We start from the raw sequence: 288,358 nt of genomic DNA on the forward strand, positions 1-288,358 counted from the left end.
CAAAATTGGATGAGATAGATAATTAGAACACAGAAACAAATGTCAAATTTGATAGGACAGAGAAATGAACGAAATAAAATTTGAAACAATTATATTTAGGGAACAGACCAGATGCACAGGCATAAGATGAGATATACTTGGCTTGGTAATGGTATGTATGAAAAAGATCTTGAAATAGTAGTTGGCTACAAACTGAATATAAACTAGCAACGTGACCTGGCTGTAAAAAAATAGGCAAATGCAATTTTAGACCACATTAACACAAATATAGTTTCTAAATTACAAGAAATAATTATTCTTCTTTATTCTGCTTTTGTCAGATCTCATTTTTAATATTACATCTGGTTCTAAGCATTACACTTAAAGAAGGATTCAGACAAAATGCAACAGGCCCAGAAAGTAATAATAAAGATGGTGAGGGGACTGGAAACTAAGTCCTCTGAAAGGATCTGGCCATTTTCATGACAGTGTTTTCTCAAGCAGCTGCAAGGCTATCACATACATAAAAAAGGCCAAGACCTGTTCTTTATCAGAATCCTCTGGTGGGAGGAGATGGGCAGTGACAAATTTGATGAATAAATAAATAAAATAAATAAAAGAAGGCATGAAAAGGAATTATGGATTATGTTATAGGGTGCAGATTCCAGCTGAACATCAGGGGAAAAAAACTTCCTAGCAACAAGAACAATTTGACAGTAGAACCAATTATCCAGAGGTGATGGGCTCCTCTTAATTTGGATGTGCTCAAATGGAGGTCAGATGCCCATCCATTAGGAATGCCTTAATATGTTTCCTCTACATAATATGGGGTTGGAGTCAGTGGTCTAAAGAGCCCCTTTCAATTCTGTATTATGCTAGTCTTCCACAGTAAGGACTTCACAGTGTTCAATTAACTACCCTTAACCTCCAGGTTTTCAATTCATTTCTCAGAGTCAAAATATTATTCCATTTTTTCCTTGCATTATCCTTAAAGCCATGGAATATTTTACATATAAGCCTCAATTTCAGATGCCAAAGTTTTGGGGGGAGGAGATGATTTCAGCATCCATCACAGTCATGATGGGTCATCATTTGTCTCTAAGATTAGCCCAGGGCTTGCTCCCAGGATGCTCCCTGAAATTCTTTCTTAGCACTATCCAATTTCACACTATTTCCTGATCCACTTTTCCAGGAGCAAAGCCTCCTTTTCTTCTAATTCACCTGTTTCATCTGCTCTGAAAAATCCATGTTGCATTATACACCCAAAATGAAAGTATTACCCACTGATAAAGAGTTTGTTTAATGTAAAGTCCTGTTCAATTCATGATACACAAAACTTATTTTTGATACTCTGCAGAAACTGTGTCCATTATATAAACTGCTGGTTTTCAGACTAGTAATGGCCAAGGAGGGGAATTTGGAACTTATGATGGTGGAGAGACTGTTATTGAAGGTCATAAGTCAATGATATAGCCATCATTTAAACTTTTGGAGTAACTTTTAATGATTTCCTTTCCTCAAATATCTTGCGTTTGTTATTTTCTTCAGTGATATGAAACCTCATTCTGATACTCTTCACTTTCAACCTAATTTTGAATTTGTAACTGGGAGATGAGAAGCATATATCCATAACATTTTCCCAAGTATCTGTGACTCGTCTGGATACGTGTGACCTTCATTCTGGTACAAGTGTGTTTATTTTCCACTTTACCTTTCAATCTGTAATTGTCACCCCCACAGCCACTACTATCATTAGCGCTCAAGCTTTCTAGGTGTATTGCTTCTCTTAGTCCTGCTTGCCATTTCCACAGCACATCCATCCAATCATGAATATCCCCAGTTTTCATCAATCTCTAATTCAGATTGATTAGAAACAGCATGCTCCTCCATGTTCCAAGAGGCACACCTTTCCCCTTTTCTAATGCATTTGTGCATTTGTGTGTGTGCGTGTGTGTGTGTTAAAAATAAAAGCCCCCAAGTTTGGTGTCTGGGCTTTTTTTCTTTAAATGTTAGCACTCCCCAATCTATTAAAACACAACGCATGGACTTGCAGTGTTTGCACCACAGCTCTGGAAACAGTCCCTTCCTTCCAGAGTTCTCCTTGATACATACAGTATGTGTGGGCCTCCATTCAGATTTAGCCATGGATACAGTTGCAGCCTCCAGGCAGCCTGGCTCCAGAGCATTGCTAGGGGTGGGGATGTACCCTGTCTTCAGCCTGGCTCAAGGATCTATTTCATCACTGAAATTCTTGCTTCTTCTAAGAGCAGCACAGGCTTTTGATGCTCAGATACTAAGAGTGCCTCAGGACTAGGCTGCACTTCTCTAAAGAGGGAACACTTTCTCTTAAAAAGAGAAAGGCCAGTTCTTTAGAATGAAATTGCCAAAGTCGATGAAAATAAAGTGATTCTTTTTCCTATGTTTTTAGGGCAATGAGGCAGCACAATTTTAGTGCTTATAGATTTTTCTTTCTTTTGCTACACTATTGGCTCTTGTGAGACTTGAAGGTTTGGGGAGTTTAGCACCTTAGAATGCAATAATCCTACCAACTGGAAAGGAAATGCTGCAATTTGGCTATTCACCATTAACCAATATTTAATACGCTCAGGTATAAGACTACTCTCTCTTCAAACTGTGAAGATCAAAGGCACAGTTCATTGGGATCTCTTCATCTACTCACTTTCTCTTTTTTTTACAACAGCACTTTCTCTGTGAATTTTCCTTCTGGATTAGAGTTTGAACAACCTTGATGATGGTTAGCTGCATCCTCCTGTATATATATGCTGAAAATGCTTGTGGCAAAAGCAGAATTGGATTAAATGGTATATATTAGCTGCAGGAGATCTGGATACATTACACCAAAGTCTATGAAGAAAAGAAAATATTGTTCTATTTTCCAGAAGTAGCCTAGAAAGTGTTTGGCATTATCTCATTACTACTAAGGTGGTTGCTGTGGAATCCACTGATACTTGGAATCCTTCCTTGTTTTGATAGCCATTCACATCGGCCCTTTGTACTGGCTTCCAGACAAGTGCTGCCTAATTCCAGGACACGAGCCTGCAGCATCTCCAAGTTTCCTCCACACAACCTGAAAAAATAAATGGGAAAGGCATGTCAGTTACTTATTTTGGAAATCATAGATTAGGTAGATAATACTATCTATTGCCATCATAAACTGAATACAAAGAAACATCTGATTCAGTTGTAGAACTAAGGGCTAGCTCACATGTTTTAGCTGGAATGCTATATATCCTTAGATACTAAATACTACATATCCTTAGAAATTTCTCCATGTTTCTATCAGCTGTAATATATGCAAGCTGCTACCATGTGACTTAACTTCATGCGTGCCCCTTAGCCTGGTGCCCTTCAAATACATGGGCTTGCAACCCCACAATTCCAAGTCATCATAGGTCTCTTGCATTTTTGTATTTGATAATGCACCTCTTTATAATCACTCTCAGTTTATAAGCTAACTCCTCTTTGGAATGAGTGTATCATTTACACAATGAAATAAGGTTTATTACATGCTTTTTCTGTTGCACTGTTTACCCTTTGGAGCTGCATCCCCCTGGAGATCTGAATGGCCACAACTCTACTGGTCTTTCGTAAAGCACTGAAGGCCTGGTTATTCACACAGCATTTGGACCAGGGTGTTGGTTGAGCCCTGTCGATTGGTCTGTCTGGGGCTTGTTTGTTCACTATCGATTGCAAGAGGGAAGGATCTATTTGGACCTTGATATACTGATTGATATACTGACTGTTGTTGCAATTTCTTTTTTAATTAGAATTGTTTAGCTACCTTTTGGGGTTAATTCAAGTCAGCCACCCAGAGTCAAAACAGCAATGTGGGCAGCCATATAAATTGTTTAAATAAATAAAATTAAATAAATACATCACACAGAGAGACATCCAGTTTTTTTGAAAATGTAGATTTTAACCTCTACATTTGACAAAAAATGCAAAGAACTATTAATTCAAGAGGACTGCCATGTGATCAGTAAAACAGCAGAATGCTGAAGTCAGATTTCTGTTTCCTTTTGATGAACTGGAAGATGCAAGATTGGTCTTCCTTTTCTATGAATAAAAAATTCACAGATGTTTGTTTTAAGCCAAGCAAACACTGTCATTATTCTTCTACCAGCAGAATATGTTTTTATTCATATAAGCTTTTCAGTTGAAAGAAACATTAACTCATAACCATCAATATCTATCTATCTATCTATCTCCTGTTTTTAAAGTAATTGCTTTTGTGTTTTTAACAATACAAAATTTTATATTTTATTATTGCTAGCCACCTTGACCATCATTTTGCAGGTGAAAAGCAAATCTAAAGATATTAAGCCAATAAATATTTATTCCTATTTTCTATTTTTTTTAAAGTTACTTTTACTCTAATTACTTCAGAAAGACATCACAAAGCCACATTCTATTTTGTATGTATCAATGCTTAACTGAGTGGCTTATAACTATTATCATTTTGTATCATACAAAATGCATTTCATAACAAATTGTTTTCAGCTCAGCGAGCAACAGATAATATTTTTCCAGAAAATAATGCTGGAAGATAATGCTAATGTGGCTAGAAAATGACCTCTAGCTGATGAGAAAGGATACACTGCACAACATCTGAATGTGCAGATTGAAGGGAATTCACCAGTATTATAAGTAAATTACACTGTTTTCTTGTAAACTTTACACTATCTGTGTGAACAGCAACAACTATGTTAAATCCTAAAACCTTTTTTAGTGTTCAGTGTTCTGAAAATGATATTGTTACTTTAAGTTGAATGGTATACATAATTATTATTTATTATTATTATTATTATTATTATTATTATTATTATTTAATTTATATCACCACCCATCTCCCCCAATGGAGGACTCTGGGAGGTTTACAATAAAATAATTACTTATAAGTACTATATAAGTACAATTTACATACAAAAAGTTGATTCCAGACTAAGTTAAATTGTTTTTTTATGTCCCATCAAATTCAGTGTGAATTAATTCAAGTCATTATTAACTTGACCTGCTGATTTTAATATAGCCTAACTGCAACAATTTATCTTTGGATGCAACCCAGAGATGTAATCATACCAGAGAAGTTCACTAGCCTATAGTATGACCACATTACTACAACTTCTTGTATCAATACACTGCATGTACCTCCTAGCTGGTGGATGTAGCCAACTGAATGTTGTTTTGCAACCTAGCTTGCACAGAAAAGTGCAAGCATCCATAAGGTAAAAGTGCACACCGATTGCACTTCTTAATTGCAACACTAAAACATGGCAAAAATGACCAATACTGTCCTTATAATTAGCAGGGAATGCTGCACATGCTCTATTGCATTAAAAAGCATTATGTGGAAGTCGCATCAAAGCCATGATGAGAGGTGGAGGTCAATATCAAAATTAGATTGTCTTTTCTTTTTCTTATTTCATGCCTTGCTTTCTCTAGCTTACTATTTCTTATCTCTTGTCTGCATTTGGCATCATATTGCTTATCCCAAAAGGAAATAGCATGATAGGTATGCATGTACTGTATGTAGATAACATAGCACTATAAAAGACAGCAGGGTTCGTGGATTTTCTCTTTCCCTTTAAAGAGGACACCCATAATGGAAGAAAACCAAACTTGTTGCATCACAGCTCTGCTCCTCTGAGTGATAATTGTGTTTGCCTTTAAAAAAAAGTAATTACTTTTAAGAAAATAAAATAATATTTTGTGCTGAGGAGTCAAGTTTGGTGCAGTGGTTAAGGCATCAAGCTAGAAAACGGGAGACCATGAATTCTAGTCCCACCTTAGGCACAAAGCCAGCTGGGTGATCTTCGGCCAGTGTCTCTCAGCCCTAGGAAGAGGCAATGGCACACCACTACTGAAAAACCTTGCCAAGAAAACCTCAGGGGCTTGTCCAGGCAGTCGCCAGGTGTCAACACTAACTCGAAGGCACCCAAAAAACAAACAAAACATTGTGCTGAATTTTTTATTCTTTGTAGCTGTCTCTTAGCTTAAAAGATAAACAAAACGGCATAAATTAGTCATCAACATTTTGAGTAAGGAATAACCTATCCCTCTCTTAAGTCAGAATCCTGTCTCTTTAACGGCCAGGGAGTATGTTGAATGTTGCTTAATCCCAACTACTAAACTCTAGTGCACTGCATCAGATTGAATTTCTGCCTGTATGAGGGAAAGTGGGAAATTTAGCAAGCGATCCAGATCCAGGAGCATCCACAGGTTGTGGTTAAAAACAGTCACAACAGTGCGATTGAAGCTCTGCCTGTTTTTTATGTGTATCACCCATACAACGCACGTAAAAAACAGGCAAAGCTTTCATTGCACTATCATGGCCGCCATCTTGACTTATTTTTTTACATCCTATTTTTGTTGTTTATTCGTTTAGTCACTTCCGACTTTTCGTGACTTCATGGACCAGCCCACGCCAGAGCTTCCTGTCAGTCGTCATCACCCCCAGCTCCCCCAGGGACAAGTCTGTCACCTCTAGAATATCATCCATCCACCTTGCCCTTGGTCGGCCCCTCTTCCTTTTGCCCTCCACTCTCCCTAGCATCAGCATCTTCTCCAGGGTGTCCTGTCTTCTCATTATGTGGCCAAAGTATTTCAGTTTTGCCTTTAATATCATTCCCTCAAGTGAGCAGTCTGGCTTTCTTTCCTGGAGGATGGACTGGTTTGATCTTCTTGCAGTCACAGCCCAAATCATACTATTGCACTTTTATGAGTGTTTTGACCCTGTAGAAAGTCAGACACCAAATGTGCAACTTCAGTTTTGTTTCCATTTCTTCACGTAGTGAAAAAGGGAGGAGCAAGTGGAATGGAGTCAGATGACTGGCAAGTCTACCTTCTGATCATTCACCATCTTTTCAATCATTATGCTTTGAATGTGTCTGCTATAAATAGGAATGTCCTAAAAGAAATGTACTGCCATATATTGATATATTCTGACTGGCCATTGAGAACCACTAAAAGAATAAAGAAGCCATCTCCAAACCAAAGTACTGGCTATAAATACACATTAGCTACATTGGTTTTAGGAATTATATCCAAATCAAGCATCTTAATAAATAGAGGTTTTCCTGATATTTAATTCTATCCAGAGAACAAAAGGTTTGGAGCTGTATCAGAAATTAGAGTTTCCTGGGACAAGATTGCAGAAAATGTAAACAGGCCACTTTCATTTAATACTGACTGTTAGAAACATGAGTCTTCCACTACAACGAGGAAAGCATGTTAAGAAAAGGTGCTGGAATTAAATTTAAGAGGTGGGGCATCAGCCTTACTGCCAAAGACAATAAACTGTTGCAAAAGGGCTTCAGTTCTGGTGGTATAATAAAAGTTCAGTTCAAGCTGTGCTCTGTAGCATACTGGGAAGCTTCAGACAAATTCCCATTATCTAGGGAGCCTGACAGAAAAGCAGAACACAACAAAACCTATTTATTCTTTTTAAATGAATATTCCCTTAGTTTTCACTGAGTTTGTATAATTAAATAATTATAATCTGATTTTCTTATCCCAACTTTGTAATAACATTCTTTACACAGGAATTGTTGAATTTGATAGGGTTTATTGCCACATACGGATGACCTCTGCCAGATCTGTCACTATTCTTCCCCAAACCAACAAAGTTAATATTTCTAAAAGCAAGCAAACAGAAAATAATTTAAAAGGGGCTTGCTCCAAAATCCTGGAGAACTGGTAAAGTGCCAGATGACTGGAGGACTGCAAATCATAGAATGGAATCACAGTTGGAAGGAGCTATTTAGGCTGAGTGCAGTACAAAAAATCCAAATTAAAACATCCCAGAAAGATGGCTGTCTAACTTCTACTTGAACATGTACTATAAAGGAGAGCCCCCTATTTCTGTGGGCTAATGGTTTCTTCGCAAAGCTCTTGTGTGATACCTGGCATCATAATACCTAACTTATGAAAAAGCTCTTAGAATCTTTTAATGTGGATGGAAAATAACAAATGCAACATTAGGCTGCACCAGAAGAAGTCCTTTTCCCCCAATTCATGCAAAGTAATTATTGCATCCAATTGTGGCTACCTTAGGAGGGATTCAGAGAAACTGGAACAGGTTCAGAAAAATGCAACAAGGCTGATGACAGGACTAGAAACTAAGCGCCACAGATGTCTGTTGAAGGAATCTTGCTTGTTTAGCTTTTGAAAGACTTATAAGCAGAACAGCAGTCATCAAGCTCTGAAAAGATGTCACACCAAGACCTGTTCTCAGTTGTTTCAGAGTGCAAGACACAGAATAACGGTGTTAAGACAAAGGAAGGCACAGTCTGATTAAATGTTAGGGAAAAACCTCCTAATAGTAAGAGAAGTGGGTAGTGGAACCAATATCCATTGGGGTTGTGGGCTCCCCTTCATGTGATCAAGGCAGAGGCTAGACAGCCACCTATCAAGGAAGTTTTAATCTGGATTCTTTAATTTGGATTCTTGTTGAAGAGATTCAATAGCTTAAATCACCCCTTTCAACTCTATGAGCCAATGATTTGGAATTTGTCCTTTTCTTACAGCAGCTGCACACTGGGTAGACATTTCCATTGAACATGACTCCAATGTTCCTTTCCTGTTTGGTTAGTACAGGGCAAAATGTCCATTAAACCATGTGAAGGTTAGAAGAAAGTAGAACCAAAATGAAGCTACAATAGATATAAAGAAAGAACTGTAGCTTTGACAGAGGCCAACACGAATATTTTACTGGCCTGTTTCCAGTATGCAACAAAGATTCTTATCTAGCCATGCTGTGTTTTGCATCAGAGAGCCTTAAGTGTCAGTCCTACGAGGTAGACTAGATCAGGAAATCGACTTCACAAGAAGACTAGAACAACACTTCATTAAAATACACTGTAGTAACACTATCTTGTAACTCTGTGCTCTCCTCCCTTCCCTCTTATAATCCAGGGAGTATGAGTCTTTTTTCTAATATTTTCTCATCTCCTTGGGTTTAATGCATGCTTCTGCACCTTGTTGTGGCCTTCTCCAAGGTCATCTCTACGGCTCCCTACATTAAGCTATACATGAGTCTAGAACCTAACCAAATCAAACCACACTAGATTGAATGTCCAGGAAATTTTCTGAGGTCTTTCCAGTGAGCCTGACAGTCACTGATAATTCAGATCCCATTAATGTATAAGTTTGGATTTTTTTTCTGCCAACATGCATCATTTTATACCAGTTTACACTTTACTGTATTTGGCATTTTGAAGCTCTAACCCAGTTTAGAGAGTCTTTTGGTGCTCTTCACAATCCCTTTTTGATGTTACCACTCTCAATAATTTGGTATCAGCAGCAGACATGGTCACATCACTGTCCAGCCATACTTTTAGTTATATATATACGTGTGTGTGTGTGTGTGTGTGTTAAAAAGCATTGGCCCCAATCCTAAGGGACCCCATAATGCACATATAGACCACTCCTCCCACATATGGGCTGTTTTAGATTCTCCTGCCACTTGGACTTCTTTACTTTTTTACTCCTATTTATATTTATTTATTAGAATAATTTTATATTTGTACATTTTATTTTATTGTATGGTTGTTGTTTTGATCGATTATTGTAAACCACCCAGAGTCCCCCGATAGGAGGAGATGGGCGGGGACAAATTGAATAAATAAACAAGTAAATAAATAAATTTTGCCAGTGTGATAATTTCCCATTTATGCCTGTTCTGATTCCCATTGTTAACCAGTTGTCAGTCTATAAAAACACCTGTCCCCTTATCCCATGGCAGCTGAGTGTGCTGAGGGATTACATCAAGGCTTTGTGACAAAGGCCTAGTAAATGACATAACTCCCCTTTATAAAACAGGAAGGAAATGGCATAGAAACTGCACACATGAAGTCCTCACACAGTGTACCAGTTCTCACAGTGTCTGGTTTCACGTAATACCCTAAGTCCTATGTCTTGATTAACAAAACACAAATGCTGTGTCCGAGCCTTCTCAGTGATGGCCCCCCTACATCTAGAAGAACATACCCCAAATATCTAGACCATCCTCATTACATTTTTGAAGAGCCATGCATGAGACTTATGAAGATCTTACTTGTCATGAACAGTAACACATCAGAGCTGCCATTGTTACATATGCTATTGGTTTGCTATTATTTCTTCACTTTAATTTACTCAAGTCTTGGAAGTGCAGAATGCAAAAAAAGCCTATGTCCTCAGTAAGAAAGAGCAGGGGTGGGGGGAGGAGTTGGAAGATAAATGTGTTTCAGTAGACTTCATTTTGTCTTCCGTTTTTGAAGCTCAAAATTGTATTCTGAGAAATCTTATGAATTTTTTAAAATGCTGGCAATATACTTTGAAAGTATTTCAGTATGAAAATGCAACCAATTCCCTTTTAATTATGTTTTGTACATTTACTGACTTTACGGGAATGTGGATATTACAATGCTTAGGTCAGCAATGAATGCTGTATATTTCCTTCCATATAGAAGGTTGTCCAGAATCTAAGCAATCTGCTTTATAGTTCCATTTAGACATTTATGAAGGACAATACAGTGAGATACTATTTTTTTTCTTCTGCAAATGTGGGCATCTATCCAGTCTCATTCTCCCAAATGGAAGGCAGTATCGTGATTTTAAAATGTATTTATGTAAAAAAAAAAAAAAAAAAAAGAACTCTCTGTAACACAGATTATGTAGGGGAGCAATTTACAAATGCATCTTCTGATCTTTCATTTCTCTTGTCAGACAAGAGTATAAATGTTTCTGGAGGATTACCTCCATCTGTAGAAATCTGCTCAGGCTACTGGAGGAAAAAGGTACGTACACTGAATACCAAATTGGGTTCAAGGCTCAATTTGGTACTTTTGAAAGTCTGATTAGACTTGGATCAAGTTAATGGTCTCCAACTTTAGTTTGGGCCCTAAGCAGGAGCAAGATCTACACCTTCCTTTACAGGAAAACCACAAAGAACTTATTTCATACGCCTTGCTTGCTAGGTACCCAATCATCTTTGTTGTACTTTTTGTTCTAAATTTGTTCCAGTTTGTCTGAAACCTTAAAGTGTATTGCCCAGGACAATTCTTGAGGTAGGATATGACCAATGCAGAACAATGAGGAAGTATTATTTCCTAAGACTGTGACTTGGAATGTAAAAGCCTGTCTTCAACTATCTGAAGATGAGGCAGGACTGTTTAGAATTGTTCCAGAACACAGGACAAGAAACAATGGGTTTAAAATATAAGGAAATTAAACTTTGGTTAGTCATCAGGAAAAATTTCTTAACTGTAAGAGCTCTTCCACAATGGAGCACATTGCCTCGGGGGGGGGGGTGTCTCTCCATCAAGGCATTGAAATAGAAAATGGATGCCCAGCTGTTGGGGATACTGTTCTAGTGGATTCCTGCAGTGGGTTGGAGTAGATTATCCTGAAGATCCCTTCCAAATGTTACATTCTATTAATGAATCCATTACTTTTGTGATTTAGAAACAATAATTTTATTGGTGCAGCTTTCCTTTTTTGCAGCAATATCATGTTGCTGCATCATTTTCAGCTTGCAATCAACTATCTCACTGCTTTTTTCAGCCCATTCTTCTACCCCAGCCTTCAGCAACCTTTTGATCCTGGAGGAACCCTTGAAATACTATTCAGGCCTTTGGGAACTCTGTACATTCAGGCTCAGATATAGGCCAGAAGTTACAAAATTATTACATTCGTTTCATGGGTAGGCCTTATATATGCATTATCAGTGTTCTTAAACTAAAAATAAAGAATGAAACTTACCTCTTTAATGTGAAGTTGCCCAAATTAGATTTTTTAAAAAAAATAAATTGTGATCTCCCAGGGAACCTTTGGTGACCTCTCATGGAACCCTAGGGCTCCATGGAACCCTGGTTGAGAAACTCCACTCTCCCCCATCAACGTCTTGACTTCCATTTCTATCTTCTAGAGTATTCCATCTAATTCTATGTCATCCCCAAATTTGATCAGTATTCACTTATTATTATTAGTTATTATTTATTCATATTTATTAGCTGCCCAGCTCCAGTGGTTTCTTCATTCAAGTCATTAAAAAAATGTTGACTAGAGGGCCCAAACTGTATTTGTGGCATCCCACATACTTCAATCTAGTTTGATGAGGAATGAGTGTTGAGCACTCTTTAGTATTCAGACCAGCTTAATTGTCATGCCACTGAGTCCACACTTAATTAGCTTTTTAAATCAGAATATTATGAGGTGCTTTGTCAAATACTTTGTTGAAATCAGCATATATGATGTCTGCAACATTCCCATAATCTACAAAGAAATTTCCCAATCAATAAATGAGATAACGGTTAGTATGCAATACTTATTCTTGACAAATCCATGCTGATTTCCGTGGAGCTAATGTGATTCACTTCATCAAAGTAAAAAAGCCACCTGATTTACTTGAACAAAGTAAATCATAATCCATTTCAGACCATTACCTCAGGAGAAGACTTTCCTCAGCCTATTCAACCAACACTCACTTAAGTGCTTCCAGATTTGACAGCTTCAGGATTGCCCACAGCCTGTGCTGAAGCTGCCAAGCTTGCAAGATCTTTGCAAAAGATCTGGAGGAGCCTCAGGCTGGTTGCCTTTGAGGTGAGTAATCCTGCATCTTTCACTGAAGCCATCCAGCCTGGACATATTTCAGCCAGTGTTCTGGCAGAAGGCTTCTGAAGAAGGGTCCTATTAGTCTTCTCCCATGGCTGAAAGTCAGAGAGAGAAGGCTAAGAAAGTTCCTGAAATGCAGGAAGATGAGCCTCACATCTAGAAATGAGGGGACCATGTTGCCTCACAAAGCAGCTTTGAGGGGTATCATCAAGGGAATTGAAAACAGAATTGTTGATATAACAATGCCCTTGAACAAATCAACGTAAGCTCACATTAGAATACTATGTATCTTGTAACTGTACCTTAAAAAGAATACTACAGACCTAGAAAAATGCAAAAAAAGGGAGTCTTTTTTAGCAGGTTTATAATATTCTTTTTAAGATGCAAAAAACTAACATAATTAGGGAGCCAAAACAGCTCTCCTAGGTGGAAAGATTACAGCAGTTGGGATCTTCAGCTTGGAAGGAAGGAGAGTAAGAGAAGTCATGATAATTGTAAAAAAATCATGCAATCATGCAGAACCTAAGGTTATCCCCGGAAACTAAATGCAAGAAGAGTCCAGATTGACAGAAGAAAATACTTTTTTTCACACAGTGTATAATGAAACTGTGAAATTCATAGCCAGTATTAGCATTTGCTACCAACTGGATAATTTTAATAGAGACTGGACAGATTCATGGAGGAGGAAGCATCAATGCTACTAATATGGATAGCTGTACATCCTCTCCTGAATTATAGGCAGCATGCCTCAAATACTGGTCGCTGTTAACAGGGGCCTATAACTCTCCACTGCAGCTTGTGAATCTAGTTGGCCACCTCATGACACAGAATCCTGGACTAGGTGGGCCTATGGCCTGATCCATCAGGGCTCTTACATTCTTATGTAGGCCACTGCATAACTTATCTTGTTCCATCAGCACTGAGCCACAGAAAGCATATTTTAGGTGACCAGAAACCACAAAATAAGCCAGTAAATACGTGTGAAGAATAAATGAGGACCAACCATGAGGCAGGAATGAAACAAAAAAATGTTAACTTAAATTCTTTCTTTACACACAAAATGCCTTTATTACTAGAGTTTGCAGAATAAATCTAATAGCGAATATGCATTTGAAATTTTTCTAGGTTTGTGATCCATCCAATTATATGAAATGAAATAGTTGGAGGGTTTTTAAAAAATAATGAATAAAAGTTGATGACATAAATGTAAGCAATTTTGGTGAACGATTTCTTTGGAATCTAGAACTGGTATGTACTGTTCTCTAGAAATTTAAAGGTCCATAGCCAACTGTTCTTTTAAAGTTCATGTTACACAGTTAAAATGAGCAAGATGCCTCATTTAAAGAAATTATTGTCTTGGTATTAAAGCAGTACTGAGCTCGCATTTCACCTTCTGCATTCAAGCACTCATAGGCTTGCTACTGTACAGGTCTCCTGCTCAAAATTATTTCATGTTAAATGCTAATAACTGATCAAGCTACTATTGGTATTATATAAGGAACCAGTCGATGCTCGAACATGTCTCATAGTGTATGCCATAGCTACTTTGTTTTCTACTGCTTACACTTGACCAACATTTGTTCAAGTGGGATCCAAATGGAAACTGACTTTTTAATCTAAGTACAGATTTTGCATAACATGTTGTCACTTTCTCTCCATTTTCATAGGTCTAGTTTTATTATCCTGAACCCTGTTGCTACTTTAGTACATGTTCATTCCTAACCATTTCCAAAAGACAAAAATGAGATGCTGTAAAAGTGCTACTGTAAGATGATTTCCTGAAAATCCTGTTAGTTCCCTTAATATCAAGCTGCTGTATTCTACTGATGGTAGGAGGCACATCTTTCATTATCTGAGGCCTAAAAAGCTACCTGGACATTTTGTATAATAGAGACAGCTGACAGAAGAGAATATATGTAGCTCAGGGTTAAATTGTGGAGTCCTTGGTGCTCTCTGAGCTTAGTTGTCTGCTTACAGACGTTTCATTACCTGACTAGGTAACATCATCAGTGCACTAGGTAACACACTCACTAGCATTGATGATGTTACCTAGTCAGGTAATGAAACATCTGCAAGCAAACAACCAAGCTCAGAGATCACCAAGGACTCCAGAGATAGCAGATTCAGCATTGTGCAATGCAGTTTATGCATTAGTTTTCCTCCAAACATTTTTCTGAAGTAATAATGGGCATCCACTTACTACAAAACACAAATCCAAAATGAATGTGGGACTTTAATACCTTCCCTCAGGGGAAAAAAAAACAAGACAGAAACTAATAAAACTGTGAACTTTGAAATAATCTTTTCCAATCTTATAATAATAGTTCTTGGTGTCACCAAATGATTTGGAGCAGATTAAGGACAGATAAAAGGAAGTATTTGTTCGCACAAAATGTATTATCAGTTTATGGACTTTACTTTCCTAAAATATGATATTGACCTTAAGTTTTCTTTGAAAATAAATTAAATACACCATGATGGACTGGTCTATCAGTAGGCTATTAGCATGATAACTGGGACTTGCATGTCCAGAAGCAGTTTGAACTCTACACAACATCCTCCTGATTTTCAGATCATCTTTAACTACTTCTTCATGCCATTGTGTGTTCCACCCATTTCATTCTCATTCTTCATGATTCACAAACATGCTGTGAAATGTGAGCTGGGAGGCAGGAGCATGGTACACAGTCTCCCTCACAAAATATCCAAAATACAGGGCAATGCACTGGAAAATGTATTCCATTTGATGCAAAGAAAAGAAAAAGTTATTTCTCAGAGGTGGCCAAAGACCAGAATTTTTGTAGATTACAATGTGCCACCACTGCTTTGCAGTTTATGTTTTCCATTGGCCAGGGTTGTATCCTGCAGTAATGTACGGTAAAATCTGTATGTGGTAAGATTCAATATCTTAGTTTCAGATTATGAGGATATACAACAGATATTTCTCCTTCACAACATCCTGCTTACAAGCTTCTCTGAAAGATGTTTGCCCATTCTGTGTGGGAAATAGAAAGTTTGACTGATCAGCTTATGTCAGTTTGATGCCTTTCAGATTTGTGGGTATATAGATTCCAGACTTTGAAACTTAAACAGTTCAACATAATTGGAGAGCATAGTCTGAATAAAGCTAGACTAGACAGACTAGCTGGCATGACTTTCCATGTTTTTCCTCTGTAAATGTGATTTTCAGAATTTGAAAAAACAAAACAAAACGCTATCTATATGATGTCTGGATGAAAAGACAAGGCTCTTTAATGCAGTCTTTCTTAGCTTGGAGGATAGGCCACACTAGTTTATAAGATAGATCAAGACAGATAATAAATAATGAATAAAACATGTGAAGAACATGTAAGAGATGAGAACTAGCATTTAGGGTTTATCATGTTTTCCTATGAAATATGCTGATGCTTTGAAAACAATGGATCATGGATGGTTACAGAACATACAAGTTGGAGATTTGGCATATGTGCCAAACACAGCAAGGCATGTTACCTTGAGGGCATTAACCATCGCTTCAGGCTGCTGAGAAGATAAGGAGGCCTGTTCATTGAAGCTAGCTGGATGGCTCGGAGAACAGACATTCCCATCTGCCTCTGATGGCATCCTAATGGGATCCTTAGTAAAAAAAAAAAAATCAAAAACTATTTAATAGTAAAAAGTAGGCCAAGCTAATCAAACAAAACAATTCCCATACCCACCCTTCCTCTTTACTTTAATTCCAATTGGGCAAATACAAAATCCACACATATATACAATTCTACAATGTGTATTATATGCCCTCATAAATGTGGATGTTCCTGGTGCAACAAATGGTCTTTGGGTGAAGTTTCTACACATTTTTTTCTGTCATATCCGGATAGTGTCAGCCCTATCATGTAGACCAGACTAAGAAACAGACAACGTGTGTGCCTAAAGCTACTTTTATCAGAACAGCTATAGTAACAGAATCTTTCAAGTCTGAATGTGTTACTTTTCCTCCCTCTTTCTCTCCATGAGAATTGAGGGTGTGTGCTATTTGAGCTGTTTTCATAAATCTCTTTCTTGGTATGGGTCCAAATTACGTTTATCTGATTGTTGCCTCAGTAACAAATCTTCCTGCTGTTCATCAAGGCCATACTCTATATGCTCAACAGATAGCAACAAGCTTTTATGAGCTTTAGGAGCCAAAATTTCTAACTCCAATCCAGTGCAAATTACAACATGTTTAAGTCCTACTGCAAACAAGTTCAATTAATATGCCTTATTAATTTTTACAGGATTTAAGCAGAACTGAGTACATCAAATTCAGACCCAGTGTTTTATTTTCACAAATGCAACAGAACCACACTGTATTAATATAAGACATAACACACACCATCATCAGTTAGAGGGAAGACTAGAAAAGTGGGCTTACAAAAGAGTCTCAGATCCAGGAACCGACATGCTGCATCATTAAATGTCTAATTATAATCACCATCTCCCCAATGTTTTACTAGTTGTACACAAATCCTGAAAGCAAGGTTCAAGATGCTTCCTGCAGTGTCTAAAGGAGTTCAAGGTGAAACTACAGTTGCTGGGGCAACCTAATCCAGCCATTTGCTTTGATAAAATGCTAAAAATATTACTGCAACCTCATCGTACCAAGGTAATAATAGCTTGGCTAGTCACAACCAAATCAAATCAGATCAGATCATTCAGAGATGCTTGTCCTACAGTATTATCAACGAGATTTGCCTCTCTCCCCACCCCCCAGTTTAATTTAAACATTGAGGAGAAACAGTTGGGAGGAAAGAATCTAGTTAAGGATTGTCTTAAGCCAGAATTAACAACATTTTCAAGCCAACTGGGGGATCATTTTCCTCAATAAATAAATGAACAAGTATAATGTTTTTGACTCATTTGTTTAATTGGATTCTCTTCATCTAGTTTTAGGGCATGTGGAGAACAGAGCACATATTTATGCAGAAATAATGAAAGTTCAGAAGAGTTCACAAATTTGCCTCTGATTTTTGTACTGAAAGTTTTATTTTTTCTTATTTTTAATAAAACCCATTTTAAATCATAAGGTAAAGCTGATGTTCTCTGGCCATGTACCACAAAGCTCTTAGGGACAGATATATGTTACAGAGTTGATTTTCCCTTTTTAAATCTCCATTGTGCCCAGTTTATGCTGAGTAAGTTCCTCAGGTAGTTCCTGAGGAACAGAGAGCTCCATCTCTGTCACAAGCTTTCTTCCCCCCACCGCTGCCCCTGGGAAGCTGGTGGTGGCAGTGGCAAAGTATTATGACAACATAGCCAGAAGCTGTGCCATGCACCCCAGGAGGAGAGAGGTGGGAACAAAAGGGGCAGCTGGAAGGGTCAAGACCTTTCACCCACAGCATGCCCCCAGCAGGCCAGCCATTCACTATAGCTCCTTTCAAACTTCCACAAGACAGAAGTTATGAACAAATTCTCCTTGAATTTGCAAAATGAACTATCTCAATGTTGTGTAAATGTCTCCTAAGATTGGTATTGTAGCAGTATTTCACTCACAGTCATTCCTCTCCTATCACACACACACACTTGAAGCACTATCAAAACAACTAAAATTACAAGTATAAGAATGTGCATGCTACTTGAACTTCAGTACGAAAAAGAAAAGGAGGTGGGAGTATCTGTAAATATAAACAGGGAAAGAGATAAGCACAGTTGTTCCATAATGAAATAATATTCTTTTTATGGGGAACAAGAGAAGAATGGTTTGATTAAGTTTAGACCTAAAAAGTTGGTGTAAGACAGGCCAAATGCCTATTGGAGAAATAACTGCAATGGTCGCTCCAAATCTGGGTAGTAGAAGGGCCACTTAAACCTGAATCCATTGAAGCAACAATCTGTAATCTTTATGACCTGGAGAGAAAGAAAGACGCACCATTCTTAAGGTGCAGCCATTGATGATCAATACAGGTTTGGTGCCAAAGGATAATCCATAATTAACCCCTCTACCTCTATATTCCAATTCTGGTGGTAGCAACAAGGATGATTTTTTAAAATAACTGCCTGGTTTAAAAAAATATATTAAAAAGCTGCACGATTTTCTTTCAGAAGCAGACCATATCAGTTTAGCAACACTTTTAAGCCTTTTTATTCTCCAGGCTAAGGTTAAGGTCTTAGCCTGACTAAGGTCCAGGCTAATAACACGTATTAGAACTATTATTTAAACAATATTTGCTGCAGCAATATTCATCAAATTCTCTGCCTTCAGGGAAATATTAATTCATTTATTAAATAACAAGTGCCTGTTTGACATCATCCCAAAAGTTATGCAATGTAGAAGGTTTTGGTTATTTTCTTGGGCAGGTGTGACCAGACATTCATTATATGTTGCTGTTTTTTTAAATGGATGTCATTATATGTTTTTAAAATATATATATAAAACATTTAAATGGCTGCTCAACCATTTAAAAGTCACAACATGACTTGTGTGTGTGTGGGATAGGCAGATACCCTTGGAGATGGAGTCCCTTGCCATCAAGAGCTTTACAGGTGTTAACTAGCACTCTAAATTGCACCCAGAAGCCTATTGGGAGCTAATGGGGTGTTACAAGATCTAACAAGGCATGCCCCAAACTACTGTTACCATTGTATTCTGGACCAATTGAAGCTCCCAGATGGTGTTCAAGAGCAGTCCCATGTAGAGTACATTGCAATAATCCAACTGGGAAGTGACTAAGGCACGAGTGACTGTGTGTAGGGCCCCTGATCCAGTAGTGGACCTTGATTAGTCATTAGGTGGCCTTGACTTGCTGGAACAGACAATGATTTTTTTCTCTGTCCTTCCCAGGTGTGAATAATAAGGGACAAGATCTGGGGGATCAGGGGCTGTAGCTCAGTCTCTTGACCTCCTGAAGAGCTGCAGGTGCTTATCCAATCACATCATGTTGTAACCGGGAATGGGGACAAACTGGCCTGTTTTTTGAATGAACGATAAAAGATAGAAATGAGGTCTCCGGGAAGCAAGTCAATTCTTATTTTTTGCAACTGCCATATACTGAGCTCTTCTGTGGGACTGCTAAGGGTAGGAATAAGAAACAGTACCTCTTATACATTAAACTAGAATGAACACTATTCTAGTTTATTAGAAAACGCTAGATTTAACTTTTTGTTAAAAGCAACCCAAACTGGCTGTACTTATGTTTTTACATAAGATATAACTGAAAGAAGCTGAGGAATTTCCTTCCTTCCTTCCTTCCTTCCTTCCTTCCTTCCTTCCTTCCTTCCTTCCTTCCTTCCTTCCTTCCTTCCTTCCTTCCTTCCTTCCTTCCTTCCTTCCTTCCTTCCTTCCTTCCTTCCTTCCTTCCTTCCTTCCTTCCTTCCTTCCTTCCTTCCTTCCTTCCTTCCTTCCTTCAACTGACAGCAGACAGAGGCTAAATCAATAACAATGTAAACCAATTCTTCATTAAATTATAAGGACATCTAATTCCTGTTACCATCAAGTGACTTGAAGCCATTTTAAAAGGATCAGGAAACTGGAAGCAGAGAAATATCCCTGAGGGAAATTCTGACAGGAAAAAAGTTATACAACACCTCAGTCATTATAGCACTCAAGGAAATCATTTTCATTTCTGTAGAGCTGACACTTAAAAACTCAGATTTTGTATGAGTGTACTGTGTTTTCTGGAAAGTTAATTATTTTTTCCTTAATCTTAAGCTAGAACACTATTCTCCAGATTTGGGAGCAATCAAACCTCAGTAGCTCCAGCTAAAAGAATCCCAAATAGCAATGGGATTCCCCTCTTTATCTGAAACCTACTAACAGCCTTCCCTACTCTGTTGTCCTTCAAATACATTAAACTTTAACTCTTAACCAGTAAGAGACTGGTGCTGGCTAAGGATTATGGGAATAGAAGTTCAGTACAGTACACTGCTTGGGAAAAGCCAGCCTAAAACTTTTGTAATGTAGTTTTCATCAAGAGTAAAAGCAAACTTTTTCTCCATCTCTGAATCTCTGAAGCACTGATCGTTTAAAAATGCACTTTTTCTTACTGTAATCAATAAGGGCTGGAACAAGTGCAAAACCCAATGTTATTTGTCCAGTTCATTGTCTCAGACATGGTATCCCATTTGTCATCTTGCTTCGTTCAGAAAATGTCAGGCTGGCTGCCACTTCTCCCAGCAATTTCCCCTTGACATGCAAGAACAGCCAAAACCCAGAGAGCAGGAGGGAGTACATCAGTATCCTGACAGGCACTCCTTAAGAGATTTTCCAATAGGCTTGGTTCTACCCAGCAGCTATTGCTTATTTGGCACTGGGGGATGCATTTTGGGAACAGCTTCTGCTCTTCAATCTCAGCAGAAAAAAAAAGTCAGCTGACAAAGCATATTGTGTCCTGCTGGTCAGCTTGGCATTCCAATTTTAATGCCATTCCTTCCCTTCCCGTAGCTAGTTTAACATTTAGGACAAGCCAAAATAAACCATGTGCCTATAAACTGGTCTCCAGAAATCTCAACAGCTTGGAAACCAAACACAGAGGAAGAAACAAAATTAATGAATCTGGAACAAAACAAAAATTCAAACATGCAGATACAATCAGTATTATGCAATCAGAGTTTCTTCCATTCTACTGAAAATTAAATTCCTTGAGGGGTCTGATTTTGTTGCTACTCTCATGGCCAATGTTATGAGCTGTGTCATAATCAAGAACAAAATCCAGGCAAAGGGCTAGTTAATAAGCTGCCTAACCACTGCTTTATCTAAAACTTTAACTCTACTATATCTAGTTATCTCAGAGTAAGTTGAATATAATACAACTTTACTGGTATTTACCCCAAAGACTCCCTACCATCACAAATAAAGGGAAGCTTAGACTTAAAAAAAAGTCTATATAATCCAATTCTCAATCAATCTCTCATTTTAAAGGATGTTACCAAATGAATAACAACAAGAAAGTATTAGATGGTAGAAGAACCAGAACAATATTATCTGTTCATTTAAACACAGCTGCATTAAAGATTTTGATCCATTCTGGTTCCCAACTGTGGCAAAAGAAGACCAGAGAAAAGACATGCCCTCTACTCATTCATAAGATTCCTCCTGAGATAAAGTGAGATAAATATGGATTCTGCAGAAGTGAGATAAAGATGGATTCTGCAGGTAACACCTGGCATTACTGCTACCTCCCTCACCCAGCCTAGCAGAAGACTCTAGTGTTGAAGTGAGAGTATGGTTGTCTAAATCAGGGACTTTCCAACTTTTTCAGGCCACAGAACCTGTTAGTTAAAAAAAAAATTCCTGGAACCTCTGATCAAGAGGCAAAGCTCTAGTGATAGAAAACTGGCAATAAAACAAAGCTAGTTCTCATTGTAATTTATTGATGAAAATTTATGTATTAAAATTATTTGAATTTCACACAAATGGGTGTTCCAATTATTGTCCCAGAAAGTTCCTCCAATTATTGTAAATACAAAAAATTAACTGCTTATTGTAAGTGAAAATTTTACATTTCCAATGTACAAAATTTAAACTTAAACCTCACAATTACTTGGAAGCAGATTAATATATTAAGCAGCCATGGACTTTACTTATGAGTAGGGCCACAACGGGGGGGGGGGGCATCCAAGGTGTGTGTGCCAAAATGGGCACAGAATCCATGTTTGCCCCAGGTGACACAGACCCTAGTTCCAGGCCTGACTATGAGGCTTCCCATTTGCAGTTGACTACCATATCTGAAGTGATGCTGAAAGTCCTGCATCCCCCTTTTTCTACGGATGTTGTCTGGTGCCCCAATTCCAAGGACTCTCCAAAATCAATACTATTGCTCAAGATATTGCAATGCAGAGATCACCTCTAAATCCATGCCAGTATATCTCTTTGAGGAAACCCTGGGCCCTTTACCAACCTCCACTGGATCAGCAGCAGATTTCTTTGATCTCCTGGAATACAGCTGGATAACTATAAAAGAATCCAGAGATCCCTCCTTCCTGAACTTGGTAACTCAAGACTCTACAGTTGGAAGGCTTTGTGTATCACCCACTGGGGGCAACTACAATCCTTAACCTGCTTCTGGGTTCAGTTCAAGGTGCTGGTTAATAACCTATAAAGTGTTCTGTTTAGACTATGAGACAACCAGGCAAGTAAAAAGGAATTCTTTATTTATAATGAAACTATGTACAATTAGCAATTGTCTCTTAAATAATAGTTCCGTTCAGTTCAAACCCAACTGGGCAATGGCAGAGTGCTTGGCAGACAGCAAAACCAGGTTCAACTGGAGAGCACGATGATGCGCCTGGACTGGACTCGGACTGGAATTCGCAGTAAGATGGCTAGGCAGGACTCGACTGAAGACCATGGCAGAGAGGCAGGACCGGATTCGGCAGGAACTGGCGACAAGGCGACTGAACCAACCTTGGCTGGAGAACACAAGATTCAAGGCAAAACTCAGCTATGGATTGCAACGAGGCAACAAGGCTAGGCTCGACTGGGCTCTATGGCAAGGCAACAAGACTGGATTTGACTGGAACTCATGGCAAGGCGGCAAGGCAAGACTCAACTGGGCTTCGAGACAAGACGGCAGGACTCAGCTGGGCTTCATGGTGATGCGGCAAGGCAAGACTTGACTGGGCCTCAAGGCAAGACAGCAGGGCTCAACTTGTCTGGGCTTTGTGGCAACACAGCAAGGCAAGGCTCGACTGGGCTGAGAAGCAAGGAAGCGGGGCTCGACTTGGCTGGGCTTCGTGGCAGGACAGCAAGGCAAGCCTCGACTGGGCTTAGAGGCGAGCTGGCAGGGCTCGACTCAGCTGGGCTTCATGGCAAGATGGCAAGGCAAGGCTCAGAAGGCTGGGAAGGCTCTGGTTCCATAACAGCTACAGGGCAAGGTTCCAAGGACGGTTCTGGCTTCTCTTCTCCTAAAGAAGTTGTTAGCTCAATGGAACTTTGGTCTCTGGTGACTCTGTCTTTGTGCTGGCTCCTTTTTAAGCTGTTTCCTTCATGCTGTTTCTCCTCCGGAGCCAATTGGGCTTCCTTTTGCTTGGCATGTTTTTTGGCTCACCTTTCTCTTGCGCTGATTGGCAGCTTTGAATTTGACTCCTGATTTCGCCCAATCAGCTGCTCAAGACTTTCCCACTCTGCTGAGTCATTTGAAATTTCGGTTTCCCCATTTTGCTTAGCATAGGTTTCGATTTCCCCTTCCTCAGCCTCAGAGTCAGACTCAACTCTTACATAAAGTCCTACGTGGCATGGAGCCAAGTTATTTGAGGGACCGCCTCTCCCCAATCAAATCTACCCATTCCATCAAGTCCAGCAGAAAGGCATGTTGCAGGTTCTTTTCCACAAAGGAATGTCATCTGATGGGACCCAGGAGGAGAGTCTTCTCTGCTGTGGCACCCGCCCTCTGGAACATCATTCCCCCTGAGGTCAGACTGGCCCCAACCTTGTTGGCCTTCCAGAAGGGCCTGAAGAAATGGCTTTGCCAACTGGTCTGGGGATCAGGTAGCAGTGATGTGGAGCCTGCAAAGTGGCTATATTGTTAGTAAAATTGACTATGCTTTCCCACTGACTATGTTTTTATGTTTTTAATAGTTTTTATCATTTTTAATGGTTTTAATGTTTTTTTGTTGTTATGTCTTTGGTTATTTTTTTGTATTGTTTTTGCATTTTTAACTTTGTAAGCCACCCAGAATCAGATATGTGAGATGGGTGGCTTTACAAATTGAACGAATTATCTGCATAGCCACTTCAACAGTTTGAATCTTGCTATTCCATCATTAAAAGTAAGAGGATTGGGCAACTGGCATTTCCAATTTCTATATCCTCTGTGCCTGGGCCATCAAGTTCTCCATAAGTGCAGCAACAAGCCCTCCAGCAGCTGTGAGAAGTATGTGGCTCACGGCCAACTGCTAGGGGAATCATGGGGGAAGGTTGCTACACAGCTGAAGATCAAAACCCTTTCCCCCTTCCATCAGAAAAATCCTTGGATGCGTCATCAGAGAGCATTTTTTAATGTATTCATTCATTAATTCATTCCTTCATTAATTCTATAAAGCTACCCATCTAACCAATGTTAGATGAGGTTACAGAGAGGCTAGGAGGAATACAGAGATTAAATCCAAAACAACAATAACAGTTTATAAAACAATATATTAAGAATCACAATATATTATATGCCTTGTGCTGAAAAGATGATTCCACTTCATCATAAAACAATAATTAAACAGCCAACTAGTGGGGCTCACTCCCTAAAGAACATCCATGTCTTTAAGCGCCATATGAAAGGTCTACTGGGTCTGGACCATTGGGATTTCCAGAAGAGAGCAGTCCTACAAAGCAGGTACATCAACAAAGAAGGCACAACTCCTAGGTCCCACAAGACAGTACTGTCTAATTGATGGGACCTGGAACATGCCAACCCTGCCAGTTCCCACAAATAACCTAGCTCTGTGCCACATAGGGCTTTATAGGTAACGACCAACCCCTTGAATTGTACCTGGAAGCCCAATGGGTGCCAGTGCAGCTCATGGACCAAAGGTGTTACATGGGCATATTGTGGAATGCTCAAAAGTGCCTGTGCCACTGCATTCTGGACCAGCTGAAGCTTGCAAATGCTCATCAAGGGAAAGCCCCACATAGAGCATATAATCTACTCCATGAGTTTACCATGAGTAAGATCTCCCAATCTAGACACATGTGCAACTGCTCAGAAGGCAAACCTGGGCAAAGGCCCTCCTAGCCATGGCTGCCACCTGCTCTTCAAGCAGGAGCTGTGAGTCCAGGAGGTTATTTTGCTGTCAGTTATGCCTCTGTTGAAGGGAAAGGAAGACTAAAGGAAAAATAAAGAAAAACAAATGAAAGAAGGATAAAGATAGAGAAAAAGCAATAGCTGTAATTAGAATAGCACTTCTGAAGTTTCCTTGGGCTGTGCTGTTCTACTCACATAACAGTTTCTGTATAGATCCAATACAAAGTGAAGCACACAAGTATTTTACTGTTCAAGCAAATTACTTCCCTCTGTCATACTATGCCATCTTCATTCTCATAAAATTGCAAAGTCAGTAAAATCCCATGCACAGGAATAACTAATTATTCAACTTTATCTGACAAGGCCATGATGTGACAGTGAGTGTAAAGTGAACATTTGAGAAGAAAAGCTTGAAGGCAAAAGTACTGTAGATGGCTGGGACCTCTTGAAAAGGGAATTAAGGATAGTGCAGTCTCAATACCAATGAGGAAGAAAAATTAGCTCACAAAGGAGTTGAGACTAAAGAAGGATGCTTATTGGAAATGGAAGAGCTAGTGACCAAGGAAGTCTACAAAGATTCAGCTCCTGAATGCAGAAATTTGATTAAGAAGGCAAAAGCAGAAAAAGAGCTAAAGCTAACAAGAGATGCAAAATCCAACAAGAAGTATTTCCTCAAATAGCAATAGCAAAAGGAAGACAAAGGAAATGGTGGGCTCACTGTTTACTCCAAATGGAGAAATCTTACAGATCACAAAGAGAATGCAAAGGAACTCCTATTTTGCCTCTGTCTTTATATTTAAAGGAAATAGTAGAGACTGGGAATAAACACAATAGGGGAGGGCACAGGTCAGTTAAGATCTAGAAAATGATCTAGCTTATTTGAATACTTGCAGGTCCCCACGCCATGATGAAATACATCCTAGAACACTGGAAGAACTGTTGGCAGTGGTTCTTAAGCTTGTTGACCCAATTACCTTTTCTCAGTCTTGAATAATATCATTACCCCCGCAAAAAACCAGACTGTTATTTACCCAAGCATCTTGGCGGCAGCAGTCCCAAACTGGATCCTTGACACACACAAACAAGCGATTGCAAATTGCTCCATTATCCCCAGGATGTGCTCAAATTACACCCTTGGGGTAATTACCCTCAGTTGAAGAACCACTGTGTTAGGGCTTCTGTTAATTTTCTTTTAGGAAACCTGAAGAACTAGGGAAATGTCAGAAGACTAGACAACAAGTGGTTCTCCTCTTCATGAAAGAAAAAAAAAAAAGAGGATCCCAGTAATTCTCAGCCAGTGAGCCTAACAACAATACCTGGAAAGATATTAGAGCAGATAATGAAGCAGGTCATTTGTAAGTCTCTTGAAGACAATGCCGTGATTGCCAAGAGTCAGCATGGCTTTCTCAAAAATAGGTCATGTGAGACAAATTTCATCTCCTCTCACAAAATAACTAGTGGAAAAAGGGAATGCTATGGATATAATGTCCCTCAGTTTCAGCAGATTCTTTTTTTTACAGGAGATGATGCAGATACTTAAGGATATGCCCTATGAAGACAGCCTGGAGGAACTTGGAATGTTCAGTCTATAGAAAAGAAGCCTGAGGGGAGGTATGTTATCAGTGCTTAAGTATATTAAAGGGTGCCATAGAGAAGGTGACCAGGAACTACTTTTATTGACATAGCCAGAAGTAACGGGCATAAGTTGAAGCTACCTATATTTTGTTTAAATATAAGGAAAAAAAAACACATGATGGTAAGATCTGTACAACAGTGGAACAATCTATCTACAGAGATTCTGAGTTCTCCTCCTAGAGACTTTTAAGAAGAGGCTGGACAGTAACCTCTCAAGGATGGTTTAATTGGTTTTCCTGCACACTGTAGAGGGTTGGAATGGTTGTTCCTTATAGTCCCCTCCAAATCCCTAATTTTCTGATTCTATAAAGTACTAAACTAGACATTTTAAAAAATCAAAATTTGTCATTCCATTAAAAATAAAACCTGCATCAAACAGAATTTTCATAGTTCTGAGCTGCCCAAAGTACAGACAGAGTAGATAGTACTGTGTTATACTTACTTGCCACGCAGTTAAAGGCAGAACCCATCAGGAAAAGATGGTGGCAACCTAATATGCTACCAAAGATAGAGTTAAAGACATGGGGATCCAAACCCAGCCCTTCAAGAACTAGTCACTCAAACTCTTCACTTGGATGGGCTGCAACCACTCAATAGTGTTGCAAGATTCAGTTATGTACCAGAGTATTTGCTCTTGAATTCCTTGTTGTGTTTCTGTCAGTTCTGAGGACCTGCATAGCCCCAAGCTGAATAAATTCAACTTCAAAGTATTTTCTCTAAAACTTTTCCCAAACACTCCCTGGCCCACAATTCCATACCCCTGCTGTGTTCTGTTCTCTGCTGGAGACCAGAGTTCTTTGAAGCAAGACCAGCATTAAGTTTGGGAAGACCTTAGACAAAGCATCCTCTGGTGTCTATCTTCTGTCACTGGATCCCAGCAAATTTAACTGAATGCAGTATGTACCGTGAGTTCATGATGTGCTTAGTCTCTCTTATAATTTCTCATAATGCCCCAAAAAAGTACTGAGTGAAGAAACTGTGGAAGACCCAGACACTGGATCCAGTCACTGCTCATAGTGCCATGCTAAGCAAAAACTGAGGAATAATCTAAGACAGAGATCAAGAGTTAGACTTATCAAAGTGCTGAGACTATAAACAGCTACTTGAGAACATCAGACATTAATTCTCAGCCTAGCTGGAATTGGAACTTGCAGTCTACATTTGAGAATAGAGGGAATATACCTAAACATTTCTAGGTCCAGCTGTCATGGCTGAATGGCCTGGCCATCACCCAAGCCATGGAGAAAAACTGCCATATTGTAAAGATAACTATTAAATCAGTTTCTAAGTGGATCTTTCTTGTTAACTGATGGATTTGGCAAGTTCTTGGCAAAACAGAGAGGAAGTCTTGGCAAAACAGAGAGGAAGTCTTTAATGAGTTGACTGCCATTGCAAGGAGCTCTGTGAAAATTAATTGATCCTTATCAATCTCCAATTTCCACAGACAGCAAAATGTAGTAACCTCCAGGAAAGGAATATTGTATCTATTGGCATTATAGATTGGCTTTGTCAATGGCACTGTAGCTATGATTTTTTTTTTTAAAACAGTCATCATTGATGCTTCTCTAGTCTTTCCTTTTCATTTATAAACTGTTCTCTGTAAGGAGAAGAAATACAATGCTAAGGGCAGTTTGTTCAGCTTCTATCTCATAACTTTTCTCAGAGAATGTATCCTGATTTTAAAGCTGTTATTTTTTTAAAGTCAGTTAGTAATGATATTACATTTTATATTATATTCTTAAAATAATAAATATGGTATATGTTTATTTTTAAATGTCATAAAATACTTCTGGTTAACAGCCACTCTTGACTATCTTAATCATGCTTGAAAGCTAAGCAGGATCAGCCTAATTAGTACTTGGATAGAAGACCTCCAGGGAATACTACTGTTGAAGGCTGGACTTGGAAAAAGAAGGTAATGGCAAGAAGGTAATGGCAAACCAGTTCCCTGCTATTACCATGAAAGCTATACAGACATCCCATTAAGTCACCAGAAGTCAGGCTTGACTTGAAGGAGACTTTACTTTTAAAAGTACTGTCATTCTAGCATCAAGAATGAAGTATTATAGATAAGACTGGTATTACTTTCTAGTTAGCAGTTTAATTAGGTGTGGAAAATATTTAACAACCAAAGCAAAGGAAAAGCAGGAAGAGCTGAACTGAAGTCAAGAGGAAACAGAAGGTGAAATCCAAGGTGAAGAACAGAGTGGAATTGAAAATGCAAGTGGTATTAAGAAAGAAAATAATGAATGTTTAATACTCTGCAATGCTATCTTGCATCTTAACCCTCTACAAGCAGAAGAGAACAACAAAGCAACAATATAACAGGAGTATCATTCTGTTAAAAGCCAATTTCAACTAAGAAAAAAATTCAAACCAAGCCAAAATATACAATGCAAAGGATAGTAGGAAAGATGACTAAAAAAACCCTATAAATCAGCCCATTAAACAGGGGGAAAAGCTCTGAGAACTCAGTCAATATTCATCCATCAGACTGACCTGAAATTAGACAAAATAATGATAAACATATTATTTCTTATAAAATGCAAATACACTTAAAAGTTTTCTTGCACAAACTATGTTTAAATAGATGGAAACATATAATTCTGATACACTCATCATTTCTTGGCCTTTTGTGAAGATCAAATATAGTTATTGATTGTTTGATAAATTATTGATTGATATTGTTCTTCTCCTTGCCTCTGTGCCATGCATCTCTGATAGTCACCCAAAATGTAATTTTAGAATACAGTCAAGAAGACTTACATTTAATTTTCTGGTCTGACACAAATCAAAAAGATGACTGCAAGGCATTTACTAAGCTAGTTCACCAGAAAAGTCTGAAAATAAATCTCCCTGGCTGGCCACTCTTAAACTGAGAAACCAGGCAAAGTAGCTCTTCTATTACTGTCAGAAGATATAGTAAAGCTCAGATTGTGTTCTCTCTTCAGCGTGCCTAAACAAGATTTCAATATCACTCAAAGGTTTGCCATATTTCAACAAAAGTCACTCCCCTGCATTGGCTCTTCTCCCCAGTATGGGTGGTGGTGGTGGTGGTTCTGTAGGACCCATCAGGAAACCAGTTTTTACACTAAAACCAATAAAAAAGAAGAGATTGTACATCAAACTCTCCACCTAAATAATAATGGTAAAATGTATTTCTACCCTCATTGACACAAACAGTGAAAATATTATTTTCCTCCTTTTGACTCATTGCCTAACTTCTGCACAAGAACATTGTGTCAATACCTCTTCTTTATTCAACTCTGATATGTTACCATGGAAGTTGAGAATTTAGTTTCTCTAGCCCTTGTACATATTCTTATATATTTCTGGCAACAAAGGGAATCCTTTTATTTTCTTCAGATACTGTTGCCCTGGCAATCATTTTGCTCATTCATAGTTCTATTAAAAGGTGACGCATTTTAGGAATATTTCTAGTATTTATGTAGATAAAATTTGTAATAAATGGGGGGATTTAAAAAAAAAACAGAAGCAGATTCAGGGGAAAAAGTCAAATGGGGGCACAGATGAAACCTTTTCCAACTATTTTTTTTAAAGCAAATCTGATTTTATTTGCAATTTCTGCTATATGTCCCAATAACGCAACCCCCACCCCTATTGTAAGTGTGTTACAGTACAATGCATGCTGGGTGAAAAATGTGGACAGTGACAGGAACATATTTTGTGCTTAGTGCCAATCTGTGTTGTTCCTCTGTCTCTGGGGTTTCTATTCTGTGATCTCCACAGCTTTATTACAGAATGCTACTTCTCTATGCCTCAAGTGAGGTTTTAATTCCAAGGTATAATGACAAGCTATTCCTCCCCTCCTCAGAAACTAAATGGAAAATATCTTGACAGCTTTCTTCCCTGAGCAGATAGAATGTTCAGGAATGATGTGCTGTGTGTCGCATCACATCAGCTCAGCCAAGCATGTCAGAAGCTTCTTTACCAGAGGTGCAAATATGTTGTAGATTCATTTCTAATATACAATTCTCAAATATGACCATTAAAAGCTTTTAATGCATCTATTAATCACAAATATGAACCGAAAAGCGAGACAAATTGCAGTGATTTTTCTACTCCAAAACAGAAGGTAGACATCAGGTCATACTGATGATTCTAGAGGAACCATTGTATGTCACAATTTCTGCCAACTACATTTGTATTAGCCTCTCTGAATACAGGTCATTTTGTTTCCAAGACATGACTACAGTACACTCACAAAGCCTTGTGCACTGTCGTAAAATAATGATATCGGTGCCTTTGTGCATCGACCAATTCATTTTGATATAATTTATGAGAGAAGGATCCAGCAGCCTGATATAAATCTTTAGAAGAGCCTGTTGATTCAAATCTTCCATCTATGGCCAGAGATTCAGAGTGAGCTTGGATACTGGCCAGTCTAGTACCAACTGGAAGCATAAGCATTTATTAAGTTATATCCTTGCCAATGAAACTTGCAGTATATACATTCAGAACATGTCACAGATGGGCTAAGGTAGGAGGAGAATATTTAGATCACATTTTAATTCAATTAACCTGGGGTTTCCCTGAATTATATAACATTTAGAACAACCCTTTAGAATGCACACTTCTCCAAATTTTGCAGTGGTTCTCAGCTCAAACAAATCACATATACAAATGCATAGACTGGGGAAAGTTGTATACTATTATGCAAGTAAAAGGGAAAAACAGAGATAGACACATTTGGGAAGGTTATATATAAAATAAATATGAATTTTGTTTGTGCATGTATATGTTTTTAATAATATACTGAAGAAGAAACCGGACAGAAAGGATAGAATACATGTGAAACTAACACTGACCAGAAGCAGAATGAATTCCCCTAAGAACTGGGAAGCTTATCACATATGCTATGCAACTTGGTACCCTATGTATGATTTAGCACATGAACAGTCATAGTGCCAGTTTGTGACAGAGTATACCACTGGGTGGCTGAAAAAGATTTCTTACATTTCCTGCTATATCTTGGTGAAAAGCTTTTATTTAACCATGCCAATTCAAATCAGTATTACTAACTTTTATGTAGCTTGGGATTTGTAAGTACTGACCTGGGAAATCAATCTACACTTAAAAGTTCTAAAATACATGTAGGCTGATCTTTTTTTTTCCTTCCCAAAATTCACAAGGCAACCACAATCTTTTTGACCAAGAAATGTCTAGATTCATTGGATTCTAGTAATCACCTGTCAGCATAGAGTTATGGGAAACGAAGTCCAACACATACAGAGGCAGCAAAAGCATTGGTACCCCTCCACTTTTTCCCAAAGAATCCCAATTTGCCATGAAATAAGTTGAAATGGGCAGAAGTAAACAGCATCCATCATTCTTTATTCCATAGTCCATAGAGCAGACACTTTGCTTTTGATGTATGACTTAAGATACTCTGAGAAATTTTCCTTAAAGAAAAGTGTTAAACATCCCTCCCCCTAACTGATCCACTCCAGGTGACTTGGACTTCAGTTCCCAGTATTCTTAGTCACTGGTCTTATTGGCTAAGAATTCAGGAGATGCCAGACAAAGATAGGTAGGAGAAGGTTGGTGTCAAACAAAAAAAGATGCTATAGCCTTCACCTACACCAGCAAGTTCCCACCACTGAAAATTGTACAAATTTCACATGTTCCCTGAAAAAAAGTTTGATTTCTTCTTCCATTTCTGTTCCCAACTAATGCCTTCTTCAGATACTGAAGAAATACATCTTTATAATTGAAAAACTTTCCAAAAATAATAAACTTGTATAAGAGCTCTATTTGAATTTCTAAAACAGGGCTACCAATTATCTAGATCCTTTGAAATAACTTCTAAAACATTTAATTGTTCCATAGAATGTGACTAGGGAAAAAAAAGACTGATGAATCCATGAAAGCTTGTAACTTCAGACTTCTTTAATCATACATTTATTACACGAAACAGGTTTCAACCTCCAGTGAGATTTTCCTAGTGAAGTATCAACACTTGAAAAAATGAAATGTGAAAAAGAGTTTAATCTTAACTACCCCAAGCACAAATGCTAATGATGCTCATTAAAGAGACATTAAAAGAGGTAAAGAGGATGATTGTCCTAATAAGACATTTTAGTCTATTGCAATGATTTCCATTTTCTAAAATGCAGATTTATATGTAAAAACAGAACCACACAAGCTAAAGAGAGCTGCATTTGAACCGGTCTTACTTTGTCACAACCGGAAAAAAGGAAGCCCCACTTTATACGCTCATTTGCAGTGGTTCTGACACTGATAAGGGAATATATAAAACCTAAGAACGTGAGGATCAGTGTAGACGTAGTTCATGCCATCTTGCAAGTTGTCATATATTCACACCATGTCCTAATATGTGCTTTCACTTAAAAATTTCCCTACTATCAAGTGCACATGCAGAATGTTCCTCTTTAATGCCTAGGCATTATTCAAGGCATTCAAGAGCTTTAATTGCTTGACTCCCCCATATAGTTCTTACTCCCTGACTCAAGTGAATCAGAGACCAACAACAGCAATTAGTGTTCAATAACGACACCCACAAGAAACTGTTGTCAATACACTGAGAGAGAGACACACACACAGTTTCCATGTAGCTCTTTTCCTGCTCTTTTTTCACTCTCATGAAGGCAAGATCAAAGAGAACTCTGAGCAGAATAGCATAGTCACTGAATCACCACAGTTGCCTTTCCTTATTAAGTAAGCATAGAGCTCAGAGTTTGACAGAGTTTATGCTTCTTGAGCTATGAATGCGTTTCCTTGGTGGTTGTATGGACATACCTGAGAGTAGAAAGCAGTATCCTAAGTCCAGAATCTAGAGAATAGAAGAATGCTGCACTTCGTAATATTCTTGTTGTTTTCCTTTATTATTGCTTGTTTGCTAGCTTACTTCTCAAGGATTTGGACCATGAATGAAAGGCTGAAAGGCTGAAAACTGTCACACAGTATATACCTGACTATTATAGACTCCAGGTACAATTCTTCCTTGCATAAGCTAGAATTGCATGGTAGGGTTTCAACTACATACAGTACAAAGATGCTTGTAACAGAAGCAAGTTCTAGGGCAACTAGACTGCCTAATAAAATAACCTTCATAATCATCTGACAATTAAGCAGGTCTGTCTCCCTAACTGACTGATTTCTCTTCCTCAATGGCTATGAAACAAAGTTATTTCATAGTTCCAAAGGGCAGATAGTGAATCCAGAAATCATGAAACGCCTGTGACAGAGATGCCCTCCTTACTGCCTCTGCATCATGACCTATTCCGTTTCAGCTACATAGTTTTGTCCATGACTCCTTATCTAACTGCTTGCTCCATGAAGAATTTGAGGCCCTTGATCCAGACAACACTTAGGATGCTGACACTGACAATAAGTATTGTAATATTTCAACTTCCCATCTCATATGAAAGCTACAAAAAGCATTCAGATGCGAGCAACCTCCTCTATCAGCACAGTGAGCTATTCCCTGGAATAAATCTGTATTAATCTTCCAACTCCAGACCTCAGCTACAAACTAGTATGCCTGGCAACAGAAATCACCCACCTGGGGCAGCATGCGATTTTCCTCCTCCAGCTGTCTTACTCTTGCTTCCAGCTGCCTAACATAGGACAAGGTTGATTCTACAATTAAAAAGACAAAAGAAAAGGACTTGTATTACACAAAGAAGTCTGCGTTGGCAAACTCAAGGCCAGAATTATTCACCAACAGATTTCTGGCTTTTTTTTTTTTTTTTTTGCAAAAAACTCCTGTCTCTAAAATATATGGTAAAGTGTTCTCTTCTATGGGCTACATGGAGGAATGAGATGTATCCATGAATCTTTTAACTTTCCAAATGTGTAAATACTCAGACTGATTAAGCAGAGAAGAGTTGGATGAGTATTTGCTTCCTCTTGAAGAGTTTTTTGACGACTCAGAACAGCTGAGCAGCCCAACTTGTCCTGTGCTCAGTTGGGGAGTTCATTAGTTATGCTGCATTGTCTTGGACTCTGCAGAAATTAAACAAAACTTTCTAAAAGTTCTGGAGACTTAAATGGAAAGTTCACTGTTTTTTATAATTGCTTCAACCTTGCTGTCCTCTTATTTTAATTCAAAAGCGCACAACTTAATTAAAGGCCTCTTTTACCTTTAAGATTGATAGCTACAATCCATAAAGGGAATCAGGCCAGGACAAGAAAATTAACTAATTAATAAATATAAATTAATATTTAACTTACATTAAATTAATAAGTGCTATTTACTTGATTCTCCCCTTCTGTATAAACTTAATTCCTTCAAAGTAATTTTTCCACTTCCATCTATATAATACAAAGCATATACATGTATAAAATACCTATACATATATAAAATTCTCATTCACAAACCCACATACACCTATGAAGGAAATATTTTTTCCTTTCTTTTTATGGAAGCTGAATGTTTATTACCTGATTAGTAGGCGGAGAAGGAACCATCTAGTGGGTCCAGGATGTGTTACTCCTTACATTTGTCCTCTATGAACAATTCAGGTTTTTCAATTTAATTTTTAACTACATATCTTTCTTCTTGACTCCAGCACCTCTGCATAGGTGCTATGCACATAAAAAGCAAGAAGGTGGTATTTGCCCCAAGCTGACACCCACATTCTCTTTTGTCCTTTCCCAGAGGCTTCTTTAGGTTACAGTGAATAGGAAGAGGAGGAGAAAGAGTCCTGGAACCAACTTTTACTTTTGATTCTCCTTTACTTGGTTACTTGAGGCACCACCTGTCTCCAGTAGTATCTGCCCAGCTGATTTGAGGTTGGCAAGCTCCAGGTTCCTTCGATTAAACAATGTCATCTATCAGGGCCCCAAAAGCAAGCATTCTCTGTAGCAGCACCTGCCCTCTGGAAGAAGGGTCCCCCCCCAAGATCCAGATGACCCTCATTCTGCTGTAGTTTAGAAGAGCTGTAAAGACCTGGCTCTTCACCCAGGCCTTTGGTGAGGGAGAGTGAGATCCCTCTCTTTATCTGCCATCTTTTATCTTAATTCTTTATCTTGTATTGATTTTTATTACAATTTCTTTTATTGTTGTGAGCTGCCCAGAGTTGTTGAACTGGGTGGCATACAAGTTTAATAAAATTATTATTATTATTATTATTATTATATATGTATAATCTTCTTCTATTCTAGATTTCAGTGCCTTTGTAGATGCACTCCCTCATTCCTTCCACTCCTCCAGCCTCAGTGGCAAAAATGGATAGGATATATTGTAAATGTCGAAAGAAGCCACCCCAGCAGATACACAGAGGAGGACAAAGTGGCCCAGGAGTCACTGAGGAAAGTTAGGAAGGCAGACAGAAGCAGCAGAGGCAGAAATGATGGGTTTGGGAGAAAGGAAATAGTGAATCTTCAGTGCCACATTATCTTTCTGAAGAGGTACTGGGGTCTGCACTGAATGCTTCCTTCTGCTGTCAGACCATGTGTGATTGCACTCCTCCATTCTAATTGCAGAATTAGCTAACACTTCAAAAGCCTCTCCCAAAAAGAAAAACAGCAGAGAACACTCAAAACGTATAGGAAAAATCAAGTGGTAACCATTTTAAAATACATGTGATAGACAAGATATATCACTCAATGGAAACACAGCTTTACTACAGTCCAGGTCCATATATTCAGTAATGCAACAGGAATTTTCCTCTCAACCAAGACAGCAACCGCTGGGTTTAAAAAGCAGTCATGTGGACAGAAAGGCCATGAGCTCAACAACCTTAAGTAACTTTGCTTCTGCTGCTGAGATAGCTAGACTATTATGCCCACAGCACCTCACCTGCTAGGCAACCTATAAAATAAGAAGGAGCAGTGATGGATGAGGCTTCATTTCCTTCCATTCCAAAATTTGTTGGGAGATTTAAATAGGCTCACACACTGGGAGTGCATGTGAATTGTGGATGATCAAGGTAGCAATCCATTGTGGTTTGACAGAAGTGATTAATATACAATGTACAATACCAGGCTAAAAATAGGACTGTGAGACAGCAGGGGAAGAAGCGATCCAAGGCTTTATGTGCTTTGCTGTGCAAGAGTTGTCACAGTAAGTGATGGGTGATCTTATGATGATTTGAAAATTAGCATACACTGGCTCCAAAGTTTCATTATAGCAATTCTCATCTTTGGGCCCACCCACTGTTTATTTTGGATTCCTGCAATCAAGATCAGTTCTAAGTTTCAGCAGGCCCTTGTATTGGTACCATTTTATGGATCTAATGTATTGGACCCCCTCCCCCTCCCCTCCCCCTCCCCAGAAGATGATAAGCTATAGAAAAGAAAAGCAGGAGCATCAGCACTTTCAATAAAGGTTGCTTCACAAATTGCTCTTTATTTCAGTTTCATTTTGCCTCTTAAAAATTTCCTGTGGATTGAAGCAGTCACTGCCTCCGACTTATAAACAAGAAGCTAAGGCTGAGAAACTGCATTGAGAAAGGTAGTACAGACCTCCTATGTTCCATAGGTTTCCCCCATTTCTGAATAGGATACCATCCTTATGTTTAAGGTATTTTTGTTCAAATCCTAGTTTAGCTATAAACTCAGAAGGTAAGCCTGGGCAATTCATTCCCTCCTTTGTTTCAGCAAACTTGTCAAAGCCTTTGATGACGTTGTTATACTGTTATAGATAAATACAGTCTTCTTGCTGTTATCTATGTACTTCGATTTTTCCCCCCTTCTTGGATGCACCTATAACTCCTCTCAGGCAGGATGAGATGTCCTAGTGCAGGCAAAATCATTAAAAATGCTTAGCTGAATCAGGCACAAGTCTTTTTCTTTTTTATAAGAATTTTATAAAGTTTCAAGCAAAGATAAAAGCTACAGAAAAACAAAAAACTATAAAGAAAAAACTAAAAAAGTGCAGAAACACAAGAGAAATTTTTTCAAAATTACAAAAAGACATGACTTCTGACTTTTAACAGCAAGGATATACAACAATATTCCATAATCAATCCCTTACTCTATATTAAACCAAAATCACATTATTTCTATAAATCATTCCATTGCCACATTGTAAAAATCACTAAATACAGTTGCTCCCTCCCCTTATATTCACACACACACACACACACACACACACACAGAGTATATATATATATATAAAAATACACACACACATATATATACACACATACACACACACACACACACACATATATATATATATCCTAATCAACTCCCCCCTCAGAGATAACATTTATTCAATTATTTCCTTCCTAGTACCATTCTATACATTCCTGTCTACTATAATAAAGATCTAACTAAAAAACATATAACTTGTCTGCCACTATACTTGATAATACAACAATTTTAATAATCTTAATCATATTAAAACCCAAACCAGACATTTATTATTTTATTATACTTTAATAATCTTAATCCAAATTGTTAAGGATAAATGAAATCAGCCAAACCCTAAAAGCAATCCAGATAAATATTCTTAAACCCTTATCCCACTTCAAAATAAACCAGATCCCTACAATATGCACAGAGATTTTTTCTTTAAAAAAAAAAAAATCAAACAGCCCAACTCAAAAACTCCAACTTCTCTCCAGGAGACCTCCCATACATAATAACCCCTTCATTTCCATGGCGTTCCATCAGAAAATCAATTTCACTTATGGCTTGCAACTCGATCTCTCCCTTTCATTTCTTTAACTTGACTATCTGATCTTCATCTGGCATTTCAACAGAAGTCCTGATCTCACTCTTAGAAGGGCATTTCTGTCGCTGTTAAATTCCTCAGTTTCATCCCCAACATCCCCAACCAGATGACACATTTTAGACCTCATATTTTTCACAATGTCCTGAATGCCTTGCATAAAAACTTGGTAGGAATCAGAAAGAACCTGTTTAAAATCTTGTTGGAAGTCAGAGAAAGTCTGTTTAAAATCCTCCATGTCTCAAGCAGTAGATTATGGTGCCCCCTAGGAGCTTAGCCAGCAAAAGTCGAAGATATGAAAGAATTCTGGAATGTGTTTACACAAGTGAAAGTGAGACAGCAGACAGTTCCCCAGGGAAAGTAGAAGCAGAAAACTGAAAGTTCAAAACAGATGATTCAGTGTGTAGGAAAGTGCTAATATCTTCAAATTTAGCACAAAAATAATAACAGGGAGACAATTATTTACTCTCAATCCTCCTTATTTGGAGGGAAAACAAAGTCCAAAACCTAAAAAGATTTTTTTAAAAAAATTAATCCCAAAAATAATGATAAGCACCAAGAAAGCCTGCTTCTCCTTGCTGTAGAAAGCCTCTCTTAGGTTACGCGTACTTAAAAGAAACATAAATTGGGTGATTTAGAAATGGGGTGGCCAGTCTTAGTGTCCCTTTAAGGCTACAGTGCAGCTTGGAAATGGTGACATTCCAGACTTCTGGCTAGCTCTTACCAATTGAACGTGAATGCTGTTTGCGATCTTCTGGCTGCAAGCAGCCGTCCAGAGGACAGATGGGGTGATTCCAGGTGTTTTTCTTTTTCTGGAAAAACACTCCTGGGCTTCAGGAAAAACCTGCCTGAGCCCAAAAAAACTGCCGCATTGTCACTTCTGCCCACTGAGCCCACGGGCACAGCTGTTCAGTCCGCCATGTCCCCACCAGAAGTCCAGGCACAAGTTCATCCATAATTCTGTTTCCAAGAAGAGCTAGCTAGATGACTCTCAAAGCTCACAAGCAGAACATCTAACTTAAGGTCTTTTCTTTACATTTGTCTCCCACAAATGTATATAGCAAAAGTATATTCCCTCTGTGTACTGATGTTCCTTTTAGCTATCATGGCTTTGCAAATCTGCTATGAATGTTTGATCATTTTTATTTTAAATCATGTGTGTGAGCTATTATCACCTAATTTTGTTACTGTGAATTCCTCAGGTTAATTACGTGTGGTGTAAGATACAACCTGGTATATGTCCTGAATCTACTGATTACAAATATTATGTTATTAGGAAGTATGTCTTATACTGTTCTTATTATTGTTTAATTAAGATCTAACCCCTAACTTCCAATAATTATTAGAGTCCACGGTTTTGTCTGACATTAACCAAACCTCTCCTTCACCCCTCCCTCCCTGCAGAAATCTACAACTGCATTATCCAAAGGCAGACAAAAACATAAGAGAGAAATGCTTCAGTTGCTTGTTTGAAACCACAAATCCCTGGTAAAGCAAAGCCTCTTCAATATACTTGTGGCTTTCCAAGTCTTTAGGGATAGCCTCTTTTGCCCAGGAAATGATAGGCTTTACAGTGACCAAAAAAAAAGGTAATCTGCCAGGACATTCTGGTAAGCACTTCCTTGATTGCTTTATCTTTCACTAAACTTTGTTGTCCCCATCCCCCCACCCCTTCACTGCAGCCACATCAGAATCCATGTTCTGCTCCCTCTGTATCCCCACTATATTTAATCACTGGTATGGTCTGTCATCTTGATCAACCTTCATCGATCTACTGATACAAAAAGAGCATGGACTGAAATGCTTGAGATAGGAGAATATACAGACATCAAAATGACATTACATCCACATGCCTCATCATTTTCTCAGCAACAAAGATCCCCTTTCTTAGGCTGTTCTACCAAGGGTAAATATGGTATTCTATTATCCCATATAAAATCTCCCCATGAGAAGAACAGGCATAGGCACCTGGCAGATCTTTCCTAGCCATACAGAAAACAACACATGATGTCAGATCATGTGGTCTGCTACTGAACTCAGGGCTTACAGTTTAATCAATATGGCCTGAGTCTTCAAGCAACAAATGTAGGTATCAGAATCTACAACTGGCAAGTAAAATTTGTGAACCCTCATTGTCCACATAAAGGATAAAGTAGTCCATTATCCTGAGGTCAAACAAGGTCAATAATCTCATCAGCCATCCCATTTTTGCTCAAGATACAAGGATTTTAAGGTCCTTTGGCTGGAATTAAGGAAAAAGCCTTTACCTCATAGCATCTACATATCATATTTGAAAACCCATATAAACTTCAGCTCCCCCATTGCTGTTGGATATTTAAATAGCCTTTCATGATATTTTATAGTCATGAGGAACTCTACTTACTTTTTTCTTCAAGTATAAGCTACTGTCGCTAAATCCACAGATGGGAGCTCTTTATCTGTCTTAGCAAATGCACCCATGGAATTTGACAGGAACTAATGCAGGGAGACAGTTTTCTTTTTTCAGTACGCATTGTAAGTAATGCAGGGAATAAAGCTAGGTCCTGAGGGAAATACAGCCCACCATTTGAAGTGTCAATGAACCATAGAGCTTGTACATATAATCTATATAAAAAAAGTTGAGAAAAAAGGAGATCCCCACTCAGTCACTAATACTATGTATGTACACCAGATAAGCTCCTTCCCAATGTCATTTTAGTGGCTCTCCTTCATTGGACATGTTCACGCAGAAGATGGACAATTTATTGGGGAGGTTTTAATTTGGATACCTGCATGGAGAGGGAGTTGGACTCAAGGACAATATTTTTAGTGCAGCATAGATATAAACTCTGATTAACTTAATACACAATTAATCAAAACAAAGAAAAGAAATAAAAGACTGCAGATTATCCTTGCTTTCTATTGTAACTGCTCTCCATGGACAGCTGCATTTTGCATTTCTACAAATTAGGGGGGGGGTTTGGGAGGGTAACATTAAATTAGTAGCTTATGTACAGAATCAGCCTCTCCTTCAGAAAATATTCTCCACCATGCCTTAATAAAGAACTAAAAATAATTTTGGCGACAAACCCTCGATCAATATACTGGTGTAGGCTTTCATGGGCAGTATCTGTTGAGCAGTATTGGGCTTCAGGGTTTATTGGCCATGGTGTAGACAGCAGATTTGTGTGTGTGTGTGTGTTTGTGTGTGTGTGTTTAGTGATCAGAAGACAGCAGTGGTGATACATGTAGTGACAGCGCATCAGGAAGAAGGAATATGAGAAGCTGGAGAAGTACAAGGACCTGAAGGAGGAACTAGAGAAGATGTGGAAAGTGAAGGCCAAAGTGGTCCCAGTGGTGGTAGAGGCACTTAGGGCTGTGACTCATAAGCTGGGAAAGTGTCTCCAACAAATCCCAGGAACAACATCAGAGCTCTCTGTCCAGAAGAGCACAGTGCTAGGAACAGTCAAGATACTGCGAAGAACCCTCAAACTCCCAGGCTTCTGGTAGAGGACCTGAAGTTGAGGAAGACATATACGACTCATAGGGATGAAAAGGGATTATTTATTTATTTATAATTATATGACTTTTCGATGTTAGAAAACAGATTTCCTGATGTTTCATCAGCAACTGTGGCTGGCATCTTCACAGTCACTAAAACCTGAAGCCCAACACTGCCCAAATCTTAGTCACTCACTGCTCTAGCATGGTTAGGAAAAGAAACCCAGAATGGACTGTTCTTCCTCATGAAATGAGCAGCTTTCAGCACAGGTGCGAAAAAGAGTTGTAACGTTTGAACCTTCGGTGTGTTTTATGTATATGTATGCATCTTGCATACATTTAAAATTCTGGTTTTGTTCACATGAATGGCAAAAGTGGTGTCCTTGAATCCCTGCCTGTAACTTCTAATTAAGGTATTGGGTCAGGTAGAAGCCTGTTAGCAAAATCAACAACCCCTTCTGTGTCCCCTTTTTTTTCCTGGATGACAATGTGTAGAAGGGATTTATTTATCCCACCTCTTCTCTTTCACATGCCTTTACATTTTTTTTCCTTAAAAAATGCTTCTTTATGTGTTGTTCATAATTACTAGCTTCTATACTTCTCCTCTTTAGGGATCACTATCTCATATATAGACACACAGACAAACACACATACATACACACACAGAAACACACACACACACACACACTTTTTAGGATAAATACAGAAGATTGCATTTTTACCAAGGAAGCTTCTGGGCAGGGGAGAGTAAGAGTCAAAAGAGCAGAGATGGAAATTCCTCCCCTGTATGCTGTTGGTCCTCAAGATGAGATGGACGCTCCCTCTCTGATGATGGAGAGGATTCCAGATTAGAAAGAGATGACAGCGATGTGAAACTTAGATCAAGTCTGGCCAGATGCCAGGGAGCTCAAGATAAAACTAGTCCATTACTGTCAGCCCTTCAAGGTAGGAAACCAACATCATAAGAAATCCTAAAACTCAACTTTATTGATATAGGCTATAATATACAGAAATAGAGCCTTGTGTGGCGCAGAGTGGTAGGCAGCAGTATTGCAACCAAAACTCTCCCCATGACCCGAGTTCGATCCCAGAGGAAGATGGATTCTCGGGTAGCCGGCTCAGGTCGACTCAGCCTTCCATCCTTCCGAGGTCAGTAAAATGAGTACCCAGCTCACTGGGGAAGGTGACGACTGGGGAAGGCAATGGCAAACCACCCCACTCTATAGTCTGCCAAGAAAACATAGCAAAAGCAGCATCCCCCCAAAGGGTCAAACATGACTCAGTGCTTCCACAGGGGACCTTTCACTTTTCACCATAATTAAGAGAATCTTGAAAGCCTAACAACATTTCTGTTTCCCTCCCTCTTATACCAAATGGACAATCTTAAGTTTCTTTCTCACCCTATCCTGTTTTTCTGGGCTAAGTTTATGTTTTACTAATGGTTGCCATATATCTTCTCCAAAATCATCTCTGTGCTCCTCTACAATTACAATAACAGAGGTATCACCAACTAACCCTACTGAGAAACAAACAGCTCTAAGCCTGTAAGGCTCCCATGTTTGAACTTGGGGTCCAGTATATAGGGATAGTTGGAGTTTTACACTTGAGGCTTGCAAGCTTCCAAATATTTGTCTAGGAGAAACTGACAACTGCATTTAATCCAGAGACTGAATGGGACACTCTATGGGTAAAGAAGGAAAAACACTGAATTCTGGTATGGATTTGAGATAATAGCAAACAATACCTACCATTCCTAACTTGGATGGCCTTTTCTTACTTTTGTTGTCAGTCCAGCATCCTCTTGTATTCCTACAATGGATCACTCCCTCCATCTTAATTACAGTAATTTTGCTATTTTTGAAATTTTATATTGAAAGTCAAAGGTTTTTCTTTCCACCCAAACTGAGTATGTATTACCAACTATTATAGCTGGATACCCTGAGGAGCTTCCAACCTAAAGTGAGAAAGTGGGGCAAGAAAAATACTTCATCTATTGTATTTCTTTCCTTCAATGAAATATTACCATTGAAGTGAACAGCAGTGCATGTGGGAGCACATATTTTTATGTGTTTATGGGGCTAGCTGTTAGCTATCAATTGGTATTATCAGTTTATGGTCATTGCCAAAACATGTAATAACACTGATATTTTTGTTTCCACGGTAAAAAAAATTCTGCAAATAATTGGGTTAAAGACAGAATATGCAGTTATATGATTATGTGAGGTAGATGTTTCTGTGTAAATGAAAATATACAAGTTCGTATCAGGCAACGAAACATTTTCAATGTACTAACTAGTAATGAATTAGACTTAAGTACTTTCTCATATAGTCAGATTTTTTTTAAAAATCATGCACATCCCATTTTAGCTTTTCCCATGGCATAACCAGTCTCTTTCTCATCTATAATTATAAATTCATGGCTATCTTATTTATTCATTTCTCTTTCAAACTGAAAGTAGAATTTTTGTCCATGAGGCAGTTAATCCACTAGGACTTGGTGCCAAATGTGTAGCTGCAATCACTGCTAAATGAAGTTTTAACACTTGTAAGCTTTACTCTTTGCTAGCCAAATTACAAGCAGAACTACATCTTCTCCCTTCACCCCAATTATTATTCTGTTAGCCAATGCAGTTCTTTTTAGAAATCAGTCAACAGGTCCACTTTACACTTGCCTTTGGACGATATCCCTGTAATACCACTTTGATCAGCACTTGATAACACTACATGGAAGCCATTATTTCATTTCCCACACGGCTTTATGCTGGGGCGTAAAGGAACCAGCATAAAGGAAACAACTCCCCCATCCAGCCGCATGGTACTGATGTGATCGATGATACCATGCCTGTTTTCCAAATTTTCCAACTTGCTTCTCTCAAGTCAAATGATAGCTAGTAAAGGTTATTGTGAATTCCCCTTTATTGTCATTACTGTTTTTTAAACTGTGTTCCTAGATACACAGGGGCTCCTTCAGAGTAAATCTGGACAATATTTTCTAAGGCAACTTTGCATGCTATTAAATACTGCACTGGGAATAGTCTAAAACATGGGTGTCCAACCTTTTGCCTTCCCTGGGCCACACTGAGTGCAGAGGAATTGTCTTGGGCCACACATAAAATATATAATATAGTTAATATATATAAGTAATAACACTTCATTTATTTTTTAATATTTTTATTATAAAATTTTTAAAAAGGGCAACATAAAACTAGTGGGATATTTGACCTTGTTTTTGTGAAACTAATGCATCAATGTCTGGTTCAATGAAAGTGGTTGCAATTCTCAGTGAGTTCTTCTCAAGGTGCTCATCAGAAATGTTAATTCTAATTTTACTCTTTGCGTGCATCCTTGAAAATAGTTGCTCACAAATGTACCTGCTGCAAAAAAAACATGTCATGAATAAGGTGTGATTGTGAAGCGAGGGATATTTTTCTCTGGAAAGATGGGTCTTATAAAAGTCCAGTAGAGACACATGATCAAATTTTTCTTTGAGTTGAATGTCTGATTGCAAGTCTATGCATTCCATTTGAAAATTCGGAGGTAATATAGTTATGTCAATTGAAAACAGAGTCGAAAATATACCAAAATATTGATTTTTCCAGAAATCTTGAAACCTGTTCTCAAATTCCTGTATCAAACCGAAAAGCAAGGCTGCATATTTCTCGCTGTTCACAGGACTGTGTTTAGCCAACGTTAAAATGTATTAAATTATTTTACATAACTTGAGCTTGCCATACTTTAAGTTTCATTTCAAACACTGTTATGGTTTGAAACATCACAGTGATAAGTTGGTTTTCACCTTGAAGACACACGTTTAACTCATTTAAATGAGTGGTCAAATCCACCAAAAATGCTAAATCTGTGAGCCATTTTTCATCTTCATGTTCTAGCACAAATTTTCTTTTTGATTCCATAAACAACTTGATTTCATTTTGCAAATTATAAAATCTTTTCAGCATTTTACCCCGACTTAGCTACTCTACTTCAGAAAAGTAAATGATGTCCCCATAATCAGCATCGATACTTTTAAGGAACTCCTGGAATTGGCGATGATTCATTCCCTTGGCCCTTATGAAATTCACTGCTTTGATGACAATTTGCATGACATCCATTTTTAAAGCTTTTGCGCATAAATTTTCTTGATGTAGAATGCAGTGATACTTCATCAAATGTGAGTTGCCAGTGGCACTTGCATTAAGGTAAAGGTAAAGGTTTCCCTTGACGTAAAGTCCAGTCGAATCCGACTCTAGGGGGCGGTGCTCATCTCCGTTTCTAAGCCTTGGAGCCGGCGTTGTCATAGACACTTCCGGGTCATGTGGCCAGCATGACTCACGGAACGCCGTTACCTTCCCGCCGAAGCGGTACCTATTGATCTACTCACATTTGCATGTTTTCGAACTGCTAGGTGAGCAGGAGCTGGGACGAGCAACGGGAGCTCACCCCGCCGCGCGGTTTCGAACCGCCAACCTTCTGATCGACAGCTCAGCGGTTTAACCCGCAGCGCCACCGCGTCCCCTGGCACTTGCATTATCTTCTATCAATTTTGTAAGTCCCTCACTTTTACCATCCATCGCCAGGGCACCATCAGTAGATATACCAGATGTGTTGACAATGGTTAAAGAGTGATTCGTACAAATCAAGAGATTTAGTTGTGTCTTTTAATGGCATCAAAGAAGCCATTTCTTCAGTGACATTATATTCATTATCAATACCTCTAATAAAAATGGCAAGTTGAGCCGTATCTGTAGCATCAGTACTTTCATCTATCGCCAAAGCATAAAATTTGAAATTAGCAGCTTTACTCTTCAAACCTCTTTCGACAGATTTTCCTGTTTCTTCAATTCACCTGGCTATAGTCTGGTGAGACAAAGTGATTTTAGAAAAATCACTTTTTTTATCAGGACAAATTATATCTGCCATGCTTTCCATACATTGCTTAATAAACTTACCATCAGTAAATGGTTTTGATTTTTTTGCAATCAGATTTGCTACCAAATAACTAGCTTTTATAATAGAGTCCTTTTGAGCTGTGACTTTTTTAAAAAAATTGTTGAGACAGACTTTTTTTCAGTTCCACTAATTTGTATTTCAGCCTCATGTGGCACAGAGTGGTAGGTTCACCGAGTTCAATCCCAGCAGAAGCTGGATTCTCGGGTAGCCGGCTCAGGTTGACTCAGCCTTCCATCCTTCCAAGGTCGGTACAATGAGTACACAGCTTGCTAGGGAAGGTGACGACTGGGGAAGGCAATGTCAAACCACCCCACTCTATAGTCTGCCAAGAAAACGCCGCAAAAGCTGCATCCCCCCAAAGGGTCAGACATGACTTGGTGCTTGCACAGGGGATCTTTCACCTTTCACAATTTGTCTTTACAACAACTTCCTTGATATGCTTCGAATCTGGCAACGTGTTTTTCCGTATAATGCCTTTTCAAATTTTAGTCTTTGAAAACTGACACATTTTCCCTACAAATTAAGCATAGTGCCTTAGTATTTGTCTTGACAAAAAAGTACTCATCTGTCTATTTTTTGTTGAATAGTCTTCCTTCATTCGTGATTTTTCTTCTTTATTTTCTTTTTTAGGTTCCGTTTTCCATTGAAACAAGGTTGAAGCTATGCTGGAATAAATTTATTGAGGAATAAATATATATTTTAAAGAAATGACACAACAAGCCCATCGTAAATTGTTACATAGGCAAATAAAGCAAAGTTTAATAATCAAATAAGAAAACTTACATGTCTACTTAATAATAATAATAAATGCCTTTCGTCACAGAACACGTGTAGGTAGGTTGAAATATATATAACACCAAGTCGCCACAAGCTGAAATGTGTAGCGGGTGGCAGTGGCATTAGCAGTGCACTGCCCCCTCCCCTACCCAGCATTCTGTTGTTTCTACCTGTGCAGTTCGCGCTCGAGCACCACGCGCTCGAGTCACAAAAAAATAATCGCAAAATAATATTAAAAGTTCATGATTTTGGGAGGCCACATTACTAGCTGTTCAGGGCCATTCATGGGCCACGGGTTGGACACGCCTGATCTAAAGTGAATTCTTTTTTTCCAGTCCATGTTTATTTGTTTAGTTGCTTCCGACTCATCGTGACTTCATGGACCAGCCCACGCCAGAGCTTCCTGTCAGTCGTCAACACCCCCAGCTCCCCCAGGGACGAGTCCGTCACCTCTAGAATATCATTCATCCACCTTGCCCTTGGTCAGCCCCTCATCCTTTTGCCCTCCACTCTCCCTAGCACCAGCATCTTCTCCAGGCTGTCCTGTCTTCTCATTATGTGGCCAAAGTATTTCAGTTTTGCCTTTAATATCATTCCCTCAAGTGAGCAGTCTAGCTTTCTTTCCTGGAGGATGGACTGGTTTGATCTTCTTGCAGTCCAAGGCACTCTCAGAACGTTCCTCCAACACCACAGTTCCAAAGCATCTATCTTCCTTCTCTCAGCCTTCCTTATGGTCCAGCTCTCGCAGCCATATGTTACTACAGGGAACACCATTGCTTTAACTATGCGGGCCTTTGTTGTCAGTGTGATGTCTCTGCTCTTAACTATTTTATCGAGATTTGTCATTGCTCTTCTCCCAAGGATTAAGCATCTTCTGATTTCCTGACTGCAGTCAGCATCTGCAGTAATCTTCGCACCTAGAAATACAAAGTCTTTCATTGCTTCTACATTTTCTCACTCTATTTGCCAGTTATCAATCAAGCTGGTTGCCATAATCTTGGTTTTTTTGAGGTTTAGCTGCACGCCAGCTTTTGCACTTTCTTCTTTCACCTTCATTATAAGGCTCCTCAGTTCCTCTTCGCTTTCAGCCATCAAAGTGGTATCATCTGCATATCTGAGATCGTTAATGTTTCTTCCAGCGATTTTAACTCCAGCCTTGGATTCCTCAAGCCCAGCATGTCGCATGATGTGTTCTGCGTACAAGTTGAATAGGTAGGGTGAGATTATACAGCCCTGCCATACTCCTTTCCCAATCTCAAACCAGTCCGTTGTTCTGTGGTCTGTTCTTACTGTTGCTACTTGGTCGTTATACAGATTCTTCAGGAGGCATACAAGATGACTTTGTATCCTCATACCGCTAAGAACTTGCCACAATTTGTTATGCTCCACACAGTCAAAGGCTATAGAATAGTAAATAAAACAGAAATAGATGTTTTTCTGAAACTCCCTGGCCTTTTCCATTATCCAGCGGATATTGGCAATTTGGTCCCAAGTTCCTCTCCTTTTCTAAACCCAGTTTGCACATCTGGCAATTCTCACTCCATGAATTGCTGAAGTCTATCTTGCAGGATCTTGAGCATTACCTTACTGGCATGTGAAATGAGTGCCACTGTTCAATAGTTTGAACATTCTTTAGTGTTTCCCTTTTTTGGTATGGGGATATAAGTTGATTTTTTCCAGTCTGATGGCCATTCTTGTGTTTTCCAAATTTGCTGGCATATAGCATGCATTACCTTGACAGCATCATCTTGCAAGATTTTGAACAGTTCAGCTGGGATGCCGTCGTCTCCTGCTGCCTTGTTATTAGCAATGCATCTTAAGGCCCACTCAACCTCACTCTTCAGGATGTCTGGCTCTAGCTCACTGACCACACCGTCAAAGCTATCCCTGATATTGTTATCCTTCCTATACAGGTCTTCTGTATATTCTTGCCACCTTTTCTTGATCTCTTCTTCTTCTGTTAGGTCCTTGCCATCTTTGTTTTTGATCGTACCCATTTTGGCCTGGAATTTACCTCCGATGGTTCTAATTTTCTGGAAGAGGTCTCTTGTCCTTCCTATTCTATTGTCTTCTTCCACTTCCGCACATTGCTTGTTTAAAAATAATTCCTTATCTCTTCTGGCTAACCTCTGGAATTTTGCATTTAATTGGGCATATCTCCCCCTATCACTGTTGCCTTTTGCTTTCCTTCTTTCTTGGGCTACTTCTAGTGTCTCAGCAGACAGCCATTTTGCCTTCTTCGTTTTCTCTTTCTTTGGGATGTATTTTGTTGCCGCCTCTTGAACAACGCTGCAAACTTCTGTCCAGAGATCTTCCGGGACCCTATCTACTAAGTCCAGTCCCTTAAATCTATTCTTCACCTCCACTGCATATTCCTTAGGAATATTCGTGAGCTCATATCTAGCTGATCTGTGGGTCTTCCCTAATCTCTTTAGTCTGATCCTAAATTGTGCAAGAAGAAGTTCGTGATCGGAACTACAGTCAGCTCCAGGTCTTGTTTTTACCGACTGTACAGATGTCCGCCACCTTTGGCTGCAAAGGATGTAGTCAATCTGATTTCAGTGTTGTCCATCTGGGGAAGTCCATGTATAAAGCCGTCTCTTAGGTTGTTGGAAGAGAGTGTTTGTTATGCAGAGTGAATTGTCTTGGCAAAATTCTATCAGCCTATGTCCTGCTTCATTTTGTTCTCCCAGGCCATACTTACCTGTAATTCCAGGTGTCATTTGACTGCCCACCTTAGCATTCCAGTCTCCTGTGATGAAAATAACATCTCTTTTAGGCGTGTTGTCCAGTAGGTGCTGCAGATCCTCATAGAACTGCTCTACTTCAGCTTCTTCAGCATTTGTGGTTGGGGCGTATATTTGGATCACTGTGATGTTAGATGGCTTGCCCTGAATTCGAATTGAGATCATTCTGTCGTTTTTGGGATTGTATCCAAGCCCTGCTTAGGCACTTTACTATTAATTATGAAGGCTACTCCATTTCTTCTGTGGTCCTCTTGTCCACAGTAGTAGATCTGGTGGTCATTTGATGTGAAGTGGCCCATTCCAGTCCATTTCAGTTCACTGACACCCAAAATGTCTATCTTGAATCTTGACATCTCCCCAATAACCACATCCAATTTGCCCTGGCTCATAGATCTTACATTCCAGGTTCCAATGGCGTGTTGATCCTTAGAACATCGGATTCGCCGTTCACCACCAGCACCGTCGGCCGCTAGCCGTCCTTTTGGCTTTGAGCTAGCTGCGTCATCACATCTGGGGCTAGTTGAACTCATCCTCTGTTCCTCCCCAGTAGCATTTTGACCATCTTCCGACCTGGGGGTCTCATCTTCCGATGGTATACCGATGTATCTCTGGTTGTACGGATCCATTTAGTTTTCACGGCAAGAATACTGGGGTGAGTTGCCATTACCTTCCCCAGGGATCGCATTTAGTCTGACCTCTCTGTCATGACCTTCCCGTCTTGGGTGGCCCTTCACGGTTTAGCTCATGGCATCATTGAGGTGCTCAAGCTCCAGCACCACGACAAGGTAATGATCCTTTGCTGAAGTTTCCAGTCCATAGGAAACCTAAATAGTCTCATCAGTTGCCTACTTAAATGTATAATATGTTCCCATTTCTAGGTGACTGTCCTGTTCAGACTCTGAGACGGCCAGGCAGATTTACTAATACAATTCTTTACTGAAATAACTATTTACAATAGCAAAAGTTCTTGCAATAGATTAGGCTGTATAAATCAATCAAGTCCACCCAGGTGGCAAGGAACACTCAGGCAACACTGCAGAGTCAGACAGTGGCAAGACAGTGAGGCAGAGCTTGGCCAATCCTCTAATTGAAGCTGCAAGACTGGAAGACTAGAGTGTGTGTCAAAGGAGAAGCAGAACACTCAGATTTGCACCCTGGCACGCAGGCTGGATCAGGCTGATACACAGAGGCTAGACAAGGCTGGGCTGAAGTATATAGGCAAGGCTTGGTTCTGCGGGGAAGACTGGACTTGACTGGAGCATCTAGGCTCAGCTCAGTTTGGAAGGCAAGGCGGGACTGGACAGGAGCATCTAAGCAAGGCTGACATCTGGAGGCAAGGCTGGACTGGACTGGACAGGAGCATCTAGACAAGATGAGATCTGGGGGCACACCCGGATTGTGCTGGAACAACGCGGCAAGGCTTGGAGCTGGACGCGAGGCTGTGCTCAGCAGGGAAGGCAAGGAGAGGCTCAACTGGAGCGACTTGTGCAGGAAGCAGGTCTGCAAAGGCAGAAGGTGCAGGCTCTGGTTCCACACTGGCTACAGGCAAGGCTTCTGACGCTGGTAGGAACTCTTCCGCAGGTGCTGTGAGCTCGAAGGATTGGTTGTCTCCAGCAGCTTGCTCTTGGCGTGCCTGCCTTTTTATTTGCTCCTTTTTGCGCCATTTTCCCTTAGCAGCCAATCAGGCTTCTTTCTCTTACATGCACTTCTCTGCTCCCCTCTCTCGAGCACTGATTGGAGGCTTCAAATCTCCCTGCAGAGTTTGTCCAATCCAACGACTGCAATTTCTCCTGCTCTGCTGAGTCACTTCTCGGTTTTGATTCTTCAAGACCTTCCTGTAAAGTTTCGTTTTCCCCTTCTGACTCCGAATAAATTTCATTTTCAGAGCTCAAACCCCACAGAGACTCTGCAATTCAAAGGGCTTCTAGGAAGCCAAATAAACAAGGAGTGCTTGAGTGTGTCTGTCTATCTATATCTGGATAGCATCGTGGCTAGAGCACTGCCCTTTGACACGGGATACTGGGGTTTGAATCCCAGCTGGTACCTACCTTATCAGTAGGGGTCCTTCACCTGCCTACCTTGGATATGAGAGTGACATGAACTAAGAGAGTCATGCTGGCTCGGACATTGCCCGGATTAACATGGTCCATGCAAAATGTTGGGGAATCAGGACAATCTGATGATAAGTGGGCTACTGGAACAAACTACACATGGATGACACAAGAGAACCTGGAATCAATGGAATGCTACAACAACAGTAGACCTAATGAAAGAGGATATACGAAATGTATAAAGAAACTATGGATGGACAGAAGACCTATATCCACAGTAACTGAAAAACAACTACTGTAGTTACCCAACACTTCAACAGAGTTAAGAGGAAGCTGCTCTCACAACTTGAGATAAACCTACTACATATTACATCCCGGATTCAAGAAGACTCAGAATAACAACTGGATGTTCAGACAAAACCTGAAGCTGGAACTTCACTGAAAAAGACACATAACACCAGTGCAAAGTGGCTGCAGGACCTGAGAGCAGGCAAAGCAATCTCCCAGAACAGGAAACAGTCACCATCACAGACATCCAACAGCAGGTCAAGAACATGAAGCACCTGGCTCAGACATGATCTACACCTACTGGCTAAAGAAACTAACAGCAGTGCATGAACGCCTAGCAGCACAGATGAACCAGCTGCTAGCAGCAGCTCCCACCCAGACTGGCTAACACAAGGAAGGACAGTGCTGATCATGAAAAACCCCCACAAGGGAACAGCACTGTCCAATTACCAGCCAATAACCTGCCTCCTCACAACATGAAAAGTCCTGTCAGGCCTCACAGCTGCCAAACTACAGGACCACATGGGCCAGCACATCAGCACAGCTCAGAATGGCATTGGGAACACCACCAGAAGCTCAAAACACCAGTTGCTCTTAGATAGAGCAATCACTTGAGACTCAAGGTCTAGACAGACACAGCCTGGATTGACTACAGGAAAGTCTATGACTCAATGCCACACACATGGATCTATAAATGCCTGGTGCTATACAAAATCAACAGGACACTAAGGGCCTTCCTCAACTCCTCAATGGAACTGTGGAAGACAACACTGGAAGTGAACTCAAGACACCTCCCACAAGTGGCCATCAAGTGTGGCATATACCAAGATGATGCCCTGTCCCCGCTGTTCTGTATATGGACATAAGGCTTGAACCCCTTTAGCCAGATAATCACAAGGACTGGATACAGATACAGGTTCAAGAGTGGAACCTCCTCTACACGGATGACATCAAGCTCTATGCTAAGAGTGAACAGACATTGACTCACTGATCCACCTGACAGGATCTACAGTGAAGACATTAGGATGTCATTCGGACTGGAGAAGTGTCGCCAGATGGTAGTAAAGAGAGGGAGACTAATGGAGTGGAACTACCAAGAGTCCACATAGCAGACATACAGACCAGCTACAAGTACCTTGGTATCCCACAGTCACATGGGAACCATGAGAGGAGGCAAGAAAGACAGTAACATCCGAATACCAAAGGATAAGACAGGTCCTGAAGAGCCAGCTCAATGGGAAAATCTGTATGCCCTTCCAGTCATCAGATACCCTGCTGGTATAGTGAGCTGGCCAGAGGAGGACATGGTCTAAAGTGAAGACCTGGAAGCTCCTCACAACATACGGAGGTTTCCACCCCGTCCAACACCCAGAGACTGTACACCAGGCGGAAAGAGGGAGGGTGGGGTCTGGTGAGTGTCAAAGCCACTGTCATGGATGACACCCAGAGCATCCAGGAGTACATCAGTAAAACAGCACCCAAAGATGAGCTGCTAAGAGAATGCCTGAGGTAGCAGCAGACACAGGAGGAAGATCAAGCAGAGGAAGTACCACAGCAAGACAAGACCCTGCATGGGATGTAGCATTGATAGATAGCTGAGGTGGCTGACATTGGGAAATCCTACCAGAATTGAAACAGCTAAGATACTGTGCAAAACCCTCAAATTCCCAGGCCTCTGGTAGAGGACCCAAGGTTGAAGAAGACACATACCACCCATAGGGATGAGAAGGGATTTTTTTTTAATAAAAACACTGCATATGTTTCTTACTATCCCTGTAGGCATAAGATAAAACATAAATATCTATAATCCATACATGCTGCAATTTCATCCTATGTTAGTGTCCCCTCCTGTTCTTTTGTCCGCTAACACGAACTCTGCATATTAAAAGTTACAATTTGTACAAAGAAGACAGTTCCAGTTAGATAACATTTTAAAATCAATATTGCAATCTTACCAACAGAGTAAAAAACAAATATTTTTTAAAAAAGAATTCAAACATGGAGAACAGATGGTGTAATGAAGATTCAAGTAGAAACCCCCAAAAGAGAATTATTTATATTTATTTATAATTTTTAAATTTCCCAATAACAATCTGTTTTCTGGATTTGCAGCAGTGGAGAATAAAACTACACTATCTAAAACTACAAAATGAACACAAATTAAATATAAATTAAACAGATCAAAAGAAAAACACTGGTAGGCAGGCGGGTGAGAGAGAGAGAACAAACTTCTATTATATATACAATTATGGGCAAAGTAACACAAAATATTATTTAGAAGGTCTCTGACATCATATTACCCCATGCCATGCCAGGCTAATGCCAGTTCTATAGAAGTGTCAGAAGAGACACATCTGAGTCTCATTCTCTTCCTAGAAGCTTTTGTTGCTGTTGGTTTGTTCCTTTTTGTAATTTCTCTTCAACTGGAAGCAATGACAGGGAAATAATTAATATTCATTCAATGGGACTGATAGAAATGGACTGACAGACAGACAGAAGATCACAAACTGCTAGCATAATAAATTGAATGAATAAAATAAAATAAAATAAAATAAAATAAAATAAAATAAAATAAAATAAAATAAAATAAAATAAAATAAAATAAAATAAAATAAAATAAAATAAAATGACTACATCTGCCAATCCCTGTTAACAGTTTTGCTGCTTACCTTGGACCATTTTGGAAATGAAGATTCCAAAATCATTAAGGTTACCAGGTAATTAGTTACAGATACTGTCTATTCAGATAATGTAGTTGGTATATCAGTCTAAGCTTGTAAAGAATGCTATAACTGGTTCAAAATGCAGCAGTGTGAGCAGTAACAGGAACCCTTTTTTATGCCCATATGTCACCACTGGCAGCCAGTTGGCTTCTGGGTGTAATTCAAGGTGCTGGTTATTACTTTTAAAACCCTTCATGGCATAGGACCTGGTTACCCAAGGGACCACATTTCTCCCATTGTTTCTGCCCGCCCAGTATGTTCGGGGAGAGACTCCAGGTCCATTCTATTATTGTGAATGTTGTCACCTTATGGGACATAGGAAGTATGCCTTCTCCGTTGTGGCCCCTACCCTCTGGAATTGCATCCCCCCAGAGATACAGACAGTGCCCTCTCTCGTGGGGTTCTGAAAAGCCCTTAAAACCTGGCTTGGGTCCCAGGCCTGGAGTTAATGTGTTGGAGGGGAGGGGCTGTTATGCTTGGTTTTAATGGTTTTAGTCCAGGCTGTCCTGTTTTATGTTTTTAATTGTTTTAATTATTAATTAGATTTTGTAAGTTGCCCAGAGTCCACTGGAGTGGCAGCTATCTTAAATCTAATCAATAAAAGTAATAATTACAGCGCTGAGCCCACCTGCAACTTCTGTGATAATGCAGGATTCAAGAATACATTCAAATAATGAACTTTAACTTAGAGGAAGTACAATCTCCCTCCAAAATAGGTTGAGATGAGCCATCCACAAACAATGCCTCTACTTTGTATGGCTTAATTCTTGCTTTACTAGGTCTCATCCATTTCTGTATCTAGGCACCATCTCAAAACATCAAGTGCCTCAACTGGATATAAAGAAAAGAAGAAAAAGAGATGAGTTTCCAGATCTCTTTCTCAATGGTTTCACAGGGAAAATAAAGAGGAAGGGAAATAAATAGTGTTGCTTTTATCTCTTTACTCTTTTGGGCACTTGGAAAGTCAGGAACAGAAGGATCAAAATAGGAAAAAAAAATCTGTAAACTCATTAGGAATTAAATTCTCTAAATGGTGATGCCTGTGGCAAATGTCAATTAAAAGTCTTTATTGTTGTTACATCTCAATTTCCTCCAATGACTATTATTTTTTCTGATCCCTCTATTTTACCTTTGCATGCTTTAACCCTATCCTGTGAGGTATGCTAGGCTGAGTCAATAACTAACCTAAACTTATCTGTTCAGTTTCATTACTAAACAGGATTTGAATGAGGATTTTCCAAGATCCATTCTAACACTTCAGTTATGAAATAACACAAATTTAAATGTAAAAAAATAATATTATGGAATAACATTAACTTTTAAGTGTTTGTTATGTTGCTACATTTATGTAAAGAAATGTCACATAGAAAAATTTCTGGGATTTTCATATTGTTTCTAGATTTTAAGGATGTATAGCCATAACTACAAATCAAGACAGAATCCAAGACCAAATTCTGCAAATTGTATTTTAGTTAACAAAAACAAACTTCTCTGAACCTTCTCCTGTTATTTTTGTTGAAGCAGATTTTGGGTTCTGCATACATACCTTTAACACAAGCAGATCCAGGGTTTTTCCCCCAACTTTTCTGTTTTCCTTTTCTCCTTTTTAAACTTGCTTTCATTCTGTGGTGAATCCATTTAGACATGAAAAAAGCACTATGAAAATTGATCTCATGCCACCTTTGTTAAAATCTCACCATGCCTGCTGATTTGTTGCAGAACTAATTGGCAAGTTAGTTCCAAAGGTTTTTTTTCCCTTTTTTTAAAAATGCAGTGTCTTGTAACTGAATGGGGAATCCTTTTTTGTCAACCATTTTCTTTACATATATGATCAGAGAATAGTCCAAGATCACAAAGTGCTGTTACATCAGTAAAATGAAATAGGCATTAGTCTACTAAGCACATAGATAGAAGATGGTTTCAGAAAGGTTCCATAAATTCAGAAGTGCCATTTTATGTTGTGGAGTATATATAACTCTTAGCAAATTTAATAATATAACTAAGATTGTTTGTAGGGGCTCTTTTTCATGCACAAGTAAAGGTAACAGTTAATTATCTAAGGAGAGCCCATAAATAACCACCATCTCAGGAAGGAGGTCCAGATAAGCAGCCACAGCATACCATAATATCCTCTTTTCCCAGCAAAAGTCACCTTCCTAGGAGCAAAGCATTGTGGGTAAAGTAGTTTCCTCTACAGCCACTTCACCCACAATGCTTTGCTCCAAGAACCCCATCAGAGTAAGACATCTGAGATATCCATAATGGAGAATAACACTTTCAGCAGGAAAGCAGTTGCCCAGGTCTTCCCAGAATATGTGGCAGCCTGTAGAGAGTATGAAGGATTGTGACAGGCACAGCTTTCTGGTCATACAAGTATCTACATCAGAGCAACTGACCCTGGAGCTTGAAGCCACTCCCTGCATGCAATGGAAAGTTTATGTGTGAAAGCTGGTCTTGTTCAACTCTTCCAGCATGTCAGCCAAATGAGAGGGCTTCCTCAGCTTCATGCACACCCTGATTTTATTCACCCAGGTGTACCAGACTTTACTCTAGATGTGCACTTAGACTTCACAGGTGTACCAGACTTTACCTTAGATGTGCACTTACAATTCACAAAATCCTCTTAGTATGAACCAGTGAGTTTAAAGAGATATTGGTTCCACTAAGCAAATGCCACATACAGTGCCATCTGGATGAGAGAAGAAAAAGCTGGGTCATCAGATCATCACCATCTTTCCTAAATAAGACCCCACTGAGTACCCTGAAACATGCTGGGATATCTTGATTGCATATTCAAGAATACAATAAAGTCTAGCAATACCAATAGAATGAATGTGGTCATCAGTTTAGGAAGCTGGTTTTGGATGTCATCAAAGGGCAGCAACTTGTTACTTACTATTGCAGGAAAAAGGCAGTTGTGGAATAATCTGTCTCAGGTTGCAAATTTAAGTGGCCTTGGGTGCTCTTCACCCTGATTTGGAAGGAAACATATTTGGCTGCTCTGCATCTGTAATGGTTGCCTATTCTGACAGATTCAGTCTCACAAGCAGGTGCTTAAGGATAACTGATTTATTGAAAGAATAGTGTGCAAATACAAAGAAAGCTGAGAATCTCAAAAACCTTATTCCGCTAGCCCCTATCCAGATTCATCTGTGAAGGGGAGCGCTAGCGAGGAACGAACCGTGATTGCAGAAGATGGAGAGCGAGGCATCGAGCGAAGGGGAACTGAACTCCACGGTGGTTAGAGCGGAGAAGGTACCCTGTAGCGACGCTCCGGAGGTTCGGGCAGAACCCAACCCCAACTCGTAGGAGGAGGAGGGACGTCAAAAAGTACCAGAAACGACCAGTACATCGGCTGGTGACTACCTTACTTGGGAGGAGGAATCGGACACGGGAGCGGCTCAAGCCTCCTGGAAGCGGCGGTACCCACTGTCACCTAAGGTGGTCAGAAAAGAAGCGCCCGAGGGGTCCCCCACCCCTGATCGTATAAAGGTGTTGGAGGCAAAATTAGACTCGGTCGAGTTCATGCTGAAGAAAATGTCAATGGGATGGGGGTCGCCTGAAAAAGGAAGGGAAGGGTCCCACCATAGGCATTCCACCTCACCGTCACCCCTACCATCTCCTAGAGGGAGAAGTAGGGTCCAGCGTCGAGGAGAGGAGAGGGGCCCGAGGGTGACAATTTCGAGGTCCCCTCCGGCGGAGAGGCACTTGCTAGGGGCCGTACAAAGGGCTGAGCGACAAGAAACTGCAAGACCCCCACCCTTCACAGTAAAGTTCGATGGGGACCCTACCAAATTGTCCTTCTTCATAACTAATCCTAGCAGTTATATGGAGGATTGGGAACAGGGGTTCTGGTCAGAGCGGGGGAAAATAAACGCCATTGCTACCAAGCTGAAGGGGAGGGCGGCCGATTGGTATGTACAGCTGTGCCAATCGAACGCTCCGGAGTTAGAAGACTTCGAGGAATTTCTGTGGGCGTTACGGCAACATTTTGAAGACCCGCTAGCTCAGGAAAGAGCGAAGCGGGCATTAAAGGGACTGTACCAAGGGTCAAGATCCGTGGCAGATTATGTGCTGGAATTTAAAGCACTAGCGGGGAAAGTGGAGGATTGGTCCCAATCCACGCTGGTGGAGATGTTCAAGGATGGACTGGAAACTGAGGTTCTGAAGTGGTCGCTGGGGCGTGAGGACCCAAGAACCCTGTATGACTGGATTCAGCTGGCGAATAGCACTGAGCATGCCCTAGAGACATTTGCCCACCGAAAATCGATGAGATATGGGAGATTCAGTAAAGGGTCCCGCACCTCAGCTCCTCCAGGGAAATCCAGCCAGCAGACCTGGGAGGAAGAGAAGGAGCGACGCTATGCGAGAGGCCAATGTCTGCGGTGTGGAAAAGAGGGACACCGAGCAGCGGCGTGCCCGAAGGGAAAGACCGAAGACCGGCCGGGAAAGTCATCTGGAAAATCTCCTTCCCTACCAAGGAAGATGAAGGCGGCGCTGGCGGAGGTCGAACCTGAGGAAGTCCCTTTCTTTGGGGATGAGGAGGAGGCTGTTTTCAATCAGCCGGCAGGAAACGCCAGCCACCTGCTTTAAAGGGCGCCGCTGGGCAGATGGAAGAGGAAGGGCGCGATCACGCTTCGGTGAGTGGAAATTTCCCTACCATGACAGTGAAGGTGAAATTGGGGTCACGGACAAGAACTGTGGAAGTGTGGGCAATGGTTGATTCGGGGTGCTCACGGTGTTTAATGCACTCTGACATGGTAGCTGCGTTAGAGTTACCCACGTTCCCTTTGAAACGGCCCATGATCTTCACCCAATTGGATGGATCTACAGCGGGGGGGAAACCGGTGACTCACTCCACAGGGATGGTGGCATTGCAAATGGGAAGCCACTGGGAGAAACTGCCTTTTGTGGTAGCGCCTGTGGGGGGTCCGTTTGTCATTTTGGGGATGCCTTGGTTTGTTCAGCAAAACCCACACATAAATTGGGTGCACAGGACTGTGACTTTTGCAGATGGATTCTACAAAGCCCCTGAGGGGGATGAATTGGACAACGGCGAGGTGGGGAGGGCGGCAGCAACAACTCCGCATCTCCTTACTGGTCCGCTAGACGGACTGCTGGAACAATACCAAGACTTTGCAGATGTATTTGGCGAAAAGGAAGCGGATCAGCTACCGCCGCACCGTAAAACTGACTGTGCCATAGACTTTATCCCTAATGCAAAGTTGCCTAAGCCAAAAATTTATGCTATGACCCAGAAGGAACTGGCAACGCTAAGAGAGTTTGTCGATAAAAATCTAGCCAGGGGTTTTATCGAACCAGCTAGTTCCCCAGTGGGTGCTCCTGTTCTATTCAGACCAAAGAAAGATGGGACTTTGAGATTATGTACAGATTTCCGTGGATTGAATGCAGTCTCAATATTAAATAAATATCTCGTCCCGTTAATCAAAGACAGGTTATCACATTTGGCGAAGGGGAAAATATTCTCTAAGTTGGACCTGAGGGAGGCATATTTCTGCATTTGTATAAGGGAGGGGGATGAATGGAAAACTGCTTTCAATTGTCCTCTGGGCTCTTTCCAGTATAAAGTGTTACCTTTTGGGCTGGCAGGGGCGCCTGGGGTTTTTATGCAACTGATCAATGAGGTCTTGCATGACCATTTATTCAAAGGGGTCTTGGTGTATTTGGATGATGTGTTAATCTATACGGAGACAATAGAGGAACATATAGAGCTGGTCAGACAAGTGCTCAGCAAGCTTAGGAAGGCTGAACTGTATGCTAAATTGTCCAAATGTGCTTTTCATAAATCTCAAATTGACTACTTGGGCTATAGAATTTCAGACAAGGGCATTGAAATGGATCCAGCCAAGCCATTCTCGCATGGGAGCCACCACGTACGCGTAGGCAGCTCCAAAGTTTTCTCGGATTCACGAACTATTATCGCCAGTTTATCCAGGGGTTCGCGGAGATAGCGTTGCCCCTCACTGAATTGCTCAAAACCAAAGGGCAGGGGGACACCTGGAGGGCAAAGAACCCGGGGGTATTGCTGAAATGGACGCCCGCGTGCCAGGTGGCTTTTGACAAGCTCAAAAAGCTTTTTACGGCAGAGCCCATCCTACAGCATCCTGATCCTAGCAAACCATTTGTGGTGCAAGTGGATGCCTCCGATTTCTCCACTGGCGCGCTTCTGCTACAAGCAGACAAATCAGGCTGTTTGAAGCCTTGTGCTTATCTCTCCCGTAAATTCTCTGCAGCTGAAAGGCGATGGCATGTTTGGGAGAAAGAGGCTTTTGCTGTCAAGGCGGCTTTAGACACTTGGCGCCACTTGTTGGAGGGGGCTACCCACCCTTTCGAGGTTTGGACTGATCACAAGAACCTCGAAGCACTCAGTGCACCTCGTAAGCTCAACCCAAAGCAAATCAGATGGGCTCAATTCTTCAGCCGTTTTGATTTTAAGTTGAAATTTATTCCAGGAAGGAAAAACTTTCTGGCTGATGCACTTTCCCGCAGACCCCAAGATTCCAGCACTGTACCTGATGTAGTAGGTACACTGTGGACGGACCCACAATTGAGTCTGGCAGCGGTGACCTGCAGCCAGACTCGCGCGCAACAGCCAGACGCTTCAATTTCACCCCGTCCGGGACGTTTGCCAGTTCCCTCAGACTTGCAACAACAGTTTCTTTCCCAATTGAAATCTGACACTTGGTTGCAAGCAAATTTACACACTGTTACTTTTGACCGTGATTTTGCCTGGAAAAACGATCGTCTCTATGTGCCTGAGACTTTGCGCAAAGACATTTTACTCCGTTGCCATGATGACAAACTGGCTGGATATTTTGGGTTTGTGAAAACACTCCACTTGGTTAGACGCCAATTCCGGTGGCCAACACTAAGGCGAGATGTTAAGGAATATATTGCTTCCTGCCCTGTTTGCGCTGGCTCAAAACGGAAGGTTGGTAAGCCACAGGGGTTGCTCCAACCAGTGGCCAGTCCTTCTCACCCTTGGGAGGAGATCTCTATGGATTTTATCGTTGATTTACCTCCAAGCCAGAGGAACACCGTGATTTGGGTTGTGAAGGACTTTTTCTCAAAACAAGCCCATTTCATTCTGTGCGCTTCCATTCCCTCAGCCCAGCAGCTCGCCCGCCTCTTCTTTGTACACGTGTACAGGCTCCACGAGAGCCCCTCCTGTTTGGTGACTGACAGAGGCACACAATTTACCTCCCAGTTTTGGCGGGCTTTTATGAAATTGGTGGGTACCAAACAAGCGCTCTCCACTGCGTCGCATCCGGAGACTGACGGATCTACAGAGGCGCTTAATTCCACACTGGAGCAATATCTGCGTGCTTTTGTTAACTATCAACAAGACAATTGGGTCGATCTCCTGCCCTTTGCTGAAGTCGCCTACAACAATGCAGTGCATCAGAGCACTGGTCAGGTGCCATTTCGCATTGTCTTTGGTCGAGATTTTGTGCCCATTCCAGAGCTGCCACGACCGACGTCTCCTCCTTCTTCCCCTGCAGACTGGGCAGCACATCTGGGGGATTCCTGGCCTAAAATCAAACAGGTTCTCGCCGATGCCCAAGCTGCTTACAAACGCCATGCTGACACCAAACGGGCACCTCAGCCACCCTTCAAAGTTGGGGATAAAGTTTACCTCTCCACGAAGTTTATTAAATCACCCCAACCATCTAAGAAGTTGGCACCAAAATTCGTGGGTCCCTTTCCTATTGTCGCTCAAATTAATCCTGTTACTTTTAAATTAGATTTGCCTCATAATCTTAAAACGTTTGCATCCCGTTTTTCATTGCAGCCTGCTCAAGCCTTTCCACCAATCCGATCGCTGGCACCCACAACCCTCACCACCTGCTCCCATTATGATTGATGGGCAGCAACACTTCGAAGTCCAGGAGATTCTTGGTGTTAGCAACGGTTGCCCACATCGCCTGAGAAAGTAACCTTGAACACATTCCATAACCCAAACATACATTCCACAGTTACAGTAAGGAGATTACAGCCTGGCACGGCTGGAAATCTCCACCCAGCAAACACGGATCAGGAAAGTGACATGCAAAACGTTACGATGTATTCAGAACATTGGAACGATGAACATGACAGCATCAGGTAGCAAAATGTCTTGGGTCAGTTTTGCGAGGAAGAAAAGCACCTCTTGCTTATTCCAATTTAAAGCAGAAGAAACAGCCCAGTTTATTACAAGAGGAGAGGTAGAACACTCACATGGTGCAAGAGCTTTGAATCACTGTGAGAAACCTTAAAAGGTTTTCTTGCTTGCTCTGAAATATGACCAATTACATTTAACCCAGCTTTATCTCTCTGCCAACATTCTGTGGTAATTTGCTGAAAAACAAGCAGGCTTGAAAGCATTTATTGATTCATCACTATGCTTAATCAATTAATTCTTTAATCAGACATTTACAGTTTTAAAATCTGAGTCTTTATTGAGATTTTAATTTGATCAACCACCTGGATCTCAGTTTTCCCAAGGGAGTGGCTTGGGGCCTACTCTATGGGAGCAAACAGGAGGTGCAAAAGTGCACAGTCGTTGCTAAGCGACAAACTCAGTGGCTAATGGCCATCTTGTTGCACACTAGCAGCACACATTTTATCTAGTGGAGAAAATGAAGAACAGCAACTCTGCCTAACCTTGGAACTAGAAGAGAGTTTTCTTTATTGCTCTCATTTGTACCATTCAATAGCCAGTTCGCTTTAAGGGGGCCAGTAAGCCGCAGAATTCTGATATATTAGGTAAGGCAGGTCCTATTACAACTGTTACTATTGAAATCAACAATACTGCATTATAATGGAGGCTGTAGGAGAATTTCCACAAGCTTAACCAAGATAGCAAATTAATTCTGAAGTGAGTATCTGCACATAAGAAGGCAAGTTGCAGAAGTTTAAACAACTTTAGGGAGGAGGATTAAAATAAACAGGTAATGAAAAGTATGTTCAGTGGTTAAGAGATGCTGACTAATTATTGGGAGAGGATCAGAAAAAATGGATTAATAGTGGGGGTAGAATGAAATAGGTTCAATGGCATTTTAATCAGAAGTGTCCCTATTTTCCTTGAGGTCTCACATGAATTAAAAGAGTGTTCAAAATAGCTTCTTTGCAGATAATTAGACATTTCCAAAGTACTACACGGCAACTAAAATATTCACATTCTTAAAAGCTTGAGGAATCAGCAGCCACAACAAAGTGTTACTGCTGCTCTTTTTAACTCTGTGTCTGAATCCTGACATAGCAGTACACTTCAACCCCATTCCCCCTTAGAGAATAATTATATCAGAAGCATAAAAGTTATTTTGGCTATATACATACATACATACATACATACTTCAAATTTCTATCACCGCCCATCTCTCCCGAAAAGGGGACTCTGAGCGGTTTAGCTGTTCCTGTTTTAGAGATGGGGAGAAATGCATTTGTTCATATATAAATGAATACTTGTATATTTCCTTAATATACAAATGAAGTGGAACATAATTATCAATCAATATTTCCATTTTTATGAATTTATAATGCAACTTTGTTAGAAAATATAACTACCAAAAAAGCACACACTGGGTGAAAACAACAAGTGCTTTATAAGATGAAATTGATTGGAAAAATATGCATATTAGGAAAGCTGCACACCAAAATAGTGTCACAAGAAATATGCAGAAAAAATATGTATGTATTTCATGTGGATTTTTAAAAAACAGATTCAAATGCAGGTAGATATTAGTCCCAATGAACCCTCAACAAGAGAAACTAAGTACAACAGTCTCAGACTCTCTTACTTCTGCCCAGCAATTTTTGGCTCACTCACTCATTGTAAAACTGGACAACCACTTTATCCAGCCTCTGCCTAACTTTTAGGGACTGGGAAAATTTTGTATGTTGTCCTAAGCTCTGTAAGGCAGGGCTTCCAAACTTTGCCATACCACGAGTCATAAAATGATAAATGAATTTGTATTACCCCTCACGAATAAAACTAATGATTTCATTGGGGTTAGGATTTGGCAAAAAAATAAATATCTGTAATACTGATAAAGTGGTTATTTTTAAGCTTTTTTGTTACTACCCAACAAAACCTTTTCTATTTTGAAAGGCTAGAAATTTAAAATAATGGATAAAAATAACAAATTTTACTAACATGTAAACATACTGCAAGAATACCGATCTACTATTATTTGTTTCACCAGAAGTCATCAGCCAGTGGGAATCCATCTGCCCAGATCATCCTTGCTGTGCTAGGTGGATGGTTCTGACAGATGGCTAGACCCGCAGGTTTAGCCATCTCTCAAAACTCCGCACAAGCATGCCCAAATATAGTGGAAGCTAGTTTTGAAAGCATTCTTACTTTGCCTCAGCAATTCTGATCAGCTTTAAAAAAAGGAGTGACAGCCCCCCCCCCACATTAAGAACCCCAACATAAAGGAAAAAACTATTTAAAAACCATAGTAGAATTCCCTAATCATTTTAATACCCATACATTTTCCTCACAAGATAAAAAATTTAATCTATTGTATGCAATCTCCAAAGTGACTTCTCCCAGAGTTTAGAGAATAGCAAGCTTGCTCCAAGTGTCAGCAGCTAAGTCCAGTGGGCTCTTGACACAGTGACTACATCTGAGAGAAAGAATGCAGATAATTGCATACAATATATAGCCGAAACAGTAGTTTAACTGAAGAGATGGAACATGTTGATTCAAAGAGAGATCATTTGCAAGGCTTAAGTGCTGAGACACATATGGCACTTTTGAAAAAATAATCTATATGCTAGTTACCATGACAGCTGCAACAGAACCCTGAGGATTTTAAATAAACTAGGATACATGATTTCTGGATTCCATCACAACATTTAAAAAATCATTAGAAACCCCCTTTCCCCCCCTTTGTTTATATAAGTTAAATGAGGGCATGGAGAGAAAAGAGCCCCAATGACTAAGCTATCAAGCAACTCTGATTATTCAGATGAGGATGAGAAGAAATACTCTTTGCATTCTACTATAACTGAGGAGATTGTGTAATGAGGAACCTGGTGAGAAGAAATATTACATGCATCCAACTATGAATATTTAAGGAGTTACACTCTGATTATTGCTGGATTCTCATTTGCATACTGTTTTACACATATAAGCTAGTTTTCAAGCATTACACATTAAGATGTTAAAAACACTAATGATATTAATGTGAGAGATTAATGACTGGTCATTTTATTATTTTAAAGCAGGGAGAGATTTATTTACTTCATATTTTCATGCAAATCTACCTAATTTGCATTTTTCCAAACCAAAGGCTCTTCATTCGTCAATATTGTCTGCACATTACAGGAAAATATACAGGAAATTTATTGATTTAATTTATTTGACTTATAAACTGTACAGAAGTTCAGAGTGGCATATATCATGCTCCCTCCTCCTATTTTTCCCTCCACCAACAACCCTGTGAGGTAGGTTGGGCTGAGAGAAAATGACTGGTCCAAAGTCACCCAGTGAGTTTCCACGGCTGAGGGTGGATGAGAACCCCAGTCTCACTGCTCCTAGTCCAACACTTTAACCACTATACCACATTGGATCTCTGTACCATGGCATAGGATTGGCAGCTGCAGATGCTAACTAATATTCTTCATCAGTGACAGATCAGGGGTTGCTGCTACAGCTCATGCATAATGCTGATGCAGATTCTGCCTAACAATCTGTATATTGTGATTTTGTGACTAAGAAGGCTTATGTCAGGAGCTACACAACTGGGCAGTAAGGGAAGCTTTCTACCATTGTAAGGAAAAGTAATATGATAGCCTTAATTTAATTTATTCAATTTGTTATGGCCACCCATCCATTAGACTCTGGGTGGCTTACAAAATCCCCAAAATAATTAAAACAGTTAAAACATATATAAACAGGCAGCCTTGACTTGTTCTGGATTAACTCTCATCAGCCCAACCAGTATGGCCAATGATTAGAAACTGTGAAAGTTGTAGTAAAAAATTTTTAGAGGGAACCAGTCTGTCTATCCATGGGTATATGGCTGCATTTAGTTTGGTGGGTCACAAATTAAAGACATTAAGAAACTGGAGAAGATGTCCAGAGGAAGATGCCAGTATGATGGGAAACCTGGAGAACAAAGTTTATAAGGTACAATTAAAAGAGCTGAATGTGCTTAGTCCTAAGGAGACAGTAATTTTCTAATGTATAATTATTTTACAAAATAATGGAGCAGACTCTCTTTTGCTCCAGATGATAGGACTCAAGATAATGCTAGGAAATTGCAGGGAAGCATAGATTTCTGAATATATGAGCTGCTTGACTATGGAAGAATATATGGTAGGAGCTGGTGGACTCTTCTTCACACTTCTCATTTATGCAGAAGCTAGATGGCCATCTATCACAGAGTCTGCAGTCACATTCTGAACTGCAGGTTTTTTGAGTAAGAGCTTGGACTATATAATCTCCAAAGTCTCTTTCAACCTAACGTTCTATAATTCTATGCAAGGGATGAGTTGGACTTGCTTGTATCTCTCTTAACTTTGTCCCTATCCTAGATGGCAAGTGACCACTTAAGACTGCTCAGTTAAAAAAAATCTCACTGTACTTTTCCTGAGATGGTTTTGCAGGTGTCATTTTAGCAGAACCTGTAATAACCCTGGGAATTTCCAAGCCTTTTTTCCTAATGGAATGCAGCCAAAGTGTTTATTGATGGATTCTCTGGTTGGTTAATTCCATTTTGCACAGCTTTTCGTGACATGATGTAAAAATTAATTTAATGTGGCTGGATATCTCCCAGTAGAGATGTTTCATTGCACATACTGTAAGGAACTAACAGTACTGTTGAAGTAAAATAAGTTACTGCACAAACTCTTCATACTTTCTCCAAAATAGGAAATGGGAACTGTCTGCAGTAGGCTGAGAGTAGAGTAGGTAAATGTGAGGGCTTGCAGGGGCCGCAGGAAGGCAGGGCTCCTGCGGGCAGGTGCGTGCTACAGAGTGCTGCCTGGCAGGGGATGCTACAGAGTATAAGATCCCTGGAATCTTGTACTCCATAGTGGGGTCCTCAGGAGAAAAAGTGGGAGCGACTTACTGGGGTGACTTGTGACCTTCCCTGCTGGCTTCCTTATTGACTTTGCTTGTGGAAAGCTGGTGGGGAAGGTCACAAATGATGATCACGTAACGTAGCTCACTGCAACACTGTAATCACGAGTCGGGCACCCAGATTGCGATCACGTGACTGCAGGGATGCTGCAATGGCCAGAACTTCGAGAACCGGTCATAAGTCCATTTTTTCAGCACCACCGTCACTTTGAATGGTCGCTGAACAAATGGACATAAGCTAAAACCTACCTGTATTATTAAATTTTTCTATTAGCAATGAATTTAAAATAATTTGTGCCTGGTTGACTGATCAAAAATAATTTTTAAAAGTACACTTTTGCCTTGAAATGATAGCAGCACATGGTTTTGGTATTATTCAACATATTCCATTACAAATATCTGCCTCTCCTGTAGTTCTGGCTATAAAAATACTCTTTTATTATTCAAGTTACAGATTTCTTGAATCCTATTCATTCTCTACTCCCTATGCACCAACAGGTTAAAAGTTCTACCTATTCACCCTTAAACATTGCTGCAGTAAGTAATATAGTGCATTAAAATGGATTTTCTGATTTGCCTGTTGTCTTTTATACATTTCATATCCAGAAAATTTAGTTTTAATTTGACTCTCTTTGAGTAAGCATTTCACTGGTGACACAGGGCAATGTATATATTGTTGTTTTCATGTCAATTACATATTGCTTTTACTCTGCTTCACTGCCCAATGTCTGAACTGTTTGAGCAGTTTACAACTACTGTAACTAGCATGCATACATTCATGAAGTTATGCTTTAATGATGTGGTTATTTTAAGAGTTCACTACTACAATATTTAGATAAACAATGTATGCAGTTCCTAATGCATGCTGAAGGTAGTAGTATCTCCTGATGGATTACAAACATTACAGCAAATTATGAGAACTCCCCTCAGATAGCTGAGTGCACAGATCATCCCTAAATTATTCTTAATTACATAGTTTCTTTTTTTCATAAGCAGCTATTCCAGGTATCTTTAACTACACCCTAATCTAGTTAACCAGCACCAAACAATCTTTCAAGAGTCTTAAAGAATCTTCTCTGACACCTATCATATTTTTTTAAAAAACTTAATATTTTAATTTTGCTTTTTGCTTTTTTCAGCCCCTCCCCCAAATGATTTCCCAAAGCAATGATTTCCACTGACTCATTTTATTCTCTCAGTAGTGAAATAGGTCAAGGCATTTTTAAAAAACAAAAAATCTTACCCAGCATAGATGTAACCTAATTAGCAGCCTACAAGAGCCAAAATTCTCTCTAAATATTCTTCAATGTCTAGATTCTTGGCAGAATCAAGAGCAAACAACTTTTGTTCAGTGTTGCCAATTATTAATTATAAGTTTAGACATCAATTTCTTCCAAGGTCTGTTCCAACCATAGCATCTTCCTCTGTCAGCACCAATAAATAATAGATAGATACCCCAACAGTTTAAAAATCTTATATCTTAAGAAAACATTTCCACAGTGCATTCTCTCCTGACAATCTACAGTATATCTATTTTTTTTAAAAAAAACATGGTCTATGATCCATATTCAGTTCAGTCACCCAGGGGGCACACTGCTCAAGTCAAAGTTTTAGGTCAGTAACAAGTGGTACTTAAAAGAAAATGTTGTAATACCGAATGTTCTGTTCCAACCTGTCATGTCCTTCTCTATAGTACTCCACTCTACCACCCTGCTGTTTTCTGCTCTTCCCTGTAACAATCCGTGTTCAATCACTGCCTGTTTTGAGGACTGACATTTCTTAAGTTACTTCTTGCTCCCCCTTCAGGGTTGGTTTTTTTTTAAGAATTGCTATTTTATGTAACTTAGCCAAAATTTTCATCATATACAATAGCCTTAAAATGGACAGGGAGCTGGCAGCATGTAAGTTTTTTCAATAATTGGTAAACATTCTTTTCTACATTCACATTAAGCTCATAATTCTAAGATGAAGTTTGTTTATTTTTTTATTTGTCGCATTTCTCTACCGCCCATCTCAATGACGACTCCGGGCAGCTCACAAACGAACAGTAAACGTTATAAATATACGTATACAAATACACTAAAAACTCTACAATATAAATATAAATGTAAAATCTAAAAGCCAGGATGGAAGATAGTCATCTGGATGAAATTCCCCAAGCTGCATCAAGGTGCCAGCCATCCCCATGACGAGCTATCCCCCCTCCCACCCCAACTGAGGTGGTGCAGCCATGCCTTGAGCCCCTTACAGAAGGCCAGCAGAGTGGGGGTTTGCCATACCTCTGGGGGTAGCTTATTCCAAAGGGCAGGAGCTATGGCAGAGAAGGCCCTCTTCCTGGACCCTGACAACTGACAATCCCTCATGGACAGGGTCTGTAACATGCCCTCTCTGCCTGACCAGTTTGGACGGGTCGATGTCACGGGGCTGAGGCAGTCCCTCAGGTAACCTGGACCCATGCCACATAGGGCTTTAAAGGTGATAACCAACACCTTGAATTGGACCCAGAAGGAGACTGGCAGCCAATGCAGCTCATGGAGCAAAGATGTTATATGTGACCTCGTTGGGGCTCCCAAAACTGCTCGCACAGCCGCATTCTGGACCAGCCGTAGCTTCTGGATACTCTTCAAGGGTCGCCCCATGTACAGGACATTGCAATAGTCTATACAGGAGATGACTAGGGAATGAGTGACTGACCGGAAGGACTCCCAATCCAGGAAGGGGCGTAGCTGGCGCACAACACAAAGTTGGGCAAAGGCTCCCCTGGCCATGATGCCATGAGTCCAGGAGAACCCCCAGGTTCCGCACCGGGTCTGTCTGGGGCAGTGCAACCCCATCCAGAACTAAAGACGGTAAGTTCCCAGATACAGAGGAGCCCCCAACCCACAGCCACTCCATCTTACCAGGGTTCAGCTGAAGCCTGTTGTTCCCCATCCAGGCCCCCACAGCCTCCAGGCACCAAGAGAGGGTGGCCACAGCCTCACTTAAGTCACCTGGAATGGAGATATATAATTGGGTATCATCAGCATATTGATGATACTGCATCCCGTGGTGATGGATGATCTTACCCAGCAGTTTCATGCAGATGTTAAAAAGGAGTGGAAAGAGTACCAAACCCTGCAGCACCCCACAGAGGAGGGGCCACAGGCTGGATCTCTTGCTCCCTATCAACCCCAATTGGGACCAGCCCCAGAGGAAGGAGGTGAACCAATGCAAAACTACACTGACCACCCCCAACTCCCTGAGCCGACCCAAAAGGATACCATGGTCGATGGTATTGAAAGCCACTGAGAGGTCAAGAAGAGCCAGGATGGATGCACTCCCTCCATCCCACTCCTGCCAAAGATCATCCACAAGTGCAACCAAAGCTGTTTCCATCCCATATCCAGGCCTGAACCCCAACTGAAAAGGGTCCAGATAATCCGTTTCATCCTGGATCCTCTGCAACTGCAATGCTACCGCTTTCTCAACCACTTAAAAAAGGAAGGTGAGAGATTGGATGAAAATTGTCCAGTACAGTGGATCCAGTGATGGTTTCTTGAGGAGGGGATGTACCAGCGCCTCTCTAAAAGCAGCCAGAAACTCTCCCTCCCCCAAGGATGAATTCACCATCACCTGGACCCACCCACCCGTCACCTCCCAAGCTGCCTTCACCAGCCAGGAGGGACAGGGATCTAATTAACAAGTGGTGGCATTTACAGTCTGGAGAACCCTGTCCACTTCCTCAGGTCCAACAGGGTCAAACCGTTCCCTGTTAGAAAAGTTTCTAATGCTTTTCATACAAAAGCTGTGTTTTGCTTATTATTATGTTTCTCAACTGTTAAGATCATCTTCATGATCCATCTTTCAGGGCATTGTTCTAGCCTTTTTGTTCACAGCTTATAAAAAAGTCAACAGTTGCTCAAACATATATACATATATACATACACTACATACATTATTCAATATAATTAAGAATCCTGTTCAGGCTTTAGTGATCTAGACAGTTCAATATGTGAACCCTTCAGATAGGCACCTGTCCTCTCTTGTCATTGCTCCATTGACACATAAGTCCTGTGAATTTGTGCATTCACTATTAATAGTAAGATAGGAGAGAAAAGAATATTAGCTTACACGGAAGACAATACTTCTCTATCACAGTCATATTTGAGCAACACTGAGTGAATCTGAGAATGCAGTAAGGCTTAATTGCAACGCTCATGAGCATTCTGTTTTTATAATGCCTGGATAGCACTCATTACACAGTGGTACAGTAATGAAAATCCATTGCTATTAACCCTGGAATTAAATGTGGTCAAAATATATTTCTTCTGACCGAAGAATCAGAAGAAACTTTGCTGAAAAAAATATGGGGTCTAAGAGTAAAGCAATGTTCTGCATGTAAAAGATCCCATGTTCAATCTTGTTATTTCCACTGAAAAGCATCTGGCAGATGGGCTGAGAAATACCTTTCTTTCCTTGAGACACTGAGAACAAGCATCTATTAAAAGAGGAAAACACAAAGCACTGATCATCTAGGCTGAAAAATAATCTTATGCAGTATAAAGCAATTTCATACATTCAACTTCATAGAACCTAAATAGCCCTCCATTTCTCCCACTCCATAAGGTTCCTTCTCCCAGTTCTGTTATTCCATAGTTCCTCTATGGCATCATCTTTCAAGAGAATGACTAGACTCAAAGATCTCTCACAATTCCCATTCAATTATTTGAATCAAGTTTCATATTAGCAATAATCCAAAGGTCAAATAATACACTTAAACTTGTAATATATAATGTTTTAATTATATAGCATAGAGGGTTTTTTTTTATTTTACTCTCAAGTTAATATATTATCCACACAAATATGAAGGAATAACTTAAATTTCTCTCTCCGTTAACTTCATTTCCAAACTCCATCCCCCATGCATATTTTCTTAAAAAGCAGAAGGAAGAGTCTGCATTAGTACCAATGGGAAGTATTAATTATGAAGGAAAATACTAATTACTAATTATCAAAGCACTGAAAAGACATTTTACAATCAATGTTGGCCCAAACTGTCTCTCCTTGAAGCACTGAGGCTTCCTAGAAAGCTGCTTCAAAAACTCTCTTAACTATTTTCACAGAAAAAATTATGCACAACTGCTTCCCTTTGCTGATGATCCCACCAGAAGTTTTGTCTATGCATGCGCATGGCTGCCTCAAGCCTTCAGGACTACGGTTTCATTCATGCTAACATGGTTTGCTGAATGCCCCTCTAAAGCTTTGCACAGCTCGGATAGTTACCCTCCTCCAGTAACATGCAGAGAGCCTTCAAGTAGCCAGAAGCTATTATTCACACATTTAACTTCTAACCTACCCCATGGCTCAGTTAATGACTCCCTCCACAATAACTGCCAAATAATTCCTTTCCAATCACAGAATTTGGCTTTTCCAGAGCTTTTGTCTAAAGGACAAATTTCCCAGAAACAATTTCCAAAAGGAGACCTTTGTGTCTCATCTCATCAGAACATTCACACAACTATCTGAAAAACAAGCATGACCTTTTATTCAGTAGAAGGCTCCTGACAAAATGATTTGCTGTCAAAAAGGCAATAAGCTTTTTGATGAGCTTGCCAATTCAATATAAACTGTGTCTGGCATTAAAAAAAAATGCAGAGGAAATGTTTCCATGTAAATGTTTCAAGCCAAAAGCATTATTGTGATGATTGTGAAAATGAAGAGGCCAATCAACCTAAATCAAAACACAGAAGCACAAATCGGTCTATTGAATGCTGAGATTTCAGAGTATTTTCTTTAGCATACAATTGGTGCTCAAAATTCTAAAAGTAGTTATTATATACCAGCTTAATTCCAGGTACTTTCGGTATCACAAAAGCCAAACACTAAAAATGTAAATAGTTCTGTTTTCTTTTATTATTTCTTAGCAAAATTAATAAGAACAGGAATTAAAGAAAACTGAGACACACATTTCTCCTTATAGGAATCCCTTCAATATGGCCTGCCCCCCAAGATAAAATTTATCTTAATTTTAATTTGTGCCCCACTGATAAAAATGTGCATTTTATAATAGGAGTGATAAGGCAGCTATTCCCATATAGGAGAAAATTCTATGCACACAGAACCCCAAGATGCACACCAAGTTCTCCGTTGATCTGTTTAATTTATCCATTCCATCCCTTACCCGATCACATAAACAAGCCCCAACCCAATTTCAATTGTTCTGGAAGCATAAAGCATCCATCCCAAACTAGCCCACATACATTATCAATCTCATTTTTTTTCCTGTTTGTTCTTTTGCTTCTAAGAAGTTATTAAACAGCCAGTGGACTATATATGATTGCCCAAACAGCATTTTGTTTTGTAGGTCACAAACTGGTTTTTAAATCTCATCTAGAATAGATGTAATAAATGAACTTCAGAATCTGGCTTTTATGTACAAAGCTGTTGCATTCCATGAAGGAATATGTGACCATTTAGCCCAGTCTAGTCTAACTAATTAGTGGGCCCTTCAGGTTCTCAGGCAAACGCCCTTCCTATTACCTACTACATGGTCTTTTAACTAGAAATGGCAGGTTATAACCCTGATGATTACTGTTTTATCTCATTTAAGATGCTGAATCTTTAAATCAGGAGACTATCTGCAATCTTTGTTCTCAACAACCTTGCAAAATAGACCTATGTTCACATTTTGCAAATGAGAAAAGTAATCCCAAGATTTTTGAATAAAACTAAATCACAATTCACATGTTTTTAATTTTAAAAATTCTACATGCATATGCATCCATTAAACAACTGACACTTTGAGTTCTTCTTTCAGGAAAAGCTGCCAATGGAATTCAATCATGCGAACAGCCACCTACCAATTTTAATTTAGGCAATTTTATAGCAAACAACTGTTAATTAGCTAGATGTCCTCAAAAGTACACTATATTTGTAAAGATTTTTACTTTTAAACTGCTGAAAGCAGTTGTGACCACAGACCTTAACCATTAATGATATGAGTGGATATTCATTTCTCTTCTTCTCCAGTTACAATTGGACAGCATGCATTATGTTTGAACGTTAAACCTGCCCTCTGGTACCATTGACTTCTGCATAAATATATACATAAATCTAGAACAAATCAGGAATGTTTAGCAGTACAAGGTAAGATGAGTAACTGACAAAGGAAGAATGAATAACTATGTTAAATAGTCAACCATAACAAATGCAATGTTGAAATTAAAATATACTTTTGAACATATTTTTATGACCCAGTGGACCATGTCTTTTTTTACCTACTAGTAAACAGCAATGACACATTTTCTTATAGAGAATCAATGAAGTATCTCTGTGGATTTGTTCAAATACTGCTTTCGTATTTGAACCATAATTTACTGAATTAGAACAAAGTTCAGTAGAGACTGACTACTAATCAGAACACAAATCAGTCCAGATGTTAAGAAATGTAAAATACAGTTCTTATGGCTTAAGAAGAAAGCCAATTCATTAGAAAATATTGTTTCATGTTTATTAGACCCTTCAAAGAATGTTTTTAAAAGATTGGAGATCAGATTTCCTATGATAGCATTGTAAGAAATTTGAGGGCTTTTTGACCACCATGATTTGGGTATATGCAGTCATGGTTCCCTTTTGATTTTATGTTCCAACATTTATTTATTTGTTTGATTCACTGATTGATTGATTTGTATGGCTATCCATCTTGCCGTAGAGACTTTGGGAGTCTAACAGCACATAAAAACAAAACAAAACATTACACAAGATACTGTAAGATAATTAACAATTCATCTTTTATATGTATGTTAACATAGTCTTGGAGAAAATATAGAAGTTAAAAATGAAAATGTTTTGAATTATGTTTGTAAAATACCAAGTTTTAATTTCAGAATTTTAAATGTTATGATGAAACTTGGTTTTATTGACACTGGAGCTCACCAAAGATCATTATTATACACAGATGGAAATAAATTTATATTCCTCATGTTAAGGAATGGATTCAAGATATGTGTTCTTTATCAATTTTTGAAATATCTTTATATTCTAAAAATGCTAAGATAAAGATTTATTTTTATATGGCCTAGATTTACTAAACAGTTTAAGGATTGAATTAATTTCATAGGGATATCATATAGATGCTTTTTTCCCTTTTCTCAGTTTTTTTATTCTTTATGTTTAGCTTATTTTAATTACTGTAATGTATGTAGCTTCTTTGTTGTACTATCACTGATTATTTCGTTTTTATTTTTTACTAATTTAAAAATAAAGTTTAAAATATTCATACAATTATACCTTCATTTTTCAACATTTTCACATTATGATTTTAACATCTATAGCATTCATTTCAATTCTATCATTCTCTTATTTCCTTTCCTTTCCTTTCCGTCAGTGTTGACTCCTGGCGACTGACTGGACATGTCTCTGCAGTTTTCTTGGCAATATTTTGGAAGTGGTTTGCCATTGTCTGCTTCCTAGGGCTGAGAGAGAGTGACTGGCCCAAGGTCACTCACAGTCTCCTGGTTTCTACCCTGGTGTCTTAACCACTACATGAAACTGGCTCAGTACATTCTCATACTGACCTCTAAAACATTCTCTGCAATATCCCCTCAGTTAAGCTTCATTGGAAATTATTTCATTTGTTTTATTTTTAACTATACTGACTATACTGGAGGATCCTTGTGTGGTCTTCCTCACCTACTTCCAATATTTGTTTTCTTCATTACCACCAAAATTAGGTAAAGGTAAAGGTTTCCCTTGACATTGTCCAGTCGTGTCTGACTCTAGGGGGCGGTGCTCATCTCCGTTTCAAAGCCGAAGAGCCGGCGTTTGTCCATAGACACTTCCGTGGTCATGCGGCCAGCATGACTACACAGAACACCATTACCTGCCCGCCAAAGCGGTACCTATTGATCTACTCACATTTGCAAGTTTTCAAACTGCTAGGTTGGCAGGAGCTGGGACTAGCAACGGGAGCTCACCCTGTCACGCGGATTCAAACTGCCGACCTTCCGATCAGCAAGCTCAGCGGTTTAACCCGCAGCGCCACCGCATCCCATTTACCACCAAAATTACGTTGCCTTTTTTTTTTTTTTGGCCTCTTTTAATCTTAAACATTTCTTGCTCTCACGGGTTATATGCTGCTGTTGTTTTGATTCTTTTATGCTGTCCAGTGTCATTGTTGTGAGATGGGAAGCCAAATAAATAATTTAAATAAATAAATAAATGTAACTGGAGAAATGTTAAAATATGGGTAAGATTTGGTTATGAAGTGCTGTGTGATTTGTTTAATGTAAGTATGAAGACCACATCTGTATCTAACAAATCAAAGAATGCTGTTACTGTTCCTCTTACAGAGGAAAGGGTAACCAGAATTCAGTGCAAAAACTGCAGGGTAATGAGTCGGTTAATGTGTTCCTGGGAAGATATTCAGCAGAATCCTGGTTGAAAGGATATCAGAAGTGACAATGAGCAAATTTGGGGAAGTGTAGTGCAACTTTTGTCCTAGGCAGAGTGTGTACATACCAGATCTTTGTGCATTCAATCAGATATGTTGCTGAGATGGATAAATGTGAAAAAGAAATATTATTTTATACTGATTTATAGAAAACATGATAGTGAATAGGCATGACTTAGGGAATGTTTTGCACCAAGATGAAGTTACAGTAAATGTTGGTTGCTGAACATGATGAGAACACTTCACAATGGATGTGCAACGTGACTAAGAATAAGCTGAAAACTTAACAAATGAACATTAAGCAGGGAGAACGGCATAAATATGTGTAGTCCCTTTTTTTTTACTGCATTTCTAGATAAGAAAATAAGGGAGTGCTAGGCATCCCAGGAGAAACATCAAACTAACTTCAATGCTGTGGGAAAGGGTTTTTAATTATATTTATTATTTATACCCTGCCTTGCTCTTCATTCCAATACTCAAAGCAGTTATTTAAAAAGTGTATGTGTTAAAATGCCACTTAGGAAGCTTCCTTTTATTTAATAATCCTTTTTTCCTAGAAGAAAGATCAAAAGACCTGTTGCAGTATCTCAATAAGACGTATGAATGTATACAAGCCAATAAATTTTCTTTATAGAAATGTGACCAAGATGCAGTTTTTTTCATACCATTATTAAAACTTCACACACAAAATCTACCTGAAAACAGAGTGACAGGAAAAGCTAATACTGAAATATAAACCGATTGAGGTGAGGAGAATTACAGTTTTCACTCTACCAAGTTTCTGTTAACGATAAAGCTTTGTCAACATAGAAAGTGATAGACAATTTATGCTTCCCACTATAGCTAATACATTGCTAACTTAAAACCAAGTCTCTTAAAAGACTGGGATATGAGGTTACCTATTATATCATAAAAGCCTCTTGTGGCGCAGAGTGGTAGGCGGCAGTATTGCAACTAAAACTCTCCACACGACCTGAGTTCGATCCCAGAGGAAGCTGGATTCTCGGGCAGCCGGCTCAGGTCGACTCAGCCTTCCATCCTTCTGAGGTCGGTAAAATGAGTACCCAGCTTGCTGGGGAAGGTGACAGCTGAGGAAGGCAATGGCAAACCACCCCGCTATAGCCTGCCAAGAAAACGTCGCGAAAGCGGCATCCCCCCAAAGGGTCAGACATGACTCAGTGCTTGCACAGGGGACCTTTCACCTTATTATATCATAATCCAAGGTCAAACGAGTTTAGCTTGGTTCGTCTTATTTCACAATTGCTTACTAATTAAAAATACTTTAGAGAAAACATATATAAATTTGTAAACTGACTCCCTGACATCTAAATTAGCATATATTGTTGGCTGCACTATATTGGGCTGATTTAAACTTCCATTTATTTTTAGTGCAGATCCTGGACATCAATTAGATCTCAAGCAGAGCTAAAGAAACCTCTGCAACAACTCTAATCGGAGAGCTTTCATAAAGAAAGTAGGTTAAGCATGTACAAGTTAAATGACATAAGAAGAAACTTCAAAGGGAGTTTATATAATCTTTCAGAAAGGCACATGGTGCATTCCTCTCATTTGATTATGCTGCTTCTTTCTGATTTTCCACAGATTATATTTTATACATCTGTGCTATTTAGCAGTAATATACCAAAAGAAAAATGTTCTCAGAGACTAAGTAAGTTGTGCTATCTTATTATTTTCACAATACTTTCATGTGGTAGAGTGCAGGCATCATATATAAGATACTTTACTGGAGTCAGTAAACAAATGTACAAATGAACCCTTTGATCAGTTCTCCCCTCCTCTCAAAACCTGGGAATTATTATTTTCAAAGGGGCAGAAAATCACCCATTATTTTACATATTATCATGTAACACTGGCCCTATATAGTTTTACAGCTTACTCACAAAATGATGACTGCATTCCAGATACCCAAAGAAGATACAGTATCTGATATAAAAGAGAAACAGGAAGAAATAATCCTATATATGAATTAAAATATGCACACAACCCCAACCCGTAGCAAAACTTGGCTAACAAACATGAAAGACCTTAAGAAGTGGAAAGAGGTAGGCCTGTACATTTAGCAAAATTAGTAGGACTATATGCCATTAGAACCCAAGCCTCTTTTTTTCAAGAATAGCAACCATTTCAATCTCTTCTCAATGTATTATATTTGCTGCAGATGACAAATAATCACTTATGAAACTCCAAATCAATTTCAGGATCAGTTTAACACTTTTTTAATCTTACCAAATTAACAAGGAACAGAATTGTGCCTATTCTGGACATAGGCATCAACAGGAAGAATAGGGGCCAAAATCTAAAGGGTGGAGGGCACAGTGTTTGTGACTGGAGCACCATCCCTTTTGTGACATCAATGCACATCACAATACCACACCCACCATAATTAAAAATTTTACATATACACACCCACCCATGGACGCCAATTATTCTGGAGGACTGATAAGTTAGGCATCATTAATTGTATGCTTAACATCCATCAATGCACTCCATGCTTTTAGAAACTTTTTGGGACTTTTATATGTGGTAAAATTATCAGATCAATACAACAGCCTCCTATGTAGAAACAACAGATCACTCAGATGCTGTGGTAAAAGCCATGAATTCCATGAACCTCCTGAGATTTCAAAACCACATTTTGGCAACTGTTGCCAGCGTGACCTAAGTTTGTTGCAGCAATGTAGATGACATACTTTTAGCAAATTGCTACACAGTAGTGATTTACTACAACCTTCCCAGCCTGAAGCCTATTAGATATATTGGATTATAACACAATAGTGATTATTACATCTCATCAAGTCACTGTCAACTCTTAGCAACTCTATAGAAAGATTTCCTCCAGGATAATCCATCTTCAACCTGGACCTTCGGGTCTTCTAACAGTGCACTCATCAGTGTTGTAGTTGAGTCCAACTAACTCGCTGTTGGTCATCCTCTTCTTCTTTTTCCTTCCACCTTTCCCAGCATTATAGACTTCTCAAGAAAACTCGGTTTTCGCATAATATGTCCAAAATACGATAATTTGAGCTTGTCATTTGAGCCTAGAGTGAGAAGTCTGGATTGATTTATTCTATGATCCAACTGAATTCAGAACCTCCTTCTGAATGCAGAAGTTTTTTAGGAGAGTTTCCTTGTTTTACCATGTCTGTTTTGATCTTTGATATCACTGTAATACTGCTTCTTGTCTCTCCTAACAGCTCTCTGAAATTCTTTTTCTTAAGTTCCTTCCTGAGATCTTTTGTCTTTCTTGTCTTTGGCTTCTCTTCTCTTATCATCAATTTCCACCATTTTTTCTGACATCCAATTTGTTTTCTTCTGTTTCTTGGACTTTGGTCGCTCTTCACACTCATCCTTAACAACTTCTGTGATTTCATTCCATAATTCCTCTGGCTCTCTAACAATGAGGTTCAGGACTTCAAAGCGACTCCTCTTGGGTCTCCTTAAAATTGTGGGTATATGGAAACTGGCTGGCTTTCTTCTTCTGCTTTAGCTTGACATGGAACTTGAACAGTTTGTGATCTGTTCCACAATCAGTCCCTGGCCAAGTCTCTGCTGTTATAACTAAGCTCTTCTACCTCCTTATGTCCATATTATAGTCAATTAAGTTTCTATGTAGTTTGTCGGGTGATATCCATGTATATAGGCATTGTTTTGGTTGTTGGAAGACTCTGTTAGCAGATTATAACATACAACAACTGAAAAACATGAGAGTTGTAGACCTACATATAGATGGCACTGGGCTGGAAAAGAGTAGCTAAATGTATGGAACATGCCTGAAGAAGAATGAGCAGAACTAGTTTGCTAATGCAGCCAACATTTGGATACATTAATCAAGATGCTTTAGGAAGTTCTTAATCAGATATGAAGGCAATTTTAAATCAACTTTTATCACCAGCCAATGGCAATCAGAGAAGATACACCTATAAACAAGTAAGTTCAATATAACTATCAGTTACAAGCTACCATGTAAGTCTGGTTCTGACTACTAAAAAAAGTCCTCAATATTAACATTGCATCTTTCCAGCAATTTGGGTTTTCAAGAAATTAGGAAAAAATAGTTTGTATTAAAGAATGACTTAATTTGGAGAATGATTTAATTTGAGCTGGAGGAATATCTAGTTTAGCAAGTTTATTTTACTTGAATTTAGTAAATGCTTTATGCTCATTATTTGCAGCATGATACCTGTTCTAAAATAACATGTTTTTCACTTTCATTTTCCCTGCCTAGAAATGTGAATGCTTGGCTCAATACAGGGAAGTCTTCTGCTATCAGAACTCCATGAAAATAATTTCTAAAAAAAAAAAAAAAGCATGTATAACTTGGAAGGGACTTCGTAGTTCCTCTAAACCAATCTCCAACTCATAACAAGAGTCCAGTAAACCATCTCCAACAGATGGCCATCCAGCCACATCTGAAATCTTCCAGTGCTCTAGAGAGGTTGTTCCACTGCTCAGTGGCTTTTCCCATCACCAAATTCCTCCTAATATTCAGTCTGAATCTGTTTCATTTTAATTTTAATCCTTGGACTTTGTCCAGCTCTTGGTTTCAACAGGGAACAAAACAGAGAATGTTCCATATGACAGCCTTTAAGGTATTTGTGGAGAGTCATCATAGCTCCCCTTAGTCCTCTCCTTTACATGCTAAACGTACCTAGCTCTTTTAACCATTAATCATTCCAGTAGTTCTCCTCTGAACTCACTCTAGCTTCTCTACTTCCCTTTTTAAAATGCAGTGCCCAGAACTGGTAACAGTAGTTCAAGTGCTGTCCAATCAGTGCAGAATACAAGAGAACTATTATCTCCTATTATCTTGATTAATGCAGCCCCTCAAGATTGCACTGGTCTTTTCAGCTGCTGTATCACATTACTCACTCATGATAGCCAGTGGCTAGAACTTTTTCATATGCAATTCCAGCAAGCTAAATTTCCCCAATTCTGTATCTATGTATTTGATTCTCCCTATCCACACTTGTCATCAATGAACACCATCCTATTGGATTTGGCCCAAAATTAAAACTCCCTAGCTTGGTGTCATCTACGTATCATCTAAAATATGCAGACAGCAACACTCTACAGGCAGAAAATAAAGAGAATATAAACAACTTAGGTAGGAAGTGAAAAAGCTGCACCTAAACATCAAGAAGGTAATGGCAACAGCTGGAAATAGTGACATCAAAATAACAATGTCATTCTTGACAATGAAGAAGTTGAATCAGTCCAGGACTTTATTTTCCTTGGCTCCAAAATTGACTGCAGGAGACATTGGCAATGACAACCATGGAGAAGATCTGGAAAAGCAAGGACGTCAGTCTCAATAATTCTATCTACCTAGGGTTGTAAAAGCTGGACATTCAAAAAGCAGATAGAAGAAAACTAGAATCCTTCAAATTATAGGCTTGAAGACAGCTACTGTGCATACCTTGGACAGCTTAAATAATGAGCAAAGAGATTTTAGATTGCATCAAGCCAGAAATATCACTGGAAGCTAGGATTACTAAGCTAAGGCTGATTTATTTTGATTGTGTCTTGCATTCAAATTCCTTAGAAAAATCAATTATGCTAGGAATGGACAGAAGTGCTAGAAAACCAGGCTGGCAAAGAACACACTGGATAGACACCATCAAGCAAGATACTAGATAAACTTCGATTAAACAAAGTTGTAAAACATCTCAAGGAATGGAGTGAACTAATCTATATAATCTGTGAAAGTCAGGTACAGCTAAATAGTAAATTAAATTCAAGCAATACATTTAAAGTTATTGTCTGAATAAACTATACTTTTATATAGCAAACACACTTTTATAAACAGCCAAACTATACATAATACATTTTGTAAAGTAACAAAGCAACTTTATCACTGAAAAGTATACTAAAAATGAATACTGCATATTGCATATATTTGAAGTTTTCTGGCATTTCCTGCCATCCATGGAAAAAAACACAGAGATTTTACAGCTTTGCAATGACATATTCTCTCACATATTTAGGTTGTACAATTATTACCAAAAATATTAATTAGAACTTTGAAACTGCATGTTTGCCTAATGCATTTACAGTTGGAATCCATTCATTAAAAATGTAATTTGTGACAAAAAAAATTCAGCTACAAAAATAAAACCATTGGGTGGAAAACTGTTCACCCCTCATTAATGCATCGTAGTAATGAATTCAGTGTTGGTAATGCATTATGTGAAGTAGCACCTTCATTTATCTGTGCTCAACTTGCTGCCAATCAACCACAGGGCCTGTGCAAATGATTCACCATTTCCTCTGAGGTAACCCTGAATCAAGTAATAGCAAACACACCAATATGCCAAATGCACAAATGGCTGTATGATAAAAAGAATCCAATTTTCACTCTGAACATTAAATAATACCCTCACTTCTATTTTCACTACATCATTTGTAGGACAGGACAATTTTGCAGATATGGTGAGAAAGGAAGAAAAAAACTGAGGTTAATAGAGGCATTCCTTCCAATGGCTACTAACAGTTTTCTTTTTTATCCAGAACCATTTACCACAATATAGCACCACAGCAAGAAGTGTTTTGAGTCTCTTTAATGGTGGTGTCCAGAAGCAATGAAAATAAAGGGTTTACAGGCAGATGTTATGGAGAACACTAGTCCCTGCATCCCAGTATTTTTTTGCCAATATTATCAATAGAGAATTTTTGTCCCAGTGCACAGGTAAGGTGCACCATATATACTTGAAAGCAAAATACAACCTTGTGGGAATTGCTTACTTCCAAGATTGAGAAAAGGCCTAAATTCTTATAGGAATTCACTCTTACTTGGAAAAGAAGTATGGACATAATACAGCAATTGCACATAAATGCACTTCACACAAAAGTTTTTAAAAACAGCAATATGCAGGCATTTGGAATGAGACAGTCTATCTAGCAGAATAAGACAGTCAAAGAGGCAGTGAAATCTGTTCATCCTAATTCAAAACAACACAGAAACACTTAAGTCAACAGCTGGCAGATTTTGCTTATAATGAAAACAGCTGAAGGGCAGAAACTCAGACATGTCAATAGAACAACAGAAAATGGATGTTCCCGGAATATGGAAGCTCCAGAGTTTTCCAGAAGCACAAACCAAACCCTGAGAAATACCAATATTGTAATTTCAGCAAGTCTGGGCAGTTAATGGTTCCGACTATCATCTCCACATGATGATGAGGAGCACAGCAAAATTCTGTTTTAATATTTTCTTCTTCCTTTAAAAAACCCACTGAAACCCCAGGCTATTAAAAAAAAACCCTAGCATTTCTCAAATGTTCTGGAATATCATGGCATGGTAATTTACCAGTGTAAATTTGGCAAGTACTTATCAATATTTGAACCACAGAAATTCTCTGCTTGGGAAAGGCAAGGCTAGTCCTAATACCCCAGAAGGTGAATCAGAGGGGAGGAAATCCCATTCAAAAGGAAGCTGAACATCAGCTGACTAGTCAGCAACATTTCCATTTGGGTAAGTCTAAGCTTCAATTATTCTGGCCCATATATCCTGTTACCAATCCCAAAGAAAAGTTTAGTACTTCCACAACTTCAGCTGTGGCATTTATCTCCAAACACTTTGGTTCCTTACTTAAGTGGGCAACTTAAGTGGGCATTTTCCTCATACCTAACTAGTTGGGGTGAAAACACCCACTTAAGTATATTCATTCCACTCTTTCACCAAGCACTGCATATGGTTTTCTTTCCATTTTATCCAGAGTAATAATGATTAAACTCAGAAACAACCACTAAACTTCATGGCCAAATGGAAACCTGAACTCAGAACCCTATTCTAGTCTGTCATTGCTGACTACTATCTCACATCTTTATTGAAGAAGCTGAAAATTAAATCTCTGGCATCTCAGAACCACCAATCCACCATCCCTGAGTTACCCAATGTGTTAGAAATGTCTGCATGTAACTACTACTTCTCTGCCCTCACATACATATTGTTGCATCTTCAGATTGCTAAACCAAGGTCATCCATTTCAGGCATGAAGCAACACTTTATCATGGCAAGTTGAACTGAATCATTTATTCAATTGACTGCAACCTTTGCAACCTTTGCACTGCTGCAGATTTTCTCTTCTGGGCTTAAAATAAATTAAAATCCCTTCCAAATTCATGTCCTGCTGATGGGGAAAGAACCATTGCTACTGTTTCATCCAAGTAATGGTAGCTAAAAGCTTCCTATGGTTGCAAACCAGCATTAAAAGTTGAGTTCCAATCATCTTTAATTCTGTAGAATTAAATTTAATTTTTTTTTTAAAAAAATCTATGGGTTCAAACCACCAACAAACTTCACTGAAACATTAACTGATATTTAATCTAGGAATGTTTAGCTTGGATGGAGCTCAGAAGAACATAAGAATCAGGCCAAAGATTTACATAATCTAGCATTCTGTGTCACAGTAATTAGTTGGATACACCACAGAAACTCATGAGCAAGATTTGAAGATGACAGCTCTCTTTCTACTGTTCTCTCTAGCTAATGGTGTTGAGATATGCTGCCTTTGATTCTGGAAACAAAATGTAACTATCATTGATACTCTTATCCTTCATGAATTTGTCTAGTCCCTTTTAAAACCAACCCTAAATCAATTGCTATCACATCTGATGTAAACAAATTCCATAGTTTAACTATGTGCTTAAGCACCACACTATGCTGACTCCCTAATTTAAAAACATGGATACATATAATGACACACTATAAAGCCATATTCTGAAGAGCTGGAGAAATGATTCCATGCATCCAAGGAGATTTGAGACTTCTGGTTCCTAGGCAACAATATCTCTGATGAATTATGCTAATAATAAACTGAAAATTTGTACTACTTAGAGATACGAAAGTAAAACTCATCTCAAAATATTATTTCTCCTCTTCAACTGATCTTCATGTTCGGCTTCACCTGCTCACTTCAGGGTAGCAGGAGTTGAGCCTGACTCTTAGGCAGCAATGGGCCAAAAGGGACTGAGGAGAGATCCCCCCAGAATTGTGGAGGCCGCATATGCAAGAGAACTAGTGGCTGGGGTCACCTCACATATCCCCTGTCATGAGTAAGGATGGCGAGCAGGGGGCTCCCATCCAGACTGTCAAGCGCATGCGTAGCACTGATGAATTGTTCAGCCATTCAAAGAGACACAGATCGGGACCGCCTTAACCCTTGGGGGTTATATGTCTGGGTTTTCCCACGCTTCTTCAGTTTGTTAGGATTCCTGTTAAGTACTAGCAATAAATAAGTGTGTTTCCTGGTTGTTAGGACATCCCCCATGTTTACACGCCACATGCATTTGTCTCACTCCACTGCAAATCTGATCACTGTTTCTTCATTACAGTACTATTAATAGTAGAGAAACACCTTCCTTCCCTCTCCCCATCAAACCCATTCCTGGCCACAATGGAGAAATGGCAACATGCAACAAAAAATAAACAATTTGGACCAGCACTGTTATGGGGGGAAGAGAATGAGGTTCATGTTTTTCTTTTTCCATTCAGACTGCTGGTGTTTTGGTTTCCTTGGACTCAGTTTACAGCAGATCTGCTGGGTGGAAAAGATAAGCAGGTAAGGCTCTAGGGCTAGGGAGGCCACAGGAAGAACAGCTGAAGGTCATACGTGGCTCAAAGTTGCCAATATGTAGTCTGGAATAAGGATAGGCAACTTGCAGTTCATACACCACCAGCATCCCATATAGACCTGAAATTTTTAAGTGTTGATGTTTTTTTTGTTTTGCATTTTTATGGGCTTGAGGAGCAATTAAGAGCCAAAATATGTGTCTTAAACTGCTTCATCCCCTTTGCTGACTCATGACACCATAAAACATTACAAGTGAAGCTGGTAGCTTCTCTAATATTTTTATGTATGGCTTTTTGTGAACAGCCAAATTGTAAGAATCTCAGTTTTATTTTATATTTTTAAAGCAGGTATCCACCTCTGTCCTGTCCCTGTCATCCTCCTGTTTTGGATGATGGGAAGAACGTCACTGCATATGAGGTAAGGAGGAAGAAAGAGCAGAAAGAAGAGGGCCAGAGGCCATAAAAGGCTTTGGCAGCTACCAGTGGTGTTGCTTTGTGTAGAGATATGGAACAGATTACTTTTCAGTACTTGTCCAACCCAAGAATATGTTCTTAGTGCCACAACTTTCTGACAAAAAGCAATTTCTGAACTGCTGCCCAAATACCTAATCTTTCTCATTATAGCAACCTAGATTAGAAAGGGGGAAATCCTTCTCATTGTTGCTATTATTCATATTATTATTGCTATTATTAACTGAAGCCTCCCAAAACATCCTAATCTGCATTCTGGCCATTCCCATCTACTACAATGGACAGCAGGGTCCTCTGTTGTGGCACCAAGCTTTGGAATGCCCTTTCTCTCAATACAAGGCTGGCACTAACATTATCACTTTCTCTAGGCATCAGGTTGGCAGTGTTATTTTACTCTTGCACTTAGGATTTAATGTGCAGCACCTGACCATGTCTTTTACTTTTAAGCACTTCAATTAATACATAAAACACCGACAGAGGTTTTAATTCTTTATTATTTTACTTAGTTTTATTGTTTTATTATGCTTTTATAAATATTGTAACCAATCCTGAGAATATTGTCCATACTATAAGTCTATTAAATGAATTAAAAAGGTTTTCTTAATTCTGTCATCCAAAGTTAACTGCAAATGTCGGAGTTCAATCTCAAATATACAACGTACATGCTCAGTCACTGAGCTACGACTCCTCTACAAGAAAAAAGTATTCTATTTCATTAAATAATGTTCGCCTTACAAGATCTCAATGCAGTGCAATATTTTCCCCCAAAATTACCATTTAGACAAGATGAGAGATTAGCAGCAAATCAAGATGAGTTTAACCTTGAGCCCCAGGTTCCCTTCTCCTCCTGCCATGTATTACAAATTATTTAAGAAAGCACCACAACCTCCTGTTTCCAAAAGATTATTAAGTTCATTTCTTGATAATCTTCAAAGAAGCATCCTTTTTAATGGATGAAAAGCTGCAATCTGTTTTCTGAGCTGCAGCAAATTGCTTTTCAGGCTGTGGCTGAAATAGACTTACGATTGTTCAGGGACTAGAAATGCCAGAATACAGTTTATAGGGAGGGGCCATTCATTATTTTCAAATGTTGTGGTTATATTGGCTTTTCCTCATGCAAATCTGTTAACACGGGTGCAGGTTCTTCTATGAAGAAAACACAACTCCAAACAGACAACATTGCTTCCTTGAATGATTGGTCAAGAGGATCCCTGTTATTTAAATGATCTTCTGAGAATGGGAAATTTAGTCCCCTCCAGAAGCTATTGGATCTACCCACATTGAAGGGGCACTTTTGATAAATGGAACACATTGCATGCTTGTACAGTCATTTCCTATGTCAAATTTTTATTCTAATTATCAAGAGGGATGGACAGAACTGATAAATCCCGTTCCAAGAACAAAACAAATGATTAAACTGGATCTATTCTATAGGATTCTAGAGTGAGATTTCAAAATACAGAGCACAATAGCCTCTACGAATGCATGTAATCCTGTTGTGCCATGAAGAAGTTAGTGACATGATGCCATTTTGACAGGTTGATGCAATGGCTTTCCTGCACACATGCTAAGGCCTTGAAGCCTCCTCATCAGAGTAGATCTTCCTAGAGTCCAAAAGAATTGGCAAGCAATCCTCTCTCCCCAACAAAGCATTCCTAATTTGATTTGCATTTTGTTACGGAAGAAATGAAACACACTCACTACTAGTGGATCAGTTGATTAGGAACTGTTTCGTTTTAGTTTAACAGGTGAAAGATAGGGGATTTGGATTCAAAAGGGGAATGGCCACAGAGACTATAATGTGGCTGTGTAATCAGTACAATCTACAAACTATTGTTTTAAAAAGGTCATTTATCATCAATACTGCAGACTGAGTCCTTAACTTTCAATGGTGATTTCAGGCTGTTTCATACAGACATTGACACATCAAGCAGTTTGAATGACCAAACCCTCACTCCCATCTATGTCCCTACTCTGTTTCCTTTGTAACTTCCCAGGCCTTGTTCCCTTGAAATAATATCTCTCATATTTGACTACCCAAGGCCTTGACTACTTCTACCTTTTCCCACTTCTGTCTCACACCTCATTCTTTATGTTGTTTCCCTTCTCTTTTCTGTCCATTACAGCTACAGCTGACTACTACTACAGGTGGACTACTACCACCTGATTGACTAGAGGTATTCTAAGCAGGACACAACCATCCTGCCTTTGCCTTCTGACTCCACAGTGACATTCAGTGACAGCCCATTATCTAGTCCTAAGTACACCAAGGGCAAAATATGCCTTGCCTGATACACCACCAGGTATATCTCCAGGCCAAGTATAGGCATTCTAAAAAGAGTGACAACAAAATACTGTGAAGAGGAGAGAAATCGATCACACTTTAGAAATAACTGACAATGGGAGGGGGCATTAAGATGCCTCCTAGATAAGAGAAGCAACCTTAAGCTAAAACTGACATTTAGAAATTGGAGCCACAGGCTAATGCCCATTTGAATGAATTGTAACTATATTGTACTGGTACATCAAAACAGCACCAAACATGTGAAGAACAAAAATTTACTTATTTATTTATGTCTCAAATTTGTACTACTGCCCATCTCCCCCCAAGGAGGGGCTCTAATCTTTTACAGCATCTTGCTATTAGGGGACAGAAAATAACTTGTGATTAAAGCCACACTACTTTGCTTCCGTCTTAAGGCTTGGAATAGCAAATCTATTTTATTGAGGTGCACCATTATCTAAGGCTGGAGCTGTCAACCCATGTCTCCTCTTAAAAGCTCACTGCCCCATTCGACTCAGACCTTTAACAAGAGAAACCAAAGAGTGAGGAGTACAAAAGAGGCACAAAAAAGGAGGAGGAGTCAGCAGCAAAATGGGGATTGGCTGTGTCATTGCTTCTGACCTGCCCACAATGGCACATGAAGCAACCCTACAGATTACTCACTTGGGAAAGCAGTTCTCAACAACAACAACAAAAAACTCGGGAATTCCTCTAAGTTCTGCTTTGTACAGTTCCCAGAAATCCTGAAATAAATAGTTCTTAGGCAGCTTTTACAATACGTAGGACTTGGAACCAAAAGCAGAAAAAGTTTTCAGTTGTCACACCATTTGCCTCACTGTTCAAATCAAGGACGTCCCCCGCTCCTGAAGAGTGAGGTTGAATGGGCCTTAAGAAGCATTGCTAATAACAAGGCAGCAGGAGACGACGGCATCCCAGCTGAACTGTTCAAAATCTTGCAAGATGATGCTGTCAAGGTAATGCATGCTATATGCCAGCAAATTTGAAAAACACAAGAATGGCCATCAGATTGGAAAAAGTCAACTTATATCCCCATCTTGTATGCCTCCTGAAGAATCTGTATAACGACCAAGTAGCAACAGTAAGAACAGACCATGGAACAATGGACTGGTTTAAGATTGGGAAAGGAGTACGGCAGGGCTGTATACTCTCACCCTACCTATTCAACTTGTACGCAGAACACATCATGCGACATGCTGGGCTTGAGGAATCCAAGGCTGGAGTTAAAATTGCTGGAAGAAACATTAACAATCTCAGATATGCAGATGATACCACTTTGATGGCTGAAAGCAACGAGGAACTGAGGAGCCTTATGATGAAGGTGAAAGAAGAAAGTGCAAAAGCTGGCTTGCAGCTAAACCTCAAAAAAACCAAGATTATGGCAACCAGCTTGATTGATAACTGGCAAATAGAGGGAGAAAATGTAGAAGCAGTGAAAGACTTTCTATTTCTAGGTGCAAAGATTACTGCAGATGCTGACTGCAGTCAGGAAATCAGAAGATGCTTAATCCTTGGGAGAAGAGCAATGTCAAATCTCGATAAAATAGTTAAGAGCAGAGACATCACACTGACAACAAAGGCCCGCATAGTTAAAGCAATGGTATTCCCAGTGGTAACATATGGCTGCGAGAGCTAGACCATAAGGAAGGCTGAGAGAAGGAAGATCGATGCTTTGGAACTGTGGTGTTGGAGGAAAATTCTGAGAGTGCCTTGGACTGCAAGAAGATCAAACCAGTCCATCCTCCAGGAAATAAAGCCAGACTGCTCACTTGAGGGAATGATATTAAAGGCAAAACTGAAATACTTTGGTCACATAATGAGAAGACAGGACACCCTGGAGAAGATGATGATGCTAGGGAGAGTGGACGGCAAAAGGAAGCAGGGCCGACCAAGGGCAAGGTGGATGGATGATATTCTAGAGGTGACAGACTCGTCCCTGGGGGAGCTGGGGGTGTTGATGACTGACAGGAAGCTCTGGCGTGGGCTGGTCCATGAAGTCACAAAGAGTCGGAAGCGACTGAACGAATAAACAACAAAATACCTTCATAAGTTAACACTCATATGATCCTAAGTAAACAATGTCAGTTGTCTAGATTCTCTGCATTCTACTGCAGGTTAATTTATTTATTTATATATCTATCAAATTTTATCACCGCCCATCTCCCTCCAAAGGATCTCTTCTGCTGAGTTCTTCAGTGATGGGAACTTGGCCAAAACTGATTTTTCAAAATCCTTTTGAAGATTAAGGAAGAACAGCTTAAAGATAAGAGAACAAGAGGATATCTATGCCTATGATCTCACTTCATTACAAAGATACAAAATGGCATTCAAAATTATGGGCATGCTTTAACAACAAGTGTTTAATATGCATTCAAACTCACATTTATGACAAGAGGACAAGAAAATACCCATGCCTAATGGACTTGCTTTTCCATAAACAGAACTGACATTCTAGAGGGTACAAGGAATGCAAGAATATTTAACTTCAGAAAAAGCTTCAAAAGGGCTGACTTCATTGATTTCATGTTGCAGAGAATCCCAGAAATACCCTGAATGCTAAGAATTCTTCAATGAAAAGTTAAGTAACTATGAACAAGCTTCCCTGAAAAATAACGTGTTCATCTTTTGTAATCTTCCCCCACAGTGAAGAGCTGGGGGACAGCATTAGGTATGTTCTAGAGTGCTTCTCAGTTCAACACAGAAGGCTTAAGCAATGTTGTTGTAAACTGGTTGTGTTCCTTAAAACATATCCCAAATCACTCCACAATAACAGGAAGTTTCATGTCAGGCTAACAGGGCTGTTCAGCAAATAGGCTGACTCTGAAATGTACACCCCCACCTTTCTGTAGAACATTCAAAAAGCATGAACAAAAGAATTAATACACACACATGCACACACACCAACACAACAAACCTACATATTGCCAACAAATAAAAACTAAGAATAGTACAAGGTCAGAGCAGCATAAAATCTATTTCAATGGATACTTTGAAAAAAGTCACTAGAACAAGAAGTTAGCTTGCTCTTTCAAGACTCTTGGATGTAACTGGACTTCAACTCATTCATGGTAATCCGGTGCTTCCTAACTCTCCCTTTACTTACCTTGGTTTGCCACTCCCTGCTTTTAGCAACTGTTTTGCTGGACAGAAGACTGAAGCACAGTAGAAGTTGAGGAAATCTACCCCCTCCTTGTCTCCTGTTATTCTGGTACCATCTTGTCCTAGCAGTGGCTCTGCTTGGGTCCATTAGAACAGAGTTTCCCTTTCTGGAGAAGACTGAAGCAAAAAAAAGGGGTCGAGGAGCTCTGCCCTCTGCTCTGTTCCCATCATCTGTTATTGTCTTATCACCTTCTCCTTGCAAACAGCCCACCCCTATCTTTTTCCTTCTTTTCCTTCTAACATAGCCCAAAAAAGCCAGTTTTGTTGTTTTTGACTTCCTTTGTGAGCCTAAGTTCCTTTTGTTACTTTAGTCTTCCTAATTTTCTTTTGGCACATTAGCTGCTTGCTGGTACACACACCTCCTTGATGATTGCACTTGTATTCAATTTTCTATACAAGCCCTTTTTAATATCCATTCCTACACATCTTATTAGGTTTATTATTTTTTCTCCTTTGCTGAATACAACACTTTCAGACTGCTGCTCTTCCCAAATAGTTTTTCAGCAGCTAGTAGACAGCAGTATCAGTCAATAAATAAGTACCACCTTCAACCAGCAGACTTTAAAAATCTGAAGAAAGCCACTTACAATTACATTATTACAGGAACACAGAAAACTGCTTTATATGGAATCAGACAGTTCATGGATCCAGCAAGTATTGTCTACATACTAACTGACAACAAGTCTCCAGGGTCATTGATAAGACTCTTCCATCTCTGGAGAGGACAGAGATAGAGAATAAAGCTGTGGCATTCAGTGCACAAAATATGTGTACTATTATCCGCTTTCTAATAAAGGAACAGCTCAACGGTAGCGGAGAGAATCTCCGCTAGGGACTCTGTCAGCAGCTGGCAGAGGGACAGAACACTTTCTCACTAGCTCGTCCCACCTAAAGCATGTTAACAACCAACATAATATAACAATGTTTTCCAAACTTTTTAACTTTAGAGATCTCATTTCACAATCATTTGTCTTCAAAGTGGCAGAGGATTCTGGGAAGCACTTTATTCCATATGCCGAGGACTGGCCAGACCTAGGGGGCCACTGCCCTGCATTTGCATGGACTAAAATATACTTCTAGTATTTCATGAGCATGGCAGACTGTAACAGCAACCTGTCTTTCAGGAAGCTTATCCACCATAAATTCCTAATATATTTCCAAGGAATTCTAGCATCAGAATGGGAAGGGAGCTAGAAGATCATCTAGTCCAGCTCCCTACAGAACAGAGAATCTGCAATCCGTCAAATTACTTCAGCATATCTCAGCTTAAGTATCCTCAACTAAAAAAGAACCAGCCATCCCAACAGAGCTCATCTGCTCAATCACTTCCCTTAATGCTAAGCTGAAATATGTTTCCTACTTGTTCTAATCCTGCCCTTTAAAGCAACAGAATACAACTCTGCTCCATAATAGCCCTTCTGTTCTCATGCCCCTTTCCCTCATCTCTTTCAAACACATTAATCCTTTCTTTAAGATTTATTCTATTTCATTTTATTTTAGAAATTTATACAGCTGCTCAACTCTGTAACGGCTATGGATGGCATACAGTAAAGCAATTATATAATACAATTAAAAGAAGAAGAAAAAGAGGCCCTTCATAAATTTTGTTGTCCTTTTTGGACACATTCAGTTTCCCTCCTTAAACTATAATACCAGAGTTGGACACAGGAAGAGAGAGAAAGAAAAAGAATTTTCATCTTCTATTTTTCATATCTGCAGTGTTTTTCATCTTCAAACCAGCAGCATTTTCAATTTGGCTCGCTCTTCACAGTGCACAGATTAATGTTCCAAAGAACTGTAATTTCCTTTTTAAAATTAGGTATTTCTAGATGTACTAGTAAATACACACACTGACCTTTTAAAGCAACAGATACCTGAAGCAGGCATGCCAGCAACATTTGCCAGAGTCACTGATAAAGCTCATTTTCTCTCCTTTATTTTCAAAACCAACATTAGTATTTTGAGAGACCACAATTAGAATCATAGAGAAAAGAAACAAATCACAAAGCCTTTCCTATTTAAAATAACAAACAATCCAATTGCAGAGAGAGGACGTTAAAGGTCAATCCCATCTTAAGGCAGAGCAAAATTATCAGAATCATACATGATTAATGAGCTTTTCATTATTAATAACAGTTAGATAGGCTGTCATTAAAAAGTTTTAGAAATTGGAAACCACCCTCTCCACGGTGCAGCCTCTAAAAATTAATATATACAGTATATTTTAATCATACAACCTACTGGTGGGAACAACTTGCCCCCAACTACTTTGCTCCAACGAGGAATATTCCCCAATAACATTAGTCCCTTTGATAATAAGGTCAGGGGGGCAAAAAAGTACTTAATTCTTGTCATGCTAAACAAATTTACCATGTTGTGTTTAACACATGGAGCTAAATTCATTTTTTGGAATGCTAATGGGCAATGTTTTTCTTCTTGGCACTCACTCTTTTTCTGAGCCTGGGTCACATGACCCCCAAGTTTCATATAGAATTCAGCTGTTTTGCTTCACCTGTATTAGGACGTAAAACCCAAATTCTCTCAAATACTCCCAATCAGTCACTGGATACTTAACAAGAAGGCAACACTGCAGGACTGTTGCTTTCATCTTTAGGCTGTGAGCATATACCTGACCATTATCTGGCAATCAGACAGACACTGCTATTTGCAATCCTATCACAATCTAGTATCGTGAAAAGATGTTGGATTTACTGCCTTTATATCCCAGCCTACACACCTGGAAAGGCTGCTCTTAAGCATAAGACAAGCCCTACCACATAACCATAGCTATTTTTTAAAATGTGTGTAGTGCTGAATCAGGAGTGCCATCTTTATTTATTTAAGCTTGTCGTCTGTAATGGCTGCAGGGCAGGTAGGTACAACATAGTTTTCAGCATGCTGGCAACTGATATAGCTACTGAATTTGTCTAGTGCAGACTGGAGAGGGTTGTTTTTCTTTTTTTGCTATTTTTCTTTATAAGAAGTATCAAAAATTGCAAATTTCTGGGTAAATGATGGAGGGAAACTGGGTATTAAAACAAAGTGTATGCGACAGCAAACAAAACTGACTTTTGTCTGCCAGAGCACAATTCCACACAAGTGCATGCAACTGGTATTCTTAGAGGTAATATACAGCTATTGTGACCAGTAGCTACTAACCTCCATTAACCTGACTAATCTGTCTAAGATGATGACTATCACTAACTGTTGTGGGGGCAAATATTTTGTCTTAATGGCAATTAAATGTTCGGCAACAATTGACTGAGCTGCCCCCTGGTAGGGATATTATCAGAGCCTAAACAAGAAATGGAAGCAAGAACAAAGACCTAAGAAAAAAGAACAACACATGCAGAAAGAGCCAGTCCCTAAGGAAGCAATTCTGAAAGGAATACAATGCTGGCTAGTACAGAAATGTAGAGGCTGCTGGTGCTGGTAGAAGACATATTGAGCCTAAATACCGTAACTGTACAAAAGATCCATGAGATGATGAAGAGTCTCAAGACAAATCCCTGTCAAATCTGAGAACACCCTTAGCCTAAAACATGATACCTGTGACCCACAAACCAGAGACCCTGAAGGATGGGATACATATAGCAACTCCCAAACATAGGTTCACCAAGGGTTAAGCAGTAACACTCTGTGGACCCACTTCATCTATACAGTTCTCTGCCCTATCTAGAATTGTGGAATTAGCAATTGACAGCTAGTGCCAAAGGCACTGTTTCTCAACCTTGGCAACTTTAAGACATGTGGACTTCATTCCCAGAATGCTGGCTGGGGAATTCTGGGAGGAAGTCCACACATCTTTAAGTTTTCAAGGTTGAGAAACACTGGTTTAAGGCTTCGTACTCTTCAACTAGGGGATCAAAGCCTAGAGTATATCAGCCATTCTCAGGGAGCATAAAGAGAGTTCTGATATCTTTTTCTGGACCTTTATAAATGTCCTACAGGATAAACTGCTAGCGATCTAATTGAAATTCTGCAATCTGTTTCCACCCTGTCCTACCCTGCTCCAGATTGCTTATTGATCTGTACTCTTCTGACTTCAGACAAGACAGGACAAACACTACCAGTAGGTACCCGCATTCAAAAAAACCCGCAAGACACAGTGAAATACAGAGAAGCAAAAAAATTCCAAACAAATCCCCATAATCATTACCCTGTGGGTATCTCTTATATGAGAGGCAACCAATTCAGTTGCTCAACATTCTGCTTTGGCAGACTTTGTTGTTTTGTACCAAGAATAGCTGGGCTCCAGGATGTAGACATTATTTATCCCACATGCTCTTCCTCAGTAGCCCAAGGATCAATAATTTCCAAAGGAAGCAGATCACTTAGCGTATCCCGAGATAGATTTTTTAAAGTGAGTCAGTTATTAATAGATTCAATCTGACTGTCGACTCTTAACAGGGACCCACAGCTCTAAACATTAAAAGATAAGTGGTGCTGAACTTGCAAGGTAAGGTTGCTCAGGGCACATTCACATGAACCCAGGTTTGCTTCCAGGGTCAAGACTGAGAAATGGTTTTCATTTATATTTACTTATTTATACACACACACACACACACACACATTTCATATACATGTGTGTGTGTGTATATACGTATGTATGTATGTATATATGAAATGTATGTATGTCTGAGCCTTGTGTGGTGCAGAGTGGTAGGCGGCAGTATTGCAATCAAGAACTCTCCCCATGACCCGAGTTCGATCCCAGCAGAAGCTGGATTCTTGGGCAGCCGGCTCAGGTCGACTCAGCCTTCCACCCTTCCGAGGTCGGTAAAATGAGCACCCAGCTTGCTGGGGAAGGTGACAGCTGGGGAAGGCAATGGCAAACCACCCCGCTATAGCCTGCCAAGAAAACGTCACGAAAGCGGCATCCCCCCAAAGGGTCAGACATGACTCAATGCTTGCACAGGGGACTTTTCACATGTATGTACGTATACACACAAACACACACATGTTCATGGTTTTGTATATACTTGGTCATTAAAAACTAATATGCAAAGTGACTCCGCTAAAAACACTGCACTTAAAGAGATCAGAACATACAGGAAAATCTTACTTGTGGCAATGTATTTGGGATGACTTGTTCAAATATACAAAGATCCTTTTTCTTGCAAAAAATGCAACATGATGCACATGTCAGAACTGATCTTCAGGAATAATCTACTGGCTTTTATTAATCCAGAGAAAGAACTTTAAGATATGCCTGTTAATTAGTTCCAGTTTGGGGGAGAAGTTGGAAGGAAGGACAAGATGGTAGAATGGAAGAAGAGCAAGATGCTTATCAGCATTAACAGGAATGTTTCTTCTAATTTCAGTTCAGGGGACAATTTCAATTGCCTGCTTGTACACTAATGTAAACATGAGGGAAATTGGATGTAGAGTGTTCTGACTAGGGTTTAATTTTTAGAATCCATTTAACCATGACTATAAGGCATTTAATTAATGTAATATGTCATGACTTAAGCCCTTAAAATAGCAACTGTTGTACTGTAATCACTTTTTTATGTTTCACTATAATCATCCAATTTATTCATTCATTCATTCAGCACATAAACTGTCACAATTGCTGAAGCAACTTTAAATTATGTACATTTAAATAAAGAAAACACAATCAATACAAAAGAATATTAAACTACAATAAAAAACCATGTGATATCACAAATCACATTGATACTTTACAGTATATATCAATGTGATATCACAAATCATGTTAAAAATACAGGTAGAAAACTCATGCTTTTGAAATTAAAATAATAAAACACCCCATACAGAGGCCCACTTCATTGTTTGTATCAGTAATTATTCATTGGTTAATATCATTGAATTGCCCAGAAGTATTGCTGCTCCCAAGAATCACATGGGGTCTGAGACACAGGAAAACTCCCTTTTGCCTTTTCCAAACAATGACCTGAATTAATTTTTTACATGGTATGCAGAAAAGAAAATGATGACTAATGCTGCTTTCTTGGCCAAAAAAGAATAAGAGTAACTACAACTGTTGAACTCCGTCAACCCAACTGACTGGCTTAGAAATTGTAACATTTCCTCTGTGTAAACCAAAGAGCTTTCATAGGCCTTAACCATTTGGGATGGATCAGGAAATACAGGGGGTGGGGGATGGTACACACAGCACATGTTTTTTCAGTTTAGAGTGTAGAGTTTAGTTTATGGAGCTCAAAATTGCCTAAATAGGAATTAGGTTCAATTTCATCAATAGCATTTGTTTCCAAGCAAATGGTGTGACACAAACGGCAAATGAGAAAATAAAACTGTTTTGATTTGGGGGTTTTGACAGCATTACAGATTACATGTAGATCCTATTTCACAACCTTATGGTGGGACAGGTTTAAACAAAACCCTTTCATATATAACAGCAGCATATTAAGATAGGGTCAATATATTCTTCCTGACATTTTGAGTTCTACAGTCAGAGAGCTCTGAACCAAATAAAGACTGACTTAAGGCAATTATCAGCAAGCAGAAACTGACATAATTTGGGCATGAAATGCAAGTTGGTGATGAACTAAAAAACCCATGATGGTTAGAATTGTTAATGGTAATAAAATAAGTAGAATACAGTGGTGATTAGGTGGATGGAAATGATCAAGGAAATTACTGAAATGTTCTTGAAACAACTATAGTTTATTACAAGAGACAAACTATATTGGTCCTAAATGGAATTTGTTCTTCGAAGTCTTTTAATCCCATCCCACTCATCTTCAAAAATTCATGCGTGAAAAAGAACCATTTTCAGTTCAGGCAGTTGTCAATGGTCTGACAATCAAATTAAAACATCCTCAGAAAATGGTTCTTCAACCACTGCTTGAACACCTCCAACAAAGGGCTGCTCAGCTCTTCCAGCAACTGATTCCATTATTGAACTACCCTTACTGTTCAGAATTTTTTCTAACATTCAACTGGAATTTGCTTTTCTGTAATTTAAAAGCATTAAACTGTGCCGCCTACTTTATAAAAGAGAACAGATCTTAACCTGGCTTGGTATCTGACCCAGTATGAATCAGCCCAACCTAACAGATCTTCCAGGGAGGAGCTCTTGGTGGTTCTGCATTTCTAGGAGGCAAAGGGAGACACTGTTTTTCAGTGGCACAGCAATATTTTGTGCCACCTTCTCTTCTTTTTTGCCTTTTTTCTCCTTGTGATTGTTGTGAATTAATGGGTTATGATTTTATGATATGGATTTAGTTTCTCTTATGCTAAACATACCATGGATCTTTTAATTAATTTTTCATATCATGGAAGCCACCAAGAATCTTTCAATTCTAACAGGAAATAGACAGAAAGACAGACAGATTCCTCTGAAGTATTTGAAGGGTTCTATCATATCTCTCTCTGTCTTCTCTTCTCAAGCCAAACATGCCCACTTCCTTTATTCTTTCTTCATAGAACTTAAATTCTAGTCCCCTGATCATCCTCACTCCCCTTCTCTGGATCTGTCTGTCTGTATAATCCCTTCTTAATGTGACGCACCTAGAACTGATCACAGTATATGACGTAGGCTGTGTCCAATGCAGAATATGCTTTGGTATATGCTTACCTTTAAGCAGCTGCAGGACACCGCTGACTCATGTTGGGACCAACCACAATTCTAATATAGATAATGTTTATTTTTCAGTCATGTATCTGACAATTTCCCCTCTTTTGTTTATCTAAATTTACAACTTGATGAACAACTTGATAGCACATAATCAAAAAAACAGTTAAAAGACTGGGGGGAGGTATGCACATGCAGCCCTGTCTTTCTGGGTTCTGCATGTCTGAACTAGAACCACATTTTTAATTCAAATATCCTGATTCTTTCCCTTTTCTTCTTTTATGCATAACCAGAAGGCTTTTCTTATTCATCTTTGGTAGCGCTGATCCCATGAGAGTCCTGTTCTACCCCTGGCATCTCCTTTAAAAACTTTACTCACACACAACGCACACTATTTCTCACAGATTTAATCACCCCCTTCAGATGGGTGACTTGCAAAAGTGCTTGTGTATACCTGATGGGTTTGTCCCTGCCACTGTCTTACTTTAGAGTCTGTCCCCAAACACCTCTACCTGGATGCTCTACACTTCTCACTGACTCCCCAAGCAGAAAAACTACCACTCTAGCTATCTAAGGTCAGCATGCCTCTCCAGATCAGAAGCACCCATTTAAAGTCTTCTTCAAAGAACGACATCACAGGAGGCAAATCTAATTGCCCATCCAGCATTTCTACACATACAGTATTAAAACCAGTTTATGCTTCTTTGAGAATCAAAATATAATGAGAGGACTTGAAGGGAGTTAATAGTACAGGTGCTTTGAAATGAATAAAACCTAAAAAGGAAGCAATATTACTTACTCATACCTCTGCTACAAGATAGTATTTTTTAAAACATCTCGGAGCAGCAGCCAAAATAGCCCATGGCACCAGGTATTAGAGGCAGCACCTTCAGGCACTTGCTAAGGATTCCTCTGTGGATGATGCTAATGACCCACTTAACCCTCCTTTGTTTTATTAATTTATATTTATTGAAAATTTTACATAAAGGAAAAGACAAATCTAAAGAAAAAGATAGAAAAGAAAGCAGACAAAAGAGGTGCATGAAAAGAAAAAGAAAGAAAAAGTAAAGTTATGAAATACGACTTCCAAACTTCTCTTCAACAGATATTAACAAACCGATCATCTCCCCTCCCTCATAACTCTTCCAGAAATCCTTAAACCCGATTTAATTCTCATATGTTTCAATCATTAAATCCACAAATCATCATTCCACTTTTTCTTCTTTTAGCAAAAAGTCCATAAAAGGTTTTCAGTCTCTTAAAAAAGCACTTGTTGTTTTCTCCCTGACCAAACAGGTCAGTTTTGCCATTTCCACTAGTTCTGACATTTGTATGATCCAATTGTGGGAATTTCAATACTCTTCCACCTTTGTGCATATAATAATCTTGCTGCTGTTACCATATACAAATTTAATCTTCCATGAGTCTTTTCTAATTCAGTATCCATAAGCCCCATTAAAAAGTTCTGGTTTCTTCGCAATATTAGTCTTTAAAGGCTGGAATAGGGTAAGGAATGTAGCTGATGAGGCACAAACCAGCATTTCCAAGTATTAGTCAGGGGCCTTCCAAGGGCATCAGGAAAATGGCAAAGCATCCCTTGACTCAGAAAGGCAGGAGAAAAAAAAATCTTGGATCACAGATCTATATTCAGTAAGCAAAACTTTCTCAGTATATATGGTTTCAATCTTGTCTTCAATAAAAAGACTGATCTTGCCAAATCAGGTCTGTGAGCCTTCTGCCAACTAACCCAAATCCTGAATAAGGGGTTAGGTATCTGGACAGCTGAGACTTAAGGCATGCGTGGTGTGAAGCCTGAGAAACAGGCTGTCTCAAAATCACAAACGTTGACTTCAAAATGGACATCTCTAATATACATCAGAAACAGCAGATGCATGCAATATGGGAGGAAGACTGCTATAATCCATATTAGGGGCACCATTTTTCTTTAGCTAGCCCATACAGATATGTATACAGATATTCTATATCTATAGATATAGGTACCACCCATATATGGATATTCTATAAATATGGATAGATACTGCCCAGAGTCACTCTTTGAGATGGGTGGTGACGAAATCCAAAATATAAATAAAATAAATAAATAAATAGGTTTTCTACCAGTTCTAATGACTAGACATTCTTCCCAACAAGTACTATTTATTCCAGCCTATCCTCCAGTCCAAGAAGTTAACTTGACCCTGGAACAATTTTTCTGCAGGAGATAGTCTCTTTTTGCTTTGTTTGTGTTTGTACTCTTGGCCAGTCTTCATTCCATGATGGCACTGTTAAAATATGACAGTCCCACCCACCTCTCTTATGCGTATTATTCAAAGAATCTTACATTCTTAATGAAAGATCAAATAGAAGAAGTGACTCAATATACCATTAAAAACATGCCACTAGTAAAGAGTTTTCAGGTAATATTTTGCCATTATAATCCAAGTCTATAATAACTATATTTGTTAGATATTTAATATTTCTTTTACTATTAATTTTCATATGTACTGCTAACTTTCTATATTCTGTTGTTTCAAAACTTTTAGATGACTTGACTGGGTCACAATCAACAAGTAAAACCACTTCAGAACACTTTTGTCATGTTCTCATTCTAATGTATGGTTAACATTGTAACGTTTCACATGTCATTCTCTGTTCCGTGTTCTTTCACCCGGGGTTTTTCCATTCTTTCGCCCTCTCTTGTTTTGAGGGCTTGGAATGCATGTTTGGGTTTGCGCTCCTGTTCAAGGTTACTTTCCCAGGCGCGTCTAACGGCTTCCAGCACCTGGGAGGGGGAGCGTCCTGACGGGCGACGGGGCGGGACCTGCTCACAAGCAAGGCTTTTAAGTTTGTATTTGGCGCGCTTTTGCTCATTCTCAGCTTTCTCAGTATTTGCATACTATTCCTTTAATAAATCAGTTATCTTTAAGCCCGAGCTTGTGAGACTGAGTATTTGGGTTTAGGCAATCGTTACATAAAGCTAACCTCGAGAGCGCAAAGAGCAGCACGTCGGGAGTTGCGAGATACCCAATTGGACGAGCTGCTAACATCCATACAGGAGAGTCTTAGGAGTGAACAGAGATCTGTTATGGAAGAAACCGGGCGTAACCATGATTCGGTGAGTGGAAACTTCCCCACACTGACTGTTAAAGTTAAACTAAGCTCAAAAACCAAAACGGTGGAAGTGTGGGCCATGCTAGACTCGGGTTGCTCCCGTTCCCTGATGCACCCTGATGTCGTAGCGGCTCTGGAACTGCCCACGTTCCCTTTGCCAAGACCCATGATTTTCACCCAATTGGATGGAACTATGGCGGGAGGGAAGGCAGTCAATCTTTCCACGGGACTGGTCGCCTTGCAGATGGGCTCCCATCAGGAAAAGCTGCCATTTGTGGTAGCTCCAGTGGGGGGTCCTCTGGTAATCTTGGGGATGCCTTGGTTTGTGAAGCAAAACCCTTTTATCAACTGGCTGCATAGAACTGTGACGTTTGCAGATGGATTTTACAAAGTACCCGAAAAGGACCTACTGGAGGACATGGAGGGTGGTGGGGTAGCGTATACCACTGTGCAAACGCTTCAACCTCTTGAGGGGCTACCCAATCAGTACCAAGATTTTGCTGAAGTATTTGGGGAAAAGGAAGCAGATCGCTTGCCACCCCACCGAAAAACGGACTGTGCCATTGAGTTTTTACCAAATGTAAAATTGCCTCACCCAAAAATATACCCCATGTCTCCCAAAGAGCTTACCACGCTAAGGGAGTTCATTGACAAAAATCTAGCTAGAGGTTTCATTGAGCCGGCAAATTCCCCAGTAGGAGCGCCTGTCCTATTCAGGCCAAAAAAGGATGGGTCATTAAGGCTTTGTACCGATTTCCGCGGGCTCAATGCGGTCTCAATATTAAATAAATATCCTTTGCCCCTGATCAAAGATATGTTATCACATCTGGCCAGAGGCAAAATCTTTTCAAAACTGGATTTGAGAGAAGCCTACTTTCGCATTCGCATAAGGGAAGGGGATGAGTGGAAGACAGCGTTCAACTGTCCTCTTGGGGCTTTCCAATATAAAGTCTTACCATTCGGGTTATCTGGGGCACCTGGGGTTTTTATGCAACTAATCAATGAGGTCTTGCATGACCACCTATTTAAAGGGGTACTGGTATATTTGGATGATGTATTGATTTATACTGAAACCATGTCAGAACATATCCACCTGGTGCGTCAGGTACTAGCTAAATTGCAAAAAGCACAGCTGTATGCAAAACTGTCAAAATGTGCCTTTCATCAGTCGCAAATTGATTACCTAGGGTACCGGATTTCAGCTCAGGGCATTGAAATGGACCCTGCAAAAGTAGAAGCCCTCGTGGCATGGGAACCTCCCCGTACCAGGAGACAATTACAGAGTTTCCTTGGATTCTCTAATTTCTATCGAACATTCGCCCAAAATTTTGCGGAAATCGCCCTCCCCCTTACTGAACTGTTAAAAACTAAAGGACAGGGGGATACGCGACGTTCAAAGAACCCAGGCGCGCTCCTTAAATGGACTCCCGCCTGTCAGCAAGCGTTTGAAGCGCTGAAACAAATCTTTACCACAGAACCGATTTTACAGCATCCAAACCCCTCTAAACCCTTCGTGGTACAAGTTGATGCTTCTGATTTTTCCATAGGAGCAATTCTATTACAAGCTGACCAATCTGGCGCTTTAAAACCCTGTGCCTACCTCTCTCGCAAATTCACGGAAACAGAGAGAAGATGGCATGTTTGGGAAAAGGAGGCTTTTGCTGTAAAAACAGCGTTAGAGACGTGGCGACACCTATTGGAAGGCACTTCAAACCCTTTTGAAGTCTGGACTGACCATAAAAATCTGGAAGCTTTAAGCACCAGTCGAAAACTCAGTCCCAAACAGCTGCGCTGGGCTGAGTTTTTCAACCGCTTTGACTTCACCCTTAAATTTATACCAGGCAGGAAAAATTTCTTAGCTGATGCACTCTCGCGCAGACCCCAAGATGCTGGCCCAGGGCCAACGGTCCAAGGCACCGTCTGGACCGACAAACAATTAGGTTTGGCAGCGGTGACTCGCAGCCAGACCCGAGCGCAATCAACTCCGCCTCCAGCCGCTCCGCCTTCCAGCCGCCCGCCTCCCTTGTCAATTCCCTCCGATTTGCAACAACAGTTGCTCTCCCACCTTAAAACAGATACTTGGTTGCAAGCCAATAGACACATTTTAACTTTCACCGATGATCTTGCCTGGCGCAACGATCGTCTCTATGTACCCGAATCAATGCGAAAAACCATACTCCAGCGCTGCCACGATGACAAGCTAGCTGGGCATTTCGGCTACGTGAAAACTTTGCACCTCGTTCGCCGCCAATTCTGGTGGCCAACTTTACTCAACGACTTGAAGGAATATGTCACTGCGTGCCCTGTATGTGCGGCGATAAAGCGCAAACCGGGCAAGCCCCAGGGTCTCCTTCAACCTGTGGCCACTCCATCTGTCCCTTGGCAGGATATCTCCATGGATTTTATCGTTGATCTACCCCCTAGTCAACGCAAAACTGTCATTTGGGTCGTCAAAGACTTTTTCTCCAAACAAGCCCACTTTATCCCATGCGCTTCTATCCCCACCGCACAACAGCTGGCACGCCTCTTCCTCATCCACGTGTACCGCCTCCACGGTATCCCCGCCCGTTTGGTGAGTGACAGAGGCACACAATTTACGTCACAATTTTGGCGGGCATTTTTGAAACTTTTGGGTACAAAACAATCGCTTTCTACCGCCTGGCATCCGGAAACGGACGGATCTACAGAGGCGGTTAATTCTACATTGGAACAATACCTCAGAGCTTTTGTTAACTACCAGCAAGACAACTGGGTCGATTTACTCCCATTTGCTGAGGTCGCTTACAACAATTCCATTCATCAAACCACTGGTCAAGTTCCCTTTAAAACAGTTTTTGGACGTGAATTCGTTCCGATTCCTGAACTTCCTCATCCTCAACCGCTCCCAGCCACCCTCGCTGACTGGGCAGACTCTCTCAAAGACTCATGGTCTAATATTCTACTCGCTCTCCACCATGCCCAAGCTACCTACAAACGCCATGCGGATGCAAAGCGTTCCCCGGAACCATCTTTTGCGGTCGGAGATAAAGTCTACTTGTCAACTAAGTTTATCAAGTCCCCACAACCCTCTAAAAAACTTGGTCCTAAATTTGTCGGTCCTTTTCCAATTGTTGCTCAACTCAACCCTGTTACGTTTAAACTTGATTTACCTCACAACCTTAAACGTTTGCATCCTGTTTTCCATTGTAGTTTACTCAAACCCTGCCTGTCGTCGGACCGTTGGCATCCGCAGCCCATTCCTCCACCTCCCCTCATGATTGACAACCAGCAACACTTCGAGGTGGCATCTATCCTTGATTCCAGACGCCAGCGCTCCACTCTGCAATACCTCATCCGCTGGAAACATTTCCCTCATCCTGAATGGGTTGCTGCTCCAGACGTGCATTCTCCTCGTCTCGTAGCCCAATTTCACTCTGCCTATCCTGACAAACCGGCTCCCTAATTTCTTTTGGGGGGGCAATATGTCATGTTCTCATTCTAATGTATGGTTAACATTGTAACGTTTCACATGTCATTCTCTGTTCCGTGTTCTTTCACCCGGGGTTTTTCCATTCTTTCGCCCTCTCTTGTTTTGAGGGCTTGGAATGCATGTTTGGGTTTGCGCTCCTGTTCAAGGTTACTTTCCCAGGCGCGTCTAACGGCTTCCAGCACCTGGGAGGGGGAGCGTCCTGACGGGCGACGGGGCGGGACCTGCTCACAAGCAAGGCTTTTAAGTTTGTATTTGGCGCGCTTTTGCTCATTCTCAGCTTTCTCTGTATTTGCATACTATTCCTTTAATAAATCAGTTATCTTTAAGCCCGAGCTTGTGAGACTGAGTATTTGGGTTTAGGCAATCGTTACAACTTTATTCTTAACTTTTCAGTTGTACCTCTTCCTCTTCCTTGCTAGAGATAATCTTGTTACAAGAGCATTCACTCAGTTTGATATTTCAAAATAATGTTAACTTAAGCTTCAACTCATTTAGCTTCAAAATATATCACACTTATTTTTAACAGAACATACTCCTAAGCAACTGAGTTTAAGATTTAATCTAGAGTCAAAAGACTCATCCTGACAGTCAAAACATAATCCAAATAAAATAGCACACAGTTATTCTTATTTACTTCAACAGGACTGGAGTTCACAGCTTCTAACAACTACTCATATCAGCATCCACAACCAAACACTTCTCAAATCCAACTCCAACACTTTCCTGGAAGCTACAGCCCCAGGATATCTGGAAGGAATCAAATTGAAGAGGGCTGACTTACACTTTAGGCAGGCAGAGCACTTCAGATTCGAAGGCAAAAGGATGTTTTGTGGTGTATAGAGTCTGAATGTCGCACTGTCTGCATCTCCTTAAACCAGATACACCTTTTCCTCAGACTGGAGAGCAGCTACACAGAGTAGGCACACAATTGTGGGAAAAGTGCAGCTGCTTTTAAAGAGTTGCGGACATTAGTCCCTGCACACACTCCAAAGTTTTTTGCTCTTGAATTCAAAACACTGTCCAGCCTTATTACACCATGCATTTAGCTTGGATTTTATCTATAGTTAGCAGGAGTTTAAAGAAATCAGTGTCCAGTAGCTACTGGAGTTCATTGCCCCCGCCAAAATCCTTGGCACTCCAGGGATCTACTTAAGCTTGATTAAGCTTTAAAGCATGTGGGTTTTTAAATTATTTTTATCCCACCTTTATTTTTTTTTAAATGACTCAAGGCAGTGAACATACCCAATACTCCTTCCTCCTCCTATTTTCCCACAACAGCAACCCTGTGAGGTGAGTTGAGCTGAGAGTGAGTGACTGGCCCAAGGTCACCCAGCCGGCTTTCACGCCTAAGGCAGGACCAGAATTCACCAACTCCTGGCTTCTAGCCCTGTTGCCTTAACCACTAGACTAAACTGGCTCTGGTTGCTTTTGATTTTATCTGGTTACTGTATCTTCATCTTACTAAAAAAAAGTTTTTCAACAAAATGTTGTTTAATGTTTTTGAAATATTTTACCATATTTTATTGTTATTGTTAATCACATCAGGCACTATACGCCAGCCTTTCTCCAACCTTGGTGTCCTCCAGATGTGTCCTTCAACTTCCAGAATTCTCAGCAAGGTCATTCTTCTGTGAAATCCTGCGAATTGAAGTCAGCATATCTATATGCAGACAGATGAAATAGGTATGGAAATAATAAAATATAATAACTGTGATCAAGTGCAGAAGAGGACAGAGCTCCTGAACTATGAATAATTCTTCAGAAGAAAAAAATGTGCAGATTTATAGCTTTGAATGATAAACTAGTACCAGCTAGAATATTGCTTTCCTTTCCCCACCCCCCACCCCCCACCCCCCACCCTCCACACACAGAGCAGAGAGATTGGAAAGAAAGAGATTTCAAGATGTTTGCTCTTCTACACATCGAGAACAACCAGCCCTGGGCTGCCAGTGCAATTACACTGCTCTTGATGTGCACAAGACAGCAAGCAGGCACTGGAGCAATTCAAAGGGCAGGGGAGTGGTTAGGAGGCAAACATAAGCTGAAGGTGTGAAACTGACTAATTTTGTCTCTTTCCAACAGGAAAGCACAGTTGTAGTCATGTGATTTCCCATTTATTGACTGTTTTGCTTAGTGGCAGAGTTGCCAGTCCCAATTAGGGTCATTAACTACCTGTACACTTTTAAGAAGATGGGGAATTTCTGGCCGTTTAGATGTAATTGTCTCTAACTCCCATCAGCAGAGTCAGTATGTCCAATGATCACAATTGATGGGAGCTGAAGTCCAAAAAACTTCTCAATTTCCACTACCACCCCCATTTTAAAAGGTATATATATATACAATACCTGATTGCAACAAACAAGTATTTGAAAATATTTTCATCACAGACACACATTTTTGGAGATCCAGAACTGGTTTTGAGCTTCTGTGAAATGTAGACTTGGAAAATCCATGTTTGTTGCTGTGTATGCATCCAAATTCTCTTTCAAAAACACCAACCGCATCTCAATATCTTTCCCAGAGTTGCCCCTCTTTACATACAGTATGTATCTATTTGTCTTTCCAAAAACAGTAAAAAGAAAAGCTTAACCATTAGAAAAAATCTACCCTTTAGAGAAAATCATATTTTAATATAGCTCTTCGTCTGAGCATGTGATTAAAAGATATATGCTGTTTATAATATTAATCACCATGAAATTAAATTCACTTAAACAGACTAGAACTTCAGGATAGTTTCATTACTGCTCCATCGGCTAGAAATAAGGAGACATAATGGAGCTACAGCTGGTCAAAGAAGGCCTAAATGGTGGGTGACTTTTGCGAAGGAAGGAAGGAAGGAAGGAAGGAAGGAAGGAAGGAGTTGCAAATCTTCCTGTACTGAGGATTTCCCAAATCCTATAGAAACTGACTCACATGTGTTTTATTTTGTCAATCAGACAAACTTCCATTGTGGTCAGTTTTAAAGAACCAGCATACAGAGTGTAGCTGCTTCAGAATTTTATTTGCTAAAGAAGAAATTAAAGGAGAAAGCAAGAAAGAATATTTTTAAAGGTGGAACACCATCAGAGGAACCTGCTCTTCAGGAAGCTTGCCTGGCTCTGACTCTTCTACTCAAGGGCCTGTTATTTGCCTGGGCCTTTTCATCTATTTTTAGATCTCAGGATGCTATTTATCTTTCTTTTTTCAACACTGCTATGTTACAGCAAACTGCTATACAAGCCTCCTCAGAAACAGATCTCACTGAGCTCAATAGCACTTATCTATAGAACTGATGTCTTCAACCTGCTCCCACCAGGGACCCCCTTTTTAAATTTCCCACAATGCTCCAGGAAGAAATTATACTGGTATTGTGGAAACTTAAAATAACAGCTGAAAGATTCAGGTATGCAGTGCAAGGAATTAGCTAAGAATCAAGACAAGATATTGAATCTCTTTGTAATCCACCCCTTGGAAAACTTTATAAGGATCTCTTTTGCCCAGCTCCAACCTCCCCCTGCACCATATCATACTACACTATACCAACTCCAAAATATGAGCAAATTAAGCATCTGTTAAAAAATACTGCAGTACCAAAAATGATCTTGCTATGTCACTTGGATTTAATATTGTAGACAGCAAGGTATCCTAAATTAACAGTAAAGTTAGTATATGTTAGGGCAGGCACCCATAATTACATATCTATCAAGACTCATCCATTCTTCTTCCTACCTGGTTCTCCCAACCACACAAATGCTCAGTTACAAGGAACAGCGCAGCTGCCAACAATTCTACCTGCAGGACATTTTCTCACTCCCATCCTAAGAAATAACACAAAAGATGCTCAAAAACTTGTTTAAACTTCCTCTGTTTAGCTAAATCTCTAAATGATTCGATTATGGAAACAATGTGGCAGATGATTTGGTGAGAGAAAAAACTGCATTGGACTACTCTACTTTGCAGGTGTATTTTAAGAAGGTACATAATATAAAATTCTGCTCAGGATTCCTTATTATCAAGCTGAATCATGAACTAATCACTTTTTTTGTCTACAGCCAAATGCTGTTAAATAATCCAAATTAGCTTTATGACTGAATCATTAAGAACCAATGTCTTCCACCAATACCCTTTTACCCTGCAGCTTTCTGAAGAAAACGCAAGAGAAAGGAACCACACTTGTAAACCATTTGCAGGTAGGCATTTCTTGTACATAAGCAGTACTAAAATGGGGGAGGCACATGAGCTTATATATGAGACCTGTCAAAATGTTCTACAGGTAGTCCTCACTTAGCGCCTGCCTCGGACACTGACTGTTCAGTTATGCTGGTGATGAAAAAGTAACTTTACAACCAGTCCTCACGTTTATGACCTTTGCAAGTCTGTAAAGCAAAGGAAAGCTAAAGTAAAATTGTAAGTACAGTCGCAGTGATGTGATTTTTCACTTAGTGACTGCTTTACTTAACAACCAAGTTGCCAGTCCCAATTTTGGTCACTAAACAAGGACTACCTGTAGTATGCCTAATTTACACACATTATTGTTTATTTAGAGCTGCAAACATAATATAACACAGCTTACTAAGTGCTCACAGTACAGATAGACCTAGAAAATGAGCCAAGCTACACTTCATGAGATACAGATACACATTTCTGCTTATTAGTTTCGAACGGGCTTGGAAATTAGTATTTCCAAACATTATAATCACTTTATGAAAACAGTACATGAAAATAATCTCATACATGAGGTAGATTAGAGACAGTGACTAAATCGCTAAAGTCCCAAGTGAACTTCATGACTGAGAGTTCCCTGCAGCCCTAGTCTGCCCTCTAAATGCTGCACCCTATATGAATTGAGACAGCAATATTGCAACCCAAGAAATTTGCAAAGGCTAAAAGATCTGGTCAAAGCTATGGGTGCATCTGTAGCCAGAACAGAAAAGCTGGCATTTCAATCCGATGTTCTCTCAACAGAGTTTTCAAAGTAACCATTCAAATTACACCACCTGGTCAATGTTTATTTCTGACCCACTAATTGAACATAATGCCTCTCTCTTGTCATAATAAAAAGAGAATCATATTTGGATGCAGCATGAAAGGAACTAAATTCAGCTTGAGCAGTAATTACATCAAAGCTGTTCTAGCATTAACCCCAACAACTAAAATCAACAGGCAACAACAACTAAAGTCCAACAGGCAAAGTCAGGCACGTATTGTTTTATTGCTAATCACTAAAGAGAGCTATATGCTTTGGAATCCCTGAGTACTATGTAATAGCAAAATAACCATCTGTACAACATGTTCTTTCACTGGAATGAGTGAAAACACCGGCAATACTTTGACTGCATACATCAGCTGTCCAGGCCTTGAGTACAGAGCTAATCTATCCAAACCCAGGTATCTCTGCAAGCTCATGATGATCCAGCACTTTGCCATTTCCAAGACACTGGAGATAGATCAATGCAGGATATGTTTTCACCTAGGTCCTTGCACTGGAGGTTCCAGGGATGTGGCTTCACATTTTCTGTAGGCTCTACTAGTATTTGAACTTCAGGGTGGTTATGTGAGGTGGGCAGGGTGCTTGGGTTCTTGTCACTGGCCTTTGGCAGGTGGCAGCACACAGCCGACCTTGGGTGAGCTCCAAAAAAAAAAAAAAGGAAGCTGAGCCTTGTAAGTATATGGATAGGAGACCACTAGAAAATCTCATGGGTAACAAGACTGGACAAGAAACCTGGAAAAAAAAATCCTGAAAAAGGCAGTGACAAACTATTTGCTCTATTATTGTCAAAGAAAACTACATGACCATGGCCATTTAATCACTAGGAATTAAAGTTATTATTTCTACCATTGTCATCACCAGCCAAGTCAACTGAGAGGCTTTGTACCTTGGAAGTCCACATAAAAGTTTTATTGGGAATTGTCCTGTTCAGACTATGAGGCGGCCAGGCAGGTTTACTATAGAAACTCTTTATTAAAAGCAACTATTTACAGTAATAAAGTCCGGGTGATTAATAAGGCAAGACTGGTTAATCAACACTACCCAGGCAATAAAGGAAGAACAGGCAAGGCTGCAGGATCAGACTGTGGAAGATCAGCAGGGCAGAATCCAACTATCTCGCTGAACAAAGCTGTAGGACTTGATGAAGTTAGAGTGCGTGGCAAGGCAGGAACTGGAGGCAAGAGTCTGCGGACTGGCACCCCGACAGGACTGGGCTGACGCATGGAGGATAGGCGAGACCAAACTGGAACCACAGGGCAAGGCTTGGCTCTAGACGCTGGGCTGGACTGGAGACTCTAGGCAAGGCTGAGAGCTCAAAGCAAGACTGGACTGGACAGGAGATCCTGAACAAGGCTGAAAGCTTGAAACACGACTGGACTGGACTGGAACCCCCAGGAAAGGCTGAGGACTTGAAGCACTACTAAACTGGACTGAAGGTTTCGAGCAAGGCTGAGAGCTGGAAGTGAGGCTGAACTGGACTGGAGATCCTGGGCAAGGATGAAGACTTGAAACACAACTGGGCTGGACTGGAGATCCTGGGCAAGGCTGAGAGCTTGGAGCACGACGAGACTGGACTGGAGATCCTGGGCAAGGCTGAAGACTTGAAACACGACTGGGCTGGACTGGAGATCCTGGGCAAGGCTGAAGACTTGAAACACGACTGGGCTGGGCTGGAGATCCTGGGCAAGGCTGAAAGCTAGGAGCAAGGCTGGCGCATGTCTGGATCGCTCTGAAACACGGCAGTGAGGTCCAGAGCTGGACGCGAGGCTATACTCAACAGGAACAGCAAGGCAAGGATCCTTGGAAGCATCTTGTGCAGAAGGTAGGTTTTCGAAGGTAGGAAACGCTGGCTCTGATTCCACTCTGGCTACAGGCGAGGCTTCCAGTGCAGTTAAGGGTGTGAGTTCAAAGGATCAGTTAACTCTGGCAGCTTGCTCTTCGCGCATCTGCCTTTTATGCCGATCCTTTGCATGCCTGTCTCCTTCTGCAGCCAATTGGGCTGCCTTTTCCTTTGCGTGCTTTTCTGCACGCCTTTCCTGCCCATTGATTGGTGGATTCAAAGTCTCCTCTGAAGTTTGGCCAATCAGCATCTCGAGCTTCTCCCACTCTGCTGAGTCACTTCTGGGTTTTGTTTTCCCAAGTTCTGCCTGTTAAGTTTCAGTTTCCCCTTCTGCCTCAGAATAGGTTTCATTTTCTGAGTCAGAAGCCAGCTGAAACCTCACAGGAATGTCTATATTTGCAAATTCAGAGAACTGATAATTTCTGAAGTTCAAATGTGGTAAGAAAAAGGCTTAATAAAACTCAACATAATATCTTGGTTCATGTATGGTCATAACACAGTTTGTTTGGTTTTGGCTTACTGTATGATCCACGGTAATTTATTGCATTGTAAACAACAAATCTGGGGGTCACCATTATATCTATCTATCCATACATACATACTGTCATTGTGGTTCATGCAGCGAACTATGATTAAGCAAATACATGTAATAGCACACTGTTTCCACACATTACACTAAAGTATAATGTTGTTTTTAAGCCAAAACCAATCTCAATTACAGACCATGATTTATGACTTAGCTTAATGTGAGAATCTCAACTTTACTGCTTTTATTGTATATACACTGTATTTTTAATTATCATTCAGCATTTAAAATTGTTACCTCTTACTCTAATTTATTGTAAGTTGCTCTTGGCAAACTCAAATCTAGATAGCAAACGATGTAATTAATGTAATGAATTAATTAAAATAAAATCCACAATCACATCTGTTCATGAGTTTGTGATACTTCAAAAGCCTCCAATATAATCTGTTTGTAAAAGAAGTCTGTCTGTACATGCAGAGGGCTTTGGTGGATAGGTAGCCATATGAATATGTTAAATAAATAAGTAAATAAATGAACTCAGCGATGCTCTTCACTTCTCTCCAATTTACTCCAAATGGCCAGAACCGCTTACTATGCCACTTTTTTGCCACAGAGCCCACTCAGAATCAGTCCATGTGAATTCTGGATACTCTCAGGGATGTAAAGGCCTATGTTTACGTCAAACAATACCAACACAAAGAAACAAACACTTCAAGCAATATATGCAAGCACACACATGCAAACAAACACTCAGGCAGATGCTAACCAAATGTCTTCCTCCTATACTTTAAATTACAGCCTAACATGAAAATGTTAAGCATGTGATATTCATAGCAAACATCAATGATGCCAAAATGACAATGAGCATAGCAAAATCATCATGCAAATGCTGCCATTAAGTACTTGCATCCTGACACTGGTATATATGTACCTCAGCATTTGCGCAATGTCATCATGCACAATTCATTATTTGACACCACACCCCCACAGATGCCCATGCACACAAGACTTTTCCCATCATGATCTTTATCCCAGTAAAAAGCTTCAGGGTCTGACTGCAGTCAAAGGGACAATGAAACTGGGTTTTGGCTATTTTAGTAGCAAGCCCTGTTTTTCCCTCTTATGAGAAAACCTTTCAAATATTTTCATTCTAGCTGAACAATCCAAATAACCCACAGGATATATACAAAAGAAGGAAGAAAGTAGATTTGATTAATGTGCCTTATAAATCCTGAAGGAATGAAGAGGTTAAGCAAGCAGCAGTTACAAAGAATTATACTAATGTAGCTATGAATTAAAATCAGCAGTGTTCAGTCAGGCTATCTAATCACTCCTATATTTCCAAGAAGCACTGCCAACGTCATGCTTTGTATTTCATTAAATGCACTGACTAGGAAGCGAGGATACTATTTTAAAAGGGCTGAGTTATACAAGGCCAAACCCAACTAGACCTAGAGTTAAGGCAGAGCTAAAATGTCTATTATTCTGGAAGGAACAGTAATCATTTCAGATTCTCTAGGCAGTAATATAATTAGATCATTCTAAACCCCAAATTTAATTATCTTTTGAGCCCCCTCTTGTGCAATAACATGAATTACTTTGCTTACCTCAAAATTCATGTGGGCACCATCTTCTGAATTAAGCTTAGGACTTCTACCCCAAAGTCCTATCCTAATGACACCACTACCCCTAGGTCACCCCCTAATTAACAAACTGAGGCTTTTAATAAGGCAGTTAATGGAAAGGATGAAGCTTCTTCTATCACTGCATCACTGTACTACAAAGAGGAAAATAATGTAATAAAACGTATGGAGATTCTGTCCACAAGGGTGGCAGATCATAATGAAAAAATAATCCTATGTATTGCAAAAATAATCTGCTGTTTTTTACTTGACCTACACTGAAAAAGAGAAGTTACCGCCATTATCACAGAATACAGAAATCTATCTTCAGTGTGAGTTACACATTTTTTGAGGAACAAGTTGACCCTTGCTATTTAAAAGACTGCTCTGCTTTAACAAGTGTTTACAATCAAACTCTATCTTCTTCCTGATCTCGCTGGCACTACCTTATTTTGCCTGTCCACCATCACAGACAAAACAGAACAAAAAACCAGCAAAATTGTGGTATATGCAGGCCTTTTAAGAAGCTAGACAGCCTTCCATAGCTGAGTTCCTGCAGCCCAGGGAAGCTTCAGTGTAACTCCACTTACCAGAAGTTTGGTGAGAGATCAGGGACCCCATGAAATTGTGCAGGTTTTCATGTACTTATTTCCTAGTTTTATTTTCTATTCTGCTTTTCTTTCAGGAACTCAAGGCAGCTTCCCTTCATTTGATCCCCATCACCAAACCCTGTGAAATAAGCTGGGTTTATTACAGATAAAGACTGGTCCAAAAATCACCCAGTGAGCTTCTATATAGATTCAGTGAGGATGAGCCCCTAGTCCAAGTCCACTATCTTCACATCAGTTGTTACTGAATCCCTCACTGAACTGTAGTACTACTTGCAGCAGATTGTAACTGAGGAGAAAGCTTGGGTATTCATTTAGCTTCTGGGATCAGAGCCACCTGAAGAGGCTTCTATTTCTTAAACAAAGAGGAAGCGAATCCAGGAGAACAATGTGGAGGTCGCTAAAATGCTTCCTAGCACAAAAGCAAGAGTCTACATATCAAAGTCTCTTAAACTCTGGCAAAGAAGTTCAAACACGTTATGTCCACAAGTCACAATGGGCACTGACATCTGCTTGCATACATCTCTGCCATCACTGCCTAGAGCAAGGGGAAAGCAGCACTGGCTCTCCCCTTCAGCTGGCTCCTCCAGAAGGGTGGCCATTATATCCTGCATAGTTCCAAACCATGTAGAGGGAGCAAATGGTCAGGTTTATTCAAGCAAATGGCTTAAATAAATCTAGCCATTTCAATGGGTGACTTGCTTAAGATCAAGATATGCCATGCAACTGGGGGCAGGGGGCATTGCTTCTGGAGATTAACACTATTATAGAATTTACATCTTCTCTGTGTGCTTTCCACCCATCTGCTATCCTGTAAATTTGTTTATATACCATTCTAAGAAGTATCATAACCTTCTTTCACAAAACTGACAGCATACATGAAATCTCATCCATCACCTGATTCCTGACCCTTATTCTTGGTTGGGAAAGTGGAGAAATCCTATTTAACAAAACCAAGCTTAACAATCTCATTCTCTGCATTTTCAGCTCGGAAGAATCTCTGCCCAGATTTTGCAAGGGTTCTGATTTCTTGGGGAAGCACATTAAGCAGACGTCTGCAGGGCATCAACAGCCTGGGGCTAATCAAAAATCTGTTAAGTGAAAGTTGAGCATTGGAACTAAAAAGGATTTTGAGGAACAGCAATGAGGTGCAGGAGAAGGTAGAAACTGCAAGGAATACCCAGGAGAAGCTCATGGCTTTGAATGAGAAATCTTGCCATTGGGAAAAATTTAATTCAAGGCAGATTTCTCCCAAAAATCTGTTTCAGTGAACTTACCACCCACAATTTCATGTCACCTTTTTGCTAAATGTGCAATTTCAAGGATCCTGCACTGAAAATTAAAAAAAAAAATGGGTCCCAACCCCATATCTCACTTTACGGTTTCAGAATAGGGCTACTTAGAAAACTTCACAAATGGGGGTGGGGGGGGCACTTGGGTAGGCAGCTGTCATTGTTTCCAAAGAATCCAGGGTTCTAGTCCTGGTTTGGAAAAAAACTGAGGTCAATCTTCAAGTAATTCTGAATCTTTATTTCCCCAATAAAAATGTGCTGCTCTGTAATATAAATATAAATATAAAATATAAATATGTTACTGCAGGATATCCAGGGAGGCAAATGCTGTGATTTAAGTATTTGTGTTAGATGTTGGGATGCTAGTACATAACAGCAGTATTTGTGTGATGTCACCACTCACATCATTTTTTAATCTTTATGATTGGTTGTGGATACCACTGATCCAAAAGCAAATAATGCCAAGAAAAAAAATTAGAAGTTAACTTCTAGCAACTCTTTTGTGGATCTATAATTGTCCCCTGTCGAAGAGGAGGTAGACAATAAGACTAAGCATGAAAAACGTGGTTATCAATGTTCCATCTCTTGTGTTACCAGATGCTTTGGAGTTAAGCTTGTTTTCAAGTTAAAACTGGTAAGTCGTATTCTAAACAAAGCCAGATTATTAAAAAGTTAAGTTTGATAATTAGGAAGATTACTTTCCCAATAGGTTGTAAATTTGAGGTTGGTCAGGCTTTCCAAAGCCAAAGTCAGAATATCCACCTCCTCTCCATAATTTTTTATCACTGGCATATTTCAAAGCTCACATTTGCTTCAAGGTCAGTAGATGATTTGAATCAAAACAGTGCTCCTTGCTAATTATCAGTATATGCCTCCACGATGGAGATAAATGGGATCTAGTATTGCCAAAAGAGAGATTATTAGATAAACAAATCCTGAATTCAGAGCCAATCTTCAGGGGAAGATGATATGGTACACAGAAGAGGCACAAATATTATCATGGAAAGTCTGCCAAATGTGCTGCAAAACAAGCTTAGGAGCCTAAAGATTTAAATGGAGCAATGACAGAGAAAGAGGATAATGTGTTTGGAAAACAGAGTAACTTAGGAAGTTCCTTCCTTTCTAGTCTTTTGTTTCCTATTACAGCCTCCAAAACAGATTTTTAGTTTTTAAACACACACACACACAACACAAACACACATTTAAAATCCCATCATAACTATTCCCAGCTTGGCTATTCGTGTTAAGCTGTAATGTATCCTAAGCTTTGGGCATAGGATGGTATGCAAACACAGGAGGAGGAGGAGGATCATCATCATCATCATCATCATCCAGGGGTTAGGGGTTAGAGTTGTGTGTAAATCCAGCCATTTTATGTCAGTCTTATCTCACAAAAATATTCATATTCTCATATACATCAGCCTGACCTTCTTAAAGCATAAATCCACAATGCTTGGAGCCCAAGGGGTAAATTAGGTCTTGGATCTGTCCTTTGAGTCTGTATATGAGCATATACAGATGTGCAAGCTCACCAGTGTATTTTTCCCCAACACACATTCATGCACTATATACATAGCAGACACATAACCCTCCCCTACATTACCATAAATATTCATTCGTTTGCTATCATTTGTAGAAGAACTGCAGCCTCTTTATCCCTTTTATGAGCAGATCAGCTTCATGACATATCTTTCCCTCCCAGCATAACAAAGAAAAACTGATAAATTTTTGCTACTCTTAGCAGTGAAAATGAAGCACTTTTATCCCCTTTCAGTGAAATGGCTTCCTTTTATCTACTCATAAAAGATGGTCCCTTCCAATCATGTAGTCAGCTGTGGAGGGACCCATTTTGGACCCAACCAGCAGTTCTCAGGAGTCACACATGGCTCACAAGTCATCTTTTGTGCACCCCAGTTTTAAAGGAAGTTGCCTTTACTTCCCATTTGTTGCAAATTTTCTAAGTGCAACATTAACGAAGCTCCAACATCATTAACAAAACACCACATACTTGAATAAGAGGGCAGAATCCAGGTCCCTCCACTGAAACAAAGCCATCTTCTGTGAGTGAGGAGGTGTGCCTTCTCAATGTTAGCCCCTATTCTATGGAACAACCTTCCTTCAGACATACAGTTGGTCTTGATCCTGCTCATCTTTAGAAAGGCTATCAGGACCTGCCTCTTTCCCTGGGCCTTTGGGTAATGATGTGCTGGAGCCCCGATTGGTCGATGGTGTTATTGCTGTTTGCAGCACAGTTTTATTGTTTCACTGTTATTTGTTGGTGTGTGTACTGCATTTTTTGTATTCTTTTTGTTAGGTTTGTTGCCTTTTCTTTTTTGTAAGCTGCCCAGAGTCATCTTGGTTGAGTTGGGCACTCATATAAATGTTTTAAATAAATAAATAAATTGCAAATCTGGACTTGCCAAGAAAACAGATGGCTGCAGCAGCAGGACAATAATGCACAGATAAATTTTTGGCTGTAAAGTCAGATGTATAGTCCAGTTGCTCAGGAAAGTGCTGCAGAAGAGGGTATGTGGAAAGAATGAGGGACATCACAAGACAAGAAACAGATACAGATCTTCCCATGTTAAGTCAAGGTTTGCATTCACATCCAGCCTACTCTTTCTCACTTAGCTCTTTCCCAATAATATGATCACTTTAAAAAAAACTGAAAGGGTTGGCTTGCATACAGCAGCCTTTCTAAATCTGGGGCCATCCAGATGCTTTGGACTTGAAGTCCCTTCATCCTTTTTTTTTTAATCCAATACTTCTGAAGTTAACTAGACTGGGAAACCTTGGTTTCATGTGCTGTTAAAACCAGAAATCTTATATTTTTCATCCTCTACAAGCCAGGGCCATAAACCAAGGTTTGTTCGTGTTTCACATTCATACTTTGCTCACTTTACAAGCCAAGAATTCTAATTGGTAGACTGCTCCAACTTCTTAGTTTGTACAATGATCAAGACAGCAGAGAGGAGCAAAACAGAAAGACAGGATTTCATGCCCTAACTCTGAACTTTTTCACAATAAACCAGGATTTTCTGGAACCCTGGCTCATAGCCCTGTAGGAACATGATCAGTGGCTAAAAGGAATGAAGGACAGACTTGGTCAGCAGCACAAGACAGTGTCTTGCATGACACTTCTTGTTATTCTTAGTTATGACCTCCTAGATACCCATTTCTGGAAGGCATGGGAATTTGCTAACAAGATACTGTATACTAACATTTCACCAGTATCACAACTCTATCTATACTAACATTTGCCAAAAAAAAAAATACCTGAGTTGCACAACAAGTATACAGATAGTCCTCACTTACCAGCTGCCTCATTCAGCAATTGTTCGAAGTTACGATGGTGCTGAAAAAATAATTTTATGACCAATGCCTTCATTTAATACCTTCAGAGCATCTCTCAGTCAGGTCACCGTTACAGTCAGTATGTTGTGCCTGATCAGTTGTTTTTCTCCCCCACTTGCAAAGCAGAGTTTGTAGAAGAAGGGATTACAAGAGAATAAGCAGGTACACAATGGGGAATACACATCAAAAAGAATGTGGTAGTGTCAGCATTGCCGAGTGTGCTGGGCAAATAGCCAGGTCAGGCACAGGAGAGATTGCCTACCGAAATCACTAGTTTTTTTCTTCCCCACCACCCTCACAGAGCAGAGAGGTTGGAGAGGAAGGGATTACAAAGAGTAAGCAGGCGCACAATAGGGAACACACTGAGCTGTTTGCATAGCGCATTTGCAGCTCACAGCCCCAAGCACACTTGGGGCTGCCAACACCAGTGTGTTGGTTTCCATGTGTATTCCCCATTGTGTGCCTTATTCTCTTATAATCCCTTCTTCTCCAATGAATAAAAATACAAGCATTAATTCCTTTCTTGTTAATTATCCCAACACCAGGGTGAGTATTCCAAAGGGCAGGGGAGTAGTTAGGAGGCAAACAAAAGTGGAAGGTGTGAAACTGATTAGTCTTGTTAGTTTCAAGCCAGCTGTTCCATGCTGGGGTGAGCATTCCAAAGGGTGGAGAATGGAGAAAAGGAAAGCACAGTTGTGGTCACCGGATTTTCCATTTCACAACCACTTTGCTTAACAACAGAACTGCCGGTCCCAACTGTGTTCGTTAAACGAAGATTACCTGTATATAAACTGACTATACCTCTTTCTACTGTATTCATACTGGGATCCATCCTTCACTTGTTCTGCAGTCAATTTACTTTTCTAAAAAACAGAACTACTGCTTAATTATAAATATTTATGATCTGAAATAGGCAGGATGTAATTATTACTACTGTAGAGCACTTTGGATCCAAAAGCAAATAGGGTGTACACACAGGATACCTAAAACTCCTTCAACCAGCTACACTTTTCCCTGGATATAGCTGCTGCACAATCTTGGGAAATTCAAAATATGAATTTTGTTAAAGGAGTTGCAGACAGATGCTATGTATGTACCCTTGACTGCTCTGAACCATAATAATTATGAATAGAAATATTTTAAAAATTGGTTGAGGGCAGAGAGGTGAAAGAGAAAAATGGAGCTGTACCCAAGTATTGTATGGTATGTTGCATTTAAAAAGCCTACATTACCTAATGCAGGGATGGCAACTAGCAACAGCAAACCACATGAAACCCAATTTTGCAGCCCTCCCACCAAAATTTTCATATATTTTGTTTTTGTACTAAAAAGGTATAAAATACATGTGCCGTATGTGAATCTTGACCTTCAACCTAGAAATTTTGGGTTCTAACTGTTCAGAATATAAAATCTGCTTTTGTGATTTTGAACGAAGACTTAATTGATTTATACATTCAGTTTGCTACATACCGATAGTCTGGAATGCAGTAACAGCGATTTAAAAGATAATATACCAATGAGATAGAACTGATTAGAAAACTTGGCCACTTTCCTCAAATCATTAAAATCTCTGCCTAGTTCAAAACAGCTTTAAAAATGTGTTTCCTTCTCCTGAGAGCAGACCAGACTTCTTTGCCAGTAGAAAAACAGGTATTTTTTTAATTTCGTATCTATGTGCCAAAAATAGGAATGTGTTGACAACTGGCCTGTTTAATTTTTGTGAACCTGTATGTAAGGTGATAATCATAAGCACACTTACTCAGAAGGAAGAAGCATCCAACTTATTATTATTTTTATTTGATTTAGATACTGCCTGAATCCTGGACAACTCTGGGTGGCTCACAACATAACATGAAGTAAAAATAAAAAATAAATAGGAACAGAACAAAAAGAACAAACTAAAAGTGGGAAACAAGATGACGAATCTGGTTGACAGCACAGAAACACATACAACTACATCCAACAAGGGACTGCAACCACCCCAGCCTGGCCCTGGGAGAACAGCCAGGACTTTAAGGCCCTCCAGAACAGCATCAGAATCTCAGGACAACCTCATTTCAGAGGGCAGGCACCAAAACAGAGAAGTTACACTTCCCAGGCCCTGATAGATGACACAGTTTGATTGAAGGAACCCAAAACATGCCAACCCTGCCAGCTTGACTTATTAAATTACATCTGAATCAATATGCATAAATCTGATAGCCCCAATCTCTGAAGAAGTGGCAATGATTAGTGGTTTAGAAAGCTGAGCTGCCCAATTCTAGGACATTTCTGGGAACAATACTTCTGTGCTTCCAAAGATGGCACAAAGGAGGTAGAACTGCAAAGGTCCTCTTAGCAATCTTCATTATCACCACTGTACTTTTTTTGAGAAAAGGAAGAGACAGTTTATCACTTTAGCCACCAACACAAAACAGCTTGCTTGCCAGCCATGTACAAGGCATCATATATGGATGGGAAGAGATTACATTGAACATGGTGATCTGCAGGGTTGCTTTAAGATGCATGTACATACTACTGGAAATGCTTATTTCAGGTGCTTATCCAAGGCAATCGTTCAAGTGGAATTATTAAAATAAATGTGGCACTCAGCCAAGAGTAAAAAATGAAAGCAACATGCTGATGGGGTACTAAGAACAAGCAGAAGGCAAGGTTTATTTTCTCTCCATGCAGGTGGCCAATTCTCACTCCTAGTTCATAAAAACAAAAACAGTTTTATCTTTATTACAATCATATGCTGAAAATGTGACTTACAGAAGAAGAAAGAATATCTGCTTTTTCTGTGGAATTGGAAATAATCTAGAATATATTGCTAGCCACAATATTTTACCCCATGTTCTCACCAAGATCTGTATCTGGGCACCCATCTTGCCAGAAAATATTTGTCATGTTTTTTTAAGAGGAAAACTATTGCTATATTCTTCTTAGAAAGTTGAACTTTCCAGAAGTCTCTAAACAGCAGCAGCTACCAGGGTTTGAACTGAGAAAATACAGAATGTCCTCACAATCATTCATTTAGTGACCATTGGAAGTTTTGACAGTGCTGAAAAAAGTGACATACAACCGGTCCTCGCACTTACAGCCATTGCAATGTCCCCACGGTCACATGATCAAATCAAAGAGCCCAGTAGCAAGTAATGCCAAATTAGGTCCCACAAGACTGAAAACTGCCTGTCCCTGCCCACATGAGCCAGCAAAGGTAGTAAATAGTTCTGTTGGCTTTCTCTTGGTCCGTATAGTCTCAGAGATGAAGGGGATGGAAATTCTGAATATGCAGAGCTATTGCCTTTGGTCAATAATATGACCTGAGCACATTCATGCTTGCAGGTAGTACTAGTATGGACAAAAATTTTGAGACAAAAATCTGGGGGAGGTTTTCATATCTTCCCCACCCATCTATTTTTTCAGTGTGTGTGTTCTTCACTGCAACCTTTCATTTACCAGCCATTTTCTTTCAGTGTGACGCTAACTTTAGAATTAAACATAGGTTAAAAAAAGAAGCAGCTTTGGAGAATCAATGATTCAGAGAAGTACACTTGTCTACTTAGGCAATTCTTCCTGCAAACACCCCTGACTCTTACACTGCCACTAAGTAGCAAATAAATATTTGCTCAGGACATTTTGAGCATCATGAAATTAAGTGATAGGAACAACAATACCAACATTACTGTTCTTTGCTCTCTCTTGGAATTAGACTGAGTGACCTTCTGGGCAGGGAAAGAAAAGGAGAAGAAACATCCTCCTTGTAGAAAATGACCAGCTGAAAATTTACCAAGGTACACTCCTTTTATAAGAGGGTATACACTGGAACAGTATTTCTCACCTGGATCTCCCCCCCAAGCCCCCCTAACACACAATTTGAATGGCTGTTATTCACAATGATGAGCCATGTGTCATGAGTAAGGATGGCGAGCAGGGAGCTCCCATCCAGGCTGTAAAGCGCATGCATAGTACTGAGGAATTAAGCAGCCATTCAAAGAGACACAGATCAGGCCCGCCTTAGCCTTTGGGGTTTATATGTCTGGGTTTTTCCCACGCTTCTTCAGTTTGTTAGGATTCTGTTTATGTAGCAGTAATAAACATTAGAGTACTACTCCTCGTCTCAGCGTGTGTCTCACTGTTAGGACATCATGTTTCCATATTAGCTCTCACAAATAACCCCTTTTCTTGCCACCCCTGCCTCTTTAAACAAATGCTGTTTCTCTAAAGGATTTGTTTCTTTCCTGATGCATTACACCTCCAGACTGTTGCCAGAGAGTGTTAGTCAGCACTTTTACTTTTGCTCATTAATAACCTCAACAGTGAGTGAGAAGCAAACCAGCAGCCTTTGATACTTTCCTTAGATGCAAAACAGAAGAGGGGAAGGCACTCCCAGACAAACAAAACAGATTTGTAATAAAATTAAAGAAGGATTCTTTAAGAGAATTGAGAGGCTACTGATTATATTTATCAGCAAGAATCCATCATATTTGATTGTTGTGATATAGCGCAACGTTTTCCAAAACTGATGTGATACGACTGCAAGAATTGCCAAAGAGCATGTTACATTGTCTAGTGAGACACATAATGATTTGCAAAAAATCTGAAGGGGTATCACAGATGGTATCCAAAATGGGGCAGGAGCCAAAAAAAGACAAGTATTTGTCAGGTTGTTCCTATTAATCTTTCTACAAAGTGCCATAATAGACTCAAAGAAGGTGACTCCATCCCAGTATTGAATTTTTTCTCCTTCCCATGTACATTCAATGATGGGAAAAGATAGCCCAAAGTAGGAAGGAAGAGCCACCATTTTTGGTAGAAGCCCCACATTCTTAATAATATTTAATTTCTACCTGTAGCAGTGCTAGGACATATGCTATCAAAGCTGGCAGTCCATAGTTCACCTCCACAGGAACTGTAAAGAATACCCAAACTTCACACAAGAGCAATATTAACATAAAAAAATTTTCAGCATTCTATAGCATACTGCAGGATTTCTAGACTTGCAGGGGTGGTAACCTACTTGATGAGTTCCAATCCTGGATTCTTTGGATATATTTTTTTTTATTCCATTCTATCTTTGTCACATAGAAAGAAATGACACAGGATTTAGCCATATACATACATTTTTAACATTCACTATTCTGGAAGAAATTTCACAAAAAACAGCTTCCAGTGACAACCAATTTTTCCACCAGATACCCCTGAGAAACAGACAGATAGAGATGGGCACTGCCCACAGTCACTCTTTTCACCCATGTAATCCTATTTCTAAGTGCAACGTTGGGCAATCATTCATTCAATCATTCAAATGCTAGATGTTTTAGCAGGTATGATTCACACATTCAGCTGCCAGCCACACAGTGTTGAGAAACTAAGTGAAATGATACCAAGCAGTGAATGTGCATGTGTGAATTAACTTTTAAATTTTACCTCAGAGAACAAAGAAGAAATGGAACTTTCAAAAAAAAAAAATGAAGGCATAGCAAGTGACCCAGCATATCACTAAGAAGACACAAGGAATTAAACTGTTGAAGATATCCACATTTGTAGGCATCCTAGGGAATCAACTGGGTGGTGCTCTACAGAGCTCCAGGATAAAATAAATGGAAGGCAGAGAAAAGCAATAGCTCTGCTAGTACTACCCAGACAAGGAGAAGATACATTTTCCAACAGAAAATTGCATTATCTATCAAAGACATATTAAGAAGTAAAAGGGAAATTTAATTACTCTAAAATTTTGTTAGGAGCTATGTATGTGGTCTGTCCAGGGAATCTCTGATCTTTCTCCTGTGGAAGATGGAGGAAGGCACATAAGCAGCAGCTTTGATCCTAAGCAACAGGAAAAATTCAAAAAACAACACAGCAGTAGTGGGAACATTGGGAGAAAATGAAGCACATGGCTGAACATCTACTGCCTCTGAGAAATCTTGGGGGATTGGTGAAGTACCAGATGACTAGAAGAGGGCAATGCTTACTTCTACAAAAACAAAACCAAGAGGTGGAGAACAGAACCCGGAGAATTACCGACTAGTCAATCTATACCAAATTTTCAGATGAGAGAAACATTCAGGAGGCAGGGAGAGAGATAGGGAAGGAATGTTAATTTTAATAGGAGTTAATTTCAAAATAGGTTTTATAGGATAGAATAGCTTTCCATAAAAACAACAAAATTAAATTTCACATTTGGAAAAATGAAACTAAATGGAAAGATATAGGGTGAAGGATAACAGTACTTGTGAAAAAGTTTTTGGAATCACAACCAAATGCAAACTGAATATGAGTCAGCATGTGACATGGCTGCAAAAAAGGCTGCATTAATAGAAATAGAACTTTCAAGTCTATATTATGCATTATATCAGATCCTGCATCAGATCCTGTGTCTAGTTCAGAACACGATTACCAGCTGGAATCACCCACTCAGGAAGGAGCAGAACCACTGTAACATGGTGCCTCCAACCCTCGCAAGCCATTTAACATGGTTAAACATGGTGAAGGATATTAAATGCTTCTGAGAAGTACAATAGGACAATGCAAGAGAAGCTAAGCAAATACAGCTCATGAAGTTGGAGTAGATAATCCATGGATCAATACTCCTGTATCCAATTGCAGGTTCCAGCACTCTGAGATCATGCTTCTAAAAGTGGCAAAATAGCAGCAGAATTTGTACCCATTTCTAAGTGGTTTAGGAGTGGGAAATTGAGCACTTTGCCTCTAGGAGGCCTTCTCTTCCCATCCCCACCTTAAAAAAAAAAATCTCAAAAAAGAAAAAGAGGCTAAAAAGAATGGTCACACCCTCCAGGTAATATCACAGCATCACTGGATGGCCTCCTGCAGCCTTTCAGAAATAAGAAGTCCAACTGCATTCCCCCAAACCTTTAAACTTTACCTTCTCCAGGCTTAAGGCAAGAAAACTGTGAAGTTCATCGCAGAGGAATGTCATGAAATTTGAGATGACAATGGCATACGGTTCAATAAAGTATTTCTTATTAGCTTTGATAGATTTATATCAAAAAGCTATACTGGAGCTAACAAGATTACAAGCAACCTTCTAATTTTGAATGATAAATTAACACTAGTAAATTCAATACAATTACATTTACATACATTAAGAGCTATTCAATACATCATGATATTAAGCTGATACGAACTTCTCAGGAAGCCGCCCAATTCTATCTGAACCAAGTTATCGAGCTATTTATCCATCATCTCCGAGGGCTTACATAGTCAATCTACTGAGCAATTCATCTCTTCCTCTTTCCCTTTCTGACAATGGAAGGAAAGATGCAATGCTCTTACAGAGAAATAGTAGATTCAAACACAAAGAAAGGATCAAAACAATCCATAGATTTTTCTCTTTCAGATTTTATTGGGGTGGGGGAACGAGATCTAAAAAGAACCCATACAGGAATCCAAGAATCTGTTACTTTACCCATATGTGGACTGTACTGAAAGTTATAATTCTAGAATGCTCCTTTGTATTTTTTTCAAAAAAAAAAAAAAAAGAAGCTCAGCAAGTAAACAATTAGCACACCCAGTAGCCTAGTTTTGTACTTGGAACTAATTTTGTACATAATGAGGAAACAGATTCCCGCCCCCCCACAAAAAAGGCAGCTCCTGCAGTCAGAAATAATATTATCGCTTTTCAACTTTACATACTTCTATTTTGCTTCTCAGTCGGACCATTCTTTACTTTCTCAGCAACAGCAGAATCAAAATGTTACTAATGAGATCCCAGTCCTGCAAAGCTTGCTTGTCATTGGGATCCCCTTTTGTTCTGTGCCACAATGTTTACAAATACCTGGAGCACACTGTGCTAAATAACCAGTGAGACGTGCACCTGTCCAACTATATCCTTAAAAGTGATCCAGGCTTAAAACCCTTCCATGAAGCCTGTGTAGCCTGGCATATCTCCTGTGCTGCTGGTTGAAAGTACATGTGCATTCTAGAGGAAACTGTTCAAATGTCAGCCTGCCATCACAAATACATTCAAAAAGCTAAATGCCAACAAACCCGTTTTTGCTTTGTAAACATTCCCAGCAGTAATTCAGCTTACAAGTAAACAAATAGCCCAAATAATAGCCAAAAAATACTGCCTATATTTCTTCCCAAAGAAAGCCTGCACCCACCTCAGCACAGGCATCACCAGATGGATATTAGACTTATAGAAGTTGTACCTGTTCTTGGTACTCACAAACTTATTGTCAATTTCCTCTACGAAAGGTCAATGGCTGGCAATCCATTTGTCAGCAGCAAAGATAAAGCACACTCTTAGGAAGACTGCCAACTGAGGACACCAAGACACCTCCCCCCTCCAAGTTATTAATAGCTGAGCAGTAACAGCACTTGGAGAAGCATGGTCGCCCCCTTCCTCAAAGTTCTTAAAGCTATCAATTAGTATCAATAAGTCTCAATTAAGCATACAAAAGCAAACCAGGACCTGTACCTAAAGGAAACAGAAGCTAATTAAGAGGTGCAAAGACTCCCCACACTCTCCGAAGTCTTCTCCTTGAGTTGAGGACACTTCCGTTCATTCCACTCTTACCTCTCCTTTTGAGAGCAAGCCTGCATGCTCTCAGACTCTGCACACCACTTTATTTCAATGCCTCTTCATGCAGGCAAGACACCTTTGCACAAAGGCCATGAGATGCAACTACTGTGCAGCCTATTACAGCAACACATCCTTCAATTTCATCTGCATTTATCACACGGAGCAAATGCAAAAACAGTGATTCCTGCTTACCAGGACAAAATAAAAAATAGCTTCACTGTGAATATGCCACATACCAAAAAGTGCATTTGTACTGTATTCCTGATCATTAGTGCCCATCATTTTAAAAATCTCAACCACTGCCCCTAACAGCATCATAATTAAAAATAACTAAGGAAGACCCACCATTCATCCCATTGTAGAGGCCCCTGTGATGGGGTGACAGATCATCTGCAACTTGTCTCCTTAAGGTGCCTTCTCTGCTGCCACTGCCCAAATGTTTGAGGTGCTCTGGACTTCCCCCATAGTGCTGTTTGAGATGCTCAGGACTAGTGCCCCTCACTTTTTGGAGGTGTTCTGTGCTTCCACTCAGAGCATGCTTCTGAAGAAGTTCAGGGCTTCCACTGCTGCTGTGCTTTTGATGTTCTGGACTGCTCCCAGGCCTATGCTTTTGAAAGTGTTCAGGGCTCCCACTCAGCATGTGCTTTGGCAGTGTTTCTGGACTGCTACAGCTGTGCTTCTGTTGCTCTGCAGCACCTTTGGCAAGAGTTTTATGATGCTCTGGACTTGGTCCTTTCAGATGCTTCTGGTGGTCAGGACTTCCAGAACTTCGGGGTTTGTGGAGGTGGTCAGGACTAGCACTCCGGTGCTTTTGATGCTCAGGACTTCCCTCACTCCTTGTTTTTTGGAGGTGCTCAGGACTTGAGCTTGAATGGTGCTTATGGTGATCAGGACTATCAGTGCTCCCAGTACTGGAGGTACTACTCCCATCTCCAACATCCCTTATGAACGTGCTTGTGGCATTTAACTGGGAAAGACTGGCTTGACTATCAATTGAATTTCGGCAGCCAGCAACACCACCCTTTTCTTCATCCAACAAGACACAAAGCTCCTTCAGTTCCAAGTTTTCCTTCACAACTTCTTCCTGCCTTACTTCCAGTTCCTTCAGCTTTTGCAAATATAAAGCAACCTCTCTATGCATCATGCTCGCGCTATACCTGCCAAGCCTCTGCCATTCACGGGATACTTTTTTGCCTTTCTGCCGGTCATCATCCAAGAAACAACAAAGGTCTCGCAGCTCCTGGTTATCTTCCTGCAATTTCTGATTGATGTCCTTCAAAACACAAGAGAAGAAAAACCAGATCTAATCAACATTTCCATAAGAGAACACTGTTACAGCAGAAAAGTCACAAGCTGTGAGTTTGTGAATCTCTCAGCTAGACATTTTCTTCCATAGGACATTGTCAATGTAGTTTAGGTTAGCAATGCTGCATCTATTCAAGCCCTAGCAAGATTGCTGAATATTCAGATTCTCAGGCACCATGTCCATTCTTCCTGGAGGTCCTCCTTTTTCTCATGAACTATTTTTCTTCCTTTCTAAATCATTGTTTCTTGCCTTTCCTAACTTTAGTACAAGGACAGGGAACTTATGGTCCTCCAGCCATTGATAAACTACAACTCCCAGCAGCCAAACCAGCATGACCAATGCTGGGATCTGTAGTTCAATGCCATTTGGGGAGCTTCTGATTATTCTATATTATATGGGATTAGCTAATAGACTGCAATTTCAGTCTTTTAAAAGGAAAATAACATTTTCCCAAACCAGCTCAAATATTAGCACCAAATGTTTGAGTGTATACAGTATGTGTGTCAGTGTAATAAAAAGATTCCAAATTATCTCAAAGGAAAAATTCTGAATTCTGCTGTAAAGATAATTTTCTCCCACCAGAAAAAAATCTCAAAACCAAATTATGAAAAAAATTTTTGCAGAAATCATTGGATTTATTGTTATAGTTACATTTAGATTTGCATATGCTCTATTTCCTGCCATTCTATCATGTTCCAGAATCACAGAAATAAAAACTTAAGGGTAGGACATGTAAATAGCATAATATTATATAAACTGAACAAAGCCAGTCTGGTGTAGTGGTTAAGGCACCAGGCTAGAAACCAGGAGACCTTGAGTGCTAGTCCTGCCTTAGGCACAAAGCCAGCTGGGTGACCTTGGGCCAGTCACTCTCTCTCTCAGCCCTAGGAAGGAGGCAATGGCAAGCCATTTATTTTTTATTTATTTTATTTTCTATCCCACCTTTATTATTTTTACAAATAACTCAAGGCAGCGAACATACCTAACACTCCTTCCTCCTTCTATTTTCCCCACAACAACCTTGTGAGGTGAGTTGGGCTGAGAGAGAGCGACTGGCCCAAGGTCACCCAGCCGGCTTTCATGCCTAACGTGGGACTAGAACTCTCAGTCTCCTGGTTTCTAGCCCGTTGTCTTAACCAGACTTCTCCAGGCAGTCCCCAGGAGTCACTGACTCAAAGGCGCACACACAGAATAAATATATGTAAACTGTATTTGAAACTGTATTTGAAACTGTATTTGCTATCAATGGAAGAACAAATGTCTATGTGAGAATGAGTCTGTAATGTAGGCTTAGTTAAGATTCTCACCAAAGCTGACCTTTATAATGTCTGTTCTGCTTTTGCCTAAATAAGTGGATTATTATCATTTGCTTATGTGAGAAAAATATGTGTGATGCATTTAAGAAGAAAAGTAGCAGAGATAAATCTACCTATTCCTTCATCTCATATTCATCAAGACTCTTTAAAAAGTATACATTCAATATTTCTCTGCATGCACATGAAATTACTGTTTGGATGGATGTTTTTAAAATTGTTATTTTGGTTAATTATGTTTAAATAAGTCAAAACTTAGTTAAATGTATGTAATGTATGTCAGTGTGTGTGTGTGTGTACATGTGTATCCACATGTATACATACACACACATGTGAATATGACAGAGGAAGAGAGTTCTGGGTTCCTTTCTGTCATATTCACATGTGTGTGTACATATATACACATATGCATATGTATACATATGTAATTCCCCTGCAATGTTTCATAATACATATGAAAAATTATTGCATGGTACATGTAGCAGCAGGCTGAGCTCACAGGATAGAAAGCTGGAGGTCTCAAAATTTATTCTACCAGAAGTCCTCTGGGTCTACACACCCTGGTCCTACCTTAGTTTATCTGTTTGGTACTAACTGCTACCACCATCTAATTTCCAGAGGGCCCCTCACCTCGTATCGTCCTCCCTAACCCCAGCATGCAAGAGAGAGGGCCCCACCAAAAAAAGGCAGTATTTAAAAGAACAGAACTTTTCTATTTATGGAAATAGATTTTTTTTCCAATAGAAAAGTATACAGGAAAAGATAAAGTTCTGACAGACCACAGGATGATGCTGGTCCGCTCCCAGTTTAGAGGCCATTCTGATGTTCCACGTTGCACATAAAAATACAATAAATAATCTTGCATGGAGACAATAGATGCCAGAGACATTACAGCATTAATTAGCAGATATAGAAAATAAATGAAACTCAGTATTTAGCTAACTTTTTTCCTATTCCTCTAAAGAACAAACAACTTGGAACAGATGTTATCTCTGTAGCGATTTGTTACTTGGAAAACCCTTCTTCCTGCAAAATCCAACTTTAATCAGAGGTTAAAGGAGAATCTTAGTTCTCTTTCTCCCCAAAGCCTTGGCACACATCTTCCTCTTTTTTTTCCCAGAGTTCTGATTGCACTTTTCAGAAGACCAAAAGGTCTTCCATCTAGAATGGGAGGGACTGATGAAACCTCTTTTCGCTACACACTAAAGTAAGCATCTCTCCCTCAAGAAAATGTTGGTTCAAATCTTTGAGGTAGCAGCTTGCTGTCTGGCATGAGGGACTGGCAGGCAGGCTGAGAGGAGGAGGAGGAATTGTGGGTTACCCATTTGCTACTAGAAACTAGTAAACCATAAGGCTGGGATACCTGCATACAAGGGGATTCACTTTGCTAGCTGGTAACCAAGTCTTGGGTGCAGCCTCAGAGACCCCTAAATTGTCATTTTAATATAAGAGAGGAAAATTTTACGTCTATGGAACAATCATATTAACTATATTATATGAAGATTATTTAACTATATGGAGTAAGTCCAATAGATGAAAGCAACCACCTGAAATAAGAGGCAGAGAAGATATTGAGAAATTGCTTTCAGGGACTTCCGGAGGGGACATGGCGGACTGAACAACTGTGCCCGTGGGCTCAGCAGGCAGAAATGACAACGCGGCAGATTTTGGGGCTCAGGCAGGTTTTTCCTGAAGCCGAGTGTTTCCGGAAAAAGGAAAACAGCTGGAATCACCCCATCTGTCCTCTGGATAGCTGGTTGCAGCCAGAAGATCACAAACAGCATTCGCATTCGACTGGTAAGAGCCAGCTGGGAAGCTGGGATGTCACCATTTTCCAAGCCATGTTGTAGCCTTAAAGGGACACTAAGACCAGCCACCCCATTTCTACATCACCCAATCTATATTTCTTTTAAGGATGTGTACCCTAAGAGAGGCTTTCTACAGCAAGGAGAAGCTGGCTCTCTTGGTACTTATTGTTATTTTGGGGATTACTTTTTTTAAAAAATTCTTTTTAGGTTTTGGACTTTGTTTTCCCTCCAAATATTAAGGAAGATTAAGAGTAAATAATTGTCTGTTATTGTTTTTGTACTAAATTTGAAGATATTAGCATTTTCCTACACATTGAATCGGCTGTTTTGAACTTTCAGTTTTCTGCTTCTACTTTCCCTGGGGAACTGTCTGCTATCTCACTTTCACTTGTGTAAACACATTCCAGAATTCTTTCGCATCTTCCACTTTCACTGGTTAAGCTCCTAGGGGGCACCATAATCTACTGAGACATGGAGGATTTTAAACAGATTTTCTCTGACTTCCAACAAGATTTTAAACAGATTTTCTCTGACTCCTACCAAGTTTTTATCTAAGACATCCAGGACATTGTAGAAAATATGAGGTCGAAAATGTGTTATCTGGTTGGGGATGTCATGGATGAAAGTGACAAATTTAATACTGACAGAAATGTTCCTTCTAAGAGTGCAATCAGGATTTCTGTTGAAATGCTGGATGAAGATTGGATAGTCGAGTTGGAGAAATTTAAGGGAGAGAGTGAGTTGCAAGCCACAAGTGAAATTGATCTTCTGGTGGAACACCATGGAAATGAAGGGGTTATTATGTATGGGAGGTCTCTTGAAGAGAAGTCCAAGTTTTTGAGGGGGACATTTGGGCTGTTTGATTTTTTCAAGAGAAAAGCTCTGTGCACATTGTGGGGATATGTAAATGCTCTGGTTTATTTTGAAGTGGGATAAGGATTTAAGAATATTTGTCTGGATTGCTTTTAGGGTTTGGCTGATTTCATTTATCTTTAACAATTTGGATTAAGATTATTAAGGTATAATAAAAAATGTCTATTTGGATGGTTTGGGGTTTAATATGATTATTAAAATTGTCAAGTACAATGTTACTTGACAATTTATCAAGTACAATGGCAGACAACTTACATGTTTTTTAGTTTGATGTTTATTATAGTAGACAGAAATGTATAGAATAGTAGTAGGAAGGAAATAATTAAATGTTATCTCTGAGGGGGGAGTTGATTAGGAGGTTTATATAATTTTTTTTTCTTAATATAAGGGGAGGAAGTAACTGTATTTAGTGATTTTTACAATGTGCCAATGGAATTATTTATAGAAATAATGTGATTTTGGTTTAATATGGAGTAAGGGATTGATTATGGAAATTTTTGTATATCCTTGCTGTTAAAAGTCGGAAGCTACCTCTTTTTGTAACTTTGAAAAAAATTTCTCGTGTTTCTACACTTTTTTAGTTTTTTCTCTTTTTTCTTTGTAGTTTTTTCTTTTTCTGTAGCTTTTATCTTTGTTTGAAACTTAATAAAATTCTTATTTAAAAAAAGAGAAATTGCTTTCAGGCCCTCAAATATGAAACAGGCTCTAAGCACTCAAAGGAAGAAAAAGGGACTCTGACAAACAGGTAGTAGGACAATGGACTCCTTAAGGGCAGAGGGCAGGTAGCTGCATCTTTCGAGAAGATAAACAGAAGAGTCATGGGTTGAAATGCATATGGAATGGTAAAAATGTTTTTGGCAAAACCATAGCAAACTTGACCAGGATAGCTTTAACTTGAATCCTTTAGGCAGGTTGAAGACTATACCTCTACCTACATTTTAAGGTCTTCAGATAAAGACATAAGCATTGTTCAGAGTGTGCTGTAATGGGACCTATTAAACCATTCAATGAAAAGCAGAAAGAACACTGGCTCATAAAGTTCATGGCCTCCATTATCTATATACCATTGGCCAATATGGGAAATTTTTAAAGATGAGGTTGAATTCCTTGTAGAGGATGACTAAAATGATTTAAAAGGTATAACAGAGGCCTGGTGAAATGACTCCAGTAAGTAGGAAGTAGCAATTTAAGTACGCCATTTGTTCAAAATAAATGAAAGAAATAGAAGGGAGAAGGAGTTGCAGCCTTTGTTAAAAGTATCCATACCTTATGAGAAATCCAAATAGATCAAGTTGGAGATACTCTAGATATAATCTGGGTTAAAATAAATGGAGGGACAAATAAAAGTAAAAACACTGTTCATGTTGAATATTGCCTGCCTGATCAAGAAGATGTGAATTATGGTCTCCAACAACAAATTGCAGATCTTTCAGAGACATATAGTAATAGCAATGGGGGTGGGTGGGGAGAGAGGAGGTAATTATTCCATTGGGAGACAAATTCTGTGAAGCAATCTTTCCATAAAATTGTAAACTTATGTTGCTGACAATTTTCTCCTTCAGAGGGTGCAAGAAAGCATAAGAGGTTTATCTATCCTTTATTTGAAATTAACCAACAGAGAAAATTTAGTTGAGGAAATAGAGACAGTAGGAATTCTGGGAGGAAAGGACTGAGCGTCAGCAAAGATGGAGCACCTGATCCTGAGAGCAATGGGTCACCCAGAGCCTTCCTTGTAAACTAGAGACACATCAGCATGAGATGCAGTCAGAACAGAGGAACTAGGCTCTGGTACTGGCTCTGAATGAATACATGAAGTAGAAGGTCAAGTACCTCAGAAAGCAGATGATGATCCCACCCAGAGACTTTACAAGTGACATATGAGTAGATCCTCTTGAAGAAAAAGAACTTACAAAGGTGTTAGGAGCTGTCCTCAGGAATAATGCAGAAAAGCTCAAGAACAGGGCCAAAACCTGTCCAAGATCCAAGAGGAGGTGAAGCATAACCACCAGCACACCCATCCCTCAGCAAAGATAAGAATTCCAGGTTCACTGAAAGAAGAGGAAGCTACATACGTCCAACGAGTTTTCAAAGTGCATCTTAAGTTTTGCAAGTGACCACCCAAATGGATATATGGATGTAGTGATAAGGCAAATTGTTTATTGCACTCGATATAGCTTGGATGTGATGCAGTATGTCAAGTCCTATGATGTTTGCCAAGGAGGTGAGAAAAGCAAAGTCAGAGTGAATGCATTAATGCACTCTACAGTCCTTGCTGGTCATGGCAACTGCATTCCAGAGAGTGGCAGCAAAGTGGGGGAATGAAGTTACATCTCCAGGGCCAAATAGATTGTATCCTTGAGCAACAGAATACTTGCTAGATGAAATTCTCTCCACTGTCTTACGGAAATCTTGAGAATGAAGTACCAGTAGACAGGATAAAAGCAAATGTCTTCAGAAAGGAGAAAAAGGAGGACTTAGTGAACTACTGATTCTCAGTCAGACATTAATGCCTCTTGAGATTCTAGAACAGATTGTAAAGTTATTGATCCCTAAACACATTGTGAAAATACAGTTATTACCAGAAATCAATGTGTTAAGAACAAATCTTGCCAGACCTATCTTATCTCATTATTTTGATTACTTAACTTTCATAGCAGATTGTGGAAATACTACAAACTTTTCAGCAAAGCGTATGAAAAAGTACTCCATGACATTCTGAGTAGTAGGCTAATTAATGTGAGCTGAATGGCTCCTTAGTGAAGTGGATGCAAAACTGGCTCAAAATCCATACTCAAAGGATACTCATTAATGGGTCTTCATCAAACTGGAGTGAGGTGCCATTAGGTTCAATCCTGGTTCCTGTATTCTTCATTATTTTTATTAATGACCTGAATGAAAAGGTGGATATAGTATTTACCGATTTACAGATGACACAAAATTGCATGGCATAGCTAATGCTTTCAATGGAAGAAAAAATATTTAAAAGGATCTTGATATGTTAAAGAATTGAGTTGAAAATAGCAATGAGGTATAAGAAATAAATGCCAAGTTATTTATTTAGGAAACAGAAATCAAATGCTAACTGTAAGATGACAGATACTTGGCAGGTACCTCTGAACAAAATCTCAGAATTGATGACTACAAACTAAGTCAACAATATGACGTTGGCTGCGAAAAAGGCAAATGCAATTTTCAGCTCTATCAACAAAAGTATAGATCTCAAATCACAGGAAGCAATCATCCTGTTTTGTGTTAGTGAGATCCTCCCTCCTCCACATTTCAAACAGTGTCTAGTTCTGGGCACCACACTTGTGTTGTGCCTAGTTCTGGGCACGACACTTTAGAAGAATTCAGACAAACAGGAACAGATTCAGATAAGAGTATCAAGGATGAGCAGGGAAAAATAAGTAAGTCTTAGGAAGAACAGCTGAACAAACTAGAATATTTAGCACTGAGACAATAAGACAGAAAGATTGGATACCAGTCTTCACATACCTCAAACAACATGACAAAGAACAGTCTAATACCAGTTCTCCATCATTCCAGAGTACAGGACACAAAATAATGGATTCAAGTTACAGGAAGGCAGATTCCAACTGAACATGGGGGGGGGGGACCTCTTAACAGAACAGCAGAGAACCAAATATCCAAAGGAGATGGCTCCCCTTCACTGGATGTTTGAAATACAGTGGAATACAGACAACCATACAGTATGTGGGTGATGCTTTAACTTGAATTCCTGCACTGATCAGGGGGTTGGATTCAATGGTTCTAAATGACATAACCACCTCTATCATTCTATATTAAATTTTAATGAAATGTAGTTTGTCCTGATCCTATCCAATACTTTTTACTTAAAGGTTCTCATTCCAGAAAAAGTTGCACACTTTTTTTTATTGTTCTTCCTTTTTATCAGGAATAGAAGGGGCTCCCCCAGCTTTACAGTTCTAAGAAAGCACCAAAAGGATAGTCTTTACTGCAGAAACCTATTTTAGATGAGAATCCTTCAACTAAGGTTTATCAATAAGCTCAGTGAAAACTCCTTTGAGAGAGGAAAGGAACTGAAATTTAATTCAACAGTCCACCTTCAGGAAGAAAAATCTGTGCAGCTTTCCTATCTTCCTCATAAAACAGGTATTTAGTTTTCCTTCCAGCTATGAAATTGACAAAAATCTCAATCCTTTTCTCCCTCCCTCCCTACTATACTAGTAGATATTAAGAGAACAGGAAATAGAATTGGGATCAATTCCCTTCTTTCACTGTTCCTTATGATGTTTAACCATGGCTGGTCTTGAAAGAAAAGGAAACTGGGAAGAAGGCTGGGGAGAAGGATGATTTAAAAAAAAAAACAATCTTAATTTCTCTTGTGAATATACATTAGACAACAGATGCACTATATTGTCCCTTAATTCTCCCTTTAAATATGAGTGTGTGTTAGTTAATAGCCGTAGTATTATCTTCCTTTAATTCTTTTCTTTTCTTGATTGTACAGTTTTAGTAAATAACATTACTACTTTATTATTGTTTATTTTCTGATGTTATGTAAATATATTGAGAGCTCTTGCACCGAAGTCAAATTCCTTGTATGTCTAATCATACTTGGCCAATAAAGTATTCTATTCTATTCTATTCTAATTTCTCTTTTATTCCTGAGACTTAGTTCTGGTGTTAAATAAATATTTTGGTTTAATGTGCAGGATTTTTTTCTAAATACATATAGCATCTGCTTTACAGGGACAGGCAAGTAATTTTCTGTTTTGGAAGTGGAATTTAAGCCCTACCACGGTTGCCTCAATCTGCTGAAAACAAGCATGTTGCTTGGATGGTGCTATTTTATTTATTTATTTATTCTTCCAATTTCTATCACTGCCCATCTCCCCCTAAAAAGGGGGACTCTGGGTGGTTTACAAGAAAATTAACCATTTAAAAACATGAATGTATAAAATTACACCGTAAGCAACCGAGATAGTAAAATAATAAATATATAAAATCCAAATGGGGGAGATTACATTCGGCAGGGAGGACTCTACGCCGCCAGCCATCCCCAGAAAGAGCTATTGCCCTTCCCATCCCAGGTAAGGCGACAAAACCAGGTCTTCATTATTTTTATTATGTCCTAATAGAACTTATGGGTGATTTGTCCCATTTTAAAGTACTGTAAACAGAAGCTTCAGAGGAAGGCTTTTTCTCAGGAAAAGTCCATTTCTATGCCTCCTACAGTTCCAACAATTATCACACACTCCTCCAAACTGATGCTATTTATTTTAAATAGATCAATATTTAACAAAGTTTAACAAAGTTGAATATCACATGCAAAGAAGTGGCATCATGCCTATTTTTTCCCTAAGGGTTTGTTATGTACCAGTTATGTACCCATTAGTCTAGCCTTCCAGATATGTTAGGCTACATAGTACTAGTCAGAATTCTATCATATCTGGAGGACACCTTGTTGGGGAAGACTACTTGTCTAGATTTTTTATACAGTATGCAAAACAGTCCTAAGCCACACACCTTTTTTCCTAAGCATAATAAAAATGAATTTGCCCTTCTTGAGTTGCTTTTTCACTGTCCATCAGTTCTCTCATCCTCCTACCAATTAAAAACCAGACTGCACTGGGTGATTTTGAGATAGGAAATAAAAAGGGGGGGGAAAGTTAGCCAATCTTTTCTTTCTCACCCTTCTTCCTTTATTTAGCTGCATATTTCCCAAGCCTTATTTTTTATTTTAAAAAAAAGGACAGGAACAGAAGTCATCTTTTAATACATATTTGAGCCTTCTGAGATTTTTATCCTCTGGGTCAACAGAGCGCATCATTTCAGAATTTTAGGTGTCTCCTGCATCAGCTGGCTCAATAGATAGCAAGAGATATCACTAAATATATAATGAGATAGAGATGAATGATCACCTAGAAAAATCAGCTATTTCTCCCTGTCTCTTTTTACTGGGTTAGAACTAAGTAACCTCCCTCTCGTAAATGCATCAGAGGCTGGGAGTCAGTGTGACAGCAAGAAAGGAGGACAAAACTGCAGACTTTTCAAAGCCCATTAAAAGAACTGGGTTATGACATAAATCACACATGCTAAGGCCCAAACAGCAGCATGGAAGGTGCATTATAAAAGAGGAAAGAGCCACTGCTCAGTAGTAGAATGCAGTTCTATTCATTCCCTGACATATTAAAGTGTGGCTGAAAGACTTCCAGCTGAAGCCTGGAAAGGCTTTCTCCATCAAAAGACTATTCTTAAAGGTCTGCACACAGAGGATCAGCCAGAGTTGTGCTCACTTGCATTTGATTTTGCCTCCATGTGAGCAGGCAGGAAAGGTTTATAAAAAGTTATGACAGTGGTATTCTGTTACTTTTTTAAAAATCAACAAAATTCTGACTTAGGGCTATGAAAGCATGATGCGGAGAAAGCTTTTAAAATTTATTGTCCTATTCACTTTGGGGGATGTATTTATAAGCTTTATCAGCAGAAAAGATACCCCTTTGCCAAGTTCACAATCTTTTCCAGATCTACTCATGTATTACTAAATACAGTCACATTGTATAAGCCATGGGGAGATTCCAGATGGATGTTCTCAAAGAACAATATGAAATCACAAGACTTTATTATTACTACTACTACTATTACAGTTATATTCCATTCTTCCTCCAGATGACCCAGCGTGGCAAGCATAATTTTCTGACCCCATTTAATTCTCATGACAAATTTATAAAATAGGTTAGGCAGAAAAAGAGATTGGCCCAGGGTGGGACCATGTAATAGTATGTGAAAAAGACCTTGGGAGACTGGGCAAAGAGACACTGCCAAGGGAACAGTCAGGTAAGAGACAGCATAGCCCGCAGCTGGATAGTGGTTGGGGCAAGAGGCTCAGAAGAGACCCTGCCCAGCTAGTTTCTCAGGCTGTAAAGGAGACGGGGGGAAGGATTGTACTTTCAGACTTGCACTTTACAGTAAAGTAATATTAGCTCATCTGGTTGTGACAAATAGTGTACTGTGTATCTAGTTTACCCCGCAAGGACAACAGGCCACTTAATGATCCATCACCTCCCATGTCCAACTAAAACAATTCCTCTAGTAGATGGGAAGGCATTTCTCTACTTGAGGTCTTGTGAAATTGCTACCCTCACATAGATACATAACCTCACATTTCCTAGGAAGTTTGTTTTCAATTGTAGGTCACTTATTGCATTAAATTAAATTGTAGGTTTCAATTGTAGGTCACTTATTGCATTAAATTAAATTGTAGGTTTCAATTGTAGGTCACTTATTGCATTAAAGCACCTTTGCAACTGGCTATACTTAGAATGTCCCATGTGCTAGGGAAAGGTTTCTCCTTCGCTGGAGGAGCCAAAGGCAAACCACCTATCAGGTGGCCAATTCTTATAGAAAAGATTGTCTAGCCTGCCAGGTCAACCGTGCTGACTTGAAAAACCTCCACACATTTTAATACCTCCCATTCCAGATGGTTTGCACAAAACTTGTTTCACAATTTTTGCTTGCTAGTTAATGCCACCTCTTGAACTTTAAGGAATCAGTCCATTTTCAAAAGAGTGGGGAGGATAAGTCACACTGCTGAGAAGTACAAATTGAATTTTAACCAAGGAAAATTATGCAGGAATATAAAGAAAAAGATAAAAACTCCCTGAAACAGATCTCAACTCCAGATGACTTCCCAGACACATCCTTTTGCATCCTTCTGGGATGTTGTTTTGACTCCCCGATCAAGCCTATCTCCCTGGAATTTACTGACATTCTCCCAACTAAGTACTAACCAGACTAGAGCTAACTTACCTTTCTGAGACAATTTAACACTGTTGCCCACCATAGACTAAAAGGAAAATACTCCCCCAAGTCAAGCTTAGACTATATTGACACATACTTTTTTTTTGCACCAATTTCAGAAGACGCTCCCTGCTGCTTTTTCAACTTCTCAGCCTAACCTATTTTGTTGTTTATTCGTTTAGTCGCTTCCGACTCTTCGTGACTTCATGGACCAGCCCACGCCAGAGCTTCCTGTCGGTCGTCAACACCCCCAGCTCCCCCAGGGACGAGTCCGTCACCTCTAGAATATCATCCATCCATCTTGCCCTTGGTCGGCCCCTCTTCCTTTTGCCCTCCACTCTCCCTAGCATCAGCATCTTCTCCAGGGTGTCCTGTCTTCTCATGATGTGGCCAAAGTATTTCAGTTTTGCCTTTAATATCATTCCCTCAAGTGAGCAGTCTGGCTTTATTTCCTGGAGGATGGACTGGTTGGATCTTCTTGCAGTCCAAGGCACTCTCAGAATTTTCCTCCAACACCACAGTTCAAAAGCATCGATCTTCCTTCGCTCAGCCTTCCTTATGGTCCAGCTCTCGCAGCCATATGTTACTACAGGGAACACCATTGCTTTAACTATGCGGGCCTTTGTTGTCAGTGTGATGTCTCTGCTCTTAACTATTTTATCGAGATTTGTCATTGCTCTTCTTCCAAGGATTAAGCGTCTTCTGATTTCCTGACTGCAGTCAGCATCTGCAGTAATCTTTGCACCTAGGAATACAAAGTCTTTCACTGCTTCTACATTTTCTCCCTCTATTTGCCAGTTATCAATCAAGCTGGTTGCCATAATCTTGGTTTTTTTGAGGTTTAGCTGCAAACCAGCTTTTGCACTTTCTTCTTTCACCTTCATCATAAGGCTCCTCAGTTCCTCTTCACTTTCAGCCATCAAAGTGGTATCATCTGCATATCTGAGATTGTTAATGTTTCTTCCAGAGATTTTAACTCCAGCCTTGGATTCCTCAAGGCCAGCTTGTCGCATGATGTGTTCTGCATACAAGTTGAATAGGTAGGGTGAGAGTATACAGCCCTGCCGTACTCCTTTCCCAATCTTAAACCAGTCTGTTGTTCCGTGGTCTGTTCTTACTGTTGCTACTTGGTCGTTATACAGATTCTTCAGGAGGCATCCAAGATGACTTGGTATCCCCATACCACTAAGAACTTGCCACAATTTGTTATGGTCCACACAGTCAAAGGCTTTAGAATAGTCAATAAAACAGAAATAGATGTTTTTCTGAAACTCCCTGGCTTTTTCCATTATCCAGCGGATATTGGCAATTTGGTCTCTAGTTCCTCTGCCTTTTCTAAACCCAGCTTGTACGTCTGGCAATTCTCGCTCCATGAACTGCTGAAGTCTACCTTGCAGGATCTTGAGCATTACCTTACTGGCATGTGAAATGAGTGCCACTGTTCGATAGTTTGAACATTCTTTAGTGTTTCCCTTTTTTGGTATGGGGATATAAGTTGATTTTTTCCAGTCTGATGGCCATTCTTGTGTTTTCCAAATTTGCTGGCATATAGCATGCATTACCTTGACAGCATCATCTTGCAAGATTTTGAACAGTTCAGCTGGGATGCCGTCGTTTCCTGTTGCCTTGTTATTAGCAATGCTTCTTAAGGCCCACTCAACCTCACTCTTCAGGATGTCTGGCTCTAGCTCACCGACCACACTGTCAAAGCTATCCCCGATATTGTTATCCTTCCTATACAGGTTTTCTGTATATTCTTGCCACCTTTTCTTGATCTCTTCTTCTTCTGTTAGGTCCTTGCCATCTTTGTTTTTGATCATACCCATTTTTGCCTGGAATTTACCTCCGATGTTTCTAATTTTCTGGAAGAGGTCTCTTGTCCTTCCTATTCTATTGTCTTCTTCCACTTCCGCGCATTGCTTGTTTAAAAATAATTCCTTATCTCTTCTGGCTAACCTCTGGAATTTTGCATTTAATTGGGCATATCTCCCCCTATCACTGTTGCCTTTTGCTTTCCTTCTTTCTTGGGCTACTTCTAGTGTCTCAGCAGACAGCCATTTTGCCTTCTTGGTTTTCTCTTTCTTTGGGATGTATTTTGTTGCCGCCTCCTGAACAATGCTGCCAACTTCTGTCCAGAGTTCTTCCGGGACCCTATCTACTAAGTCCAGTCCCTTAAATCTATTCTTCACCTCCACTGCATATTCCTTAGGAATATTAGTGAGCTCATATCTAGCTGATCTGTGGGTCTTCCCTAATCTCTTTAGTCTGATCCTAAATTGTGCAAGAAGAAGTTCGTGATCTGAACTACAGTCAGCTCCAGGCCTTGTTTTTACCGACTGTACAGATGTCCGCCACCTTTGGCTGCAAAGGATGTAATCAATCTGATTTCGGTGTTGTCCATCTGGTGAAGTCCATGTATAAAGCCGTCTCTTAGGTTGTTGGAAGAGAGTGTTTGTTATGCAGAGTGAATTGTCTTGGCAAAATTCTATCAGCCTGTGTCCTGCTTCGTTTTGTTCTCCCAGGCCATACTTACCTGTAATTCGAGGTGTCATTTGACTGCCCACCTTAGCATTCCAGTCTCCTGTGATGAAAATAACATCTCTTTTAGGCGTGTTGTCCAGTAGGTGCTGCAGATCCTCATAGAACTGCTCTACTTCAGCTTCTTCAGCATTTGTGGTTGGGGCGTATATTTGGATCACTGTGATGTTAGATGGCTTGCCCTGAATTCGAATTGAGATCATTCTATCATTTTTTGGGTTGTATCCAAGCACTGCTTTAGCCACTTTACTATTAATTATGAAGGCTACTCCATTTCTTCTGTGGTCCTCTTGTCCGCAGTAGTAGATCTGGTGGTCATTTGATGTGAAGTGGCCCATTCCAGTCCATTTCAGTTCACTGACACCCAGAATGTCTATCTTTAATCTTGACATCTCACCAATAACCACATCCAATTTGCCCTGGCTCATAGATCTTACATTCCAGGTTCCGATGGTGTGTTGATCCTTAGAACATCGGATTCGCCGTTCACCACCAGCACCGTCGGCCGCTAGCCGTCCTTTCGGCTTTGAGCTAGCTGCGTCATCACGTCTGGGGCTAGTTGAACTCATCCTCTGTTCCTCCCCAGTAGCATTTTGACCATCTTCCGACCTGGGGGTCTCATCTTCCGATGGTATACCGACATATCTCTGGTTGTACTGATCCATTTAGTTTTCACGGCAAGAATACTGAGGTGGGTTGCCATTACCTTCCCCAGGGAACCTATAGCCTTGAGATTTCCCAGTGATCTCCCCTCCAAACACTAATCACATCCAACCCTGCTTAACTTTTTCAAACCAGCCAAGATCAGCTAAAAGTACTTAAGGGATACACTCACAAATTCAACTTTATGTACCATCTCCATTAAAGACTGTCAGGGAGCTGTCTGAAGCTATTTCCATGCTAGTCTTTTATAGCCTGGAGAATCCATCCTGGTGCTGAGACGATAATGAGGAGAGGATGAATATTGTTAACAATGTCTGGAAGATGCTAGAAGCCTTTATAAATCACTAATGCAGAAACGTCTAAGAGGAAATCCAGCTAGGTAAGTGTTGGTAAGGACTTCTGAGGAGGATAGTTATGATCAGCTCAGGTACTTGCAATGCACAGGGCTACCTACCAGTAACCACTGTAAGAAAGACTCAGGAGATGAGGCAGGGCTCAGGATGGATACTATTACACAGCTTCCTTCTGTTCTTCCCACAGGGCCTTCTACACCAACTTTCTGTAGGATGGACCCTTCATTGTTTGAATACATTAATTAAAAGTGCAGTAAGGAGTATCTTTTTGCTACCTGTAGACTGCCTTGGAAGAATGTGTATCCAGGGAGGCATGACATAAACAACCATAGTAGTCAGTAAACTGTTCCGCTCTGCCTGATCTCAACAGGGTATTTTTCCAAGCTGTGCTGCCCAAATATTTTTGGACAGGGTAAGCTACAAATTGAAACTAGGGCTTTACACCAACAGAAGCATTTCACTGTAGTTCATAACAATCACAATGACGTGCATTTCACTGTGTAACACAAACCCACACAAAGAAAACAAAACTGTAAATTGGTGCTTTATCTTGATTTTAGGTTTCTTTACCATGTTTCATGTTTTTAGGATGTAAACCTCCAGGAATCATTTTTTTTAGTTTGGCAGAATAAAACCACAGTAAACATTTTTTAAAAACTGGGTGTAGGTTTGCCAGCAAAGAACCACTCCACTCCTTACACTGACCAAGCAACGAAGTAAATACCTGCACGTATACTCATCACATGTGATGATCAGAACTTTGGTATTTCGTATTTTTCCTACCCAGAGGTACATTAGCATGAGGCTGCTCATGATGCAACTAGAGCGCACCTTGCAAACACTCAAGAGACCTATACTATTATGTCTGCTCTCTGGGTTTGAGTCCAAGCAAACCTTTTCTGGCAAAGAGATAAAGACAATGGTGAGCTAACTAAAGTTGTCTTTTTTATATATATGAGTAAGGGTGAAAGAGAGACTCTCCTCATGAGGCTAAATCAGTGGGGAAGTTCTCCTGCAAAATCCCCACCAAAACTTAGTGTAGGGGTAGGTAGGTTTGTGAGGCCTAGAATTTTACTAGAATCCCGAGATCCAACATTCAGAAACTTTTACAAAGAACATTCAGCAACTTTTGCTGGGGCTGTTATTCCCAGGATGCTGGCTGGGAATACTGGATGCATGTAGTACATGGAGACTTCAGGTGGGGTAAAACAAACTTAAAATCTAGGGATTTGTTTTGAGGACCAGAACAAAAGCACACACACAAACCTTTCACATCAAAATCTCTACCCAGTTTGCCCCACCCTACCTTTCTTCATTTGAGCAGTATAAAAGGATGGGGAAAGCTATATCATGTTGCTGCTGCTGGTCCTGCCATGGTTAAATAATTAGGGGAGATGGCCCTGGACTTTCTGCAAGGGGCTACACAGTGGCTCAGAGCTGATTTGCAAGGACCAGAAGATCTTCTCACCCTGCCTGTGCTTCCCTCTGGCAACCCCCCATTTTCCTCTCCATCCCAGCCAGCAAATGCCTTTACCTTGAGCCCCCGGATCTCGCCCAAGTGGAGCTGCAGGCGGCGGTTGACCTCCCGGATGAGGTTGCTGTGGTCCAGCATGGCACTCACTTTCTCTGCCTCAGCTTTACGAAGGCTGCGAATGAGGTCTTCCTTGCTCCACTTCAGCAGCTCCTCATCCGACACCTTAGAGAGGTCTTCAGCCGGCCCCACCCCACAACTTTCTGATCCGGACGAGGTTCCAGCTCCACTGGCACTGGCAGATGCCACTTTGGACATTTTGGTGGGCAAAGTTTCTTCCTGATGTCACAGCAAGGAAGGCGCAGGTCCCGATACTCTCAGGAGAATCCTCAAGCCTGCTCTGGGCGCCCTTGCAGAGGAATGAGGCAAAAGTATCCTTGCAGTCTCTTTCTTTAAGGAGGACCTGTTCCCCAATCTCTGAGTGTCATTAAATAACCCCTTCCCTCAACCAATACAATCGCTCCTCTGTGCCAGGTAGGTAACTGGGTCTCCAGTGGATTGAAACGCCTTCAGAATCCAGCCACTAGAGCTTTCCAGTAAAGAGAAAGTCTGTTCCTTCTCCCAAACTTCTGCCGCTGCTCCTGTTCAGAAGAAAGGAAATTCCCCCAGGGTGGAGTAGAGGATCCTGTGGCAAAGAAAACCCCCAACTCACTTTCCACCTGTGTCTATGGATATCCTTCCCTGAAGAGCAGACAAGGAAGGGAGTTCTAGCAGTTTTAGGGCCCAGCAAAACTGAGCGAAGATCCTGAAGAACTTCAGCCTTAGTTTAATCGTTCCTCAAAAGTCAACTAGGAATTCTGCAGTTTCAGAGAGACACCTTCCCGCAAGATGGTCTTCTTTCGGATGAGACTGTGCCCTCCTTTGTGGAGGAACAGCCAGCCACATGTACGCTCAGGTCACTATGGCAAAGGATAAAAAGTGGCATCGGAGCTTGTAAAAGGCGGCATTAGAGTCCCCCTCCAGAAGAGCCTGGAAAGGTGGGCGCCCTCAGACGCGTCCAGCGGAGCGTAGGGGGAACGGCGGGTTGTTTGCCCCACGAAGAATCGACACCCGAAGCGCTCGTTCCAAATAAGGTCCCATTGGAGGTGGTAGCTGTATCTTCCCCAGATAAGAAGGCGCACCCTTCCCCCTGGAGAAGGCAGGGCAGCGGGGAGTGGCACGATTTGCGTATAAAGACCCCGGAACGGAGGAGCGAAGAAAAAGAAGTACAACTGTCTGGCCGGCGCACCCAGGCCGAGCACACACTGAGAGTAGCGGGTGGGGGCGGAGCTGATGTGCAATAAAGTGCCCTCACCAAACCTCCGGGATAAGCGGGCTGGGTGGGTCCTCAAGCAGATGCAGCAATGTGTGTGGCTGGGCTGGCGCAATCATCCCCCGCGCCCCTCCTCCCAGGAAAAAGCCCCCGCGCAAAACCTTCCTCCACTTCAGCAGCAGCTCAGGAATAGCGGCGCATCCCTCACACGCCTTTTCTCAACTGGGCTCATCCCTCGCAGCCATCCTCCGCCTCAGGAGGAAAGCCTCCTACCGGCGTCACTTGTTCCTCTGCAGGGCGCCTTGCCTCGCCCCTGCAGCCCGTACTGACGACTCCTTTCAGCGGCGCCGAGAGATGTTTTTGAAACCGACGCTTCCCCGAACTGCCCAGGGCGTGCATTTGGGACTACGAGGGCCCCGCATACGCAGCGCGGACGGCATTGCTCACTTTGCAAAAGACGAGGGGAGCGGGCGCGAGACGGCTGGCGCTTTTCACCCGGGAGGCGGCGGGCCACGTGCGAGCCTGGAGGGAGGGAATAAACCGGTAGCTCGGAGCAGCTCGAAGGCGCCCCCTCCCGGCGACCGCTGGCATATTTTAAGCCCGCGATGCTTAATAACGGTGTTTGGACTTCGATGTTTTTTTCATTTGCAACGTTGTATAAAGCGGTCGGTCGGGGTTGACGGTCGTGGCGGCGCGGAGTCTGTGGTTCTACTCTGCAGAATGAGTAGGAGGACGTGCCGCAAGGCCGGCTTGCTATCCTGCGAAGTCAGTGAAGTAATGCAAATCTCCACGGGAGGAACAATAAGGTTATTAAACTCCCACTAAAAATGACCCAACATGGCAGCTTTCGTAGCACCCAAACTTGAAGCCGTTGTTATTTCCCGTTCAGAGCCCGGAGGGTCTGCCAATGGTTCTGGCACTCCAAGAAATGATGTCATTGCTTTGCTGTGGAAGAAGGAAAGAAAGAAAAGTCCTGGAGTTGCGCTATCCTGTGTTCGATCTGTTCTGTGCCTTGGAGGTACCTTTTCCATAGGCAGTTTGCTGTCGCCTCTGCTAAATTTCTGTGCAAAGGTGCAAGACGCTGTTGTTGAGTTAAATTCTTTACCTCAGGTTTCATGTCTTTTTAAAAGACGCGTTAAAATGTCTGTCTTCCAAAAAATGCAAATCAGTCGTGTGCAATACAGTACCCACTCCTCAGTGCTTTAAAGTGCCAAATCTTTCATTTATCCATGCATGAATGACCTTAATTGTTGCTGTTTGTCAAGTATAGAGGTTTCTTGTGGTGTCTTTCCATCACCCTAACCGTGAGGGATGCATAATATCCTCGTAGCATCACTCAGCCATTGTTGAAATGAGGATAAAGCCTGTCCCCATTACAGTTAAGTTGGCACAATGATAGTTGAATGACTGTAGAAGATGCTATAAATCACTGGGGCAGAAATGAACTAATCCACCAGACTCCAGCAGAATTGCTGACTTCTGTGACAAAGCCACAGACCTGTTTTATGCACATGTATATGTATTTTGTGGCAATGTTTATCCACATGAGGATAAGAAAAGAAAGCTCTGTTGAGAATTTGGGAGCGAGCTTGTGAGGAAGCAGTTTAAATGGCTTGAAAGCAACAGTAGAAGCACTTAAGTGGCAAGTGGAGCAGAGCTGAAGAAAGGAAAGGTGTAGGAGCATGGAAATGAGAAGTTCACATCTTTCCATCTAATGCCTCTACAATACTTCATCACAAATGGGCCAAATAGGACAGTCAGAAAATAGTTCAGAAAACAACAATATCTTCTTGCCTGCTAAGAAGTGCAAGAAGAAGCTGGGAGTCATCCCATTCCAAAAATGTGTCTCTGTCCCATTTAATTGGCAGCTTAATTCAAAGTGCAAAATAGGTTTACGATTTCATCACAGGGACAGCCTGAAGGAGATTAACTCATGGCACGGTAGAAACGCAGGTGAAAATCCCATGAGTTCAAACCAATGCTGATTGTGGAGAATTATGAGGAAAGAGGTAAGAAATGGTAAAGAAAAAAAAGTGTTATGGTTTTCAGCTGTTCTTGCAGGTTGCTGGAACTTACCATCCCATTTTCCAATGGAGGATTCCTAGGAAAGCTGGTCCCTGCTGGTTGCTTTTAGCCTTGGATAAGAACCAAAAGGCTTTTGGGTTTACGTGGCTATAAGACATACGGTTTCAGGCACTAAAATGAATGGAACGGTGCTAGGCATGGAGGGGGAGATGGGCGGTAGCAAAATTTGAATAATAAATAAATATAAATAAATAAAAAGGCCAGACTGATGACATATGTAGCTGTCCACAACCTTCACCTTGGTGTTCCATCATCATTTTTTAGATTAACAATGAGAGATCTTCAGTTTGTGCCCAGCATGCTGCCTGCCCCATTAGCAGTCCCGGGACAGAATGACAGTCCTTAACACAAGTACGCTAAACATGGGAGCCAGTACATGATTAGGAGTAGCAAAAGAGGGTGGTGTTTTCAAGCAATTGGCAGGCTATAATACTTAACTGAAAGTCTGTGTTTGATCCTGTATAGAGTAAGGAAGATGACCTTGATGGAAATATGCAAGAACTGTTACCTAGGCAAAGGGGGCTGAAACATTTTTTAAGTCCAGAGCAACAAAATAACATTTGGAAGCAACTCAGGCAGGCGCCTACCTGATTCACTGGGGTATAAAAAGGAGGGGACGTACAGCACAATCAGACTTGCCAGATAACGACCAAGTAGCAACAGTAAGAACAGACCACGGAACAACAGACTGGTTTAAGATTGGGAAAGGAGTATGGCAGGGCTGTATACTCTCACCCTACCTATTCAACTTGTATGCAGAACACATCATGCGACATGCTGGGCTTGAGGAATCCAAGGCTGGGGTTAAAATTGCTGGAAGAAACATTAACAATCTCAGATATGCAGATGATACCACTTTGATGGCTGAAAGCGAAGAGGAACTGAGGAGCCTTATGATGAAGGTGAAAGAAGAAAGTGCAAAAGCTGGCTTGCAGCCAAACCTCAAAAAAAACCAAGATTATGGCAACCAGCTTGATTGATAACTGGCAAATAGAGGGAGAAAATGTAGAGGCAGTGAAAGACTTTGTATTTCTAGGTGCGAAGATTACTGCAGATGCTGACTGCAGTCAGGAAATCAGAAGACGCTTAATCCTTGGGAGAAGAGCAATGACAAATCTCGATAAAATAGTTAAGAGCAGAGACATCACACTGACAACAAAGGTCTGCATAGTTAAAGCAATGGTGTTCCCCGTAGTAACATATGGCTGCGAGAGCTGGACCATAAGGAAGGCTGAGAGAAGGAAGATCGATGCTTTTGAACTGTGGTGTTGGAGGAAAATTCTGAGAGTGCCTTGGACTGCAAGAAGATCAAACCAGTCCATCCTCCAGGAAATAAAGCCAGACTGCTCACTTGAGGGAATGATATTAAAGGCAAAGCTGAAATACTTTGGCCACATAATGAGAAGACAGGACACCCTGGAGAAGATGCTGATGCTAGGGAGAGTGGAGGGCAAAAGGAAGAGGGGCCGACCAAGGGCAAGGTGGATGGAAGATATTCTAGAGATGACGGATTCGTCCCTGGGGGAGCTGGGGGTGTTGACGACCAACAGGAAGCTCTGGCGTGGGCTGGTCCATGAAGTCATGAAGAGTCAGAAGTGACTAAACGCATAAACAACAACATCCAATCTCAATAAATATAGTTTTAGCCTTCCTATGGAGTTGATTTCCTGGTCTGATCTACCTAGTGGGGAAGGTTGCAGACATATCGCTTTTTGGGGCAACAGTATGGAAGTGGTTTGTTATTCCTTTCAGGTGTTTTTTCAGTTTCCCAATCTAATCTACAGCCCTGAGAGTTCTTGGGGCTCTCCCATCAAAGTCCTAAGTAGATCCAACCCTGCTTAGTTTTTCCAAGATCAGCTCAAATTAGCTCAGTGTTCCCACTGTTGGTACAACCCTATATGGCATAGTCCTGCAACTCTAATAGGGAAACAAACAAGGATTGGACTCCCAATTCTCACAGCCTAATAAAAGCAGACCACTGTACATTTTTGCTTCTAAAGATTCCTGTATAATTTTGTTTTCATTTATTCATGCTTTTTTTATTTCCTTAGACTTGATTGGGGACTCATTGTTTCTAATGATTTGACAATCTTTTCTTCCATTCTGTCTAAATATCTACATCCCCAGCACATTATAAATAATACATGCTTCTTATAATCTACATTTGTTCCCAAATACTCTACTGAGAGTTGCAGAGTCACACTTTATCACTTGTGAATCAAGATGAAAATGAATTTAATGGAACAAATCGAAAGTTTAGGACAAAGTCATTTGAATGTTATATCCAAAATAATTATTAGACTTGCAAATCATTAGCAGATTTGGCTCCTATATCCTTGACAACTTCATCAAATGCAGGATTGCCAACTGCCACCAAATTTATTGACTGCCAGTTTTGGAAAAAAAATTGTAAAAATTACTTGTCAGTAAATTCCACTCCTGCTGGTTCTGTTGGTGCTAACAACTTCGTAGCTATTGTATTTCTCATAGGTAGAGAGAATGCAGGCAATGTTCAGTATTTATTTATTTCTATTTCAGGTTATCATTTTATTTATTAATTTATTTTGCATGGTGGATAGTAAGATGCTCCTGTCTGTCCAATTTCAACTGTAGTCAAAGTGTAGCATAAAGAGCAGAAATAACAAGACCCTGGTTTGAACACCTAAGGAACTACCTTCTACCCAGTAAGAATATGCATCCTTCTTGCAAATACTGTTACAGCCTTCTCTTTCAGATGTGCTAAGATGGTTAAGTCTCAGAATTCCCTGCCAGGATGGCCATTGACTTCCTAGAACTGCAGTCCCAAAATATGCTGTTTGGAACATCCTTCCCCTGGAACATAGACTGGCACCTACCCTCCTGGCCTTTAGGAAGGGCCAAAAGACTTGGCTGTGCAGTTGTGCCTGGGGGTCTGGCAGTGTTGGTGAGCCTTGGCAATGGCTGTATTACGTAGATGTATAATTGATATTCACTGGCTGACTGTGATTATGTTTAATTGAATTTTTAATCATGGTTTTAGGATAGTTGTATGCTATTGTGCTTATTTTTTTAACTCTTTCTGTTGTTTTAATTGTTTTGAGCTGCCCAGAGTCACACCTGTGCAATGGGCAGCTATACAAATTTAATAAATATCTGAGGGCAGTAGCTGAAGAAGCGTGATCTATGTTCTAGAAAATAGAATCTAAGATCTTCTGCATGCAGAACTTCAGTGTTTGGCCATGGAGTTATGGCCTCTCCCTAAATAAATTTTTATTCCTCCTGCCAGTATGATGTAGTGGATAGAACAGGTTTGGGGAACTTGTGGTCCTGAAGTGTTGCAGAACAACAGTAACCCCCACCATCATCAATGCTGATGCAAAGTTGGGACCACCAGGCATAGCTTCAAGCCTCAAGTCTACAGCCTGCTAGACCTCCAAATCCAGAACTAGATAATTCGTTATTTTTTTCAAAACATCAGCTAACACAATGCTATTCCATGCTTGGCAACTTTTTAAAATGGGTTCAAGTGCCATCTAAATCAGGCAAGGCAGGGATCCAAGGCACACACTACGACACAAGCATAAGGTCCCTGTGAGAGCCAGTCTGCTATAGTGGTTCAGGCATCAGGTGGGAGACTGTGAGTTCCAGTCCCACCTTTGGCACAAAGCCAGCTGGGTGGTCGTGGGCCAGTCACTCTCTCTCAGCCCTAGGAAGCAGGCAAGGGCAAACCACTTCTGAAATCTTGCCAAGAAAACTGCAGGGTCTTGTCCAGGGAGTCACCAGGAGTCAAGACTGACATGAAGGCATCCCTACCCCCACCCCCCAAAATAGAATCCCTGTGCAGAAGAGCTTCTCTCTTGTTTGAAGCTTGGACAGTAAAGTTCTTCTGATCTTATATTCTCCTTGTTGGGAAATTCTCAAGAGGTTATGATTTCAACAATTATAGTTAAAATGTGTAATTTTTTTCCACTGCTATAGCATTTTATATTTTAACACATAGATACTAGAACTCTTGCTTTTGTTTTCATGGCATGCTTAATTCTATCATACTGTTAAATATTATGTTTTGTTTTCTGGATTGCAGAAGTCACAAACAGCAGCCAAGAGAGGAGATCAGGTAATACATTTTCAGAGTGAGAATGCTATCAGTCCAAAGCTACATTTCCTTCACCAGGAAACGATATCTGAGCCTAATGTCTCAAGTGGCTCTTACATTGCACTTGTACCTCAAAACCAAGGAACTGAAGAGGTGTTTTTTGCTGCAGGAGCTGAAGTTTAATGGCCAGCTTTCAGATAGTTCAGTATCAATGAATTTCCATTAATAAATAGCAGCACGCAAATGGTAATCGAGTAAGAAAGTATAAGAGCTGAATTAGTTCTGCCTACACACCTTGATCACTAAGAATTTATAAAATTATAAAATAGTGATCTCTTACTTTTCTTCTGATGGAATTTAGATTGATCTCCTCAATCCCCATCACTTTTTTCTTTCCTAAAATGGTACATTTATCTGGGGCTGAACTCTTCCTTCTGTTATTGATTGTGATAATGAGGACTATCTCCTTAAAGGATTGCATTGATTTCAGAATAAAGGCTTATGTCTCTTGGGTTTGTGTTTTGATTTGTTTTCCTGTCTCTGTACTCACCAAAGGAAATACCACCTCATTTGAAGCCAGTGAGAAAGAACATAAAAATAAAAGTGATGTGTGTGATGTTTTTACAACCCATTCATATGAGCATCTTTCACTCACTGTGGCTGTGGCATTTGTGAAGGACAGAGCTAGAGTAGAGATGATTGACACGGTAGATTTTAGTTGTGATCACTTCTCCCAGTATCTTTTTCTTTAGTGAAAAAGATACACAGGGAAGAAAATATTTGGACTGAAGCTCCAGTGCTGGGGAAAAAGTACATTAACCCTCTCCTTGCTTCCCCCCAAACTTTCTATTACGGTATTTGTGGAATAGGGTAATAGGTAATAAAGTGACTTTAGGGAGCAAATTTAAGTTTTGAAAAGGGGCAGGGGGAGGGAGTTTTGAAAAGGGGAAGGGAGAAAGAACAGTATTAAGCCATCTTTTGCACTCTTGTTCATGGTGCAAGTGAAAGGTGAGAGGTCCCCTGTGCAAGCACTGAGTCATGTCTGACCCTTTGGGGGGGACACCGCTTTCGCAATGTTTCCCTGGCAGACTATAGCGGGGTGGTGTGCCATTGCCTTCCCCAGTCGTCACCTTCCCCAGTAAGCTGGGTGCTCATTTTACCAACCTTCCATCGGAAGGATGGAAGGCTGAGTCGACCTGAGCCAGCTACCCAAGAATCCAGCTTCCGCTGGGATTGGGTCGTGGGGAGTTTTGGTTGCAATACTGCCACCTACCACTCCGAGACACACGAGGTTACTCTTATTTGTACTCACCTATAAATAGAAGGGATGCTTTTCTTCTCTCTGAATGAGTACTCAAGCTTCATTTCTGTGATCCAGGAGGAGGCACCATGAAGTGCGGGATTTCTAATGGCTAGCACAGACTGAGTAGGCAATTGATATCAAGTAACAGGCAATAATAATCTATTCAGTGGAAGACTGAATCAATTTACAATGGAAAGATATGAATTCTATTGCATCAGATCAAATACTCATGTAGCTCAGCATCCGGTTTCCCCAAAACATTATCAGAAGCTTCCAGATGCATTAAGGCAATATCTTCCATCTGCTCTTTGTTTTTCCTCCTGTCCCAATCAACTAGTATTCAGAAGTACAAGTGGGACTGCACAATGATATCAGTGAGGGAACCTAAATTTGAGCACACTATGAGGCAGCATCACCCAGCTCCTTATGTTCTTCCAGGCCTGATCCATAAGCCAGGCTGGTGCTCTTTATGAGCATTAAGATTACAGGTCCCAGGGACTTCTGGTGGGGACATGATGGATTGAACAACTGTGCCCACGGGAACAGCAGGTGGAGCTTACAACACAGCCGTTTTTTCAGGGTCAGTCAGGTTTTCCTGAAGTCCAGCAGTGTTTTTCCAGAAAAAGGAAAACACCTGGAATCACCCCATCTGTCCTCCGGATGGTTTGTTGCAGCCAGAAGATCGCAAACAGCGTTCACGTTCAACTGGTAAGAGCTAGCTGGGAGGCTGGGACATCACCATTTTCCAAGCCATGCTGTAGCTTTAAAGGGACACTAAGACTGGCCACCCCATTTCTAAATCACCCAATTTATATTTCTTTTAAGTATGCGTACCCTAAGAGAGGCTTTCTACAGCAAGGAGAAACTGGATCTCTTGGTGCTTATCATTATTTTGGGGATTACTTTTTTAAAAAAAAAAATCTTTTTTTTAAATTCTTTTTAAGTTTTGGACTTTGTTTTTCCTTCAAATATTAAGGAAGATTGAGAGTAAATAATTGTCTCTCTGTTATTATTTTTGTACTAAATTTGAAGATATTAGCATTTTCCTACACGTTGAATTGGCTGATTTGAATCTTCAGTTTTCTGCTTCTACTTTCCCTGGGGACTGTCTGCATATCTCACTTTCATTTGTGTAAACACATTCCGGAACTCTTTCATGTCTTCGACTGTTATTTATTTATTTGCTGGTTAAGCTCCTAGGGGGCGCCATAATCTACTGCATGAGACATGGAGGATTTTAAACAGATTTTTTTCTAACTTCCACCAAGATTTTAAACAGATTCTTTCTGACTCCTACCAAGTTTTTATGCAAGGCATTCAGGACACTGTGGAAAATACAAGGTCTAAAATGTGTCATCTCATTTGGGATGTCGTGGATGAAAAAATAAAAAAGCAATATGTCTGCCTCCTTTTCCTGCCTTCATGGATTGCTTGTAAAAAAAATCAATACATTATAATTCTCCTCTCATCAAATTAAAAAAAATTAAAAACTCACACTGATTGGTATAATTGCTTTTGAAATACAAATTAGACAGTAATTCTGGGAAAATGGTGTCTATCTACTAAAGGCATACCTGATGGCATGAAACTAAAATAGCTAATTAGAGAATTCTTTTGAAAGGCTGATAATTTACTCTGGAGAGTTTGAGAAGAGTTTGCAAGCTTGGTTCCACAAGAGCTTTATGCATCTCTTTCTGTCTTGTGGATTTCTGCTAGACTGGTTTACATCCATTTGTCTTAATGGGACACTAGGCCCCTATGTTTTTACCTATTGTTTTTTTCATCTATAATTCAACATGAGTTTCTATGGAATATGAATTAAATAGATAATGAGTTGAGGTAATATGAGATTCCAGTTACGACTCTCATTTCCAGTGCTTACAATCAAAGTTAAAATTATCATCAGCCCCACCAGTTAGACCAGGAAATTAACTCCACAGGAAGGCTAAAACCACTTATTGAGATTGGCTATAATAACGGAATCTTGCTAATCTAACTATTCTGTACCTCCTCCTCCTCCTTGTACTCCAGTGACTTTACAGAGGCTTCTGTGTGAGCCGAAGTGAAGTGATAGATTGGAGTAAAAAATTGATAGGTCTCCCTTCCGGACATCCATCTCTCTCTTTCTCTCTCTCTCTCTCTCTCTCTTTCTTTCTTTCTTTCTTTCTTTCTTTCTTTCTTTCTTTCTTTCTTTCTTTCTTTTCCTTTCTGTCTCCCTATTGTCTTTCTAAGGAGGAACTACATATTACTAAAGATCTGGCTTGATAATCTTGCTCAGTACCACATTCAGTTAGGACAAAGGCTGTATGAATATTATCTTGTTCTGGACTTTTTCAGCCCCTTTGGCCTAGGTAATGGTTCATAGCTGCATTTGGGTTGGATTTGATTTGTGATCAAATCACTTCCCCATACTTTACTGACAAGATTAGGCTCATGCCTCCTAGTACTTATACTATATATAGTTATTACCATCTATGGCCCTGGGGCTGCACACCAGAATCAAGTCATGTTTTTTGACCCTCAGAGCCCCGACCTTAATTGCTAAAAACTGACAACATAACTTCCTACCATTCTTAGAAAGGGAACATGTGAAAAAGTAATATAAGTGCTAGCATAGCCATACCACAATTTTAAAAAATCCCCCCAATTCACCTATGTGGCCCTAAGCCCCAAAATGTTAATTTTGGTCCTTGACCACCAAAATGTTGCATTTTGTAGACAATCTTCTTCCTGATTTCAGCCACATTCCCTCAGCATAATTTCTTGAGGCAAATGAGACTGAAGGAAGTGATAGATTGGAGTAAAAAATTGATAGGTCTCCCTTCCGGACATCTCTCTCTCTCTCTCATTCTCTCTCTCTCTCTCTCTCTCTTTCCTTTCTTTCTTTTTCTTTTTTTCTTTTCCTTTCTGTCTCCCTATTGTCTTTCTAAGGAGGAACTACATATTACTAAAGATCTGGCTTGATAATCTTGCCCAGCACCACATTCAGTTAGGACAAAGGCTGTATGTGGTAGCTTGTGCCCCTCTCTTTTCAAGGAGCATAATAGGTTCCAAAGAAATCCCAACCTATCTTTCATCAAGGAAGAATATAAGTGAGACAAGATATCACAGTGATCTCAACATGAAGGTTTTTTAAAGAATGAGGCATCTCTACCTATTGGCTGTGGGTAACTTTAAGAGTGCCCTTGATCCAGAAAGCATAGTCTGCCAGATTAGCAAGGGGCAAGCAGCAAGGAGAGACTCTTCTTGCCCAAGTTAAAAGTCTCTCAGCATTTTAGTGGGAGGGGAGAAATAGAAGAATGTACCAGTATATTGTAGATTGATGCACCAAAATAACAGTCAACAACTGTAACAAAATCTATGGCACCAGCTTTTCTTCAATGTGCAAATATGTAAGAAAGAATTGAAACAGTTTCTTAAAAAATGAAGCAATTTAATATATATTAAGTTTGTTCTAAATATCATGGTTCTTGGCATCTCAGTGGAACTGTAGCACAGTGATGATTTAGATAGACCATTGACATAAACCATTCTGCATTATAATTCCACCAAGAGCCATGAGACAGCCCTGCCTTTCTTTTGCTGGTGAACCTTTCAGCTCCATCATCTTCAGCTAGTGAACAACTGAAGCCAAGTTGTATTTCCCCGGACAGTTTCTGCAAGCAAACGCTTACCTTCTAATAAATGCCAACCAGGTAATGCTAATGTCCTTGTTTATCATTCTAATCTAAAGCCTAAATGACTTGAGGTGAAATTCACCTGAAGCCTCTGACAGTTTCCCCATCTCCTGGGAAGTTTATTTGGCAACAGATCTCTCCAGTCATCCACTTCTGAGGCCATTAGAGAAGCATAGGCATAGCTAACAGTGAGAAGAGTTCAGCTGGATTCAGAGTTATCATTGATTCACGAATTAAACCCATGGAAGTGATACAGACATGAGATGCAAGCTCAGCTAAATGACTCTCTCCAAACAGGAAGCACTGGCTAGGAAATGACACAGACAAGACATTTTCTCTCAAGACTTTCTAATAACAGTTTCTGGTTCTGCACTCCCAATCAATCAACAGCAAAGTGTCTATCAGGGGTGGGGGGAGAAAATAGGTTCAGCTGTTAGGCATTACTAGGAATGAATTTCTAGTGTTACAACTGAAATAAAGCATGAAGTGGCAACCTCTGCTGTCAATGCTGCACTCTTCTTTTTTTGTGGTCCTCACACAGGTCCTACCCCAAGCTGCCCAAAATTAGCAGCATGGTTATCCACCATTTGGAAGGGGGAAACACATGAAAAGTGTTGTAGATGAAGTACTAGAACTCATGTGTCAAATTCTGAAATATCAAAGACCCTGTCCTGGCTTAAGCAAGGACCACGCTGAGACAAGAAGAATGTATCTGGTGTTTATTAACTATAGTAGACAGAAAATCCTACCCAACTGAAGGAGTGTGGGAAAACCCAGACGAATAAACCCCCAAACTCAAGGCAGATCTGTTCTGGGTTTCTTTGAATGACAGTTCAAAGCCTCTAAACTACGCATGCGTTTCCCCCCCTGGATAGGGGCCCCCTCCTGCTCACCATCTGTACTCATAACAGACCCATCCTCCTCCAACCAGAAAGAAACAAAGTCCTGACCTCCCACATGTGCATCACCATCCTACCCACTTCCACCCCCCCCCCCCCACACACACACACACATACTGGAGTACCGGAGTAGTTCGGCTTATTGAAAGCTGGTCGTTAGCTCTCCGTAACAGGAAGGGTTAGGGAGTTTGGCTAAATAATGCTGGCAGAAGCCAGACAAAACTCCAAGCTGTGATAGTTACTCTGTTGCAGGTCAGCAAAGAGCTTGGCATCACTATGAACCAGGGAAAATCTCAACTCAGAGTGCAGCAGAGTGCAGCAGCAGCTATAAAAAGAGATTGTAAGGGGAAGGAGTGATAACCTGGCCAGTCGCCCTACCTCTAAAAGGACATCTTATTGCTGAATAAAAAAGACAACCAAAATGATCAAATGGTTGAAGAAGAAAAGCAGAGACCAAGAAAGGAACAGTGAGGGAGTTCCTTTCTTGCTGTCTCTATTCCTAATGCCCCTCAGTGATCAATAGAATAAAAAATGCAAAAAGCTTAATGCTTCTGAAGCTGCTTGCCAGTAATATTCCAAATAGAACAGTATAAGGTGGTGCTTAATTTCATGATTTTCCCTGACACTTTCTAAAACTTTTCAGAACCAAATGGGTAGGTTATATGAAAAGAGGAATCAGGAATACCTGAGAACAAGTAAGAAAAGGGCCTCCCATTAGAGAGGCAATGTACTGATCAACTACTAAGGTTACTGAAAGAAACTTCAGAGGTCCAGAGCTAGCTCTAAAACAGACATCACAATACAATATAAATGTTATTATATTTAAGGATCACCAAAGAACAAAATAGATCAGAATTCAAAATAAAATGTGATAACTGTATACATTAATATAGCATAAGATAAAATAAGAGCATTATCAGATATCCAATTCAAATCAACAGTCATGGTTACAATCATATGACAAGAACTTGAACCTTGAAGATCAAATTTAGCAACTAAAATGTGACCTTGGGATCTCTGTTTGCTAAAAGGAATGGAGTATAAAATTCCTGAGAATGCCCTGGAAAGTTTATTAAAAGAAGCTGGATCAGCTTAGACTGAAAATCTATGTAAAACTGGCAGCATAGGAAAGTAAGTTCTATTGGCTTGATCTCACCCTACTAACACAAAGAAAGCCTTGGGGAAAAGAGTTTTACAAAACCTGCCTTCTGGCAGACCAATCAAGTCCAGGTAAAGGCCCATCAGTCTTTGGGATCAGTGAGTGAATACAGATAGGCTGCTGGAGCAGATCTTCAGCAGTTGCTGAGCAATCAATAAACCTTGAAGACTGAAGCTTGAAGATTCAGTCGTTCTAGAGCTCTTCAGGGCATATCCTCTGTTTAACTTCTGCCTTAGCCCTATCCAATCCTAAAAGAGTAAATGTTCAGGAGAGAGGCCAAGTGAGTACATTTACTTAGAATATTCTTTTGCTGGGGGCATTTAACATTATTAGTAGCAGTAATCTCACTAGCACCAGGTTAGGTCTTACCCAGGCTGTCGAAACTGCTAGCCTGGCTTTGCCTTTGATTTTGAAACCTTAGTGATACATCTGAGAGTTTGAACAAGAAGCTTTAAGAAGCCTGACTGATTTTTTTCAAGAGGCCTATAAGCAGAGTAGGGTCCCAGTTGTGCCCCATATAATAATTGAGCAACAGATTTTGCAACAAAAATATTTGATTGCTGTTGAATGAAGTTTTCAATGGGATTTTAATATTGCTGTGGCACTTTTGTGAGCCACAGAGGAGGCATAACTGAGATGAGTGGATTTCCTTTTAAAAGCTTGGAAAACAACTCTGAGGTATTTAAAGCACTTAACTTGTTCTGTGTCATGGATGTCAATTCGCCATCTATATATCTTGTTCTTATTAGAAAAGACTGTGTCTTTTGTCTTATGGTGGTTAATCACTAGTCTCTCCTTTTGGCTGTGTAGAGCAAGGGCCTTAAGGACTTTCCATAGGTCCATCTGAGGTAATGACAGGATGACAACATCATTCCCATAAACCAGAACAGGAAGACATTTGTCTGTCAGTTTAGGGGCAGGACGATCTATCCCCTGTGGGCATGTTACAAGAAAATTTATATAGATGTTAAACAGAGAAGGGGGCAAAATGCAACCTTGTTTAACCCCTGTTAAAGGGGTTGAGATTGAATTGGAAAGCTGCCCGTTGCAAACCCTTTGTATGGTAAGACAGACTTCATCTGATATAAAAAAGGTTAGCTTAGAAGTATGGTTTCAACTGCAACAAAGATAAAAAGGGAAATGCTGACCTCATTTCAGTTGCAAACACTGAGTTATGAGGATTCTTAGAGTAGTTTATAAATGTAAAATGACTGCAGAAATCAAGGCTGCAGTCTTAAAATCATAGGTATTGTTGAGAATGGAAAACAGTCTTAGAGTGAAGAACATGCACACATGTGCTCATGCTAAACAAATACAGTTAGAGAGCTGAAGTTCCTACACTGACAAAAAGTTCAGGCATATAGATAAGTTTTAAATGACATTCTACAGAAGGCTGCAAAAATGTCCTAATGACGGTGAAAATGTCAGTGGTAATATTGTATACATGAGCTGTCATGTCCTAAAGTGTCACTTGATTACAGCAGGATACATGATGGATTGCACTACTGCCAGTAATAGATCTTGAGCATAGCATCTAGAGAAATGCTCTGAACCACTCCTAAAAGCAACTAAATCTAATTCCTCTAAAGGTGAGTTGCAGATCTTGAGTTTTGCAAAGCATGGAATTACGTGTTATATTTTGCTAGGAATTCACCTAAAATATATTACAAGCTCAGACTATTTTCAGTTGCAGATTGGCAGTTGCTTTTTGCAACTTTTTTCACATTGTCAAAAGGTGTTTGCTAATTTTGAAGACATTCTGCAGGATTTATACTAACCCCAGGACTTTACTTCTGGATTCTGCTTATTGAATTCACACATTTAAATAGGTAACAATAACAGAGTTTTTCTAGAGACTAAGGGGAAGAGGAATGTATTGCTAACTGTGGCTGCTTGGTGAGTTAGAACTATTTAAAGTATTCATGATATGGCCTTTCACTTGCGACATCCTCTGTGCCTGCTCAACAGTTTTTTAAAAAGCCATGAAAGCCTTTGCACATTTAAATGTCACACATATAGCACATATGCTCCAAGTCCTTTATTATTTTATATGCAATATATTTTTTAAAGCCAGGCAACTAGAATTGTGCAGTTTGCCAACTCTGACCATGTCACTGATTTATGCAAAATGGTGAGATTTCCCATTTGCTTCTTTTGTATCCATGGGTATCTGTAGCAAAGCATGGCAAGTTATTGCAAGCCCTGCAGTGATGTTATTAAGCAACCCCCTCCTTTACATGTCTGCATTGTGATGCTGCTGTAGGATGGGGCTTGCATAGTGATGTCACCACAAAAGCACATCTTGTTTCTTGCTTGCCAGCAAAAAACAGGCCAGACAGCTTATTTTTGTGACTGGTAATTGACTGCAGCCTGGTAGCCTTTTTTTCCCTAGCAAGGAATAATTAAAGCTGCAGCAGCAGCTGTATTATTATTATTATTATTGAGACCCTGTTTTTCAAGTTGGGTTCTCTGGAACAGTTGGGGGTGTTGCTAGTGTACCAGCCTCCCTGCTGCGTAGTAACCTCCCTGCCTGAGCTGCAGGAGGCCGTATCAGGGTTGGTGGTGGAGTTCCCCAGACTTATGGTTCTGGGGGATTTCAACCTGCCGTCCCTGGGGCATGCCTCGGAGACAGCTCAGGAGTTCATGACCACCATGGCGGCCATGGACCTGATTCAGATTATTCAAGACCCAACTCGGGACAGTGGCCTCACCCCGGACTTAGTTTTCTTGTTGGAGCAATGGCAACGTGATCTGATGGGAGAAGTACATCTCTCCCCTTTGTCATGGTCAGATCACACCCTGGTGAGCCTGAGATTCTCCTATGCCACCCCACTCTGCAGGGAGGCAGGACCTATTCAATTGGTCCACCCCCGGCGACTAATGGACCCAGCAGGGTTTCAGAGGGAGCTGGGGGTTATATCCAAGGATCTGCTGCACAGTCCAGCGGAGGCCCTGGTTGCCGCCTGGAATAGGGAAGCGGCCGGGGCCTTGGACAGGATCGCGCCTGTGTGGCCTCTCTTATCCCATCGAACCCGACACTCCCCGTGGTTTACGGAGGAGCTGAGGGTTCTGAAGAGGATTAAGAGATGCCTAGAGTGCCGCTGGAGGAAGACAAAGACTGAATCTGACCGAACACAAGCTAGAGCCCCTATCAAGGCCTACCTTGTGGTGGTAAGAGCAGCGAAACGGCAGTATTTCTCCTCTCTTATTGCATCCGTAGAATGCTGCATGGCTGCCCTGTTTAAGATTACCCGATCCCTCTTGGGGAAAGGGGACCTAGAGATCCATCTACAGCGCCGAGCTGAGGAGTTTTCTGGGCATCTGCAGGATAAACTTGCTCAGATTCGCTCCAAGTTGGACTCTGAGCATGAGGCAGTTCCTGTGGAGATGCTTGGGGAATGTTCTTACACTGTTATCTGGGAATGGTTTGATCCTGTTGAGCCCAAGAAAGTGGACAGGATCTTCCATACTGTAAACACCACCACTTGCCAATTAGATCCATGCCACTCCTGGCTGGTGAAGGCAGCTTGGGAGGGGACATGTGGTTGGGTCCAAGTGATGGTAAATACATCCTTGAGAGAGGGGGTATTTCCAGCAGCCTTCAAAGAGGCGCTGGTGCACCCCCTCCTTGAGAAAACATCACTGGATCCCAGCATACTAGACAACTTTTGCCCAGTCTCCCACCTTCCCTTTTGGGGGAAAGTGGTTGAGAAAGTGGTGGCGTTGCAGCTCCAGAGGATCCTGGATGAAACGGATTATCTAGACCCCTTTCAGTCAGGTTTCAGGCCCAGTTATGGAATGGAAACGGCATTGGTCGCACTTATGGATGATCTCTGGTGGGAGCAGGATAGAGGGAGTGCATCCATCCTGGTACTTCTTGACCTCTCATTGGCTTTCGATACCATCGACCATGGTATCCTTTTGGGTCGGCTAAGGGAGATGGGGGTGGGAGGTGTAGTCTTGCGCTGGTTCACCTCCTTCCTCCAGGGCCAGTCCCAGTCGGTGTCGATAGTGGAGGAGAGATCGGCCCCACGGCCCCTTCTTTGTGCGGTGCCACAGGAATCAGTACTCTCCCCTCTCCTTTTTAACATCTACATGAAACTGCTGGGTGGGATCATCCGTCACCATGGGATGAGGTATCATCAGTATGCTGATGATACTCAACTGTATATCTCCATCCCAGGTGAAGTAAGTGATGCCGTGACCACCCTTTCCGACTGCCTGGGGGCTGTGGGGGCCTGGATGGGGAACAACAGGCTTCGACTGAACCCTAGTAAGACAGAGTGGCTATGGATTAATGGCACCTCGTGTCCCAGGAATTTGTCATCTTTAGTGCTGGATGGGGTCGCACTGCCCCAGACAGACCCGGTGCGTAACTTGGGGGACCTCTTGGACTCACAACTCCTGCTCAAAGAGCAGGTGGCAGTCATGGCCAGGAGGGCCTTTGCACAACTTTGTGTTGTGCCCCAGTTATGCCTTTTCCTGGATCAAGAGGCCCTCCAAACGGTCACTCATGCCCTGGTCATCTCCCGTATAGACTACTGTAATGCACTCTACATGGGGCTACCCTTGAATAATATCCGGAAGCTACAGCTGATCCAGAATGCAGCCACGCAGACAATCTTGGGTGTCCCAAGATTTGCACACGTAACACCTTTGTTGAGTGAGCTGCACTGGGTCCCAGTTTGCTTCCAGGTCCAATTCAAGGTGTTGGTCATCACATGGCATGGGACCAGGATATCTGAGGGACTGTCTCATCCCTATTACATTGACCCGCCCCACCCAGTCATACAGGAGGGCATGTTACGGACCCCATCTATAAAAAAATTTCATCTAGTGGGGTCTCAGAAGCATGCCTTCTCTGCTGTAGCTCCCGCCCTTTGGAACATCCTTCCCCCAGAGGTGAGACAAGCTCCCTCGCTCCTGGACTTTCACAAAAGATTAAAGACCTGGTTTTGTCTGCAGGCTTAAAATGGGAGGGGGAGTAATTACCCCTGGGGATGGCTAGTGCCGTAAAGTGATTCTGAGGGACCTATTACCCTCAAGGACTGATTAAGATCTTTTCGCCATGTAGATTTTATTATATTTGTATTTTTACTGTATTTTGTATTGTAATGGTTTTGAATTTTAATCCTGTTTTATTGTAAGCTGCCCAGAGTCCCCCCGTAGGGGAGAGATGGGCAGTGAATAAATGTATAAAATAATTTTTTTAAAAAAATTATCATTATCATTATCGTTATCATTATCATTATCATCATCATCATCATCATCATCATCATCATCTCTGAAGTTTTTAAAAAAAATTCTGAGAATCAATTATATCAATTGACTTCGCTAACAATAGTACAGACACCTGCTGCTTATATCACTGGGGATTATTTGAAATCTTCTTATACTAATACCAGAATTTAGTCACCAAACTTCCAGTCCCAGCCTTTCTAAATCTGGCTCTTTCAGATGTGTTAGGACTGCAACTCTCAACAGCCATGCTGCCTGGGAATTCTGGGAGCTCTAGTCTCAACACACCATGAGGACATGTTGCATACTTGTGGGTAATGGCTGTAAAGGAAGACAGCAACAAACTTAACTTGCTGTTTGAAGCAAGTATTTGCCTAAAACAATGAAAGCAAAGGTGAAGAGCCTGTAGAGAAGGGAAGGCAATTTTTGCTGTGTTGGTAGAAGACAATAATAAATAATGCATATGAAACACAGTGATTCTTACTGCTGCAGCATAATGAGAGATAAAAAGTGGGTCCCATCCAGAGGTCAGATTTGTGAGACTGGCACTGCAGCTGCTGATCTGAGACTCACACATGCAACTTTCAACCTTTTGGCAAACCAGGATGGGTAGAAGATCATTCCTTAGAGTTTCAAAAAAGTTAAGCAGAAACTATGCCTCTAAAACAAAATACTTAACCCGTGCTGGTTGGTGGGAAAGAAATACTTTGTCATTCCGGTGTGCAGCTTCTGCAAGCTTTAAATGAAAGACTTGGCTCACACCTGCATTTTATACTTGGTCTCCTGCTGGTCAGAAACTTGTAGTTTAGAAAAACCATATTAATAGCTACCTTCTAGCTGTGCCATAAAAATGTGTGCTTTCTTCCCAATGATCTTTCAGCACCCCCTGGCTTCTGTTTCTTGCAGCAACCCAGAAAACAGAAAGTTTGGACTTTGAATTCCTTATTTTTCTGTTGGTGCTAGAATAATCTGTGTACTTCATGAGAATAACCAGAGATGTTACAATACTGCAACTGAGGATATGAAAGTGGTCTGTTGAGGGTGTCCATCAGAATTAGCAGAACTGAGAGCTGCTGCAGGAACTTCTCAATTTGTGGAGGCTCTACTTATGGCTCAGGTATGTCTACAATTCCCACTACCCATATACCTGACACTTAAAAAAGATAATCAATTGTGGCTGCATGAGTGGGTGTGTTTCTGAGTTTTAATTGCATTGAGGAGAAGCAGATAAAAGCAGTGGAGGAATATGCAAACTTTTCAAATATAATGAAGCTGAGCTCAAATGATCTCTGGTTAAAATTAAGTTAAGATACAAAATGGATCAGCATGAGGCAAGAATACAATATAACTTGGGATCTGTTATAAGAAAAATGATTTATATGCCATGTTCATTATTATTATTATTATACACACACACAAACACACACACACACACTTATTTATCACCTTATCTACTTATTGGTCTTACTGGCTTAATTTATATACCATTGCATAAATTCCATTAAAGATAAAGCTGTAAAATCTAAATAGAGCAGCAGATAAAACCTACTGTAATAAATGTGTTGTCCACAGCGTATAAGACACTCTTTTCCAACCAACTGGATTTATAGTTTTTTAAGATTACAGGAATTCTATACATGAGCACATGGTTTGCATGTGGAAGATGCTAGATATGGTCCAAAGCCTCATCTGTTCAGTAATATAACTAGGAAAAACCTCACTTGCAGTAATTAGAAAAGCTGCATAATTAGATGGCAGGGGGCTGTTTGAACCAAGGCTCTGTTTCAGAATCCTGGCTAAACAGAGAAAACAAGGCTCAAGAAGAAGTTAGTGACCTGTATGGAGAACTCTGGAGGCTATATTGCAGGCCAGAAGTTCCTCAGGTCTGATGTAAAGCACCCCAATTCTTGTCTCTGTTAGCAAAGGAAAATGTACAGTCTACAGTATGCTTCCCTTGTAGGAAGTGTTCCTCTGCCGCTAACCACTACTGCATATATATTCTGTGCTAATCCTTCCATGGCTGTCAAACGGAGTCTGTTCTTTTCAACACACTTCAGAGAATAGGATTTAGTCCACCCCTGCTATCTCCAAGATCACATTGTCTTAATCCAATTACAGTAAAAGATGTCTAATTAGACCCAGTGGATAATGATAGTTCTGAGAGGATTTAGCATTGTATCCTCAAAGCTCTTTATGGGAATTAACTAATTGATACCAGAAGGAAGCTTAAAAATCATGTCAGAGTATGATCAGAATTGGTGACTAGGGTAGCTTTTCTTTCTGACTACAGTTTAATAAATTATTTCTAATATATTTTTTAAAAGCATTCCTGTTTGCTGCAGTTATACCCTGAAATTAAGGGCAGTCTCAAGTGTCAATTTTGATTGATGGTGCTCCAGGTGTTGCTGAAGAGACAAGCCATTGCATCAAGCAGAACTTGAGTGGCCAACCAAAGAGGGGACAAGCTATGGAAGAAAAGCACAAATAAGTCTTAGCCTAGTTTCTCTAGGTAATAAATTAACAAGAACTTACTTCAGACATTTCAAAATAGAATGTGTAATGCAGAATAGAAAGCAAATGCTCCAAGCTCCCACCCTGGGGAAAATCTGGAAAAAAATTATAACTAACCATGAACAGGGTTACAGTGTTTTCCAAGATGGGAGTCGTGCACCTCTGATAGCTGTAGTTAGAGTTTCTGTGAAGATATTCCCCATCAGCATGGGGAGATCAAAATTAGGGATGAGCTATCGGAGCACATATCCCTGTCTCCCCTTCAAACCCTTTTCTTTTTCCGATTGTCTAAGGAGTGCTAAGATGACCAGATAGCCAAAGGGTTAGGGTTAGGGTTACATTTTAGGAATCACATTGACAAATTAGAACATGCCCAGAGGATTGCAACCAGGATGATATAAAGGGCAGGGAAGAAAATTTGTATGGGGAAGAGTTGAAGGCAATGGGTACATTTAGTCTGGAGAAAAGCAGATTACTAGGAGAAATTGTAACTCTTCAAGTATCAGTAGGGGCTTTCTCGTAGAGGACAGGATAGACTTGTTCCATGTTGTCCCAGAATAATGGGTTTAAATAATGGGTTTAAATGACAAGGAAGCAGATTTCAGTAGGACATAAGGAAGATGTCTTGAACTGAGTGCCTTGGGAGCCTAAGAAGCATTTCTCTAAGAAGCATTTTAAGAGGTAAATGATAATCTGTTGGGATTAATTTGCAATGCAAGGTAGATGATCTCCAAACCTAGATGATCTCCAAAATGCTTTCCAACCCATACCTTATTTGATTTAATTAAAATAAAGACTCTGTGAACAATAATAATAGTTACCATAACTTTGTAACAAAAGTTTAAACTAATCATGATAAGAATCATAAGAACATAGGATAAAAGAAGTAGCCATTTTAAAATCTGCCATTTCAACTTTTCTTGAATGTTCCAATGAGTTGGATGAACGTTTCACAGCACTGTATGAAGGCATGGCTTTGTGGTTTTAATGAATACGTAATGATTTTAATGAACAAGGGTTAATAACAGGAAAATAAAGTTGACAAAATCATAGGCAATTTTTGTATTTCACATTAAGCTAGTATTTTCCAGAAGCACTAAAAAAATCAAATCAGCCTCTCAGTGATTGGAAACATTTTTAATTTTGTATATTGCTTTATCATAATAAGATGTGGTGGAATGTGTCCATCAGAAGGGGGGTGATGTGATGGAGATCAGAGCGGGGGGAGAAGAGAGCACATTCCAGGCTGATAAATGTTCTGACAGTTTGCTTAGCTTGGAGAATGGGGGCGGGGGGCGAGGAAGAAAGTTCTACCCTAGATTTCCCAAGAGTATTTTTCCCTTTAGCTCAGTTAGGGAACCTTTAGTCTGGCAAGATTCTGTATAAGGTAGAAACAATAAAGGAACTAGAGTTACATCTCCGATTCGGCGTGGTTTCTTTGCCTCTTTCATGACATCAATCTTGCCAGACTCCAAACTCCCATCAAAAGAGGGAGGAATTTTTTTTTTCACAGCATGGATTCAGTTCCCCAAGAGCTGCAACACACTATACAACAGTTGGCAGCTGCCTTGATACAGCACCAGCAACAAGTGGATAACCAGGTGAATACCTTACAGGCAGCTATGTTGCAGGCTGTCCAGCAGCCTGGCAGAACCCTCCACAACCAGCGGTAGCAGCAGCACCTGTGCTTCTGAGAACCCCGGGCAGCTTACCGGAAAAGTCTAGGGGAGAAGCCGGGCAATCAAGGACTTTCCTCAATCAGTGTACCATGTTCGTCAACAGCAGGCCAGCTGAATTTCCACCAGATCGCACCAAGGTGACTTTTACTTTAAGTCTGCTGAAAGGACCAGCAGCAAAGTGGGCCATTCCAATGATAGAGAACGACCCGATTCTAAATGACTACCAGAATTTCATGAGAAGATTCAGAGGCCACTTTGACGACCCAATTAGACGGGTCACCACCAGCCGGGAGATTCAAAAACTCAAGCAGGGCAACAAGAGAGTGGGGCTTTACATTGCTGATTTCAAGCTATTGGCAGGAGACTTAGCCTGGAATGAGAGCACATTAAAGGACGAGTTTAAGCAAGGACTGAATGAGGATATTCAGAGCAAGCTGGTGAGGCAGGGGACCCCAGCCACCTTGGAGGATCTATACCAGCTGAGCATGGTGATTGATGCCAGGCTCAAAGAGTTAAGGCAGCTCTGACCTGATTGGCACTTAGAAGTTTTACAGCTTTTCCCACTGTGGCTGCATACCCAGAGGCAGAGGAGCTGATGCAGATCGGAGCTGCGAGGAGGTTAGTTTCTGCGGAGGAGAGACAGAGCCGTAGAGATGGGGCTCTTTGTTTCTGTTGTGGAGCCCCAGGGCATATGGTGAGAGTGTGCCCAGTGAGAAACCCAGCAGACGCAAGTAGAGCACCCAGGCAAGCGGCCGAGACGCACCAGGCCCCTAATAGAAACAATAAAGGAGTTACATCTCCAACTCAGCATGGTTTCTTCACCACTTTCACAACAGAAGACCAAGTGAAACAATTCACATCCGTATTTTTTTTCCTCCATACTTTTGAAAAGTCATCTAAAAAATTAAATATAAATGTGGAAATGCATTAAGCTCCATCAGCTTCAAAATCAGTCTAAATCTGTGAAGTCACCCTCACACAGATTAAACAAGTCAGACTGTAACTCTATAAGCAAACCACATCCATATTTCAATGTTTTGCCAATTATACCTGCAGATTTACTATTTTTCAATATTCTCAACTTTTCATCTTTTATTTTTGGATGCTAACCATTCATTTCAATTCCACTCTTTGGCTTATCACTTTCATTTCTGTACAAATCTCCCAAATAATTTCATTACTTTTACTTTTAATTTCATTCACTCTGCTGGAAGGGCCTTGTTTAGCTCTTTCTACCTACTCCCAAAACAACATTTTTTTTCCCCCATCAAAATCACTCTGTATATTCTCAGCATCTTTTAATCTTTATCATTTCTTGCTCTCTGACTACATTCATTGCACCCTTCTTTTTCTTTCTAAAACTTTGTAACAATGTATTTCTCTAATCCTCATTATGCTCACAGAAACAAAGACAGTGCTTCAACCCGCAACATACAATGCCTTTGTTCATTGTTTCAGGAGTTTTTTCTATTTACTACCAGTTCCAGACTATTATTTGTTTTATTTAGAATCTGGCAGGAACTGTGTGCTGCCTTTCTCCTTTGGGTAAGCACCTGTTTGAAAAGAATGTATGCAAATGGAGGCTCTTATGCAAATACATTTTTTTCATTGAATATTTATGATTAGGGACCTGATGCTCCAGCTTCTCCTTGTCCTCTACAATGAACAGATGTGAAGAGCCCAGCACAGGTACCTTGTTAAAATTGGCTTTTTATGCTCCTTGGGTTAAGAATGAGAGATTAGATAGGGATCTCTAAATAATGCAGGAGAAAGCAAATATCATTTGCCTGTCATTTCCATTGTTTTCATACGCATCTTGTAATATTGCTGTGGTATGGCTTTGTGAGGATAATTTCTGTTTAGGAATGAGCTTTTGTTATCCTCCTTATCAATAATGCTTAGCATTATTTCCCACATTATACAAATGCAATTTAAGTTCTAAGGGTACATATCCACATTCCATATCTGGTGAGTTCCATTGGTGGAATCATGTCCATTCATTGGCAAACAAGAATTCTGGCTTATAGTGGCATGTGAACCAAGTCATAAAAACAAAATCATCTTAAAAGATTAAAACATATTGTTCTTCTCTGCAAGTAGCCTCAAGAGATTTGGGTCAGATCTGCAACCAATGGAAGACTGGGTATACTTTTCTCCCAGGGCTTTTTACTTTATTTAAACTTCTCCCCTCCAATACTGCTGTTAATTATATATAGGGGAAAACAGTGATTTCCTATATCATAGCTGCTTTTAACCAAATAAAGTATTATTGAGAGATTTCCCATTAGGATCAGTTTGATCTTGAGATGCTCAACAAGCTTGCTAACTGGGAATACTGGAAGTTGTAGTCCCAATCCATATGCACGAGGCAATACTGTATTTAAGCATCTATAGCAATGTTTCTCAATGTTGGCAACATTAAGATGTATGGACTTCAACTCCCAGTATTCCCTAGCCAGCAAGTCTGGCTGGTGAATTCTGGGAGTTGAAGTCCACACATCTTAAAGTTGCCAAGTTGAGAAACACTGATCTATACATTCATCACTAAAATAAATGTAGGCCCTGAATTGCCCCTTGAATTGTGAGATTTAACATCTCAGCCCTTTCCTTCTTTTTATGCTTATTTCAAAAGTTATTGTTTTATGTTACCACATCATAGAATGTAAAGGATAGAAAGTTCTCCAGAACTATCTCTACATTCCTTGAGTAGCCACTTCTCCTTTGTGTTGTTCAAATGTGTGTCCATTCGAACTCATTCCCTTTGGGGGAGAACTCAAAGCAGGTAGAAATTAAGAATCAACACCTGTTACATGCTACCATCTTCTTTAAGCAGTGATCCCACACTTTGAGAAATTATACAGTAGCCCTTTTGCACTTTAGTCTGTCCTTCCTTCCTTCCTTCCTTCCTTCCTTCCTTCCTTCCTTCCTTCCTTCCTTCCTTCCTTTCTTCCTTCCTTTTAACTCTCAATTCAGGCAAAACCTCCCTATTTATCCAAAACATGTTCCCAAACTGCTGCTATTTTGTCTCATTGTAATAACGTGCAATATATTTACAGTATCTTTTTTTTTAGAAGTTCCCCATCCTTCTGTGCTCCCTTAGATTTGAGGGTTTCTAACTAGGTTTGGGGTTCTTGAGAAATGAACAGACAACCCTCTTTTCTTTTCTCCTTTCATTTGAACAGAGCAGAGATAACTGCAAGCTTCTTAGTTTTGTTTTCTATTTTGCATGGCTAAACATGCAGCTTTCATCAAGTATAATTAACCAAACCAAGTCCTCCACCCGCCTCTTTTCAACCTCATAAATGAAGCCATTAGCGGACAGCTAGGACCACTGAATGGAGCAGAGCTTAACACAGCAGAGAAGCTGCACACAGAAAAATAATATTATCTTAAATAGCTTCAACGAGCACATCAGAGAAATACGGGTTATTGATCTTACACACTTAGCCCTCCCAAGCATAAAGAATTACACGCTTAGACAAAGCAGGTTTAAGATAAGTAAAAAGAGTCTTACTGACTTTATTATCGTTTCAGTTACATCCATCTTCAGTGGAAAAATGATGTTCCTTGTTTCTTCTGTTCTTTTCCTATACTTAGTGATCTCTTAGCCCTATAGCTGCTAAGAGCTGCATGGAAGAAAGGGACAAGCACATGGCTTTAGGCCCAAGATGGAGAGAGAAGCAAAACATGCTTCTTCTCAGATGGTGAAGGAGGAGGAAGAGAGAGAGAGGAAGTGGGAGTGGCAACAAACAGCTTCCTCAATAGTACAGAGAGTTGCATTGTGGGACAAACTCATTTACATGCTAATTGAGGCATGCTGATTTGCCAGGACCTCCAACAATAAACTGACATAAGAAGCAAAAAAACTTGATTTATAGCCTACTATCTCCAATGTTTCTAGGTTAACCCTCACACACCCTCCCCAATCCCCCATCTCACTCCCGTGTACCTCCTTGCTCCCTCCCCTACCAGGCAGCAGCCACTTACCTGCCTGCAGGCCTGGGACTTGCAAGTTCCTGCCGGCTTCCTGGGCAGCTTACAACTTTGGTTCTGGGAAGCCAGCAGGAAGTTGCCTCCCCTAACGAGTGTGGAATTCAGTTAACGACAGCAACCAGGCCTGCAGGGTTTGCCGTTGCTAAGTGATGTGATTGCACTTTACAACCACATCACTTAGCAACAGAAATTCCAGTCCCAGTTGCTGTCGTAAGCCAAGGAATATCTGTATTTGCTTACAATGGGCTTAGCTTAAGCCTGTGGCTACATATCTAATCTATGAATGGTATATATGGGTTCCTTATCTGAGCTCTCAGACTAAAGAGACTGAAGAGTGGTTGTTTTATATCATGCTCTCATATTAGAAGTTCCGGGGCTCTTCCACCTCAAAGAGGGGACTACTTCAGTAAATATTCTTGTGGTTTTGCACATTACTTGACCACCAGGAGGCAGTGCACAACCAGTTTCATCCTTATACAGAATCACGTCTGTATAGTTAGCCGCTATTTCTAACCCTGCTGTCCCTTAAATACTATCAAGTATTGTTCGTGTACTATCATGTATGTGCAATGTATTGTGGCTTAGTGGTAAATCAATCCACTTTGTTCTTTTAAATATCCTACTTTGCTTGCACTTTGGGTTCATCCATTCTGCTTCTCACATGGGTTGTTCTTTTCCCTTCTGCTGCTCTCAGTATCACTACCAAAACATAGCTTTTAAAAATAAACCGTCAGTTTTCTAACAGCTGAAATGAACCAGCAGATGGCTCTCTACTACAACATTACAATGGATAAAAAATGAATATGCAATCTCTTTCCAATCTCATTTGCTTCTTTTCACAATTGCAGTCCTTCCCCCCTCCCCCCCTCCCCCCCCCCATCCTTTGGAGAATTGTTAGATATGACTTCCTTTCTTCATGCCATTTTATGACATGAACCAGGATAGAATGTAACAGCATCATTCTTCATATCATGTAACATTCAACCAAGTGAGGTAGGAGGGAAATGATAGTTCCAGCAAATGCTTACATAAATTACTAGCTGGTTCACACATCTCTTCAAGGTATAGTCATAGAGTTGGAAAAGGCCAACTTATGGCTCTGTGCAGGAATCCAAATTAAAGCATTCCAGACAATGCTTGTCCAGTTTCTGCATGAATACATCTAATGAATGGGAGCCTACCACATATCTAGGTAATCTCCTCTTACTCTTACAAAGGGCTTTTAAAATATATCCAATCCATTATTCCATGGTCTGCATTCCGTGGTGACAGGAAAAAGGTCTCAACCGTCTTCCACTTGAGACCCATAGAAGCAACTAAAATGTCTGTTTAGTTTTGGCTTAGCACGTAAATCATGGTGTATGGTTTAGCATGTTTATTTACTTTAATGTTTTTATTTTATTTATACAATTTAGAGGCCACCCAACTCCCCAAGACTCTGGGTAGCTTACAGTTTTAAAAGCAGGAAAACACTGATAATAAGAACACAGATCATGCAGAAAGAATTCTGCTGGGGCTTGGCACCCCTTCTCCCAAGGGCCCAGGACAATAACCAGGTCTTCAGCCAATTTCTTAATATCATCAGGATGGAAGCCAAATGGATTGGATCTTTTTCTATAGGTAGGCACCATGACAGGGAAGATACACTTCCTAGGTCCTACAGATACACTTCCTGAACTAAGGATAAGTCTAAACCTGGTGGAAATTTTGTACACTGATTGTTGAAACCCATGAAATATAACATGTACATCCACACATCCATACGCACACGCTAAACAGAGGAGAAACAGTCCACATGTAACTGGAACATATTATGTCAGGGGGGTTCTCACTTCAACGTATTTATACATTGAATATTATGAAATAATATTTCTTTCTGTATAGAAATAAACACTTTAAAAAGTAGCAATCAATAAAGGCTAGATAACATCTTTTTCTCTGACATACACAGTCATTTTCTATTTTGAAATAAATTAATGATGACTAATTACATCCTTCAGTTCCCCCTGGGGGATTCAGATCTTGCCATGCCAGATCTTGCCCAAAGACTTACAATAGATATGAAACAGAAGGAAATAGGAGTTAGGAGGAAGGAAGAAAAAATGACCAATTATTTTGTTCTCTGTAAATATTAAACCTATAGATTACATCTTGACTCAGTCTTCTCAATTGCTATTGCAGCAGGGGGGGGGGGGAAATCTTACAACCCTGTCCGTAGCTTCTACCAAAATCTGATGAGCAATTCACTTTATTAAAAAATTCCCTGCTGCGCCATATGTCTTGGTAGTTTGGGGGGGGGGGTTGGGAGGGGGGGTCTGTTACAAAAATGCATGTCGGAAGCCCCAACCCACATGTAGCAGACCACTGAATGCCACACACAGAGACAACTGGCACGTGCCCGCTTTTGCAACTCTCTCGTGGTCTCGGCTGTCAGAATAACTGGGAGAGGCCATGCCTCTTCCCATCTAGCAGAGACCTTCCTTTTCCTCCCAGTTGCGCCTCCAGCAATTCTGCTTTTGAGAAAATGGTTTAAAAGAATATGTACGAAAGAGAGGGGTGGAGGAGAAGGCGATCTGTCGTGCAGTTTTTTACTCCAACAGTTTACAGTCAGAATTCAGGCCTCTGACCTTTAGCCACAAGGAAACGGGGCCTTGAACCCAAAGCGTAGGAGCTCCAGAAAAAGCCTGAGCAGAGCAACTAAAGCATCCTCTTGTGGTTTGCCCTGTGGTTTGCTTTCTGAACATTTTTCTAAGCAAGGCTTTGTTAATAGATTTCTAGCTAAAAGGCAAGGTTGCAGGGCATATAATTCCATTAGTATTTGCCATGCCATTTAGTTCCAAAGAGAAGAAAAGTAGTTAATTGAGCTTTACGTTTCCACTTGGCACAGGTTAATATATCTGTTTCCACTTTAACTGCTAAATAAGCACTTTGGTGCCTTAGGAGTGCACTGAAATTAAATCCTTGTACTGGATATTCCTTTCTGCTAGTGAAGAGAGCTTCTACGAGGCATGTGAGGGTTTGAGACTGGAGAGAGTAGGGTAAGCAGCGTGGAGTCAACCTTAGTCAACTGCCAGGTCTGGGTTGCAAAAATCTGGACCACCACAAGATGGCAACTCAGAGGTACAGAATGTTACCATCTAGTGGTTATCTGTGTTCTTTCAGCTCAGTAATAGGAGCCCCACTATGGGCACCAATATGGTTCCCGACACTTCCCTTAGGGCCCATCAGGCCCCCTGTCCCATGTGATTTTTTAAAAGAACATTGTCACAAAAATAACTGAAGGGTGACATGTGCATGCTACAAAACAAACTGCCAATGTATACGTGCATACATGCCCCTTATGTTATTCCCCTTCAGGATAAGCAACGTTATGCAAAGGACAGAAAGGGGTAAGAGATAGTATGCCAAATAATTTAAGGCATGAGCTAAGGGGGAAAAAAATAAATTTACACTAACCAGTTCTCTATACCTCTCCATACTTTTCATTTCCTGCAAACTATCTTTGCTCCCACCATGTCCTTATACTGATTCCCACATTGCCTGTTGTTTTGCTTTGTTTCAACTTCTCATCTCAGGATCTCATCAGCATCATCCAACCACAAATTTCTTGAGCTTCATTTCCTCTCAGGCCATTCATTTTTTTTTCATATCATTTCATATTTCCCCCTTTGATTTCATTCCTTCATTAATGCTCTTTATCATTTGCTCCATATGCTTATGTTCCAAGTTGTAATCTTCCTTATTTGTGTATATATTTATTAAATGTATAGACTTCCCAACTCATGATTCCAAGCAGCATACAAGCTCGCTTGAATCATCTCAACTAAATTAATCAAAATTGGGGAGGAGAGGCAACAGGAGTGTACATGTGGCTGATTCTCTGCCCAATGTGACTTTGCCAGTAGTCATTGCCAGTCCTTAAGAACCAGCCTCAACTTTCAAAGCTAAACCATGATATCATTAGGCCTGAGATGATGTTCTTTCTCACCCTCTCTGAGGAATGAAATAAAGACCTTAGAAGAGGGGAGAAGACTCTACTTGCATCTACCATATAGGCCACAGGGTTGGGTTGTTTTTTTAACACTTAAAAAAAAAAGGAACTGGCATAAGACAAGAGAAATTCTGTTGGGCCTTACTGAGAGACAGCTTCATATGGTATGTGCTTCTACTAAACACTAAGCCCTGCCTCCTAGCTTAGTAGATTTGATTTCATGCCCCAAAGGTTTGCAGGTCATGAGTCCCAATGGCCAATCAAATTGGGGAGGGCCATATGCTGCTCTACCTCCCACCCCTCCTAATAATTCTTAACATAGACTTTGTTCATTGCTGCAGCACATAACATTGATTTTTAAGTTTTTATTAGAGCCACCTAATGAAGGGTACACCTGAAAAGAGAATTTCTATCCTTATGTTCATCCTTCCTCCCTTTAGAAACGAATTTATTTTGTCATGGTGATGATTAGGGGTAGTTTGAAACTATCAGGCTTGGAAGCAATGAGGCCTTCAGCTCATTAAGAAGCTGGGGGCAGGAGAACAACCTTCTTGTCCCTCCCCCTTGAATGCTGCTTCATTTGAAGGGGAAAAGTTTTTTAAAATACCATTTGTCTTCGTGACACAAAGGAGAAGAGCTCAGTGGTTCCATGCATACGTTTCACTTCCATTGGCCTTTGCCCTCTGTTGGCCTTCGACCTGGGTGTTTCATCAAGCTTGAAGGATCTGCCAAGAGGTGGACAGGTTACCACGGCAGTGTTAGGAGCCGCATTTGTAAAGCTTTCTGCCCATACGCCTGGTTCTCCCTCTCTCTTCTTTCTATCCCATACCTATAACCTGCCTCTGTTGCAAAGATTCTGGTCCTCCTCATTAATTAAAGTGAAGACTTAGCACAGATAACATGTTCTTTATTCTTCCTTTGTTACTCAAGCCTTAGCCTCCGCTCCTTTCTTTCAGTCGGTTACTTTATTCCCTAATCCTTATACTGTAACTAGAGCCACCAGATCTGGGTGTCAGACTCTTACATCTTTGCTGCCATCTATTAGTATTCCAGATTTTGGCAGTGCAGATATGCAGCCCTACTGTCATCTGTTAAGCCCTATAGGGCACAGTGGCCCCTCCCTTTGCATATGTGCTGTTCTGGAAAATGGGGGGTTTCAAAGTGGGTGCTGGACCTGCCAAGAGATTGTAAGCAACTTAGAGAAGAGGCACCCTTCCTACAAAACTTAATTAGGCTTTTCAGGCAAAGTAGGAGCCTGATCAGAACTTACTCCGGATTTTACTCCCTTCTCTGCGCAGCAAGCCGGCTGCAGACTTAGCAGAAAAATCAGAAGCAAATTTTGGCAGCACTCCCACTCTCTCAGCATAGGGAAAACAGGAGCACCCTCAGAACTCACTGTGGGTTTTGCTCCTTGTTTACCCTGTGCAGACCTGCAGGGCAGATGTGGCACAACAAAGTTTCAAAACCACTGTTATATATAGTTTAACATGTGTGTCTTAAAAATTTGTGGCATATTTATCTCCTGGTCCCAGCAGAGGCCAAAAGTCAAGATGGTGGCCATGATTGTATGATTGCAGCTGCCATCTTGACTTTTTGACCCCCTCCATAGGTGTCAATGCAATTAACTAGCAATTATTTTTCATTTCTTGCACAACCATTGTGAGAAATTCAGAGTTAATCGTGAGATGATTTTCCTTATTGTCTACAGAACAGACATTTGTTGTGATTTGTAAGCCAGTCTTCATAGATACAACAATTAACTTCCTCCTTTCAGGAAGTGAGAAGCAATGATGGGGGCTGGGATAGACTTGGAAAGGTCATTTAACACTCTGCTCAAGGTTATGGATGGGTTCAGATATCATGCTAAGGCAACATGCAGTTTCCTTTGGTTCTGTGTCAATGAATTGTATTGTCAGAGCCAAGCCTTCCTGCCTCTGACTCAGAAAGTGAAACTCCTTCGGAGTCAGAGGAGGAAATGGAAACTTACCAGGCTGAAATCGGGAAAACGAAACCAGAGGATGAGACAGCAGCATGGGAAGAGTCCAAGGCGCTGATTGGCCAGGATTCGGGGGAGGATTTGAATCCTCCAATCAGTGTGCACCAACGATGGGCAGAAAAGCACGCGAAAAAGAAGGCAGCCTGATTGGCTGCAGAAGGGTCCTGGTGCGTGAAGGATCAGCATAAAAGGCAGACACATGGACAGCAAGCTGCTGGAGACAACTGATCCTCCAAGCCTGCAGCTTCAGCAGAAGACTCCCTACCTATATGGGAGAAAGTGTCTGTTGCCAAAGAGGAACCAGCACCTTTGCTCCGCACTGAAGAGGACTTGAATCCTGTTCCTGCTGCCATTGAGGATTCTGTATTCACCGTGCCCAGCAATCTCAACCTTGCATCTAGCCGAGTCTAGTCTTAACCCAAGTTTCCAGCCTTGCTTCAAGTCTCCAGTCCAGAGGATCCAGCCTAGTTCAGGGCTTCCAGCTGAGTCCAGCCTTGTTCCTAGCCCTTAGTCTTGCTTCAAGACTGCAGTTACTGGCTTCCAGTCCAATGTGAGTTTTCATCCACCCAGTGTTCCAGCACCACAGTAACCCAAGTACTGTTCCAGTTTGAGATCTGTTACCCTCAGCTTCATCAGCACCTTGTGTTCCAGTTTTCCAGTCGTCCAGTTTTCATTAGGGAATCCTGTTCCGTGGTCTTGTGGTTGCCCAGTTGGGCTTGATTGAATCCAGTTTTTTGTGCTTCAAGGACTAGTTTTGGACCTAGTCCAAAACCAAACATGATGTTAATATTAGTAAAGGTAAAGGTTTCCCTTGACATTAAGTCCAGTCGTGTCCGACTCTAGGGGGCGGTGCTCATCTCCATTTCAAAGCCGAAGAGCCGGCATTTGTCCGTAGACACTTCCTCCGTGGTCATGTGGCCGACCTGCCCACCGAAGTGGTACCTATTAATCTACCATATAAATTCTATACCATTTTTTTAAAGCCCCCATTCAACAGGACTTTCTTCCTGGGAAGTGCAAACTGAAATGTACCTTTCCATTTAATGTTACTGTAGATGGAGAGAAAGGAATCAGAGGCATCTGCAAAGGAAGGAGGGGACAAATGACAAAGTAACATTGCATTGTCAGGACACAAGTTTATCCTTTTTGTACATGCATTCTGTTATATGGATGGATTAAACGGGTAAAGCCTATGTCCTGATGATGCAGTGTTGCATTTGTCATTTTGACAAAAACATCAGATCCTGCAGATACCTCCTGAAAGATTGGTAAGTGTTGGGGTAGTAGCAGATATGAAGAAGTGGCTAAACCTTTTTATTGTCTTGCGTCATTAATGGAGGGAACAAATAAAAAAGAGGACCAAGCTTCTGCATTTTGAACGGCTGTGCAAAAGGAGCAATTTCATCTTGTGCAGCTTGTACAGAAAAGATCCATTAAATCTGATGTTTAATTTGACCTTTGGCCTAGCTGGTTTTACAAAGTTGAAGACAGGCTAATGTGTGGAACTGATAACCGTTTCTTTGCCCTCGGAAGATCAAATGTTGGGATTTATGTAGGTAGAGCAGTTATTAGTCTACAATTTTAGCTGTATTCTCACACATACTTACCCATGGTTAACTAAACGATGCCTTACTTAAGCCTAATGGCTGGGTTGCCTGACACAGCTGATCCAGTAAGCCACTCCTTTGGGATAAATCCTTAAGCTGGTGTTTCAATAGTACCCAATCACCAGTGTCCTGTTCAAATGGGGAGCAGAGCAGCCATTTTTGATACCTCTCTGGCCATTACAAAGGAAGTTGTCATGTCCAGAGTTTTTTTAATCCTTCTATTAAACTTCCCTTCCATATTCTACCTGAATATTTGTTGGGATATTTGTTGAATATTTGAATATTTGTTGAATTTGTTGAATATTTGTTGAATTTGTTGGGAGCCAATCTAACGCTTTCTATTTTGTGCTGACCAGATTAGGGAGTTTGCATAAGATGCTAACTTTCTGCTTGATGCAGTTGGGCACGTTGTACAAAAGATGCCAATGAACCACAAATCAAACACATGCACTAGTTTTGCATAATTTGCTAAGCTAAAAAAAGATGGTTGGCTGATTTGTAGTACAATATGTTACGTGAGTGCAACCATTGTTTTCACTTCCATTAGGGGCAGGCCCAGGAAAAAGCAAGATACTATACTGTGGTGGGTAAAATATGTTGCCCAGGATGGCAACTTTGTCCCTCAGATGTCTGAAAGAGAAAATCCATTCCTGATGGGTTGTTCCTTAAAGTCAGCTAATGATCCTAACTGTCATTTGCAAAAGATGCCTTTTCTTGGATGAGCTTATTGTTTGGAGGGAGGTGTCTGCCTGTCTTCCCAATTTGTCTTATACCATAACTGCATTTGATCACATGTCCCTTTAAATGGGACCAAAATTAGACAGAGAGATAGAGAAATAGCGAGACAGAGAGAGATCGATGATAGACAGAGGGGGAGGGGTCAAAAAAATCAAGGTAATAGCTGGATCATACAATAAAAGCCCCACCCCTTTATACATTATAATGCATATAAAAAGGAGCAGGGCATTGATCAACCACTTGAAGCTCCTTCTTGACTTTTTTGACACAAAGAAAGAGAGACAGAGAATGGGTCTGGCAGCTGCTTGAATGAGTATAGTTTTCCCCAATGTGGGGAGATTTTATATTTAATTTATAAACATTGTCTTTATAAAAATGTATACATGCAAATGTTATGTGAATTGACATCCAATGTCCAAATTTAGCCAATGTACACCAGATCCTTCCAAAGTTAAGCTGAGCCTGTTTAGAGGCAAAACCCAAGAGCATCATGCTGGTCTCCTCTTTGCACATTCAGAACCATGACACTGTCCGCCAAGTCCTATTGATTAAAGTCAACTGTCCAGTTTTCACCACTAGTATGGAACGCTTTTTTTTTTAGAGGTCATGAGACTACAACAAATGCAAGATAGTATTCGTGAAAACCTTCCTTTGCGGGAGTGTGTTTGTAAAAATGCTAATAAATCTTCAGTTCCTGGAAAGCAAATAAGAAAAGCTGTTAAACATAGCATTTTGAAACCTTATTTCTGTTTTCATACACATTTCCTAGACTAATCTTTATTCAGTACCAATATGTGCTTTACAAGCAGGTTTTTTCCTAACCCCTGTTTATATACTGAGTGGGGGATAATAAAGTCACCCTGGAGCTGAGCTCATCTCCTGGTGCATCCAAGCAATTTTAGGGAATTTCTTTTACTGGCTAGAGTAAGTAGAAATGAAAAATAACCATATACTGTTCATCAATCAATTCTAAAAGCAAACCCCCTCTTATTTGTAAATTAATAAATATTAATGAAAATAAATATGAATTAATGGAAGAAAAATGTTTGTAACTTTTTGCAGCTCTTCACTAGATAGCTATTTCAAATAAAAATAGGTGATATTTTTGCTGCAGCAATGGATAGATACAATATTCTTTTATAGGGTCTTCTTAATGCTGCTACAGAAACCCACAAGTGATTCATCAAAGCAGAAACACCAGTGCTGTTATCTGTGTGGGGCGGTGGTTCCCATAAGCATAGCAGATTCAGTCCTAATCTTGTTATTGTCAGGCAACCTTCCTCTGTAAATAGGAATGATAATTTAATTAATTAAATTATTAAGTGACTAAGCACCAATATGATGCAGGGGATAGAAATTAAATCTTGGTGGACCAGACTTCAGACCAGCTCACTCACTATGCTAAGCCATAATGTGAGCTTGTTGTTGATATATCCATTATGTTTTAGTGTTATGTGTGAACCAGGAAACTATGTTCTGTTCAAAAAACTATGATTTAAAAATCCTGGCTTGGTCTTATGTATGAACCAGGCCACTGTCACTCAGCCTAGCCCAGCGACTTCCATAGCAAATTGCAACAATGCCATTTCTCTCTACCACAGATACCCACGTCCTAACTAGTGCAGAGCTGTTGTGAGAACAGAAGTACTAACACCCTACCATTAACCCTCTCTAAATTACCTTGAAATTCTTGGAAGAAAGGTTGGGTTATTGTTATCTGACCAACAAATTCTAGTTTCGAGCAGCTTGTAAAAGAGTAATAAACAGGAAGTCTCAGAAAAAACACCTTCCCTCTGGTTTTTATTTCTCTTCTGAAAAGCTATTCCTTGGTTTACATAAACCCTGTTTCCTTTGTTTAATTAAAAGGCAGACATTGTTCTAAATTATTGCTAGCAATACACTCCTTGACAGAGCAAAAGGTAAATCCCAGGCTATTTCCATGAATTCTAAAGATAGTGGTGTACCTTCTTTGCCATTTTTTTATCTGTCTTTTTTTATAAATCCAGGCAATGTAAGCATGGTAATGCTTGGGAGAGTAGAGATTCTTAGGAAGTGGCTCCTATGAATGCTGGTTGGGTTAATCATGCTGAAGCCGAAGAGCTCCTTTATAATTTCTTTAATTATGCTCCAACTAATCACACTTAAGAAGCCCAGAGAGACCCATCTTATTCCTATGGATTAAGACTGCAGGGGGCCAACTCCTATCTGGGATTTGCTCCTTTACTTTCCATTAATTCATTTCAACTTGAACCCTAAGAACAAAACCCAAAGCTGGAGAACAGATGGTGAGGTTCAAATTCTGCTTCGGTGCCTTGTAAACTATCATTAGAGAATATGAGCCTACAACTGAAATTTGACTGGAACAAAACCTTAAGGCAACTCAGTAATGGGAGTTTCTTTATAAATTAACACTATCAGGTTAAAAACAATGGTGAAAGCTCACATTTCTGTTCAACCAGATAAAACTGTTGGGTCTACTGCTAACTTTTCCCTTTCTTTACAAAATATAGTTAAATAAAATATACAGAAGTTTGTTCTTTGTGTTTGTTTTCGTATTCAGTAGCTCTGCTACCTTGTTCTCCCTTTAAGTTTAGTTTCTTCATTAGTTTGCCTGCTTTTTAGGACTCTGAATCATGAAACTTGTCACCATTATCAGAACAGTATCTTGTAAGAAAATATTTAATAATTCAATAAAGAGCAGACCTGAAAATGAATTTTACAATGACTATTAAGTGCAGTTGATGGCTGAAAGCGAAGAGGGACTGAGGAGCCTTATGATGAAGGTGAAAGAAGAAAGTGCAAAAGCTGGCTTGCAGCTAAACCTCAAAAAAACCAAGATTATGGCAACCAGCTTGATCGATAACTGGCAAATAGAGGGAGAAAATGTAGAAGCAGTGAAAGACTTTCTATTTCTAGGTGCAAAAATTACTGCAGATGCTGACTGCAGTCAGGAAATCAGAAGACGCTTAATCCTTGGGAGAAGAGCAATGACAAATCTCGATAAAATAGTTAAGAGCAGAGACATCACACTGACAACAAAGGCCCGCATAGTTAAAGCAATAGTGTTCCCCGTAGTAACATATGGCTGTGAGAGCTGGACCATAAGGAAGGCTGAGAGAAGGAAGACAGATGCTTTTGAACTGTGGTGTTGGAGGAAAATTCTGAGAGTGCCTTGGACCGCAAGAAGATCAAACCAGTCCATCCTCCAGGAAATAAAACCAGACTGCTCACTTGAGGGAATGATATTAAAGGCAAAACTGAAATACTTTGGCCACATAATGAGAAGACAGGACACCCTGGAGAAGGTGCTGATGCTAGGGAGAGTGGAAGGCAAAAGGAAGAGGGGCCAACCAAGGGCAAGTTGGATGATATTCTAGAGGTGACGGACTCGTCCCTGGGGGAGCTGGGGGTGTTGACGACCGACAGGAAGCTCTGGCATGGGCTGGTCCATGAAGTCACGAAGAGTCAGAAGCGACTAAACGAATAAACAACAACAATTAAGTGCAGTGGATAGGATTTAAATAGGACATGAAAACTAAGCTCCTTTATCAAATAGATGAAGTCTGTTTCATTTATCTAGGATAACACACAAGACAATAGCTACGTTTACAACGCTGTACAACAAAGGAATGAAAATATTTATGATGAAAACAACTTTGTTTGAAAATGAACATGTAGAAATTAATTGCTTCTGGCTTCTCATATTCATATATATTGCATTTATTGTTGCTTATACATGTCACTCAAGATGGAGTGCTTTTAGGATTTTTTTTTTCAAGATCTGAATAAAGTCTAATCCAATACAAAATATGTTCGATTTACTTCATTTTTAAAAAATCACTGATCCAGGATTTGCCAGCAGCCATGGCCTACCTAAAAAGACAAATCTAAGGTGCAGGAGGACATAGTATATACTATTTCATTTCATTTCATTTCATTTCATTTCGTTTCGTTTCGTTGATTAGTCGACCTTATCAATACATATATACTACGTAAATGTGTATGGTTCAACTGCACTTGGAATATCGAGTCAAGAGGATACTGTAGAATTAAAAAGGTTTAGAAATCAGCATCCAAAATTATTAGGAGGTTAGGGCAGCCCCCCTACAAAGAAAATTATGGGAACATGGGACTTAAAATAAAGGCAGGCATGACAGAAGATTTCTGTGGAAAAGTATTCACCTCTTTTGAGGTATTTTTGATTTTTGTATATCTATTTCATTTATCTGTGCCACTGTATATTATCAGAGCTTCATGTGGGTCCTGCTGATATATAAAAAGAGTCTGAGTAAGCAAATAACACCAACCTGAGGCACTTGTTTCATTTATGTTATAAAAATCATCCAATATGCAATATGCCAGTGTGAAAAAGTACTCAGGAATTGCTTGCATCTTCTTTAGCTGCAGTAACTTCAGTCAAATGCTTCCGGTAAATGGTGATCTCACAAAATTGTGTAAAAAATTTGATCCATTTTTCCATGGCAAACTGCTTCACTCAATAATACGTGAGGATTTTCTACCATGAGCTGCTCACTTCAAGTCCTAAAACAACATTTTTATGGGACTTTGACCTGACCATTCCAAAATATTGAATCTGTTCTGTTTACAAATTATTTTTAACATTTTCCAGACTGATAGGCATCAATGTTTTTTTACAGAAGTTTTCAGAAATTTATTTTTATCAGGACATGAATCTCACATAAAGCATTGATAACATTCAGCGGCAACAAAAGCAATCACCATCCTATACCCATATTTATGAACTAGACTGAAACACTCATTGCAATGAGAATTTCATCTTTGCCCTTGCTATTCAGTCAACTGTCCTTGAGCATTTTTATAAATAAAGGAAATTCATCACTCCAATGATCCATTGTAATTGGACAAACAAAGCCAAAGCTCCATCCACTGAACCTGTAAAATCATATCATGGGTACTGGTAGCTTTTATTACGGAACATGGGAAGTGGCCATAATAGGCTATAGAATAATCTACATGTTCTTCTTTCATACCACCCAGAGTTGTTGGGTATCATATAAATTTAATAAATAATTTAATTTAATAAATAATAATAAAAGTACCCAAATGTGTACACAGAAGAAGACACTATATAAATGCTATATAAATAAATGAACAAATCCTTTGTTCACCTGCATAAACTTCACTGGATGATGGTGGGAAAGAACCATTTCTTTTCTATGTTCACCATCACAGAATTGGTCTTAAATACTCAGTTTCAAATAATGAAAATCTCCTTTGCATCTGAGCATCATCCCATCCCACGCAGAAAACCAGATCTTGTATGTGCTTTGCTAAATGATTTCTGGAGGCTCTAACATTCTAAATCAAGACCATTCTATCCACATGGTATGGTGTGTTTCTCTGCTTCTGATCTGATTGAGATACAGTATTTGACTTAAGAAGGAAGTTCCTTCCCCATAGAACTTATAAAAATTTGATAAACAGAACTAAGGAAAATGAAGGGAAGATTAAACAGAAGGTGGTAGCAAATAAAATAACTTTGGCATATGAAAGATCACATGGCCTGAAGGTATGAGCCCAAACTGGGGAATCTTCCAATAGGGATTTAAGGAGATAGCACAGTCATCTGGATTCAAGGATACCTTTGAATGTTGATAGGCCTCTTATGGGGCAAGCTAAGAAAGCTTCTTGGCAAGACAGGGCCCACTTTATTATTTTACTGAATTGATTGCCAGACATGCTCATTTTGATCTAGTCTATATTTGTAAATGCATTAGGTTTATGTCATGACATTATAGTAGTGAATTGATCCAAAGTTTATTGAATTGTTTTGGTCTCTTGAATTTATTAATATCCTTTATCAACTGTTATTTTTCAAATGTGATGAACATTTATGGTGAGCTGCTTTAGTTCCACTTCTAAAAATTGATTGATGTGATCATGTGCCATCAAGTCAATGCTGACACCTAGTGACCACATAGATAGATTTTCTCCATGATGATCGGTCCCTAATTTGGTTCTTCAGGTCTTCCAGTGGTCCAGTTCTGAAAAACTGTATATAATAAACTAAACAGCACTAAACTTTTGTTCTGTTCATCCTTATTTACTCACCTATTTGTCTCTGAATAAACAGTTCCTGGACCATAAGTATTACTCTGCTGGAAGTAATTTTAAATTTTTTATGTGCACAACCATAGTGCAACCAGGAATTGGCAGATAGGTTTGCCACCTATTTCTCCCACACATAAAATTTCCCAGCTAGAGGTAAAGCCATAGAATAAGCCTGGATGCAGGTCCATTAAAAAGAAGAACAAAATGAAATTCTTATAAACCAGGTTTCATCGTTGGTGATATTAATTTGTTGACCCTCATGCCATTGCTTTGGGAACTGTCTTATACAAACTACTATAAACTTTCCTAATAGTACTATGGTAGGGAAACTGTAATCTTTGAAAATTATAATACAAACAGACTTGATCTGCACTATCTAGACCAATATGAAGATCATAAAGTACCCGCCCAGCTATCTTGCTTTTCTGAGGTTTTGGCTCAAAAATATAGTAAATTCTATATTTAAAATACATTTTGAAAGGAAAATATTGTTCACATATGTGAGCAGACTTTGGGAATAATACAAATGAAAATGTCATAGAATGGAAATAGAGCATTCTGTCCATCCCTAGATACCATTAGGGGATAGGGGATAGCTACTTTAGAACTTTGTGTTTTGTTGCTACTTTATTAATATGATTTTATGCTGCATTTGTTGCCTTTATTGTTGCTGCTCCTGATCTTAATCTTATCTGCTGTTATCATTTGGGCTTTATATTGTTTTTACACTAGTTTTTAGATTTAAAAAAACCCGGCTTTTTATTATATGTTTTAAATGATTGTATATCATTCAGATAAACCTCCATTACTGAGTGATATAGAAGTGTAATCAATCAATACTATTGAAAAGGTCCTTTCCCTGGTCATCATCCATCTGTTTGCAATGGGCAAGGTCCCAAGTGAAGGTATGTTGAAAGATAGCTTAACAATTAGACCAGTTTGCATGCATATAGCATTATCATCAAGCTTATTTCAATGCCTATAGAAGAGAATACAAGAGCCCGTTTGGTCTAGTGGTTAAGGTGCTGGGCTAGAAACCAGGAGACTGAGAGTTCTAGTCCCACGTTAGGCATGAAAGCCGGCTGGGTGACCTTGGGCCAGTCACTCTCTCTCAGCCCAACTCACCTCACAGGGTTGCTGTTGTGGGGAAAATAGGAGGAGGAAGGAGTATTATGTACGTTCGCTGCCTTGAGTTATTTGTAAAAATAATAAAGGTGGGATAAAAATAAAGCAAACAAACAAACAAATAAAGAGGATGTCTGCAGCTCAGGGTTGAACTGTGGAGTTCTTGGTGCTCACTGAGCTTGGCTGTTTGCTTGCAGACATTTCATTACCCAACTAGCTAATGTGAGTGCCTCAGCTATATGCTTTTAATTGTTTCCCAGATAAACTTTTGGATAAAAGAAAGTCAGTCCAGATAACAAGTAAAACAATCCTACTTTGAAGTTTAGTAACATATGGCTGCGAGAGCTGGACCATAAGGAAGGCTGAGAGAAGGAAGATCGATGCTTTTGAACTGTGGTGTTGGAGGAAAATTCTGAGAGTGCCTTGGACTGCAAGAAGATCAAACCAGTCCATCCTCCAGGAAATAAAGCCAGACTGCTCACTTGAGGGAATGATATTAAAGGCAAAACTGAAATACTTTGGCCACATAATGAGAAGACAGGACACCCTGGAGAAGATGCTGATGCTAGGGAGAGTGGAAGGCAAAAGGAAGAGGGGCCGACCAAGGGCAAGATGGATGGATGATATTCTAGAGGTGACGGACTCGTCCCTGGGGGAGCTGGGGGTGTTGACGACCGACAGGAAGCTCTGGCGTGGGCTGGTCCATGAAGTCATGAAGAGTCGGAAGCGACTAAACGAATAAACAACAAAACTTTGAAGTTAGAATATTCTGAGCTTATTGCCTGCATTCGAACAGAATGGAAATCAAGATAGGAGTGATATTTGCATAATCCCATCTCCTTACAATGCTTAAGGGCAACAAAGTGGTTTCTGATTATCTATTTGATTAGTTTGAATTTTTACTTAGGTTGTAAGTTTGGCAGATTCCTCAGATTTTGAGCCCCACACGTCCCTGTCTAACTTCCAGCAGCTCACTTTGGTGACTTTAGAGGTCAGAACTTCCACAAAGGCATTCAGACAGGGATTTTTATCAAAGCTGGTAGAGACGTGGAACCATGTGATTCTTTGGCTCCTGGGATGCTTTGTGGAAGAATATAGAATTGCATCTGAATGAAAGATGGCAGATTTAAGTAAACCATCTATGTCAGCTCCAGTTCCCCACTATAAAATGGATATATTCACACACAGCAGGAATATTGTAAAGATAAATGAGAATTAATATATTCCCCACTTAACATTTCAACAGTAATTGAACTAATATGCAGTAAATATATTCTAGCAACATATTGTGATCTGTTTGGAAATTGAATAAGTACTATAATATCAATCACTGACGCATGGTTTTAGTAAGTTGAACAGAGAAATTAGGAGTGCTTTATTGTGCGTATATATTGATACATTGTACAATTAAAATATAGCACATTCATCCAGAAATTTATTTTCTCTGTATTACTGCATAAAGAGGACTCATCTACACAAGAATGTGCACAACTACAGAATTACCTTTTGACAAAATGGACTCTTCCCCCTTTCTCTCTCTTTTTTCTTTTAGCTTCCCATATGACACCAAAGCAGCACTGAGAATTCTTGTAATAATAATAAAGGTTGAAACTGGAGAATATAAGGTCATCAGGAGAGAATCCATATAGGGTCTCTCTGTGGTTATTACCCTGAGACTCAAATAAATATTACTGTATGATAGCAGCTGAACACTTGAGAGCTTTTCAAACAAAAGAAAACGTTTGCATCTGCACCCATTTGCAGCAAAATATTCTGACTGAATGCCAGCTGCTGAGCTACAGAGCTTTCAATATAAGCACCTTGATTTCTGCTCTGTTTTGAAATTTACTTTCTCAGCTCAGTGATTGAAGCCAATGGAACTCCGAAGTGTGCAATGCTGGCTGGTGTAAAATAGAGTGTAGGAATGCAGGATCTTAGCATGCATCAATGCTGAGTGTAAAAAGGTACATTGGAGTCATGCCTTTCCCACTGCTCCAGGAATGCACAACTTCTCCTGGCACCACCATTCAAAGTATTCAAAGTAAGCTATACAACCCACATAGACCTCAACATTAGTATGCTTCCCTAAATCCTGGGATGCTGAATGATCCCAGTTCCAGAAAAGAGGAAAGCAGAGTTCTCTGTACAAATTCTTCTCCACATGAGATGAGCATGTAAAGAATCAGTGCTCCAGCATTGGCTCTTGAAAAGTTGCTACCAAATTGTAATTTTTAATGTGATGGAAGGGGAAAATGGTTAAATATATGTTAGCTGTATTTCATTGTAATGTGATTTTAATATAATCCCTTACTCCTCCACATTTTCCTGGTTTTACCCATTTCTCAGCATGAAGTTCCAGCATGCCCCTCAAAGGCCAGGTATGACTTTCAGCCTTCCTCTGTGAAGGAGCTTCATTTGTATGATGTTCTTGTGAAAATGAAAGAGCCTTTACCAAAGAACTTCGAATTTTTTTTTCAGACACACTCAACTCAATTCCATATAAGAAAGTGAGCAGAAGTATATACTCTTATATTCAGCCAGTTTTCCTTCTCTCTATAAATGTTCCTCCCAACAGACCTCATATTACCCACTACCTTTGCAATTATTCACCCCATTTCCCTGTCAAACACAATTCATTTTTGCCTCTGATAAATTAATTTTCATATCCATAGTGTTTATTGCATCATACAGTCTATCGAACATTTACTTCAGACTGTTCAGATTCTCAGCCAACAATACAGCAGCATCTGCATATGAAATATTATGCCAATCCATTTCCCCAGCTAACCCATCACTAATGTCACCAGAAGCATTCTTTATAAATTTATCCATAAATATATTTAAAAACCAAGGGGATATCACAAATCCTTATCCTACTCCCTTCACAGAGCATTCAATTTATTCTTGCTCATTCTTTACTTCCATCATATACCATTCTTACTGCATTCAGCAACCAACCTTCAATTCCATATTCACATGAAACATACTGTAATTTAAGCCTTTTCACTTTATCATGCATATTCCATAGAAAAATAAATATACAGTAAACTTTCTCACACACTTATATTTGTCAATGACTTGCTGAAGAGCAAATGTCTGGGTTAGGCTTCTTCTGCCAAATTGCCCTTTCCAAATTTTGCTCATTGTCATCTCTTGTACCCTTTCAATCAGAATTTTGCCAAACACCTTCCCCTGCACTCTTAGCAAACTAATTCCGCTGTATTGTTTGCATTCATCCACTTTTTAAATAATTTACTACCTTTCCCTTGAATGAGAAGATAGCATTCTTCCCATTGTCAGAAGCAGATGCTACTTTTAAACACACATTAAACAAGTCACAGAGTCAGTCTATAAGCAGACCATATCCACGTAACATTTCTTTGTTTCACCATTTTCCAGATTCTCACATTATCAATGACTTCCTTTTCATCATTTTTTTTTCTTCAACACTAACATTGATAGCATGCATTTCAATTCTGTTTGCTGACATACCACTATCATTCTCCTATAGACACTTTTCTCTGTATATTCTTTATTTTATTGTATTTTCTGTCCTGCCTTTATTATTTTTATAAATAACTCAAGGCAGCAAACATACCTAATACTCCTTCCTCCTCCTATTTTCCCCACAACAGCAACCCTGTGAGGTGAGTTGGGCTGAGGGAGAGGACTGGCCCAAGGTCTCCCAGCCGGCTTTCATGCCTAAGGCGGGACTAGAACTCTCATACCACGCCTGATTGGCTCTTGGGCTGAGAGAGAGCGACTGGCCCAAGGTCTCCCAGCCGGCTTTCATGCCTAAGGCGGGACTAGAACTCTCATACCACGCCTGATTGGCTCTTGGGCTGAGAGAGAGCGACTGGCCCAAGGTCTCCCAGCCGGCTTTCATGCCTAAGGTGGGACTAGAACTCTCATACCACGCCTGATTGGCTCTTGGGCTGAGAGAGAGCGACTGGCCCAAGGTCTCCCAGCCGGCTTTCATGCCTAAGGCGGGACTAGAACTCTCATACCACACCTGATTGGCTCTTGGGCTGAGAGAGAGCAACTGGCCCAAGGTCTCCCAGCCGGCTTTCATGCCCAAGGCGGGACTAGAACTCTCAGTCTCCTGGTTTCTAGCCCGTTGCCTTAACCACTAGACCAAATTGGCTCTTATACATTATATGAATCTTACCCTCATCCCCATTTTTTGCAGATTTTCTTTTCTGAAGCCTCTTTCACTTCATCATTCTATCAAGCATTTTTTCATACTTCTCATTAGAATAGCTCCACACACTTTGTGGCACTCTAAAACATAATTATTCTTAATCTGTTCCAAGCTTCTTTCACACCCTCTTTCCTTAATTCCACTTCACATTTGCTCTGTTCAGAGAAGAATATCTTGTAAAATAATTTTCTTAAAAGATGTACTTTCTCTTCCCGCAGTAGTTTTACTTTCACTCTCACTCTGTTCCACATTCAGAACCTCTCATCACCCTTGTATCCTTCATTAATTCTCAGTTTTTCATCATAAACAAATGAATCATGATTTTAGATTTTCATTCCTTTGCCAAGTGTACATGTAAATAGACCACAAATTCAAAATTCACATTTTTTTCTAAGTAGATATTTGATTATGTGTCATCAAGTCAGTGCCAACTAATAGTGACCACATAAACAGGTTTTCTCCATGATGATCTAACCCTAACCTGTTCTTTCAGGTCTCCCAACGGTGCAATCATTGCCACCCTAACTAAGTCTGTCTACCTTGCTGTTGGTCATCCTCTTCTCTTTCCTTACACTTTTCCCATCATTAGAGTTTTCTCCAGAGGGCTAGGTCTTTGCATAATGAATCTGAAGTAGGATAATTTGAGACTGATCATTTGTGCCTTGAGTAAGAACTCTGGGTTGAAGACAGATACTTACCAGACAGTATTATTCTCATTCAGTCTTGGGTTTCTGAATGTCCCAGCTGCTTTTTCCGTACCCTGTCATCATGTTCCCAACATGCATTCCTATGATTCACAGAACATTGTACAGTTTTTTGAAAAACTTATATGTTTCTTGCAGCATTTACTGGAGTATAACATGCAACCATCACCAGTGTCCATACATACCCATAATATCCCATAACATCCTAGATGACACCAGTTTGTACTACTTTCTGACATACATTTTAGCCTTTTCATTCATAATCAAGTGTACACTTCAACTGGTGCAGAATGCAGTGGCGCAGGCAGTTACGTGTGTTCCCAGAAGAGCACATGTCACACTTGCTCTGTGAGCTGCATTGGCTGCCAGTCTGCTTCTGGGTCCAATCCAAGGTGCTGGTTTTAACCTTTAAAGCCCTTCAGGCATGGGGCTGGGTTATCTGAGGGGCCGCCTCTCCCGGATTACGTCAGCCCATCCCATTAGATCTGGCAGAGAAGGCTTGTTGTGGGTACCATCTTCCAGGGACCTACATTTGGTGGGTCCCGGGAGGCAGGCCCTCTCTGCCATGGCACTTGCCCTATGGAACATTCTCCCTCCCAAAGTCAGTTGTCTGTAGGTTGAGTCATGGCAACTGGATTTCTTTCTTTTTGGTTGAAAAGTTTTGCTGCTTGTCCAAGCAGCTTCTTTAGTCTGGGCAAAGTTTGGTGAGGGGACCCCATATATGTCTTCCAGGGTGGCTGCATTGTCCCTACACCTGAATGGCTTGTTAATTGTGCCATGGAGGTGTGGATTGTCTTTGGGGTGTCTTACTCCTAAATCCCTTGTTCAACCCCAAGTGAATCATTAAGAGTCGCCTTCCTGGCAAACTTATGAAGTGGTCTTAATCTTCCTGGGGACTAATTACCAACCTTTGCCCAGACTGAAGAAGCTGCTTGGACAAGCAGTGAATCGTTTCAACCAAAAAGAAAGAAATCCAGTTGCCATGACTCAACCTACAGACAATTCCACCTGGATGGCTGAGAATCTTCATCACTACACCAAACTGGCTCTCTGTCTTTACCATTTACTCCTCTTACATTCCATGTCAGAATCTTATATGCTATGATCATCACCTGATCTGATCATGACAACTCACTGCCAGCAATGCCATTCCAGTGTAGCACTTAACTTCCATACCTCCTGCATCCCCATACTTGTTACTCAGTGGGTTGCATGGGGTGAAGCAGGATGGAGTTTTCTCAATGCACTAGGGGAAATTCTTGCCACTTCAGCCTGGGCCCCTCCACCATTTGTCAGCTGGGCTCTGATTCAGACATGGGTTTAGTGGTTTTTCAGAAAAACACTAGACTTATGTTTAGAAATAGCCCAAATAACAAGTTGCCAGTGCAGATGACCTGTCACTTGGGCAACTTGAATGAGGCCTTAACCCTCTTCCCAGGCACCAGCTTAGACTCATTGAACCCCAACTCACCATTCATTGGTGGTTATTTTTTCCTGTTGGTAGATGACACGTAGTGGAAGGGGATTTGAAACAAAGCGGTGGAATCAACCAACTGTTTTCCTTTACTTACCCTGCATCAAAATTTAAGGGTTACTGAGACAGGCTAAAACTTGGCCATTGGGGCAGCACAATATATGTCAGCATGCTTTTCTGAAGGGCTGGAAGAAGGTGCATTAACACAACTGTCCATCCAGCTGGGTTCTTATTTATGCCTCTTGCTTTTTTACTCTTCTAATTTCCATATCTCCCTTATCACTGTTGTCTTTCCATGAGATAGAGCAATAGCAAATGCTATTAAAATGACACATTTCATTATTTCAATACATCTGTCATTGCTTCTTATTTATAAGCGATTTGGTCTTTTATATAGATGGATACTTTTCATCTTTTTTTTAGTATGCAACCGTATGCTAGTGGCTTTTGATACACTATATTTCATCAGTCTGCAAAGGACAGGAGGAGAAAAAAGAATTCAGAGATATTTCAGAAAACTCATGTGTAATTTATCACAATCTTCTCAGGTTGCACTAAAAAACCTGGATTTTTTTTTCTTGGAAAGCAAAAATACTCAATACAGTTCAGTCTGGGTTGGTCATCAGACCTGCAGATCTGGCTTCCCTTAGCTCTTATATAAAATATTAGGGTGTCTTCCTATTGTTTGTGGGCTGTCATCAGCCCATCACTCAGCTGACATGGTTAAAGTCTATGCAGATTAGACGGGCAGCTGTTTAGCAATTGTCACCATTATTTTGGAGGACCTCTGAAAGTAGAAACAGTGGTTGCTGAGTAATACATTCAGGTAAAACAGCCCCCCTGATTTCAGCATAAAGTACTGAATCTGGTGACCAGGTCTGAGATGTTCCTTATTATTAGAAGACTTTTAAGATATCATACAGCTGCTTACACTCTTTGCTACGATTACTCTATAGTAAACACACTGTTTCAGTTCTCTGTTGCCAGGGTGCAAAGCAGCTGTTGGGGAAGGAGACAGAAAGGTTTATGCTTCATCATTTTGATGCCAAAGTGCAGCACACTGACCCACACACTAGCCAATCACATTTTAATCTAGTGTGCTGGGTGATCCCAGCCTATGTGATTAGTTTGTGATCTTGTGTGGCAAACAAAGCCAGAAAATCAGGTTTTGGGGGGGGAATAGGGTGAAACTACACATGGGTAACCATGTCATGCAAACCCAGACACAAACTCCTGCTCTCCATTTGTATATTCTTCTCCATTTGGGGTTTTTATAAGCTTTCCACTCAAGAGGAAAATGTGTCTGGAGGAGGTTTCCAGAGAAAAGCAATGGCTAAGTAGAAGCTGACCACTTCTGCTCCTCATTTGACTTCTATCAACCCCACTCTTTCTTGTACATCAATGACAAACATGGTTTTCAGGTCCCATCATTGCTGTCTTTCATGGGCTAGATCACTCAACAGTAAAAAAGTGCATTTAAAAAGAAAAGAGTCATCAGTAAATCCCTTCCAAATGGCTAATTTTTCAGCTGATGGCTAATATAATCTTCCAGCAGTCCAATGAATGGAAAGGAAAGGAAATCAATTGCCAGATAGAAAAAAAATCTCTATAAGAAGGTTCAGGTAGGTCTAGTTGTTTGCACTGAGTTTCTAAGTTTGCTCATTAATTTGCTCCTGTTTCCTCTACATTCTAGCCTGGCCTTTGAGGAATAGTGAACAGCCACCTTCTACAGTGACAGGAAGAAGAAATTGACTAAAAACCAATGGCTTCAATACCTGGAGAAACTACAGTAATTGCAATTTATATCTTGCCATTGTCTTTTGGGTGTCCACATTTTCTAGCTTTCACCTTGGCCCAAAGAGCTCAGGGTGAAAGAAATTATCCCAGAAGAACTTGGTTACAAAGTGTTACCCACCAAGTAGTGAGGAGTATTTTACTAGTATAAGTGCTAGAAGTAACAGAACATGTCCATGGGCATGTTCTGTAAAGAGTCTGTTTCTAAGACTTTCCCCCTGTTTGACTATGGGGCATCCTGAGCCTTTTTATGTGTTTGTTTCTGTGAAAATGAATGTGCAGGGATAGCAGTGGGGAGAATAGACAACAGTGTATGTAGGTTCAATTGAAGAAAGACACTGGGCATATAGTTGTATGGAACGCAGGCATTCTCCAAATAATCAGGAACTTTGCTTTTGAAGATATCTGAGAATGCTCTAAAGAACATTCAGAGACAAAGAAAAAATCAGTTGCCAAGAGGCCACCACTTATTTGAGATAAATTATGCCCAGAATGAAATTGTGGAAAGGACTCTGTTTGCTGGAATTTCTCTGATTAGCACTCTACTACAATATAGATGTGATACCTGGCCACATCCATGGTAAAATCCTTCATTATAAAAGCACAAAAAGTGTGGCCAAGGAGGGCTGACTAGAACCCTCTAGCATCCCTTTGTGATCTCCCAGAGCTCCTGGGAACTGATGGAGCCAAAATTGAGTGGGGCAGTACAGAAATATCATAAAACAAGCAAATAAATATATACATTTCTTGAAGGTTTTCTGGTGGTGAGGGACAATATGGGTATGTAAAGCCTTGCAAATATTTAAGGCCTATTTTACTCCCTACAACCTTGAGCTCCTCTCCTAAGATGGATCTGAGCCCTACCCACTTTCAGAGTGCAGCCTTCTATGCAGTGCAAAGCCTGGAATAGTCCTCAAGGTGATGGAAGATTTTCACCAATTTAATGGTCATAATACCCTTGAAATAATTGCAAGAATTTTATTTCCATCTCCCAATTTCTTCTGCCCCACTTCACAGAACTTTGTTTTCTAGAATTACCCACAAAAATAAAATTACTCTCAGGACAGTTTATTTCTGTTCTAAAGATATGCCCACTGAATGGGTGGTAAAGAAAAGCTCGTGGTGTTTAATCTGCTTTGTTTCATTCATATAGTGTTGGGACTTAGAGACCACCAAAAGATGATGGATAATGGGCTGTTGATTCAGATATTTATTATAATCAAGACTAAAGTGTTGCCTTAAGAATACTAGAAACAACCCTACTCTGATTGGGACCATTAGCCCATGACTGACAGTGACTGTTCTCAGTTTCAGGCAAGGGACTCTCTGACCCCAACTGGAGAAGCTAAAATTTGACCCTGGGCCATTCTTGTATGCAAAGTATGTGCATCCTAAAATGTCTTTATCATTCTGGTTAAATTGAAGTCAAGGAAGAATGACTGATCACCCTGAGTCTGCCTCTTTTCATGTACATTATGCTCTAGAAGTAAATTCCCTCCATACTCACCATTTATTGGATTCAGCGATTCCCAGGATCCAGAAGAAAAAAAGACCCACAAATAGTTATAAGCTGCCAGTACAAGGAGAAAACAGTGCCCTTGATTTGAGTTACTGAACAATTTTATGGCTTAATTGAATGGGGTCTGACCTTTATGTATTGAGTACGATCATTCTCATTGTGAACGGCAGTTTCTCCCTGCTCAGTAACCATGGAGTGTTACCAAAAGAAGCAGAAACTCATCTCTGAGTATCCCTAGAGTCCATCTCTAAGAGGCCAAGAACCAAGCTAGCCTCACTGACTATCCACCAGCTATCTACCCTTGTCCTTTAGGCTTGGTTTCAGAGCTACAGTGCTGGAAAACGTTACTTCTGTGAACCATTTTATGCCTCTGGCATGCCTTTGGTGAGTATCTTTAAAAGCACTTCTGATCTGTTTGGTTTTCCTGCACCACCTTTCTTTTATTCTCTTTTCCTTTGGAGTACCTAAACTTCATTTTCTGAGCACTAAAATGTAATGGACAGTGAGTAGTTCATTGTGGAGTGTTTTCCAAGTGTCACTTTCCTGAGACCTAGAAACCTAATGTCTGCGTGTTGGTTTGTAATAGGATCATTGTGCTGATTCAGTTCCTGTATACCATGTGTTACCACAGGGTCTCATGGGAAGTAGAATTGGCTGCCACACTGCCTTATTTTAAATGACAACAGAAGATATGCCTGTTTAACCAGATATCTGCAGGGTAACAACTGCTCCTGCATAAGATTGACATTTTAAACTGAACTTTGCTTTAATTCTTTTTTTTTAAGTGTCTTGTTTTGACATAGGTGATTAATTCTCTGATTAGTGAACAGAGACACAATTACATTGTCCTTTTAGGACACTGCTTTTTTGTTCTTTTAGGATACGGTTCTGGGCTCCTTCAGGAAGAGAAGGAAAATAATTATATTACTCATATAGAAGAGGGAAAATTCAGAAGCTGTCCTGCAAAACCATATTTTTCAAAGTCTGATTTCTATAACTGTACCTGTTTCAATTATAGGTAATGTGAGAAAATAGTACCATGTCATTGTTACACACCAACATGCTTAGTGTTGGATATTAAACAAGGATCTTACTTTGCGCTATTCTTTCAGATCCTTTTATTGAGAACTTACAGAAAATTGAATTGGGATCTCCTATACCTTCCCCAACCTAACACCTTCTAGATGTGATGGGATTGCAAACACCAACCTGATGCTCTCTAAGTGCATTGGGACTGCTTTCAGCCATGCTGGCTAGGAATTCTGAAAGTTGAAGTCCCATCACATGTAGGAGGCAACAAGTTGAAGAAGCTTTTCTATATACAAACATACGCTGCTCAGAATAGATACCTTTCAAGTGTGACTTCTTTCATGGGTTGGTCTTCTGCAAGGAAAACATGTGGACATAACTCCAGCATTCCTATAATCCAGAGTATTGTATGGTAACAACTCAACTTGCTCCTTCTCATGGTTTACAAGATGGCAAATAACCCTTAAGAAATTTTGGGCAAGTTCATTATTAACCATAGTAATTAATTTGCAACTTCAATATTCAGAGTTGGTATATCATATAATTAATCCCTCAAGCCCACAAATGTCTAGTCCAGCTGATCACATCTATCTAAAACAAATCTTCCTTAGATTTCCTGCCTGAAATTCTTAAGCAGAGAAGCCAGGGATTAAACCTTTCATGGAGCTACCACCAAAAATATAGGTCTTTTTCTCTTACGTTCCCTTTCTCCCCTAGAATGGTTAATGAGACTTGCATGAAAACATCCTATCATCATGTGCTGGAAATGAGTTTCTTTGATGGCCTCCAGCTGGAACAGGAAATTTAACTCATAGCGAAACAGCATCATGTCATGTGCTGAGTTTCACTAAACCTTGGCCTGATTTATACATCAGATTTCCTTATATTCCACATTAAGCCATAATGTGATTCACTTGTTTCTGGCTTAATTTTACATGTGATCCCTGTCACTGGGACTTGTTCAACAACATACAACAGTTTATTTTAAATGCTGGCTTAGCACTATGAACTCAGCCTTTGTAGGAGCATGATAAAGGATAATAAAATAATATATTAGGATTTAGAATTTTAGCCAGTGCCATTGAGGGTTTCTTTTGTGCTTCCCATCTGAAGCATTTCAGACTTTTAATTCTCTGCTTGCTGTCATATCCAAATTGACTCTTGCAGTTCTTTATATTTTGTATTCAAAGAACAGTTTAATCTACAGCTTGCAGGCAAAGTTGTTTATTTCCATGGATTTTGCTATTCAGAAATGTACATGATAGAAATTATTTCCTTCTGGTAAGAATATGCTTGCTTGTGCCTAGCATTGTGTTGTTTGGGTAAATTCATGCAAATGTAAATGTGTGGATACACTATCATGCTGTAGAGGTATCTGAATTTTGTGTGGATATGTGTGAATCTGTGTGCATACAGGCTCACAAAATCTATGGGTCCTCTCGTGATGAGGCAACTGAAAAAAAAATCAATACTTGCCATGTAGCATGTAACCAATAGAATAAGGGGAATGATTTATGGATGGAAGGATGCAGTCAGAATCATCTGGGGCCTTGTACAGAGAGAGGGAGAGAGGAGAAAGAGAGAGGTATGGGGTGAGCTGGACTGCAGCGGTTATTTCTACTGTATGGCCAGATTTTTTTTTTCTGCAGCAATAACCCCTTTTCTCTAGCACTGCGGGACAGAGTTAAAAGACTAGCAACGTGTGGAATGTAGCATGGATCAGCTTTTCTTGCCTGGACTCTGGCTGAAAATCTGTATCATACCACATGTACAGTTCATTTAAAAAAACAGAAGAGACAGCCATAGGCTCTCCAGAGCACCCTTTACTCTGCCAGGTACGTCCATTCTTACTGATCACCATAGCCGAGAGACTCTGCATGACCACAGTGAAAGAGGCTCAACTAATCTATCAGCTTTGTTTGCTTGCTTGCTTGCTTGCTTTTAAATGTATTGTTTCAATAATATATATGGGGGTGTGGGGTGTGCAGGTGGGAGCTAAGCCAGAACTATTCTATGGTAAGAGGAGTTTGTGGTGGTTGGTATATACCTATTGTATCATCAGGGCATGCTATAAGTATTATTGAATGGCTAAGGTAACTTTGAGCAAGGTAGTATAACTGTTGATTCCAGAAAGAAACCTTCCCCGCCAGAAATAATGGTTTGTTCAGTTATAGTTCAGATAAAAGCTTGGGAAATATGCATCTGCTTGTACTGTTTCTGTCTCTGTTTGACCTGGATGCTTACACCTCCTTAGGGACCCGTCCTGTGATTGTAATAGAACTTTCTTACAAGTCAGTCCATGGATAATAGAAGCCTCTGAAATGTATTTTGTTACAGTTGCATCTCAAATGTCAAATACTATTTTCACTTGTTATTATTTACGATTTGATATATGCCAAATTATTATTCAGTAAAGCTTTCTCTGTATATATTTGAGAATTGAATACTCAGATAAAGTTTTCACCTGCACAGTTTCTCACAAAGTAAGATAGTATTTGTGCCTTTGTAAAAAAAAAAAAAACACCTTCCTATTGAGCCCCATGAACCTGTTTATAGGCAGCTACTGTCAATCATTTTTCAAACATGGCCATAATATTATTGGAATTGTTCTGACAAATAATGCTGAGCAATGAAAATGGGTTGGGTGATGTCTCCTTGGTATTATTTATATAAAGTGTGATTTAGTGACTACGTCAAATCAGGGTAAAATACAATCTTAATGAAACAAGTCACCAATTAATCTGACCATATAATTATATAATAAAAGAAAGCTAAACTGATAACCTGCCTAACCACTTTTGTCAAGTGCAGAAAATGAATGACGTTTTTGTTTAATTTGTCCAAATAGGAAATATAATTTCAAGAAAAATGTTCTGTGAGAGATTGTGTTCAGTCCCAGACAGGATATAGTAACAGACCTGTTTCAGCCACAACATGACAGGAATATTTTGCATTATTTTCTTTTAGCCATAGTTTCCAAATCACTTCATTCTACTTAACAATGCATTTGGATCACTCTATTTTATGAAAGAAAAGGTGGGCATAAAAATTTACATGAAGCATGCAGAAATTAATTATTGTATATAAAAGTATCAGTGGCTTGTATAGCACAAGCTAGGGATTGCCCAGTGTCTGTTGTTTGCAGAGAAATGGGAGTATTGCATCTTTAAAACTCTACAACAGCAATGACCATGCACTACTCAAATGTACATTATTTGTGATAAAACAAAGGATGTGCATTCTCCAGAAACCCTAAATGAGATTACATATGAACATCTGGAAAACTCTGGATGAGATTACATATGATCTCACTTTTCCACTTCTTGCATTCTCCTTCCTATGGTTTGTGAGCTTGCAGATTGCTGCCATCCTCAACTTGGCTCTTCCAGATGTTTTGGAATGGAAACTACTGAGAGACTTGGAAGTCTCACATCTGAAGGGTATCAAGCTGAGAGAGACTGATATAGGCTAATCTTTCTGGAATCACATTGTAAGCATTGGATTACTTCTTGTAGGCATATCATATCTGAGCTTCAAAAATCCAGACGATCACTAGAAGGCAGCAGAAAGATACCATAAAACCTCACCCTTTGCTGCCAGCTAATAGTCGTCTGGATTTATATAGTCCAGGTAGAGTGTGCCTATTAACTGACTGGGTTCACCCAACACACCTATTTATGGGTTGGTTTTATAGTGGTCAAAAATGACTTTAAAGAATACCTGAATTTCCTGGCCATACTGAGTGTTGAGATTTCACACAAAAGGAAAGGGGCAAAAAAATTGAACAGGCCTGCATAAGCCCATTACACCACACAGTAAGTATGCTGAAGAAGTGGGAAGCTAACATGAGGAGGAACTTCCTGGGATGTTAAAAACAACCCCCCTCCTTTCCCTTTCCTATCTTCTCAAAGGAGGTTTCCTTAACTGATCCCTCTCCTCAAGGAAAACTGAAATTTAGAATTGGTAGCAGAGCAGAAGGTAGCCTAGGGTGAGAAGACAACAAATGTGAAGTTTTCCCAGTTCATCCTTCTGAATTTCGCTAAATTTCACTGAATTTTGCATTCTGTTCTAGACGGTCTGGAGCTGTGAACTCTTCTCATAGGATAAGTGGGTACATTATAACTATTCATGGCAGATTTCCATTTATCTAATGCCAATCCTTAGAAATTTGCAAAGTTCATTTCCAGAGTTTTCAGTGGTCAGCAAAGGCCTTTCTTTTTTATACTGCTTTTACTGACGGAGTTTATTATTTTGCCACTTCATTTTCTGGGTTTTCTTACCTTCAGTTAATTTATTTTTCAAAATTATGTTTTAAAATATGGTATTTATTAACATATACATGTATGGATGCAATGATCATACCATTTTAGTTTCTCCCTACTGCTTCATTGCTGTCAGCCCTTTTGATTTCTTTCCTTTAGGATTAGTGTGATGTACAAACCCACTTATGATGACAGAGGGAAGAGCAATCTGCCTCTTTTCCATAGCATCTGTCTTTCCTGTAAGATCAGGGAGAGTTGGCTTGTTTTGGGTCCTCTCAATTAAACAATGTCACCTAGTGGGACCAGAGGCAGGGATTCACTCAGCCCCACTGTTCATTCAGGCCTTGGGTTAGGGTGTCTCACAGGCTCAGGGTGTTGTGGGAGATTGTTTTTTCCATTGTTCCCTGGGGGCAATTGTGATTTTTAATACAATGTTTTTTTTCTGTTTTTAATTTTGATTTTGTGAAGTAGCCTAAAAATTGGAAAGATAAATAATTAAATAGTATCATGTTTCACCAGGCAATTATGGTCTGTCCAAAAAAATATTATTAAAAATCCTGACTTAGCACTGTATGATGCAATTTTATAATCTTCATAACAACAAATATAAAAACACTTTATACCTATTCTTTAGTAGAAAAGCAAAAATAATTAGAGTAGTTCATTTCATTATTAATACATAGTAAAACATGAATACATATCTATTTCTAAACCCTACTTTATTCACTAATACTTCACTTCTTTTGTCCCTCACACTCAGTCACTTTTTAATAACTACTTTTATTGCCAGAGGTTTTTATCCATGTACGCTCCTCACATTTTCCCAATTTTTATCAATAATCAACTTTGCTGCTCTCAGTAAATTAAACCCTATTGTCTGATATGGTTCCAATACGTAGGCAATTACTAAAATTGTAATTTATTGTTTTACTATTTTGTAGAAATTACCAGATTCTAGATTATGCGATTGACAGAGCCATCCTATACGTGTGTTCACAGAAATTAGTCCTACAGCCTATGTTATTGATTAAGCCCAGTTTCTGGATTTGCATAATACACTGAATCATAAATTAATCAAAAGAAAATGTTCAGACAATATGCTAAACCACAAGAAGGGTAGCCAAATTTAACACTAACCAGGGTTAGTATTCGTACAAATGTATCTTCCAAATCTTTATCTGACCTGCTATAGAAGGCAGAATGCACAGGATTATACCTTTCCTGTTTCAAGAGCCATTTGTCTTCCTACATTTTAGCCAAAACCTGCTTGCAAAACCCCACTGCTAAAGAAAAGATGGGCTAAGAATTCTCCATAAGAATCAACTTTGGGCTTGTGTGTCAAATCATGATCAAAGTCCATGATTTATGTTAGACCTCTTCATTTATTATTCTTGGCAGGAGGGGGAACTCCCAAGAGTACCAAAGTTGTTGTTATGTCCTGTTCTGTGCTGAAAGCTATCCTAAGTGAGGTGGTTTATGCTGCAATGATCAGAAATTCTTACATTTTCCTGAAAGGATTTTTTTTCCCCCACAGTGGAATCAACTGTTTTGGTATTTAGGGGCTTTTTTAAAATTCCTGATTGTGCAGGATGCTTGCAGATTATTGGACAGATTCTTCTATATGATCTTGTGTGTGTGCGTGCATGTGTACTTTTGAGTTAGTATTGACTCCTGGTGACTGCTTGGACAAGTCCCTGCAGTTTTCTTAGCAAGGTTTTTCGGGAGTGGTTTGCCATTGCCTGTTTCCTAGGGTTGAGAGAGAGTGACTGGCCCAAGGGCACACAGCTGGCTAAAGGAGGGCTAGAATTCATGGTTTCTCGGTTTCTAGCCTGCTGCCTTAACCACCACACCAGACTGGCTCTCTGTATGTGATTTATTTATAAACGAATAGCTACATTTAGAACAAATGCTTCATGTCTGAGTTAAGTCACTGGGGAATTGTTTGGTTAGATTTTTCCCCCTTTGGAGTAAGTTGCTTAAAAAGAAGAAAGAAGGTAATTTCTCTTTCTCCTTTGGCTGTTTTCAAAGTGTTAAGTGGAAACCTAAGGAAATGCTTCAGACAAGCATCACCTGCCTTTCTGAGGCCACTTTCCAGATCACCCACCTGTGAGACTAGACAAAAGGTAACTAGAGGATGGGCCTTCTATGTGGTGGCTCCCCTATTATGAACAGATGTATTTTTTAAAGTAAGACATTTTAATCAGCATGTTCTCCTTTGAGAATTAAATATTTGTCACTCCAATATACTTCAACTCTTCATATTCTTGTAGGCAGCTGTTTGTATCCTGCTTCAGTTTCTATTGTTTTTAGCTTCTGTCCTGTTCTGGATTTAATGTTGTATCTAGACACAATTACACATTTATGTTAGCAACCTGTGTCTAATCAGGGATGATAATGATAATGATAATGATGGGAATGTGAGATCCAATGTGATGTAGTAATACAGAGACCCAAGTTCGAAGTTCCAATCTTCCTTGAAACTCATTGGGCCAATCAGAATCCCTCAGTCCAACCTACTTCACAGGGTTGTGGTGAGCATAAAGGCAGACAGGAACTGTGTATGGTGCTTGAACCTCTGGAGGAAAAAATGGGATATAACTGTGATTGATAAATAAATAAACCAATCTAGATCAGGGCATCAGTTTCCTTTCTAAAACATCCCCAACTTTTTTTTTCCCTTCTTCCTTTTCACCACATACAGTACAGCATTTTCTAGGGCAAAGCTCATGGTGGAGGAAAAGTCTCAAACTGAAGATGATATGGGGCTCTTACTGGATCAGGGGCTCAATCTGGCTGGGGCTCTGTGACTTTAGTTTCAAAATAAAAATAATCAGCTTTAATCACACTTTTATAAAGCATAATGCAACCTTTGTGATTTAGATATGTTTTAGACCAGTGTTTCTCAACCTTGACAACTTGAAGATGTGTGGACTTCAACTCACAGAATTCCCCAGCCAGCATGGCTGGCTGGGGAATTCTGGGAATTGAAGTCTACACAACTTCAAGTTGCCAAGGCTGAGAAACACTGTTTTAGGCAGTATATTACTGAAGCTTTTTCGGGTCATTTCCAAAGGGGCAGGGTTTTCATTAGGGATGTACACGAACCGCAAGATGCTTTTCAAGCCCAAATTAAAACTTCAGGAATGCCCCACTTCGACTCGGACCTAGGCAGAGGCAGCCAGTTTCAAGTAACCAAATATTCTGAAGCCAGGTCTCCAACTACCACTAACTACCATGGGAGAAAGATGAATTGATGTAACTCTTTTTTCCAGAAGAATGAGGTGAAATTTGTACAAACTAAACAGATAGAAAGGGTTACAGGAGATCCAGTTTTAGGGAAGTACGAGAATTTATTTGGACTTGAAGCTGTTTTGGAAAAGCTCTGGAAAAGCAAGAGTCGAGCTACCCTTCCTATGATGTTCCATTTCAAATGGACTCTTCCAAAACCTATTTCTCCTGTTTTTGATTTTGTTTTGTTTTGTTTTGTTGGTTTGGTTTGTTTTTAAATTGGGGCCTCTGTGTATGCATTGTTATGTTATATTTGGTTTAGGGTGCATGGAAAATGCTATGTATTTTTGCATTTTTGTCATTATGATAGAATTATTTATCAACATGAATGCATTAACCGTTGCTATAAAAAAGGAAATCTAAAATGTTACTGTTGCATTACCACAAATAAAATGATGAAGTCTATTAGCATGGTACAAGTATGCTGGCAATATGTAAATAAATCATCATTCCAGTTCTCATTAATACAGGTATATAGATTTTGGGTTAGAAGACTTTAAAGTGAATTTCATACTTTCCATAAGCAAACATGAGTTCCTCTAGGAAAACTGACTTCGAAATGTAACTGTCCCAACTTTGCCCTTCTGAACTAGTCAGAGGAGCTGTCCAACAGCATCAGCACTCAGAGGATCTAGTGCTGAGCAAGAGAGGACCTATTGAAAAAGATAGCTAGGCTAGGAACCTGTCTACAGAATAGGATTCTGTGAAGCTTCCAGGGAATGTTTCCCTTTATGACAGTTTGAGCAAAGCACTCCCTTGAAGCTGCTTCACAAATAATATGGCAGAAGAATGAAGCAAAGTGACTGAGTTGGTTCATGCTGTCCTGCTTTGTAGTTCCCCAGGAGCCTGCACAGTCCCTCTGCCCAGCTTAGAGCCATGCACCATGAAGGTCTTCCAGGCTGGGTAGCTTCAGAAACTGCAGGCAATCCTTGAAGTGTGAGATAAAGTTGCCCAGCATTTCAATCCCACATTGGGGGAGAAAGCTAAGAGAGACCTTCATCAAAGTGAATCACATTGCCTCTTCATTTTGATGAAAATGATGACAATGCCTCCAGGGCACAAATCTCTTTATTGAAGTGAATCTAAGTGACTGCACAGACTTACCTCATCTATAGTTTCCAGATAAGCAGCTAAACTTCTAAGTACCTAGCTGGCCTCCCTTACTCTTTGTGGTGTCTTAGTTTTTTCACTAACAGGAGTTTTGTTTATAGTTACTCCTTGCAATATGAAATAACTTGTGCTGCCAAGCACATGCTGCACACTTTAGCAGGCTGATGAAAGATAGAGCACATCTTTTCATGGAAATAATTCTAGGTGTAATTCCCAGCATCCCAAAGTAATTCTGGAAAAATCACTGCCACTGGAGAGTTATTGCCAGACTATATTGAATAGCCTTTCCTAACATGGTAACTTCCAAGAGCTTGATACTACCAACCCAACATCTCTGGCTATTGAACATGCTGTCTTTAGATGATAGAAGATATAGTTCACAACAACTTGAGGGTTCCACATGGCGAAAGACTGTTGTGTGTGATATTGAGCTCTCTTGACCAATCATCTGATTCAATATAACACAACTTATTGGTTTAGACTTTGATTGTCATCTCTTTTGAGCACTGTGTGGTGATTGGGGAAACCAGCAATTTAGATATGTATCTAAGCAGCACACATTTACACAACACACTTAACCCAGTTCTAAAATAATCCATTTTCTAGGTTTGCACAATATATTCAATCATAAACTAATTAAAAGGGCTGGATTCATCCAAATAGAAAGCCACAGAAATCCCAACAAAGGTTAAATCTGCTTAAGCTTAGTCTCTTGCAGGTACACAACCGTTAAGTTTCCAACTGGCCTAGTTAAGCTTGTGTGAACATAGCCATTCAGTCCACACTCTTCTAGTCTCTCAATTGTCAGGGAACATGATCTCAGCAATCTGACTGAGCACCTATCCTCTTTTGATCACCTTCTGCTAAGAAATCTCTTTAGATTCCAGGTCCAACTTGACAAGTAGGATCCTCAACTTTTCATCCAGTCACTGTAGCTCTGCTTTTAATAGAAGTTCAGTGTGTAAGTGATAGCAGATGATTAATATCTGACTGTACTTCATGGAAAGTTTCACCCGTTGATTTCTTTATGTCAAGCTTTATTAAGGGCACACCAGATTATTGATCTGATCAACTGACAGTCCTGTATATCATTGTGGGGGAAGCCCTTTGAGAATGCCTATAATGAATTTCTTGGATTTTAGCCTTAGATCTTAGGAATATTTTGAAGTAATATTAGCAATACTGGAAATAATATGTTGATATTATGCACTGTGGTGTATTTTAATTAAGAATTAAATCAACATATCCCAAACAAAGTATCTGCAGTATCAAAATTGTATACAAACATTTAAACAACTTTTTAATGTACAGAAGTAGCCTCTGTAACTAAGCTTAGTGTTTACCCTTGACTGAGCAAACAGAATGTGAAATAAGTTGTTTGAAGAGTTAAAGACTGAGGGTCTTTGACAAGTTTTGCCCTACTCTTAAAAATTCACTATTTTTAATTCTAAAGGTAAAGAACAGCAATAAGGGATGACTTAACAGTACTATAGCTACTGATCAGATACAGATGCTCACTTTATTGGTGGGTCACAAGGTGTTTCTAACTCTTCTATCTCTTGCAAAGCTTCTCAGCTTTGACCACACAATAGTCCGAAGGTTTTGAAAGAAACCTTGCTTTCTCTTTTATTCTTAGTTGATTTTCTTCCTTCTTCACTGTCCTGTTCTCCCCTTCTGGTATTAAAGATAAAACAACTTGTATGTTCTTAAATGGGTCATATGGATATCTCCAAATAAACGATTATTAATTATAATGGTTTTCTTCTTCGCCCAACAATATTTCCATGGTAACATTTCCACATGGGGAGGGGGGAGTTCTCTGTGGGAGAGGGTTAAACATGGGGCAGCAAAGGGCAAGCAATTGGTCAGCCTTTTATTTTCTCTAGTCCTTTAGAAAAGGTTAGTTGAGGTCAAGAAAAGCCAAAGGGTAATTACTTTTCCTCCACAGGGTTAAAGTCACACAGATTGCTGACTGGAACAACTGCATGGATGACCTTCAGCTCTTACCATTTTATTTACAAATCTATTAATGTACTTATTTATTCAGTACTTGATCCTCTTTCCTTTTAAGCAGAGCAAATAGCAATAGGTGTGATGGGAAGGATAAAGAGCTAGAAATCTATACTTATAGGATAGATAAGCTGTGATGTGCCTTTTCTGTTTGCTGTCTATTAATTTAATTTACAAAGTGGAGAAGGGGGGATCAGCTTAGTGGACCTTAGGTAGGAAAATGGAAAGTGCCATTCCACAGGAAAACAAAATGTTTATTTTTAAAAAAGGGACTATTTTAGTATATTGTTTTTAGAATTAACATCTAACTAACCATCATAAAACCTGTTCCCATGATCATACCATTGTATATGAATGTGTAAAGGGAAGCAATATTGTCATTTCTATGGCTCCACCTCAACACAGATTTTCTGAGCCAGAGGTGGAAGGTACCTCAAAGATCATTTGGTTGATTCCACGAAGGTACAGAAAATCTGGTTCCTGATTTATAGTGTTTGTATAACAACTTCTAAAGGAAAAGAATCCACTACATCAAGATTTCCCTATCAAATAGGTCACACAATCTGGCAGTTCTTTCTCATATTTAGTCTAAAACATATTTTGAAGCCATGTTTCAAATTATTTTATCTGGGGGAAAGATAAATACATTTGCTCCATCATATGCATGCTTCAGTAATATGTTCGGAGATTATTCTCTTTGCCAAGTTAAACAAGACCCTCTTCTCCCTTTCCTTGGTCTCCAGGCTTCTAAACATTTTTGTTGCCCTTCTCTGGATTCATTGACATTACCCTTCTTGAACTAGCCCATTCAGACATTACCAAGAAGTGTACAACACATCAAGTGAGTAGGAATGAGTAATCCTTCCCCTTTATAAAATTGTGCTAGTGACATCAGTGTACATAGCCCAATGAGTAACACTAGGAAGCTTCTGTGTATAGAGCTGAACACACAATAACTACCACACAGTCCTGAACCCCACACTATTGTGGGGTTAATAGAGCTAATAGAGAAGCACTGGCATGTTATATGTTACGTGTTGAGTCCTCTGTCAACCAGCGACTCTGCTGTACTCACTAAGACTAGCTCTTCACTGAGGTCACCAGCATGACTACAGAAGGAAGAAGCTGCCGCCACTAGTACGCTTCTTTGCATGCTTGAATGGAGCTACTGTGATGCCCAGAAATGGGGAGAATAAACCCAGTGAGGTCTGATAAAAACAGAGGGAAGAGAGTGGTACAATTAATTCCTACATTTTGGATGCTAGTCTACTGTGGAGGTTGTCGCTAGTAGTGCACATCACACTACTGACCTCTGAGAATGTTCTAGGCATGCAAGCATATATGCGTTTTGCATTTCGCAGAGTTCCAGCTGATATATATTCAGCTTACTTGTGTACAGAATATTGCTCCATGTGAGGACTTGCATTGGATCTTCTGATGGATGCATGTGGTCACTTGAATATGCCATGTGATGAGTTCAGAGTGCTCTCCTTTTTTTGTTCAGACCTATATGGGCAGCCTATATTTTCAAGGACACAAGAAACAACGCGATTGCTACTTTTCCCCCCTGACAAAACTACTGCACCTGCTAGAAAATAATTTACGTGATAAAAAAAACTATTTAGCAGATAATCTCTTTTGTATCGTTTCAGTACCAAGCCAGGAAAAGCTATTCTCTCCCTCTTTTTTATTTTTGTCTGTCAGAGTTGCCAAAAATGCAAGAACCCTCTTTCTCCAAAAGGTGGAACCAAACATCCTGTCATTACCTCTCACAGAAGGGGACAGAGGTTTCGCATGTTAAAAAAAAAATCAGCTTCTGAGAGCCACAGGAAAGTAACACATTTTGGCCATGCAATTTCAGGGGCTCCCATTGCAGTTAGGGGACACCTGCAGGCCACAAGACATCCCCACCCTCTCACTTTGCAAAAGGCTGCCTCAGCTCCTGTTATACATCTCCTTCCCTTCCTTTTCTTGTGTGGTCTGGGCCTTCTAGGGCAACTTTCTCCTAAATCTATCAAGGAACAGCAACTGTCAAGTCAAATAATTTTTATTTTTATTTATTTATTTATAAATTTATTCACCGCCCATCTCTCCCCAACAGGGGGACTCTAGGCAGCTTAGAATAAAACAAGATTAAAATATAAAACCATTACAATTAAAATACAATAAAAATATAAATATAATAAATTGAAGTGCCCCTCCTACATAATGACTGAAGGAGATCACAGCCATCTGGATTTGATTAGATGGGGTAGTTGAGAAATTGTTTTAGAGGGATTTTATTGGAATTTTATTATATATTTATTGTTTTATATTGTAAACCGCCCAGAGTCCCTCCGGTCGGAGGAGATGGGTGGTGACAAATTTGATAGATAAATAAATAAATATCAATGCTGGCCCTGCTGGTCTTTCGTAAGGCCCTGAAGACCTGGTTATGTGCCTGGGCCTGGGGCCCTGAGTGTGGTAATGGTCCTGTTTCTTGGTTGTATTAACATCTTATATTGTTTACTTGGCAGCCACGTATACTTATTTTGTATTGTAACTATTTTAATTGTAACTGTTTAATTATTTTATGGTTTTTATCATTGTAAGCCACCCAGAGTCACTTGCTGAGATGGGCAGCTATAGAAATTGAATAAATAAATTTATTCAATTAGAAATTGAATAAATTTAAATTTAATTTGAATTTGAATAATAAATAAATAAATGGCAGGGAGGGAGTGACATGTTTTTGTGTGACCACCACTTCCCCTCAAACTACCTCCTGAAACTGAGCATTCTTGGATATGTGTCAGTCAGATACATTGTCAAAGAGCTCCAGTAAGTTGTCTCCTCCTGAAAATTACCAAAATTGCTCCAATATGTAAAAATCACCAAAATTATACCTTCATGTCGTAACAAGTAGGACTGTGAAATGTGGGAGACCATTCTGTGAATTTTATTTTGTATAGATAATTCAGAGAAAATTGATATAAAAGAAAAGTTCTCCCTTTCCACTTTGAACATTTGGGGGACGAGTGAGGGTGACTTGACCAAGAGTCTTACAAACCACCAATGAATCATAAGGTCACTAGAATACTCAGCCAGGTCTTTTAAGTTATATTAATAATAATTTAACTGTTTTTGTTTAGTTTCAATTGTTTCGATTTTGTTTTAGTTTGTTAGTTGTGAAGTGCCTTATGGGCAGAATGTTTGAATATAAATTGAAATAAAGATAACAACAGGAATAACAGTAACATACTTAAAAGGCTTATGTTTCAAGGTATGAGATTTCTGCTGAAAGGCACTCTTGACAGATACAGTAATTTTGAGTATCTGTAGATTAGAAATTCGGTCCACTGGTCTTTTTGGAAAAATGATCTAAGACTTGCTGAATAAATCCAAAAATCCATAATGTATGTCTGTGCCAAATCCATACTTTTCCAAATTTTTGTGACATGCTATACAACTCCAAAAAATTGCCAAAAATGTGAATATTGGTGAAAAATATATTAAAATCTGTATACCAGAAAAATATTTATGTCTCAATTTCCTGCAGTAAAGTTGCTTGCCAACAAATACACACTCGGGAAAAAAACAAAGAAAAACACATACATTAAGAAAAGTGCAAAAAAATTGACACATATATTGCTGCATTCATAAATACAGTAGAGCAGTCAAAAGGAGAAATTAAAAGAAAATTAAATTAAATTAAACACCCAATCCTAATTTCATGCTTTATAATGAACCACTTACTAGGTTTCTCCAGCTCATGTCATTTGTAAAATGCCTGATCATTCAAATAGTAAGAAAAATTGATTAGAAATGATTGCATTGTGGTTGTAGCACCTAATTCATATTTACAACTTTGGTATTGGCCAAATACAGCGAGTGATGTAAAGGTCAAATAATGGTTGCTGAAGTAGCCTTCAGAATATATATATCAGAAAATCGCAATTCAGCACCTTGACGGATGGCCTGCTGGGTTCAACAGATCCTCAGACTCAGCACAAGTTATAAATAATGATAAAGGCAGCAAATGGAAGATATAGCACTGCACAATCAATTTCACTTGCTCAAGATGGGAGAATAATGCATCACTTATATATACTTGGATGTACAGAGGGCTGCATGTAAATTATTGAGTAACCTCTCTACTATTTTCACTGCCAGATAAGGTGGCAGGCAAAGTCCCACTTTCTCAGCAGAAATTATCTGTTCTTTGGCCTTGTCTCTGGTCAGCCATCTCCCCTATACATATCCCGTTGGGTGCCTGCCAGTGACTTAGAAACTTTTATCTTCAAAGCAGGGCTGATCTTTACTGTTCTGGTGTCTGAGTAGCATATTAACGCTTTGTCAAACAACATATAAGCTCCCTAAGCCTATTTAGCAGGGACCCAGATTTTTGTATCTGTCTACTGTCAAGTTCTTCTTGTTTAGGATGGTTTTTTGAAGTGTCATCCATGAGAGATGTTATAGTTTTCATTCTCCTAGGTTCAGCATCTCTTCAGCTTGGGTTCACAAGACAGCAAATCCGGTAAAGAAGGGGTAAAGGAAACAAAGAAAAACTAAATGTGTATACACCCATTCCAAAAATCATCTATCCTTGGCATCAGAATCAGTCTGTTAAAATTTGTGTCCTAAAACTGAAAGACAAAAGTATTATCCATTGTTGAATTAACTATTTACAACGTAGCACATTCCTTCCGTTCTTTGATATATGGGACCCTATCTGCTGGGAGGAGATCTGAAGCACAAGGCTACCAGGATGTCGGTGATCCCATCTTTATTTCTCTGTTATACCTTCATCAGGAGATGCTGTACAGGTCCTGATCAATAGCTGGATGTAACAAGAAGTAGGATGAGACCAATAAATTGAGACTGATCATGTGAATGAATTATTTGGCCAATAGGTAGCTTGTTTGTCCTGGGCAGGGTCTCACTGCCCCCAGAAAGAGCAGGTATATAATTGATTATTGTCATTGGAGGCCCAAATGGCGGCAGTCTTTGACTAGTACATCAACAGCTAACAACTATGATCACCATCAAAAGGCCCTTCTGTTTGTACCACATCATATGATTATTCACTTTACTTTAACCAAGGGGGCTTTTTCCGTTACGTTGCCCAACTTTTAGGACACCTTCTCCACAGAAATAAAGCAGCTGAAATGCTTTGAGAAACTTTTCTTATTCATTTTAGTATCCGAAAATTCACTATGATGCTCTTTTCTATGTATAGCTATTTTATCTTATGTGTGTTTCATCAAGAGATAAACATGAATCCGTTTTTAAAAATCTGTCGCCTAACGACGAAATACATTTGAGTTGTTAAGAAAATGATCATAGTTTCTTTATTCTACCTTTCTTGACAGCAGATATAGATTAGAGGTTCCCTAAACTTTCTCTTAAAAGGTTCGTGAAGAGAACTGATGATGAGCCTTTTGACAGCAGCATTGTTGACTGTAATTAATTTTTTCATAAAGGCTAATATTTGAAATGGACAGAGTTAAAGACATGAAACTATAGAAACAGTGGTACAATCTTGAATATGTATTTTGTTGTAGATAATTATCTTTAAAAACATTATGTATGGAAATCTCAGAGCCACATCCTTCTGCAATAAGAGTGGAATAAACTCTTTTAATTCAAAGACATTTGGCTCTTTTTTGTATCTTTCACTGAAGCTTTTGCAACACCTTCCAACAGGTGCTGAAAAATGTAAATACTCAACATTTATTTCTCACTTTTTCTTGAAACTACTACCTTTTTCTTGGCAGACATGCTTTTAAAGTATTATAAAGCATTGGTACTATCGGCAGGTGAAATGTAGTGTCGACAGAATAGGGCAGATCAATGGAAACATAATTTTGCTATGCTATCATCCATGCCTACCTTGGCACCAATTCTCCCATGAGTGCTAGAGCTGCCTTCTGGAAGTTGTTGCCCTCAGGAAGTTAGGACTACAACTTCCAGAATTCCAGACAGCATGAAAAATGGAAAGGTTGTCAGTATTTGGTATTTTTACATGTTATCTACCATAAGAAGCGCCAGTGTGGTGTAGCAGTTGAGGTGCAAGGGGGACCCAGGTTCTACTTCTCCCTTAGACACAGAAGCCAACTGGGTGACCTTGGGCCAGTCACTCCCTCTCAACCCTAATCAGCATCAGGCTCTGCAACAAGCTGGCTGATAAACAAAGCTCCTTGTTGCACTGATAACTTCATTGTATGAACTAGTTGAGTGCAGTGCAAAAAGAAGCAGGCTGTGCAGGACAAACCTTCTGTTGCAGTGCCTGCCCTCTGGAACAGCATCCCCATAGAGCAGGCTGGCTGGGGAATTCTGGGAGTTGAAGTCCACACATCTTAAAGTGGTTAAGGTTGAGAAACACTGCCCTAGAGGGCTCTCACCCTGGTGATGTTCCAAAAGTCTTTGAAAACTTGGCTTTGCTCCCAGGCCTGGGGTGGGGTAGTTGTTGAACCTCTGTTGGCAAGTCTTTGGAGTGTTGTGTTTGCTCCTTTTGGACATGAATGATATTTTTCTCCTGTTTTATTGTTCATTACTTTTAAGATGAAAGCCATCTAGAGTTGTCTGTAATGGGCAGCCTCTACGTTTAATAACAACAACAACAACAACAACAACAGCATGTACATACATATATACATATTGACTTACAGAGGTGGCATATGCTCAAATAAAGTACATTCTATCCATGCCTCACACACATATAGCAGTGTACTTTTGCATTAGGTTGAAGTGCATGAAGAACACAAATGGCTGTGATGGGATCACATGAATGAAGGTGAGTGAGTGTTATTCACCTGCTATCTCATATTTTATTTAGCTCCCAGGCAGAGCTATATGGCACATGGAAGCAAAAGTGAATGCATTTCTGGTCCATACTGGGTTCATAATTTCCAGGAGCTTCAGACTGGGAAGAACTTAAAAAACAGTCCAGGAACCCAATCTGAAAGGCTGCCTTCCTGCTAGCAGCATGGAGCATTCATCCAATTGGAAACTCAGGCCTCTGCAGTGCAGCTGAAGGTCCTCCAAAACCACATATTTTTACTCCGTAAGATCTTCTACAAATTTTAACTTACATATTCTCTAGCTGTTCCCTGAATACTAAATATTTGCTGTCAGGCAAAGATTTTTCAAGGCAACTGGAAACCAACAAGCCACTTTTAAATACAGCCACATACAACTAGACCTTTGACGGAAATACCTCCAGGAAAAGGACCTGTATCTTTCTAGTGTGCTTCGAATCAAATTCTAACTTAATGATGCATAAGAAACCTTGCAACTTTCTGAGTTTTGAACTCTGATATGCTTCAGCTTAAGCAGAGATAATCTTAGCTGATCCTTCTTCCTGTTACGACACTGCATATAATAGAGCGTTCTTTTCCACACTGACAGGACCAGCTGTTTTGCAAAGCTTCAGCCACACTTCGGACAAAAAGACTGGTCAAGCAACTTGGGTTTCTCTACTGATTCATCAACCCTTGGAATTGATCTCTCTTCCTCCCCTCCCCACCCCCTTCCACAACAGCCATCCCATCCTCAGACCGCCACACAAGCCACAGGACATGGATCGATGCACCTTCAATTGGAATAATTGTTTTCCTTTGTAAGGCCTCCATTACACTTCTGGTCCTGAATGGAGAACAGTGTGATTGACCTCCAGGAAAGCAGCAGATGTGACTGAAGCAGAGCGCCCCTGGCCTAATCTCTCAAAGCCAGACCTTGAAAAATGACCAGAAAGCGACAGTGAGCATGTGCTGGCAAGTGTGGGAAAGAAACAGCAGGGCAAGCCACGCAGAGCTGCTCTTTTGATAAGGCAAAGAAAACCTTTATTCATCCAAATGTTTTTTTAAATTATTATTAGTTTTAATGACACATGCCCTTCTTTGCCAAGGTTATGATCATGCTCTGTTAAAACTGTAAGTTTCCTTTTGTGCCAAGCAGACGTGCCATTTTAGGGTTCCATAACGGCCTGCAGCAGATGGAACAGCTTCTCAGCAATAAATACCCATTTTTCGGTCCATTCAAGATTGATGGCTGAGTCCTAGGCATGTTTACATAAAACACCAGAGCACGGGAGTTACTGTTCCTTCTTAAAAACCTGTTAAGGCACACAATATAATAATATGTTCTTTTCCAAACCGATGTGACCACAAGACTGGTTGTTTTACACAAATTAATAAGACCACTTACTAAAGAAGAGAAGAGCCACCAGCATATCTGCAGGGTAGTGGGAATTCCAGCAGTAATTATTGGTGTAAGACTACTGGAGTATTCCTGGCTGGAGCCTGATTTGGTTGGTCACCTTCTTGCAGCTCTGTAATATGATCACAAAGCCTTGCCTCTCTGCATTTTTGCATGTCTACTCAAGCACCTCATTCTTGAAAAGATGTACTTTGAGTGATGTGCAGTTTGCTTTACAAGTATGTTGGTACGAGAAGCTAAGGAATGAGGTGGTTGCTATAAGTCACCAAGGCACACATTAGATGAGCTGGGCAGGCAAGATGCATTTATTGACCTGGGATATTGCCTCTATTTGTTGGAAAATTCAGCCCAATATATCATTTTTCTGTAGGCTTTTTGATCATTTCTTTCCCTTTTTCTCTTTGGCCTGTTTTTCTGGGACCCACTATAGCAGTGTTTCTCAACCTTGGCCACTTTAAGATGTGTGGACTTCAACTCCCAGAATTCCCTAGTCAGCCATGTTGGCTGAGGAATTCTGGGAGTTGAAGTCCACACATCTTAAATTTGCGGAGGTTGAGAAACACTGCACTATAGACTAAATGGTAGCTTTGTATCTTTGACCATGAAGCCGTTGGACAAATTCCTCTGCTTAAACCAGCTTTCACAACTGTTGTGAATGAATTAACCATTTTTCTGAGCAATAATTCATTCATTTAGTTTTGAATATACTAAAAAGTACTAAAAAAATTCTGGTTACAAAAAATCTGTATCAATATACAATCCAGAACATTACCCATTATTCACTGAAGGAAGAAGCCCATATTTAGAAATGCTTTAAATTTCCTGTTATAACTGTATTTAGCCATTTTCAAATGAAATTTAAAGTATGTGTTTAACTTGCAGCCTCACTGATTAAAGTTGGATACCCATTAACTAGCCTTAACAGATGCAGTATATGATTCCCAATAGTGTAAGCATTTTGTAAAACGAATACAGGACATTTGCAGGGAGGAAAGGCAGGAGGTTCTCTTCTGTTGTTGTTGTTGTTATCATTATTTAACTCTACCTAGATCTTAAACTAGGTGGAATGAAAATAACTTTGCAATACATTATGTGTAGTTTCTCCATCCCTTCATATGTGCTAAAAAAATGTTTTAAGAAAGAATTGGGAAAAAAAGTGAAGTATCTTATCCATCACTTCTCCCCTGCCAAGGATTGCATCTCTCTGTAATCCCACAGCAATGTTAACAGTGTGGGATTTGGGGAATGCAATGCATAGCAGGGTATCCAAATGTAGAACGGATGACTGATCACCTTCTGAAATAATTGAATTAAGCTATAGAAGGGAATCCGACTAGGACCATTAAATCCAGAATCTGAAATTAATTAACTGTACAACTGCATGATATTAAAAGTAAGATCCAGAAAATAAATTTACCAGTATAGTATACAGATTTAGCCTAAAAATTGTGGGTTAAATTAAAATAAATTGAACTATACCACACACATACACACATTCTACTTCCCTGAGATTTGGAGAGTAGGCTACAAGTTGAATGAATATTACATTAAAAGTCTGTTCCTTTACATATCTGTGTGCCCATCCTTCAGAAAAAAATCTTTTTTTTTTAATTCTTAGCTGAAATACACTGTTTTCAGTTATCAAAAAATGTGAGAACAACAAATTATAGATACTTGGTCTAACTCTGTGGTTTTCAGTTTTTTATATCAGTAATTAACAGCAAACACCTTGTCATAAACATTTTAAAAGGTCAAAGAGATTGCACCACTTTGGCTAAAGAGATAAATGGTCAAATAAAACATCACATTGTTAATTCCCAGGTGACAAAAAGTGACATACATCCAATCAATAAGGACGCCAGGAGCATTCTGGGAAAGAGGGCAGGGTCAGCCTTGAAGTGTTAATAACTTGTTCGCATCATTTGGCTCCAGTTCACCATGTGACATAGCAAGTAGCAAAACTGTTTTATTAGCAAATCAGGACTGATGGCAGGCAGCAGACACAGAGGAGTTAGAAAAAAAATACTAGCATATAAAAGAACAGAACAGAAAGAACAAGTAAGTTCTTTAACATTTACATTACCAGCTGGGCCAGACGTATTGTTTTCTGTATTTCTTTTGAATTTCAGTTCAGAATGGATGCCCCAGGTTTAATCTCTCCTTTTCTGCAAGTTACAGCTTTAGTTGCAATGCAGATGTATGTTGTCATTTTTTGTAACATGTACTTTTTTCAAATATGTACAAATATGTCATGATTATGTTTATTGATATTTGGTTATTGGAGTCATTCTGTAATTCATCATGGTAAAAACTATATCCATCTCATAAACATTGGTGGGACTGACAATAGTACTGACTAAACATTGTCTCTGTATATATTGCTTTACCGGATTAGTTTTATTGCTAGTATGCATAGCAAGTTAGAATCATAAAATCACATAATCATAGTTGGAAGGAATCCCAGAGATCATCTAGCCTAAGCTCCTGATTGATATAAGATCCACTAAAGCATTTTGGACAAATTGTTATCCAGCTTCTGCTTGAAGACCTTCTGTGAAGAGGAATATACCTCTTGATGAGGAAACCTATTGACAACTCTCACCATTAAAAAATTCCTCATGAAATCTAACCTGCATCTACTTCCCTGTCATTTCAACCAGCTGAACCTGCTTGTTCTGGTAACAGAACTAATCCATTTCCTCCTTTAGATGACAGAACATTGGGTATCTGAAGACTGCTATTATATCTCCTTTCAGTCCCCTCTTCTGCAAGCTAAACATATTCAGTTCTTTTAACTGTTCTTCACAGAACTTGTTTTCTAGTCCTCTCACCATCTTGGAAGCACTCCTTTTATCTTGTACTACTTTATACAAGTCTATTTTGGACTACTGTGTCCAGAACTGGGCTCATGCCCTGGGGCTTGACTAAGGCAACCTAGAGTGGACAGTTCCCAGGAACTGGACTCTCTGCTCTTGTTGATACCTCAAAACATTCTTTTCCTTTTTCAGCAGCTGTATTACACTGTTGTCTCATGTTCATCTTATGACCTATCAAAACACCTAGATCCATTTTACATGGATACTGCCAAGCCAGGTCTCTTCCATCATTTCTTTGTGTCTTTTTTTTTCTCCCCAGACGCTGTACTTTATATTTCTCCCTGTTGAATTTTATCCTGTTTCAGCCTATGTTGAAGCCTATCTAGAACTTCCCTTCCCTTCCCTTCTTCTCCAAGTTTTGTGTCATCTGCAAATCTGAGACTCATCATCTCAAACCTTTCATCCATGTGATTCATTAAACTGTTTTACAGCACAGCACGTCACCCAGTCCTACTCTCCAAGTTGATATGAAGCCTTTGATGAATACTGGGTGCATTCAGCCAGTTATGAATCTGTCCAACAGTTATATCATCTAGACCATATTTTACCATTTTATTAATGAGAATATCATGAGAGACTTCATCAAATGCTTTGCTAAGGTCAAGGTAAAGTATGTCCATGACATTTTCCCCAATCTTATAAGCTAATAATTCTGTCAAAAAAGGAGATAAATTTAGTTTGGCATGACTAATTTGAAACAACCTGTGTTCTTGTTAATTGCTGCATTGTTAATTGCAGTTGTTCCAACTGCTCACTAATAGGCAATATAAAAATCTGCTCATGGACCTTACCTGGTATAGGCTTCAAGCTGACACTTTATAATTTCTTGGTCCTTCTTCTTCCCTTTTTTAAAGGTAGGGTCAATATTTGATCTCCTCTAGTCTTTCCAGATTTCACCAGTTCTGCTGGAATTCTCAATTACTGGTTCACCTTCAGTACCCTAGGATATAATTCATCTGGCCCTAGAGACTGGAATTAACTGACATTGTTTAACCTCTTCTTCTCTATCCTGAGCTTCAGTTTCCTCCTCCTTCTAATTGTGGGACAATGGTGGCCAGTTAGGGCTTAGTTTCTTTTCAGAGAGAAAATACTGCAGTGTAGAAGAAAAATGGAAGTTAAGATGTTCTGCCTTCTCACCACCACCTTTTATCAATTCACCTCTTTCTCCTTGCAACAGTCCTACAGCCTCTTTGTCTTTCCTTTTGTTTCTGATGTACCCCCCAAAATTTCTTCGTTCTTTTGAGCATTTCTTGCAAGCTTCAGCTCCTTCTGCACTTTCCTCTGACACAATTCTTACAGTTTCTGATGACTGCCTTATATCCTTCTTTAGCTCCTCCTTCCATTTCCTATGCATGTCCTCCTTTCTTTCTGACATTTTAGAAAGCTCTGTACATATCCAGATTAGTCTTTCTAGATGTCTTTCATTTTTTTCTTCTAGTAGGAATTGTTTGCAATTGTGCTCTTAGTATCACAGGATTTCTTATCCTTCTTGGACAATTTTCTTCCTCAGGATTTAAAACCCTTGGATCTGGCCTAACTTTCACCTGAGTTCATCAGAATTCACTCTTCTGAAATCCAGTATTCAAGTCTGACTCTTCTCTATTCCTTCTTCTCTTGATATCATGAACTGAAAGATAAAATTAACATGGCCACTTTCTCTCAGGGTTCCAGTAACCTTCACTTCTTTGACCAATTTCTCTCTATTGGTTAGAATTAGCTCCAGCAAAACTTCTTCTTCCAAAGTCTTTCCTAGTAAATACAGAACATTTCCAGCATTGTTTTTGCCAGAGCCATGTCTTATTTTTCAGGAGAAACCCTATTTCCTGGAACCTGTACTTAGGAACTGTATTTTTCCATTTTTGTTCTTATTATAAGGTTGGAGCTTAGTGGTAAAACATAAATGTTGCATGCAGAAGCTTTTGGGATCAATTGATGCCATTTTCGGTTAAAAGGACCCTGAATCAGATAAAGTGAAAGGCTTCTCTGCCTGAGCTACTGGGAAGAAGCTGCCAATCAGAGCAGGTACCGTGGAGCTTGATGAGCACATAATCTGATATCCTATAAGGAAAGTTCTTATGCTGGATACATTGCTGGGCGTGGTCTTTTACTTTAAACCTCATACCCAGTGCATATAGAATTTAAACCTATGAAGAGGAGAGCAGTAGCTCTATGGCAAGCATCTAATGCATACATGAAGATAAATATGGAGTCCCAAATCTGTGAAAAGTTTGCAGAGGTGTCCACAGGGTCTGGTAAAAAAAAGATCAAGATGGCAGCCATGACAGGGTCATTGAAGCTCTGCCTTTTTTTATGTGTCACATATAAGAAAAGGGCAGAAATCTGATGGAGAATAAGACCATTTGTGCCAGCTCCCTAGAATATCTCCTACACAGGGCAGTGCTGGATAAATGAATACAATGGGAAACAATCAATGTGGTAATAGGGGAGGAGGACATCATGGTGGGGTGCGAGTCTTAGGTGATGTTTCAAGTACGCAAATGTTTCTAATTTAATTTTGAAATGTTGGAAGGGGCAGAATTGATTTTCCCTCTTCATTAAGAAAATTATGGTCACACACTATATAGCGCACTCCCTCAAAATCAATAGGGTGCAAATGAAAATTAAAGAGAAAGATGTTCACATTATTCATTAAGTACCCTGTGCTGATTAAAAAATGCTTAGCCACACCTTAAGGATAAGTATTTTATTGCAGCTTAAGACCACTTTTTCCATTTTCTTGTTCTTTTGGTGTCCTGGAGCACCATGGCTGATGCATTGATGACACTGGGGGAAGGGCTGAATCTTTTTTCATGTTTTAGAGGGCTTTAGGAGGGTTTATGGTGCAATAGAAATACTTTAAGCCTCACAGAGTTTTAACTTACCTATTTTGCACCTTTTTTTGGATTAAAATTGGCAGTTGTGAGAATTAATATCAGCACTTGTGCCACTGAATTTCAGCAGCATGTTCAGGATGAGTACTGGGGGTAAAAATGGGCCCCTCACCTATGGTGTAAGGAGATATAGTATCTTATGCTATATGAATCATGGTCCTCTTAAGGGATATGACACCTGAGATATAATGATTGCTCAACATTATTCATAGAATTCAGTTCCATGTATCCCTGTTCTTCTGGCTCCCTTGGATAGTCCAGTTTGGTCTAGTGGTTAAGGTGCTGGGCTAGAAACCAGGAGACTGAGAGTTCTAGTCCCGCCTTAGGCATGAAAGCCGGCTGGGTGACCTTGGGCCAGTCACTCTCTCTCAGCCCAACTCACCTCACAGGGTTGCTGTTGTGGGGAAAGAGGAGGAAGGAGTATTAGGTATGTTTGCCACCTTGAGTTATTTATAAAAATAATAAAGGCAGGATAAAAATTAAATAAATAAATATAGCTGTGCCTCTGTATATAATCATACAGAGCAGAGAAACAGGATTATGTTCAGTAATCTCAACATCCACAAATTCTCTGGCAGCACAAAACAGACTTTAGGCTTCCTTGCTGTTGGTATTGAGGTTAGAGAATTTACTCCTAAGAAAAGAGGTCTAACTTCTCCTTTATTAATTTTTAAGCATCAGAGGACATATTTATTCCATAGAGATTTAGGATCTTTTAAAAACTGGCTAATCATATTTTTACACAAAAGTGTTTTTATCACTGTTGTCCTGTTTCAATAGTCTAACATAGTTACCAAGTGCATTTAATTTGTTCTAGTTGCACATCATTTGTGATTCTGTTTCCATTCTTCCCTTGCTGAACATCGCTTTGTATACCTTAGCTGGGTCAACATGTGGGATAAAAATATATGTGAAAATAAAATAACATGCAAAATACCAGAGTACTCATTGTACAAGCAGAAACTGCCAGTTGTAGATGCAGCAAAATGCCACCTCTCTGTGGGCATAAGAGCCTTGCCAGATCAAACACAAAGTCAACCTTCTAGTTTAACATTTGGGGGAATGGTGACTCTGAACTGTACTGTTTGATTGGGGGTCTTTCTTAATCAAAGGATGATTCACAAATGATCTGATACACAAATAATATTCAGCCATCATGATAAATATGAGCCGCCAGGCATAACTAGTTGGTTATTCCAGGTTTGGTCGATGATGTGTCCTTCCAACAGACTTAAAATCCAGACTGCAATCTTATATTTTCTTCTCAGGATATAAGTCCCATTCAACTCATTGGGGCTTATTTCTGATTAAAGATCTGATTAAATACAGTATGGGAATACAAAAAGCTACTCCTGTGTCCACCTTCTGTGATGATTTAGTAAATTAACGTATCTAAATTTGCCTTGCAATGTCTCAAGTTTTCTTCCCTCCGAGAAGCTTCTGTGCTTCTATATTGTTTATGGCTGGAGGTCAGAAAAGTGCTATGGCTGATGTTTTCTGTTGAATAGGTTTCTACCACTCTAAAGCCTCCCTGCCTGTCCACACATCCCAGTTTGAAAAAGGCCTATGAGAAGAATTTGCTCTTTCTGCTGGGATGTAATTAATAAGTGGGAAACCAGAAATGATTGTACAATAAAAGTAGGGGCATTCATACCACCTCTTAAGTCCAAGTATATCACACCTGACCCATTTCTTCTTTGAAATAAATTCCTAGAATAAATTATATTTTTCTGCACAGAATTTTTTTTCTGCACAACACAGTCACAAACATTGCTGTGTATTCTGCATTTAGCAGCCACATTAGAATCAAATGACATGTTAACTGTGAACAGATATTTTAAAATCATTCTGAAATAACAGTACGCCAAAGTTTAAGCCAATTAGTCTGCTGTCTGAAAATCTATACCCCTCAAATCAGGATTTCAGACATGCTTGACAAAGCAATAAATGGGGACCCTCTTCAATTTTTTTTTAATAAGATGACATGATTGTAGAACTCTCAAATATGGAAGGAACAAGCTGGCCTCTATTCCCAAGCCGGGATTGCTAATGCTGTGGTGATCAAAAGCTATGAAAATACTCTCATTATAATTGTTCAGTGGAATTCTAAGAGAAAGGAAGAGGGCCAGGAGGAGGAGGTTCAAATAAAATCACAATGTGCCTAAACACTGTAGACACTGCTTGTAATCTGTATGTATGCTTACATATTGAATTGGGCAAAAGTGGTGAGCGGTTGAGGTGGTAGACTAGGGCTGGGAAGACCCAGGTTCAGAGGCCGAGGAATATTGTTGTTGTGGGGAAGGAATGAGATATACACTGGCTTGAGCTCCTGAAGTAAAGTGCACTGAATTAATAAACAAATAAAATATACTGTATATTTTATATATATATATATATATATACACACACACACACACACACACACACGAGGCAGTGCAAGGATGGCTTCACAAAGCACATTGGTGCAAGCAAAGCACCTTCCCTGAAGCACTAAAGCAGCTATATACCCTGGATAGCACTTCTGCCAGAACCACCAGTAGTGAAGTGGCTCTTCATGGATAGATGTGTGAAGGTACCAGAGAAACCTACAAAGCAGCTGTGTCGAGCCTTCCAGAGAATACTGTTGTTTTATGCTTTGAGGCAGAGCAATCTGCTCATGCTGATGGACTTTGCAGAATGCTGTTTTCAGATGCATACCTATCATAAATACTGATGTAGCTCAACAATTACTGTATATATCTTGTGCTGCAGCACTGCTTGCTCCAAATGATACAGTAAGTCTTCCCAAGACACACTGAACTTAATGGTGTCTGGCCACCTTCACCAGTCTGGCACCCTCCAACTGTGTTTGAAGTGCAGCTCGCAAAATTCCTAGACAGTTTTGTTGGCCAAGAGGCCCATGACTCTGAAGCCATTAGTGGACAGCTAGGACCACTGAATGAAGCAGAGCTTAACACAGCGAAAGATGTGCACGGAAAAAAGAATATTATCTTAAATAGCATTAATGAGCATGTTAGAGAAATATAGGTTATTGATCTTACACACTTAGCCCACCCAAGCATAAAGAATTACACACTTAGACAAAGTAGGTTCAAAACTAATTAAAATGAGTCTTACTGATTTACATCCATTTCAGTAGAAAAATGATGATCCTTTCTTTCCCTAAACTGAATCAGCCCTCATTGCTGCTGAAGGCTGCATGGAGAAAGGGGGAACCTCCTGAATTCTAGGCCCACCGCATGGCCCAAGAGAGATGGAAGAGCTGGAGCCACATGCTTCTTCCAGATGGTGAAGAAGGAGGAAGTGAGGAATGTGGGAGGGGCAACAAACAGCTTCCTCCAGAAGCACATAGAGAATTTGCATCTTAGAGCAAACTCACCCACATGCTAATGAGGTATGCTGATTTGCTGGGACCTCCAACAGACTCGGCATGAGTTGTCACCCAATAAACCACACCAAGGCGGGAAGGTCTTTTGTTCTCTTTTATTTCTGTGCACAGCAACAAGATAGGTCTCTTGCCCAAGTGCAAGAGCCCCAAACAACATACCTGACTTCTCATTTATACATTTTCCAGCAAGGAAATAAAGACAACAAAATTTCTTTATTGGCTAATTCTTTTAGCACTTGCTCATTAATTCAACATGCTACATACTATCCCATAATGTCCCTTAGCATGTTCTATGTTTTCTAAGACCCTCACCTTAGGGATGTGTGTTTTACTATGTTAATTAGCCCTTAGGTCACAGCTTGGTCAGCTGGTGGTCTCATAACTAGGTTGTTCTGCAGTTTCTGAATACCTCGAACCCAATCTTCCCTTTTTCCAAGCACAGCAGACTTTCTACCTGCTGTCAGTCACCTGTTCAACCCACATCCTCTTGAAACTTAACCACATGCATCTAATATTGCCTTGTTAGCAAGCAAGCATTAAACAATAATTTCTTATGTCTACCTGGGCCCTCAGTTCCCCCCTTTGATGCTTCATATGAATCATAGATTCCATCTGATGCATCACCACTCATTGAGGGCCTCCTTCACAAGCGCATATGTGAGAAGTTGCATACATAGGAGGCCTGTGTTTTTCTTGAACAAGAATTTTAAGTCATTTAGGGAATCTGCAGGTTCGACATTTCACTGGGGTACATTGTTGAAATCAGAATCAAACTCTTCTGGTGGTGGATCAGCTCTCTTCAGTCTCCTATGATGCACCCAATCTCCTGGTTCAAACGGATGAATAGGCTGGTCAAGTCCCATGGGTTGGTTTAACTGCAAGTAAACAGATAGAAAAGACAAGGCAGCAGATATCTGTTTCAAATACCTATGGAAAGACTCCTCTCCCACGGCATGTAAGTCTTCTACTTCTCCACTCAGGATCCCAGGGTAGGGTTGCCCATATAAAACTTCAAACAGGCTGACCCCTAGCCATTTCCTGAGAGTTATCCGGAGACACAGCAATGCCAGTGGGAGGGCTTGCACCCATGTTAATCCTGCCTCCTGTCCAGCTTGGCCAGGTGTCTTTTCAGGAGCCCATTTGCTTTCTCAGCCCTTCCTGAACTTTTAGGGTGATAAGCTGGGTGCAGCTTCCAAGTTATTCCCAGGGAGGTGGCTACTCCCTGAACAATCTTTGCTATGAAATGCGGCCCATTATCCGACCCAATACCCCCTTGTGGAATCCCAAATCTAGGAATGATTTCCCTTAAGATCCACTTCACAACTTCCTTCACCTGATTGGTACTGCAGGGGAAAGCTTCGACCCATCCTGAGAAAGAGTCTACCATTACTAACATATACCTAAATCCTCCTTTCCTGGGGAGCTCAGTAAAATCTATTTCCCAGAAATGCCCTGGGGTCACCCCACTTTGGAGGTTCCCCTGAGGTCAAATACAACCAGTTTTCAGGTTGTGTTTCTGACAGAGCACGCACTTCTCACACACATGCCTTTCTTCTGAATAGATTCCAGGACAAATAAATATTCTAGACACATAATCCCCTAAAGCATTTGACCCCATATGACTGGATTGATGGGTATTGCTCAGAATTTGTCTCAACATTACTTTGGGTAAAACTAGTTTCCCCGTGCTAGTGCTATACCACCCCAAAGGGTCTAATACTGCACCTAAGGCTTTAGCCCTGGCTTCTTCTTTGGGGGTATAAGGTGGGTCATCTGGGAGCCCTTCAAGGGATACAAGGGCTGTCACTTTTACTGGCAGCAGCCTAGCAGCTTGTTTAGCAGTGATATCAGCTCTCCTGTTTCCTCTCACCACATCAATGTCTTCAGATGAATGAGCTTTAACATGCATCACAGAAACCTCTTTTGGTTTTAGTGCTGCCTCTAATAGGCAACTGATTTCTAACCCATACTTAATTTCTGTTCTTTTTGAATTTAAGAGACCTTGCTCTTTCCACAATGCTCCGTGTGCGTGTAAAATTCCAAAGGCAAACTTACTATCTGTGTAGATATTAACTCTCTTGTCTGTGGCAAGTTCCAATGCCCTGGTTAAGGCAATTAGCTCAGCCTTCTGAGCAGAAGTATTGGCACACAATGCAACAGCTTCGACTGTTTCCCAAAGGGTGACCACTGCGTACCCAGCCTTCCCCCTTTCCATAAAACTACTCCCATCTGTATAAAACTCCACATCTGGATTCTCCAAAGGAACATCTCTCAAATCAGGTCTACTACTATGTTGTTGTTGTTGTTGATTCGTTTAGTCGCTTCCGACTCTTCGTGACTTCATGGACCAGCCCACGCCAGAGCTTCCTGTCAGTCGTCAACACCCCCAGCTCCCCCAGGGACGAGTCCGTCACCTCTAGAATATCATCCATCCATCTTGCCCTTGGTCAGCCCCTCTTCCTTTTGCCCTCCACTCTCCCTAGCATCAGCATCTTCTCCAGGGTGTCCTGTCTTCTCATTATGTGGCCAAAGTATTTCAGCTTTGCCTTTAATATCATTCCCTCAAGTGAGCAGTCTGGCTTTATTTCCTGGAGGATGGACTGGTTGGATCTTCTTGCAGTCCAAGGCACTCTCAGAATTTTCCTCCAACACCACAGTTCCAAAGCATCGATCTTCCTTCTCTCAGCCTTCCTTATGGTCCAGCTCTCGCAGCCATATGTTACTACGGGGAACACCATTGCTTTAACTATGCAGACCTTTGTTGTCAGTGTGATGTCTCTGCTCTTAACTATTTTATCGAGATTTGTCATTGCTCTTCTCCCAAGGATTAAGCGTCTTCTGATTTCCTGACTGCAGTCAGCATCTGCAGTAATCTTCGCACCTAGAAATACGAAGTCTTTCACTGCTTCTACATTTTCTCCCTCTATTTGCCAGTTATCAATCAAGCTGGTTGCCATAATCTTGGTTTTTTTGAGGTTTAGCTGCAAGCCAGCTTTTGCACTTTCTTCTTTCACCTTCATCATAAGGCTCCTCAGTTCCTCTTCACTTTCAGCCATCAAAGTGGTATCATCTGCATATCTGAGATTGTTAATGTTTCCTCCAGTGATTTTAACTCCAGCCTTGGATTCCTCAAGCCCAGCATGTTGCATGATGTGTTCTGCATACAAGTTGAATAGGTAGGGTGAGAGTATACAGCCCTGCCGTATTCCTTTCCCAATCTTAAACCAGTCCGTTGTTCCATGATCTGTTCTTACTGTTGCTATTTGGTCATTATACAGATTCTTCAGGAGGCATACAAGATGACTTGGTATCCCCATACCACTAAGAACTTGCCACAATTTGTTATGGTCCACACAGTCAAAGGCTTTAGAATAGTCAGTAAAACAGAAATAGATGTTTTTCTGAAACTCCCTGGCTTTTTCCATTATCCAGCAGATATTGGCAATTTGGTCCCTAGTTCCTCTGCCTTTTCTAAACCCAGCTTGTACCTCTGGCAATTCTCGCTCCATGAATTGCTGAAGTCTACCTTGCAGGATCTTGAGCATTACCCTACTGGCATGTGAAATGAGTGCCACTGTTCGATAGTTTGAACATTCTTTAGTGTTTCCCTTTATTGGTATGGGGATATAAGTTGATTTTTTCCAGTCTGATGGCCATTCTTGTGTTTTCCAAATTTGCTGGCATATAGCATGCATTACCTTGACAGCATCATCTCGCAAGATTTTGAACAGTTCAGCTGGGATGCCATCGTCTCCTGCTGCCTTGTTATTAGCAATGCTTCTTAAGGCCCATTCAACCTCACTCTTCAGGATGTCTGGCTCTAGCTCACTGACCACACCGTCAAAGCTATCCCCTATATCGGGGATAGCTACTACTATACACTTCAGAAACTACTTGCAAACAATCATGAGGTTCATTCTGCTCAACTTGGGGGAAAAGAGTGGCTGGATTCAGCCAGTTGGATACCACCAAAGACACATTGGGATTATCTAACAGGATGGCCTGATATTTTGCCATCTGATTTTTAGCCAGTGGCCCTCCCTTTGCTTCCAAAAGATCTACCACAGCATGAGGTACTTGCATCTGCAAAAGTTGACCATAGGTTAACTTCTCAGCCTCTTGCTCCAGGCTTCTAATACAACCTTCCTTTTGATTACCATAGGTTTAGAGGGGGTTGGACATTTACAATCTTTCACCCAATCAGTTTTTCCACTCAAAGACATGAACAAGTTCTCCCTCCCCATGTGCTCATCCCATTTTATTGTAAGCCGCCCAGAGTCCCCCCGTAGGGGTGAGATGGGCAGTGAATAAATTTGTAAAATAAATAAATAAATTTTCCTGTTCTTCTACAAAACAGTTGCAATTGCAAAATTGTATTGAAATCCAAACTTCCCTCTGGTGGCCAGTGCACCCCATCTTCTAAAGGGTAATTTGGCCATGCTTCTTGACACCAGAAAATCAATTGAGCCTTCGTGTCTGGGTCTCCTCCTCCCAAATCATGGAAATGTGCCAAGTCACATCCAAGGTGGGTATCTTTGTATATTTTACTTGTCCTCCCTTCCATCATAAGTCACCCTCAGTTTGATCAAAGGAACAAAGATTCACAAAGATGTTATCCAGTCTGTATTTTATGTAACTAATCTGACTCTTACTTCTGAGACTGACACAGAGGTAGAAGTTTATCCTTCGTTTGTATGGAATTTGCAGTCTTATTCTTGGCTCAAAAATTGTAGCCAAATGCATTCAAAAACATACGTTTTAGGTTAAAATACATACAAAAATACGTTTTAACACAAAATATGTACCAAAAAAAGTACCATTTTCTAATAAAATGTATTCAAAAGGGCATTTTCTGAGTTAAATGCATATTGTGAAAAAAATATTCAAACATAATATGAATTTACATTCTAAATTTTTTGAACATGTACTGATGTGGAAACAAGACTGAACAGATTTGGCATTGGTCAGGTATGAGGCTAACACAAATTAGAGCAGTTTTCCATTCCTGAACCTGTTACATGTTAAGTATATCATGCAAGTTGCAATCCAAAAAAATCTACAGAGAATTAAATATATGAGTTTCAGTGGAGAGATTCCCAAATTATTTGAAATAACAGGAACATTTATGGTGATGGTGGGGTGAATAAAATCAGGATGGCAGCCACAACCACTCAGCTGAAGATCTGCTCCTTTTTTACATGGGTTGCTTACACATGTATATATGTGAAGAACTTGTTCAGGGCTGAGGCCCACTCTTAGCCTCTCAGGAAGTTTCTGAGGATATATTCCAAAGAGTAGTAGGTGGATCCAGGCAGAACTATATTCAATTTTATTTCCTTCACATGTAGTTTAAAAATAAAATTAGTCATCCAAATTAATATCCAATCATGTAACAAATAATTTCCTCTTCTTTTACATTAAAAATTATTATTTGATAAACAAATTTGAAGGTCTCTGTGGGCTGCATCCAAGGCTTTTGGGAGGCTGCAGGTGGACCTGATAACCCAAGTTCTACATCTCTGATTTAGGACAGGACCCAAACCAACATATCAAACTGATGTGGCAGCCCTAGATAAAGAGTATTACGGCCTAGATTAAATCAAGGCATGTGTCACTGAAACCACCTTCTCTGAAAATCATTTCAGTTGGTGAACCAACCAACACTGATAAGCATATTCCTGGCCATTGACGTCAGGGAAGAAAAGGCTATCAGTACCTCCTGCTCACAATGAATATGTATTACTTGTAGTATGAGAAGCAATGGGTTTCTAGAGACCATTGCTAAACAGCAATAGTTAGAGACAATAGCTCTTTGTTTCTTAATAATTAAATTAAATTAAATTAAATTCTGGTCAACTGCTGTGGTAAAGTAGATACTCGTGTATTTGATCTGGTCTAGATTATGCTATCTGTTCTATGAAAGACAAAATTTCCCAAGTGCTGTGCTGCTCCAGTTGGTTGAAAGGAACTGAATATATCTGGCCTAAAGAAGGGAAGGCTAAGGGGAGACATGATAGCAATCTTCCAATATTTGAAGGGCTATCACAGGGAAGATGGTATGAGTTTATTCTCCATAGCTCCTGAGGGTAGGATAAGAACTAATGGGTGGAAGCTTTAGAAAGGGAGGTTCAGACTCAGAATAAGGAGGAATTTCCTGACTGTGAGAGCTATTAAACTGTGAAACAACCTGTCTAAATGTTCTATACTTTTGGAGTAGTGGATGGATGCTTTATCGCTGGAGGTTTTCAAACTGAGGCTAGGCTAGCTATTCCACTATTGTCTGGGATAGTCTGAGAATTCTTGTACTGGGCAAGGGATTGGACTAGACTTTCAACGTCCCATCCAACCCTATGATTTTATGAAAATCCTGTCTGTATAGAGATCAACACATATATGAACTAAAATGTTGGGCTTGGTACATCCAATCTCTACCCTTCCTACTTCAGGCTATAATTTTGTAAATTAACCTGTAGGGCAAGCAAGGGCAAATTCACTTAGGCCTAATTTCTGAGTGAAGCTCTACAAAAATTGGGTAGGCCAAGAAAAAAATAAAGAAGAAAAATAATATTTGGTTTAATTTAACAGAATTAAAATTAAATATAGTGAATGTGTTCAGTAAAGCAACCTTAATACAGCATTGTTAAATACAGTTAATACTTGTAGTAATTTTTTTCCCTTGGTCTCATAAAATCTTTAAACTCAGGGTCAATGTTTGGAGACCTCAAGGTCAATGTATGGAGACTCTAGAAACTAAACTCAGAATCCTGAGCTGGGCACTTAAGGCTCAAGGGCCAGAAGCTGTGCACCTCTGCTAGATGGAATGTCATCTATACATACAGGTTCATGTAACACTCCTGTCTCCTGAGGTCATTCCCACATACCATTACACCTTCCTCTGGGTACAAGGAAATTAAAAGATGCTAATGTCACAGGAAGGTTGCACAACAGCAAAAGACACACCTACTTTTCCTCCTGTTTCCTTGTAAGAGAACTGCCCTTACCTTTAGAAATCATGGTGACATGGAAGAAGAAAGGAGAAGAAACAAAAACAGAAGGAAGGGAAGCAGAAAGTTAAAGGCAGAAAGAAAAAAAAGAAAGAAAGAAAGAAAGAAAGAAAGAAAGAAAGAAAGAAAGGGAGGGAGGGAGGGAGGGAGGGAGGGAGGGAGGGGAGGATGAGCCAGAGTCGAACACTGAGGCACATCAAGTGCACAAACAGAAGTCTCCCACTCCACTTTCCATGCCTTACATGAAAAGGAAGGATGAGCTGAGAAGCTGAGCAGCCCATGCCCCAAGATTATACACATCATGGCACACCCTGTTTTGCTGTTACTTATACCAGGAGTAAACTTGCATGTCTGCATGGCCCCTACCAGAGGTGTCCACAGGTTGTGGCCAAAAAAGTCAAGTTGGCAGCCATGACAGTGTGATCAAAGCTTAATCTGTTTTTTACGTGAAACACACATAGAAAGTAGGTGGAGCTTTAATCCACTATTGTGATCCACCTTCTTAAGTTTTTTGACCATATCTTGTGGATACTCCTGACCCTTAGATATCTTTTGCTGCCCTTGTAGCACAGTTAACACATTTCTGTAACTGTTGCACAAATCTGGCACCGTTCTTACAATGATTCTCTCTCTGTTTAGTGTTATTCCACTAAATGCTGCATGAGCCAGAAAGAAGTATTTATTTTTTTACTGTGTCTGAGTTACATATCCAAAGATTCTGACCTTCAGATACAGCTCTGAAGAGAGCTAGAGAATGAGAACGTGTGCATGCATGTATGAAGGAGGGAGACAGGCAGACAAGTGCTGTGAAAATGAACAGCTCCCTATGAGCCCAGCAACTACCTTGAACACTCTAAGCTTTCCTTGATCCATTATAAACCTCCTGTAGCTCTCCATGGGCCTCCCTGGCAGCCGTTGCTAACAGCCCCAGAACAGCAGGACTGTGGGAGGAACAGGTGCTACAGTTGGCCACAGCCGGGTCTCATGCTGAGTAAAGAGCATAAGTGGCACTGCTGTTCTTTCCCCAACAATCTTTAATCAAGCCACCTACCTGTAGAGGCTTAATTGTTAGATTCTCTTATGAGGAAGGACTTGGTTTTAAATGCTGGGAATATTTTACACCTTCAACTAAGGCAGAAGAGCCACTGCAAGGGTTTACTTTTTCTAGCAGTGCTCAAGGAGCTATGACATCTTCCCCACCCACCCAGGGATCAGCGGTGTGTGTCAGTTTTCATATGTTAATCTTTGAGGAAGCTTCTGCTGAGATGTAACACTTTTAGCTGCAAAGGCAAGCTGAGTTGTTGAATGATCCTTCATTCCAAAAGAAACTCCTTATATAAGGAAAAATAACATTTTTGAGGAAAAGGTACTGTGCATAGAAGATCCCACCCCTGGGGAAAGCAAGGTGAAGTCCCCCAAGATGATAAGCCTGGGGAATTCCACCGCTAACCTGGCCATGGAGTAAAGTTGCTCAGGCAGGGAGGTTGCTATGCAGCAGAGGGGCTGGTACAGTCCCAACTGATCCTTAGAGCCCAACTTAATAAATAGGGTCTTGCACTCAGCAATCTGTGGGGCAGCACCCCAGATGCCTCCCAAGTGCCTCAAATGGGCACTGCCACCCCACTACCACTACTCTGGGCTCTCAGTTGATGCCTGAAACCCAGCTGGGCACACCCCAGAAAGGGGATCCCCCCAAGCCAGGTTTTGCTAATGCACACCAGGTCAGCCTTCTCATCCACAATCAAGTCATGAATGAGGGTGGCCTTATTACAGACTGACCTGACATTCAGCAGCCGACAGCCCAGAGCCTTTAAGGTCTTCCAATGGGGGCCTGAGAGTGAGATCTAGGGGCTGGAACACACCACAGGAACAATATACCTGTGGCATGGTCCCTGAGAGTGGCCTGCCCCCTGTCTCCTGTCACATCTCACCCTACCCATACTATGGAGATGCTATAACCCACCCTCATCCCTCCAGAGATTTCTCCCCTGCCCTGCCCAAATTGGTCCATACCCAGGCCCACCCCAAACCTTACTCACACAACCAACAATCAACCACAAGGCCCCCTAAGACCAGAGGCACTTCTGCAAAGCACTTAGTGCTGCCAGCTGACCAGGGACCCTCCCCCTAACTCAGTCCTTCATACAATGCCTTCAACCAATCCCCTCTCACCAGACTGGTCAGCATCTAAACATCCAGCCATCCACAGCCCTAGTGACACAAAGTCTCCTCCCTTGGCTCTCACAAAGGGAGATGGTAGGCAGAATCATGCTCCACAATCCACAATCCTCCTCTTTGATAACAAGTCCAAATTTCAAGTCCAAATCTCAAAAAATGTCCTTCTGGGTTGCAATGATTCTCAATTTAAAACAGCACATCCTAGATGGCCGCTTCAAAGTTCCTTCCAGTTCTCAGTCAGGAAGAAGGCAAGATGGCCACCCAACCATGTGTGAGGGAGGAAGCTGCAGCCACAGTGCCCAGGTCAATGCCACTGCCCCGACCTAGCCCTGCCTCCACTATCTCACCCACACCCCAACATCCATGATCTAACCAGAAAAGTATTGGTTAATACTTTAATGGGTGATCACCAGCAAATCCTAGGGCTATGGGCGAGACTGGGAAGCTAAAATAATCTTTTGGAAGAAACTAATGGCATACCACTTCTATACTGTTGCCAAGAAAACTGCATGCTCTATCCATATAGTCACCAGGAGTCAGGCTCAGCAACAGAGCATCTTTCTTCTTAAGGGGACTGGATTTACAAATTCTAGTCTTCATAATGTCGATGAAGATAGTCTTCTAATGTACAGCGTTTTGCAGTAACTAAGAACAAACGTAGCAGTTAATAAACTGTAGGGACCATTTGCAGTCTAGTTTAATTTAACCACATATCCACAGGAGAATATTTGCATATTCATGGAGATACGTGCTCCATATTTGGCTATTATAAATAATAGTGTAGCAGGGAGGACAAAGGAACATTATTTTCTTGTGCTTTGAGTCTGAAATACTATATTTTGCAAATGATCTCACAGTCAGAATATCTTGAGTGAAATTTGGGTGGGCTGTCTTTTTTGATGGAGTTGTTCGGGAAATTATGACTGTGTGTTAAATTTGCTGCTCAAGATAGCATAGATCTGAATGGCATTCTGAAATGCAAATCCTATCAAAAATGCTACAATCTCCTTGCAAGGGCACATTGTGGCTGTAGTCTTGACTACTCTGCCTCTGTGCATATGTACATACAGAAAACATGTTGCAGCAGCCTGTCAGAACCATTCAAGACCTTCTCCCTTTTTTTGTCCACTCTGGGACAAGCCAGAGCTGGGCTTGTCTATTCCCATTACAATCACACATGTGCCTTAAGGCATTTGCAGAGGCCCTTCTGTGTCTCACCCAGGGTAACTTGGCAACCTGTTCTGCCCTAGGCTCAAAAACATTTCTCCGTGCTGACTTCTTCTGAGAGGCTGCTGCAGTTTCTGAGAAGAAGGGCTAGTGGATCAATTTGTACTATGCATTAGAGAACATCTGCCTGAGTCAGTACCCTTAACCACAAAGTACAGTAAAAAGATAAAGTCTGCTTGATTTCTAATGATTTCATGCACATATTCGTGTGGTTTTCTTAGCAGCAATACAGAGATGGTTTGCATTCCTATTTCTGGGAATTTTTATTTTATTTTCCTTTCTAGCCTACAGTCCTGGAATGATCTCCCATCCAAGTACTAAGCATGCTGGATTTTGCATAGCTTTCTAAGGTCGGCTAAGTGCTGCCATCTAGCTAGACTAGCCATGATGGAGCAAGCAAATATGGCTGCAGCTCACCACTACAGTGGGAGCAAGTAGCAAGGGAAGAAACCTCTCCTATGGGAAAGTCTATCTTTTGTCTCCTGTGGGAAGTCTCTCCATGTGGCCAGAGCAAAACTGCATCCACTTTCATTATACCTGATGGAGCCCTCAGTTACTTATATTATTAAAATAATTATTCTTCAGAGATAAGTAGTTCTTGTATCTTGTGGGCATCTTACTTCTACCTGTTAGTATAATTTGTATCAATTGTTCCAATTTGGGAAGTTTTGCTGATAATGACTGGGTTCCCACACCACACTAAGATAAAATGTGGTTGTTTGGTTTTATTTATTAGATTTACACCCCACATTTTATAGTAGAGCTCAAGGCAGCATACATCATGCTCCCTTTTCCTATTTTGCCCCACAACTACTACCTTGTCAGAGAGGTTGGGCTGAGAGAGGGTGACTGGTCCAAAGGCATCCAGTGAACTTCCATGGCTGAGGATTGACTAGAATCTTGGGTCTCCCTGCTCCTCCTCTAGAACTTTTACCTCTATACTGGCTCTCTAAGTTTTGACTTACTATAATGAGTGAGCCAGACACTGAGGTTTGTAAACCTTGATTCATAACTTAGAGCAAGTTTGAACATTATGAAACATTCACTAATTGAAATGGCTTCTACATCCACATCAAGCCACATTTGATGAGGAAAACACCATGGACACCCAATTCTGCCAATTAGAAGCAAAGTGCTGTACCACTTTATGGAGAACTTTCCAGAATTGCTTCACCTGAATGTTTGAAGCAACGTTTTCTTCTAAGATTTCATGAAGCTATCAAAAACACTTCCTTCTAGACTGCTCATTTGTCAGTCTCAACAGTGGAAGCAGATAGTTCTTCGCCCTCAAGCCTCCATTTTCCAGACAAAACCCAATACCTTCTAAAACTGTGAATTAGCTTTCAGAAAAAAATGGAATCAAGTTCTTTGCATATTTTTGAAGGAATTTAAGAAATTAAGATTAAAAATGGTTTTCACTTTGTAAAAGTGAGAGAGGGAAGGAGGGTGGGAAGTTGTTATTGAAATAAACATAATTCAAATATCAGGATTACTTTTATAAATATTATGAATATATCGATCGAATACATTTCAATACTTCTAAAATAAGATATTGGGAGAATCACTTTTTACCTTACACTTGGGTCTTCTAAGTAAAAAGGCAGAGTTTGCCCAGAGATACTGCCTTTTTGTCCTGTTTTCCTTCCCAGTATTTTGGGAGTCAGGCACTAATTCCTTCTTAGGATCAGTCATTTAACTCCCACTCACAATGCAATACAGTAACTTTTATTCTCTCCCTTCTGTTTAGCAGATTGCAGACTAGAACAAGGGGCAGGGGAGGATCCTAAAGCTTTGACAGATGGTCCTGAGTGCTTGACTCCCACTGAGCCCAGCAGGGCCTGGGTTTTAGGACAGTCAGAAGGACTCCTGCCTATGAAGTGAATAACAAGTGTAGCCTGCCAGACTTTTCCCTATAGAAAGCCTAGCATTGGGCATGTCGCTCCTGAGTTGTTTTCAGTGTGGTTGGGAGAGCTTCAGAAACTTCCAAAAGCATTTGGCCACCCTGCGCAGTGGCAGAGGCTTTGCTACCAGAGAACTAAGTAGAAAATTGAAATCAAAGAAGCAGGAGGACCTGCAGTAGGCATGGAAATAATAAAGTTTTGCTCTTTGGTAAGCACCACTGAGTGAAGACTTCACAGAGGATTCCATTTCAGTGACAAGCTAGAAGTTGAATAGATGTTGCCTAGTTTTTCATTTTAATTTTTGGGGATGGCCTTATCAATCAAGCAAACAAAAATAGGGCACTTTGGCTATAAAATGTCACTTAGGTGAATTTGTGCTAGTTACTTCTCAGCTGGAAACCTGTTGATATTTTTCCCCTTCTCTATAGCCATGTCTCCACCTGTTAGCCCAAGGGTACGTTTGAATCCAGGAGCATTGCAAACAAATCTTTTCTGGTAAGCTTAACACTTTTTATTATATGCTAAAAACTGTTTGTAAATCATTGGCAAATACTTTTGTTAATAATTACTGGTTACAACCTGCTTGATAGCAAGAGCTGCTTGTCCTGGACAAGACAAAATGTGTGTTATATTGGGTGTCCAAAGTATAGGAAAGTCAATATGGATTTGAGAATACAGTATTGGCAATCCCAGATGAATCTATAGAATGCCTGAAAATGTGAAGGAGTGTGTATGTGTGTGTGTGTGAGTGTGCTGAACTGGAGGGGGCGGGATGCTATCAGCTGTCACTAGTTTCTGATATATGTAATATTTTGAACATTCACAAGATTCATCAAGGGTTGCCAACACTCAACATTAGAACTTTGTTTTAATTTAACATTTTCTTTAATCTTACACAAATAACAAGAAATAGCCAATACTCACAATAAGTTGTTAATTATATAATGCTACAACTTGATAAAAAGATTATTTTTGATTAATTTCTTAATTTTTATTTAGCTTTATTGTTGTTCCTTTGTTTCTATGTATACAAGTTTAGCATTAAAAATATGACAAATTGCTTAGCACAAAAGGTCAAATCCAATTTTAGTCATGCTGAGAGCTGTGCCACTGAAACGAAGAGAAAGACTAATTTAAACTTAACATACAATCACATTGATTTCAGTGGGACTATTCTAAATAAACTAAAGTCCAAGTCAATAATTCACAGCTCATTTTATTAATTTCAATAAATTTATGCTAGCATTTATTTATTTATTAATCAAATTTATCATCGCCCATCTCCCAGAAGGGACTCTGGGCGGTTTACAATAAAATGAGATGAGATGAGATGTAATCTAGCATACATTAAGTAGTTCCCCATTGGAGGAATAAGGACACATTCTGTATTTCTTATTCAAAGAAGCATTAAAACAGCATCAGAATAAAAGAGTATCAGTGAAAAACAAATGATCATTAGGCCTTAGGCTTCTTACTTGATAAAAACCAAATACAAAAACTGCAATGTGTCTAAAATGCAAGAAAGAATGAAATCAAGTTTTCAAAACTGTTCACTGTGTCATTTATTGAAAGGGTTTTAAAAAAAATAAGTTCACAAAAAAAGCAATATCCTGCAAAAGCCACCCCCAAAATCTGTACCAAATGCAGAATCCTTTAACAATTGAATGCTGGAGGGAGGCCATCTGGTGGCAGCAGAATAAGTTCTAGGGAAAAAAAATTCCATTATGCAAAGGAGCAACCATCTCAGTTTTGTGATGGAGCATCCCTCTTGCGGGTAGCAGGCTGCAAGTTTCTTGCCTGATGAAAAAAGTCACTGGGAGCAAGTTTGGAAAGACTATTTCTTCTTTGAGATTCTGGCATTACTTATAAAGACTGAAAAGGCCCTGCTGCATCATTTCTGATCTTATTTGAGAAAGACAGTCTGCATCTACGAAATAATCTGCTACCCAGAAACAATTATCCAGAAGTTAAGATGGTTACCTGCAGGCCTTTTATTATTGTTTATTGCTATCATGTTCAGATACAGTTGGCTGTCCCTTTTCAGCACACTAATTGGCCATGCCTTTCAGCACTCGAATAGGCTATACTGTTTTATCACATGTACAATATGCATATATCCAATGAAAAGTATCAAGCAATTTAATTTCATGTTAAAAGAAGGAATGAAAGGCAAATCACTGCTCCTCTTACTCTGCCCAGTACTCTCAAAAATAATATTGTTCTGCCCCCAGACTTTCTGCTTTTTCTTGTATTGTCATAGTTTGCTATTATTTTCAGGGACAGTATTTGCTTATTGCAGTCTGCGTTCAAGTTCGTGGAGGCATAGATGGGAGGATGAGTCTACCAAAATGAATCGTTTTGATTCTATTTAGTTCATTATTGATTCTAAAGATGAAAGTATACAGGATCTTGGCAAAAGTATATTCCTGAGTCCACATTTATCAGAATAATTCAAATGCAAGAAGTGGGAGGAATAGTACTATGGAGTCAGTTGGTATAATGTATAATGTATTCACAGGGAAGGGCTCAGCACCTCCTGGCTACCACATTTGCTTTATGGAGGAGACAGAGGTCTCCTCCAACTTGAATCTTGCTAATAAAGGTCCTACTAGGGTTCCTCAACTTTGCAAAAGCTCCTGCAGGAACAATCAAGATGTCTGTGTATTTGCGTTGTTATTGCTTGAAATAGTATTTTTTTAAAAAAATAAATGCATAAACCTTTTCATAGAGTGATTGAGCTGGGGTAATTTAACAGAAAATAATCAGAAAGTCTTTTTCCTGATCTACCAAAAATCAGAGACATGGTTGGCAGGAAGGTGGGAAAGGCCTTTTAGGTGGCTGTTCCCTAGGACAGCGAACTCAGAAACAACTAAATTGGCAATGTTTGCTTGTTCATTTTTAAATGAAGTCCCCTTACCTTTCTTCTTTTTTCCGTGTCTGTTGTTAAATACATCACCCCCGTCCACCAAACCATTTCCTTCATGGTGCAGAACGGAGGAGGGATCACTTGGTGTCCTACTCCCGATCTCTCTTCTGCTGCCATTATGTACATAGAAGGACTAAGGCTGGAATAACCAAAGGCTGTTTCCTTTGGGATTCTCCATGCTAATGACTCACAGTATTGGAAACATGTAAAGAGATATATAATATCAATTCTTCCTTATTGTTCATGTCTCCGTCTCTCCCTGTTTTCGCTTGCCTTTTATCCCATTTTAGACAGTTATCTGTTTTTGTTGTTTGCTGATGTTTCATACGTAAATGTTAAGCTACGTTTTCTGCAACCTGAACTGAGTGGTGTGTGTGCTTGCTCTGATCTGGAGGTAGGAATTGACCGGGATTGTGCTGGTGCTGACCAAACTGGAAATTAGGCAGCCATTTTCCAACACTTGTGACATCCTGTCACTCCCTCCATCTTCCCTGTGTTCTCACTCTTCATATTTTCGTCCTGCCCCTTTGGCCTTCGTCTCTCCCTCACCCGAGCCTCTCCCTTGCCTTCCCTCCAAGTTTTTCCCCTTCACTGACCAGCTGCTCACTTTTCTGCCACCCTCCCCATTGCTCCCCCTGATCCCCAGTCCAGGGCCCAGCCCTCCTACTCCTCCCTTTCTGGCTCCCAGTCTACTATATGATCAAACTCTTTCCAGCCCAGACAGCAGGTATTCCTTGGCCACCATCCCCAGATCTAGCCTTTGGGGTGATCATTGTGACTATTCTAACAGTGGATGAATAGCAAAGATGGCAGGAATCAGGAGGAAAACGAAGAGGGGTGTATGACTACAGAGCTCCCTGAGTGACTTTGAGACAGGCCTACCCTCTCTCAGCCCAACGTACCTCAAAGGGTTCTTGTTGTGGAAGTAAAATGACAGGAACCCGCCCCCCATTCCCAGAAAGCCACCTTGAGCCATTCGAGAAAAGGATACAAATCCCAGTAGAAGTCACATGGATGGCCATCTTTCCAAAGAACACTGTTTTTAGAAAATTTACGTATGATACTTTTGTTGCTTCCAGACCTTAGAATTCCCTGCAGAAGATATCAGAATAGCTTTATCTTTGTTATCTTTCCATTTGTGTTTTTTATTCAAACAGGTTTTAAATTTAATGTTGCAGAAGCAGATGTTACCAGTGGGTACTCTTGATTTTTTGCTTTAAGTGTAATTGTGCATTTTATCTTACATTTTAATGCAAAAGCCAGTTTGAACACTATTTGTAATAGAATGGTAGAGCATAGATACAGGTCTAAGAAAGAAAATATTTCCTTAGACCAGTGTTTCTCAACCTCAGCAACTTTAAGATGGGTGGACTTAAACTCCCAGAAATCCCCAGCCAATGTGCTGGTTAGGGAATTCTGGGAGTTGAAGTCCACCCATCTTAAAGTTGCTGAGGTTGAGAAACACTGCCTTAGACACAAATATGCGACTTGGGAGGCGGCACATCTTCTCCCTGACCTTTTCTCCAGATGGGTTACCCACCCACCCCGTACATACACTGAGCTGCTTGCACACAGCTTGGCCTCACCTTGAAAGCACAACATGGTGACAGGTGTTGTTTGGTTCAAAAGTAGATATCCGAGGTTCCATCTGTTGCATTTGCTTTTCCATGGCTCCAAATTATTTCTTCATGGATGGCCAGGAGAAATGGAGCACTTAGCCCTTTCCTGGCGTGGGCTGGTCCATGAAGTCACGAAGAGTCGGAAGCGACTGAATGAATAAACAACAACAAGCCCTTTCCTTCAGAAAGCAAAGAGCGGTTTCAGAGAAGATGTCAAATACCGAAGGTGCCTTCCCTTTCATAGCCACAAAGCAGATCACAAGTGAGAGGACAAATTCTAAGTTACAGTCAAATCACCTTCTCCATGCCATGTTCATCTTGCTGTGCCAATGAAAAGGGGAGTGGGAAATTGCATGGGAAAATCAATGAATAGGGATACAATCAAAGCCACATACACTCTTCCATTCACCCAAATCCGTATCTCCAAATGCATCACGCATTAACACACATCTTAGTATTGACTTCATTTTCCTACTCTTCACGATTTGCTTTCTCACATTCTCTTATCACTCCATTCTCAAGTCACCCCTTCCCCCTTTTTCTCTCTGTTCCTGTTTTTCTTTCTCTCCAGTAATTCACTGATTAGATTCACATATCTATTACATATTCGCTTTGTGCGAGATGGGTGGTGATGAAATTTGAAAAATAAATAAATATCATGCAAAGTAATATTATTTTAAACTTGGTTTGAAAATGAACAAAATCAATGACTATTGATTACACCAAGCCATAAGCCATGGTTTAGAAACTTCAGTGGCTGGGTTCAAACAACACTCTATACCAAAATGAAATAAATTACATTATAGTTTATGCAGCATAGTAATCCAGTTTGATTAACCATGGTTTATTGAATAAATTGCTATAAGTCAGATTTATGTAACTTCTTAATCCATGGATTGTGGTACAAAACTGTAATGGCTGGATTTTTGCAACACACAAAACCAAACCACCAAAACCCTTACCCACCCCTTAACCATATTTTACCTGCAAACCATGTCTGAATTCTTATCTTTCCTCCATTTTTGCTGCTCAACTGACCTGGATGAAACATTGGAGAAGCAGAGACCAAAAAGTCAAGATGGTGGCTGCAACAGTGTGATTGAAGCTCTGCCTGTTTTTTATGTGCATCCTGTGTGGAACACATAAAAATGGGTGAAGCTTTGACTGTACCGTTACACCCATCTTGACTTTTTTGACCATGCCCTGTGGACACCTCTGAGCAGGGGAAAACATGCTGCTTCAGTGAGAAACCCGAAACTGGCAATGCAGTAGGAAATTGCTAGGGCAGTATGAAGATTAGATTCAAAGATGATTTAGTCTTCAAATCAAACTGCCAGATTGATTTGATGCACTGAGTCAAATTGGGTGTTTTTGAAATGATTCACCAGTTTGATGAGTTTCTGCATATGTGCTTCTCACATTTTTTCAAATCATCTGTTCAAATCAAATCAGTGATTCAAACTGGTGAACAACCATTTGAGTCAGATTTTTCATGATTCCTATAACCCTAGAAAATACATTCTTCCTGCATCAGCCACCCTGCATTGGGCTCCTTCTTGATCTCCACCCTCCAAGGTTGAGTCCCAGGCATAACGTTCCTCAGCTCTGCTTTAAAGGGTGGCATTTTGCAAGCCTGGTTTCTCATTCTGTTCCATCAGAGCTATAATAATACTGGCAGTATTAGTTGCCCACTCAAGAGGGTTGTTACATAGAGAAGGAAGTATGGATTATAGCACATTTAACAGAAATAACAACAACAACAACAACAACAACAACTGCATATAAAGCCAGAATTGAGAAGACAGCAGGAGGCAAATGCCATATCTGCAAAGAAGCTGAAGAAACAGTGGACCACCTAATTAGCTGCTGCAAGAAGATCGCACAGACTGATTACAAACAACCAGGCCCGCAACTAGGTTCCATGTCACCCGGGGCAAACATGGTTTCTGTGCCCCCCCATGGGTTGCTGAGGGAGGTGTTAGCAAGTTTTATTATTCTATTATACATTAAATTAATAAAACATTCAGTATACAAATACTATTTTGGCATTTTGGCACCCCCCCCAGTGCAGCACCTGGGGCACATGCCCTGCTTGCCACCCCCCCAGTTGTGGCCCTGCAAACAACTGCATGACAAAGTAGCAACAATGTTGCATTGGAATATCTGCAAGAAATGCCATTTGCTGCAAGCAAGAACTGGTGGGACCGCAAAATAGACTAAGTAATAGAAAATGAAGAAGCTAAAGTTCTCTGGGACTTTAGAATTCAAACAGACAAGCATCTGCCACACAGCACCCCAGTCTTAACAATTCTTGATAAGAAAGACAAACAAGTCTGGATAGTGGACATTGCAATACCTGGAGACAGTAGAAAAGAAGAGAAAGAATTGGAGAAAATCACAAAATATAAAGACCTGCAAATAGAAGTAGAACAACTATGGCAAAAGAAAGCAAAGATAATACCAAGAGCAATAGGGTGCGATTCCAAAAGATCTGGAGCACCACTTGAACACCATCAGCACTGACAGCTTACATCCTGCAACGATACCTTTAATATTATTAAACAACAACATCTGCCTATCCCAGGTCCTTGGGAAGGGCTTGATAGGTGGACAAAAATGCCAAATCCAGTCTAAACATATGGCTGACTGCACGATCAAGCATAGTAACAATAATTTAGATTCTACCTTTCCTCCAAGATCTCAGAGTGGTTCATGTTGGGATCTCCCTTCATTTTATTCCCACAAAGCAACCATGTGAAGTAGGTTGGACTGACTGAGAGTGACTGGCCCTAAGTGAGTTTCTATGGCTGTGGGTGGACTTGAACCTGGGCTCCCCAGTCTAGTTCAACACTTTAACCTTAACCACTACACCAGACTGATCCACCAGTGTGTCACCACATAAAAAACCAGAGTTGATTTTGTGGATTTGGCAGTGCAGCTTTTAGATGTAACGTGGCTGGGTTCACACATGTTTGACTAGGCTAAAAGACAGTTTGGTTGCAGGGGCATCTGGGGGGGGGGGGTAAAAATGTCAAGATGGTGGATGTGATCATGCCGTTGAAGCCCTGGCACTTTTTAACGTTCATTGCATGTATCACATGCATGTAAAAAGGGCAGGCCTTTGACCCACAGTTGTGCCTGAGATTTTGACTCTTTTGCCTACAGACATCTCTGCAACCAAACTATGTGGTAGCCTAGTCTAATGTGTGTCATATCTAAAGGCTGCATTGCCATATCCACAAAAGCAACTCTAGATTAAATGATAACACACTGGTGAGCCAGTGGATAAAATTAAGATGTTAGACCAAACCAAGGAGTCCAGGGTTTCAGTGGGCCTTTGCCTCAGTGCATCCCACCCTTCCTACTAGGTTCCACCACTGTCCATTTACTTGTCCTCTGCCTTACACTTCCCCTTTTCACTGGAGCTCAGAATGGGCCCAGAAGGAAACAGGCTCTTGATCCCTTTCCATACTTCTTTTACTGTTTTGCTCACTTGGAGAAAGATGGTGAATAGAATTGGCCAGTACGTTCAAAAGAGACAATAGAAAAGCCCAAAGACCAGTACACTCCCTTGCCAGCAATCAACACCCAGATATGCAAAGATCAACACTAGGATTAACACCAGATGAACCATCAAACAGCACAATACACCTTAATCAAGTTGCTACTAACTCAGGCAATCAACCAAGCAGCAAACAACGGCCCAATCAAAGAACTCCCAAGGAGAGAACAACACCCCTACCAACACAAGCAGGGCAAACCACAGTATATAAACTGAGAGCAAGGCCCACTCCCTCTTCGCACTGAAGATGTTGCCTAGTCTGGCAATGAAACATCTGCAAGAAAACAACAAGGCTCAGAGAGCACCAAGGACTCCACCTTATTTTTCCTCCAACATTAAGCTGCAGTTTTCTCCTGCAGGAAAATAAAAGTTAGGTTCATGGGCAGTTTTGTGTACAAGCTGCAGTTCTGATGTTGTGAGCAAATTCTTGAGTTTTCCACCTTCTTTGGGATGTTCTGCCTACCTTCCTGACCCACTCTTCTGCACCTGGTTCCAGATAATACAGCTCTGGGTTTAGTAAAAGACAATGCAGATTCCATGAACCTAAAGTTTGCTGACCTCTTCTGAAGTCTATAATGGGTTTTCAGCAGATGTTGTGAAAGATTCAATGAATTCCCAAAACCTGACAGTAGGGGGAGCTGTCCACTCATTTCAATATTTCATGAAATTACCTTCCTATGCCTTTGTTAACAATAATCATGTACTGTAGCACATTTTCCACAACTGTATTGTGTTCAAAGCAGATCAAGAACAGTTAATTTAAATAAAAAAGCACACTAACTGTGACAAATAAAATTACACTACAATATACCAGCATCTGTCTGTTTTCACACCACATACTTAATCAGGTTAGATAAATGCTTAGTAGATTTATTTGCACAACATGCTATGCTTTGATAAGATTAACTCTGATTAGTTTTGCTTATGGCTTAGCATTTTCTGCCAACACAGGTCATTTGATAAGTTTATGATTCAAAGTATTGCATGAACCCAGAAAATGAGTTAATTTTGTAGCTGGGTTAAGCATATTATGTGTTTACAGCCATCAAATTTCAGTATTTACAAATCATTTGAAATGTATCCAGTGATTAAATGAATGTGAACTATTGTGATGGGAGTTAAGAATGCCCAATATCAGTCACCTCTGCATTATACCCACACTAAGCTAGTATTTTGGCAGCTCATATGAAGAGACCCAGCAGTAAGACTGCTGAGCCACACCAAACCAGCACAAAAGAGGAACAGGTTCTGTCACTACCTACAACCCAGCTGAAAGGCCCAGTCAAGCCCTACTTTTTGCCAGATAAGATTGGTCCAGCTCTAAATAGGAGATACAAGGAGGTAGCATCCTCAGGCAGCTGGTGTGAGTGTTATAGAGGGACAGCAAATTACTGTTTGTATTACCTCCTCTGTATTGCCAGGGAGGAGGAGGAAGAAGCAACTATGGGATTTTCTGTTTCGTGCACCAAAATAAGGTGACCAGCTATGTACCTTTTTTTTTTATGAGAAGAGGTGGCTCCCATTTACTGCTATCTCAAATGCTAAAAAAGAACCCTGCCCCCAAAAGAAAGGCAAGATTATGGCTGCAAGCAAGGTACTTTAAACAGCCTTCCCTCCCTCCCCAAAGTTTGGGGATCGCAAATAGATCTGACCTCCCACAGGTATGAATCTGTCCTAGCAATCCAGATGGTACATTATGTCACAAGCACCCACTTGAGTGACAAATTCATACCTAACCAATAACTGAAACTCATGATCTCATTCACAGCCTATACACAGGCACAAAATTTGGAACATGCAAATGCATAGCTAATTACTCAGAAATGTAAACAATTATAAAATGAGTAGATTACTTCCTTGTAACTCAACAGAGTAACTACTAAGGGTTTAAAGTAACAACAGAGCAGATCAGTCCTAACCTTAACAGATGACAGATGATAGGTGGTTCTGCCCATACCCAGCCCCATTTCCATCCCTACCAAATTTCATATCCTGAGCCATCAAAAAATTATCTTTGTCTTTCTGGCAACTCCTCCAGATCTCACTTTAAAAGATCTCCTGCCAGATGAAGTTACCCGTATGGGACTTCAGGGACTTATTTGTTTATTTATATTCCACCTTTATTATTTTTACAAGTAACTCAAGGTGGAGAACATACCTAATACTCCTTCCTCCTCCTATTTTCCCCACAACAACCACGCTGTGAGGTGGGTGGGGCTAAGAGAGAGTGACTGGCCCAAGGTCACCCAGCCAGCTTTCACTGATCTTTCTCAGTGGAAGTAAAAGGAATCTGATGACTGACTCAAAAGTCAGCCCCCTGTCTTTTAAAGAACTCATCTCTGGAATAGGATTATAGTCTCCTACATCAACATGACCCATCATTCATCCCATGTTAAACATCAATATGGAATCATTTGTAAGCTATGTTCATCATATTCAGAGCTTTCTTTACTATAATGCTTTTATAAAGATAATGTTTCATTTCATCTAGTATTCACCCTGAGCCATTGGTAAGACAAGCCATCCATTCAAGAAAGAAATCTAAAGGAATAGTATCAAGCAAATGCATGAATAGAGATGTGCAGTGACATTGTTGTTGTTGTTATATAATCACTTCTTAAGGATACTCAGAAAATGTTGGTAATTTAGGGTCAATTCCAGCTTTAACCCAAAGCCAAGAATTGTCCAAATGCTGCCTTAAAATATAACTGGTTCCAAGCAAAGCTGTTTTTTGCAAATTAAATGTGGCAGGGTTGAATAAGTCTAATTTTGTCATTTGTTTTGACAAGTCCATTGTTATAATAATAATAATAATAATAATAATAATAATAATAATAATAATAATAATTGTAGGCTCTGTGCAAGAAGATTTGTACCTGGGCAAACAACGCTTAATGGTTCTTCTGATGCCACCCTTGTACACCTTCCAGTAAGTACAGAGGCAGGTAACAGTGGAAGTGCATAGGAGGCCAGTGGTCTGAAAAGAAGCACCAAGTGAAGGCAGTGGAGCAGCCATCACCATCATCATCATCTCCCCAGAATGATTCTGGAACTCAAATCAGGGCCTGGAGATAGACAACCTTATTGTCCAGTGCTGTCTTTAAAATGTAGAGCAGTGTATTTCAAATTTGGCCGCTTCAAGATAGGAAGTGTGGACTTTAACTCCCAGAATGCTGGCTGGGGAATTCTGAGAGTTGAAGTCCACACATCTTAAAGTTGCCAAGTTTGAAAAACACTGATGTGAAGTCTTACACATGTACTTTTAAAGGGGGGGGAGTTAACTTGTCTCTACACCCCAGCATTTGCCCCAGAGTGCTGAGGCCAAGCCTGCAACGGAAAAACAAGTGGTGAGCTTCATAATTTGGAAGGTTTCAGTGGAGGCCCCCGGGATTTGAAATGTTGTATTTAGGGTGGCAATGTTAGCCTTGTCATGTTATTGGTGCCAAGAGATCATGTTAAGTTTGCTTTTTCTAGCTTTACTGCTGCTTTTCAATTCTCAGTTTGCTATTTTGTTTTGGTTTCCATATTATTGATGTTAGAGGTTTTTTAAATGAAATTGCAGCACACATACACAAAGCTGGAAATTTTAAAAAAATTAACTTGAAAACGTCCATTGAAATGGTTTGCATTAGTTAAGATCGTGAAACTCAAAAGTTCAACTTTTTCAAAATCTGGTTATGATGGGAACAAAATTGACTGCCCAGGCTCTCTTATCATGAGCTAGCCTAGTCTTGTGCATCTCTTACTGAAAGAGAACTTCCTGCTGAATTGTGCCCAATACTTTCAAAATAGATTCCAGCTATGGGCTGCAGCTGTCTCCTCAGTGACATATAGTAAGATTTACTTAATCTGCTTGAAAAAGGGAAAATGTTTTTGTCCCCCAATTTGTTGCAACATCTGAAAGTTCACAAGGTTATGACCTCTCTTTGAGAACAGTCTCCCCCCCACCCACAAATATCCCAGGAAAAGCAGTGGAACAATCAAACACTTGCTGGCTAACTGTTGCCAAAGCAACAGTTATGGTTCACCCCAAGGAGGTCTTCAGCTCCACTGCGGCTTTGTCAGAAAGGAACATGAGCCAGCTGTTACCAAATAACGGTTGTGGAAAACAGTGTGACATAATGGTTGTAAGTTCACAAAGAGACCACCTGATTCCCCCCCCCCCAATACATGAAGGGCTGCCCCCAGCTAAGCATTGTGTAAAAAGCCTTTTTTTCATGTCAGGCACTATAATAAACAATCAATTTAATAGAAAGAACATTGACTTACCATGAGTTATTTAAGGTCTCCTCTGGAAGCACTTTCATTAGTGTACAAATTATAACATTATGTGTTCCTGCAGACCCTTTTCAGTAATGTTGTGTAAGGCAGCAGTTTGAGCCAGTTTGGTCTAGTGCTTAAGGTGCTGGGCTAGAAACCAGGAGTCTGTGAGTTCTAGTCCCGCCTTAGGCATGAAAGCCGGCTGGGTGACCTTGAGCCGGTCACTCTCTCTCAGCCCAACTCACCTCACAGGGTTGCTGTTGTGGGGAAAATAGGAGGAGGAAGGAGTGTTAGGTATGTTCGCCACCTTGAGTTATTTATAAAAATCATAAAGGCGGGATAGAAAATAAATAAAATAATGAATCTCCATGGTTTTCTCCTCTTGGAAACTGGGTGGCAGGAGGGAGATTGTGCTCCCAATGCTGGCACAGTGTCAGCTGTCCCTGAGTTCCACCCATGCAGCTGATAGTGTGGGTCACTTAGGCATTTGCATAGATAACGTTTATCCATAGAAAACCTCTCATGCATTTGGTGAATATGTATTGGAAGAGTAGAACTGAGGCTACTGATCATGCCTCCCAGCAATACAGTGGCTTAGGAGTTACAGCATTGTATCTATTGTTTTGGAAAACTGAAACATAATTCCTTGGGTAAATGAAGAACACTGAAATGCCTGGAGAAATCACTTTATTTGGTTTGCAAATGAATACTTTAATAAATGAAAACATCTCAAAATGTTCTATAAACGTTTCTTACTCTTTTTCTTTAACACCCCTCTATATCAGAGCACTGCAGTCTACTTAAGCGATTCCACTTATTGTTGGTCAAAACTCTTATTCAGGAACTTCACCCTACATTCCACCTTCCTGCTGCCCACCAGCCCCCTAACAATAGCACATGATGTGTCAGTTTTATCACATTATTGTTGCATCCTCTACTTGTTCTTCCTAGAATCATCAACCTCTACTTGTTCTTCCTAGAATCATCAAATGGGTGCTCCCAATTCACAGACTGAGAGCAACAAAGAATAATTAGGGGACTCTCAACCGTGTGCCTTTGCTATAAAATGGTGTGGAAACTACTGTATTTACAATGGAGTTTTGCTAATTTTTTGCCCTTACCTTCGGGAATTTTACTCCTAGGGTTGGCCAACTCGCCTTTTCCATAGAAGCCACCAAATTAACAAACAGACTTTCTGAAAATGGAATAATTGGCCATATGATCTCTCAGACTAGATCTGAGTCACAGATTGAGAAATCTCTGCAGGCAAATGTGATGTCATGATTGCAATCTCACAGTTACCAGTAGAGGTTCTACAATCTGGAGGGCTATAACACTGGTTGCTGAATGTGCCTATGGAAATACTTCCTTTATTTCTGAGGAACCTTCAAGGACAGCATTGTTAGGTTCCTGCTGATGCCAATCCCAGGAAAGAGTCTAGAGTTTGCTGGACCTTCTTTGCTGTCCCAGCTTGAGGAACTTCCCTCCCGCACTATACAAGGTAGTCATCAGCAGCATTACTTGCCTTTCTCTCTTTCCCGGTTGTGTAGAGGAGGGAGACAGGTTGCACTAAAGAAGTGGGGCACCCAAGTTAAGGGTCCCAAAATCTACAGGTGATTTTGGCACAGTGAATGTTGGCAAAAGGGCTGCTAGATCACATACCGATTGCAAGCAGCTGCATTCTGCTTTTCTGATTTCATATTACTCCATGTTAGTTTGGAAGAGGCTTTTTCCTGAGGGAATTTTCATCAATAATAGATAGCCAATGTGAATGGCAAAATTTACAGTAAATCTAGGAGCACATGCCATACTTACAGGCTGTTTGTGCACAGACGTGCCAGGTGTTGTAAAGAGGTTGAGGCTAGACCTGTGCAAAGCCCTTGAAAGAAGTACTTCTCCAAGTGTGTTAGTTACAAAGCAATGACCATATGGTTCCTTCATACAGTGATTTTGGCTTGCCCAGAGGTAAAGAAAAATGTCAGAGAAGACAATGGCAGCTCTAGTGATTTTGAATACACAGCCTGGGCAGAACTTTTGATTTGATCTTCAAAAAGTGCTTTATAGCATACAGGAGTACAGGGGTGTCACAAGGGATGATTTAAAATAAATCAAAATGGTAGCCACAAAATTGTGATCAAAGTTCTGCTCATTTTTATATTCACTGCAACCCCGCAGATGCCCCTGCAGGCGGGTAAATGTAGCACCTGTCTGCAACACCTTAAAGCAGCTGTGGCTCCACTACCAACCACTCCAGTTGCCCAGCTGCCTGCCCCACAAGGCTGGAAAAAGGCACTGATGCTTTATAATGTTGGGGCGGGTGCTGTGTTTGTGCCTCTACACCTGCCGAAACACTTTCTGGTGATCAGATCTGAACTCCTGCCCAGCCCTGCTGTATATAATCTTTGATTAGAAAAAAAAATCATTCTGGTGTTGTTGGATGTTGAATCCTCACTACTCTACTACCCTATTAACTTGTGCTGCATTTCTGATCCAACCTAGCCATTGTGCTAAAATAAGCATATCTTTATCAATTAGGAAAAGGACAAAAAAGGGGCCATCCACATATCACCAAGCAATTTGCAGATATGCGAATACCAGCTCCCTGCAGCAGTCTCTCCCTAATGTATAGTTTTGTTCCATTAATGTGGGCATTAAACACACACAAACTTTTCTTCCAATTAAGAATAAGAACTCATTGCACTAAATGAGGAACAAATGCCAATGTGGCTTAGTTAGCTTTGGCTGATCATATTATGGGAACCCAGCTATTTTGCCTTATTGAACAAACCACCATCAAAGAAGTCATGTTTTAATGCAACAGATATAGCAAACCCTATTTGTGTGTTTTCTTTTGCTGACTCTGTTACTGTAGTTGCTTTCACTCTCTATGGCTATTAAGTCCTCAGATAAAGCTATCCCAAACTGGCTTAAAGACTTGAATAGGAGGATTCAGTTCTGTTGATTTTGTCACATAAAACTGAAATATCCAAATGAATTACAAACATTTGGCACTAAGCTTTTGCTTTAAAAAAACCCCTCATATTACTCAGGGTTGCTAAAAAGGCATAACCATCTTTGGCAATACACAGCATATTGATGTAGTAAAGCTAAGGATGTGGAACCAAAAAAATAATCCTATTTTTATGTTCCTTGCCCCCCAGGTTGAAGTTCAGGGGAACAGCTGGAGAGATTTGTTCATGCCAGCTCTGGTGCTAGAGCACAGCTGTGGTTTGTCCAGCATTTAAACTCCTTCCATTAAACTCTTGTAGCCTTCAAGCAACACATATTTTTCTGCTAGAGCTTACTAATGGTAGGATTCAAGAAGACATTTTGAAAGCAGTTATCAAATCTTAAAATCTAATAATGCAATAAAAAGACGCAGAATTGCATGTTACCAGGCCATTTACACATCTGAGGAAGTGAACTCCCTTTCACTGGATATAATCAAATAGAGGCTGGATGTACATCTGTTGAGGGTGCTGTAATTTGGATTCCAGGACAGAGCAGGGTTGGATTTGATGGTTTAAATGGCCCCTTCCAGCTTGATGATTCTATCTAGCCAAAACTGACTCCAAATTTGACAGAGCCCTCAGCAGAGGATCTTCTGGAGGCCATATCTTTTAACTGCTTGAGGGCAAGGGGGGAATTCTGGTACAGTGTTAATGCAAGAACTATGTAGAAATGTCAGGCCTCTTTAGGGATTCATATTTTCCTTCAGTCTTCAACCAGTAGTGTTTTTAGAGATACTAGAGGTTAGAGGGAGATCTTCTTTGTAGCAAAGTCTAGGCTTTACTATAAGAGTTAGTTATTTGGGTGGCGTGGATGTTTTACTCAATGTTATGGAGTGAGGAGCAAGAGCAACCATGAGCACAGTGATTGTACAAAGGGGGGGATCTATTTTAATACCTCTTTGGGTTTTAACTGAATTAAGCCTATTTTTGTACTGAAAGCCTCAAAATGCTACAAAAATAGATTGCTTTGATTCAGCAATCACCTAGAGACAGGTCTCTAGGGTGGGAAGTATTTGTTGCCTACCCTTGCTGCACTACTAAGACTCCTACCCCAAAATTCAGCCTCTAGAGATCAGTAACAGTCTATGAAAATATCCAGTAACTCCTGGACAGCCAACTGGAGCCCAAGGGCAGCAGTGTGTCCATGGACAATTTCCCTGGTACCTGCCAGGCTCCTTTAGTTTTATTTCAAAGATTCTTTTAATTGAAACAAATAGGAAGTGACCAGGATACAAAGCAAGGTGTCATCCTCAAACATAATCTGTAGCTTCAACAATACCTCTGGCCATGTGTAAACCACAGACATCATTTTTTTATAACAAGTAATAATTTAACATGTGAATAGCTGCAGCCCAGTGCTTTGTTTGTTTGGAAGTATGCCTGCCTGTCCAAAGAAAAAGGGGTAAAGGTAAGCTGAGGCAGGAATGAACATCCTAGATGGTTAGGAGGCCTGGAAGTGACAGTTATTTGGCAATTTAACATTCTCAAATTCAACAAATCTCTTGATCATACAAAGTCTTAATAATCACAACTTGCAGCAGCCAACAGCCTGTTATGAGGTGGGCAGATATGTGAAAAAAAAGATGTTTATTTTATCTACAAGAGCCTTCCTTTATGTCCTTATAACTGGGGTGGTCATTATCTTCTGAAAAAATATAGCCTGCACCAAAAGCACCATCAGTCCTAATTATGTCCCTGGGTTGGTTCAGCTCAGGAGGACCATTGGCAAAACCCTCCTGATAGCCTTCTCAGCTATAACTCTATTCCAATGGGTGTGAGAAGGGGGTGTCTTAGACAAATTTCCCACAAGGCCCTTTACCAGTCCTATGTCAGAACCATTTGGGGAAATTAAAATGATAGCTGAGCACCAGAAAAAGAAGGATTTCAAGGGAGACCCAGGACAGGTCTCTATAGTGAGACCCACCAGGGTGTTGGAGCTTCACAGCTGTACGAAGATGTCACATGCTGATATGAACATAGTGTATGCGACATAGTTTTCCCTGTATGTCAGCCATTCACTTTTTTAAGAAGTGCATTTGATGCATACAGCAAAGGCTGAAATTTTGCCTGATCTGATACTTGCATTTGGGGTGAGGATGAAGCTCTTCATCCCTCGGCTACCAACCAGATTGTAGCCCTGTTTAATTTCCCTTTTAGATCCCAGTAGGAGATGCTATGAAGTAAGCAAGCCCTGTATAGAGCATAGAATATCCCCCTTCTCTAATTAGCCCCACCCACAGCCTATTGTATTCTGTTGATATGATACCCTGGGAATTAAATAAATATGTATTGACTTTGAATCAACATATAGCCTGTTTAGTTTCTCTATACCCTTTCCAAGCAAAAACATAAAACTGTGGGTGTCTGAACAGATTCTGCTACTGAAATGGTATTTGAGCTGCCAGAACAGGTAGCAGAACTAAGGTGCTAGAAAAAGTTATACACTAGTAAATGATTATTGCTGCTGTTACTATTATACTGCAAGCATTTGGAAGTAGGGGGAGAGATTTGGCTTTTCTGACCCAATGCCAAATTGTCTTTGTTCAGCTTTGTTTCTTGTTTTTCCTTCATCTTTGCTCTGCCCCTTTTGCTCCTTGGACTTCAGCCCACCCACCCATCTTACACAAGATAATAGCAATTTGGGATCAGTTGCAGTAAAATGTAACAGGAACTACAGCTGTTGTCCCTTTTCCATTCATGTAAATCCCTTCCAATATCACTAGTTCAACATTTTGCTCAATGTTGCATTTCATTGCATTCCATATTACCCAAGATGAACTAAATATGCCATTAGAGGGAACAAGTTAGTCTTTTAGCAGCTTTACAGCCCCATATGTGCCAAGTATCACTGGAAGTAAGCTTCAGCACCGCAAAGGGAGATGTTTGACATTCACAACAACCTCTGCTTTCCATTTTCAGGATTTTTTTTCTTCTTTTTCATGGAATGCTCTTCTTATTCATATCAGATGTTCTGTATACTAAAATTGGCTGTTTTGAGCCCAGTAAGAATGCTTCCACCTCTCAGTGTGAGGTTTAAAGATCTTTGTGGATGTGTTCATACATAGCATCCTAAAGCATAGTTTAGTATTATGAGAATAAGCACCTGTGAATGTTCCTTGATGGATTGATAGAGCTTCACTGAGCAATTTAGAAGTTTAAGCTTCTGTTTTAGACTAGCCATGTCTTGTTCTGTCATTCAAATCTGGGCAAACTGTGATTATTTTTTTTTAACTAAATCATCTTCAAGCAATAATTAGCTAACTTGTTCCAATGAGCAGTATTACTAAGTACAGTTTTATGACTAAATGCTAAACTGTAGTTAATCAAAAAAAGGAACCAGAGGGAAAGTGGGGAGATCTTAAGGCCTGTCACAGGATATCCTCGAAAAATGAACAAAAGCAAGTCACCCAGGGGTCCTCATTAAAGGTAGGCTAGAGATTCCTCCACAATGTTCATGTGCCTTTCTTACCATATTTTGGAATTCTGAATCATCATAACTTTGTTCAAATATTTAAGAACATAAATGGGCAACCATGTGGAGGGGGATGGCGAGCAGGGGGCTCCCATCCAGACTGTCAAGCGCATGCGTAGCACTGATGAATTGTTCAGCCATTCAAAGAGACACAGATCGGGACCGCCTTAACCCTTGGGGGTTATATGTCTGGGTTTTTCCCACGCTTCTTCAGTTTGTTAGGATTCTTGTTAAGTACTAGTAATAAATATTAGAGACCAGTTCATTGTCTCAGTGTGTTTCCTGGTTGTTAGGACAGGGGCTGTTGTGCTCACAACTCTATCCAGTTTTCCTAGTTCTTAATGCCCCTTCCCCTACTCTGTCCTTCTTGCACTGAGTGTAGTCTATTGGGGAATCTCTTGCACACTTGCATGAACTCAACTCCTACTTTACTAGGGTTTAATATATTTGCATGAACTTAAATCCAACTTTTACTAGGGTTATAAAGACATTTTCTGAAAACATTCCCCCTCCAGATCTTCTCCCTCAATGAAGATCAGAGATGGAATAAGTACACAAGTGGCCTTGTACAGGTTGCCCACTTTACACCAAATGTTTTAATGTACAAATAAGCTTTTTATCTTGTTTCTAAGACAGAACTAGTGCCATTAAGAATCATCCATTGTCCCATTTTTAAAAATATTTTAAGTTTCATGATTTGCTTTCAATTCCTTCCTTTCCAATAAACACATATGCACTGATAAAACACTGCAAAACTTTGATTTGATATAGAGCTGAATCAAAATTCTTACTGTGTGTTTTATCAAGGCATCAGTAATATGCTGTACAAAAGAACCTTCATGAAAATATAAATGCGTTCACAATGACCCTTGCTTTTTTCTATTACATTCAGTTGAATCACATGAATACACTGGTAACATCCAGAAGGGGGGATATATACGTGAACTGAAAACTGTGAATTTAATATTGAGCACTTCATTGGCAAATTTAATAACATAAACAAAAGTATTCTTAAATTAGAGGGAACATGCGTTTGAGGCATGAACATTTTTATATTCCCTCTTCTGCCAATAGTATTTCATCTTGTGAAAACACTATTAGAGCCTTCATCACCCCAAAGCTCAGTGGATTACCTTGCACAAGTCTTTTTTCCAAGCATAACCTATATATAGGGTTATTGCATATAAAACTGGAAAACAAGATTTTATCAATTGTTTTTAAACTCCTTGAAGGAAGAATAAGATCAAAATGCAATGACACAATCACACTGATTTGGCCTGGTCTCATCCAAAGCCCCTTCAGCATGTCATGTTAAATACATGAGTCTGGGGAAAAAGAAAAGGCATATAGCAGCTCTCAAGTGATATAAAGCCAATCCTAGGTCTTCCATGGATGGCTGTGAATTGGTTTAATCTCAGCTGGCAACTGTGAGCAGTTAATAAATTCTCTCACAGTGGTATCTGGGATTATACTAAATGCAGCAATTTCCTTGCTTTTATGGATCAACGCACCTGCCAAAATCACAGTGCCAAAGACAGGCGCTTGCATGAAAACTGCCTCTCACAAACGCACACGATTTAACTGCTGACCTTACTGACTGTTGCACATTATAAAGCGTCCTGTATAAACATGGCAGCTATCACAGATAATAATTCATTCCATTTTTATAGCATATTGGAAATGCATTTAGTCAACTCAGCTGGTACATACTCAGCAGTTTGTGTTGTCCAAGGAATCCCTCAGAGAACAGAGAGATCCATTCCACTGAGAACAGGGCATGACCAGGTTCTCACACAATACTAAGCCATAAAGTAGTTTATTTGCTTTCAGTTTAGCAAGCTACATGAATCTACCCAGGCTACTATGGCTTGCTCAACAAACCATGGCAGAAAATATTTTGATTTAAGATTAGTGAATCCAGCCTGTGTTGTAAACTGCTTGCTGGCTGACATGAATGTGAAAACTGATACAACTTTTTTTTAATGTTTGTGAATGTCAGTTCCATTGGAGGTTCAAGTGTTCTGTGTATGTCTGTGTGTATTCCTGAGACAGCAAATTTAATCTGAGGAAGGATTCGTGAAATAGGTTTTACAACTATAACAGAACGGAGGTGTATTTATAGGAAAAGGCAAAACCTAGCACCTAGCTAGTTATATTGTATCAGGAAATGGGTCCATGTGCTTCATGTACATGTACCTGGGAAGAAAGGCAGAAGGAAATTAGCTCAGATTAGCAACCTTTTCAACAAAGAGGCAGACTGACACAGAAGAAATGTTTAACTGTCAATCTACATGCTAATGCCTCCTTGGGGTCAGTAAGCCATGAGGTACTGAACAGCTATTGCCACTGGATTTGGATCTCAAACAAATTCCCATTTCAAATGCTATGATGATATTTTGGTTTCAAGCCTCAAGGTAGGAGTAGAAAACTGGCAGCCTGCAGAGCAATTTGCATTTGCCCAATGACAAGTTAATTCCAGCAAATTTAAATTGATATGCCAACTTTGCCCAGAAATTCAGTTGTAAAGGAGGAAGAATCAAATAATAAAAGAGAAGAAGACTTTGAACAGCCACGGGTTAATAGGGAGAGTGTGTCACAGCTCAGCAGAAGAGCTGTACTTTGCATCCAAGAATCAACCTGCAGAATCCCCAACTTGGCAGAGAATTTCTAACTTGGTAAGTTGGGAAAGATCAAGCCCAAGGTGCCTGCTTTGTGGAATTCCTCAGGTGTCTATTTTTTCCTTGCTTCTATTTAGCATCTATATGAAGCAGCTGGGGGGAGATCATCCATTGTCACAGGGTGACACATCATCAGCATACCGAATCAGCATCTCTGCCCCAGGCCAACCAAGTGATGTGATTAAGCTTCTCCCCAGGGTTTGGAGGCTAGGTGGGCTTGGATGGGGAAGGACAAGGTTCATCTCAACCTTGACAAGATCAAGTGGTTGTGGGTTTTGAGGCCCCCTGGACTTGAAGACTTTCCATTTTTATCTTTGAATGCATCTGTATTCCCCAAGACACAGTTGGTACACAATACGGGGGTCCTTTTGGACTCAAAGCTTCTGCATGAAGAGCAGGTGGCAGTCTTGTGTGCCAATTTTTTCCATTTCTAGATTGGGAGGCCCTACTGACAGTAACACATGCCTTAGTCACCTCCTGGCTGGATTATTGTAGCACACCGTACATGGGGCTGCCCTTGAAGAGCTCTGCAACTAGTTCAGAATGCAGCAGTGCAGGCAATTTTGGGTGTTCCATGATACACCCATATAGAACTTTACACATGCAGATTCATGCCAGTGGAAACCATGGCAAGCAACAGAAATATACCGCTTTTTTAGTTTGAGGGGCATGTTATCAGAGCATGAAAAGCAGTCATGTTAGGATTAAGGTTAGGAGGTTGGGATTAGGGTTAGGCGTATAATTCAAGGTGGAGGTTTTCACTTATAAAGCCCTATGTGGCACAGGGCCAGATTAATTGCAGGACTATCTGTCTCCATCTCTCCTTGTCCCTCCAGAACCAGCAGGATAAACACTCTCAAGGTCCCATCTATTAGGTAGTGTCATCTTGTGGCTATTCCTTCTCTGTCAGACCACTTGCCCTGTGGAACAGCATCCCTCCAGAGGTCCAGACCACCCCAACTCTATTGGCCTTTTGTAAGGAGTTAAAGACCTCTGGCATTTGTGTTGGAAGTCCTAGCAAATCCAGCATGCCTCATTAACATGTAAATTGAGTTGTCCCACAATGCAACTCTGAGGAACCTGTTTGTTGCCACTTCCACTTCCTCTTTCTCTCTTCCTTCTTCTCCACCAGAAGCAAGCACACAGATGTGTGCTGGTCTCCTCCATTCTGGGCACCATGTGGTGGGCCTGGAATTCCCCTTTCTTCCACACAGCTCTTGGCAGCTGTAGGGCTGAGAGTTTAGGGCAAAACTAAGAACTTGGAAAGAAAAGAAGAACAAAGGAGCTTCATCTTTTTCACCAAGATGGATGTAACAGAAGCAACAATAAACTCAGTAAGAAATTCTTTTACTTATCTTAACCTAATCTGTCTAAGCGTGTGATTCTTTATGCTTGGGAGGGCTGAGTGTGTAAGATTCATAACCTGTATTTCTCTGTCATGCTCGCTGAAGCTATCTAAGATAATTTTCTTTTTCTGTGCCAGCTTATCAGCTGTGTTATAAGCTCTGCTCCATTTCAGTGGTTCTAGCAGGCCACTAAATTGGCTTCAATTTGGACTGGGAGAGTAAGTTAGCCCAGATGGCTGGTTGGTTTACTTACTGTCCTGTTGACTGGAAGTACAACTTTTTGACCTTGGTCATGTGTTATATTATTGTTTTTAGATGTTTATTTTTGTGAAGTTTGGGGCAGGGTTGTGTTTGCTTGTTTTCAGGGGTTAACCTGTATATCACTTCTGGTGAGATGGTTGGCTATATAAATTGTATAAATAAAGAGTCTCAAAAAGCTAGTCTGGAAAAGGGCCTCCTCTGACACCTTATAGAGACACTGCAACCAAACCAGGCAATTCTGAGGCAGTCGGAACAATGGTTACAGGTAGTCCTCTTTTAGCGACCAAAATTGGGACTGGCAATTCAGTTGTTAAGCGAAGTGGTCACTAAGTGAAACCATGACTGTGCTTACGATCTTACTTCAGCTTTCCTTTGCTTTACAGACCTGCGAAGGACATAAATGAGAGAATTGGTCATAAAGTTACTTTTTCATCACCATTGTAACTGTGAACGGTTGCTAAACGAGGCAGTCGCTAAACAGGGGCTACCTGTACTGTGTACTAATATCATATAATGCATATGTACACTTAAGTGTTATATTGTCTTGATTGTATTTATTTATCAATCTATTTCCAAACTGTATCATAAGACATTTCTGATTTGTTGTATTTCATTTCATATCTCATGTCGTTCCACTTCAAACATAGGCCCTGAAGAAAATTTTGCATCTAGTTGTAGGAAATTTACTAAAACCCGTTATAAGGGTATAAGTCCCAATGAAATCAGTAGACTTGTTTTTGAATAGTTTTACACAGAAGCTTGATCTCCTAAATCTCATGTAAATTTTCCTGTCTACTAGGCATTTGCTCTGTTGTGCTAGGGACCAGGTGTCCAGGCTAATAGTGTAATAACACCACATTATTCCCAAAAGGAATAATCACCACAAAGTAACCCCGAAGCCTAGATCACAATGAAAATTTAATGCTTTAACACCTTCTACAAGGGAAGGAGGGATAAGCTGATAAAGAGTATCCCAGGTTTGAGCCATAGATTTTCCAGTTTAAAGGCAGGAGATTTTGTATGGAAAAATCTCTGAAATTGTTTGGGGATGTTTTCAAGGTGGAAGAAAAAAAGAAATTGATGGATTCCTGGGGATGGGAGAGAGACAGATTATCTTTAAGATCTAAAAAAAAATATCCCATTCTATGTCATATGCAAGGAAGATCTAGAGGTGTGTTTTGTTTTTTCAGAAAAAGCCAGGGATATGCTTTGAGGGTGCACATTCTTAGCTATTGTAGCCATCATCCCCCACTTTGTCTAGCAATGATTCAAACGATCATGCTTATTATGTCTGTTTATTTATATGCTTTATATAGCCACCCATCTCACACAAGTGACTCAGGGTGGCATACAAGATTACAACAGACAAACCCCTCCAGCATCCAGGGATAAACATTTGGCCCCACTCACCATCAATAGCAACAGTGTTCATCTACCCACCTGACCCAAATGCCTGGGGAAACAGCCAGGTCTTCAGTGTTGAATGTATTGATCAACACTAATTTACAATTGATCATTTAAATGCCTCAGCATGTATAAACAGCTTTGCTGTCTGTCTCAACCATCCCTAGTCTTGAAATGAATAGCAGTTTTTCAAAAAAATAAACTTCAAACTGACTTGACTCTGACTTGACTCTTACATGGCCACATCCATGCCATTTTCTTGACAGGATAGGGAAGTGAATTGTAATTTCTTGCTCCAGGATTTTTTATTCAATTTCCTGGTCTAACCCACAGCCCTGGATTTCCCAGATGATTCCCCAGTCAAAGACAAACTAGGACCAATCCTACTTTGCTCTCCATATCAGTCAAAGATGGCTAAATGCTGCTAGCCAGGTGGACTTTTAAAAAATTCAGTGGTAAATAACAAATTATAAATATCCAATTAAAGCTACAGTCATAAATCTACTTTATTAAGGAGGAACAATGGAATTTATTGTGGGATTTATTTTTACATGACAATGCACAGGATTGCATTGTAAGTGTCTGTGTTACTTAAGCTGGATTAAAATTATTCTTGATATTCCTTTTAAAGTCACACAAAAAAGCAACTTTTACTGTACAGTCAGCCTTCTAAATGGTATTCCAAAATCTGCCCTTTGATTCAGGCCTTACCTGGGCTTTGTTCGCCTGTGAGTAAATCTAAAATAAAGACTTCCCCAATTCCTGACTACATGGACAATGTGGAAGGGTTTACTATTTATTTGTTTATTTATTTATCAAATTTCTAGGCTGTTCTTCCTTCTTTTATGATATTGCCCTCTTCTAGGATATTTTGGATATGCCCTGCCTTCTTCTTTGCTATTGTCTTCTTTAGGATATTTTTTCAGCTTTCCAGTCTAAAATTCTGGGCATTTCCTGGTGGTCTCTTATCCAAATGCTAATCAGGGTCAACAACGCTTTCAAAATTACCCAAGACTGGCTTGGTACCTCCATCAGGCCTCTAACTGGCCTGGGTGAAATAGCCTTGATCTTCTTTGTCAGAAAAACCAGTGAAGTGCAATATCAAATACAATGTTCCACTACTTTTCTATGGATTCCTTTAAGAGATATACCACAATTTGAGAAGTTCTGATATTCAGGATATCTAAGAATCAGCCCTGGAGATGTAAGGACAGTTAAGAAGTACAGCTGAATTTTATAGTGGAATGGCCATTAGGCTGTCTTAAAATTTGTAGTACAGATGTGCCCACTGTAGTTGCTACAGTTGGGATCTGAAAATGATCAGCCCAAACATGGGGAACTATTTTTTCCAATAACTGAGAGTGGCATGAAAGAGATGTTAGATCCTTTCAGATACCTGTTTTAGTTTGCCAGTCAAATACTCTATTTCTTCAGCTGCCTTTCACCCAAAGAAAAGGCTTTTTTCCCTTTGAAATGTGCAATGTTGCTTTCTTCTTTCAAAGGGTCTTTGGGCATGGTCTGTTTTCCATGGGAGGGATTTCTCTCCCTATTCCGTCAAAAGATTTGCAGGTGCTGGTCAGTTGGTGCAGCAGTGTTCTGCAAGCTCTAGATTTCTGAAGTAAACCAAACCAAGCCAGCATGCCAATCACTGTTGCACTACACTTATCAGGAGAAATTTGAAAAAGGTAAAGGCAGGACAAAAACATTCTGTTTCCATGTAAAGGGTTTTGAGGAGGCTTGGCCAATGGATAGGCTTGTGATCTAAAAAAGCCTCATCATTTTTGGTGGTGCATATGTAGGCTGTGTTCACCACATGTTTGACTAGATCAGGCAAAGAACTAGCAGCTGGATTCACATGTGCTTGGTTAGTGCCAACCTTAGTTAGGTTTCTTCTGGCTTAATGTGTTGTTCAAATCCAGCTTGTTTACTCAGTTTATGGTGCACAATAAGAAAATGAGTTTCTTCTGTAACCAGGTTAAATATGGTGCATGAACATAATAATCACATCCCACTCATTCCAGAAATGTTGCCCCCTTTTTTTCCATATTGTTTCCAAACCTTGTAAATTAATTTGACCTGTCGCAATAAATATGATCATTTTCCTCTCAAAAATAGGGCCACTATATCTGGACTACAAAAATCCAGACAACCACTAGATGGCTGCTAACAGATACAGAAAATTCTACTGTAATTCTTTGCTCTCTCTGCCAACAGTACCTTCTAAATCAGAACAAATTTTTCTTTGATCTAAAACACTCTCTCACACACACTCTCTGTCTCTTTCTTTCTTTCTGGACTGTCACACTTCAAGCATTCCTAGAATTTGCAAACACACCCTGCAGATACGGACATCATTTCCTGTCTTACGGTAACCACATTTGAAAGCAGCTGAACATTTGCTGACTAATATGCCCCAGTTCATTTATTCCACCCACATACACACATTCAGTGAGAACTCAACAGAGCTGCTAGAAATCTTTAGCCAGGGAGATTGTTCCAACAACAAAATTAAGTTACTGCATTGTTTTAGAGATGGGATGATCTTATTTTCTGGCATGCATTTTTACAGGCAATAGACTGAGAAAATAATGAGTATTAGAGATACATGAGCATCTCTTTCTTTGCCCCAAAAAGTTCAAGCCCATGCATGCATTCCACATGAGAACCCCCCAAAAATCAATGTTTCCTAGTAAGCTCATGCAAAACCTTGTTTCATCTTTACTACTGACCTATAAGAACCTCGAAATGTACCTGGGGCATGAAGGGAAGGAGGCAGTGAAGATCATGAAGGGAGAAGTATCATCACTATACGTTCAAACATCCTGGGCAGGATTGTCATTCCAATCATAGGCGTTTTGACATACTGAAATACATAGTTCCTGTGCCTTCCTCAATAAGCATGTAATACTCTACCAAGGACCTGCAGCCCCAACTGTCACTTTACCAACATCCCTCTCCTTTCTCCTGGCCCGTATTCATTTCAAGGGAAACAAGTCAGAACAAAAGCATTCAGGGAAATTGAGACCTATCGTACCATGCATTTACCAACTGCCTTATATACTAGTGCTGTTCCTAATGCATTTATATGTTAATGCATGTATTAACTGTATACTGAATGTTGATGTATACCAATACATTGTAAGAATTTCTAGGGCACAACAGAACACTGAGGTACAGTGGAGTTAAAATAGCGTTAACAAAGTGAATAGCAATTTTACAGAGAAATTATACATAAATTTAATCTTTGTCTTGAAATATTGGGAGAATTTTAATCTCTTCCATCACCTGTTACACCTTTGGAGGTAGAGGCAAAATGTCCTTCTCAAATTTTGTCACCCATGAGAAGGGTGGATAATGTTTCAATATGGCTTATTAGGGCTCTAATGATACTAAAGAAAGCAATTACACAGTCCTCTCATAGCACCATTGCATCTGCCATCTGCTAGTATAAACCAACAGTGTAGTTCATTCAGTGTTAACTGAGCTGAAATTTTTGAGAAAAAAGTTTTATGAGATTTCCCCCCTTCTCATCTCTCATCTACTGAAAAATCCCCCCACCCCAATTCTCCACTCACACTTATTATGAAGAATTTCATGAGGACATTTTCACTCAGTCACTGACACAGATACTGTATATCAACCAGGATTCAAACAGGCACTGTGCTCAATTATTGGAGCTTGCCAGAAGACAGAGTTGCTGACAGGCCATCCAAAGCTGTTGGCCTGAAGTTCTTCTGCACTCGAATTCAGCAGTTGGATTGTCAATTGATATAAAGAGCCAGCAGCAAGATTCCCAGAGGATATAGAAATCCTGGCTCTACATCCTGAATAATTTCTTACCTAAGTAAAGGTCAAGTGACTCTCCTTTGTGCCTTGTGTGATTGCCCCAGGATCCATGAGTTGCAAAACTGATCCCTATTCTACAATGAGAGCACTCCTAATGTTGCAAAATGAAAACTGTAAATTGAATGGATAAGATACAAAGGACTATGTTTAAATGAGCATATGCAGTTTTATGATCATGTATTTCTAATCACAGAATGTTAGCTATTGTGGTGTAGAATTACCACACATTTATTCTATGAGCAACAGTGTTATTTTGTATGCCCAGGGCCACTGCAACTCAGGTGCAAATTTGGGGGCAGGGAGAGGGTGCCAGTTGCAAGTTTAAAAAAATCCCAAAGCCACGCAGCAGGATTATACTGCATATCATCCATGAAAGACAAGGAGATGCAATATTTTGATATTTTAAAAAATGTGGAATTCTATACAAGGGCATCTTATGCCAGTAGCGGCCCTATGTATGCCCCAACAATTGTATTTTTAAAAAAGGAGGACTTCTATATGTCTTTTCAACAGGGAAAAAAAAGTGAATGCAGAGCATACACATAAATACATCTCACAAATAGTTAATGGTAAACATTTCAAAATGGAAAGCAATCCTCACCATCCTTTTCACAATCAGTAATCAGAAAACAAAAAGAAAATGCTAAAATGTGCAGTATAATTATTTTAAAATGCACAAGGGTAGATGTAGCTGCAGAGTTTTTGATGTCGCAGATACTGCATCAGGAACTGATTGGATAATAATCAGGCACCATCAGTTCTTAATGCATTGCCTTCAGCATCTAAACAAGCTTCAATGAAATGTTCACATTAATCAAATTGTATGTGCTTGTTTTTGTGTTTATGCAAGCCAGCTTCAAAGACAGTCTATCCAGGGGCCTAATAGTATTCACTACCAGAGAATGATAAGCATCTAAATATTTCCAGATTTTTTTGCCCCATTGTAAGAAAAGCAGACTAACTGGAGCATGTATAGCAGAAGGTGTTGTCATGGATTGGGTTATTATTAAGCTTGCCTTTGATCTTGTATGCATTGTTAATAATAATGTATTGTTAATTCACTATCTTATGCTGCCTGAATATGTTATCATTCTTGCAGGCTTCCCAAAGTAAGTTCTTTTTTGAAATATCAGTAAAGCAAGGAGCAGAAAAACCTACTCCTGACTCCTGTGTTGTTTATTTGATTAGTAGAAAAGACACTGGTGAAAGGACAGAACTGTTTTTTTAAAAAGCCTCTCAAACCTCACCTTATCTCCAGAGAGGAAAAAAGGCAATGAAACAAACAAACAGAGGAAGAATAGTATTGAACCAGAAGCAGTGAGAAAAATCAAGTGATAAAGATGGCTACCAATATTAGGAAGATGAATATGTTTGAAGGTGTCCAGATGCCTGACATTATATACAAAATCATGAATAATTTTTAAGCCAAATTGCTGAAATCTGTTTTATTTAGCATTATGGGTGGCCTTGATCATCCACTTCTAGTGTCAGTCTTCAGTCCACGAAAAAAGTTTCTGCTTACAGCCGCTGGTTGAGTGCAGCAGTGGGCTTTGTCCCTGCAGATGGAATATCTTGTCTAACTACAGGGTCTGAAAAATTGACATCAGATAGCCACTTTGGTTTTGTGGCTTCCCATCATAGCTGAAATCATTCAAAGAGACACTAGGAGAGACCCTAACACAATCTCCGCTCTGTACATCAACTGTGAATGGCTGGAATAAAGCAAAAATCTCAGTTAATGGACTATCAACAGCACCAAGATAAACTTATACTTGACAATGGTTGAATTATGTGAGGCTTGAGAGTCATCATACTGCCCAAGTTGAAAGCTTGAATGTTGACAGGCTATATGTTGGACATCTAGGAATAGTAAGGATGAAAGCATTAGCTTATAGTTGTGTTTGGTGGCTGGGAATACACCACAAAAATGAACAGTCTGCAGTAAGTGGCTCAGCTTGCCAACACGTTCCCCAAAATACCAAAAAGAGCACCGCTTCACCCATGAGAATAGCCTGTCTTGCTATGTCAAAGAATATATATAGACTTAATAGGACCATTTATGGGCACAGTCTTTTCTGTTATAGTGGATATATGTTCCAGGTTGCCAGAGGTGTTTCCAATGGTTCCAATCACAGCCATACATACCATAAACACATTGCAAATATTGAAAGAATAGGTGTTGCAGAACAATTACTGGCTGCAATTTGTCATGGAAAAGTTTCAGACATTCTTGAAAAAGCATGGAATCAGATTATATCTATATCTATCATCAGCACCAGATCATCAAAGTATGAATGGATTGGCTGAAAGCTTGCTTCAAAATTTAAACAGTGCTTTGCAAACAATATCTGGAGAAAACATGACACTGAATCAAAAACTTGCAAACTTTATATTTGCATATTGCAATGCAGTGTGCAAAACAACGAATCAAATGCCAGTGATGTTTTTAGGTTGTACCTGAAATTCATGGTTAGACCTGAAATGAAAGTGAAGACATATTCGGGCAAACAGCTGAAATAACTTGGACCACTTTTTCATGCTGAAGCATGATACTTTTCCATTGGACAAACTGTACTAACAAAAAACTGTAGAGGGGAGTTAAAGTGGACAATCAGAAAGATAAAAGAAAGAACTTAAGAACTTCTTAAACTGTAGGGATTCCTCCTGACAACACTGGAGACAACACATTCATCAACTGAAGAAAAGAAAGGTACCAATAGAAGTTGCAAATGATATGTTTGTTGATTCCACTGTAATTCGTGAATTGGCCCACTGGGTGGGGGTTTGAGGTCTTGCAAAAGCTTAAAATAGCCATTTTGTTCCTTAAAGCTTTCTTGAATGTGAAAAGAGAGCCAGTTTGGTGCAGTGGTTAAGGCATCAGGCTAGAAACCAGGAGACCATGAGTTCTAGTGCCGCCTTAGGTACAAAACCAGCTGAGTGACCTTGGGCCAGTCACTTTCTCTCAGCCCTAGGAAGGTAGGGTAAAGGTAAAGGTTTCCCTTGACATTAAGTCCAGTCGAGTCCGACTCTAGGGGGCAGTGCTCATCTCCGTTTCTAAGCCTTGGAGCCGGCGTTGTCCGTAAGGACCCGTCCGTGGTCATGTGGCCGGCATGACTGCACAGAACGCCGTTACCTTCCCGCCGAAGCGGTACCAATTAATCTACTCACATTGGCATGTTTTCGAACTGCTTGGCGTGCAGGAGCTGGGACTAGCAACGGGAGCTCACCCCGCCGCGTGGATTTGAACCGCCGACCTTTCGATCAGCAAGCTCAGCAGCTCAGTGGTTTAACCCGCAGCACCACTGCGTGCCCTAGGAAGGAGGCAATGCCAAACCACTTCTGAAAAACTTTGCCAAGAAAACTGCAGGGATTTGTCCAGGCAGTCTCCAAGAATTGGACACAATTGTACAGATTAAAGAAAATGTGAAAAACTAGACTAATTTAAGAGTTTGGGAATATTTGAGGGGGAAAATCGCTCTGCAAAACTTATTGCTTCTGTTTTGCCCTTTAAAATCCCTCAAATTCCGTGCAATGCAACAAAAAGCAAAAAAAAAAAAAAGCCCCATTTACTCCAGGGATATACTGTGAACTTAAGGATCTCTGGGAATCATTAAAGCAATATGGAGGTTGCAGTGCTTTGGTTTGGGTAAGTGCTCTCCAGTCTCAGGAAAAGGAAAGTTGAGATGTTAAGGAGTATCCTGAGAGGCTAGAAGAGATTGCTGGAAATACCCCCCATTTGCCTTCTGGTAAATGGGTGTTTTACTAATGGCCAAATCCATGATGAGGCAAGCATCCAAACGGCAGCCATTTTGTCAGAGCATCCTCAACATCTCAAAGATCCAAATATATCCACCCACCCCAAAATATTGCTTTGCCCTGGTTTATATCATAGAACTAGTCTCAGTAGTTATTAGTTAATTAGTTGCAATATTTGCAAAGTGCCTTAATTATTCCAACTCTCAGCAATCTCCAGGTGCTGGGACAAGACCTTGACAGTCTAGTGTGGTGGATTTCAGAGCTGGTGCTCCTTCCCAAGAGGGAGGGGGCACATTCCAGAGAGATAAAAGATTGCACAGTCTGGATTCTGCTGGTGGGAAAGTTAAGAGGTTCAGGGTAACTCCACCTTAGAGCCATTGCTGAATATCCAGCTCAGCATGCTTCTTCGCCTGTTCTTCGCCTGTTCCCCCAACACTAGTGATGAGATACACAGCTGGGTATCATTGGCATACCAATGATACCAGATTTGATGCTGATGGATGACCTTACCCAGCAGCTTCATGTAGCTGTTAAAGTGGAGAGAGTGTTAAGCCCTCTGCAAATCAGATTGATCTTTCTTCCTATCAACACCAACTGGAACAGGCCACAAAGAAAGGAGTATCCCTAGCATCCTGCCCTTGACTTCTAGTCCTCGTAGTCGATCCAGAAGGATACCATGAATGATGGTATTGAAAGCCAATCAAGGAGTCAGGACCGTCGAGATATTTTGGAACTCCCCAATCCCCAGCTGCTGGCTGTGCTGGATGGGAATTCAGCACATCAGCTTTGGGTACATTGATACAACCTTTCCATTTGCTGTTCCTGCTTTCTGTGTCACCCAGCCTTCACAGGTAAGCCATAAGAGAGATTTAAGTAATGTGGGCGGCGGGGGGAATGCTCATTAACTTTTTGTGCTTCTTTTTTCAGAAGAACCATCAGGGAAGACTATTTCCCTTGTGAGATTTAGAAAAGCAGACTGGAGGCAACCTGGAAGCCATACCACATCACAGTTGGCTTCTTTATACATTACCCATTGGGTAATGCTTGCCTGCAACTACATATTCCAGTCACAGTGTGAAATAAGTTACACCCAAGAAAACGTGTGTTTCGGATGCCCCATCAGAGCTGGTTGTTGATGAGTAACTAACATGTAAGGCCTAAGACCTTCCTGGTTCTGCTGAAACTGTGTTCCATTTGGTCCTGGGTGGCTCAGTGTTTGAGCAAATGCACAGCTCTGTCTTCTACCTCTTAAATCCAGCCCTTTAGGGAAATGCAGTTTGTTCCCTAAACCAGAGCTACTCAAAAATGCATTGCTGAATGCTGACTCATATGGACCACTCTGAGTGCACTGTCCCTCAAGGGTTTTGCTTCTCATAATGTTTCTCATATGACTGAAAATAAAACTCAGAATATCTCCCCTCCAAGTCAATGATTGTCTTTAAATCCAAATAGCTTTTAGCTTGAAGACCCTCACCATAAAACAAAACTTCCACATTCAGAGGTACTCTGTCCAATTTACAACAGAGAAGTAGTTGCCTCTCAACCCTGCTTTGGGGCTCTTTGGAGGCTGCCCACTGCTAGAATTTCTGTGCTAGACTAGCTGGATTGTTGCTGTCCCCTAGCTGACAGAACCTTTTATGGCCTTGTGTAGAAGCAGAATTGAGTGTTTGCCATGATTCTATGATAGTGTAGAAAGAACAAACATTTTAGTCAATAGGCAAATCATGTAATTCTCACCAAATTTCACTTTTTATGAAGTATTCATGAATTCGTGAAGAGTAAATCCATCCATTGTAGTTTCAAACCATGATTGACAGCATAGTGTGTAGTATGAACCCAGCCAGAAGTGGTTTCTTTAATAAAACATGATTTAACCACTCATCACTTAATGTGCTATGTGACCTCTGCATCAATTTTGGATTATATGCATCTTCTTCTTTTCTTTCAGTGTTACCAATATGCACCTGTGCATTACAAAACTTTGCTGTTTGTATTACACGAAAAGAATCTTGATGCAGTCATATAAAGATTAGCATCAAAATTCCTTCTTTTATGGTGGCAGCTGGAGAGCAGCAGAAGTTAACGGTGCATACACTATAAATAAAGGAATACAAAAGGAAAATGTGATTGCACAGTGCTCTACATGGAATTCAAAAAATTAAAGAGAAATACAATGGAAAATCTCAAATACATTGGTTAATTTCAGGAATGACACTGCTGGCTACTTCAGAATTCCACAATCCAGGTAGAAATTTAAAAAGAATTTTAGAAGCTCTCCTGAATTTGCCCTCAAGGGGACAAGACTTAATCTGAGCTCCTCTTCCTGAGTGCCTTTGCTGTTCTACTCCTTTTGAAAGTCGTCTTAACTATCACCAAACAAAGGACTCGTGTTTATGCTGATTCACATGGTGCTGAGGCAGGCATCAGAAGATTTGAGGAAAATCCAGGCTTGCAGAACTGGGTAAGTAAAAAAGATCTAGACTTTTTTTATGCTAAAGGAAGAAAATCCCATAAAATACCAGTGAAACTGGGCACGTTCAGAGACCATTAAAATCTGAATTTCTCAGAAGAAATATAAAATGATTTTGCATTAATCTTCAAAACAAGAGTGATGGGGACAAGTTGTATGAACAGAATACAATGAAAGGAAAACTAACCTTGCACTTGTGACAATGAAGCCCTATTTACAAAGAGGGACTTTTTAAAACAAATATCACTTGGGTGGAAAGATTCTTTCCTGTTATTCCCCATTCTACTAATTTTCTAACCTATTAACCTAATTTGTCATAAGTGGAACTTACTTCTGAGTAAATAAAACTCTTATACTAAAGCACTTACTAGACAGTAAGCTCCACTAAACACAAGAGGATTATTTCTAAGTACTATTCTGCCAAAAATCTGATAATCTGTCCTCTAGACTACATCTAAGAACTTGTTTAACTCGTTACAGAGGTAGAAACCTTTCATAATTCATTAAAACAGTAAATTAATGAACTAAACTTTAAACACAGAGGCCTGACTTACAAGTATACCTTTCCCAAATTGGTACATAAGACAACAAAAGAGGAATTAATTTTCTGTGTTATTGTTGTTGTTGTTTTGAAGGAGTGAAAATATAAGGAAAATGTTATTCATCTCTAATGATGACAAAGTTGACTTTTAGCATTATTCACATTAGTTCCAGTTTTCATAACACAAGGGACCATCCTTCTCACTCTTTCCAGAAAATTCCACCCAGTCACTAATTATGAACAAGAAATAAAGATTGCCAGCAATAAATTAATGAAGAAGACGCATCACTGCCAATTGACTTTACTACTAAGTTAATGGGAAAAATATGCACAAAAAGAGCCACCCAAAAGAGAGAGATGGTTCTTATGCTTGAAGGAATATTATTTCAGAAGAAACATTTATGACATTGACATACAACCAGCTTAATCTAATTTTAAAATGAGAGAGGGCTGATATAAATAAAACTCAACACTTGCAAAAAGATGTATTGCTGTATTCTCTGATTTTCTAAAAGGAACAAGGCAATGGAAGAGCAAGGCTATGTGGATTCTCACCAAGCACAAAGTTTAAATGAGTGCAGAATGCAGCATTCTGAGGTTCTCAAAATACTACATTTTTAGCTTTTATAGTTTGAAAGATGGGCTTAAATTGAAAATATATGAGTTCTTGGAAGCCCCAGGGCTATAACACAGCCATCAATCTTTTTTTTTTTTTATGTCATGCCAAATCTCATTTTGTAAACTAAAGCCATGATACTGATGGAGTTTTTAAAGGTTAATAAAAGAACTCCGAGCAGCAAACAGCAATCTTGCAGAGTAGAAGCGTGAACCAAAAAAGGAATTTGCATATTACGCTTAATTATGTTCAGAAATAAATTCAGTCTTCACACTGTAGTTAGAAGAAGAAAAATAGAGATAGCCTACTTTTATTCAGTAGATCTGGATACAGGTAGATTCATAGTAGAAAGCACTTAATCATCACTGGTTCTTTGCAGCAGAGGATGGATGGGGGAGGACTGCATTCCTGCAGCACCTCCTGCTTGCATGTGTGCCAGAAGGATAAGGGACATTGTTAATCCCCAAGAAGAAGGAGGAAGTGGAAATCAGGTGACCCATGTGACACCCTAGAAGCACAATAGAGATGTGTTTGCTAGAGACCCCCCTTATGCTTATGAGACAATGCTGAGTTGACCCCTGATAATTCCAACACCCCTTTTCAAGTTAGCATGTCTCAGAGTCCATAAAGTTAAACTTCTTCTGCAGCTCTTGGTAACTGCTCCTTGGCAATGGCTTTGTGAGAATGTCCACAGTCATGTTCCTTGTGGGACAATAGTCTAGTCTGACTATTTCTTGCTCTTGCATGTCCTTTACTACATGATACTTAATATCAATGTGTTTAGACTCCCATTTCTGACTGTGAGAGCCTAATACAACTTTGGTTGTCTTCATAGACCTGAATAGGGGTAGATTCCTCTATTCCCATGTCTTCAAGCAGTAGTTTGAGCCATGAAACTTCTTTGCATGCTTCTGCTGCTGACACATACTCTGCCTCTGTGGATGAATGTGCAACTGTAACTTGCTTATGGCTTCTCCAGCTTACTGCTCCACCCCCATAGAACAGTACATGCCCAGTAGTGGATTTATGGTCAGTAATGTCTTCTGCCCAGTCTGCATCTGTAAACCCCACTAGTTTAGGATTGTCAGCAGCTGGTAGCTTTAGTTTTAGGTGTATAGTGCCCTTTAGGTACCTTCCCACCCCCTTAACACCAGTCCAGTCTCTCTGTGTGGGTATGCTGGTTTTTCTGCATAGAACGTTTACTGCAGCTGCTATGCCTGGCCTAGTGGTAGTGGCTAGATACAGTAGCTTACCTATGGCACTTTTATAGCCATTATTCTCAGGTAGACGTTCACTAGGTTCATTTTGCTTGTGAAACCCTGTTTCCATTGGTGTTGGCATGGGATTGGCATTTTGCAGTCTTAAGCCCTCCAACAGTTCTAGTATCTTTTGCTTCTGGCTTAGAAGAAAGCTTCCATCTTCTTCTTTTTCAATCTGTATCCCCAAGTAGTAGCTGGCATTGCCCAGATGCTTGATTTCTGCTTCTTTGTCCAGATTGGACACAATTTCATCAAAGTCTCTTTTGCTATAATGGCAAATAATCAAATCATCCACATAACAAAGAATGTACACCAATCTGCCATTTCTGCATCTTGGGTAGAGGCAGGGATCAGCTTTGCCTTGAAAAAAACCTTGCTTAAGAAGTACTTGATTCAACTTCTTATTCCATGCTCTTGCTGCTTGCTTCAGGCCATAAATCCCCTCCTGAAGTTTGCAAATGAGTTGCTGTGTCTTGGGATTGGTGAAGCCTGGAGGTTGTAGCATGTACAGTTTTTCCTCTATCTCTCTATGTAGAACTGCAGTCTTTACACCTAGGTGTTCAATGCTCATGTTCCTGGAAGCTGCTAGACTCAGGAGCATTCTGATTGTGGTATGTTTCACAACAGGAGCAAAACATTCATCCTAATCAAGTCCATACTTTTGTGAATAGCCTTTTGTGAGTAGTCTAGCTTTGTATCTTTGTACTTCTCTATTTCCATCTTGTTTGGCTTCGAAAACCCATTTGCATCCTATGGCTTTCTTGCCTGTTGGTAGTTTTGTCAAAGTCCATGTTTTGTTCTTGTGTAGAGCCTCTAGCTCTTCTTGTGCTGCCTTATTCCACTTGCTTGCCTCATCTGGTGGCATTTGCTGGACTTCATTCCACGATGCAGGTTCTTTTGGTAACGACGACCTTGCAAGGTAGGTGAGTCTCTCGGCTGGAACTCCTTTGTTGAGTCATGATGAGCGTCTTGGAGCAGGTTCAGGAGTGGCATTTGGTGGTTCAAGCCCTTCTGCATCCTTGTTCTCATCATCTGACTCTGGTGGAGTTTCTGTCTGGGCTTCTATCTCCCTCTGGGTCGGTGTGGTGGTTGTTTCTTTGAATGTTGGGCTAAACACCTCAAGCTGGTAACTGCCGCTGTTGGCTTCTGCACAGTCATCATCAGCACGACTATGGTAGCCTCTCTCTCGTTCATCAAAGTACACCACTCTGCATGTGCTTACTTTTCCTGTCTTTGGGTTCAGGATTCTGTATCCCTTGCTTCATGGAGCATACCCAATCATGATGCCTTCTTCAGCTCTGGGGTCTAGTTTGGATCTCTTCTCTTTTGGTATGTGTGCATAAGCCTTGGATCCAAACACTCTCAGATGCTTTACACTTGGTTTGCGTTCATGCCATAGCTTAAAAGATGTTACCTTGTTGGCTTTGGTTGGCAGTCTATTCTGTAAGTATGTAGCTGTTAAAACAGCATCTGCCCGGTATTTATCAGGCAGATCTGCTTCTAAAAGCATACATCCTACCATGTCTATTAGTGAGCTATTTTTCTTTTGTGCAACTCCATTTTGTTCAGGTGTGTATGGAGTGGTTAGTCTGTGTTCTGTACCTAGTTGTGTTAGGTATGTTTGCATGGTTTGTGAGATGAACTCACCTCTGTGGTAGCTTTGGAGGGCTTGAGGGGTTCTGTTGAACTCGTTGGTCACCATGGCTACATATGCTTTCAGCATGTCCGCTGTTTGGGATTTCTCCTTCATTAGGTAGGTCACACAGTATCTGGAAAAATCATCTATAAAGCATAAAACATATTTATTTCCGCCCGCTGATGCTTGAAGAGGTCCACACAAATCAGGGTGGATACATTCAAGTGGTTTGGTTGCCCGCCTTTCCCTTTGTTTGGGTATGGCTGGTCTTGCCTTTCCTCTGATGCATATCACACATTTTGACTGGCATTTATCATGGTTGCTTATTTCAAAATCTCTTACCATGTCTTCAGTTTTCATTCTAAAAATTGCATTAGAATCACGGTGCACAGTCTGTGCACACCCTTTTAATGCGTCTGTGCCAGGTGGTGGGGCTGTTGTCCTCCTTTTGCTGCTGACGGGCAAGGCTGACATCTGATGGCAGTTGTTTGCAGTGAACCTGGTAGACGCAATCCTTTTGAAAACCTGTAACATAAATCTTTTCTCCACTGGTGACTTTACATTGTCCATTAGCATTAAAAATCACATCAAAGCCTTTGATATTCAATGTTGAGACACTTAGTAAATTAACTTCGAAGTCTGGCACATAGATAACATCATCTGCTATGAGATCTTTGTATTCACTTCCTTTGATGCATCGCAATGGCACCCTTCCTTTTCCTTGAATTGAAGTTGAATTGCCATCTGCTAATGTTATGCTTCCTTCTGTGGTTTCATTTAGCTCACAAAAGTCATGTTTATTCCCACATAGATGCCTGCTGACCCCTGAATCGATTACCCATAGTCTAGCACATTTATTGGTATCAGCTTTATAAACACTGTATAAAGCCTTTTCACCTTTAAAAGATTTTTCCTTGGATTTATCCTTGAAAAGTCCTTATTTCTGCAGAACCTTGCAATATGTCCTTGCTTTTTACATGAATTATACACAAGGGCTCTTTTTTCTGCTCCATTGTTTTTCTGATGGGTCGCTGATTGCTCTGGCCTATGTTCACCCTTTGTTGCTAGGTAAATTATGTCTCTGCCAGGCTCTCTATTATTATGCAGATTCTTTTGCCTTCAGCATTCTGATCTGATTGCTCCAAAACTTTTGAGAAAGATTTTTCCCTTCTATATTCAGACCAGCAACAAATGGAAAAAATTTATTTGGTAAAGTACTCGGCATGAAAGATATCTTAAGTTTTTCATTCATGAGATTCTGGACTGTGCTCAGCTGATCAAACATTGCCTGTAGCCTGATCAGGTGGTCATTTACATTTACATTGTCTTCCAAATTGTATGCATGCAGTTCTCATAACAAAGAGATCACTTTTTGATCATCAGCTTCTGAGTATAGGGTGCATAAATTCTCAATCATTTCCTTAGCAGTGGAAATATTTTTAATCTCTGCTAATCTGTGATCTGGAAGAGATCTAGCAATAGGAATTTTACCGCTCTTACCCTTTTTCTTCCACTGATTTTTGGCTTCCTCCCCATCCTCTGGTTTAGGTTCAGGTAAATCCAGAGCATCTAAACAATCTTAAAATCTAGTTTCATCCTCAATCTGAATAGCCATGCTGAGTAATCATCCTCAGTCAATCTTGGTATGAGAGAAACTCCCTCCTCCTTCTCCATTGTTCAGAGAGAAGAAAAACAAATTCTGAACTTTGCTGTAACAACCTGTCATGAGTACTGATGGCAAGCAGGAGGGGGCCTCTATCCAGGGGGGAAAATGCATGCGTAGTACTGAGGAATTAAGCAGCCATTCAAAGAGACACAGATCAGACCCGCCTTAACTCTTGGGGTTTATCTGTCTGGGTTTTCCCATGCTTCTTCAGTTTGTTAGGATTCTGTCTTATGTAGCAGTAATAAACACTAGAGATCAACTCCTCATCTCAGCGTGATTCCTGACTGTTAGGACACAACTAGAACATTTGAGCATTCACTCAATGACAGTCCAGAGACTTTTGCTCATTTAACTGTTTAATGAAGCAAAGTGTTCGATACAAGGTAAAAGTTGTGAATGGCATTTCCTGCACATTCTGCAGTTTAAAATCACACAAACTTCTAATTCCCCCCCTTACTACCCTCAAAGGCATGCAGATCCCCATACCACTTGAATGGTATGCTGGCCATTAACGTTGGGCAGAGGTATCTAACCCAAACAACATAATGTACACTCCAGTCAAAGTCCCCCTCCCTGCTGGTGACTCGCAGTCTGCTGACACGGGTTTCCTGAAGATGGATGTGAGTCTGATAAACATGTTCTGGGAACATTTGATTGGGGAGTCTAACATTTGCCTTTTAAATGTGCAAGCAGCTTTCTTTTTGGCTGTGAGGCCAAAGCCTTTTTCAAAAATCAGTTCTTGGTTAGTATACTGGACTCTGCTGGGCTGCACTGGTCTGTACTGGGCCCATAACCCTTGGAGTTTTTAAAGGTTAATAAAAGAACTACAAGCAGCAAACAGCAATCTTGCAAAGTAGAATCATGAACCAAAAAAAGAATTTGCACATTAAGCTTAATTACGTTCGTGAAGAAATAAATTCAGTCTTCACACTGTAGTTAGATGAAGAAAAATAGAGATAGCTTACTTTTATTCAGTAGATCTGGATACAGATAGATTCATAGTAGAAAGCACTTAATCATCACTGGTTCTTTGCAGCAGAGGATGGATGGGGGAGGACTGCATTCCTGCAGCACCTCCTGCTTGCATGTGTGCCAGACCCGTGATAATTCCAACAGGTATGACATCACATTTAATACTTCCCTGCCCTCTGAAAGTGATGACCAGTGAATTGCAAACAGAACAAAGAAAGCCTGAATATTATATTCATGTGTCACAAATATAAAGCCTTACAGAGGAATTTCATGAGGTGTATAGGGGTGATGTATAGCTGGGCCAGAAGGAAGGGAGAACTATATGTTTTGCAGTAGAGAGGTGTTGGGACCTTGGCACATTACATAACTTATTTTCTCTTCATATAATTAGCTGAAACAACAGAATACAAGCAGATTAAGGAGTTATGGACCTTTATACTTTCATGTCTCAAAACCTTTGGACACGACTGTTTAGAGCAGTGGTTCTCAAGGTGTGGTACTTGGACTCTGGGGGTCCCTGAGGCCCTTTCATGAGGTCAAATCTATTTTCATAATACTAAGTGATGTTGGCAAAGATTATTGAAAATACCATGGACTGCCAGAAGAACAAACAAATCAGTTTTAGAATACAACCAGAATGTTCTCTAGAGGCAAAGATAACTAGGCTTAGACTCTCATACTTTGGGCACATCGTCAGGAAAGACTGATCTCTTGAAAAGGACATCATGTTTGGTAAAGTCAAAAACCAGCCTTCAATGTGATGGATTGATACAATTACAGCAACAATGGATGCAAACATTGGAGCAGTCAGGCCTATGGCGGAAGACAAAACAGCATTTCGTTCTGTTATACATAGGGTTGCCATGAGTCGTAAACAACTCAACGGCAACTAACAACAACAACTAAGACGTTACTTGCCTTTTTCACTCTTATTCTCTCATGGGCATACAGTGGAATTTTCCAGACGCTACATGACATGTGAAGACATCATCACTCTGATGGCTAATGTGATGTGTACTTGTATGTTCTTCTGTTTTCAAGAATATTCTTAACTGAACTAAACAATAAATACCTCCATTTTCAGAGATTAACTCAGTTTCTTCTCAGTACCTCTACTGTGCTCTTATTAGCAATCTTTGGTTATTCCTGTTAAAATCTCTGTAACCTCATTATCTTCCAATAAATCTTAATTTGAAATTCCCAAATCATGTGTAAAAGATCCATTCAAAGTGCATGATAGACCAATAGATTTTAATGCAACAGAGTATAAGAAGTTCATTGATATGGTTTGAGATTCCACATTGCAACTGACCTTTAAGAAACTACCTCTTGTCAAGTTTTGTTGTAGTATCAAAGAAAAACATCTACAGTTATCTGAAAAGGCTAAAATACGCTCGTCCCTTTTCCAACTTTTCTGTTTGAGGCCAGATTTTCTTTATATACTTCAACCAAAACAACAGATTGCAATAGATTGAATGCAGAAACAGATATGAGGGTCCAGCTGTCTTCTATTAAGCCAGACATTAAAGAGATTTGCAACAATGTAAAACAACGTCATTCTTCTCACTATTTTGTTTGTTTTGGCAAATATAGCTATTTTTCATTAAAAATATGTTATTTATGTTAAAATGTAATGGGTTTATCACTGTTACTTTTCAACAAATTAATAAATATTTTAAACATTTCTCATTTTTACTTTCTAATTTGGTAAATATTGGTAGATATAACCCACATAAAACATATGCAAAAGCTCCTTGGGTTCCTCAGTAATTTTTAAAATGTAAAAGTGTCTTGAGGCCAAGATGTTTGAGAACTGTTGATTTAGAGTATGTCACAATGGGTAGAGCCATTTCTTATAAGCCAAGGTTCACTCATGATTCACTTATATGTATCTAGTGACCCTGTATTCCCCTGAATGCTGATATGCACACTATGCTCCTGTTTAGGACTACAGCAAGTCATGGCTTCGTCCATAACAGTTTCTACAAGAATGTTAGTATGCTCTCCTTTTGTTTCTTAATTGCCCTCTTTTAGCTATAGTATGCCAGTTAGCAATCAAGTTCAGTATTGGAAAGAATGATTAGCATATTCATAGAAACCAAGTACAGCAACAACTATTGTCTTCACAATTAAATGGAATCTCTATGTTCAGATATCTATACTTTGAATAGCAGCTACCGGAGGAAAACTGCTGTCTTCAGTTCCTGCTTGTAGGCTTCCTGAAGGCATTTTGGTTGCCATCATTGGAAGCAAGATTATGAATTTCAAGAGTCCACTCAGCTCTTACAACCACACACATGGAGACACATTTGCACAGCAGTAGCATAGCCACCATTAAGGAGACATGACAAGAGAAAAGGGAAAGTTACAATATAATCCATGAAGTACTCCTTCACACTTGCAGAAAAGTTAGATTGAATCAAGACTGCAGACTTCAATGCATTTTCCTAGAAATCAATCAGATAGGATTTAATGGGGCTTATGTATGAACATATATGCATAAAATTGTTCCATTAAAGTTTAAACTGCTGAAGGAACCTTTGGTATTGATGTCAGTGAAACCTAATTTCAAGTAAGCGTTTGAAACACACTTTTGACTTCAGACAAGTCAGATATTCTAAAATTGGCAGTTCTTATCTCCTATTTGTTTGATTCAAATTTTCATTTTCTAATTTATTTTCTTGTTTTGGTGCATATTTAAGTGTGCATATTTTTTTCTCCTAAGGATTCTCTTTGTTGATCTTGAGCAGTTTCATCCATCCCCACCCCCTCAGCTTGTCATCATAAAGCCCCACCAACAATTCTGCTCCTCCCAAACAAATTCCCTCTTGCTTTGCTCTGAGGGATCCTGAAATATTTGTTATTCCCAGAACCTGAAACTTAAGACAAATTGCTGAACTCAACAACTCCTCGCCTTGCCAGTTTGGGAAGGATCCAGATTGATCTTTCCCCTGAATCACTTAGCATACCAAACCTCCTGCTTAAACAAACTCGGCAGGGGAAAAAAAAGCATTCAACTCAATACACACATGCCCTGGCATAGCTTCAGGCAACATAAATATAAATGATGTTCCAAGGTATGCAGTTACTGGGTTAAAACCTAAACTCAAATGTAATTTTTTATTCCAATCAAATTTCAAGGAGTTCAAACATTTATGGATGAGCATTTTTGGTTGTGTCTTTTCTGTTCATCAAACAAAAGATGCCCACCCTTTGGAAAATCATCCCCCTCCCCCAACATCCCAGATTAGATTGGCCCTGACCCTGCTGGCCTTTCACAAGGCCTTAAGGACATGGTTTTGTCACTGTGCTTGGGGATCTGGATGTGTGACAGAGCCCATGCAATGGTTATGCTGATTTCTCTGTTTTATGTTTGGTGGGGTATTTTTTTCACCTCAGTTGCCAATTATGTGTCTATTATTTTTATTATTATAAGTTATTATATGCTGTTTTTAATTACCATTAGCCACCCAGAGTCATGAACTTGAGATGGGTGGCCATACAGGAAGGAAGGAAGGGAGGGAGGGAGGGAGGGAGGGAGGGAGGAAGGAAGGAAGGAAGGAAGGAAGGAAGGAAGGAAGGAAGGAAGGAAGGAAGGAAGGAAGACACTAGAGTCAATAGTAGAGTTTTCTGCTGCCTACTTTATAAGAACTAACTCCAGTGAGTCTGCAAGAATTGCAACTTTTACAAGTAGCCAGGTAAGAATCAGGTAACAATTCAGGACCACAGGCATGTGTAATCAATCAATAGTAACAATAATGCAATACACCACTCCTGTATGTACCAAAATGAAGTCCCTATTATATTTACAAATCTAGGCACTGTGATGGTTTTCTTATGTAAATGGCACAACATCTGCAACCACATACCAGAATGCTCCGGCAGC

General features: G+C 40.1%; 1 protein-coding gene across 2 annotated transcripts; it reads right to left on the minus strand.

Annotated features, from left to right (window-relative positions):
• Positions 1-2,441: 2,441 nt before the first annotated feature.
• CCDC85A (coiled-coil domain containing 85A) lies at positions 2,442-149,358 on the minus strand. 2 transcript variants are annotated; one of them, XM_063301243.1, is made up of 5 exons: positions 148,699-149,358; positions 130,871-131,798; positions 34,465-34,541; positions 16,087-16,209; positions 2,442-3,067 (listed from the first exon to the last, which is right to left on the minus strand). In XM_063301243.1, exons 1-5 carry the CDS (start codon positions 148,951-148,953, stop codon positions 2,978-2,980), a joined length of 1,473 nt encoding a protein of 490 aa, XP_063157313.1. In that variant the 5' UTR covers positions 148,954-149,358; the 3' UTR covers positions 2,442-2,977. The 2 variants fall into 2 exon arrangements, with proteins under 2 accessions (XP_063157313.1, XP_063157322.1); XM_063301252.1 differs by lacking the exon at positions 16,087-16,209.
• Between the last annotated feature and the right edge of the window lie 139,000 nt (positions 149,359-288,358).

Source organism: Candoia aspera, chromosome 1, assembly GCF_035149785.1.
Source record: "Candoia aspera isolate rCanAsp1 chromosome 1, rCanAsp1.hap2, whole genome shotgun sequence".
In the NCBI taxonomy this organism is placed as follows: Eukaryota; Metazoa; Chordata; class Lepidosauria; order Squamata; family Boidae; genus Candoia; species Candoia aspera.

Excerpts from the sequence above, each read along its gene's own strand:
- CCDC85A (XM_063301243.1), bottom strand. The coding sequence starts at position 148,953 with ATGTCCAAAGTGGCATCTGCCAGTGCCAGTGGAGCTGGAACCTCGTCC. Across the intron at positions 131,799-148,698 it reads GCGAGATCCGGGGGCTCAAG|GACATCAATCAGAAATTGCA; the intron begins GTAAAGGCATTT and ends TGTGTTTTGAAG. Across the intron at positions 16,210-34,464 it reads AAAATCGCATGCTGCCCCAG|GATCCCATTAGGATGCCATC; the intron begins GTGGGTGATTTC and ends TTTTTTACTAAG.